Genomic DNA, 264,295 nt, shown 5'->3' with positions numbered 1-264,295 from the left:
ACAATGGATCCCAACCTTTGTCACAGTTGTTCATGAAATGGATGCAGCTGAGAATAAGCGAAGCAATAAGTCGTTGAATTTAGTGGAAACCTGCCCATTTGTAACAAGCATGATAACAAGCATTAGTTGTTACACTTCTGTAATTACAGACTGCAACTACTACCAGGTACATGTTATTACATTGTAACTATGAGTGGTTACAGTCGACTACAATACTTGTTACAGTGTAATTACACATGTAATTGCACTGTAATAAGGACTGCTTAAAAGGAAGCGTTACCAATTATTATAACTCATGGCATTTATTTGACTATAATCAGATGATGACAATAAAATTGTGTTTGGCTCAGTATAATTACTCTTGTAGAATTGGCCAGAAAACCATCTTAGATTAATAAGAGTATTCAAGGACAAGGGTTAACAGTAAAATCCATCACTAATATGACTCCCACCAGAAAACTATTGTACACAACAGATGAAAAGACAATGGCAAGTTAACTTAATGACTCCTACATAACGTTTGACTGATATTTACTTCTCTGCCAAGTGTGTTAACATGCTCAACACCACTGTTATTGATGGCTGTGACCCTAAGTTAGAATTTAACCCTAGAGAGGCCACAAGAGTCTTTAAGCAAACTGGCAACAGGACCCGATTGCATCTCTGCTTTATCTTGAGGAACTTACACTAGCCTGGGTGCCTGTCTTTTAGAGGTCTGTACATTCCCAATCATCACCCATCTTCCCCAAAAGCCTTCGATCTCCCAAAGAAAACAAAGACCGTAGACCTGTTGCTCTGACCTCTATTGTAATGAAGTGTCTTGAAAAGATCACGGTGAGTAAGCTTCAGTCAGACTAAAACACACTGTTGGACCCGTATCAGTTCGCGTCCAAATACAAAATGTGGCACGGATGAAGCAATCCTCAGCGTAGTGCATTTCGTCCTGCAACATCTGGAGAACCTCAAGGCCTATGCTCGACTGCTATTTGTGTATTTTAGTTCAGCATTTAACATCTTGCAGCTGCACATCCTCCTCAGTAAGCTCAGACAGATGTCCGTCAAACCCTACACCATCAGGTGGTATCACTCATTTCTGACCAACAGGACCCAGCAGGTCCTAGTAAATGAGACCCTGTCTGAGCCCCAAGGTCATTAAGGTGGCCCCCAAGGCTGAGAGTTCACCCTTCCTATTCACACTGTATACAAATGACTGTACAAGTAGACACCCTGATAACTATGTTGTCCAGTTTTCTGATGATACTGCCATTCTGGGTCTAATGTATAGACACTGACACAACTGTGTATAGGTCAGAGATACAGAGGTTTGTGCAGTGGTCAAACAAACTGAGGAAATGGTTTATGACCCCAAATCTGTTGGTGACCACTCACCTGTGGTGGTCTATAATGTGGACATTACTCAGGTCCAGTCTTACAAATGCTCTAGGGTCCATCAACGGCTTTATTTTCCACATGGGTTCAGGACTTTTGGAGTAAAACAGAAGGTCATGCTCCTATTCTTGTCAGTTACCTTAAAATCACAAATCAATGGCCTGGTCCAGACAGCCATGAAGGTGATAGGTGTGAGGTAGCACCAGTCACTGCAGACTGTCTTTGATCAAACAATCGGAGACAGGCCAAGAAAGTAATATCAGACCTCTCATGTACTCCACCCAGAGTTTCAGCTTTTCCCCTCAGGCAGACGCAACATGGTTCCTCAGTGTAAGCTGAACAGGTATAAGCACTCCTTCATCCCCCTGTCAATCAAACTCCTAAACAGCAATATGTAGGGGGGAGACCGTGTGCAATGTGACATACACTGAGTGTACAAAACATTAGGAACACCTTCCTAATATTGAGTTGCACCCCCTTTTGCTCTCAGAACAGCCTCAATTCATCGGGGCTTGGACTCCACAAGGTGTCGAAAGCGTTCTACAGGGATGCTGGCCAATGTTGCCTTCAATGCTTCATACAGTTGTGTCCAGTTGGCTGAATGTCCTTTGGGTGGTGGACCATTCTTGATACACACAGGAAACTGTTGAACGTGAAAAACTTGTTGTAGTGTAGCAGTTCTTGACACAACCAAACCGGAGCGCCTGGCACCTCCTAACATACCCTGTTCAAAGGCACTGCAATCTTTTGTCTTGTCCATTCACCCTCTGAATGGCACATAGACAATCCTTGTCTCAATTGACTCAGGGTTTAAAAATCCATCTTTAACCTGTCTCCTCCCCTTCATCTAGACTGATTGAACTGGATTTAACAGGTGACACCAATAAGGGATCATAGCTTTCACCTGGATTCACCTGGTCAGTCTACGGTATGTCATAGAAACAGCAGTTCCTAATGTTTCGTAAACTCAGAGTTGAAGTCGGAAGTTTACATACACTTATGTTGGAGTCATTAAAACTCGTTTTTCAACCATTCCACAAATTTCTTGTGAACAAACTATAGTTTTGGCAAGTCGGTTAGGATATCTACTTTGTGCATGACACAAGTAATTTTTCCAACAATTGTTTACAGACAGATTATTTCACTTAAAATTCACTGTATCACAATTCCAGTGGGTCAGAAGTTTTCATACACTAAGTTGACTGTGCCTTTAAACAGCTTGGAAAATTCCAGAAAAGCTTCTGATAAGTACAGAATGTACAGTCGAAGTCGAAAGTTTACATACACCTTAGCAAAAAACATTTAAACTCAGTTTTCACAATTCTTGACATTTAATCCTATTAAAAATTCCCTGTCTTAGGTCAGTTAGGATCACAACTTTATTTTAAGAATATGAAATGTCAGAATAATAGTAGAGATAATTATTGATTTCAGCTTTTATTTCTTTCATCACATTCCCAGTGGGTCAGAAGTTTACATACACTCAATTAGCATTTGATAGCATTGCCTTTAAATTGTTTAACTTGGGTCAAACGTTTTTCGGGTAGCCTTCCACAAGCTTCCCACAATAAGTTGGGGGAATTTTGGTCCATTCCTCCTGACAGAGCTGGTGTAACTGAGTCAGGTTTGTAGGCCTCCCTTGCTCACACACGCTTTTTCAGTTCTGCCCACACATTTTCTATAGGATTGAGGTCAGGTCTTTGTGATGGCCACTCCAATACCTTGACTTTGTTGTCCTTAAGCCATTTTGCCACAACTTTGGAAGTATGCTTGGGGTCAATGTCCACTTGGAAAACCCATTTGCGACCAAGCTTTAACTTCCTGACTGATGTCTTGAGATGTTGCTTCAATATATCCATATAATTTTCCTTCCTCATGAAGCCATCTATTTTGTGAAGTGCACCAGGCCCTCCTGCAGCAAAGCACCCCACACAACATGATGCTGCCACCCCTGTGCTTCACGGTTGGGATGGTGTTCTTTGGCTTGCAAGCCTCCCCCTTTTTCCTCCAAACATACAATGGTCATTATGGCCAAACAGTTCTATTTTTGTTTCATCAGACCAGAGGACATTTCTCCAAAAAGTATGATCTTTGTCCCCATGTGCAGTTGCAAACCGTAGTCTGGCTTTTTTATGGGGGTTGTGGAGCAGTGGCTTCTTCCTTGCTGAGCGGCCTTTCAGGTTATGTCGATATAGGACTTGTTTTACTGTGGATATAGATACTTTTGTACCTGTTTCCTCCAGCATCTTCACAAGGTTCTTTGCTGTTGTTCTGAGATTGATTTGCACTTTTCACACCAAAGTGCGTTCATCTCTAGGAGAGAGAACACGTCTCCTCCCTGAGCGGTATGATGGTGTTTATACTTGCGTACTATTGTTTGTACAGATGAACGTGGTACCTTCAGGCGTTTGGAAATTGCTCCCAAGAATGAATCAGACTTGTGGAGGGCTACAAAAAAAGATTCTGAGGTCTTGGCTGATCTTTTTTGATTTTCCCATGATGTAAGCAAAGAGGCACTGAGTTTGTAGGTAGGCCTTGAAATACATCCACAGGTACACCTCCAATTGACTCAAATGATGTCAATTAGCCTATCAGAAGCTTCTAAAGCCATGACATTTCTTCTAAAGCCATTTCCAAGCTGTTTAAAGGCACAATCAACTTACACGGAACGCAAACCGGCTGCGCCCGTGTGCCATCTCGTGCGCCATCGTGCATAAATGTATTTTGTCCCCCCAAACCAAACATCACGACACGCAGGTTAAAATATCAAAACAAACTCTGATCTAATTATATTTATTTGGGGACAGGTCAAAAAGCATTAAACATTTATGGCAATTTAGCTAGCAAGCTTGCACTTGCTAGCTAATTATGTCCTATTTATCTAGCTTACTGTTGCTAGCTAATTTGTCCTGGGATATAAACATTGAGTTGTTATTTTACCTGAAATCCACAAGGTCCTCTACTCCACCAATTAATCCACACATAAAACGGTCAACCGATTCGTTTCTAGTCATCTCTCCTCCTTCCAGGCCTTTAGGTAAATGCACCAATTTGTAAGTCGCTCTGGATAAGAGCGTCTGCTAAATGACTTAAATGTAATTGTTTTCTTCTCTTGACTTTATATTGCGATTGGCAACTTTTAGAAATTAGGTGCATTACTGCCACTGGCCTCGTTCGTCTTTCAGTCACCCACGTGGGTATAACCAATGAGGAGATGGCACGTGGGTACCTGCTTCTATAAACCAATGAGGAGATGGGAGAGGCAGGACTTGCATTGCGATCTGCATCAGAAATAGAACTGACTTCTATTTTAGCCCTTGGCAACGCAGACACTCGTTGGCGCGCGCAAGCAGTGTAGGTGCAATAAATTAATAATATAGATTTCTAAATTTATTTTGCAATGCTCGCGGACGCGACACAAGCGGTGTAGTCAGCCTGTTAGTGTATGTAAACTTCTGACCCACTGGAATTGTGATATAGTGAATAATAAGTGAAATAATCTGTCTGTATACAATTGTGGTAAAAATTACTTGTGTCATGCACAAAGTAGATGTCCAAACCAACTTGCCAAAACTGTAGTTTGTTAACAAGAAATTTGTGGAGTGGTTGAAAACGAGTTTTAATTATTCCAACCTAAGTGTATGTAAACTTCCAACTTGAACTGTACCTGAAAAGTAACCCCTTTTAACTGTTCAAATGCCTTATTTTCTTTTAGCACTGTTTTTACTCACCCCTTTTATGGCTATTAACATCACCACTATTAATGTAAGGAGCGTGAAAACAGAGACACGGGCAGTCGGTTTTATCCTTTTTTAGAAAGGTTTAATTCAGATTTGTTTTTATTACAGGAGTGTGGTCTCCCCTTTTATCCTCTTACAGGAAATGGGAGGCTAAGTGGCAGCACGGGCCCTCCATTTGGAGCGGATCAAATTTTAATGAAAATGACGGTGTTGCCATTTTAATCAAGACCCCACAGATGGTGGTGAGATGGAGCACGGTGGTGGTTGGTGGGAGTGCTCTTTTAGCCAATTGATGGGGAGGGATTTAAAAAAATATATATAACTCATATTTTTTTGAATAATGCACCTATTTATAACTCATATTTTTTTTAACATCATTTTATACACAGAAAAATGGCATAAAAGCATTAAACACAGTATTTGAATGTTACATTTAAATTTGTTAAAAAGTACATGTTGTTAAAAACAATCAAAACAACCATTAATAAAAGTACTTTTCCTTGTAAAAACATCAAATCTGTAAAAGCCATTTAAAATGTGTGCAAATGATTTAACAAAAGTAAAACATTTTTAAGACATGAAAACGTAAAAAAAGTAACTTTGTTAAAAAGCTATCTTCCTTCCTTTCTACAGGAGCGGGGTGAGTCCTTATCGAACTCGCCTCCTCCTGCTCTTCCGAATCAATTACCGTCCTGTACTTCAGGCCCAGAGGAGATCCCTCCCATAGGCGCATCGCCCTAGGTGCCACAGCGCTGTCAGGCCATGGCCGTCGGGACCTTGGGTGTTGTGGGGGATCCTTCACTTGGGGTCGAGAACCCCTTTCTTCTGTTCCACCCCAGGGCTTCCGTGGCTACCATGGCCACTGCCTGGGGGGTGCTCTCTACTCGTTTCGCTACCAGCAGGTTGCGGGAGGACCACAGTGCTTCCTACAGACATGTGAGGGTGGGCCAGAGCTTGGTGAAGGTCTTTTGTGGAATAGGCCTTCAGCCCACCTCATACAGCACGAGCTGGGGCGTTAGGTCCTCCCCTGCTGGCAGACATGGGGAGATCATAAGTAGTACTTTAAATACATAAGTAGTACTTTAAAGTATTTTTACTTAAGTACTTTACACCACTGGAATTAATACAATTATTATATTGATAGGAGTGGGGCAAAAGGGTGCTTGTGCATTGATAAGCACACCAAAGGACCTCAACCACGTTATTAACGTTAAGTAATGATAAAAAGAAGAGAGCACTTCAACAAGCCTATTTCACACCATAGCCTGCTGAATTAGCAAGATAACTTTTATTTTATTTAGATTTTGGCACAAATGAAAATGTGGCACTCACTCGACCACGGATTGGCGTTTCTGCATGGTCTCAATAAAGAGTTCGGCGTTCGACTAGCCACATGCGACATGTACGTGCAGTTACAAGTACATACTCCTGCGCAGTAGATGGCGGTATCGCCAATTGATTTATTTATTTTTGGCGGTAGGATTCTCTTTCTTTGCGAATCAGCACCAGGTCGCCGAAGAAGAAAAACACGCGCTTCCTCTCGGTCAGGAAAGCGTGGAAGTAAATTTATCTTGGTAAATAAATGTTAGTTTTCTAGCTACAAAATTATTTCGGCAAAATGGTTCGAAAATTGAAATTTCATGAGCAGAAGCTTTTGAAGAAGGTTGACTTTATCAACTGGGAGGTAGACAACAACCTGCACGAGGTGAAAGTATTGCGGAAGTATCACATCGAGAAGAGAGAAGACTACACCAAGTGAGTATGCGGTTTTATGGCCTTTTTTTGTTTTATGTCTCCAGCTATATGTAAAATGTGTTTAAGTGAATCAGTTTAGTTTTTGATTGTTCATTTGGTATATAGTATAATAAGGGTGACTATTCCTAATTCTAAAAAGGCCTACCTACAGGCTGCATTCTAGTTCAATGATGGCTTCGATATGGGCGAACATCCAATCATATAATTCCATCTATTGTATTCAAATGTGTTCTATGTGGAGGCATTTTTAGCACATTGACAACCCCTAGAACTCTGTCCCTACTCAGCAGCCTCAGTGTTTTTTGATTAGCCACAGTCTGCTAACGTTATATCCATAGGTACAATAAGTTGAGCCGTAACATCAGAGAGCTTGCTCAGAAGATACGTGATCTGGACGAGAGAGATGGCTTCAGAGCCCACAGCACAGGTCAACTACTTGAGAAACTGTGAGTATCAGTGTGACCGTATTTGGCCCCTGTGCCCACAGGAAACTGTATGTCCTCTAAAAGTAACGTGGGTAACACAAATGTACTAGAGTGATGATGGTGTCTAACATTAGGCATCTCTTCTGAAAGGTACGGTACTGGGCTGATCCCCACCAAACAGAACCTGGCTCTTACAGAGAAAGTCACAGCCTCTTCATTCTGCAGGTGAATAAACCCATTCCATCTCTCAATAACAATAGTAAGAGTAAAAGTAGATGTTGCATTCTACCCATCGCTTGCAATACTTCTGGCTCAATTCTGTCCTAATTCTGTCCTATCTCCATCTCTCTGATTTCCAGGAGGCGGCTACCCACCATAATGGTTAGCTTAAGAATGGCTCAGAACCTGACGACGGCCATCACCTTCATCGAACAGGGACGTATCCTTCATACGGTCACAGTACTAGTGATGTAGCGCCTGTGCGCATGCTGTGGCAATGGTGTTTTTTTTGTACCCTCTTGTAGGGATCATAGACTGAAATGTCAATTAGATTGTTATTGTGTGTTGGACTATCTATGTAGTGCTTTGTGTCCTTGACTGTACCTTAGATGTGCGTGTGGGACCAGAGATTGTCACAGATGCAGCTTTCCTTGTCACTAGGTAAGTGTTGGGTTTTGTCTGACCACTTTTGGTACTTTTCTTCCCTTCTGACATCTCGTCGGTCCCCCAAAATCCTAAATGTTTTATTTCATCAGAAATATGGAAGACTTTGTAACATGGGTTGACTCTTCAAAGATCAAACAGCACGTCATGACCTACAATGAGGAGGTGAGAGAGACCACTGTCTAAGATAATCAAGAAGTCTGACAAAGATCAATTTGTTTATGTTTAAATAGCCCAAAGGTCCCAGGCATATGTGTTTGGATATAAGATAAGCTGGTCTAGTCTGATGGTAAATCCTGTTGTACAAATGGGGATTCTGACTGTCTCCTTGGTGCCCTTTGTTTTCCAGAGGGATGACTTTGATCTTGTGGTGTAGACCTACAGTATTCACCGTCGGTCGGGTCATTCATCACCCATGGGAAGGACAAGAGGAATGTGAAGAGGCTTGCATGTGTGTGCATTACAAGTATGAGCGAGCCCATGTTTAAGCATGGTGTGTGTTTGACTGCGAGTGTGTATGGGACTGTATTTTCTTTGGAGGGAAGGAGTGTTCAAGATGTAGTGTTTAAAATTTTATAAATAAATATACATTTCAACAAATACTTTTTCAAGTAATGTAACCTTCGTAAACAATAAACAACTTTTTTGCCATGGTAAAGGGTTGTTTCACACTTATGACCATTTGCATATAGATAGAATTGTCCTTCAAAGTGACATTTTTTTTTTACAAAGTAAACTATTGCATTTTCAATCCCTTTTATATTCCAGCTAATGGGATTATACAAGCACTACGAATTCAGAACGCTCCACTTTGCTCACATTACCAACCACAGGGCAGTATCTTTATACAGGTGTTGAAGGAACCTGTGTTTGGTTAATCATGTCACATGACCTGGATTTGAACCTTTTCCAATCAATCTATCCCCTTATTTTTGTCAGATGGTCCAGCACCATCCTCAGACAATTGCTTTAATTTTTTGGTCTAATTCTCATTTCTGGAAAGGCTTCTAATTAAAATCCTGGTTATTTGACATGATTAATCAAACAGTGCCATAGGCATGAGACATGACAGAGCTGAAGTTCCATCCACTCATCCAATACTTACAAGGTCTCTCCCTATAAAGGCATCGATGTGGGAACTTAAGCTTTGCTGTTAACAGAAACCACCAATATGGCAGCCTATAATTAACAGGTACCAGTGAGTTTAAAAGGGAATCCAGACTAACTTCAAAGTCCTTATGCCATTCCATCAGATCCACCAGAAACGCATATAGACGATGATTGTAATGAAGAAGACTGCCCCGGCTGCTATCTTGGCATAGATGGATCGGGTGTTGAGGTACTTGGCATCGCTGCGGTACTTCTTTGAAAGGCTGGACAGATCGCTGGCTTTGGTGTCGAGAGCTGGAGGGAAAAATATTAATAAAAAATTTGCCGACTGCAGTGTGACCAATAAAAGCTGTGTTAGGGTGCATTCGGAAAGTATTCAGACCCCTTGACTTTTCCACATTGTTACGTTACGGCCTTATTCTAAAATGGATTAAAATTGCTTTTTTCCCCACGTCAATCTACAAACAATACCACAATGTCAAAGCAAAAACAGGTTAAGACAATTTTGCAAATGTATATTTTTTTAAGTATCACATTTAGATAAGTATTCAGACCCTTTACTCAGTACTTTTGTTGAAGAACCTTTGACAGCGATTACAGCCTCAAGTCTTTTTGAGTATGACGCTACAAGCTTGGCACATCTGTATTTGGGGAGTTTCTCCCATTCTTCTCTGCAGATCCTCTCAAGCTCTGTCAGGTTGGATGGGGAGTGTTGCTGCACAGCTATTTTCAGATCTCTCCAGAGATGTTTAAGTCCAGGCTCTGGCTGGGCGACTCAACGACATTGAGACTTGTCCCGAAGCCAGTCCTGCGTTGTCTTGGCTGTGTGCTTAGGGTTATTGTCCTGTTGGAAGGTGAAGCTTTGCTCCAGTCTGAGGTCCTGAACGCTCTGGAGCAGGTTTTCATCAAGGATCTCTATACTTTGCTCCGTTCATCTTTCCTGACTAGTCTCCCAGTCCCTGCCACTGAAAAACATCCCCACAGCATGATGCTGCCACCCATGATTCACCGTAGAGATGGTGCCAGGTTTCCTCCAGACGTGACGCTTGGCATTCAGGCGCAAGAGTTCAATCGTGGTTTCGTCAGACCAGAGAATCTTGTTTCTCATGGGCAGTCTTTTAGGTGCATTTTGGCAAACTCCAAGCAAGCTCTCAGGTGCCTTTTACTGAGGAGTGGCTTTTGTCTGGCCACTCTACCATAAAGGCCTGATTGGTGGAGTTCTGCAGAGATGGTTGTCCTTCTGGAAGGTTCTCCCATTTCCACAGAGGAACTCCGGAGCTCTGTCAGAGTGACCATCGTGTTCTTGATCACCTCCCTGACCAAGGCCCTTCTCTCTCTGATTGCTCAGTTTGGCCAGGTGGCCTGCCCTAGCAAGAGTCTTGGTGGTTCCGAACTTCTTCCACTTAAGAATGATAGAGGCCACTGTGTTTTGGGGACCTTCAATGTTGTAGATATTTTTTGGTACCCTTCCCAGATCTGTGCCTCGACACAATCCTGACGCGGGCCTCATGGCTTGGTTTTTGCTCTGACATGCACTGTCAACTGTGGGACCTTTTATATAGACAGGTGTGTGCCTTTCTAAATCATGTCTAATCAATTAAATTTACCACGGGTGGACTCCCAAGTTGTAGAAACATCTCAAGGATGATTTATGGAAACAGGATGCACCTTAGCTCAATTTCAAGTATCATATCAAAGGGTCTGAATACTTATGCAAATAAGCTATTTCTAAACATGTTTTCGCTTTGTCATTATGGGGTATTGTGTGTAGATTTTTTTTTTTATTCATTTAATCCATTTTACATAAGGTTCTAACTTAACAAAATGAGGAAAAGGGGAAGGGGTCTGAATACTTTCCGAATGCAGGCTTCAATCTTAAATGGGAAAGATAGGCACCACTTAAAAATATGGAAATAGATGTTGCCCATCTTCTCCATTCATTTGGGATTGAGGTCTGCAGTTTTACCTTCATTGATATTGTGGTTCAACAACTGATAGTATTGAATATGGACTCAGCTCAATGTTTGACAACTTTATGTATGAAAACATCTGACAAACTTACAGTCCCAGTCAAAAGTTTGGACACCTACTCATTCAAGGGTTTTCCTTTATTTTTAATATTTTCTACGTTGTATATACACGTCATTTCATAATTCACTATTCTACAATGTAGAACATAGTAAAAAATAAAGAAAATCCCTTGAATGAGTAGGTGTCCAAACTTTTGACTGGTACTGTAGATTTTGGGCTGAACTATCCCTTTAAATGAATTAGGTGTATTTTATGTCTATGGCGGGTTTGATGCCAGGGCTGTGTATTATACAAGGTATGATGATTACCAGATAAGGCCTCTCCTCGTTGCAGGACCTCTTCAATGTTTGCCACCATGATACGCTGGACGTCCTGCAGTTCTGTGTTGATGCTGCCCAGGTTCCTCCGCGCCCTGCTGTCAATGTAGTTCTTCTTTGTCTTCCGGATGTACACATCTGAGGAAGGAATATACACAAATAACACACTACGTGTTGGTTTAGGCTGCATCTCAAGTCTAAATGTGGCATCCGCTCGTCATTACTTACATCTGCGCTGAATTGAAAAACAAGGGATGGGGAAACGCAATATGGTGGACGTCTACTGGGATTTTCCTTTGCCAGTCTTATCTACCGTAATTTCCGGACTATTGAGCGCACCTGAATATAAGCCGCACCCACTGAATTAAAAAATATATATATATTATGAATATAAATAAGCCGCACATGTCTATAAGCCGCAGGTGCCTACCGGTACATTGAAACAAATGAACTTTACACAGGCTTATCGAAACACGGCTTGTAACAAAAATAAATAGGCTTTAACGAAACACGGCTTGTAACAAAATAAAAAATTAGCAGAAAACAGTAGCCTACCAAGAAAGTCATTGCTCCAGACCAAGCTCCCGTGCAGCAGCTCTATTTCCTTTTCCAACAGCCAGATCAATCACCTTCAACTTGAAAGCTGCATCATATGCATTTCTCTGTGTCTTTGCCATGATGAAGGTGACAAAATGACTACCGTAATCAGAATGATGGGAAGTTTGAGAGCGCTCGATTTAATCTAAACAGTAAACAAAAAAGTTGTTTGACCTTAACCCGTTCGGCAATTTCATTGGTCTAATGATAGCTTCATGCCGCCAAAAAACTGAGCACGTCAAGGAAGGTGTTTTTTAAATTTGTATTATTTGAAAGCGGGAAAAATCCATATATTAGCCGCGTCATTGTTTAAGCCGCGAGGATCAAAGCGTGGGGAAAAAAGTAGCGGCTTATAGTCCGGAAATTACAGTAGTCTTTTTTACCAGCTATTATGCACCCTTACTTCAAATATGTTTTGTTTGCCTAGGGTGTCTTGAATTGGATGTTGATGATTGAAAAAATAAAAGTTCTCACCAAACTCAATGAAAGAGTACGGCCTGGAGACTGTGGGAACGTTCTTTCCATGCTGTTCATTGAATTCTGTCTGGAGGTCTTCCAGGTACCCAAATACCAGTTTCTTGGGAAACACAGCTTCACACAAGGCCAAGTAGCACACGCCATGTTCTATTACATAGCTGGCGAGACAAACACAGATGTGAACCGTTAGTGGGAAGAAACACAATACATTACAGTTTATCTCAAATAGGCCGATTAAGATTTCTACATACAGCACAGCGGCCGACCAGTCACAGACTAGGGGGTTATCGTTAAGAGACAGTTTTTCCTGAACACGTAACCAAATCAAATTTTATTGGTCACATACACATGGTTAGCAGATGTTAATGTGAGTGTAGAGAAATGCTTGCGCTTCTAGTTCCGACAGTGCAGTAATAGCTAACAAGTAAATCTTAAATTCACAACGACTACCTTATACACACAATGTAAGGGGATTGAAAAAGAATATGTACATAAATGTATGGATGCGCAATGGCCATGCGGCATTGGCAAGATGCAATAGATGGTTTAAAATACAGTATATACACATATGAGATAAGTAGTGTAGGATATGTAAACATTATTAAAGTGGCATTAAACCCGAGTTTTGCCTTGTTAGGACTGGAAACTCGGCACTAATGACACAGGCTAGCACAGAAGACTCCATAGAGTTCATACTCACTGGAAGGACATGACCCCAGCCTCCAGAGTACATCTATTGGGACTCTGGGCATTTAGTTTGCGGCACAGCTGCTTAGCCTGGCTCTGGTAATGTTGCAAGTCTCTTCCTGACTAAACACAGGGAGAGATAAAGGGTTATGAAATAATTCTTTCAGTTAAAACAAACACCTACGATGATGATAGAAGTGCCTCTAAAACAAGTCAATATAAGTGTTAGTAGTATTCAGCAGAATATGATGTAATTTAGCTAGCTAAATAGTGTTTGTAAACCGTTAAGTTCGCTAGGAAGAAAATGTGACTCATTCAAACCTGCTCGTCTTCTTGCATCGATGCAGCAAGTGGCAGACCATCTGCTACTCGAGCGATCATTGTCAGTAAAATCATATTGATTGAAACCTCTACAATCCACACTACAGACTGAGTCGTAGGTTTTTGCTGGCTGTGTAAAAACTTCAAATAAACTTGGCTGCGTAGCTTCTGCTGTCAAATCTGACGCCCGGGTAGCTCGATGCGGGTTCTGATACCGCGTTCACAATTTACGACTTGCTGATTCGTTGAACGCGGCACGTGTATAACTACAACCAGTTAGCAGGTCGAACATTTTAAACTGTTCTAGTCCCAACTAGCATTTGAACGCTGCACGACTCGACGGAGTACAGCTACGACCGGAATTTACTTTTTCGTAGTAGGTTAGGAGACTTAGGTTAGGGTTAGCTAAAATGCTCTCCTAACCTGCTACGAAAAGTCACTTATGGTCGTAGCTGTACTCCAGAGATACTTTTGAGGAGATTGGAATCGTATAACTCCCTTCTTTACGTTGCCCATGTGTCGGCAATGGGCCGCGCGGTGCATTCTGGGATAAGGAGAGCTCTCATTCAGGGAGTGAATGAGAGTGAGTTGGGCGCTAGCTCAAAAACCCAACATTAGCATGAATTTCGTCAACAATAATTACAACATTACAAATCTTTTCCGAGATAATTACATTGTTCTCTGTAATATTGTATAGCTTTGGAATCGTGATATTACGTACTTTTGTAGGATAATAGACAGGTTTCTCGACTCATACACTGACTTCAAGAAGGGATTGCGATACGATTAGCTTAGCAACTGCGTGACGCAGCATGACAACGTGGACACGATTGGTCGACCGTCTGCTCGGTGAGGCGTTACGTTTTTCAATTTGTGGCTCAATTGGATTCCTATCTTCACATTTCTCCAATATCTCTGTGTACTCCCTCAAGTCACACAACCCTCAATGCGCGAAAGGTCGTCACTAGTTATCACAGCCACATAAACCCCGCCTATTTCTACAATTTCTTTTTAAATTTTGATTTTAAAGCGTACCCTAACCTTAACCACACTGCTAACCGTATGCCTAGCCTTAACCTTCAATTAAGACCAAAAAGAGAATTTTAGTTTTAATACATTTGTAATATGTAGCCAATTTGACTTTGTGGCTGTGGTAACTAGTGGAAGATCTTGTTGTTGCGCCCTGGAATTGGGTCTGACGGCAACTCAACCATAGAGAATGATAGAGAGGCCTGTAGTGGCCAAAAGGCCTTTTTAGCATGAGCAGCACCATTGAGTGCTTCCACCATTTTAATGTAGTCAACTGGGTGAGACTTCTAACTTCATTGGCTGAGCCCTCCTGGTGACCCTGTTGGAGTCATGTCCTACCGGGACATAAGAAGGGATCAGCGAATCGAGAAGAAGAAAATGGACTACTTTAAAATGGAGATATGGCGCTGCCCATGCTGTCACAGATACAAAGACGAGCCCTCTATCTATCTCTATGCTCTAAACTTTCTTCTTATTCTTGGTTTGGTTTTCAAGCTGCCTTTCACAGGTCGGAGTGTGAATTGCACATTTGTTCAAAATTGTACCCTCCAGATTTCACAAAAAAAGGGGAATGGGAAAAATAAATGGCAGACTTTACATAAACGCCACTATCCCCAACAAACACACCACCCTTTCCCACTCTTTTGGCTCTAACAGATCCTATGGAACCCCTTCTCTCAGAACCCCCTGTAGTTCTTCTTCACTAAAATCTCTGACACCCAAAGCTTCTCTGCTGCTATTACCTCATCAATCTTCTGGGTTTTCCGTTCCATCTACGAGGTACAATTAATTACCATGGAGAATTTCCTCACTGCTTCAGCATAACACCGACTGCACTGCTCGAAACCTGGCAACCTCAAACGGACTCTCTTGCACCGGATATTTCTGATACCCAGCATCCCCACAATTGACCCACACAGCTCTGTCCACCGAAACTACACACAAGTCAGATGTTTTATGTGAATGTTCTTTCAGCCATAATATTAAAATATAGTTAAGTCTCATGAGGCTCGATTACATTTTTTAAAATGTTCTGGGTAATGTCTGAAAATCATCAAGAAACAACCATTTGTGTCATCACTTTCACTAATTATTCTCCAGACCGGACCAGACAGTGAGCCAGGCGGATAGCATCTCGATTGCTAATGTCTGACGGTGTATTGAGAGGTGCAGATGCTGTCCCCGATGCGGGCGCCTGTCGTTTGAATCCGGTCGAAACTCCAAGAACCAATACAGGCAGAACCATGGACAGATCCTGTAAAAAATGGTAAATTTGCTAATGTTTGTACTTGGGATAACATTGGATATTTGTATTGGTCGTTTTGTTTGTTTATGGATGTTGCCTGGATCTTTGTATAGGGAATCGTTGTGCAATGGAACCGTGCTCTATTGCATTTTCTGTTATTACAGTCAATAGCAAACATTCAGCCTTCAGTTTTTCGATGATATTCGAGTCAATATTGGTGCCGTTTTTTCAGTTTTCAGTTATGAAATGAAATAGCAATGGATGCTGCCAGCTGCCTGCCTATAAATACAGCTCAATTGATAGCATCATCGATGCACTGAAATAGCATGATGATAACATAGCCTACATTTTCATATAGCTTTCTAATGTCATCGCACTAACTCAGTAGAATACAGTAGAATATCGAAACGTGATGACAGTCCAATCGGTCAGCTGACATCGCAGCTGGACACAGCTCATCAGATCAGTGCGCTCAACCAGAGACCCGTCTGTCCAATAATAATCAGGTCGTCAGACCAGTCTCCATTCGAGGGCTTATGCTATGAAAATGTATCTGCTCTTGACTAACAACCATAATGCCTCAATAGCACACACAACAAGCTATTATTTGCATACTCTCTCGGTCTACCATGTCAAGACTTGGACGATAAATTGATTGGGTCACGAACGTATAGTCTTACTTGTCACGTCCCCCCGTTCGCTGGTGCCCAACAATCTAACCGGTTCGCAGAAGATTATACGGTGCGTTGGCACCATTGGCATCGCGAGAGCTTTTGAATGGCCTATTGTGTGAGGTGCAGCTGGTACGATCGTGGGTTGTGATTGTAGTTCTCAACTGCGCATCGCTAAACTAGGCAGGCTTAGTGAAAGGCCTTGGCCAGTGGGTTATTCCTAGATATTTATGATTTTTTTATTTTAATTAATCATGGTGGATTGTTCATTTGGGTGGAATGCTTCTAGGCAAGTTGCCACTGACACAAGGTCAGATACTCCCTCATCCTTAATATCCTTAAAATCTCCTCCCTATCTAACCAATCTCTCTCCATCCCTTCTTTCCTCTAGGTCAGCCTGTGATGTGCGTGGGTGAGGAGGAAAGCGGGTGAGGAGATGGGCTGCACCTCGGCCAAGCAGGTGTCGGCAGTGCCAAGTGGTGAGGAGGGCCGCAGTAAAGCCTACAGTAATGGGGACCTTCTTTCCGGTCAGTACTGGGAACACATTCACCTGGAGGCCTGTACGGGGCCTATTCTGCAGGGTTAATGAATGTTTTGAATGTTCAGATGAACGTTCATATGGGACAGTATTTTACTGTGTGGCTCAGTCGTTAGTGCGTGGCGCTTACCATGCTAAGGGTTGTGGGTTCAATTCCTGATGGGGCCACCCATACTTAAAATGTAGGCTTCTGCGCAGATGACTTTAGATGAAAGTGTCTGCCAAATGGAATAAACAGATATGCTTGTGTGAAACATAGAATGTTGAATGGTATGTTAGCTTCATTTGTTACATTTTGTACACATTTTGGGAATGTTTCGACATAAATTCAGCAAAAAAAGAAATGTCTCTTTTTCAGGACCATGTCTTTCAAAGATAATGTGTAAAAATCCAAATAACTTCACAGATCTTCATTGTAAAGGGTTCAAACACTGTTTCCCATGCTTGTTCAATGAACCATAAACAATTAATGAACATGCACCTGTGGAACGGTCGTTAAGACACTAACAGCTTACAGACGGAAGGCAATTAAGGTCACAATTTTGAAAACTTAGGACACTAAAGAGGCCTTTCTACTGACTCTGAAAAACACCAAAAGAAAGATGCCCAGGGTCCCTTAGGCATGCTGCAAGGAAGCATGAGGACTGCAGATGTGGCCACGGCAATAAATTGCAATGTGCGTCCAGTGAGACGCCTAAGACAGCACTACAGGTAGACAGGACGGACAGCTGATTGTCCTCGCAGTGGCAGACCACGTGTAACAACACCTGCACAGGATTAGTACATTCGAACATCACACAAGCGGGTACAGGATGGCAACAACAACTGCCCGAGTTACACCAGGAACGCACAATCCCTCCATCAGTTCTCAGACTGTCCGCAATAGGCTGAGAGAGGCTGGACTGAGGGCTTGTAGGCCTGTTGTAAGGCAGGTCCTCACCAGACATCACCGGCAACAATGTCGCCTATGGGCATAAACCCACCATCGCTGGGCCAGACAAGACTGGCAAATAGTGCTCTTCACTGACGAGTCGCGGTTTTGTCTCACCGGGGGTAACGGTCGGATTCGCGTTTATCGTCGAAGGAATGAGCGTTACACCGAGGCCTGTACTCTGGAGCAGGATCGATTTGGAGGTGGAGGGTCCGTCGTGGTCTGGGGTGGTGTGTCACAGCATCATCGGACTGAGCTTGTTGTCATTACAGGAAATCCCAACGCTGTGCCTTACAGGGAAGACATCCTCCTCCCTCATGTGGTACCCTTCCTGCAGGCTCATCCTGACATGACCCTCCAGCATTACAATGCCACCAGCCATACTGCTTTTACTGCTCGTGGTTTCCTGCAAGACAGGAATGTCAGTGTTCTGCCATTGCCAGTGAAGAACCCAGATCTCAATCCCATTGAGCACGTCTGGAACCTGTTGGATCAGAGGGTGAGGGATAGGGCCATTCCCCCCAGAAATGTCTGGGAACTTGCAGGTGCCTTGGTGGAAGAGTGGGGTAACATCTCACAGCAAGAACTGGCAAATCTGGTGCAGTCCATGAGGAAGAGATGCACTGCAGTACTTAATGCAGCTGGTGGCCACACCAGATACTGACTGTTACTTTTGATTTTGACCCCCCCCTTTTGTTCAGGGACACATTATTCAATTTCTATTAGTCACATGTCTGTGGAACTTGTTCAGATTATGTCTCAGTTGTTGAATTTAGTTATGTTCATAGAAATATTTACACCTGTCAAGTTTGCTGAAAATAAACGCCGTTGACAGTGAGAGGACGCTTCTTTTTTTGCTGAGTTTACAACACACTTGAGTACTAGCATACCTACCCACATGCTTTACTTAAATAGTGGCTGGTGGTGCTGCTAATGATAGTGCAGCAACCTCAGGGAGTAGTCCGAGAGGAGAGTCATACATCTAAACCATTCGGTCCCAAGCATGCTATTCACAGTTCCAAGACAGTTAACATGTAAGTGCTCATAACGCCCTTACCAAGGTTATAGTCTTCATAATCAAATGTTATTAGTCACGTGCGCCCAATACAACAGGTGTAGACCTTACAGTGAAATGGTTACTTACCAGCCCCTAACCAACAATGTCGTTTCAAATAATACGTACAAGAATAAGAAAAAAAAAAGTGACAAGTAATTAAAGAGCAGCAGTAAATAACAATAGCGAGACTATATACGGGGGGGTACCGGTACAGAGTCAATGGGGGGGGGGGATTTTCTTTCAACTGTTAATTTGATCAAGTAATTCTTTTTGTCAAGTATTGGACTGAAAGAACAATTGACCTGGATTCTAGTGATTACTGCAGCTCCTCTCCTCATATCCGGATGAACAGTCGATTCCTGGTCAATCTAATGGATCGGGAATATCCTGAGTGGCTGCTCTAATTCCATGGAGCTATCGAGTAAAAATGTATCGTCACAAGGAAAAATAAGTTGATGTCGCTGGTAGTGTTAACAATCGCATAAGAGCAGAAACATAAAGGCACTCGCGTGTAGAAAATTTAGAAAGCCTTTATTGCAACTTGGCTAACGCATGCCAACGTTAGAAGACCCACCCGTTCTCATCTACACTGCGTTTAGCTTCTGCATCAGGAGTCGGACTGAAAGGGATGTGTTCATTTGTAGTACTAGTGCCACATCCTCCTATAGCTCACTGTTTTTTTTTTTGTTTTTTTTTACAGACGAGTACAAAAAAGGAGTGGAAAAGGTCAAGTATATCAATGGAGAAGAGGAAAGACTGAACACCTGCAACCAGGACAGCACGGTGAGAACGGCCAGAATTGTATTTTTTAAAATTTATTTACATTTTTTATGAACCCTCTAAAAGTTAGTAAGGGACGTTAGTCGAGGGTTAACCTCTACACCTACATACTGTACACCTACAAAATGATTCTGCCAGTGATTTATGATGGCCCTGTGTGTTTCAGGAGAAGACTGCCTTGCTCACTAGGGTCCAACGCACAGATGACACAGGATCAAATGGCAATGGGAAGACACAGTGAGTCGAACTAACTATTTTTGTTGTCATCGTGACACAAATGAATGCAGTGTTTGCTGTCCCCTTTCCGTCCCTGAACTAACAGAGTTGAAATGCAACTGACCATAACCCTTTAGTGTGAATGGCTCGTTTCTTTCTCCACAGTATCCATTCTTCAGAGAGCCAGCAAGAGTTCTTCAGGATGCTGGATGAGAAGATAGAAAAGGTGAGTAGAGAGAGCCTGGTTCCAGATCTGTTAACTTCGGCATGACAATGACCGTAGGGGTTGGCAAGACAGCCAAACTGATCTGGGGCAGAGCTGAAATCATGTGGGGGGGGTCAGTGTCAGGGGATAACTCCATCTTCTGCTTTGCTTTTTCAGGGGCAGGACTACTGCTCAGAGGAAGAGGATATGACATAGCACTGAGGTCCGCTATCTGCTCCCCTGAGAGGAAGGATTTGTCCAATGGCTGGTGTCATTTCAGCCATTACGATGAGCCATTCCACTCCAGCCGTTACAATGAGCCCATCCTCCCATTTCTCCCTCCACCTGCCTCCACTGGATTTTTCCAATGGCATGGACAGACTGTACCACATATACCTTACCCAATGGCCCCTCCTCCTTTTGGACTGGCCCGTTTCGTGGATGGAGGGGGAGACACGTTGACCCAAAATCAAGCACCTTTGCTTACCACACTGTCTATATCTACAACCGTCTCCCCGTAACAGATGTTTGAGTCCATTGCGACAATGTTTCCCCCCCCCCCCCCCAAAAGGAGCAATGTTACAAGTCATGGCTGGGACTACTTCCATGCACCAGGCGTATCATTTTGAACAACTCTCCAAGTCTGTCGCCATGGTTACCCTTCACACTAAGTACAGCAGCTGCTCTAGACTCTGTGACTGTGGTCCTTTAAACGACACTGGACTTCCAGTCATTTTGAACCCATGTCATTGACTAAAGCCACGACAAATAACCATGATGGTGGTATCGGTCTCAAAGAACATTTGTCAATCCTTATCTGATTCTGATTGGATTATGAACAGTGGAGGTAATGGAGAGCAGAGGAAAATGAATCTGGGAATTTATTCCAGGGTCGTATTCATTAGGCACCAAATGGAAGAAAACGTCCTGAAACGGGGAGGGCCTTTCGAATAAGAAGCGGCAGTTGACATTTTCCATTAGCAAAATGTTTTTTTTTCTACAGTGTTCCCTAATGAATGCGATCCAGGTGGCTGAAACGTTGAGCATTGCAGATAGAAACACGAATACAGCTGCTGATGCTCCTTATCATTGCATTATATCATTATCTCTATGTAGTGTATATCTATCTGCAACATTCCAAGCGTGCCACCCCAATCAACACACCCTTGGAGGGGAAACCGAGGTTACTTACTTCCTGCATTCCAAGACACTTTTTGAATCTTCTTTTCTACAGTATGTTCATATGCGATTCATAGTCTGTCTATGTCTACTTACTTCACCATGTAGGGTATTCTTGTTTCATTTTAATGCTCAGGGTTGAAGTGTTCTAGTCATTGTCTTTTGTAGGCGAGCCTACCTCTTCATTAGGATTTGTTGTACCATTTGTGTACACACACACACACACACACACACACACTTATTTCCCTAGGACCCTACTGTCACTATCTGTTCTTCTTACCTGTTAAGACCACCTCAGTGTTAAATCTACAGGCAGTATACTGTATTAGGAGCATAGATCATGCAATGGTCTTTGCATTTGTTGTCATGGTCATTTTTGTGTGCTTGTTTTTCATGTTCAAATGTTTTTTTATTTTTATTGTAGTCAACTAAAAAAAACAAGAAATGTTTTCAGGTCACCGTACTATAATTTGTCCAACAAAATGGTTGCACGTACAGTTCTTGTGGTGTTACTATTACCTAATGATGCACAGGCACAGCCGAGTTTTTTTGTTACTGTAGTCTTTATCTGTCAATGTCAAATGATGGCGTAGCAATGATATAAATGAAGCATCCACGGCAGGTTTAATGCTGCCCTCTACAGTTTAAAAATGCAAAGTAAATGGGTAGTCGAGACGTCACACAACAAAACGCCGTGTTACAGTTATTATAGCTAGTCTCTCACAGTGGACTGTACAAGTTCTGAGTGGTGCCATTTGGTAGTGGCCTACTGCAGTCTGCTACATTAACCTGTTGCTTAATGGAGGTACTGTATGGACATTTAATTCAATTCAATTCCTCTCAGGGGTAATGTCCGACTGCATTTCACAGTGTCTTTGATGATCGATTGTGTGTCAATTGTCAGAGAAGTTAAAACACAAACCCTCAGGCCCACAGAGACTGTAGCACCTTGTGAAGGCGGTTATGGACGTCTTAATCTTTCCCTCATATTTCAGATTTTCGCAGCCTCAGTGTCTGTTATATTTTATGTAGGCTTTTAATTTTTTTATTTAACCTTTATTTAACTAGGTAAGTCAGTTAAGAACAAATTCTTATTTACAATGACTTACTACCAAAAACCAAAAGGCCTCCTGTGGGGGACGGGGGCTCGGATTAAAAATAAATAAAAAATATAGGACAAAACACACATCACGACAAGAGAGACACCACAACACTACATAAAGAGAGACCTAAGACGACAACATAGCATGGCAGCAACACATGACAACACAGCATGGTAGTAAAACAATATGACAACAACATGGTAGAAACACAACATTGCAGGAGCACAACATGGTAGCAGCACAAAACACGGTACAAACATTATTGGGCACAGACAACGGCACAAAGGGCAAGAAGGTAGAGACAACAATACATCACGCAAAGCAACCACAATTGTCAGTAAGAGTGTTCATGATTGAGTCTTTGAATGAAAAGATTGAGATAAAACTGTCCAGTTTAAGTTTGAGCAGCTCTTTCTAGTCGCTAGCTGCAGCGAACTGAAGAGGAGTATAGAGTGCAGTGATGTGTCCTATAAGGAGCATTGGTGGCAAATCTGATGGCCGAATGGTAAAGAACATCTAGCCGCTCGAGAGCACCCTTACCTGCCGATCTATAAATGATGTCTCTGTAATCTAGCATGGGTAGGATGGTCATCTGAATCAGGGTTAGTTTGGCAGCTGGGATGAAAGGGGAGCGATTACGATAGAGGAAACCAAGTCTAGATTTAACTTTAGCCTGCAGCTTTGATATGTGCTGAGAGAAGGACAGTGTACCGTCTAGCCATACTCCCAAGTACTTGTATGAGGTGACTACCTCAAGCTCTAAACCCTCAGAGGTAGTAATCACACCTGTGGGGAGAGGGGCATTCTTCTTACATGACCTTTGTTTTGGAGGTGTTCAGAACAAGGTTAAGGGTAGAGTGAACTTGTTGGACACTAAGAAAGCTTTGTTGTAGAGTGTTTAACGCAACATCCAGGGAGGGGCCAGTTGAGTATAAGACTGTATCATCTGCATATAAATGGATGAGAGGGCATCCTACTGCCTGAGCTATGTTGTTGAAGTAAAGGTCTGGTAGACTAGCCATTGACCCTATCAAAGTTGCTATGCCCGGGTTCCCAAAAACAGTTCAGGTAGGGAGCAACGAAAGCTAGGCTAGGGAGGCCCTCCCTGCCAAATTTGAGGTAGGGAAAACACTGGCAAATTCTCAACAATAATCTCCCAGATGCACTTTGGTTCATCATTACGAGACCACAAAAGCCTGCCATTGTCTGTGGTTCACTTCTGGTCACTGCAGTGTTCATTACCAGACCATAGCAGTCTACTAACGGTCCCTGTCTCCTGTGGTTCGTTGCTGAATGAATAATGAGAACACAGCGGTCACTTCCATAGTCACTTTTGGTTCTCCTGCGGTTCACTCCTGCTGGCGTCTCTTGCAGTGCTGCCGGCGGCCCTGGTCCTGGATGCCCACGGTTAGTACAGGGGTCAGCAGGCCGTCACACATCGTCTGGTACACCAGGCTGGAGTCAGATGCCAACACACAGAGCAGCATGGTCGACCCTCTGACCAGCACTGACTGCATATTGGGAGAGGGAGGAGAAGAGGTCAGAGATGGACCAAATCATTGATGTGTATAAAGAAATCATCTTACGCTGAAGAATATACACTGTAGGCACACTCCAGTTTCAGTTCGCCTACATCCTTTGGGGGTGCGGTCATTATCCACGGGTGTTCCGCAAGTGTTGGCAATTTTTTAGTCTGTGGCCTAATTCATTCTCGGTATAGCTTTGCATCAGTCTTATGTTGTCTTCTTGTACATTCATTCCTTTAAACCTTCCTTGCATTTAGAGGTCTTATAACGGGGTGGTTATTCAATAAAAACAACCAGTCTTATCTCACCATCTGTGGCTCAGGCCTCTGTGTTCAGGTAGTGGGGGCACCGTCTGGGCTTTCCATCCTTCTCCCTTCCCTCCGGCGACACCAGTCGCAGCTCAGAGCACCCCCCCCCCACACGACTCACATCTTTACACTGACGCACCATAGTGAAAAGGACAGAGATGATTCGCCGGCTAACTAATGTGGGCACAGTCACCGGGCATGAGTCACGGGCACTAGGTACCCCAGGCTAATAACGGGTTGTCATTGCAAAGTACTTAGTTGACATTTTATGTAGCCTCGGTTTATCCAACTGATATCATCGGTAGCACTCACCTGAGAGCTCTAGTGGGTTTTGATGACGCAGAACACTGTTAGTTGATCGTGGATCCAATTCATGATTGACTCACCTTAGTTCAGCAAAATCCAGGTAAACCAAGAAAGCTCCATGCACTTGAGCACTGTTTCCAACATCCAGGTTGATCAGATGCTGGTACTAAAAACATGAGCATGACGGTAGAGGTTTAAAACGTTAGCTAGTACTGCATCAGTTATTGTTGTTGCTGATGCCATCTTACTAGCAAACATTGGCTAGGACATGACGTTTCTTGATGGCATTTGGCACTTACCATTGGATGGCTGTAAAACCCAGTTAGGGGGCAGTGGTTCCTCAATCACACTCCGACATTAATTCCTCATCTAAATTTTGTTGACTATATTTTGTAAATCCCTTTACACCCCCATCACATCAAATGTGTTGCTGCTGACAACAATGTGTGAATGATGTGAAAGTGCTCATTCGGAACGGTCATTGCTGTCTGGGTTCCTTGGCATGTCCCTCGGAAGTCCCAATGATCCCAGATAGCACAGACCTACTCGGAAGCAATGTATTAAGGTTCCAGGTGAAAAATTGTTGGAGGTGTTATAAATCCCGGGGCACTTCTAACTCCCTTTATTTAGGTAAATATGTGTTTTTTTGGTTTTAACTAAGATATACTGTGTAAAGAAAATAATGAAACTACAAAAGCAAATATTTGATTCGGTGTGAAACTTCAGTAAACTGTGCTAGTGTGGATCACCTCCATCAATCATGGACCTGGTCTGCAGCACCAGAAAGGCAGGTGCTTCTCATAGCTCTTCTGTTGAGTTCAATTTGTGCGTTGGAAGACTCACTTCTTACTGAAAATCTGCAATGCTATTATACTTGCCAATTGTATTTATTGCAGTTAGTGTGCTCACTCTTATTAGATAGTCAGTGCTTATGGTTTCAGTGAAAAACAAAACATTTGCAAGGATGACAACTTTAATTAACATTCTTTCTCAATGTTCAAAACACTTTCTGATAGCGTCAACTGGAAAACGTATAGACAAATATTAAGGCTAGCCTATAACAGTAAATTTAACACGTAAAAGGCATTTGGTACATCACAACAAACAAAAACACAGCCAACAGTTACCTGGGCAAAATTGTTCATAATTTAACATGTTAGATATCATAGCTATTCCTACTCAAAATCCACATCGACGGCGCTGTAGTGGAGCGGGTTGAGAGCTTCTAGTTCCTAGCTTCCACATCATAAGAACTTAACATGCTCCACACACAACAGCACAGTCGTGAAGAGGGCACGACAACGCCTATTTCCTCTCAGGAGGCTGAAAAGATTTGGCATGGGCCCTCAGATCCTCAAGAAGTTCTACAGCTGCGTCATTGAGAGCATCTTGACTGGCTGCATCACTGCTTGGTATGGCAACTGCACCGTCATCGACCGCAAGGTGCTACAGAGGGTGGTGCGGACGGCCCAGTACATACATATCAAGGTGCTACAGAGGATGGTGCGGATGGCCCAGTACATATCAGGCAGTGTCAGAGGAGGCCCGAAAAATTGCCAAATATGTCAGCCACCCAAGTCATGAACTGTTCTCTCTGCTACCATCAGGCAAGTGGTCCCAGAGCATAGGTTCTAGGACCAACAGTCTACGAGACAGCTTTCATCCCTAAACCATAAGACTGCTGAATAGCTAATCAAGTGGCTATCCGGATTATCTGCATTGTCTCTATTTGCACTGACTCTATGCACACCCACGAGACTCTACCCACACACACTTACACTGAACATCTCACACTTACACACACACACGCATACTGATGACAAACACACACACACACTCACTCACTTTCACACATTTATACGTACACTCATTATATACGCTCCTGCTACTTTGTTTTTTGCTTTTTTACTCTTATTATTATCTATCCTGATCGTCACTTTATCTCTGCCTACATATCAACCTCATACCCCTGCACATTGATATGGTACTGGTATTCCCTTCGGAAAGTATTCAGACCCCTTGACTTTTTCCACATTTTGTTAGGTAACAGCCTTATTCTAAAATTGATTCAATAGTTTTTTTCCCCTCATTAATCTACACACAATACCTCATAATCACAAAGCAAAACATTTTTTTTTAGAAATGTTTGCTAATTTATAAAAATTAAAATCTGAAATATTACATATAAATATAATATAAGTATTCAGACCCTTTAATCACTACTTTGTTGAAGCACCTTTGGCAGTGATTACAGCCTCGAGTCTTCTTGGGTATGACACTACAAGCTTGGCACACCTGTATGTGGGGAGTTTCTCCCCTTCTTCTCTGCAGATCTTCTCAAGCTCTGTCAGCTATTTCCAGGTCTCTCCAGAGATGTTCGATCAGGTTTAAGTCCGGGCTCTGGCTGGGCCACTTAAGGACATTCAGAGACTTGTTTCGAAGCCAGTCCTGCGTTGACTTGGCTGTGTGATTAGGGTCATTGTCCTGTTGGAAGGTGAACCTTCGCCCCAGTCTGATGTCCAGAGAGCTCTGGAGCCGGTTTTCATCAAGTATTTCTCTGTACTTTACTCCGTTCATCTTTGCCTTGATCCTGACTAGTCTCCCAATCCCTGCTGCTGAAAAACATCCCCACAGCATGATTCTGCCACCACCATGCTTCACCTTAGGGATGATGCTAGGTTCCCTCCAGATGTGACGCTTGGCATTCAGGCCAAAGAGTTCAATCTTGGTTTCATCAGACCAGATAATCTTGTTTCTCATGGTCTGAGAATCTTTAGGTGCCTTTTGGCAAACACCAAGCAGGCGGTCATGTGCCTTTTACTGAGGAGTGGCTTCCGTCTGGCCACTCTACCATAAAGGTCTGATTGGTGGAGTGCTGCAGAGATGGTTGTCTTTCTGGAAGGTTATCCCATCTCCACAGAAGAACTCTGTAGTTCTGTCAGAGTGACCATCGGATTCTTGGTTACCTCCCTGACCAAGGCCCTTCTCCCCCAATTGCTCGGTTTGGCCAGGCGGACAGCTCTAGGAAGAGTCTTGGTGGTTCCAAACTTCTTCCATTTAAGAATGATGGAGGCCACTGTGTTCTTGGGGACCTTCAATGCTGCAGAAATTCTTTGGTGCCCTTCCCCAGATCTGTGCCTCGACACAATCCTGTCTCGGCGCTCTACGGACAATTGGTTCGACCTCATGCTTTGGTTTTAGCTCTGACATGCACTGTCAACTGTGGAACCTTATATAGACAGACAGGTGTGTGCCTTTCCAAAATCATGTCCAATCAATTGACTTTACCACAGGTGGACTCCAATCAAGTTGTAGAAACATCTCAAGGATGATTAATGGAAACAGGAGGCACCTGAGCTCAATTTCGAGTCTCATAGCAAAGGGTCTGAATACTTATGTAAATACGTTATTTCTGTTTTTAAGTTTTATTATTAAAATTTCTAAAACCTTTTTTTCGCTTTATCGTTATGGGGTATTGTGTGTAGATTGCTGAGGATAAAAAAAAATCTATATTAGAATAAGGCTGTAACGTAACAAAGGCACCGTATAGATTTATTCTTGTGTATTTTATTCCTCTGGTGTTTTTTGTTTTTGTTTTTTTACTCTGCATCGTTGGGAAAGAGCTCGTAAGTGAGCATTTGACAGTAAAGTCTACTCCTGTTGTAGGTTCAGCACCTGTGACAAATGAGCCTATAATGTGATTAGATTCTCTTTAGATATAATTTGAATTAGAATTTTCTCAGCTGACATTCAATTGTTCTCCGTACCCTATTTGAAAGTACATTTTTTGGGGGGTACAAATAAATAGCTACTTCGGTGAAAAGTTGCTGTCTTAGTTGTGTTTGTAGAGTTATGGACTGTTCATATCTTGAGAGTTCTGTACTTAAATGATTACAGCCTGATTGTGACAGTCATACGAATAATATCACAATGTTCTATTTCATTCTGTGAAAAGGATTCTGTGGCGACATCCTATAAAGGTTTCATTAATTCCTTCATTCCTTCATTCCCTCATTCCTTTATTCATTGTCATCCAGGTCTGAGCTCAACAAAGTTAGGCAAATGCATTATTGTGATGCGTAATTGTTTATGTAGGCTATGAGGAGTCATATGCCTATATTGGTAGCCCGACACTGCAAAGACAACCTCCAGAAAACATAAATAATTCTAATATTTGGGTGGATGAATAGTCGGCTTACCAAGTGGTTAACTGGTTCCCTTCACGTTTGTGGCTGCTTCGCGTGATGTATTTTTGTCTCTACCTCCTTGTCCTTTGTGCTGTTGTCTGTGCCCAATAATGTTTGTACCATGTTGTGTTGCTACCATGTTGTTGTCATGTTGTGTTACTACCATGCTGTATTGTCATATGTTGCTGCCTTGCTAGATTGTTGTCTTGGGTGTCTCTTTATGTTGTGTTGTCTCTCTTGTCGTGAAGTGTGTTTTGTCCTATATTTATATCTATTTTTTATTTTATTTTTAATCCCAGCTCCCGTCCCCGCAGGATGTCTTTTGCCTCAAACTCGTCTGGCAGCATTCATTTATTCTCAGGTGCAGTGTTCAGTCGAGAGATAGAGCACATGGATAACGTCTCATTGTAAACCCCAAGGCGTTTTTAACTCAATTTTGAAGTCAATGAAAAGTAATTATTACTTAAAATGTTTGTGGTACTGACTCAAAACTAAATGAGAAGTCACACCAACTAAATGTTTTATAAAACAGGATAACAAATTCACTTTTTCTCCAGCATGCTCTACTGCAGGTAGATTTTTTTGGAATTGTTTTTAATATTTGTGATTTTGCATTGACTGTTTGATTGAATTAATGTTATGCTACACAAAGATAAAAAAACAAATCTGAACTAATCCAATCATTACATTTTTGCACCCGTTACTGAAATGGTTATACCAGTTCAAACAGCTTAGATAGTTTCCTCACACTGTTCCTAACACTGGCAGCTGGGGAATACACATTTCAACACTAGGATAGCCTAATGTTGGCTAGATTTCAATAGTAATTACATGTCACTTTGCAAGCCAGCATAATGTGATTTACAGTTAGGGTTGTGAAATTCTGGCAAGTTTTCCAGAAATGCTGGTTGGAAGATAACTGGAAAACAAATTATGGAATTTTGCAACCCTACTTGCAGGCCTGATGTGGCCTGTAAACTAGGAGTTTGAGGCCACTGTATAAGGCCTTATATGTAATGGTTCAGCTGAAACGATAATATTCGCCTAGGAACTCACTTGGTGAAGGCCACAGGACTGCCAATGAAGGACTTCAACAGCCATCTGTCACTAACAAATACAGTCATGTGTGGTAACTCTACAATTCAAGGTCTATTCAATGCTGGTCTGACCAGTCGGAATCCATGCTTCAAGATTGTTTTGATCACGCGGACTGGGATATGTTCCGGGTCGACTCAGATAATAACATTGAGTTCATCAGGAAGTGTATAGGGGATGTTGTTCCCACTGTGACCATTAAAACCTACCCAAACTAGAAACCGTGCATAGATGGAAGCATTCGAGCTTAACTGAAAGTGCAAACTACTGCATTTAACGATGGCAAGGTGACTGGGAATATGGTCGAATACAAACAGTGTTGTTATTCCCTTCGTAAGGCTGTCAAACAGGCAAAATGTCAGTACAGACACAAAGTGGAGTCGCAATTCAACAGACACAAGACATATGTGGCAGGGTCTACAAACAACCACGAATTACAAAGGGAAAACCAGCCACGTCGCGGACACTGACGTCTTGCTCCCGGACAAGCTAAACACCTTTTCGCCCAGGATAACACAGTGCCATCAACGTGGCCTGCTCCCAAGGACTGTGGGCTCTCGTTCTACGTGGCCGACGTGAGTAAGACATTTAAGCGTGTTAACCCACGCAAGGCTGCCGGCCCAGACGGCATCCCTAGCCACGTCCTCAGAGCATGCGCAGACCAGCTGGCTGGAGTGTTTACGGACATATTCAATCTCTCCCTATCGCAGTCTGCTGTCCCCACATGCTTCAAGATGTCCACCATTGTTCATGTACCCAAGAAAGCAAAGGTAACTGAACTAAATGACTATCGCCCCGTAGCACTCACTTCTGTCATCATGAAGTGCTTTGAGAGGCTAGTTAAAGGATCATATCACATCTACCTTACCTGACACCCTAGACCAACTTCAATTTGCTTACCGCCCCAATAGATACACAGACGATGCAATTGCCATTGCACTGCACAATCCCATTTTGACAAGAGGAATAACTACATCAGAATGCTGTTCAATGACTATAGCTCAGCCGTCAACACCATAGTACCCTCCAAGCTCATCATCAAGCTCGGGGCCCTGGGTCTGAACCCCGCCCTGTGCAACTGGGACCTGGACTTCCTGACGGTCCGCCCCCAGGTGGTGAAGGTGGGAAACAACACCTCCACTTCACTGATCCTCAACATAGGGGCCCCACAAGGGTGCGTGGTCAGCCCCCATCCTGTACTCCCTGTTCACCCATGACTACGTGGCCACACACTCCTCCAACTCAATTATTATTATTAAAATAAGTTTGCAGACAATATAACCATAGTAGGCCTGATTACCAACAATGACGAGACAGCCTACAGGGAGGAGGTGAGGGCCCTGACAAAGTGGTGCCAGGAAAATAACCTCTCCCTCAACGTCAAGTAAACAAAGGAGCTGATCGTGGACTTCAGGAAAAAGCAGAGAGAGCACGCCCTTATCCACATTGACGGGACCACAGTGGAGAAGGTGGAAATCTTCAAGTTCCTCTGCGTACACATCCCTGACAATCTGAAATGGTCCACCCACACAAACAGTGTGGTGAAGAAGGCACAACAGCACCTCTTCAACCTCAGGAGGCTGAAGAAATTTGGCTTGGCCCCTAAGACCCTCACATACTTTTACATATGCACAATTGAGAACATCCTGTCGGGCTGTATCACCGCCTGGTATGGCAACTGCACCACCCGCAACCGCAGGGCTCTCTAGAGGGTGGTGCGGTCTGCCCAACGCATCACCGGGGACACACTGCCTGCCCTCCAGGACACCACAGCACCGATGTCACAGGAAGACCAAAAATATCATCAAGGACATCAACCACCCGAGCACGACCTGTTCACCACGCTATCATCCAGAAGGCGAGGTCAGTACAGGTGCATCAAAGGTGGGACCGAGAGACTGAAAAACAGCTTCTATCTCAAGGCCATCAGACTGTTAAATAGTCATCACTAGCCGGCTACCACCCAGTTACTCAACCCTGCACCTTAGTGGCTGCTGCCCTGTATACATAGATATGGAATCATTGGTCACTTTACAGTTTCTTACAATCTCTTACACACTAAAAGTGGTACTTGAGGCACACTCAGTGAAACCATTAACTCATGTACCTAAATTCAGACGAAGCCCGCAAAACTGCAAGCACATTATCTGCTTTACACTCAGTTTGCAATTGTAAAACACAGCTCTATATTAGACACATCATTCAAAACTAACAGGTCTTGTGCTTCATTTGTAAACCACTGCCATTCCATATGCCACATTGATTTACTAATTACCTACGCCCAGTGTTCACGTGTGAAAACAGTTATAGTGTCACACCCTGATTTGTTTCACCTGTCTTTGTGATTGTCTCCACCCACCGCCAGGTGTCTCCCATCTTCCCCATTATCCCCTGTGTATTTATACCAGTGTTCTCTGTTTGTCTGTCGCCAGTTCGTCTTGTTTGTCAAGTCAACCAGCGTTTTTGTATCAGCTCCTGCTTTTCCCCAGTCTCTCTTTTCTTGTCCTCCTAGTTTTAACCCTTGCCTGTCCTGACCCTGAGCCCGCCCACCTGACCACTCTGCCTGCCCCTCAGCCTGCCTGCTGTCGTTGACCTTTGCCCCATCTCTGGATTACTGACATGAGCCTGTACATTTGCCCCTGTTGCTGTAATAAACATTGTTACTTCGACGGTCTACATCTGGGTCTTACCTAATCCTGATATATAGCTAATTTCTTCACTTAGAAATCAGAGCTTGAGCACTATAAATAGGTTTCAAGTTGGCGTTCTTGGTTTGGACAACAAAGGAGGCCAATTTTGGAGAGTTAGAGGAAGAGGAGTGAGAGGAAGAGGGGGATGAGGACAAGGACAAGGACGAGGGGGCATGCCAGGGCTGGATACGCCACTTCAGACAATACTTACCCCACTGTTTAGCCAGAGAGAACATCGCTTGTGATGTTGATGAGGTGCTGTGGCCAGACCCAAACATGATGCACCCTAATTGTTTTTTTCTTTATTGTAACAAGCCTATTTGTTTATCTTCTACTGTATTTGTTTTGTCTAATACTGTTCATCCCGAAATCTGGATGAAAATACAATGTTTTAAGAAAGAAATACATTACATTTTTCCCCCCTGGCATTTCTGTATATAGTGTTAATATATACTGAATATGCATACATACAGTATATATTTGTGTGCATACATGTACGTGTGAGTGCTATGGCAAACTGCAAAACTGCAAAAGACACAAGATAGTAGTGTTTTACATTTGTCACATCCGTGTGTAGTTGGCGTGTATAAGAGATAATCATTTGATGGTTTGTGTGTAGAGTTGTGATGCAAAAACACAATTTTGAGAAGAGTTAAAATAATTTTGAATTAAGTGTTTGGTTTTGCAAGAGATGTGTGACGTTTTGCATGTTGTGTGTGTGTTTTAGGGTTTTGTGTGTAGAGTCTAGAGAAAAGGAGCCCTAGTTTCAGAAATCATGTGTAAGCGATTGTCAAAAACTGTAATAATGCCAACACTAATCAAATCAAACTTTATTTGTCATATGCACCGAATACAACAAGTGTAGACCTTACTGTGAAATGCTTACTTATAAGCCCTTAACTAACAGTAAAGTTCAAGAAGAGTTAAGAAAATATTTACCAAATAAACTAAAGTGAAAATGTAAAAAATAATAATAAAAGTAACACAATAACACAACAATAACAAGGCTATATACGGAGGGTACCGGTACCGAGTCAGTGTGCGGGGGTACAGGTTAGTTGAGGTAATTTTTACATGTAGGTAGGGGTGAAGTGACTATACATAGATAGTAAACAACGAGTAGCAGCAGTGTACAAAACAAATGTGGGGGGATCAATGTAAATAGTCCGATGGCCATTTGATTAATTGTTCAGCAGTCTTATGGCTTGGGGGTAGAAGCTGTTAAGGAGCCTTTTGGTCCTAGACTTATCGCTCCGGTACCGCTTGCTGTGCGGTAGCAGAGAAAACAGTCGATGACTTGGGTGACGAGTCTCTGACAATTTTATGGACTTTCCTATGACACCGCCTATTATATAGGTCCTGGATTTCAGGAAGCTTGGCCCCAGTGATGTACTGGGCCGTACGCACCACCCTCTGTAGCCCCTTACGGTCAGATGCCGAGCAGTTGCCATACCAGGCGGTGAATCAACCGGTCAGGATGCTCTCGATGGTGCAGCTGTAGAACTTTTTGAGGATCTGGGGACCCATGCCAAATCTTTTCAGTCTCCTGTGGGGAAAAAGGTTTTGTCGTGCCCTCTTCACGACTGTCTTGGTGTATCACTTTAATAATGTTTACATACTGCTTTACTCATTTCATATGTCTATACTGTATTTTAGGCAATGCCACTCCGACATTGCTCGTCCTAATATTTATACATTTCTTAATTCCATTATTTTACTCTTAGATGTGTGTATTGTTGTGAATTGTGACATAATACTGCACTGTTGGAGCTAGGAACACAAGCATTTCGCTACACCCACAATAAAATCTGCTAAATATGTGTATGTGACCAATAACATTCGATTTGATCTGATTTTGATTTGAAAAGGCAAGGCACACTGGGAAATTATTGGAGGTGTGGCTTAGTGGGGGCATTAAATTGAAGTATACCTTACAAAAAAAAACTGCATTTGTACTACTAATATGAAGGTATTACTGCTCAAGTTAATTCATTTTATTTTTTTTAGGTAATCGGTTTCCACAACGGTAGCCAGAACGTATTCGGTTTTACTGTGTAGACCGCTAAAATTAGGCTTTCCACTTAGTGGGCCGTTAGACCTTTTCTGGGCACAGTTGAGTCGACTATAATGCTTATATGAAAATCATAAGTGGCACGCAGTCTTTAGAAATTGTAGGATCAATTGTAAATTGCCACTCATATGAAAAAGGCCGACCCCTGCTATAGGCTACATGAAGTCACCCTTGTGGAGCGGTGCATACGTGTACTATGACAGTGTCAGAGATGTTCCTTATAATGTGTACACCCAGCTCATTTTTAAATTTGCCCGTCTGCATTATTTGTCAGGGAATGGAAACATTCTGCGAATATTGAAGCATTGCATCAACAAGGTGTTTCTCGGAGAATGTTGAAACATTTTGTATAAACAAGACTGCTCGAAGACTAGTAATTTTGCAACATAGTAGCCAACGCGGAGGCGGCCTGCGAAATGTTTTTCCCGACCAGCTTGTCTCTGTCTGATATTTTTGTGTTGCTTACGCAGCATCTGGGTGCTCATTATATGCAAAAAAAACAGCCCTACATTCACACTATAGCTAATTAACGTAGCAATATTTAATGACGTTTTGCCAGCAAGATAGATCTGTTAGAATATCTCATTTTAATTCAGGAAGATGGAAAAGCAAGACGAATAAGAGTGAGAGGTGGAAATGCATTATACCAGAGGCAGCTAGGCTACAGGTAAGGATGAAGGCAGACGATGATGATGTAAGCCTACAGTAAGAAGTTAAAAATGTTAGCCCAACTAGGTAATCATTAATTATTTACATTATCTCAATTATCATTCTGCCACTGCATGACAGTGCACATTTGTTATAGCCTACAATTGTTATTGTCTTTGAAGCCAAAAACAAGACGTATTTTGGGGAAATGCTCTAAATAGCAAGTTGTTCAGTTGTTTATTTTCATACCAATAAGGCTACATGAAACAAAAATTGCACTAGTCTACTGGGCGAATAAATTAAAATAACAATTAGGCTTACAGCTATCACAACCTACAGTACATTCGGAAAGTAAGACCCCTTGACTTTTTCCACATTTTGTTATGTTACAGCCTTATTGTAAAATTGATTAAATAGTTGGTTGATTAAATAGTGGTTCCAAACTTCCATTTAAGAATTATGGAGACCACTGTGTTCGTGGGGACCTTCAATGTTGCAGACATTTTTTGGTACCCTTCCCCAGATCTGTGCCTTGACACAATCCTGTCTCAGAGCTCTACGGACAGTTGCTATTACCACCTTTCCAAATCATATCCAATCAATTGAACTCCAATCAATTGGACTCCAATCAAGTAGAAACATCTCAAGGATCATCAATGGAAACAGGATGCATATCAGCTCAATTTCGAGTCTCATAGCAAAGGGTCTGAATAGTTATGTAAATAAGGTATTCCAGTTTTTTATTTGTAATAAATTTGCAAACATTTCTAAAAACCTGTTTTTGCTTTGTCATTATGTGTCACGATTTACCAGGAGCAGTAGAGAGGCAGAGTCAATTGCAGCAGACAGAGGTCCGGTAGTGCGATAGCGTTTAATAACAACCCGAAAACAACACAAGAAGCCGAAAGGCACAGGGTGCACACAATACTCACAGAGGGAACACGTTCCCAAAACAAATGACGCACGGCGCGCAGCCCGGCTAAACTAGAATAGGAAGCAGCGCTTACTAACGTCTGTCCTGAATAGACATAAAACAATCCTGCACGAAATCCTGAACTGAAAAGACACACTAAATACATAGCCAAATCGGCATATTCTGAGGGAATGTGCACGGTGGAGACTTGGTCTGGACTTTCCACCGTGGTTGCACCCCTCCCTCCGTTTCTCCTTCATCCAAATCCAGACAGCTGATGTGCTGAAAGAACTGCAAAATCTGGAAGCCTACATATCAACTGGGCTAGACAATCTGGACCCTCTCTTTCTAAAATTATCCACTGAAATTGTTGCATCCCCTATTACCAGCCTGTTCAACCTCTCTTTCGTATCGTCTGAGATCCCCAAAGATTGGAAAGCTGCCGCGGTCATCACCCTCTTCAAAGGGGGAGACACTCTAGACCTAAACTGTTATAGACCTATATCCATCCTGCCCTACCTTTCTAAAATCTTCGAAAGCCAAGTTAACAAACAGATCACTGACCATTTCGAATCCCACCGTACCTTCTCCACTATGCAATCTGGTTTCCGAGCTGGGCATGGGTGCACCTCAGCCACGCTCAAGGTCCTAAATGATATCATAACCGCCATTGATAAAAGACAGTACTGTGCAGCCGTCTTCGTCGACCTGGCCAAGGCTTTTGACTCTGTCAATCATCGCATTCTTATCGGCAGACTCAACAGCCTTGGTTTCTCAAATGATTGCCTCGCCTGGTTCACCAACTATTTCTCAGATAGAGTTCAGTGTGTCAAATCAGAGGGCCTGTTGTCCGGACCTCTGGCAATCTCTATGGGGGTGCCACAGGGTTCAATTCTCGGGCCGACTCTTTTCTCTGTATATAGCAATGATGTCACTCTTGCTGCTGGTGATTCTCTGATCCACCTCTACGCAGACAACACCATTCTGTGTACATCTGGCCCTTCTTCGGACACTTTTAACAAACCTCCAAACGAGCTTCAATGCCATGCAACACTCCTTCTGTGGCCTTCAACTGATTTTAAATGCTAGTATACCTAAATGCATGCTCTTCAATTGATTGCTGCCCGCACCCGCTCGTCCGACTATCATCACTACTCTGGACAGTTCTGACTTAGAATATGTGGACAACTACAAATACCTAGTTGTCTGGTTAGACTGTAAACTCTCCTTCCAGACACATTAAGCATCTCCAATCCAAAATTAAATCTAGAATCGGCTTCCTATTTCGCAACAAAGCCTCCTTCACTCATGCTGCCAAAAATACCCTCGTAAAACTGACTATCCTACCGATCCTTGACTTTGGAGATGTAATTTACAAAATAGCCTCCAACACTCTACTCAGCAAATTGGATGTAGTCTATCACAGTGCCATCCGTTTTGTCACCAAAGCCCCATATACTACCCACCACTGCGACCTGTATGCTCTCGTTGGCTGGCCCTCGCTACATATTCGTCACCAAACCCACTGGCTCCAGGTCATCTATAAGTCTTTGCTAGGTAAAGCCCCGCCTTATCTCAGCTCACTGGTCACCATAGCAACACCCACCCGTAGCACGTGCTCCAGCAGGCATATTTCACTGGTGATCCCCAAAGCCAACACCTCATTTGCCCGCCTTTCCTTCCAGTTCTCTGCTGCCAATGACTGGAACAAATTGCAAAAATCACTGAAGCTGGAGACTATTATCTCCCTCTCTAACTTTAAGCATCAGCTGTCAGAGCAGCTTACCAATCACTGTACCTGTACACAGCCCATCTGTAAATAGCTCACCCAACTACCTCATCCCCATACTGTTATTTTTTGTTGTTGTTGCTCTTTTGCACCCCAGGATCTCTACTTGCACATCATCATCTGCACATCTATCACGCCAGTGTTAATGCTAAATTGTAATTATTTCGCCTCTATGGCCTATTTATTGCCTTACCTCCCTAATCTTACTACATTTGCACACACTGTAGATAGACTTTTTCTATTGTGTTATTGACTGTATGTTTGTTTATCCCATGTGTAACTCTGTGTTGTTGTTGTTTTTGTCGCACTGCTTTGCTTTATCTGGGCCAGGTCGCAGTTGTAAGTGAGAACTTGTTCTCAACTGGCCTACCTGGTTAAATAAAGGAGAAATAAAAAAATTCAAGACATGACATGGAGTGGCACAGCACTGTGAATGACCGCAACCAGCATTCAGAGACCGAGAGAAAGAGAGAATAAGGAAGTATATGCTGATGTAATACAGTCGGGTGCTTTTATCTAAAGAGACTTACAGTAAATCACATTCTATGTATAAGTCTGCTGTCCTGGATGGAGAGAATCTCCATTGAACATGCTTAATTCCAAGTCTAGGACTAGGTTCAATCTGTGTATTGGAAACCAGCCCAAAGCTCATGTGGGAATTGAACATACAACCATAGTCTGAATAAAAGACCATGCTCCAACAAACTGAGCTATCTGATCCAGCCAGTTGATGTAGTGGGCTGATTGCTAGTAGCCACTTTGTTTCAGGGCTGCAGCAGACCACAACGTGGACAACACCACAGCCATGCTGCAGGAGTGGATCAGAGGGGTGCAGAGCCAGTACCACTCTGTGGAGTGGGGACCCATGGAGGAACCAAGGCGAGCACACACTCTGTAATACATGCTTCCATTTTCTCCATAACATCACATTCACATGGCATCTTCTCGGAAGACCCACTTTTCCATGTAGAGCTGGAACCCATATGCGCTGTGAAACTGATGACCATTTCATATATATATATATATATATATAGATCGTAGGTGGATGTGTTGGTGCCTAACTCTTGATTCACCCATGTGATGAAGCAAAAGCAGGCTGCTCTCAAATCAGCCCGGGCTCTCTGGGCTCATTACATACTGGTGAGGTCACCCATAACTCAACACGGTGGGATATCAACACTCAGTTGTCATGCACCTCTTCAATTCTGAGATGTAACTGATGGCAAAACATAGTGAAATAGTGTTTAGGCTTCACTGTAAGAGTAACAACACATTTTCACAGCTGTAACTGGACGAAAGTACCACAAATAGTCAAATGTGAATTCACCTCACTCATTTTGAACCAGCCCAGAACAACAGAATGTTCTATATATATTCTACTGAGTTGAATTCTGCATCACCCAGTTTGTGGATACTGACAACTTGCTGACCAACCTGCGTGTGCAGTCCGGAGATGATGGCAGAGAATTCAACAGTGGCGACGTCCATTCAGTGTCCTCTACTTCTGGTATGGCATGACCTCAGAGGTACATCCTTCATTCATCTTAATTTATTTCACTCATTGGCATCATTTCTATAACATCTCCACTTTTTTTTGGCCCCACTACTGGCCCCCTTCTCGGGAAGACAACTTTATGGTTTGTTGCCATCCGAATGTTAATTCAATCTGAAGCATTGCACTTGTCTCTGTCTGTCTTGTCTGGCTGTCTGGCTCTGTTAGTGGCATGATGAGTAAGGGTATTGTTAGAGGGCAGGGAAACAGATGGAGCCATTTGATGATTTGCCTTCTGCCATCTTGCTTCACACCACCACTCCCTTGGCACTGTCCCTCAGTGTTATGTGACCGTATGGCTAGCTCTTCTGTCCTTTCCCAATTTCATTTTAGTTTTGCTGGTTTGTTTGCCACTTCAGTGTGATTTGCATTCAGTTTTCTATCTATGACATTAATATTCAATTCAATTAGCGAGTGTGTCTTTTTTTATTTTTATGTAGACGTCAACAATGTTTGTAACGCATGATAATTTATACAATTAATGCTAATTAAATGTGTTTCCTTTTTGATTCATTGTATTACATCATGTTCTTTCATGTGTGCTCAGTGCCCACCATTGTATTTGAAGACTTGAAATATGCAAATGACCAGGGAGGATATTATTGAAGTTTTTTTCATTTCAAGGGCTACATAAAATGTCATAGACAGGCCTGATTTGACCCTTGGGCTGCTACTTAATGCTCAGTTTAGTCTACTGCGTCTCTGCTTGCCCTCTCAGGGTTACTACAAGTGCACCCGAGTACATCCCCATCAGAAACTGGAAGAACCAGGGCTGCTTCGGTGTTCCCATGGTGCACTCTACCTTCCTGGTGGTCTTGAGGCAGGGCGCCGCCCGTGCGCTGGCCTTGCACCCTACCACACCACGATTACACCTTTCCCCTGGATGACATCATGGTCTTCGCCTTCTCTGCGCGGCGTGCAGGTCAGACACGGAGTCGTAATGAATTGTGTTGAAATGCACCGTTCATTACTGCATAGTGAATGGGGCTCAGATCTGGGTTTAAATAGCATTTCTTTCTGCTTTCTTTCTGGTGCAATACACACAATAGAATAGTCCCAAAAGTGCAAACGCCACCTACAGTATCTGCCACTCCAGGCAGACTCAATCAAACATGCAATACATGTAACGTGTATGTGTCTAATGTATTATGTTATATGACCCTGTGATTCCGTGCAGATGTACATATGCAACAGAGAGCACTATGGGTATCTTCCGCGGCCCCCGACGCAACAGCAAGGTCAGGAGGAGGTGGAGAGATTTAGCCACACCGTGACTGAGGCTCTGAGTGAGACGAATCCTTTCTTACGTTTCTGCACAAATCTTGGAATGACATTAATGCATGATTTCCACGAACGTTCGAGCAAGGATTTAGTTTAGGATATTCTCTCTCTCTCTCTCACACACACCACCCTCACTGTCTTTAAATATATCCCTCCATGCTTGCCTTCTACTTTCTTTCGTGCTTTCCCCACGCCTACAGACCAGTCCCTGTGAAGCTGTTAAAAGTGAAGGGAGTCTAACAGCCTTGTCAGAATGCCCACTCCTCTGTTATAGCTCACCAGCTATCGCTTTCTCGCCTTCATCACACCCCCTCTCTTGAGAGAATCCCCAAAATGGTCATTAATGAGAGACTGAGGATTTTCTTTGGAAATCATAGATGGCCAATGTCTTAACACAGTGTGAGCTGGTTTTATTTCATAATAAGAGTCTAATACAGATATTTTTTCTTCAGTCGATTGTCAAATCAAATTCAAATCAAATGTATTTATAAAGCCATTTTTACATCAGCAGATGTCACAAAGTGCTTATACAGAAACCCAGCCTAAAACCCCAAACAGCAAGCAATGTAGATGTAGAAGTATGGTGGCTAGGAAAAAGTCGCTAGAAAGGCAGGAGCCTAGGAAGAAACCTAGAGAAGAACCAGGCTCTGAGGGGTGGCCAGTCCTCTTCTAGCTGTGCCGGGTGGTGATTATAAGAGTACATGGCTATATTGTTCTTCATGATGTTCAAAAGTTCATATATGACCGGCAGGGTCAAATAATAATCACAAGTGGTTGTAGAGGGTGCAACAGGTCAGTACCTCAGGAGTAAATGTCAGTTGACATTTCATAGCCGATCATTCAAAGGTTGATCATGAAGCCGTACAAATGCATGCACCATACACCTAAACCTGGGATTTGATGAGGTTCTGAGAATGCCCTTACAGTACATCCACTGTATACTGTGTCTTTAGTCATCCACTGTTATTCATTTCATACAAATCATGAGAAAGGGGATAAAGGATGGAACGGTCTGATTTCCGTGACCTATTCTCCCCACCTTCATTCTATATCTTTCGGATTCATCCGAAGCGGCGCTTTGAGCGGCGGGATCGAATGCTGAGCACCCTCTCCGTTCTGGGCATCCATATTACACTGACAGAGGTGGTGGATGGCAAGTACGACAGCACAACCAAAAAGCACATTACGTAATGCCTGCACCTGTTACTTCAGAAGGGAATAAAATACATTGCCTGCTATCCATACCGAATCCTCACTCCACTGTTGCTCCAATTAGTGAAGCATGGATTCATAAAAACCGTGAAACTTCGATTTATTATCTATATCGTAATCTTCCTTTGATCTTTTCTTTGAACGTTTGTGCTACATTTTGTCTGATAAAGAACAGGTGCCAATGCTGCACAGGTGCAAACCTGAAGTAAATCTAGCCCTAAGCATCTGGGCTGGGTTTGAACATTTGGAATGATGTTTACTAATCTTTTATTTTCTTCTCTTTTGTTCGGAGCTCTGAACACCTCCCAGCTGCAGGCAATGGGCATAGACATGTTGCCTGAGTACAAAGACGCGTATTCGGGGCGTGTCCTGACCCGGCTGCTTCCTCAGTCACTACAACATCTGGAAACAGGTGCAAATCTAGTCTATACATGCAAATCGATTCTATACACCTGCAAAACATTGCATAAAAATCCTAATAAACATTGATAGCTGCTACTTTTATTGACTGTGTTAAGGAGCTGTAACAGTGCTCAAACTACTTTACTACAATTAGTTTGTTACTTGATAGATGGAAAGATACAGGATACACTACACGACCAAAGGTATGTGGACACCTGCTCGTCGAACATCTCATTACAAGAGCATTAATATGGAGTTGGTCCCCCCCTTTGCTGCTATAACAGCCTCCATTCTTTTTGGAATGCTTTCCACAGCCACAAGAGCATTGGGGAGGTCGGGCACTGATATTGGGCGATTAGGCCTGGCTCACAGTTGGCTTTCCAATTCATCCCAAAAGTGTTCGATGGGGTTGAGGTCAGGGCTCTGTGCAGACCAGTCAAGTTCTTCCACACTAATCTCGACAAACCATTTCTGTATGGACCTCGCTTTGTGCACGGGGGCATTGTCACGCTGAAACAGGAAAGGGCCTTCCCCAAACTGTTGTCACAAAGTTGGAAGCACAGAATCATCTAGAATGTAATTGTATGCTGTAGCATTAAGATTGTCCTTTACTGGAACTAAGGGGCCTAGCCTGAACCATGAAAAACAGCCCCAGACCATTATTCCTCCTCCACCAAACTTTACAGTAGGCACTATGCATTAGGGCAGGTAGTGTTCTCCTGCCATCTGACAAATTCAGATTCGTCCGTCGGACTGCCAGATGGTGAAGCGTGATTAATCACTCCAGAGAACACATTTCCACCACTCCAGCAGACGCTTGGCATTGTGCATGGTTATCTTAGGCTTGTGTGCGGCTGCTCGGCCATGGAAACCCATTTCATGAAGCTCCCAACAAACCGTTATTGTGCTGACGTTGCTTCCAGAGGCAGTTTGGAACTCGGTAGTGAGTGTTGTAACCGAGGACAGACGATTTTTACGCGTCACGCACTTCAGCACTCGGCGGTCCTGTTCTGTGGTCTACCACTTTGCTCAAAGACGCTTCCACTTCACAATAACAGCACTTACAGTTGACCGGGGCAGCTCTAGCAGGGCAGAAATTTGATGAACTGACTTGTTTGAAAGGTGGCATCCCATGACGGGTCAAGGTTGATAGTCACTTAGCTCTTCAGTAAGGCCATTCTACTGGCAACGTTTCCCTATGGAGATTGCATAACTGTGTGCTTGATTTTACACACCTGTCAGCAACGGGTGTGGCTGAAATAGCCGAATCCACTAATTTGAAGGGGTGTCCACATACGCGTATATATAGTGTAGAAGGCGATGTAAATTGTTTTAATATATCAAGCATTTGGAGATTCAAACCCTGGCTCAGTGGCCGTCCTGTGGTGAATGTCACCCTCTGGGTGTTGAAACGGGGACTGCAGTGTGTGCTGGTGCCGGTGTACGCTGTGAGGTTTGAGCAGCGGTTCCGCAGCAGACTGGTGACCATCATGGAGAACGTGGACCAAGTGGGACTGGATTGGGATCTGATGTGAGGGCTGATTGGCTGCGCACACACACACACGTGAACACACCCAGATAGACAGACAGCGCAGCTCAATTGTCTAAAATGGCTTATTTTTCTAGGAATGCTAAATAAAACGAATGGAACAAGGTTCTCTCTCTCCCTCAGCTACAGTGCATTCGGAAAGTATTCTGCTGCAAAAAACAGCCGCCGGTTTTACGTTTTTTTCTGATTGCTTAGGCACTATCTTTGAAACTATAGGCATTTTTTTCATAACTCGACGCACTAACCACAAAACCTTACACCGAACCAGCAAAACAGTATACATCTCTTGCAAAAGTAAACAATTCTTGCAAAACACTTAACTCTTTAAAAAAAAAAATGGTGTTTTGCGTCAATACAGTACACACAAACCATCATTTGTATAAACACACGAAGCACCAATTAGGCACTGATAGTATAAATGAAAAACACTTGTGGCTTTTGCTTTTTCTGTGTGGAGGGCATAGCAGTTTGCAATAAAGGTTTGTCATACATGTAGTAAACACACAAACGCAGGTATCCAAATGTGTAAAGTATGGATGTGTATTCCGAACATAACACACTATCAATACAAATAAGGGGCAAAAGTATATATTTTTTTCTCTCCAAATGTTCTAACACTCCTCAAACAACAAAAGTGCAGTAGAAGAAAACAAAAACATTTGTGCTAGAAAAAAAAAACTACAAAAAATTGCCTTCTTTTTGGGTCTGACCATAAGAGTTCATCCACATCACATGCGATGCTGTCTTGAGCTAGGCAGCGTGGAAAGTATCGCGTGGAGTGTCGTGCAGTGTTGTATGGGCCTGGGATTGCATGATGGTGAAGGATGCCGTTTTGACTAATAGCCGGACACATTGTTATGTTGCCACCACGGTGTCCCGGGACGGTGATGATGGCACGGTGTCTGATGATATTTCTGCCGCGGCCCCTTGTTTTTTGCAAGGTTGAAACCTGCCTCGTCCACATATATTAGCTCATGATACACAGCATCTGCTTCTAGCTCCATGACTCTCTGAAAGAGACAAGACAAGACAATGTAGCACAGTAGGAAAAGACAGGGATCAGTCAATATGATGTAGCACCATACACTTCCAGATCCAGTACCAATGATAGGATAGTATAGCTTACCTGCGCATATTCATATCTCAGTTGTTTTACACGGTCTGAGTTTCTTTCAAAGGGGACTCTGTACAGCTGCTTCATCCTAATTCTATTCAGTAGATGAGACAGTGCAGAGACTCACTCTGTTGACGTTTTGGAATATGGTGTTATCTGCCATTATGTGGTCCTGCAGTTCTCTGAGTATGATGCAGTTATTTGCAATGACCATATTTACAATGTGGGTCTCCTGCTCTGGGGTGAACAGTCGACCTCTTCCACCAGATACTGGTTCTCTCGCACTTCTGTAAAAACATTTGAAGGGTTTCAGTGATAGATCCTTCTCATTATGAAAGTACAGTACATATTACTGTACCAGTAAGACTACAGCACTTAGTTACTTACCGGTTTTCATTTCGAAATATCCGGATGATACCTGCAACAGTGTAGCGGCTCAGATTTGGTTGAACCCGTTGCCCAGCCTCCCTCATGCTCATCCCATGGTTGACAACATGGTCAACCACAGTCTCTCTGATTTCATCAGTTATTGTGTTCCTGACTCCCCTTCCTCTTCGCCGTCCTACTTCACCTCCTCGTCCTCCTCTAGTTGTTTTCACCCCTCTTACTCTCTGTCCAATATTGGCCTCCATTGTTGTCCAAACCTTATGTTTACCTGTGGCTTATTTATAGTGCTCTAGCTCTGATTTGTAAGTGAACTCATTATCTAAAAGTGTTTTCACATGTGTGTCAATGTGGAAAGGCAATTGGCGAAATAGTGTAGCAATGTCGAGACCAATGTTTACAGTTTTGCTAGAAGTGTGTTATTAAATTACAAACAGAGTAAAGCAGTGAGTTGCGTTTACAGTTTTGAAAAACGTGTGTTATAAAATTACAACGCAGAGAACGTGGATTCAGTTTGGCACACTTGGTAAATGCATTGGCTACAAGTGTTAATGGTTTCAGAGATAGTGCTTCAAGAATCACTGTTAGTGTTTAAGCATTCAGAAAAGAATGTAATTGGCTGATCTCTCAGAGCATCACCATCTAGCGCGACCTCCCCCATACATTGTGGACTTCAAAGCGCAAGTGATTTAAACGAGGAAGTGAATTTGGAAAATCTGAAAGTAGGCTTACGCATCTTAGAAATAGTTCACACAAATAAACATTATATGCCCGAACTCAGAATCAAATTGGGCTTCCCCAAAATAATATATTGTGAAGTCTCATCTAATGCAACCGTTGCCGGCTCGATCCCTCTCCATTTCCACTCGCTTCCATAGCCAAAGTCAGATTCCACAGCCACAAAGTCAAAATTGGCTTTGTCAAAAGTTCCAAACAGTCCCACATTGTTACCAGGCTCTATGCCCCCGGCAATTTGAGCCTGACGACAAGGTTAAGGTCACAAACAACCATCCCAAAATGTATTGTGTAACTCATTGAAGTTACTTATAGATGGTCCTGAGCAATTAGTGCTTTTTGAGGTCGGTGTGATTATTAAAAAATAATTACGATTTTCGATAATTTTTTTGAAACATCAAATGCATCATGTGGGTTGAATGCTGTAACACAGAATAAAACAATTCATAAATGTCCCATGATGGTAGCGACTGCCCATGACTGCTTATCACTTTAATCAAATATTTCAGTTGTGTATATTCCATTTGTTTTATTTGATGACTATTATTTAATTCCAAGTCATCTCAAAATCACTATTTTAGTAGTTCTTCGGAGTAAATAAGGCATACTTTTATGACTGCTGAATACCAATATCTTACGAAGCAACTGCTCTCTATGCATCTCCTCAACACAGACCGGACATGTAGCCGTGCAGTGGATTATGGTCAATGTAGTTAATTATCACATGTGCTGTGCTAAACTATGTACAACATTGGCCTGTTGGAAACTACAACTCCCTACTACATTGCACAGTACAGGCATGATCTGATATTTTTCGAGAAACCGCAGTGCAATGTGCGCATTGCGCTCACAGAAACGAACAAAGAAATGGAATACTAATAATTGAACTAATGTTCACAAATTAGTTGTTTAAAAACTGAAAAATAACTTACATTTCGGTTAATCGCTCGGCATTACTTACATGATTTGGACAAAGCGTAAACAATGCTAATATAGGTACCATTGATTTTCATTGGATTGTGCCACAGATGCAAATAAATTAGCAGTGGCCAAGTAAACAACCAAGTAAACTTTCATATCATACTTTGTCTATGGGTTTCTTACCCTGTAAGCAGTCTAATGTAATATTGTCATTTGGGTGAATTATCCATTCAAAAAAGGGATTGATCAAATGTTCCTTACTTTAAAAACCATCTCAGACAACCTACCCTTTAACAATATTGACAATTAAGTGTATATGTGAAGAATAACTGAACATTTAAATACAGTTTTAAGTTAATAGTATCTGTTAAGTCACCTATTAAGAAGAACATGACCCACACGACCAAAACATTCAACTTAAGGTTCGTATTTATTATTTAAAAAAAGCACTGGCAGTTTTGTATCAAGCAAACAATGGAACCAAATTATTAGCATTGTTCCATATCACCAAAATAATGAGCTATGAAGAAAAAAATAATTAAACCACACAAATGATAAGTCATAATAAATTAATCAGCGAAATAATAGAAACACATGCTTACACTTGGGTGTTACAGAGGAATTATGGAAGTTCCAGCACTCACTTCTTAGAAGACACCTGAGAGTATAAATATCAGAGAGCAATGTCGCGGCTGTATTCAATTATTTCCACAGTTCCTCTCATCGACGTAAAGCAAAGCTGTAATAAGAAGTTTCTTAAATAATGACATGAATAATGTAGCTTAAAAAAAAAAAAAAAATGTATATTGGTTTTGTATGCACAATGCAGCTGTGCCTATTATTTTGTATTAGTGTATGGTGGGAAACAATAGGCATTGTTTGCACTAGGTGTTCAGCGAAGTGAATTAAATCGTTTGAGATATGGTTGTGTCCCCCCCCCCAAGCCAGTTTAAGTGGTTTGTCAAATCTCTATCGATTAATTGTTAACTTTAATCCGAAGGGCATCTACATCAGGACTTCATAACCCATACATTACACATTTGTAAGCGGTTAATGAGCATTTCATAAATGCCTATGTTAAAACGGCAAATAGTGACATAACAGATATCAACTTGTGGTTGTTGACGTTAAGAGTTGATGAAATGTATGGGTTACGGGTGTGTTATGAAGTAGGTTACAGAATTCATCTGTTAACACACCTAAACGCAGTAGGTCCAAATTGAAATCGTCAATATTGTGCAGGGTGGTGATACATAACAGCACATTTGTATAAGACGCGTGCCAAAACTGATGATCAGCACTACTGAACACCCAGGGGCGAGTAAAAATACTATGGAAAAAAAGAAAAAAAAAGTGTTAAAGCACAGTCAAAAACTCTGTACACACAGCATACATAAGAACATAGACAAGACAAACTAAAGAGACGTTTTCTCTGGCGGAGTGTAGTTTTCAATTGAAGAACAGAAGTTGTTCAAACCTAAGGCTCGATTGGCTTTAGAAGCATTCTGATCCGACTACTTTCCAAGGGAAGACAAATATTACACAAAACAAAACTGTGAGGTAAGTCATTGTTACTCTTTGTGAAGTAAAATCGGCATTTTGACGAGGCAGACTTGCTTAGTCACCATGTCAGAAAATGAAACAAAAACATTCGGAAAATGACGAGATCCGTGGAGACATTCACAATTCATTCGAAAACATTGTAAAAGTATTTGCTAAGCAATATTGTGCCTTTTTGAAGTTATATAGTCCATGTTTGTTTTGAGATAACTGCCAGCAGTTACCAACAGCTGTCAGATTGTGAAAATGTGTACAAATGGCAAAAAGCGCTTCAATTAAAAAGTTGAATTACATCCCATTACAATGGAATGAACGGTGTTCAAATAATGCGGCAAAAAATGAACAATTAAAGTCAGTCTGTTTAGTGGAGACGTGAGAGAAGGAAGACATCGGGGGGGACTCTGTGAGGAGGTGCCTTAGTCATGCAATTCAATCTTCCTGTGGAAGAAATGACCGTTTTAGCAAGGCTCCGAGAGCACAGAGTACAGTGTTATTGTGTCTGAGAAAAGCCAGATATATAGAATCAAGTCATAACGATGAGAGAGAAGGACCTGAATGACCAGAAAAGAAACAAAACGAAAATACATGTGATAACCCCAATCTATCCTTTGTAGCACCTCCTAAAGCACTCGGACAAATGTGGCTTACTAACCATTGGTTATAATAAATATAATGAGATAACTTGTATCTTTATCAAATTCCACAGTGTTCAATTGTAGAAGCATATTAATACAGTGAATACCTATCACATAAATTAGCCAAGTAGCGTTCAAAATACGTGTAAGAAAAAAAAGTGTCATATTGCATCTGTGTATTTGTAATGTGTCGACGAGTCGGAGTAAACCTGTAGAATTGATTCAGACTGTAAACATGGTTCAAAAAAAAAAAGGATGAAATTGTTTAAGGCTTTCTGAGTTTCCTGAAGTGTTGTTCACTGAGACAATAAAGTAAGAATGTCCATTTGCTGGACAGACAGTGGAAATAGTAGAAAGTGTCTCTCTCTTTCTCTAACAAAACGGAAATAGAGACAGACACGCACTCTCTTACACACTCGCAAGCAGCGCTATCCTATCCAAGCGTATACTCCGTCACCCCTAATATAAGGACTACAATTCATCACAAGTATTACTTCCTCTAATAGAATTTAAGGATATTCTCTACAATAGAAGCTTAAAGCATTTGCATCAATATCCGACATAATACGACGTGTATCATGCGTCAACATTTCATGGATGGTAAAAAAAAAAAATGGTAAAAGTTGATCTAGAACTAATAAGGATGGCCTGCAAACTGCTAGTCTTGAGCGGTTTAAACCATTCATCATCAGTACTATGAAAGTGAAGCTGGCCTGCAAATTTAAAAATGATAATAATGCAGTAAATACAATATTGCAAAAAAAACATGACATACCTAAGCCAGCTAAATTCATTTCAACGACAAACAAACCCATACGACAAAAACACATGGAATGTGCAACCTCTAAAACTGTGGATATGGGATCAGCTTCTCCCCTTCTACTCGACCTCTGCCTTGCTACGCCTCTAGCTAAATATCACTAAAATGGCGCTAACAAAAAAAGGGAAACGGGCACAGTAAAAAAAAAAGCGTGTGGCGCCATCTCTTTAAAATAAGCAGAGAAAGGAGGGAAACATTTGGCTGCTGCGTGCTGAGACTGCGGACTGAAGACATTGAGAATTCCCTGCATGCGTGATTTTTCAGGTGAAAGGGTTGGAGAGAATCGAGGTTGTGTTGAGCATTGAGAGTAGTGTCGCCTTCGCCCGTCGAGGTGGGTGGTGGTGAATGCGCCCCCCATCCAGGTCCTGTTTGTGGTGAGTGGTGGACAGGCTGGGGCCTGGCTCGTGGATCTGATTGCCCTGTGACCCTTGCTGATCCCAGCCCTTGATGTGGGAGTGAACCCACTGACCCCTCCACACTACTGGCCCATGGCGGGGCTGGACACCCCCGGGCCCCCGGAGGACGAGCTCTTACGGCCCAGCATGGACGGCTGGAAGTCGGGGTGGCGGCGGGCGTGCTTGATGAGGTGGTCGCTTCGCATGAAGCGCTTGTCGCACAGCGGGCACAGGAAGCGCTTCTCGCCCGTGTGGGTGCGCATGTGGCGAGCCAGCTCGTCGGAGCGGGCAAATTTCTTCTCACAGTCGGACCAGGTGCAGGGAAAGGGTCGTTCACCTGGTGAAGGTAGACAGAAAGAGTCTAGGTCTACACCAAACTTTTGAATTCAAATACTGAGTCCAGTCAGACTGGGGGTCAAGCATTGCCCTGCTTATGCCAATCACTAACACAAGCCATTAAGTTAGAAATACATATAGCGGTTGGTAGTAAGGTAAATTCTTGGGAGACCCTTATATACCTATCAAAGTTTACAATATTATCAGCACCCTTTTTTTAATGCAAGGAAATCAACCTATTTTGAAAAGAAAAACTTGAATCTATCTGGTCATGGTTCATATGGGTAGTGAAGAGTGACATTTAGAAAAGTGAATGCAAAATGTAGACTGCAATAGATATTGACACTCGCATGGTAGGCTACCTCCAACATATGGTGGGCGGCCCTAGAAGAGGCCTCCCTCGACACCTCCACATGTCTCCTAGGAAAGGCTCTAACTGTGCTCAGACATGTGAAACCTTCAAAGGGCTGCCTTGTTTCGAAAGCGATTAACTTGACACAAAAGTTGTGAAATACCTTTGAATTATCCACATTAAAAAAAGTGTGCAAAGTGTGAAAATTTTAATTTAAAGCAGGCGTTCCCAAACTACCATTTTCCACAGATGGGTAATAGCCAGGCTATTAACCTACAGTAAAATGGTTTGAGGAGGGGTGAGGACACTTTACGTTGACTATTAACGTTATATAAGATGATAACCTCAATGTGAAATCTGTAAGGCTATTTCGTGGCCCTTGAACAGTGCCTTAATCGAGTAATAGGAGTCAAACGACGGGGTGCCAGGGGCTATATTCAAGACCGCAAAGCGGACCAGCGTTTTGCAACACGCCCAACTCGTCTTTGCTAGGCGGGACCCCCCCCCCCCAAAAAAAACTCCCGTTTTGGGGGCGTTCCCTGACGACTTATTCTATTCAGTACGGTTCCCTCTTCTAATCCATCTGCGCCTGTTCATGTCACTGACCCTGAACCTCAAGACTGCGCGGACACCTGATGCATGTACACAAAGTAACAGCGCTAAACATACACATTTGACGTGGGAAAAATGATGTCAGACGTGGATGATTTCAACAAAGAACACGGTGTTTTTTCAACAAAAGACCTGAACTCTCACCTAATGGCCACATTGATGCGAAGTGGGGATTAAACGATGTGGCAGCTCAAGCTAAAAGAACCGCGGTGCCTGCGCAAACGCCCCCGAACGCAACGTTTTTTCCTCTCGAACTCACTCGTCGTATGCAAATCGAGCCTAGATGTAACATGTTCGTCACTAGTCACTATGCTTTTTCGTCCAGCCTCATTCTTTTGTTCCTTTACTTCTTTGTTATGAGCCCTCTGGTTTGGGAGTATTTCCCCTCTTTCGGGGAGTATTGTACAAACTCGCGGGTAAACGACAACCACCCCAATGTACAGTATATCCCCGTGAAGAAAAAAAACACCTTTCTTCAGGAGAACAAAAAAAAAGAGGATATTTGTAGAGAGGAGAGTGACACAAAAAGGAGGAGTGTTTAGTGAGTATGGCCAAACGAGAAGTTCTGGAACAACTTGGATAATAAAAGGTTGTTTGTTCAGATTACATGCCAAAAACGTTTATGTATTTTTTTTACAGTTAGAGCTAACTACATAATTGTACCTGTATGGGTTCTGATATGGGCTTTCAGATGAGACGATTTCCCATAAACTCTGTCACAGCCGTCGAAAGTGCACTGGTGTCGTTTTACTGGGGACCGAGGCGCTCCTCCTCCCCACTGTTGCTGAGTGGCATTGTACTGTCCAGGAATTGGAGTAGCAGAGGGGGTCATGGTAGGGGTAGTTGAGTCAGACAACGTGGTGTAGCCGCTCTCCCCACACGAGGAGTTGCTGCTTTCCGAGTAGGCCGACATGGGCCGGAACTTGCTGTGGAGGTCCGTGAGGATCCCGGCCACCTTCATCATGTTGGCCCCCTCGAGTCTCATTGTCTCACGCACCTCCCTGTCCTCGTTCGACCCTTCAGGCTCCCCAGGAAGAAGGGCCTGGGCTGCAACTGGGGTGGGTCGGTGTAGGACGGGACCGCTAGATATCGACACCAGACATTCGGCGGCGAAGTAATCGGAATAGTCCATCATCGACATAATGTTTTACCTTTGACTTTAGCAAGTCCTTTATCTTGTAAAATTCCGTCTTGTTTTCAGTCGTTTTCCGAAGCGGACGAGCCAGAGATGTCGACCTCGTTTTAGCAGACTAACTCGTTGGACCGACCTTTCTAGCTATCCCTAAACCGTCAAAAAGTCTGAGAAGTCCGCTCGAAAACATCCAATTATATCAAACAAAATAATAATATATACTGCCAAAACTTGCCCGTGCCTTCAGCCTACATGCGTGCTTTACATCGTCCGACGGTTCATTGTGTCTGCCTCTGAAAAGCCGGTCAAACCTACGCCCCCCTGTACAGAGCACCACGCACAAACTTACGTTACGGACTGACGTGAACTGCGGGCGTGGTTGAAGCAAACGACCGATACAAACAGCGTGGTGTGGTGGTTTAGTTGATGGGGAGCCATAGCCAGTGTCGGACTGGAACAAGAATTCGGCCCTGGCATTTTATGTACACCAGCCCACATCATTGGGCACACCGCCAACTCACCCCTACCGTCAGGTGTACATTATAAAATCCAACATAATGACTTAGGCTATATTGCAAATTAGGGCTTGTCATATTCCCCTGAATCATCACCTACCCTAGGTGTTCAAATCAAATTTTATTGGTCACATTACATGTTTAGCAGGTGTTATTGCGGGTGTAGTGAAATGCTTGTGTTTCTAGCTCCAACAGTGAAGTAATATCTAACAATTCACAATAGTACACACAATACACACACATTTAAAACTAAAATAATGGAATTAAGGAATATATAAATATTAGAATGAGCAATATCGGAGTGGCATTGACACTACAGTTGAATTAAAAACCAGTATATACCTATGAGATGAGTAAAGCAAAAATATGTAAACATTTAAGTGACTTGTGTTCCATTATTAAAGTGACCAGTGAGTCCATGTCTATGTATATAGGGCAGAAGCCTCTAAGGTGCAGGGTTATGTAACCGGGTGGAAGCCGCCTAGTGATGGCTATTTAACAGTCTGATGGCCTTAAGATAGAAGCTGTTTTTCAGTCTCTCGGTCCTAGCTTTGATGCACCTGTACTGACCTCGCCTTCTGGATGATAGCGGGGTGCACAGGCAGTGGCTCGGGTGGTTGTTGTCCTTGATTATATTTTTGGCCTTCCTGTGACATCGGTGCTGTAGGTGTCCTGGAGGGCAGGCAGTTTACCACCGGTGATGAGTTGGGCAGACTGCACCACCCTCTGGAGAGCCCAGTGGTTGCTGGCGGTGCAGTTGCCGTACCAGGCGGTGATACAGCCCGACAAGATGCTCTCAATTGTGCATCTGTAAAAGTTTGTGAGGGTTTTAGTTGCCAAGCCAAATTTCTTCAGCCTCCTGAGGTTGAAAAGGCGTTGTTGTGCCTTCTTCACCACACTGTCTGTGTGAGTGGATCATTTCAGATCGTCAGTGAAGTGTAGGGCGGCACACAATTAGCCCAGCGTCGTCCGGGTTAGAGTTTGGCCGGGGTAGGCCGTCATTGTAAATAAGAATTTGTTCTTAACTGACTTGCCTAGTTAAATAAAGGTTAAATAAAACTTGAACTTGAACTTGAAGCTTTCCATGTGCTCTACTGCGGTCCTGTCAATGTGGATAGGGGCATGCTCCCTCTGCTGTTTCCTGAAGTCTACAATCAGCTCCTTCGTTTTGTCGACATTGAGTGAGAGGTTATTTTCCTGGTACCACACTCCCAGGGCCCTGGCACCACCTGGGGGCGGCCCGTCAGGAAGTCCAGGTCCCAGTTGCACAGGGCGGGGTTCAGACCCAGGGTCCGAGCTTAATGATGAGCTTGGAGGGTACTATGGTGTTGAAGGCAGAGCTATAGTCATTGAACAGCATTCTAACGTTCTTATTCCTCTTGTCCAGATGGGATAGGGCAGTGTGATGGCGATTGCATCGTCTGTGGATCTATTGTGGGGGTAATTGAAGTGAGCTAGGGTGTCAGGTAAGGTAGAGGTGATATGATCCTTAACTATGCTCTCAAAGCATTTCATGATAACAGAAGTGAGTGCTACAGGGCGATAGTCATTTCGTTCAGTTACCTTTGCTTTCTTGGTTACAGAAACAATGGTGGACATCTTGAAGCAAGTCCGTTAACATGCCAGCTGGTCTGCTTAAGCTCTGAGGACGCGGCTAGGGATGCCATCTTGGCCGACAGCCTTGCGAGGGTTAACACGCTTAAATGTCTCACTCATGCCTGCCACGGAGAATGAGAGCCCACATGCTTTGGGAGCGGGCTGCCTCGTTCACACTGTGTTATATCCTCAAAGCGGGGCGAAGAAGGTATTTAGCTTGTCTGGGAGCAAGATGTCGGTGTCCACAAATTGGCTGGTTTTCCCTTTGTAATCTGTGATTGTCTGTAGACCCTGCCACATACATCTCATGTCTGAGCCGTTGAATTGCGACTCCACTTTGTCTCTGTTTGAGGGGTGCTGAGGAGTATTTCTGTCTGTAATAAAGCCCTTTTGTGTGGAAAAATATAATCTGATTGGCTGTGGCTGGCTCCCCAATGGGTGGGCCTGTCCCCTTCAGGCCCACCCATGGCTGCGCCCCATTGCCCAGTCATGTGAAATCCATACATTAGGGCCTAATGAATTTATTTAAATTGACTGTTTCGCTTCTATGAACTGTAACTCAGTAAAATCATTGAAATTGTTCCATGTTGTGTTTATACTTTTGTTCAGTGTACATAGAGTACATGAAAAAAAAATTGTATGATATTTCAACAACCATGAAAATGTATGATGCTTTTTTCCCCATAGTAGATCATCATTTATACGCTGTAAAAATACTCAATGGTTTCGGTTCCTCTTTCAATTCATCTGAGAATGTCCCTATTCTATTTGAGGTCTATTACGTAAGAGATGAGGCAAGACAAGGACACTAGATGTCCCTCTACTTCAGCCAATGACATCCTCCATATATACTGTAGCTTCACATCACCCAGTCACAGCACATGCTCTCTGGCTGTCTGTTTGTGAAGCCATCTGTCACACAATAATTACTCACTAAAGCAAATCTGACCTCAATAATAGTGGATATCATGCTGTAATAGACATATAATAGGGCATATACGCAATAAGATTAATCGGATAGACCTTTATGTACAGCCCCCCCCCATCCTAATAAACCCCATAATAAACATTACTTACAATGTAATTGGGTGGGTTATGAGGACAAAGATTCATAGCTGTAAGACTTGGGTCACAGAGAAGAAGTCTACTGTATCGTATTTGCAACACTTTGACAACCAAGTTGCCATAGCGTTGTTGATTCTCACTAGAAAACAACAGATATAAAACTTTTAAATCCCAAAGTGTGTTGTGCTTTTCTGTCTGGACCACTTCTTTCGCCATATGGGGGTTTATATACCATAGAGAGGCTTTGCATTGAGTGGGGGCCCAATGTTATGTCAAGTGATTGGCTCAGTGGATGTTTGTAGCTCCAGGCTGGAAGGTATTTCCTGATTGGATGTTTTGAGCAGTGCGGGGTCACTGTGGCAGCAGGAACAGGCACAAGCATAGCCATTCACTGGCTGTGTGAGAACAGTGACTGTTCTTCAGCCCAACTACTTACATGTGGAGTCTTGGAAGCCTGGGCTGCTGCAGTGACTTGAGACTGCTATGGCCATGCCCCAGTTTGGATTACTGCTCTCTCTTATCTCCACAGCTCTCATTTTACTACACAGTAAGTTCTCTATGGTTTGTGATTTGCCGTATTCATATAGTTAGTTCGCATTTCAGACAGGGATAACTGACTGTGCTTTTCAGTGAATAGTGGACAGTAACTGATGATACTTTTTGAAAGAGGAGAACATGAGCTAATTCATTATGACTACCGGTATTTGAAAATTAGACATTGGTACGGAGCGAATTGAAAGTTACATCTGAGATTTTCAATGAGTTTTCAAGGTTTTGTGTGTAGATATTGTGATTGTTATGTTTTTCCGTAGTAGGTAATTGCCTTCAGATGGATCAACAACTCTGCCATCCAGAATGCATTGGTGAGAGCAAATCATTTAGTGATAATTCATGATCTTATTCTAAGCTGAAGTAAAATGATATTTTATGATATAGTCACAATGCTTTCCCCTTGATAAATATGACCTTGGGTTTATTTATGCATTCACAGAAACATATTACATTTTGTAAAGTACATTTTAGAGCTACCTCTGTTGAGATTCAGTATCTGTTTTCCATGATTGGACAATAGATCAAAAGCCTTAATAAACTATGAATAAATAATTATGTCATGATATGTACACCTTTATAATATAAAGCATTTATAATGGCTTTATACATGAAAGTTATTATAAAGTGTTACCAGATAATGATTATTCAAAATAGGTATATTATTTGCTGGCTACAGCTTCCTCGTCCCCTGACATCTCGTACCAGAGAGGGGTGAGGTACACGTACAGGTACAGCACTACGATAGCCACTACTCTACAAGGCTCTACCTCAGGCCGAAATGGACTGGCTCTCGACTGTGTGGTGGATATTGACCTGATTTCCAAGTGTCACCTTATGATGCAGGTCAGATATGCAGAAAAACTACGCCAATATGGTGATTTTTGTTGTTGTTGAAAAAGTCACTCTGCGAATCCACCAATGTAAAATCCTTGAATTCACCTTAAAATGCTATTTTAAAATGTTTACATGTAAAAAAAAAAGAAATTCCTTTGGGAACTCCAGTTCCCCCTGGTTCCTCCCCATTTCCAGCGTTGAATATAAAAAAAAAAAAAGGGAAATGAATATGATATGGGACTTTTTAGTGATGTTCTTTTCTATGCTCCCTGTAGATCAGGAATCCACAGATAAAGCGTCTTTCTCCCCAGAAGGAACATTCTGTGCAACGCCTAAAGAGTTTGAGGTAATCTGAAATGACTGCATCAATATTGCTTGCATTGTGCGTTTTGTGTGTGTTTTGTGTGTATTTTTGTACATGTGTGTGATCTTTCTTTTCCTTGCTCATGTGCGGGTTTCCCCCCGGATTTCATGTGTTCTGCTTATTCTTCGTACCTTTTGCGTCTCAGACCAAATTAAAGTTGGAATATTACAAAAAAGTTGGCATATTACAATGTGCACATCGATCATTTCTTAAGTGTTTCTGCTATTAAATCATGATTTATGATGGATGATTTGAGTTACAAAAGCACAAATGATCCACAACAATGCATGATTTGATAGTAAAATAGTGCAGAAATGATACAAGCACACTAGTCCCAGATCATTCCAGATTGTTATTCCTGAGAATGTGATACTCTGCTCCGACAACACCATCATGTGTCTAGGGGTCCTGGGGGTCTTGGGGTCCTGGGGGTCTCATCTGGTGTTTTGGTTACTCTCCTAGGGAGTCGTTGGAGAGGAGTCGCCTCAAGTTCTCCCTCCAGGGGGGAAAGGTCACGGCCCTCTGTCCACAGGAGGGGGAGCAGCTGTGGACTCTGAACATCAAGAGAGCTCTACTGAGCATGCTCCAGACCTCCCGCACCGCCGAGAAGCAGGAAGTAGTGAAGGAGGTGAGGAGGGAATGATCCGTCTCCCAATATGAGTAATAGCAGGATATGCCATGCATGAAACACTAGGTTAGTATTTGCAGTAGGAGGACGACGTATTGCAGTGGTGTCCAAAGTCTGTTCTGCACGGCTACTGTGGGTGCAGGCTTTTGTTCCAGCCCAGCACTAACCCAGTTAACTAAGTAATTATGATCTGCATTGAATACCATGATTCATTCATTATTTGGATCAAGTGTGTCACAACTGGGCTGGAACGAAAGCCTGCACATCCTGTAGCTCTCCAGGGTCAAGTTTGGACACCAGGTCTTCATATCATATTGTACATTGGACAATCCTCTGCCTTTTTTCCTTCCCGTGTCAATTCTTCAGACGGATCTGTACGGGACCTGCACTAGTAAGTATGAGAGGAGAGGGCCTCTACTGGTGAAGACGAGGAACCTCAGGCAGTGTCAACAGGACCGACTGGCTTACTTCTGGCCCAATTCCACCCCTCTGAGAGAGGACACAGTGAGATCTTCTACCATCCTCTCCCCCCTCAACATGGAACAGTCTATGGTTACCATAGTCACAACCAATCACTGATGTCTTTCTCTTGCATTGATATTGGGACATGCAGTGCATAATGAAATCCAGAAGTGCTAGGGACTGATGCCCATTTCTGTGACTTGGAAACCTTCTAGTGCAAGTTTGGTTCATAAAGGTCATAAAGGATCTGTTAGATTGTCAGTAGGTTTCAGATGGATCTAGAAATTGGTAGCCTGAGTCCCAGATCGTTTTGTACTGTCTTGCCAACTCCATTGCTGTCATGGCGTGACAATGACAGCAATCGAGTAGACGGCACAAACAGATATGGGACTCAGGCTAAACCATTTGTGTCAAACAAGCAAAATGCCGTACCTTCCACTAGTTTCTTGTGTAACCTCAAGCCAGTTAACACTTCCACTTTTACCAAGGGGTGTTCTTATCTCTTATGTCCTCTTCAGACAGTGGACTCCAATCTCCAGTGTACCCAGCGGCATGGGACTACAGTGATGGAGGAGGTCAACTGCACAGAGATCATCTCCATGGTACCGTTGTCAGGGTCAACAGGAGTGGTGAAGACCCAGACCGTCTCTACCCTTACGCTGCTCAGAGCCCAGAAAGGCACACCCTCAGGACTGGGTGAGTATAGGCTATACTGTAGTGTACCTGAATGACTGTGTCACTGTGTACCCGTCTGACGTCAAGGTGTTGTAGTGTGTGTCTGTGTAAAAGCGAACACTGCCAAAATAAACTATTATTACTACACTTCTATTAGCTAGGAAGCAGTCATATTGATGTTACTTTCATCACACTACTACGACTACTACTGCTAGTACCACTATGGCTGTTGCAAACCTTAAGTACGTTCTCAATCATTCTTTGAGAATGTAATTATCTCAGCCATTCAAATTGAGACGCTGAAAGGTCAAACTTTTATTCAAATAAATTTAACTTGGTCCCTTAGACCCCACTCTCTCAGTAATATGATATTCATTTCAATGATATTCTCCCTCCCTCAGATACGCTGGGTCCAGGTGTCCTGAGTGACCTCCAGTTTGTGGAGGAGGGGGCTGAAGGCCAAGTCCGAGGCAGGACGTCCTCCCCCCAAGAGGCCACAGACACCGTGAGGAAGCTGTGTGGTCTTACCTCTGACCAGCAACAGGTAGGACCCCAATTTTCTAAGACATCATAAGGGAGTAATTCACGCTTATGACAAGTCTTACAATGCGTTATAATCAATCAATCATATTTATTTATAAAGCCCTTTTTAAATCAGCAGATGTCACGAAGTGCTTATACAGAAACCCTAGGCTAGGAAAAACATCCTAGAAAAGGCAGGAACTTAGGAAGAAACCTAGAGAGGAACCAGGATCTGAGGGATCTGAGGGATGGCCAGATCCCTCTTCTTGCTGTGCCGGGTGGAGATTTATAAGAGTAGATGGTCATTAAGGCCTGATTGTTCTTCAAGATGTTCAAACATTCATAGATGACCAGCAGGGTCTCACAGTAATCACAGTGGTTGTAGAGCAGTGGTCACCAACCTTTTCTGAGTCAAGATCACTTTTGCAGTCAAAAAACAAGCCTAGATCTACTGCTCAGATTTGTTTTTTACATTAACCTCACACAAACAGTTTTGTAGGAATGAGGTTTGGGCAATAGGCCTAATACATTATCACAGCATATTGCCTATATGATTGGTCTGCCTATATTTTAATCAGACCATATTATGCGACAGTATACATTTTGGGGGGATTGTTTTATTCTCCTCAATCAGGTTGAGAAAGTAGGCTGACCAAGCAGGTGGAGCGCCATTTACGTTCCAATTTACGGATATTTTCTGTATAGCAGGGAACTAATTTCTTGTTTTTTTGTTTTTAGAGGTGTGACTGCATCTAGGGTATTACGCAAGGTTACATTTAGATCCTCGGTTAGGTGGTTAACTGATTTTTGTACTCTGAAGTCCTTGGGCAGGTGGAGGGAGTCTGTCAGGGCATCTAGGAGTCGGTTGTCCGAGAATTTATTTTGCGGCTTTTGATAATCCTTGGTTGGGGTCTGAGCAGATTATTTGTTGCAATTTAAAACGTAATAAGATGATGGTACGATAGTCCAGGATTATGAGGAAAAACATTTAGAACAAAACAACATCATAAATCATTATTATACCATTATATCTTCATTGAGTAAAACGTTCCCCTGTAAGGAACCTATGGGCGATGGTTTCATACAACGTTTCATACCAACATCTGTATTTATTTACCACAAAGTCACTAATGCTTACGCCATATGTGGTGAGGCAAGAATGACAGCTGGTCCCAAAGATAGAAGGATACACTTGTTTTCATTGATTAAATACTCTCTTTACTTTAACATTTTGGGTTACATTTATCATAAAATGATGGCAATGCCAACAGTGTAGCAATGTAATTAACCTAATGTAATACATGTAATTAAGTACTCCAAGGTTCTATTTACTTGCATAAAGGTGAAAACCCCCTTCCCAAGGTCAGAGTGTCTTTCCTTCAGTAGTGTGTTCCCTGCCAAACCAAATTTGGCTTGTTTGTGTTTGTGTGCTGTGGTTTGGCTCTCCCTGGGACCTTTCCCTCTTTTTCCTCAGCTCTTACACAGGAGCTCAGTCAAACCAAATCTGGCAACCGTCATGACTACCTGTTTAGATAGGGGGGCATTTAAAAAGGGGCCAACCTGGCATCCTGTCAGTCCCTCTCTCTCTCTCTCTCTCTCTCTTTGAAATTATAATTTCTTTTTGGTTATCAGATGATTGCTAAGATCAATGGGTCTGGTTCTGTTTTGGGTCTGTCTCTGTCCCGCTCTTATGAAATCATAACCCTGGCTGCAGCTTTCCAAATTTAGGCATGTTAATTGGAAGTTCCCTGTCGTAAAGCTATTCAGTGTCAAAATGTTGTATTTTCGTGAGATTTAGCACAAAGGAATTTAAATGAAGGAGGGATTTTTTAAATGTATTAGGATGCTACATTTATGTCAATAATGCTCCTTAAAAAGACAATTCTTTAATTTCAGGAAAAACATTATTATATGACATTTCATATGTATCGTCTTCCCTGTATGTAGCTGTCGGAGTTGTTCCTGCATTTGGCCTTTCAACTGAGAGCCCTGTCCCTGCCTCAGCTCAGAACACTGTGGCACGACGCCTCCTTCAAGTGCCGTAACGACTGGTCAGTTCCCTTCAGCCACTGTTCTCTCCTAAATGTATCCTGGGTTGTGTTATGTAGGGCACACTGTAAAAAAAATGCTTTGCCGTATAAAATGTACATATGTGTTCTTATTGGACAGTAGCTCCCTTTTTCATTCTGTTTCAAAACGTTTCCTCCCTACTGAACAAGACCCTAAAATATACTGACTGGACTTTTAGGGTCTTGTTCAAACATGTACCAGCGTTTTAATGCAATAGAGGCAGTGGAACGCTTGTTTATGGTTTCCCTAATGAAAAAAATACACAGCTCTGGGGCAAGGTATGGACAGAGAGGAGTCTGTCTGTGGGATAGCAGCCATCTTTGCATCTATAACTCCTCCCTGAAACAACTTACTAGTCATCCCTAGGTTGATTGAAACTACAGTACAGGCAAAATCAAAATGGCGTCCTCTCTGCCATATTCTTCTCTGTAGCTGAGATCAGGTTTTTTTGTTCATTAGTCACAAAGCGCTTCCGTTATAACACAACCAAAGACACTAGACGTCCTTTACAAGAATGCATATCGTGCACATCAATGAAATGATGCTTTTGATGAATCGTTATTTATAATGCTTTTTATACATTGCTTTTATAAGAACCGTCCTGAAGTGAGAAGACGCGACTGAATCGGTGCTGTCCACTCAGTTGATTACTTTTTTCGACTGTGCTGTCGTTGCAGGCAGCCTCTCTTGGACGGCCTACCAGCGTGTGGCTCAGAGGAATGCATCGCCCTCTTAACAGACCTCATCCGGGACGAGGAGATAGAGCAGCAGCGGGCCCACTCTTTTCTCACCGCCATCGCCCTCATCCCTCACCCCTCGCCCCACACCGTCGGCTCCGTCAGCGTACGTCGGTCTGATGGGACGTTCTATGGGGGTATTGACTTTGGGGTTGAACAAAACACAGAGGTTTAGATACGGTGTACTGCGCCTATTTTATTCGCCATCTCAATTGAATTATATGGCTGAGAATTTTCAATGTAGGTCCACAGATGATTCAAAATCGTCGCAGGAAACTCAACCGACACCTTTACTCCGCAACATTGTTGAGGTCACATCCGACAACGCATGCTTTGGCGTCACCCATTAAACACATAATCGGAGATAAACGTACAAATACAATGGGTCCATAATATAAAACTGTTGTTTTTTCCCCGTCCTTTTCTCTCAGGCGTTGCTGAAGACACCTGAGGTGTGGACCAAGGCCCTGTTGACTGGTTCTTCCCTGGTCCACCAGCTATGTCGGAGGAGCCAGTCTCCCTGCAGTCTCATCCCCCAGGTCCAGAGCTTCATACAGGCACTGAAAGACACCTTGGGAGAGGGCTGTGGAGGAGACAAAACAGAGGTACCTAGACACAGAATTAGATCCGACTCCATATACACAGATTATGATGGTGTGCTGGTACAGGAGTTTTTATCACCGTCTGGTGATTGTGCTGTATTTAAAATGTGATATTACAGTGTGTATTGCGTGGTTCATACTTGTCCTGACTCCTGAACCTGAGCATCTCAATGGCTGCTGCTGCTGATGATGATAAAGATAGCAGCAACAAGCAGGATGATGATGATGCTGATGATGTAAAGTGATGATTCCTCCTACAGCTGCTCTATGCATTGAAAGCAGTGGGAAATGCAGGCGTGGCTGCTTCAGCTCTCATCCCTCAGCTAAACCTCTGTATACAGAGCCAGTCCACCCCTCTGGAGCTGAGACTCACTGCCGTACAAGCTTTCAGACGCATCCCCTGCAATGCTGACGTGAGTAGGATGGCAGATAATGGGCAAGTTTCTAGGCATAACCTCTGGGAATGAACTGAACTTTAGAACAAAGAACTGTTTTGCTCAGTTCAATGTATAGAAATTGTTAGTTTTTTTCTTCTGGAGCCTGGTTTGTGTTTAATTGGAATAAGCTGAGAAACCGTCTCTCACGGAATAAAGCCTTGATTTAATCATTTCAAGTAGCAGAAGTCCCATTGAAGGGATACGATACAAGACAATACGTTATTGTCCAAGAGGACAATAACGTTACAGTTCAAACATGATTTGACTTGAATACAATTTCACTTGAACTGTGTGAAGTATCCTGTTGTACTAAAACAATTCAGTCGGCATACTGTTCATACCACAGGAGGTTGGTGGCACCTTAATTTGGGAGGATGGGCCCGTGATAATGACTGGAGGGAAGTAAGTGGAATGGTATCAAATACACATTTTCTGTGTGTTTGGTGTCATTCCATTCACTCCGTTCCGGACATTATTATGAGCCGTCCTCCCCTCAGCAGCCTCCTGTGGTTCAGTCTGTAATCAGAAGATTCTCTTCACATGGATTCACGCTGACGTTGAGGTGACCTTGGGGCGAGGGGTCTGTGACTGACTGCTCTTTGCTTCTCCAGAGGCGGTCTGTGCTGCGGCTCTACCGTGACCACCAGGAGGAGGCGGAGGTCAGGATCGCTGCATACCAGCAGATAATGCACTGCCCCGACCCCGAAGTGCTTCGAGCAGTGAAGACGACCCTGAGGCATGAGACCTCCAGCCAAGGTTTGAAAAAAAAGGGTTCCAAAACGGTTCTTCAGCTGTCCCCCATAGGGACTTTTTGGTTCCACGTAGAACCCTTTAGGGTTCCATGTTGAATCCTCAGACGATTCTATTTTAGGTTCTAAATCGCACCAGTGCTTAATTTGTAAATTGCGAGGTGCCGGAACAAAACGTGAGCCAGAGAGGAGGGTGACTTAGGAGGCTCTGTGGTCCTTGAAAGCATTAAAAAAATAATCTTTATAATAAAGCACTGCAGGCATTATCATCGCGTTTGCGTACTAGCATAGAGGAGAAGTGTAGAGGCGCTTGCAGAAGATGCACACATGAGGAACATTTTTTGTAGCCTAGGTTCCGGGGAAATTGTTGCCTTTTATAAACGGATTTCATGCAAATCATTTCATGCAAGGTCCCCTGGTATCACGGCTCTTGCAGCATGAACTGACATGTTGTCCACACAATCAAAGGATCAGATAATTAATCTAGTACTGAAAGCATAAGCTACAGCTAGCTAGCACTGCAGTGAATAAAATCTGTTGAATAGTTGACTCAAAGAGAGAGAAAGACAATAGTTGAACAGTTTTCAACAAATTAATTTCTTCAAAAATGAAGGTGAAGCGAGAGAGAGAGAGAGTGCTAGCTATATATAAATGTATATATACAGTTGAAGTCGGAAGTTTACATACACCTTAGCCAAATAAAGTTAAACTCAGTTTTCACAATTCCTGACATTTAATCCAAGTAAAAATTCCCTGTCTTAGGTCAGTTAGGATCACCACTTTATTTTAAGAATGTGAATGTCAGAATAATAGTAGAGAGATTGATTTATTTCAGCTTTTATTTCTTTCATCACATTCTCAGTGGGTCAGAAGTCTACATACACTCAATTAGTATTTGGTAGCATTGCCTTGAATTGTTTAACTTGGGTAAAACGTTTCTGGTAGCCTTCCACAAGCTTCCCACAATAAGTTGGGTGAATTTTGGCCCATTCCTCCTGACAGAGCTGGTGTAACTGAGTCAGGTTTGTAGGCCTCCTTGCTTGCACATGCTTTTTCAATTGTGCCCACACATTTTCTATAGGTTTGAGGTCAGGGCTTTGTGATGGCCACTCCAATACCTTGACTTTGTTGTCTTGAAGCCATTTTGCCACAACTTTGGAAGTATGCTTGGAGTCAATGCCCATTTGGAAGACCCATTTGCGACCAGGCTTTAACTTCCTGACTGATGTCTTAAGATGTTGCTTCAATATGTCCACATCATTTTTCTTCCTCATGATGCCATCTTTTTTGTGAAGCGCACCAGGCCCTCCTGCAGCAAAGCACCCCTACAACATGATGCTGCCACCTCCGTGCTTCACGGTTGGGATGGTGTTCTTTGGCTTGCAAGCCTCCCCCTTTTTCCTCCAAACATTACGATTATCATTATGGCCAAACAGTTCTATTTTTGTTTCATCAGACCAGAGGACATTTCTCCAAAAAGTATGATCTTTGTCCCCATGTGCAGTTGCAAACCGTAGTCTGGCTTTTTTATGGCGGTTTTGGAGCAGCTTTTCCTTGCTGAGCAGCCTTTCAGGTTGTGTCGATATTGGACTCGTTTTACTGTGGATATTGATATTTTTGTACCTGTTTCCTCCAGCATCTTCACAAGATCCTTTGACGTTGTTCTGGGAATTATTCGCACTTTTCGCACCAAAGTACGTTCATCTCTAGGAGACAGAACGCATCTCCTTCCTGAGCGGTATGACGGCTGCGTGGTCCCATGGTGTTTATACTGTTTATACTGTTATATTGTTTGTACAGATGAACGTGGTACCTTCAGGTATTTGGAATTTGATCACAAGGATGAACCAACGTTGTGGAGGTCTACAATATTTTTTCTGAGGTCTTGGCTGATTTCTTTTGATTTTCCCATGATGTCAAGCAAAGAGGCACTGAGTTTGAAAGTGGGCCTTGAAATACATCCACAGGTACACCTCCAATTGACTCAAATGATGTCAATTAGCCTATCAGAAGCTTCTAAAGCCATAACATCATTTTCTGGAATTTTCCAAGCTGTTTAAAGGCACAGTCAACTTAGTGTATGTAAACTTCTGACCCACTGGAATTGTGATACAGTGAATTATAAGTGAAATAATCTGTCTGTAAACAATTGTTGGAAAAATTACTTGTGTCATGCACAAAGTAGATGTCCTAACCGACTTGCCAAAACTATAGTTTTTTCACAAGAAATTTGTGGAGTGGTTGACGAATAAGTTTTAATGACTCCAACCTAAGTGTATGTAAACTTCCGACTTCAACTGTATATCTATATGTCTTTTTTGTAATATATATATATAAATACTTTTACTTTCACTTCCATTACAAAAAAGATTGCAGTTTTGAAACTGCAGTATAAGTGAATGCTATGTTACCTAGTTGGCTCTGGCTATCCAACACTGGAACTCTTCCAAGTCAAGGTAAGCTTTTGGCTTTATTAATTTATTGCCACTGGGGCAGTAGCTAGCGGGTTTACTAATGCGTTAGTTCTAGTAGCTATGTTGACTGACGTTAGACAATATGGTGACAGCAATGTAGGCTGTGTTATGATACAGCTAGGCTGTTTATTATTATTTTTTGAAGATATTGATCATCTGTGGCTAAATGATAGGCCTACTCCTGATGTATTGTCATTTCATTTATTTATGAACAGACGTCAGTAATTCTTTAACTTTGGCAAATGTATTTAAATGGGTCAGTGGTGTTGCGGCCACCACCAGCACCCTTCCCGCTGCCAAGATTCTATAAGGAAATAAATGAAGTGCAACGCTCATCATGTCTATCAGAGAGAGAGAGAGAGAGAGAGAGAGAGAGAGAGAGAGAGAGAGAGAGAGAGAGAGAGAGAGAGAGAGAGAGAGAGAGAGAGAGAGAGAGAGAGAGAGAGAGAGAGAGAGAGAGAGAGAGAGAGAGAGAGAGAGAGAGAGAGAGAGAGAGAGAGAGAGAGAGAGATCAATGAAAGCGAACACTCGTTCTAGCTCTGTGAGAGATACAGGCGCGCTTCGCTCTCTCTCTCCGCAGTAATGGCCACTCGTTGGTCTACGTGTATAAAAAAACCTGGGCGGGCCCAACACGAATCAATTCTTATAATATCAGGCACATTTTCACATTGCGTATTTTTAGGGAGCAGCCAGGAGAGGAGTCAACTTGAATGAACTCTGATTGCTTTTATTCTAATTTTTACATTACAAAAAGTGAAAATAATTGTTCATGCCACAAGAGGTACCGGATCCTGGCAAATGGGTTCCGGAACTAAACAGTCCAAAACTGAGAGGTGCCACATCCTGTTCTGGCAGGATGTTGCTCAAATGAAGAACTGGATAGCACATTTTGTTCTAAAAGTGTGGTCTTGGCCCTTCAGTTTTTGCAGATCTGTAAGGTGGAAGCAATATGTTAAAAGCTCCACCTCTAATGTAACGGTCGTCGTATGTAATGGACCAAGGCGCAGTGGGTTGAGTGCTCATCTTAACTTTATTTGAACACTGAACAAAAGAAAACGATCGAACACACAGTATTGCAGGCTACACACACAGCTATGCAAAAACAACTTCCCACAAGGGACATGTGAAAACAGGGCTACCTAAGTATGACTTCCAATCAGCAACAACGATGTACAGCTGTTCCTGATTGAGAGCCATACCAGGCCAACACAAAGAAATACACAACATAGACAGATCATAGAAATATAAAACATAGAACATAACCAAAAACCCCGGAATACTCTAAACAAACACCCCTCTACATAAACACATAACCCAACAAACCCCAAACCACATAAAACAAACACCCCCCTGCCACGTCCTGACCAAACTATAATAACAAATAACCCCTTTACTGGTCAGGCGTGACAGCTTATATCTATCCAGAGCTTTCAGAACCACAAATATCGATGGTTTAGGGCCAAAGAGCAGAGACAGCATGCAAATTGGGATCAACCATACAGGTTCACTACTCTGAGAGATTCCAAATGACTCCACCTACACATCCTACAAGTAAGAAGTTATGCTGATTGATATATTGATGATTGCTCTGAATTTCATTCTCAGTGGGCTCTTTTGTGTGGAGTCACCTGACCCAGGTCCTGAGAACTGAGGACCCCATGAAGCAGGCCCTGATGGAGGCACTGCCTGATGACATCATTACCAAAGACTTTGAGGCTGAACCCTGGAAATACTCCTCTTATTCAGACTACACTGCAGACTCAGGTAATTTACATTAAGTTCCTCTTATAAAGTGTCTTCAGAAAGTATTCACACCCTTGACTTTTTCAACATTGTGTTGTGTTATAGCCTGAATTTAAAATGTATTAAATTGAGATTTTGTGTCATTGGCCTACACAGAATAAATATCCCATAATGTCAAAGTGGAATTTTGTTTATAAGTATATATAAGTATTCAACCCCTTTGTTATGGCAAGCCTTAACAAGTCACATAATAAGTTGCATGGACTCACTCTGTGTGCAATAGTAGTATTTAACATAATGAATGACTACCTCATCTCTGTACTCCACACATGCAATTATCTGTAAGGTTCCTCAGTTGAGCAGCGAATTTCAAACACAGATTCAACCACAAAGACCAGGGAGGTTTTTCAATGCCTCACAAAGAAGGGCACCTATTGGTAGATGGGTATAAAAAAAGCAGGCATTGAATATCCCTTTGAGCATGGTGAAGTTATTCATTACATTTGGTGTATGGATGGTGTATCTATACACTCAGTCACTACAAAAGATATTTCACCATGAGGTCAATGGTGACTGTAAAAACAGTTACAGAGTTTAATGGCCGTGATAGGAGAAAATGGAGGATGGATCAACAACATTGTAGTTACTCCACAATACCAACCTAAATGGCAGAGTGACAAGAAGGAAGCCTGTACAGAATAAGAATATTCCAAAACATGCATCCTGTTTGCAATAAGGCACTAAAGTAAAACTGTAAAAAAATGTGGCAAACAAATTAACTTTATGTCCTGGATCCAAAACATTATGTTTGGGGCAAGTACAACACAATACTTCACTGAGTAATAATCTTCATATTTTCAACATGGTGGTGGCTGTATCATGTTATGGGTATGCTTGTCATGGGCAAGGACTAGGGAGTTATTTAAGATAAAAATAAATGAAATAGAGCTAAGCACTGGCAAAATCCTAGGGGAAAACCTGGTTCAGTCTGCTTTCCAACAGACACTGGGAGACAAATTCACCTTTTAGAAAGACAATAACCTAAAACACAAGGCCAAATATACACTGGAGTTGCTTACCAAGACGACATTGAATGTGGCCTAGTTACAGTTTAGACTTTAATCGACTTGCAAATCTATGGCAAGACTTGAAAATGGTTGTCTAGCAACGATCAACAACCAACTTGACAGAGCTTGAAGAATGTTTTAAAGAATAATGTGAAAATATTGTATAATCCAGGTGTGCAAAGCTCTTAGAAAGACTCACAACTGTAATCACTGCCAAAGGTGATTCTAACATGTATTGCCTCAGGGGTGTGAATACTTATATAAATGAGATATTTCTGTATTTCATTTTCAATAAATTAGCAAAAATGTATAAAAACATGATTTCACTTTGTCATTATGGGGTGAGAATATATATATTTTTAATCCATTTTGAATTCAGGCTGTAAAACAACAAAATGTGAATTAGGTCAAGGGGTATGAATACTTTCTGAAGGCACTGTACCTGTGTAGTAACATTAACAACATTGGATGAATATGCTAATATGGTTCATACATATGTTATAATGTACAGCAGGTTACCTGTGAAAGGGTAGCTTTGTCTTTTTAGGATAACCCTCTTCAATTACTTTGCAGTGATAATTGTTTCAGAAGTGATTACATTTTGCACTTGGTTGTCCTTTGAAGAGCAAAAGAATACAGTAAGTGTTTTTTGTGTGTCTCAGGATTTGGAGTTGCAAATATGGAGGGAGCCTTAGTTTTCTCTTCCGAGTCCTTTGTGCCGCGCTATGCCATGGCTAACCTGACCGTCTACATCCATGGAAGAGCTTTCAATCTGCTTGAGGTGAGTAGTTAGATCATATCTCATTGTTTTCATTCTGTGAGCAACTGAATGCGTTTTTGAGGGAATTTTCTGCTCTTCCTCAATGCTCTGAAGCACTGAATTACCGAGAGAGGGACGTAAAACAACATATCTGAGGAACAGACGCTGTATGTGATTCAAATCAAATGGACAACGGGAAATCAAATTGTCTGCTCTCCTCCACAGGTCGATCTTCGTGTGGAAAACATTGAACCACTTCTGAAACACATTTTTGGCCACAAATCAACTTCTCCCGATGAGGAGCCTACAACTCGGGATGAAGAGGAGGATGGAAAGAAGTCTCCGATGAAGGAGAGAAGACGAAGAAAAGCAGGGGAAGGAAATAAAGGACAGATAAAGGAGCGGAGAAGGAGAAAAGCTGGGGAAAGAGACAGCTCTGGTTGTTCACCTAGTATCTACGGTTACCTCAGCCAGGTCAGGACTATGGTGAGACTTTCACAGCAGTATTTGACCATTGCTACATTCATTAGCCTATCTAAGCCTAGCTAGCCTATGTGCCAATTCTATTTTTGTACATTTAAGTTAGAGAATTACATTAGATCTGATGGTTTCATAGTGTAGCCTAAATAATGGGTCACTTCACTCCGATTGTAGATGTAAATAGCTTTTCAGTGACCATGGATGATGATTGATGTTTTTAATTGTAGTTCTCAGGAGGGAGACTGGAGGAGGCCAGACCACGTTGTTGGCTTGGTGTCAAAGTGTTTGGGAATGAGTTGAGCGTGGTGACCTGTGCTGACCTCTACTCTCAGATAAAGGAGCTGTCACTCAGCATGGCTGGGCTTGCCGTCAGACTGCTGAAGGTATGCGACTGTGACCTCTGACCTCTGCGATAGTGGGGCTGTGGGACTCATACGGGATATGACTCCATATGATCATCTCAGATGAATGCAGTTTGATGAAATCCTGTGTAATATCTTTCTAGTCTGTTACCTTTAAGCAATGCTCATACACATTAGTTTCATGTTTTGCTCTTCTTCGTATAATATTGTATTGAGAAAGAATGGATGGTCTCTCTCTCTCTCTCTCTCTCTCTCTCTCTCTCTCTCTCTCTCTCTCTCTCTCTCTCTCTCTCTCTCTCTCTCTCTCTCTCTCTCTCTCTCTCTCTCTCTCCCTCCCTCAGGGTCAGGGGGTGCAGCTCCACCACAGGGCAGTGTTGATGACAGAGGAGTTGGTCCTGCCCTCTCTGTCAGGCTTACCCATTAGACTGGGCATCAACATGACCTCCCTCCTCTCCCTGCACCTCAAGGGCAGTGCCAACTACAGAGACTGGTCACACTTCTCACTGGCAGGTCACATCAAGCCCAAGTAAGTCGGTATCCATTTTGGATCTGACGGCCTTGTCATTTTCTTATCCCTGGTTAGTGTTTCACCAATAACTGCGTTTCAGCCAAACAGCCACCACTTAGTGGCATACTAAGTATTTGAAATAATAATGTAATTTTTGTGAAGATCTCTGTACTTTTGCACACTGTGGGAATGTCCCTCAGTTTCTTTCCCATATAATGGTATTTTTCTCTTCTCACAGTGCCTATGTGGGCCTGTCAGCCCGGATGGGGGTGGACGGGGTCCTGGGTCGGGCTGGGGTGGAGTGGGCCACAGAGCTCAGGACCTCCAGCAGTCTGGATGGGAGTGTGCATCTCCAGGAGGGCCACGGCCTGAGAGTGGCCCTCAACACACCCGAAGACCTCATGGATATAGTCTCTCTCAGGTGAGAGGAGCTGTGATTAGTGTTCTTGCTGAAAGAACACTACTGTTATTTTACATGTTCATTTTATAGACAAGCACACACATTATCTTCAGTAAATGTACCTTTTCTAGTTGTATTCGTTGGTTAGGTGACTAGGTTGGGGCCAAAAGCACGTTCCATTTAGCCAATTGATATTCCAATTCAATGATTGATTGATTTTCAATGTCTCCCTGCGTGACACAGCTCCAGAATGTACCATGTAAACGGAGACCACCGAGAGCAGATGAGAGGCCCCAAGAGTCGTGTAGAGAGGACCATCTGCACGCCAAAGACTTGTGAGTTCATCCCAGCAAAGCTCAAGGGCGGTATCTAAGGTCAAGCCTGGAAATGTCCAGGTCCTTACTGGAAATAATTGTGTGTAATTATTAGGCTATTTGTGCGAAGATTCTAGTGTCAAGCTGTATGTGGAAGTAAAGTAAGTTCCTTTCGGATTAAATAACTAAACGCTATTAGTTGATCTGAGACCAGTATTTATCGCCAATGCTTGCCTAGATTCTATCTTAAAGATGTCCAGTATTTTGTATATTGAAGTAAGAGGATGAGCAGCCATTTTGCATTTCTCTCCCAGGGTCTAAGATGGTGGGGTGGCAGCTGTGCTCCAATGTCTCTTACCCTTTATCCTCTACGGGGCTTACCTTCCTCCCTCCCGGTCCTGTGCACCTCTCCCTCAGGCTACTGAAGCTAGACAGAGGCCTTCACCAGTACCTACTAGAGGCAGCATACTCTCTGTTGACGCAGGTACTGTCAATCCAACCTATTAACCTGCTAAATGTCCTGCTAATTGTCCTGCTTTGTTACAAGAGGCTATCTAATAACACTTTGTTAACCTTTGGCATGGGTGCCATGAAAATCACACAGACCAGTGTTGAAATAGTATTTGAGATTTCAATTTGTGCTTTATTGAGCTTGCCTGGCACAATGGAACAAATGGAGTAGTCCCAAAAGTAGAAACCCTGCCTATCTGGCACACTCAAATGCAAAATATTATTTGAACCCAGGTCTGCAATTACTATACATTATTACACCACATTATTACAACATATTATTACAACACATTATTGCAACACATTATTACCAGAAATTATAGCATCTGTAATGGAAAGGCAATTAATATAAGTGATGAATGATCATGTTTTTTCTCTATGTTTCAGAGTGGCTCCTGGCTCCCCAGAGAGGCCTCCCTCCACCTCCTCCTGGCCACCCCCCATTCCTCCATCCCCAGGGACATGTCTCTGGACTTGGCCCTCAGCCCCCACAGGCTGCTCCTCAAGATGACCCACCCACTTAAGACCCTCACCGTCCAGGGTAGAGAACTAGATTCAGCGTATTTAAATGGATTATTGCTGTTTCATCCTCTTCCAGGGTCAACCGTAGGGAACTAGTTCATACCTGGGTTCAAGTAGTATTTGAAATATTTCAGGTACTTCAGCTTTGCTTGTTTGGCACAAACAAACTCGTAGAATGGTCCCAAAAGTGCAAATTATGCCCATCTGGCAGGCTTAAGCAAACGATTAAAGTATGCAAAACATTTTCATTTCAATTTGAACCCAGTTCTGAACTAGATACAATGATCTTAAACTGACTTGACTTGCGATTGCAACACTTGACACCGATGGTGTTGTTTTATCAGGGCAACTTGACCAAGTGAGGAACATATGTACCGGTCAACTGGAGCTTCTGATAGACAACGTTCATCAGTATTACATCATGGTAAGGAGGAGGTTTGGAGATTTTGTTGTCTTGTGGAGTGTCCTGAATCAACCTTTAACAGTTTTTCAAGTTTCAAGTTTTAATGTCACGGGCGCAAGTACAGTGAAATGCCTTGCAAGCTCTAAACCCAGCAATGCAGGTATCAATGTAAACAATGCGGTTATCACTATCAATGTTTATTTCACATATGGTGCATTTGGTTTCCACAGGGACTGATTGACTCCCAGACCCTCCTCTCAGAGCAAAGGCTGCGTTATCATCTGGAGGCCAAAGTGGGTGCGGAAAGCCGTCCCATGATCCTCTCTGCTAACCTCACTCGCGGACTGGGCAGAAAGACCAGCCTGTCTGCCACTCTGAAGAATGTGTTCAGAGAAGCTGCCTCCTTCTCAGGTTATAGACTATTGAATACTTGATCCAATACTGTCTATTGAGTGTTTTATAAGCCTGTTACTGTAAGGTAATAGTAAAGCCATCATTATTGGTTGGTTATCCACAGTGGTTTTGGAGAGGAGGCTGGATGATGGGCGGAGACAGTACTCAGTGGAGGCGGAGCTCCTACTGCCTGGAGTGGTGGGCAGCAGGATTCTAGGGCTGATGGAGCAGAAGGGCCCACTGTGGAGCTCTGCACTGAGGCTCAAATATGGCCTGCGAGGTGAGTGGTACTTTGCCATGCAGCCTCTCTAAGGCACACTGTGGAGCTCCGCTCTGAAGCCACTATCTGTCACTTTGGGGTTTGCTGAACTTTGACCTTCCACAGAGGACTCCCGACACTTGCGTCAGGAGTGCCACACGTCCCAGAGCCTGAGGAGTGAGAGGGAGCCCAACCAGACGTACCGCATGAGGGCTGAACACGAGTTCTACTGCTCTTCCACAGCCCACATTAACCACAAGGTAACCATCGGTAACCGCAAGGACATGTTTAATGTAATGCCGTGTTTTCGGTTTGTTCGAATTGTTACCTCATAGGCCTACAGTACCTGGTTGGGCAGGACTGAAATGTTTAGGCGCTTTCATTCACTATCTGTTGTTATTGGTGTTGCAAACATTATGCTCTGACCGAGCCATTGGAGCCATGCACCATCTACTCACTAGTTACTCAAGTTGTCAAAGGATAGGAATAGAATAGACTAGAATAGAATCATTTCTTCTCACCACTCATCCTATCCCTCTCTGTTCTTCCAGGTCCAGCTGAGACACGAGGAGAGTCCCAGCCACACCAAGTCCAGTGTGGATGTGAGCTATGGGAAACACTGGGACGAGATCAACAACAAGCACCGCCTCCTCCTCAACCAGTCCTTCAGGAACCAGTCCAGACACAACCTTACCAGCTATGTCCTGGAGGTACACACCACAGGTTTATCTCTATTGATCTACTATCTAGTACGTCTATTTCTATGACCGTGGTATATGATCTTGTGACATGGCAAATCATCCGGCTTACCATAATGAATACAGCAAGTAACATACTGCATTGTTGCGCCCTGGAGATAGAAATAGAGATAATAGAAGCTGTGCTGTCTCTATCTATCGTATCTATCATCTCTTTTTCTCTACCTCCAATATTAATCATCAGGGGACAATTTAACGCAATTAATGACAATTGAGAGTTTCTGTCAGCTAGCGTAGTCGAGTGATAAATGCCTCGGGTTTTTGGTGTGTTGTCTGTACTTTGAGATTATGAGCGGCTTATCCTTGGGCATGGGCAGGTCTCATGTGCATTCAGCAATAACAAAACAAAAATGTAATTCACCACTATACAATACGCCACCCAACCTTTCCTCCAGTTCAGTCTGCAGGTCCCTGACAGGCGGCTGAACTACAAGACCCAGCTCATGCACTCTCACCTGAGGCAGAGGGGGGCCGAGAGCAGCACCCACCTCAAAGTGAACTACAACGACCAGATGCCTCTGGTGGCTGGACTACACTGGAAAGACACCTCCAAAGCCATGTTCAGAAATTGGGAAGGTAATGAAAGATTGAAGGGCTTTATTTACTGTGCTATGCAATGTCATGTGTGTGTGTGTCTCTATGCGTGGCCGTCCGTGCGTGTAACTGTGAGTGTGCTGTCTCCAGGTATGTTCAACATGGACACTCCCTGGCTCTACATGTACACCACGCACAAGCTGAGTCAGCCCCAGCGCCACACCTACCAGTTGACCTCTGAACTCACTGCCCGCAAGTGGCTGACCGTCCGTAACCTCGCCCTGGAGGGCTATTATAGAGACAGAAGCAAGGACAGAGAGGCCCGCCTACACCTCTACGCACCCGCTGTCACATACCTCAAAGTATGAAGCTTCCTGCTAGTCTTTGACATATTCAATAATGGCATTTATTTCAAAGCAAGGGATACCTTACTGGACTGGCTACATCTCTAGACACAGTCATCAAATTTGGACCATACCTGTATTCACCAGTTTTTGTGGAAAAAGGTGCCATGTAGAACCCATACCCTAAGAGCGATTTTGTGCTGGTTCTGTTGTGTTCCAGGCAGTTGGCTGGGGTATGGTGGCTAAACAGGGTCTGAAGGCCTCCTGCACCATCAGCTCTGTGTGGAGCCCTGCCCTGAGGGGAGACCTCTCCCTGGAGAACACCAAGCAGGGCAGGACCCTGCAGCTGGCCTCCAGCTACGGCAAACACAACCTCAGCCTCACCGCAGGACTCACTACCCTGGACAAGGTAGGCGGGAAGGATGAAGTGTGAGGATTAGGATGTCCTAAAATGTACACCTCACGTACAGTAAGTGAGTAAGCTAGCTAGCATCATGCACAAATTGGCAGTCATCAACCGTTCATATTTTTGGCAATGATTTGTTGATTTATGGTTGACGATTAAGGAGGGCAGAGGAGGTTGGTGGGCGGAGCTATAGGAGGACAGGCTCATTGTAATGGCTGGAATGGAATGAATGGAACGGTATCAAACACAGCAACCATATGGAAACCACATTTGACTCCGCTCCCTCTATTCCATTCCAGGCATTTACAATGAGCCCGTCCTCCTATAGCTCCTCCCACCAGCCTCCACTGAAGGAGGGGTGAGGCTTGAGGCTCAGGGTGTCCTAAAAGGAACACCACACCACAGGGATTAAGTTAGTTAGCGCCATGCAATAATTGACAGTCATCAACCAGTCATATTGTTTGACAATCTTTTTTTCAGCTACAGTTTTCTTTGAATATCTAACATAGCCTGTCACCATGGCGTATGACTCATTGCAGAATTTAAGGAAGAGGATGGTGATGATGAAGATGACCTTATCGGAGCCCAAAAGCCCGACTATGGAGTTGGAGTTAGAGGGAGGAGTAGAGGAGCTCAGGAAGGACAAACAGATTTATCAGAAGAGAGCGTTGCTACTCCTTCGGTGTGTATCCACTTACTGGTGCTCTTTATGAGTGTGATTGAATATAACTTGATGATGATGATGATGATGATGATAACAATGGTGATGAAGAATGATGGTTAATTGCATTGTAATCCTGACAAAAATAAAGTTAGAATTCCCCCTCCCATCCCGCTAACAGACAACCGTTCCAGAAGTTTCTCCAGAGCTTCCTTCTCCAGGAGACTTTCACTGTCGACCTCCACAAGGGCCTTTACATCCTGGAATCCAAAGCCCATCTCTATAGCAACAGAGACATCATTCATACTGTCACCCTGGGATACCAGCAACCCAGCCCTTTTGTGAGTCCAGGACCACTCATGTTTCTGGGCCCATATTCACAAAGGTCTCAGAGTAGGAGTGCTGATCTAGGATCAGGTCCTACTAATGTCAATATAATCATATGGTCGTTCTTGAATTTGTAGTTATTTAAATGTATTTAGGTACACCTTCCCATTCTAAATCAACCAATATGGAAGCTTAATGACTTTAAATAATTTTTACCTTTATGATAACATTGTGCCACCAGTAGGAGTAGTAACACCAATGATGGTAACACCTATGAGAAATGTTAGGTTATTGAGGATTTTCTTAAGTGGAGGCCACAGATGGTCAAATGTAAGGTCATTAACCCTTTAAAAATGATTTACTAAAGTGATATGATTAATCATTTTGCTCACATTGTTATTTCCCTTCATTTAAATTGAGCAACACGAAAGTGACACTTTGGATTTAGACATCAAATGATCAATGGAATCCTCAAATTGAAGACATACTTAAAGGGTGTGATTAGCTAATAATTTTATTTAACATATACCCCTCCCCCATAACAGTTTTCCACTGGAGGGAATGCTCAAGGTGTCGTAAGAATTGGACCAAAACGCAGCGGGAATGTGAATGCTCATTATCTTCTTTTATTAAATAAAATGAACACTGAACAAAAAGAATGACGAAAACAGTCTTGTCAGGTGCAACAAACCCTAAACAGGAAACAACTACCCACAAATCCCATAGAAAAAACACCCCTCTTAAATAGGACCTTCAATTAGAAGCAACGAGGAGCAGCTGCTTCCAATTGAAGGTCAACCCAATAAACACCACATAGAACTAGACATACTAGAACTAACATAGAAATAGACTAACATAGAACATAGCCCAACAAACCCCAAAACACTCTAAACAAACACTCTAAACAAACACCCTCTGCCACGCCCTGACCAAACTACAATAACAAACAAGCTCTTTTACTGGTCAGGACGTGACACAAGGTACTTGTATACCATTGTAATAAGTGATTTTGAAGGCGGTAACACCGATGACATAAAACTGAGGGACAGACATACTAGTAAAAAATAAGTATTTTAATAGCCTTCTTTATTTTTATCGATTTATACAATATATTAAATCATTTTGTTCACTTTCTAGCTTTCAAAATAATAAACAAAATTATTGGCACTCATGATAAAGATGAGCAGAAAAGACTGTATAAAATAAATAATACAAATACTGAGATATATTGTATGCAAAAAAAAAAGAAAATTGAATCAAGGACTTTTTAACTGACCACCCACAGAGGGTCCCTATGAATGGGGCCCTCTCTGATGAACTGACCCTGAACACAGGGGCGCCCCAGGGGTGTGTCCTTTCACCGTTGTTGTTCTCTATCTACACTAACGAGATGAAGAGCCAAGGAAACAATGTGAGCCTTTTTAAGTACGCGGATGACATGGCTCTGGTAGGACTCTTTTTAAAAGATGCTACGTCAGATGGGGACAGCTATTTTAAACAGACCAACAACCTTCAAGAATGGTGCCGGTCAAGTTTCCTCCACATCAATGTGGAAAAGACAAAGGAGCTGATCATCAATGGCAACAACTGTCCCCAACCACTCTCTCTGAAAGACTAACCAGTGGAGGTGGTTGAGTGTTTTAAATACCTAGGGACACAAATTGATAACAAGCTGAGTTTTACAGAGATTGCAGAGTGTATTTTTTTAAAAGCAAGGCAACGTCTGTTCTTAATCAGGAAATTAAAGGGGTTAGGGGTCAGCCAGGATGTTCTGGATAGGGTGTACAGCAGCTTGGTGGTGAGCATCCTCACATTCAATTTGACAGTCTGGTATGGTAATCTGAGTGTGAGGAGCAGAAGCAAACTCACAAGAATAGTAAGCACAGCCAGCAAAGTAATTGGTCGACCACAGGCACATTTGAGCATTCTGTTCCACGAGGCAACCAAAAAGAAGGCACTGGCTGTCGTTGGCGACCCCTCCCACCCTCTACACCCTCAGTTTGAGAGGCTTCCCTCTGGCCGAGCGCTTCAGAATGCCCATGGCCAAGAAGAACGTGTTCAAACATTCATTCGTTCCTTGTGCTGTTGGACTACTAAATGCAAGGTCAATTGTATCGGTATATGTACTTATCCATCTAGTGCAGTTGAGATCGCGGTTGCTTGTGAGGGAATGTATTAATGTCCTCTATGTTGTTAGTGTATGCAACATAATGGACTGACTGGTTTAAATGTATATTATGTGAGAATGTATGTGTATGTGATTCTTTTAATGGAAGGTGATGCCAAAGCAGTATGTCCTTCCTGGATGGACAATGAAGTTTTATTCTATTCTATTATACTAATATAATTGCTCAGACAAAGAGATTTTGTTTACCAAGTAATATATTTTTTAAGATAGGGGTCATAATTATTGGCACCCCTGTTTCAGTATCTTTCAATACCTCAACTTGCGAGGATAACAGCACTGAGCCGTTTCTAAAATGTTTTATGAGATTAGAGAACACATTGGGAGGGTTCTTGTACAATTCCTCCATACAGAATTTTCCCAGATCCTTGATATCCTTCGTTTGTGATTTCAGTCTGCCCTCTTTAATTCAAACCACATGTTTTCAATGGGGGTCATGTCCGGAGACTTGCTAAAATGTTGATTATGTGGTCAGTTAACTTGCGGCTTAGTTTCAGCCTCCTTTCAGCCTCCTGACAGACGCAACTAAAATGTCCTGGTACTGGGTAAAGTTCATAATGCCGTTGACCTTAACAAGGGCCCAGGACTAGTGGACGCAAAATATTGAAACAGGTGTGCCAATAATCTTGACCCCTATCTTTTTGAGAATTTTGTTGTATTACTTGTTAAATAAAATATATTTCTCTGAGCAATTGTATTAGAATAAAATAATATACTTTTCCCTTTTTGGGGGGGAATACAATGTAGCTGTACGGATCGACGCTGGTAGAGACGAGAAGCAGGTACAGGGAGTGAACGTTTAATTATCAATGGACACGGAACAGGACAGGATAGCGTCTGGCCATAAACACATAACGACATTAATGCAGACACAGGGAACAAACGGGGGAGCAGACAGTTATAGACAGGTCAATCGACAAAGGGAAGTAGTCCATGTGAGTCCAATGAGCGCAGTTGCGTGTAATGATGGTGACAGGTGTGCGTAATGAAGGGCAGCCTGGTGCACTCGAGCGCCAGAGAGGGAGAGCGGAAGCAGGCGCGACAGGAGCTCAGTATTTGTATTATTTATTTTGTACAGTCTTTCTTTCTCATCTTTATTTAAGGTGCAAATAATTGACTGACTGCCTGTAGATAAATATCTCTAAATCCCCAAAATATCACTATAACTCTACACATCACTACTGGGTCAAGCCAATTTGCTTACCTTAACTACTTTAACAATGCATAAACATAAAGTGTTGCAGTATAACCAACTTGGATTATTGTCATTGGTAAACAGTTCAATATAAACAAAAACATGTATGATGTGTAACTATTTGCTATTTTAAAGTTTTTTTTTTTCATGGTTGCAAAGGCAAGGGACGCAAAATGCCGCCGCAATTCAAGAACGACCCTTATTCATTATGATCTAAAAATCTAAACGGATCCTGGATCAGCAGCCCTAGTCTGAGACGCTCTTTGAATACAAGCCCTGAATTGCCATAGGAAAGGTTAATACAACAGTCATTAGTCAATCTTTCTCAGTGATGTTATCTTCTATTGGTATCTTCTATTTGTATCTTCTGCAGGTGTGTTCCTCCTTGACCCACCCGTTCAGCTATGACGTCATCCCTCCGGACTCTGAAGTGTGTGTCACAATGTTTAGCAATCAGGTAGGGTGATTGATACCCATCACACTTCAAGACATCAACACAGATCCTCTGATACAGTCTGTTTTGATAAAAACAATGACTAAATTGTTAAATGACTAAATTGAATTTCAGTCTAACAAAACAGACTTGTAGCAGAGCACATGTGGAGAATGAGTTGGTAGCACTGTACTTGAGTCCAATTTTATGTCTGCTATACCCATAGAAATCCTGTGGGTGAAAAAGTTCTCTATAAAATCCTATGGCCGCCATATTTCTCTACAGACACAGAGAGAGGTGCGAGGGAGGGTTCGGATCGGGAAGAAGGACAGACTGACCTTCCTTGGACAAATTCAGTTGAACCCCTCAGATTTACCTCAGCATAGGGTCAAAGTTCGAGCCAACCTCACCCATCTACTCCAGGTAAGGCAGATTCTATAAGAGGGACTTTAAATAATATAAACAGTATAATATATAATTATCATATAATATACAGTACCAGTCAAAGTTTGGACACACCTACTCATTCAAGGGGTTTTCTTTATTTTTGCTATTTTATATATTGTAGAATAATAGTGAAGACATCAACACTATGAAATAACACATATGGAATCATGTAGTAACCAAAAAAGTGTTAAACAAATCAAAATATATTTTAGATTTTAGATTCTTCAAAGTAGCCACCCTTTGCCTTTATGACAACTTGGTTACTGCATGATTCCATATGTGTTATTTCAAAGTGTTGATGTCTTCACAATTATTCTACAATGTAGATAATAGTAAAAAATTAAGAAAAATCCTTGAATGAGTAGGTGTGTCCAAACTTTTGACTGGTATTGTATTCCATTGAGCAGTGTTAATACGGGCTCTATTTTAACAAACCTAAAGCAGTGGTAAATCTAAGTGCAGGCGATTGTGCTATAGGTTATAGGTTGTGCTATAGGTTTTTCAATATCACAATTATCGCCGCACTTGTTGGCGCGAAAAGGCTAGGTTTTGATGAATAAAGAAGTTGTTGGTGTGTCCAGGCTTGGCCCCTCGCTGGCCAATCAGAACGCGCTCCATTGCGAAATATGTGGTTGCTTCAATGGTCTTTTATGTATTGCCGTGGAATCAACTCCAATTCCAATTTTAGTCCGGTATAGTTTGTTAATAAATAGCTGACAGAAACGAAATAACAAAATATAGACCTATCTTTGCTGAATAGGTTAACTTGAACCCATTTGCAGTCCACATTGTTCTAAGTAATTCCATGGCTTCAATACCATTCACACTGATATAGGGTTTAGGTCTACTGTGTGGCTCAGTTGGTAGAGCATGGTGTTTGCAACGTCAGGGTTGTGGGTTTGATTCCCACGGGGGACCATTACGGAGAAAAAATGTATGAAATGTATGCATTCACTACTGTAAGTTGCTCTGGATAAGAGTGTCTGCTAAATGACTAAAATGTAAAATGTACTGTAAATTGCATTATGGCTGAGCATGGACATGCCAAACATGGTCAATAAGCAAGATTAAACAAATTATTGATAAGCCCTAAAAAGAGAATGAATAATTCTAATGAAATGCTAAACAACAACAACTTGGCTATGTCACACCCTTTTTAAAAAATATATGGGGGGGGGGGGTAGATCAGCTTTAATATTCCAGATAGATTTCCAATCACCAATATATTTTTTGTAAAGAAAAAAATAAACAAATATATATATACAGTACCAGTCAAAGGTTTGGACACACCTACTCATTCAAGGGGTTTTCTTTATTTTTACTATTTTCTACATCGTATAATAATAGTGAAGACATCAAAACTATGAAATAACACATATGGAATCATGAAGTGACCAATAAAATGTTAAACAAATCAAACTAGATTTTACATTTTAGATTCTTCGAAGTAGCCACCCTTTTCCTTGATGACAGCTTTGCACACGCTTGGCATTCTCTCAAACAGCTTCACCTGGAATGCCTTGCCAACAGTCTTGAAGGAGTTCCCACATATGCCGAGCACTTGTTGGCTGCTTGTTCTTCACCATGTGGTCCAACTCATCCCAAACCATCTCAATTGGGTTGAGGTCGGGTGATTGTGGAGGCCAGGTCATCTGATGCAGCACTCCATCACTCTCCTTCTTGGTCAAATAGCCCTTACACAGCCTGGAGTTGTGTTGGGTCATTGTCCTGTTTAAAAACAAATGATAGTCCCACTAAGCGCAAACCAGATGGGATGGCGTATCGCTGTGGTAGCCATGCTGGTTAAGTGTGCCTTAAATTCAAATTAAATCACAGACAGTGTCACCAGCAAAGCACATCCACACCATCACACCTCCTCCTCCATGCTTCACAGTGGGAACCACACATGCAGAGATCATCCGTTCACCTACTCTGCGTCTCACAAAGACACGGCGGTTGGAACCAAAAATCCAAAATTTGGACTCCTCAGACCAAAGGGCAGATTTCCACCGTTCTAATGTCCATTGCTCGTGTTTCCTGGCCAATGCAAGAATCTTCTTCTTATTGGTGTCCTTAAGTAGGGGTTTCTTTGCAGCAATTCGACCACCTCAAATATTTCTGCCCCACCAGTTTTCACATGACGAAATTGCAAACTAACATCTTTTGACACTTGTGCCGCCTTAACACCAGCCAAAAATAGAGCCCTATACAGTGTATTCTGAAAGTATTCAGACCCCTTGACTTTTTCCACATTTTGTTACGTTACAGCCTTATTCTACAATCTACACACAATACTCTATAATTACATTTTTGCAAATGTATATAAAAAAAGAAGCAAATATCACATTATTCAGACCCTTTACTCAGTACTTTGTTGAAGCACCTTTGGCAGCGATTACAGCGAGTCTTCTTGGGTATGATGCTGCAAGCTTGGCCCACCTGTATTTGGGGAGTTTCTCCCGTTCTTCTCTGCAGATCCTCTCAAGCTCTGTCAGGTTGGATGGGGAACGTCGTTGCACAGCTATTTTTCAGGTCTCTGGCTGGGCCACAAAAGGGTATTCAGAGACTTGTCCCGAAGCCACTCATGCATTGTCTAGGCTGTGTGCTTTGGGTCATTGTTCTGTTGGAAGGTGAACCTTTGCCCCAGTCTGAGGTCCTCACCCCTCTGGAGCAAGTTTTCACCAATGATCTCTCTGTACTTTACTCCGTTCATCTTTCCCTCGATCCAGACTTGTCTCCCAGTCCCTGCTGCTAAAAAACTTCCCAACAGCATGATGCTGCTGCCACCACCATGCTTCACCGTAGGGATAGTGCCAGGTTTCCTCCAGACATGACATTTGGCATTCAGGCTAATGAGTTCAATCTTGGTTTCATCCGACCAGAGAATTTTTTTTCTCATGGTCTGAGAGTCCTTTAGTGCCTTTTGGGCTGTCATGTGCCTTTTACTGAGGAGTGGCTACTGTCTGGCCACTCTACCATAAAAGGGGACACTTGGGACGTTAAATGCTGCAGAATGTTTTTGGTACCCTTCCCCCGATCTGTGCATCGACACAATCCTGTCTCGGAGCTCTACGGACAATTGCATTAACCTCATGGCTTGGTTTTTGCTCAACTGTGGGACCTTAAATAGACAGGTGTGTGCCTTTCCAAATCATGTCCAATCAATTGAATTTACCACAGGTGGACTCCAATCAAGTTGTAGAAACATCTCAAGGATGATCAATGGAAACAGGATGCACCTCACCTCAATGTTAAGTCTCATAGCAAAGGGTCTGAATACTTATATAAATAAGGTATTTCTGTTTTTTATTTTTAATACATTTGCAAAAGTGTCTAAAAATCTGTTTTCGCTTTGTCATTATGGGTTATTGTGTGTAGATGGATAAGGATGTTTATTTATTGAATTCATTTTAGAATTAGGCTGTAACGTAAAACATTTGGAAAAAGGGAAGGGGTCTGAATACTTACCGAATGCACTGTTTGTGTTGACATTACCAGAAAGGAAGTGTGGAGTTTCATCCCAATAGCGTGAAAAGACTTCTTCATCTTGTCACTTGTGCAGTGATATGATAAAAACAATAGGGGAATATGATGGATGTCCACTGGGTATTTGATTTCACCTTTCCAAGGAAGGGAGACAAGGAGAGGAAAAAACTATTGTGATGGACCCATGACTTTCTTAGCTATTTCAGTTGAAGCTCCCTTCGTCGGCCATACTGGAAGGAGATGTGTCCTGGAATCCTAAAAATAACAGTGTGTTTGATTACCTAGTGAGAGGCAAAGTAGGAATCAACCGGCAGGAGTGTCAGGTAAGAGTAACTATTCATTCACCACTTAGATAAATAAATATTGCTTATTTATGATTACAGCACTTATCAATCATTAACAATGTGTCTTTTTCTCCATCAGTTTTCTGTTAATCTGAATGGCTCATCAGACAGAATTGGTCTATATTCCTCACTCACACATCCCTTCCAATCCAAGATCCTTAAAACATTGGAGGTGGGTTGCTTAATGTGCTTTTTCAAAGGTTGACAATTGAATCCCTTAATTGACGAGGTATATAAATAAAAAAAAACATGTTGCTTTTTTGTTTTTTGGTCAGCGTATCTCGTGGTTTCTAATGGGTTTAGTATTCGTAACTTTACGTTTTGTATTCTCCAGGCCCGGCTCACTGCAGACACGTCTATGGTGGACGGCGGAGTGAGCAGCTCTCTGTGTGTGAGGGCTGATGGGAAGGACAGAGCCCTGCTGGAGGCCCAGCTCTCCCACTCCCTACAGAGAGACACCAGAGCCCTGAGTATACGTCTGGCCCTGCTCCAGACTCTACTACCTACTTCAGCCACTGAGCTGCAACTCAACATGTCTGCCAACATATCCTCAGATAAGTGAGTGCATTCTCACTAAATCAAATCAAATGTTATTGGCCACATACACATGGTTAGCAGATGTTACTGCAGGTGTAGCGAAATGCATGTGCTTCTAGCTCCGACAGTGCAGTAATATCTAACAATATATACCCAATACACACAAATCTAAGTATAGGAATGGAATTAAGAATATATAAATACTAGTCTATCAAGTAGCTACATACAGTGTGTACTTAGGACAGGTCTGTCTGTCTTAACCACAGTTTTGCTGTATCCCTCCCCATGCTTTCTCACTCTGTATCCTAATTGTAATCGTTCATAGTACCTCCATACCTTCTCATCTCTCCCTGTCTATCTCCTTCCAGACTCTCCGTGCATGGTTCCTATGACCAGGGAGGGGAGGTCCTGCAGGCCCAGGTGGCTGGCTCATTGGAGCACTCCCCTGGTTCCCCGTGGCTCCGGATGGCTGTCACGGGCGGCCTGAGGCACTCCTTACCCAGCCTCACTGCTCTGCCTCCTGCCCTGAGTCTGGAAGGAGCCCTGGGGCAGTCAGACTGGCTCACTGAAGGTATGGATCTATTTGACATAAGAAGTGATTGAGACTCATTCATCTGGTCTTGTCTCAAGAAGTGCAATGGCGAACCCAGGTTTGTGTATTTCCCATGTTAATGCTGTATAAATGGTGAAACGCGCACACACACACACACACACACACACACACACACACACACACACACACACACACACACACACACACACACACACACACACAAATGTATTATTCATTACTACGAAGTGTACATGTGTGTTGCAGGGCAGCTGAGAGTGACAGTGAGTAAGGCTGTGTACAGTGTGGAGCTGAGTCATCAACAGGACCAAGGAGACACCTGGGAGGAAGAGGATGGCATGCTGGGGAAAGAGCCTGACGCGGCCAGTGATTGGTTGTGCGCTCGGGCAGGGGAGGAGTCTCTGTGTGTGAATGTGAGCCGCCGATTGGGCAGTCAGGCGAGGGGCGGAGTCAACGCCCAGCTCTCTCACTCCTCCCGCTGGCTCCGTACGGCAGGTGACCCCCTCTGTCTGTCACATGTTATAGTTACGTTGAGTCTCTACTCCCCCATTCCCTCTTCCCTCTCCTCAGATGTCCTCCTTCTATGCTCCTTTCACCTCCACACTTTCTGTCTCCTTAGATGTCCTCAATTAATATGATAATATGAAACCGTAATCTGTTGTAAAAAAAATTATGTGTCACGTGCCCTGTTCATCATAAGTCTTACATACCCTTTTAAGTATTGGTAAATGACAGAAATCCGCACACATACATTGTGTACCATTGTCTGTCACCAATGTTTTAGGTGTACCAGGTAACAGCAGTGCCCAGGTGAGCTGGACCCAGGAGGAGGGCAGGCTCTCAGTGCTGGCAGAACTACAGACCGGGGCTCATGGCCTGAAGGCTGAGTTTGAGAGGGCCAGGACTGGCGGGGCCTCCCCACGATGGGAGCTCCAAACCAGGGTACAGCACCAAAGCAAGGCCCTGGTCCAAAGAGGCCTGCCCAGCTCCATCCAGGCTACAGGGCACTATCAGGTGCAGCTTCATCCTCTTCTTCCTCATCCTTTCTCTTCTTTCTCGCTACTCTATTGTTGTTAAGAATGCTGCAGTGAACTTGATTTTGGACATATTCCTGGAGATAACTTATCAAGATATCGAAGAAGATGTATCAAAGATGCTTCAAGCTAAGGCTTTTATAATTATAAGAATAGAAATTCATTTGATTTTTCAGGTTTCAAGCCATGAAAGACATTCATAATTCAGTCTTTACTTCTATGTATTACAGTATTTTCAGTTTAATATTTAATGAGCAAAATTATTTTCATGTCCTCTGACTGTAGGAGGAGACAGAGCATTTGAGTGCAGGGTTGGCCATAGCAGTTGAAGAACACAAGAAGGTGGACATCCTAGTGGAAGCTGGCAAGGGGAACAATGCTGCCAACCTGACTGTGTCTCTATTGCACCACCTGAGGCAACTCAAAGGAATCATACCTACACCATTGCAGGTGACTAACACATTTTTACATTGGAAAATCACTCAAAAACACATTTACAACATTGCAACAAATTCAAATATCACAAGACTTGTATTCCATTTCTAGCATAATTGTATTCCATTTCTATAATCCCTCAGTACCATACCAACAGTGTTTCTACAGTAGTCAAGTAGCCACTTTTGTAAGCCATGCAAATTTGACTTGAAAAAGGCAAATGCATTTGCTCAATTGCTACTAGTTCTGTAGTGAAGAGCCTCTGATATCAGAGTTGTTTTCACTCCAAAGAAGAATAGGAACCGTGCTCTCCAACTCATGTGCCATACTGCCTGTGTTAAATTCCTCCATCTTCTCCCACTGCTCCCCCTTTAATAAACAAACTGTGTCGACGGGGGCCTCTGTTTCCACAGATGAGCTGCACGGGGTACGCCACCAACGGTGCCGCTAATGACCGCCTCTCGGCCCAGTGCTCCGGAAGCGTCGCCGGTCGACCTGTGGAGGTACGCGCCTTTCGCTCCGAGAGACCACACAGCAGCAGGCTCTGCTACGGCCTAGCGTTAGCCTACCCTAGCATCACCGCACAGGCCAAAGGCTGCTACAGCCCCACGGGCCAGGCCGAGCTCAGGGCTAACCTCACCCACTCCTCCCAGCTACTGCAGCTCTCCCTGGGGCTACCCTCCCACTCTAGCCTCAGGCTTCTGCTCCGGCCTGGGCCTAAGCGATGGGGCCTGGGGTTGGGGTCGGTGGTTGGCCCCTGGAGGGTGGACCTTAATGGGGGGCTGAGGCAGGAGGCGGCAGGGCTCTATGCATGGCACGGCCTGGTTGAGTATGGGACTCCTCATGTCACACACAAGGCCGAGGTTAGAGGTTGTGTTAGGGCAGAGCGGTGGTGTTACCTCTGGGTGGAAGTGAGCGGGGTGTGTGACTCGGTCAGATCCAGCCTGGTGGTGTCGACACAGTGCGGGGGAGAGGTGCGGGTGGCCTGGGTGCGGATCACTGAAGGGGAAGGGGCACTAGCACCAAGCAGGACATCTATGAACATAATAGGAAGCGCTGTGAAAGATGGCCTCAGGGGTACTGTGGATCTTGAAAACAACCAGGATTCTCTCCACTGCCTGTTATCCTTGCTACTGAGAGAAAGCCGGGCTGAGCTGGGCTGGACCTTCCACCACCAATGGGCCACTCTCTCCGCCTCCTCCATCCCAGAAAGTGTTGACCTGCACGGGTCAGCCCAGCTCCGACGCGCCTCCCTCTCCGGGAATGCCCGGGTTTCCTTGGACGCACACTCGGCCAACCTGGACGTCACGGCGACTTGGGAGCCCCTCGGCCAATCCCCAAACGCCGCCCTCAGGGCCGTCCTCCAACATGACCTTGCCACCCTAAAGCATGCTGGGATACCAGAGGACGCCACCCTGAGCGTGTTTGCGGGGCCCACTCAGGCACAGGTGGAGCTGGAGAGTGATACGTGTTCCATGCTGACCCACGGGACTAATCTACATAGAGGGGAACACAGAAGGACATGGACCCTGGTTGTCCGTCAGCGCTGTAACCTACTTAAGGTAGAGACATAGAAATATAATTACTAGAACGGGCATACCCATTCTAATCAATGCCATTCTATTTCTATGAGTAGAGCGGTGGAAACATGGCGGGAACAGGAAATCAATCAATGAAATTGATTTTACAAGTGACCTCAAACATGTTTCCCAGCGACAGAAAGCAGGAAGTGAGGCATCTTCACCAGAAAGATGAGCCTCCGCTTTCCTTTACAGCATGGCATATCGCTGACACATGGGGTAATGCTGTCTCACATTTAGAACCCAGGACCAATCAAATAAAATCACATTTTATTTGTCACATGCGCCCAAATACAGCAGGTGTAGACCTTATTGTGAAAGACAGCCTGTATGCTATTGCAAATTTGCCTGTCTTATTTAGCCATGAAATGCTTTGAAAGGCTGGTCATGGCTCACATCAACACCGTTATCCCAGAAACCCTAGACCCACTCCAATGCTGTTCATTGACTACAGCTCAGCGTGTGCCCCCCCCACCCCTCTGTTACGCTACTGCTACTCTCTGTTTATCATATATGCATAGTCACTTTAACTATACCTTCATGTACATACTACCTTAATTGGCCCGACCAACCAGTGCTCCTGCACATTGGCTAACCGGGCTATCTGCATTGTGTCCCGCAACCCACCACCCGCCAACCCCTCTTTTACGCTACTGCTACTCTCTGTTCATCATATATGCATAGTCACTTTAACCATATCAACATGTACATACTACCTCAATCAGCCCGACTAAACGTTGCCTGTATATAGCCTCGCTACTGTTATTTTTGACTGTCTTTTTACTGTTGTTTTTATTTCTTTACTTACCTATTGTTCACCTAATACCTTTTTTGCACTATCGGTTAGAGCCTGTAAGTAAGCATTTCACTGTAAGGTCTACACCGGTTGTATTCGGAGCACGTGACAAATAAACTTTGATTTGATATTTTGGCTGTCGTTGCTGACTTTTGGTTTCTCCTCCACAGACACTCCTCCCTCCGTACTTCTCGGTGAACGGCTCCTTGGTCCGCTCCGGCTGCACCACGCGTCTGGACACACACCTCCACACCGGGGGAGAGGAGAGGGGGGCCGCCAGCCTGGCCTTATCCTCCTGCCTCCCACAGCTCAGCCTCAGGAGCTCCATCCGTCACTCCCTGGCGGGGCTCCATGCCCTAGGCCTCCCCCCTCGCAGTGCCCTGGTCCTGGGTATCTCGACTGGTGAACGCCCTGGGGTAGGGGTGGAGCTGGAGCTGGGGCAGTGCCGGATCAGGGCTGATTCTGGGGAGAATAAGGCTAACTGGGTCGTCAATGTGACCCACTACTGCCCAGAACTACAGGTAAAGAACACACTGGCCAGGAGAGCACAAACAAATCTGATTCCGCTTACCGATCAGTGGAATCTGATGTGTTAGTGCTGGGCTAAGTTCCATTGTGAGTGCCTGCGTGTTTCTGCCTTGGCCAGCTTTTGGGGAAATGGGAAACCTAGTCAGCTGCACAACGGAATGCATTCATCCAAAATGTGTCTTCCGCATTTAACCCAACCCCTCTGAATCAGAGCGGTGCGGGGGGTTGCCTTAATCGACATCATCAGCACACGCCAGGAGCAGTTGATATTGGGGGTTAACTACATTGCTCAAGGACAGAACAGCAGATTTCTTCCACTTTGCCGGCTCTGGTATTTGAACCAGAAACCATTAGTTTACTGGCTCGACATTCTTAACCACTAGGCTACCTACCGCAGAGTTGGGTTCAATATCCATTTGAATTCCAGTCAATTCAGAAAGTAAACCAAATTCCAATTCCACATTTTCCCAATTGAAATGCATTGAAGAGAATTGGAATTGGCATTTCAGTGCACTTCCGGAATTGACTGGAATTTCAATGGAATTGACCCCAACCCTGCTGCACCAACAAAGTCTTTCTCTCTGTCTACCGCAAATATTACGGTTATAACCACGCCCTACAATAACATTGACTAAGCTATTAACCACCGCTATGGTGCAGCCTGATATCTGAGTTATGACCACTTCGATTGTGCTAGCTGGAACCCCAGCTAAGAGATGGTTTTGATAATAATAGGGGGGTGCCTATAAATGATCAACACACCCCTCCTCCTTTGAAGAACTTCAGAAGGAGTCTTCATCAAAGGCAAACCTCGGGGGCTCATTTTTAACTGGGTGTCGCTGTGATAGAACACCAAGGTGTGCGTCCCAAATGGCACCCTAACGCGGTCAAAAGCTGCGCACGATATAGGGAATGCTGGTTAACAATAGTGTCCTGAATAGGTTGTCATTTGGGACGTAGCCCATAGGATGGTTTGCGAGACCATATGTGTTCTGTCTGGTTCAGTGCCCCGTGGTGTTTGTACTAGCAGCGGGAGCTCCTTGTCTCTAATTGTGAGCAGTGTGTGTGCGTGCGTGCGTGCGTGTGCGTGTGTGTGTGTTCGTGTGTGTGTGTGATTGACAGAGCTTTGTGGATGCAGCTGGACAGAGGGCTTCGCTTTGTTTACCGTCGAGGGATGGGGTGAGGGGGAGAGAAGAGAAGAGAGGGAGAGAAAGGGGGAGTGAGAGTGAAAGGAGAGAGGGGAGTGAGAGTGAAGATAGAGGGGGAGTGAGAGTGAAGGGAGAGAGGGAGTGAAAGTGAAGGGAGAGAGGGGGTGAAAGTGAAGGGAGAGGGGAAGTGAAAGTGAAGGGAGAGGGGGAGTGAGAGTGAAGATAGAGGAGGAGTGAAAGTGAAGGGAGAGAGGGAGTGAGAGTGAAGGGAGAGGGGAAGTGAAAGTGAAGGGAGAGGGGGAATGAGAGTGAAGGGAGAGGGGGCGTGAGAGTGAAGGGAGAGAGGGAGTGAGAGTGAAGGGAGAGGGGGAATGAGAGTGAAGATAGAGAGGGAGTGAGAGTGAAGGGAGAGGGGTTGCCTTGAGTTGACAGTATGGATAGAAGAAAGGTTTTGTGTTGTAAAATGTTTGTTTGTTAGAATAATTGAAAACTGCAGGTTTTTTGGGGAAGTGTGCATTCATGATAGTGCTTTATAGTGTTGGCATGTGTGGTTAGAGATAGGGTTTGTGTGTATGTACTTTGAGGAACTGCACATGTGTGTTTTACAGCGTGTGTGTATGTGCGTGCACGTGAACATGCCTGTGTGTCTACATGCACATGAGCCACGCATGCCCATATATGTACATTTCTCCACAGAGCACAGGACTCCCTGCATCCCTGGCCTTCCAGGGCCTCCTCTCATTGGTCCCTTGCCAGCTGGCCGTTCACTGTACTCTAAAGCTGGACAACCGTGATCTTACTCTGGAGCTGGGCCAGTCCTGCAGTCCGGCAGCACACCTCTCTGGCTCCCTGACACACTCCTTCCCTGGGCTCCGGACCAGGGGCCTCCCCCTGAAGACCAGCATAGAGGCTTGGGCCCCTGAGGGCCCCGGACAGTTTGGGGCCCTGTTGATTAAAGCTGACTCGTGTCATATCAGAGCTAATGGAGACATGGGGTCTAATGGACGGACACAGTGGGCTACGGAGTCAGATTGTCCGTTGCTACAGGTAGGCTATCCTCTTTTTTCTCAAATATTGAAATGCAACACATTATACAGAGAGGATCCTCATTGCATGCCTATGACTTCAACAGTGAAACCGAGAGACTGCTAAACAGCTTCTATCTCAAGGCCATCAGACTGCTAAATGGCAGTCCCTAACTCGGAAGGGCTGAGGATGCTATCTACATAGGGACTATCGCTGGCCACTTTAATAAATGGATCTCTAGTCCCTTTAAACAATGCCACTTTAAGAATGTTAACATGTCTTACATTACTCAAATCATATATATACACTGTACCTTATACCATCTATTGCACCTTGCCTATGCCGCTTATCCAGATATGTGTATGCACATATTCTTATTCCATCCCTTTAGATTTGTGTGTATTAGGTAGTTGTTGGGGAATTGTTAGATTACTTGTTAGATATTACTGCACTGTTGGAACTAGAAGCACAAGCATTTCGCTACACCCGCACTAGCATCTGCCAACCATATGTATGTGACTAATAAAATTTGATTTGATTTGATGTGGAGAGTTTGTAGTCTTCATATCCAACTTACTGTATGTAGCCTAATCTAGTTAGCCTGGTCCCATATCTGTTTGTGCTGCATAGCCAACACCTACAAACAGATCTGGGACAGCAAGTAAGTCACTCTCTTACTGAATAGCCATGCCCGAAGAAAGCCATGCAGTTAAATCCCTAAATCACACTCCCATCCAACTTTTATTTCCCCAGGGTCTTGACCTCCCCTCCCAGGTCCACCTGAACGGCTCTGTAGGAACAGATGACCACAATGTCTGGGTGGCCATTTTGGATGCCAGTGTGGATGGGCAACAGAGGGGTTCCTTGAGGCTGACCGCAGGGGCCAGGTCTGGGCTGAGGCTAGAGGGACACCTCAGTCACAACGTCACGGCCCTTGAGGGGATACCGGGCCAGAGTAGGATAGTGGTGACCGGTAGTGGTAGGGCAGACTCACAGGGCTACGATACAGAGGTGGAGCTACAGCTGGGGGGATGTGCTGTGAGAGGCTCAGCGACGGTGATGACAAGGGACAACCTGAAGGGGGCAGTGGTGTACCACAACAACTGCACTGCACTTCAGGTACTGGCACATTTTGATTAAAGTATTCTATTCTATTCCACTACCAACAGCTTTGGCACTGGGTACAGATTTCCCCTAAGCACAGATTTAGGATCAGCTTCCCGTCCCTATGTCGTAACCTGAACTATTTGGGTGAAAAGTGCGAACCTGAACTTAGATCAGCTCTTAGGTGCAACTTCCTACACTGCTATGTTAATAACTACTAACTCTTCATACATTTTCAACCAAGGTTTGATTTGTTGGTCTATAATGTTGTATACCGAATATTTTATAGGAATGGGGTAGTCCAGTTAAGATGGAAGTTTCTTGGTCCTTGGTCATCACCCAGACACTCCTAGACACCCATGTCTCCATGGCGATGGATGAAAAGAAACTACAGGCTTTGTTGGCACTGAAAACAACAAAGGTAGGCTACTGTTTTTTCCGTACATTTCACAATTACAAACATTTCAGTGTTCCGAATGGCCTCTTCCGAACAATGCATGTTCATTGACTGATAAACATAGAGATGAATGAACACGTTTCAAGTACTGTGTCTACTTCTGTTTGTGTCTGCCAGGGTTGGCAGGAAGCATCAGCCCATCTCAACCACTCTGTGCCCCTGCTAGAAAGGGTGGGTCTCCCCGCCAATTCTGCCATGGCGACGCGCTCAGAGAGCCATGGCAACGGCTCTTACCACTGGCTCCTCCACTGCATCGTGGGTAGCCAACAGGTAACCTGATTAACAGCAGCTGTTTAGAGAGGAAACCACATAATTAAATATAACACTTATTTAGGGCCCTGTGTTTTGCGCAATCATGTGACATATCAATATTTTATCCTGCATTTTAAGCCTTATCCAAAAATGAGAATTTCACAAAAAAAATGTAGCAATTGTCTGAGGATGGTACTGGACCAAAAGAAAAGGGAACAGTTAGATGAAAAAGCTTGAAATAAAGGTTCAAATCCAGGCATGGCACATAATTGCGCAAAACTCAGGGCCCTAAGTATGATATTGTATCTCCACGGAGAAAACTACCCTGTTGTATACTAGGGGGTGGGCTGGGTGCATCCCCAATAGTCTAAAGTCGCTTCCTAGACTCCTCTCCTTCATCTGCACTGGTCTGTAAACACATTGCATCTTTTTTTTTATACCAGCGTACATCAGGGAAAGAATGCAAAAGGAGCAATTTTCCACTATTGAGATGTACCCTAAGATGTGTCCTTCTTTGTAGTCATTATGAATGTAATAGTGAATGCAATATAATGATTATCCACCAGATTCATTTTAGCCAATTTCACGTGTCTTTGGTATGTGTACATGTCCGTCTTTATGGTAAACACTTTTACTTTTAGTTCATTGAGGAGATGACCGTAGAGAGGAGCCAAAGGATGGTGAGGGTGAAGAGCATTGCCAATCACACTATGGAACTTCTGAAGAACTGGGGACTGCCCGAGAACAACCGTATCCAGGTTAGAGACGTCAGACTGCTGATCCAAGCCAAACCAACCTGAGCCGAGCTGTACTGGGTTGACCATAGTTGCTGGAACCGGGCTGGAAAGGACAATGTGAGAAAAAAAAACGAGATCCAAGCCAGCACAGTACGGTTCAGGTTGGCATGATAGTGTGAAAAGCGGGTTAGAGGTTTAGATTCCTTGGCTTATACATCGATCTGTTTTATCTACTGAATCTTATTAGATAAGTATTCAGTATGATGCCTTTGCTGTGCTTCCAGCTAGAGCTTGATTCTGGGCAGGTGAGGAACCTGACCATTCAGTCCCAATTTGGAGCTCAGCTAGCAGGACTGGGGCTTCAGCTGAAGGACAGTCCATTGGCTACTGAACTGAGAGGCAACATGTGGCACAGTTGGCTTTGGCTTCAAGAGAGAGGCTTTCCACAGACGATGGAGGTAAAGAGTTACGCCCAGTCTGAATATCTCTGGCGATATCTTCGGTGAATTGAGTGTATTTGGCTGTGTGGGTGTTCCTGCAGTACATTTCAATTATCTTCATCTTTACTGATTAGGGGTGAGTTTCCCAAAAACAAACAATGAACTTCATGCTTAATGATTTTCGGGAAACTTGGCCCTGAAAACAGTGCAGATGAAGGAAAGAAGACAAGGATCCTTGGTCTAATGATCTATCCTTGGTGTAATCAAACCCTCTTTCACTTGCTCCACTGTCTTTCCCCCCCTTCCCTCTGTCCTTTTCCTCTCCTCCCTCTCCCAGGCCCTATGCTCCACACACAGGGTGCTGTCTCAGCTGAGGTCCATGGCTCACCTCTCTGTGGATGGGCACAGGTTGCTGGGCCTTGGCCTGAACGTCAGTGTAGCCGATGGACATCTAGCCATGCTGCTCTCTCTGACCCCTCTCTCATCACCGCGTACAGACTTGCCATATAGTCTGGACACAGCCCTGACCGCCCAATTCACAGGTTAGCACGCTAACCCAGCTGACGTCACGGAATGACAGAAAGTGGACCTATTTGTAACATTCGCTATCGGTCAAACATGTCCTATGTAACGTTCTGTCATAACCAATCCGTGACATGTCTGGAATCTCCTTGAAGTTCAGAATGTACACAGTTATGCCTTTTCTCCACTAGCCTACTTCTCCTTAGTGCCCTAATTCATTCCCCTCCATAGGGCCCATGAGGAGTGTGTCCGTGGACCTGCACTGTAAGGGGAGACGGGTGCGTTTTGTTGGGGATGTGAGGGGCTGGAGAACCTATGGAGGGTCCAGGGAGGCCAGAGCCACAATACAACACAGCTTACAGGGTCAGACCAGCCCTATTCTACAGGTAGGCTGTCTGATACACACACACCACACACACACACACACACACACACAATGCTTCGCTAACAGACGTACTGGTAAGGTAGACTGACACGCGTGTGTCTGTGTGTCTGTGTGCAGGTGGAGGCCTGGGGAAGACTGACTGACTCTCAGCTCAGGTGCTCTGTAGCTGTGAACCCTGAGCTCAGCTCCTCTGTGGCTCTCATCATTCAGGGACATCATCTACCAGACAGGTATGATGACACACACACGGACACACAAACACAAAGTAACATGCGCTTGGTTGATGGTTGTGCTCGTGTCTAGTAAGGAGCTGATGGTGAAGGTGATCCAGAATATTCCACAGTTGCTGCTCTATCTGCCCACTCAACTCAACACCAGATCTCAGGTGTGTGGTATAGTGTGTGTGTGTGTGTGTGTGTGTGTGTGTGTGTGTGTGTGTGTGTGTGTGTGTGTGTGTGTGTGTGTGTGTGTGTGTGTGTGTGTGTGTGTGTGTGAGCTTTCATTCTCACACCCGCTGCTGCCATTTTCACCGCCGTCATGCTAGCTAGAGAGAGATTGCGTTTAGACAGTTTTGTAGTGCAACTCCAGCTAAAATCGAAAACCTTTCCGTAAGGCATAAGCTCAGAAATAAGGGTTTGATCGAAGAGGAAACTGTAAAAGAGTTGGTTGTTTCGGAGTGTGTCTCGACTCCCCGCTGCACATTGCAGATGGTTGACATTTGTTTGCCAGGATGAGACCTCTTTATGAGAAACCATGTCATGTTGATTGCACCAGAGACCGCTTTAATGATTTAAATAGAGTTGAGGGGTCCTCAGCAGAAATCCTTTACTCGAGGAAGACACTTGTCCATTGAGATACCCTGCTGGCGCATCAGGAAATGGAATGGTAAGATTTTGCCATTTTTTATCATTGTTAAGAGCGTCTGATGAATGACTAAAATGTCAATGTCAAATTATTAATAGTATTTGGCAATAATCATCATTGAGTGTTGTTGATGGTAGGATGCTGGTGTAGACCTAATCTTCTTCTTTTGTTTTTAGATGAAAAGCACAGATGTTGGATGCTACACTTGAAGTCCCAGAAATGACTGTTTGCCCATGACCTGACCCCTTGTACAATCCATTTGTATGATCATATGGACAGAGCAATTTGTATAGAGGTCCAGTTCAAATGCGTATCCTAAGCAGTCCAACCATTTGTTTAGCAGTTGCTGTTTTTCTATACCTGTTTGAGTGCCAACTCTGAATGAATGGCCTTTGACCCCAGCCCAGGCACCAGCAGGGAGACTGGGATGATTCCACATACTGGTTGTACTAGGCAGTCTACTTTATTCATTAAAACATGGTGTCATAATTATATTTGGAGGACAAAACTGTGATTTGATGTATACAAACACAGAAATAAGGGTTGACATAATCTATATACAGTAGATCAACGTTAAAAATGGACAGTATTCACATGTAATTCTTTACTCTTTCAAGCCTGCTTTGGCAAATGTCTGCCTGAGAGCCACAGCTACACCAGGCTGGACAAGTGTTGCAGACAGCTTGTTAGTACCCACATTAGGGTGAAGCTAGCATAGCTAGGAGAGTACCGGCTTGTATCGTCAAAACCCCTGTAAGCAGCGCAATTGATGTTGAATACACCGACGCATCAGGCTGTAAAATTAGAGTCATGGGTAACTGCGCACATGGAGTGTGGAAGTTGGCGTGGCGAAAGAAGTGGGAGGATCAACACAAGTGGGTGTATGAAAAGCGAATCAGCTAATTGGGCAGATTTGTTGCCACTGAAGACCGTTTTGCGTGACTGACTGGGTTGCACGACAAGTCGATAAACCGGTGTGAATGACTAGTGCCGACCTGAGCTCCTTCCCACTGGGCAGCTGTATCACGGTGTCGCTGGCGGTAACATGATATGACATGGCAACCAGAGCACTGGTGTTCTATGGAGGTGCCTGCCGACCTGAGGTGTTTCCCACTGGGCAGCTTTATCACAGAGTTGCCGTTGGTAACATTAGCTAACATGGCAACTAGAGCACTGGTGTTCTATGGAGGTGCCTCCCACTGGGCAGCTTTATCACGGAGTTGCCGTTGGTAACATTAGCTAACATGCACCGGTGTTGCATAGAGGTTCTTCCTACTGGGCAGCAACGGTGTCGCCGTTGGTAGCGAAAATGTATTCCCCCCCACCCATTATTTTATTTCAAGTAGGATAGCAGCCTACACAAGAAATAAGTAACATTGATAACCATCTAGCTGTGACCTTGATACAGTCTACTCAATGGGGAGGGCATGAACAGAAACGACACCGACAGTGTCCTTCGCTCCCGCTTGCCAAGGACTGTTGTTCTGCAACGGCGTGGAAAGTAGCTACCTAGTGTAGCCAATATCAGGGTGACAGTCACAGTAAGCATACGAGCATCAGTACTTTTAATTAAAATTAATAATAGTCTGTTTAACTTTGTGAAAATCTACAATTATTACTAACAGTGAAATACGACTAACTCTCGTGGTTCGCTAGTTGCGCAGCAAAAAAACAAACCACTCAATCAAAACTGTCTAACCAATAACGGAGCGCTGATGTTAGACCCACTTCTTTCGTCACGCCCACTTTGAGACACACCCCAAGTATGCATTTAACCATACTTGTCATTTCCTAAAGTAGACTCAACTGTTGACTTATTTATAGGGTGTCATGCACCCATTATTTTAGAGGGGGCATGAAGTACGTGAGAATGGAGGGGGGAGGATGAGAGGGTGTCCGGAGGGGGCTGGCCGGATCATTTTTCATTTTTCAAACACCCGAAACAGCTTTTTCCTGCAATCTAGAGTCATAATCATTGTGCCTAATTGTATGTAAAAAAATATGTCTATTTTCTGCATAGGTTATCTAAGCATACCTCTTGACCTGTTTAATTGTCATTTTAAGAACTTTTATGCCTTAGGCATTTAGTACAACTGCCACAATGGTATATAGTATCATAACCCAAGAATTAAAGCCATTTTTGTATTTTCTAAAGTCTAGTAACCTTGCTAGCAGGCATGCCAGCTGAGATAGTTAGACAAGCTACTCTAAATAAAGCAAAGCCAGATCAGACTCATTAGCTGAGATTGCATCAATTAGATGCTAGTAGCAGTCACACCTACCATATTTGGCGGTTCATTTAAGCTGGCCGGTTCTGCTCACACATCCTGCTGCCGCTTGCTGCTACTGCTAGTATGCGTTTGCTTCTTTTGCTCCCACCACCACCCCAGCCTCCACCTGTTAGGTTCTGTTTTCCTGCTGGGGGATTGGTATAGCTTACCGCACTCACTGCTTGTAGATCATTTTATCTATTGAAGCTTTGCTTGGGCAGTGAGCTACCCTGAAGGAGCAGAGCCTATATTGCCAAGACTTGCATGATTCATTCTTTAATAAATGGTTCAACATATTTCTACGCGGTGTCTCCTTTCTGAACTTGGCTTGGTAGTTAGTTATGAGGTTGCGATATTGGGAACCTAAAAAGCCCTAAAGTAAAGTACATAAAATTGCTAGGTGGCTAGTATTACAGAGAAACGACAAAACATTTTCATTTTATTTATTCATCAAGAAGGAATCAATAGGCTACATAGCTCGATCAAAAGAATTTACAAACATACTGTACCTCCTGCGAGTCCTGCTCATCACCAGCAGGTAAAATTGAATCAAGTGCTGTGTGTGTCACTCGATACTTACTCTCCGATATTGTCTGCATGCACGAGAGTATCTAGCGTCCTGCTTAGCAAACACTATATACACAAAAGTATGTGGACTCCCCTTCAAATTAGTGGATTCGGCTATTTCAGCCACACCTGTTGCTGGCATAAAATCGAGCACACAGCCATGCAATCTCCATAGACAAACATTAACAGTAGAATGGCCTTACTGAAGAGCTTAGTGACTTTCAACGTGTCAGCCTCATAGGATGCCACCTTTCCAACAAGTCAGTTGATTCATATTTCTGCCCTGCTGGAGCTGCCCCGGTCATCTGTTAGTGCTGTTATTGTGAAGTGGAAATGTCTAGGAGCAACAATGGCTCAGCCACAAGGTGGTAGGCCACACAATCTCACAGAACGGGACCGCTGAGTGCTGAGTGCGCAGCATGTAAAAATCGTCTGTCCTCGCTTGCAACACTCGCAACCGAGATCCAAACTGCCTGTGGAAGCAATGTCAGCACAAGAACTGTTCATCGGGAGCTTATTGAAATGGATTTCCATGGCCGAGCAGCCACACACAAGCCTAAGATCACTATGCGCAATGCCAAGCGTCGGCTGGAGTAGTGTAAAGCTCTCCACCATTTGACTCTGGAGCAGTGGAAACGCGTTCTCTGGAGTAATGAATCACACTTCACCATCTGGCAGTCTGACAGACAAATCTGGGTTTGGCGGATGCCAGGACAATGCTACCTGCCCCAATGCATAGTGCAACTGTAAGGTTTGGTGGAGGAGAAATAATGGTCTGGGTCTGTTTTTCATGGTTCGGGCTAGGCCCCTTCCAGTGAAGGGAAATCTTAACGCTACAGCATTCAATGACATTCGAGACGATTCTGCGCTTTCAACTTTGCAGCAACAGTTTGGGGAAGGCCCTTTCCTGTTTCAGTATAAAAATGCCTCTGTGCATAAAGTGAGGTCCATACAGAAATGGTTTGTCGAGATCGGTGTGGAAGAACTTGACTGGCCTGCACAGAGCCCTGACCTCAACCCCATCGAACACCTTTGGTATGAATTGGAACGCCGACTGTGACCCAGGCCTAATCGCAAATGAGTGCCCGACCTCACTAATGCTCTTGTGGCTGAATGGAAGCAAGTCCCCGCAGCAATGTTCCAACATCTAGTGGAAAGCCTTCCCAGAAGAGAGGCTGTTATAGCAGCAAAGGGGGGACCATGATTTTGGAATGAGATGTACGACAAGCAGGTGTCCACATACTTTTGGTAATGTCGTGTATCTTTGCTCCTCAGTGCACTTTGGAAGGAACCACTTACTAGGGGGAATGGGGGAGGGGGTAAGGGCTTAGGGTAGAAAAGTTCCAAGGACTCTGGATAGCACTGTCCTTAAACACTTGGGCTGCTGCAAATGTTTAGTAACGATATGATACAGCACACTGGCTGGCTCGTGGGTGGGTTGGTCTGGGAGGAGAGGTGTGTGTGTGTGTGTGTGTCTGTGTGTGTGTGTATGGCAACGCACTGCCTTTGGTGCGCAGCACGCTGGACGTTCTTGCTGGGACTTGTAGCATAGCGTGTCGCGGGCGGCAATGGAAGGCCCGCGGGCCTTGTGTTTGACAAATGTGGCTTAGTCTAACAGAGTTCCCCTGTTTCTGTGTTCAGTTGAACCAGTCAGGCTCCAGTGTCAGGGGGATGGTGGAGCTGCAGTCGGGCAAGAGGAAGCTGTGGGCTCTGGGGGAGCTGGCTGTAACTAAGGGCGGCTACCGTCAAGCCCTGGAGCTCAACCACAGCTACCCACAGGTAGGCACTCATTCACCGTACTAGCGGTCTCCTGGTTATGAGTTCACACACTAAAAACATTGGCCAAGTCCAAAAACAAACCTCCTATTCAGTGTTTGTAGGTGCTATATAGGTGTAAGCTTTTTTTAAAGTATGTTGGAAGACTAGGTTCCTTCAGATATCTAGTTCCTTCAGATCCGCAAACAATGTAATTACACAGTGAAATATTTGTAAATGATCTGCGAACGCTGAAATGATGCATTCTGAATAACCGTTCCTACCATGCCACCTTCACAGCTGTCATACTAGTACTTTGTAATGTACTTATTACCACGTGTCGAGGTTAGTTTTTATTTCAATTCAGTCAATTCTGGAGGTTAAACTGAAATTCAAATGTACCTCAGTGTCACTGGAACATTAGACGAAATTGGAATATCAGTTTCGTTCCTCCGTTGAAATGTTTTTGACCGTGCGATTGGTTGTGTTGTTAGCTGAAGCCCCTGCCCAGGAACATTGCAGTGAAAATGTTGTATGAGGCAAGGAACTGGAGCCACCAGCTGCGGCATTGGGCCGTGTGGGGCAGTCAGGAGTTCAACATGGCAGGCCTCTACTCTGCCCCTCCAGGACCGCAGCTGGGAGACCGCACACTCAAGGGTACTCTACACTATGGGCCAGTTTCCCAGACATGTATAACCCGATTATAATGTCTTATAATCATGTTATAATAATACTTGACTAAATACCAGCCATTTTGAGTCTGTTGGAATGTACATTATAAATAATAACATCATGCCTAATTATAAGACATCATCGAGGCTCTTATATACTTATAAGAACTTAGAAAACATTATACCTGCGCTCTTTACCTATGTGACATGTTTCCTTGTCCTCAGTTCAGATTGCGTCTCTGCGTCACGGGTGCAGTCTGGATGTGGCGTTAGAGCGTTCCCTCCATGGTAGACTGGACAGTGTTGTGCTGGGCTGGAACAGACATGGAAGACAGGAGGAGGTGAGACTGGTTACACTACTGAGCTATGAGCTGAGAGCCAACAATGTATTGGATCATTGGAATGAATTGATGCGTGAATGAATGAATGAGTATACTGTTTGATCCCCAGTAGGGTTTTTCAAGCTGCAGGAGAATCCTCCAACTGGGATTCTTGAAATAACAGGGCCTTTTAGGAAAGCTTTTGGGAATTTTGCAACCTTAAATCCCCAGAGAGGATGCCTGAAGGAGACAATCTCATCCTATGTGCCTGTATAGGATCATTGTAGTGCTTTGTTTTGTGTTATTGTGGACCTGATGGTGTCTGTGTTTGTTCAGGTTCGAGCTCTCTCCTTGTGGAGGGCTCAGGGGGAGAGTAGTGAGACAACGATGGAGCTGAGACAGCCATTCACCCCAACACTCTCCCAACTCTACCTCCACACAATCTCACACGCCTCGGCCACAGAGCAAAGAAGCAACCATCAGGTACCGGCAAGATGCACACGTGCACACACCACATGCACGCACGCATCAATATAATTGATTTCTGATGTGTGTGTGTGTGTGTCTCTCTTTCTCTCTCTCTCTGCGTGCTCAGACCCATGTCTCCTGGGACAGTGGGTCTCCTGTGAATGTTTCCCTCACCCTCAGCCAGCAGTGGCTGAACAGCTTCAGCAGGGGGCAGGCCTGTGCCCGCTTCTCTCCTGCGCAGGTACAACCATAGACATACAATGTCATGTCCTATTTAAGCCCGCGGGTACCAATTCCCACTCTAGTACCATCTATTGTTGACGGTTCCCACTGGTTAATAAAGGTTGAGCAGGGATGCATTTCCCAAAACGTTAAGATTGGTAGGCAGTGGGTGAACAACAATCGACATAAGAGGATTTGAATGCTACACCCAAGATGTGTTTCCTTTTTCTAATCTTTCACCTGGAGCTCACCTAGAGTGTGTGCGCGTGTGTGACCTACAGGAAGTGGTCCCTTCCCTGGTGGCTGTTGAGGGATGTGTCTCAGTGGCCAAGGAAGGGAACTCCTACTCCCAGAATGCTGAGCTGAAGTGGGGCGACAAGAGCCTCAGACAAAGCATGAACTACCAGGTACTGAATTCAGGTCATTCTTGTAAAAGATCAAGTGTCCTCCGTGACTTCCCTGGTTAAATAGAGGCATGCCATTTTTTTTCTTTTCAGGTGATCAGTGCCGAGAAATCGCTAATCTGGATCACATAACGAGTGGTTATTTGGGACGCAAATCATCGATGCCTCTTGTTCCATTTAAAGGGTTAATGGTGTAGTCTATAGAGTGTGTGTCGTGTGTTTCCGCAGTGGAGTGCAACAGGACTACATACCCTCCAGCTGGAGGCTGGAGCAGAGAACGTGTCTCCCGCCCCCTGTCCCTCACACACCCTGCTGGCCCAGTTCCACACCAACCTCAGAGACAGGATGGAGCACCACATACAGGTGGGCCTCTGTCCCCCGCACCTGGTGAGTATGTCATCGTCGACCTAACTTAATTATTATACTGTTATACAGAGACAGAGTAAGCACGTAGTACAACCAGTTAGCTTTTGTGTGTGTGTGTGTGTGTGTGTGTGTGTGTGTGTGTGTGTGTGTGTGTGTGTGTGTGTGTCTGTACCTATATGTCAGTCTCTTGGCTGGTCTGGGTACCACAGAGTGAACATAGGGACAGAGCTGCTGTACACCAAGACCCGTCTCTCTCTGGCGGGACAGCCACACTGCAGCCTCACCCTGGCTCTCACCAACTCCTCTACCGCACACAGCACCAACATATCACTGGTAACTGAGGTGAGCACTGACGTCATTGCAATATATGTACATTATGGGCATTGTATGTTTGTTATATTAAATATGCACGACTGTATTATGGCAAGGGCATGGGGCAAGGTCATGTGGTTCATACCGTTGGAGGTTATAGCTATCTGTGTCTGCACCGTGTAAAGTATTTACCTTTTTACATGTGTGTGTGTGTGTGTGTGTGTGTGTGTGTGTGTCTGTCCGTCTGTCCGCTTGTCTGTGCTGTAGTCTAAGGTGGGTAACTGGAGTGTGAAGGTAGGGGGCAGTGCCCTCTCCTCCCTGCTGGGTCCTGGGCTGCAGATCCAGGTCATACTCGACCGCAGGGAGCAGGTGTGGCTGAGGGGGGCGCTAGAGGGACGCTGTCTACACGCCACAGCTGGATATGGGAACGGTAATATACAGTAGGCTTGAAGATTGAGGACAAAATAAGTTGTGGCTGGAAATATTGGACTTGCCCGTTGCATAGCTTTCATCTCAATAGATCATGTCATGATCTAAGATTTTACTTGACTTCGGTGCTCATAATTGTGTCTTTGGTGTGTGTGTGTGTGTGTGTGTTTGGTGTGTGTGTGTGTGTGTGTGTGTGTGTGTGTAGGTATAGGACCAGATCAGGACCTCACAGTGGCACTGTGTCTGGAGGGCTGGCGGAAGTTAGGCCTAACCCTTGAAGTACTGAGACGAGAGGACGGGACTCTGCTTGAGTCACTCACGTCGGTCTCCGTGGGCACAGCCAATCAGAGCCTGCTGTTACGGGCCAGGGGATGTGCAGAGAGCCTATTGGCAGTGGAGGTAAAAGATTTACACCCAATAGAAAGCGACCGTTGATCTGTCTCATGAAAACACGAGACATCCTATCAGACTTCCTGAAACCAGTTTCTTGATTATCCCACTCTTTCAATGCCGTCTCCAGGCTCAGGTCCACCATTTGGGCTCTCAGATGAGAAAGAAGATCTTAGAGAGAGTGCAGACATTACAGCATCTCCTGACAGAATTCGGGCGGCAGGTTTGCTTTGGAAATTCATTTACTTCCGTGGTATATGACTTACTTGAGTACTTAAATACACAGCCCTTTACTTGAATGCCCTAGTGGTATTATTAAGTAGCTCAGGAAAAGAGCATCTGTCAAAATCAAATGTTAATACTCCGTAGATTAATCCACAAATGTTTCTAAACAGCTTTCTAACGATTATGCCCTGTCACCCTCCTGCTACTAGTCTAAGGACATTGAATTGCTTCAGGAGCTGAGCGGCGCAGCCTTACGTTTTACCCAGCGAACAGAGGCCCTGCTGGGGCAGAGAGAGGGAGGAGCGTGGGGCTCCTGGAGGACCAGCCGACTACGCCACGCTCTGACTCACAGTCTGCCACGCCTCCTCCTCCTACTACAGCACGCCTCTCAGCTTGGACAGCATGAGCTCAGGAGTGAGTGAACTTTGACCTATTGTTAGGAGTCTAACCCTGTCATGAACGAATCTTTACCTAACCACTAGGGTTTATGCTATCAGTCTGGTAATGTCACTCACTTGTTTATGAAGTTTATGGAGGTTCAGTGTCTCTGTATGAGTGAGTGAGTGAGTGAGTGAGTGAGTGAGTGAGTGAGTGAGTGAGTGAGTGAGTGAGTGAGTGAGTGAGTGTTTGTGTCTGTGTCTGTGTGTGTGCCTATGCGTGTACAGTACATACCTACACCTTCTAACTTTGCCACCTCCATTATGCCCATTCCCAGGACCACTGGCCACTATAGCTGGGGCGTACCATGATGTGACAGGCCAGAAGGTAGACTCTGTATGGAGGGAGGCTGTGTCCGTGTGGACTGACAGACTGGTGGAGCTCCTACCCCCCCTACAGGAGAACCCTCATCTTAGACCAGTAGCCCAGTTCACCCTCACTACCCTCAGCACTGTCCTGGATGTGGTGAGTTTATGGTGGAGAGAGACACAATACTAGATAAGGGGAATACTCGATTGCTATGGCAGCCATTTTGTAGAAAACTGTGTGGTTGTAGGAGTAACGAAGGAGTTTATTTCTGGCAATTTACGCTTGCATATTTGTACCAGGTGAGCCATCAGACAGGTCACTGGGCAGAGTTGAGGTTGGCAGTAGCCTTGGTGGGGGTCAGAAGACGATTGGCCTCTGTGTACAAACTCTCTGCAAGGTATGAACTCTACCCGAGCTACTGTTTCTGTTTGTTAACCATATTATTTTTGTATTAAATTAAAGAATACCCTTAAACATTTCCTGGACTGGTTTATCATGTACTTGAGCTACAAGGAACATGACTGTTGCATGTTTCTGTTGAGACAGGCAGAAGACACATTTCGGTTCTTACAAAAACAGACAAGAAAGTATCTCTTTCATTCTATTCTACTCCCCCAGTGACTGCTCTGTGTCCGTAACTATACCCCTGCCCCTGGCGCGGGGCCCTTGGTCCAGGATGGAGAAGGTTGGGGTGGTGGAGGTCCTTCTGGAAGAGTGGCTCCTCAGGCCCTTGCAGGCCCTCACCTCCCTCAGGCCCACCGCCGAGCTCTACCGCCTGAAACGGAAGATCACGGACAGCCCCTTCTGCCGTGAGCTACGCCGCCATTTTGAATAGGGATTGGAGCCGTGGGCTCTTGCTCAATGTATGTTCCCTTGCGTTCTGTCGCCTCATCTTCTTGCCAACCTTGGACCTTCTCCTCCAATAGCGTTGAGAAGGAGGTGAGGAGACAGGACGCGAGGGATTGAGGAAAGATTCGTTGAGAATTTGTGTATTTATTGGGCCATTGTTTTAATACCTCTAAAATGCATCTTTGGTCTCATCAATCTTTGGTGATATTGGCTGATCCCTCTCTCCGTCCCTCCCTCCTTCCACCAGATGAAGCTCTGTTGGTGGCCAACCAGTTTGTGGTGTCGTTCGACGGCCACCTATATGAGCTGCCAGGCCCGTGTCCAGTCATCCTAGCCCACGATGTCACTCAGGATGAATCCTTCACTGTGCTGCTAGGTTCAGACTCCAGCTCACAGCGCACTCTGTTGGTGCGGATGAATAACAGCACTGTTGCCATCCACCACAATGGAGAGGTACAGGACTTCATAATAAACTGTTCTCTATACATTATTTCAAATAATTACATTTTCGAAAGGATGATTTGATAAAACATGTATTATTTTTCTACTATTGCAGGTGAAATTCAATTGTCATGTCACACAGACATCCTACAGTGATAATGGACTGGTCATCAGGAAAGAGGGGAATGTTGTCGAGGTGTCCAATCGGAATGGAGCGCGGGTGTCATGTGACCTATCGCTCGCCCTGTGCAGCCTGACTCTGGATGGCTGGCTACATGGTATGAACGTGATTCAAAAGAAGACATTTGCGCACCATTAACCTTTTGATAACAATAATTACTGTTTTGGTTTACTGAGTACAGACTTCCACCTAAAGCTTTTGTTTTCAAAGAATCCCATGTCATATTTATTCCGGTGTATGGTACTAGTATTTAGTTCAAGCAGAAGTAATTAGTGACTCCTTCACTGTCTCTATGTCATTCATTGTCTTTGATTGTCTATGCAGGTGTGTCCACTGGTGTCCTAGGGACCAATGACAATGAAGCAGGAAATGACTTCCCTCTTCCTGATGGCTCCCAGGCCGACAACATGGCTGACTTTATGCACAGCTGGCAGGTAGGACAAGACACTTGACACATTATGGCTTTACAGTTATAGCAGCTTACATAAATAATAAAATGTATGAATGTGCTTTTCATTCTCATGTGTTTGTGCTGACAGATCAGTCCTGAGTGTGGCAGTGTACCACAGATAGCAGAGCCTTGTTCTAAGTCGACTGCCGACTCACTGAGCTGTGACTTTCTCTTTTCTGCCCGTGACTCTCCACTGGGCTCCTGCTTCCGAGTGGTAAGGACAGCTTTACACAAACACACTTTAATCAGGCTCTTGTTCATGAAACAATTGTAATGGTGTATAATGTGTAGCATAACTAGGGCTGACCCCGTTTAGTCCACTGGTCGATTGTTTGGTCGATAGGCTGTTGGTCGACCGAGATTTCTTTAGTCAAGCAGTAGCAAAATCTTTTTTTGATGGCATGGAAGGCTCTTCTTGCCTTGTCTCTCAGCTTGTTCACAGCTTTGTGGACGTTACCTGTGGCGCTGATGTTTAGGCCGAGGTATGTATCGTTTTTTGAGTGCTCTGGGGCAACAGTGTCTAGATGGAATTTGTATTTGTTCGCCTGGCAATTGGACATTTTTTGGAACACCATTATTTTTGTCTTACTGAGATTTACTGTCAGGGCCCAGGTTTGGCAGAATCTGTGCAGAAGATCTAGGTGCTGCTGTAGGCCCTCCTTGGTTGATGACAGAAACATATCATCAGCAACCAGTATACATTTGTCTTCAGATTCTAGTAGGGTGAGGCCGGGTGCTGCAGACTGTTCTAGTGCCCTCGCCAATTCGTTGATATATATGATGAAAAGGGTGGGGCTTAAGCTGCATCCCTGTCTCACCCCACGGCCCTGTGGAAAGAAATTTGTTTTTCTGCCAATTTTAACTGCACATTTGTTTGTTTACATGGATTGTTTGTTTACATGTTTGTTTACATGAGAAGACCTCCCGAGTGGCGCAGTGGTATAAGTCACTGCTAGTGCTAGCTGTGCCACTAGAGATTCTGGTTCGAGTCCAGGCTCTGTCACAGTCGGCCGCGACCGGGAGACCCATGGGGCGGTGCACAATTGGCCCAGCGTCATCCGGGTTAGGGGAGGGTTTGGCTGGCCGGGATGTCCTTGTCCCATCACGCTCTAGCGACTCCTGTTGCAGGCCAGGCGCATGCACGCTGACACGATCGCTATGTGTACGGTGTTGCCTCTGACACATTGGTGCGGCTGGCTTCCGGGTTAAGCGGGCATTGTGTCAAGATGCAGTGCGGCTTGGCTGGGTCGTGTGGACTCCCGAGTCCATGTGGGAGTTGCAGCGACGGGACAAGACTAACTACCAATTGGATACCATGAAATTGGGGTGTAAAGGGGTAAAAAAAAATATATATAAAACAAAGCATGAGAAGACTTTGCCTTTGTTTTGGTTTGGTTGTTTGTCAATTAGGGTGTGCAGGTGAGTACATTGTCTCTAGTATGGTAATTTGGTAAAAAACCAATTTGACAATTGCTCAGGACATTGTTTTCAATGAGAAAATGTACGAGTCTGCTGTTAACCTCTCTAGGGTATGTGGGACGAAATCGTCCCACCTACTCAACAGCCAGTGGAATTCCGTGGCGCGATATTCAAATACCTTAGAAATGCTATTACTTCAATTTCTCAAACATATGACTATTTTACACCATTTTAAAGACAAGACTCTCGTTAATCTAACCACACTGTCCAATTTCAAAAAGGCTTTACAACGAAAGCAAAACATTAGATTATGTCAGCAGAGTACCCAGCCAGAAATAATCAGACACCCATTTTTCAAGCTAGCATATAATGTCACAAAAACCCAGAAGACAGCTAAATGCAGCACTAACCTTTTATGATCTTCATCAGATGACACACCTAGGACATTATGTTATACAATACATGCATGTCTGTTCAATCAAGTTCATATTTATATCAAAAACCAGCTTTTTACATTAGCATGTGACGTTCAGAACTAGCATTCCCACCGAACACTTCCGGTGAATTTACTAAATTACTCACGATAAACGTTCACAAAACGCATAACAATTATTTTAAGAATTATAGATACATTACTCCTCTATGCACTCGCTATGTCCGATTTTAAAATAGCTTTTCGGATGAAGCACATTTTGCAATATTCTAAGTACATAGCCCGGCATCACAGGGCTAGCTATTTAGACACCCAACCAGTTTAGCCTTCACCAAAATCACATTTCCTATAAGAAAAATGTTATTACCTTTCCTGTTCTTCGTCAGAATGCACTCCCAGGACTGCTACTTCAATAACAAATGTTGGTTTGGTCCCAAATAATCCATCGTTATATTCCATCAACGACGTTTTGTTCGTGCGTTCTAGACACTATCAGAATACTAAATCACGGTCATGGGCATGGCGCAGAAAGTGACAAAAAAATTCTAAATATTCCATTACCGTACTTCGAAGCATGTCAACCGCTGTTTAAAACCAATTTTTATGCAATTTATCTTGTAGAAAAGCGATAATATTCCGACCGGGAATCTGCCTGTCTGTAAACTGGGGGAAAAACCGAAAGCCGGGGGCGGGGCAGGTCGCGAGCGTAAGGCTTACTCCACTGATTGACCACTTAGCTTTTGCTCTCCTTTGTTTCAGCCAGGGCTTTGAATTACGTCATTCCTGTTTTTCCCGGGCTCTGAGAGCCCATTGGAGACGTGGGTATTGTCACGTAACAGTAGAGATCCTTAGTTTTTGGAAGAGATGTCAAAGAAAGCAAATAAATGGTCAGACAGGGTACTTCCTGAACAGAACCGTCTCAGGTTTTTGCCTGCCATAGGAGTTCTGTTATACTCTCAGACACCATTCAAACAGTTTTAGAAACTTTGGAGTGTTTTCTCTCCAAAGCTAATAATTATATGCATATTCTAGTTTCTGGGCAGGACTAATAATCAGATTAAATCGGGTACGTTTTTTATCCAGCCGTGAAAATAGTGCCCCCAAGCCATAAGAGGTTATAGGGCCAAAAAGATTTGGAAAGTGGTTTACCCATACATCCTCATTTTGGATAGATAAACCTTCGTGTTATTTTTTTTTTGTGTTTTCCAATTTTCCCAGAAGTGGTTAGTCTACGGATTCTTCAATTACATTGAGCTGATTTCTGATGTGCTGTTCCTTCTTTTTCCGTAGTGTATTTCTGTATTGTTTTACTGATTCACCATAGTGAAGGCGTAGACTCAGGTTTTCTGGGTCTCTGTTTTTGGTTGGATAGGTTTCTCAATTTCTTTAAGTTTTTGCATTCTTCATCAAACCATTTGTCATTATTGTTAATTTTCTTTGGTGTTCTGTTTGACATTTTTAGATTTGATAGGGAAGCTGAGAAGTCAAATGCACTGTTTAGATGTTCTACTGCCAAGTTTACACCTTCACTATTACAGTGGAATGTTTTGTCCAGGAAGTTGTCTGAATTTGTTGGTAGGTTTCCACACTACATTCCTTCTGTCTGTAGCATTTCTTAATATTATTCAGTTCCTTTGGCTTTGATGCCTCATGATTGAGCAAGGGAAAGGGGGATACCTAGTCAGTTGTCCAACTGAATGTATTCAACTGAAATGTGTCTGAATCAGAGAGGTGCAGGGGGCTGACTTAACCCTCCTGCTGTGTTCTGGTTGAATTGGACCGATTTCCAAGTTTTCTCTCTAGAAAATGTAGTTCATTTAATCTGATTGTCATAAGGTTCCATGACTTTGTCCACACAGGGCATCTGAACACACAGAATACATTTTGATAATTTTCATAACATTTTGGGTGTTTTATTTAACTTTTGTACACCTATGGTGTTTCCAGTCAAAAATGACCGGTCATTAGAAATGAATGGGTGAGACTACAATTAGTGTATAAAATGTAGTTCAGGCACGCGCCTCACTCCCCTTCTTGGCTTCCATAGCAAATAGAAGTTCAAAACGTCTAATGTTCACAAGAACTTAAGTTGATAAAAAGATCTAACACTACGTTAGGTGATGATATCTCTTATTATGGATTTATAATCAGCTATAATTGGGCTGTCATTTTGGACTGGGAACACAGAATTAACTAACATGAAACGAACACAACAGAAGGGTTAATCGACATCCATGTCTTCGGCGCCCGGGGAACAGTTGGTTAACTGCCTTGCTCAGGGGCAGAATGACAGATTTTTACCTTGTCAGCTAAGGGATTCGATCCAGCAACCTTCCGGTTACTGAGTATTGCTCTGTTTAAGTAGACAGTGATTTTGCTGTGATCTGATAGGGGTTTCAGTGGGCTGACTATGAACACTCTGAGAGACTCTGGGTTGAGGTCAGTGATAAAGTAGTCTACAGTACTACTGCCAAGATATGAGCTATAGGGGTATCTACCATAGGAGTCCCCTTGAAGCCTACCATTGACTATTTACATATCCAGCATGCGACAGAGCTGCAGGAGTTGTGACCCGTTTTTGTTATGTTGTTGTAGTTGTGCCTAGGGGGGCACATGGGGGAGGGAATGCTGTCACCTCCAGGCAGGTGTTTGTCCCCCTGTGTGCTGAGGGTGTCAGTTTCTTGTCCGGTTCTGGCATTTAGGTCACTACAGACTAGTACATGTCCCTGGGCCTGGAAATGATTGATTTCCCCCTCCAGGATGGAGAAGCTGTCTTCATTAAAGTATGGGGATTCTAGTGGGGGGATATAGGTAGCACCAATGAGGACATTTTTCTCTGTTAAGATAATTTCCTTTTGAATTTCTAGCCAAATGTAAAATGTTCCTGTTTTGATTGTGTCACGTCCTGGTAGAGTAGGTCAGGGCGTGACTGGGGGAGTTAGTCTAGTTTATGTGGGGTTCTAGGTTTGTTTTTCTATGTTGGTGATTGTGTATGACTCCCAATTAGAGGCAGCTGGTAATTGTTGTCTCTAATTGGGGATCATACTTAAGTAGCTTGTTTTCCACTTGTGGGTTATGGGATATTGTTTATGTGTACTTGCATTGTCGTCACGGTTCGTTTATTCTTTATTGTTTTGTATTTTCACTTTCTAATAAATTATGTGGAACGCTACTCACGCTGCGCCTTGGTCCGATCATTCCAACAAACGTGACAGATTGATTTAATAGAGTGAGTTAGGTCTGCTCTATACCAAATTAGCATACTGGGAGTCCCTTCCCTGTTCTACATCTGGTAGTTTGGTGGATGGGACTACCAGCTCTCTGTAACCTATAGGGCAACCAGTGGGTCCGTCTCCTCCATATTTCTTGTAGGATGAAGTCCAGGTTCCTGCTCTTTAGGCCAAAGGCAGATGACCTCAGGCCTTGGATATTCCAGGATGAGATAGTGAAGGCTTTGTGTTCCATAAAGTGTCCAATGTTGTTGGTCGTGTGGTTTGGCCTCAGGCCAGAAAGTGTGAGAAGAGCCTGCTGAGCATCTGGTACATGCCATTGGCTTGGGCTAGTGGGGGTTGGGCCTGTATGCCTGCTCACGGCCTGGGCGTATGTGTGACTTCCATGTTGAGGCCCTCTTTGTGGGAGTGGGGGGGAAATTGGGTGGGCAGGAAGGGCATAGGTCTGATCTGAGGGGGCCTAAATTTGGGGTGTGGATGTGGCTGGTGGTGCTGTGGTCTTGAGGTGGGTCTTCTCGGCGTGGGTCCTCTAGGTGTAGGTTTGGGGGGAGTGTCTTGCTGTTCTGGGCGGGGTGTCTATTGATCTGTTGCTCCTGTGTGAAGTGTTGGGGGTGGTTTGAGGGCGATTTAATTTAGGGTCCGGGCGAAGGTGCGCACTGCTGCCTTGTATAGGTGGACCTGGTCATAAAGACTGTTCAAGTCCAGGATGGAGTGGTGGGCCAGGTATTTGGTTTTGAGGCACAGTTTACCCGCTGTATGGAAGTCTTTTCGTGGTAGCAAGGTGTAGATAACCACTTGTGCATCGGGGAAAGTAGAAGAAGCTTTTTTTAATCACTCCCTTTAGTGCTGTGGCCACCCTTTCCTGCTGTGCTCTCAGGTCGTTTGTGCCCGTGTGTATTATTATGTGGCTGGGTGACCCTAGTTGGTCCTCCGCCAGAAGGTCTAGGGCGCACTGGGTGTTTGGACACCAGAGTTTAGACACTGTTTATTTTCTTGTATATATTTCCCGTTTGAGTCCATAAGTAGTACAATCTGTGGCTTGTGTATGTCCTCAGTGGGTGTTGGGGGTGTTGTCAGGAGTGGGGATTGGATCCCCTGGGCTTGGGGTTCTTCATTTCTGTCCTGCTGTGATGTTGACCCTATGGTCTGGGGTGGACTGTTCTGCTGTGATGTAGACACTATGGTCTGGGGTGGACTGTTCTGCTGTGGTGTCGACACTATGGTCAGGGTCTGGGGTGGACTGTCCTGCTGTGGTGTCGACACTATGGTCAGGGTCTGGGGTGGACTGTCCTGCTGTGGTGTCGACACTATGGTCAGGGTCTGGGGTGGACTGTCCTGCTGTGGTGTCGACACTATGGTCAGGGTCTGGGGTGGACTGTCCTGCTGTGGTGTCGACGCTATGGTCAGGGTCTGGTGTGGACTGTTCTGCTCTGGTGTCGACACTATGGTCAGGGTCTGGTGTGGACTGTTCTGCTGTGATAACACTATGGTCAGGGTCTGGGGTGGACTGTTCTGCTGTGATGTTAACACTATGGTCAGGGTCTGGTGCTCTGTTCTTCATCTAGTGCTCTGTTCTTCTCCTCCTCCTGCTCTTTCTCCTGTTGATTTACATTTTACATTTTAGTCATTTAGCAGACGCTCTTATCCAGAGCGACTTACAGTAGTGAATGCATACATTTCATAAAAAAATGTTTTTCTTCTCCGTACTGGTCCCCCGTGGGAATCGAACCCACAACCCTGGCGTTGCAAACACCATGCTCTACCAACTGAGCCACACGGGACCACGGGATGTTGTCTCACCACAGTCCAGAGTGCAGATATGTCTCTCTCCGGGTCTGGTTGAGGGGGTGTTGTTGAGCTGGAGGATTTCTTTGTGCTGAATGAAGTGTGTTCACCTCCTGTTCCAGCTCCACCTGCCTTACCTCCAGCTGGGTGAATTTATCCTTCATTTCAATGAGGGAGTAGTACTCTGTGCTGGGAGGTTGACATTCTGCTTGGGGTTGCTCATCTGTGGGGTTGTTTAATGAAGAGGTCTGGTCTGACATGCTCGGGGTATCTTTCTCAAGAGATCCTGTTGAGCTATCTTTTTGTTAATGTGAAAGTCCAGCTGAAAATGTTTGGGGTTTCCCTGTACCATTACTGTTCCAGATTTGTACACGTTCACATTTTTTTGACTCAGAGTCCTCGTTGTCTAGTATCCTGAGTTTCCACCCATCGGAAACACCCGCCCTCTTAACAGGGTAGTGTGTTAATATAGCACTGTGCCATACCAGGGGGTGGTCTGTGTGGAAGATGAATTTGCTTATGTTCCCATTTTTCTAACAGTCAGCAAAAAGTGTCTCTTGATTTTCCATAAGGAGCTTCATTTTGTACTCTTTTCGTGCCTTATCATTTTTTTTTTTTTACAATTTGAGGGTACTGTATTTTAATTACCTCTGAACAGCAGGAGGCGGCTTTAAAGGCCTCTGCATTTGGTTGGGGTAGACTGTGTGACTCTTCTGCCATTGTTGGGCTCAAGGGCTTTGACATCTCAATTCACGTCAGTGCTAATTGAAGTTGTATCTCTTTGTCCTAGCAAGCTTGGCAGCCTTAACTTAGCATTCAGTCCTTATAAAGTAAAATATATCATTGTAATCTATTTTTCTTGTCTTTTTAAAATAAAAAATAGCTTCAGACTGAACATTACTCACTCAGTTCCAGGTTGGATGGTGTTTCTGTTTGTTTGCCAGAGCATTTGCTGTATAGCTTGGGAATAATAATCCTTCGTAGTAGGAAAGTTTCCAAGTAATTCCGTCCAAATCAGGCTGTAGGTTTGAAGTTTTGATTTGGAGTGAAGGTTATGTTGTGGAGGGTAACATCCTGTATATGTCCCTGCCAAAGAATCCGAGTTGATCTTTAAAAGAAAAACCATGCTGAAAAATGCGGGAGCTTATCTGCTCATGACCTCTCGCTCTCCTCTCTTGCTCTCTCTCAGGTGGACCCAGGCCAGTTCTTATCGGTGTGTGAGAGAAGCCATTGTGGCTCTGTCTCGGGCCGCTCCGGAGCACCCTGTAAGCTAGCTGCTGCTTTTGTATACCTCTGCCAGAGAAACTACGTCCCGTTAGAGCTCCCTGTCCAATGCAGTAAGTATGATGTATAGCTAACTCCATAGTTGCAGTGACGAGGGATTGGAATAACCTGGCAACCACGGTCTTATGACAATACATAATAATTATATTGCGAAATGCTATTCTTAGGTTGTATTTCTTTTCTCTTTTTTTCAGTTCGAGTATGAGGCACTTCCATAATGTTCCAAGTTACGATTAAGTTTAGGAATCATTGCACGTGCGATAGAACACCAGAATGTGTGTGAGGCTCCACACCTCCGCTTAGGCAACAAAATAATAACAACGGCGGTGGGGCAGACAGTGACGCTACTGCGGCATCCATCTTTAACAGTACTGCAATTATGTTTGTTGCTTTTTGTAGGGTGTCCAGAGTGGGTGAAAATGCACTTTGGTGATGAAATTTCACTTCTTTGTCATAAAATGCATTTTACCAAGACAAATATGATTATTCATGTTCTGAATCGTTCAGTGGATTCTTTCTCTAACATATCATTATATCCCAAAAGTCAGATTTTGTAACCTAATGCATCTGACATTGTGATGCACGTTTCTCTTAACAACTTTTGAGGATTTAACATTTTGTGGGCGTCGTCTTAAAAGTTGTTTACACAGGTCACAACAAAAAAATAAATTGCATGACACGAGCTAAAGTAAATATTAAAAGGCTTTGAAAGTAAAAAGCTTGGCATACGCTCAGTGCTTTATTGACATTTCACCGAGATACACTTGTTTTTGTGAGAAATCTTAAAAAAAGAACAAAAATAGATATCCATCTTAGTTATTTGAGTGACTTACAGGAGCAGTTAAAGTTTAGTGCCTTGCTCAAGCGCACATTTTTCACAGTCGACTCTGGGATTCTAACCAGCGCTCTTTGGGTTACTGTCCCAGCACTCTTAACCGCTAGGTTACCTGCCACCTCTATACTGGTTTATGTCCTGCGGATTTCAGAAGAAATATGACAAGTTTAACGGGAAAGTGAGCCTTTCAGGTAGCCAGTAGCCTTAATTCTTGCACAGAATCCAGCCTAGCTAACGCAAAGCAATTTTCCAGATTTTTGACCACTTTTTCTCTGGCCACCGTTGATTTCGCTAGTTCTGGCCATCCTACAAGAGTAAAAACGGCAATAACTTTGAATGGATTAGGATAGAGACATGGGGTTTGGACCATTGGTACACAATAAACATTATTTTACCCATTGGTCGAAAGATGTCTTTGATTGGACACCCCACTTGAACATCCTTTATGCAATTGTGTTCGTTTTTTTTTACCATGTTATTTTGTCTTGTAAAACTGCTGATGTTTTTGTGTACCTTCTATAATTATGTACAGTCATTTTTGTTTAGATAGTAACATTTCTGAAACCTTCGTCAATGTGGGAATAAAGTGGACAATCCTAAGGAGTATTAAACATTGTTCCTTAAAGGGCCAATCATCAGTTGAAACAATAAAGTGTTCTACCTGTCTATTTTTCTGTAAAAAGCTGAGGGATGGGCTGGAGAAATATAACCACTCTCAAATTCATAGACAGACCTATATGGATGAAAGGACAACGTTTACAAAACATTGGAGTAAAACAAGCTTATATTTTGGGTTCTGATGGTGAACGACAATTGAACTAAGCTCATGAGACATTTAAGTTATATTCTTCAACAATCAATGGGTTTATCATTAATTTATAACGACAACAAATAGCACCGCAGATTGCCCCTTTAACCTTAATCTGTTGGATATTAAATGTTTTATGGTGAATGTATCTCTAAACCAAAATGTTGTATAGTCATCTGTGAATTATTAAAAGTTGGTTGCGGACACAGGTCAATTGCACTTAAATGTGACAGGTTTTCATCATCTAAATTTGCACTTCAATCAAGGTTTGTACCAAATAGTAGATGTCCAAAGATATAAACCATAAAAGTATTAAGTTACTACAAAAAGTGTGTTACTAATACTACAGGAAGTGTGTTGCTACTTCAGAAATTGTGTTACTACCATGGCTCAAATGGATGGGGTTTGTGGAGGGTATGCAATTCCCCTTAAAAGGGCAAAAAACATACCCCTTGTTAGTAGTTTAAGATTTTGAAGAGGAAAAATTGGCTCCTGATAATATAAAGCATGTTAATGATGCTTAACTCTACAATTCGTTAGGCTAGAGAAAGACGACAAAGACGTGATTCTTATGCACATGGGGATGTCTTTGGTTCGTCTCTATGACATTCTGAGGCTGAGATCCGACCTTCTAAAGACGACGAGTAAAACAAAAAAGCATAGGAAGCAATCAATTGAGCTAATTAGGCCGCAATGCACACAATGAGTTACATAAAATATTACAATGTACATTTCTGTCTCAGTTAACAGCTCAGCCTGTAGGTCTACACTTAGCCTACTTGTAAAGCTTTGTGAATGACCTAGGTTCTAGAGCCATGTTGAAAAAGAATGCACAGTTTGGAACGGCTGAAAATTTACTTTGGGAAGATTCTGGAAGAATGGTAAAGAGAGATGGAAAAAAAGCCAAGTCTAATTTCGAGCTTTGCTTCACATTTGATCAAGCTGTTTGGGTCATACGTCATGGATATGCTGTTGTACGTTTTGTCCTAAATCTCATTCATGTGATTACCTCAGTGGTTGAGAAATCGAACAATATAGTCAACATGCAACTTTCACACAGAAAAACAAAACACTTTTGTTTTATTTCAGAAGCTGGGAATGGCTGTAATATGTCCCAGGTTTTCACCCCACAGGTTAGAAATTCTGGGTTTTGGACTGCTGAGAAGTAAGTGTGCTTTAAAAACTAAACTGGAACCAGTTCCTACATCTGTTACAATTAACCTATTTACAGCGAAAGCACTGTTAAAAAAAAGCACTCTTTTAGTCTCTTTAGAGTCACATTACACAATGCTAGGAAATCGGCTTCCTCTACTGTTTTGATGAGTGGTCTTCCTAAAGGACTCACACCCTCAGATCTTGCAACATGTTTTACAGTGCGTTTGGGTTTCGCCAGAGCCTCAAAGGTGTCTTTACATTCAAACATCACATTTTCCATCATTTATTTCCTGTAAAGTGGTAGTGCCTTCTCCAACCAAAATGATTTACACGTTTTCATGGGCATCCCCGGAGTGCTTTTAATCAGATCAACCAAGTTACTGTTGTATGCTTCAAAAACAAAATATTAATGGGCCCACAATAAGCCTCAGTTCCTCACATTCTGGGCCAGATGAAGGCAGAGAAGGATATTGAATGACACGTTCTCTATGTACCAAGTCATTTTGTGGTACTTACTATTAACCCACAACGACGTCATAGTTCTTGCCACCCAAGAAAAACTGAGTGTATGTAATCGGGCACTCTTGCTTGAACCATATCAAAGGATGTCAAAAGTGACAAAACAGACAGCCCCTTAACACCCATTACAGGAGTTCTTTGTCTGACTTTCAGTTCTGGGTTCAAAACCTGACTCGTAGGAATACACACGAGAGTGCCATTGACCTTTCTCTACAGCTGTTCCCTTCAGAACACAGAAACAGCACACATATCCTCCAGTATATTGTATTAAGATAATTAATATAGGTCGGCAACGGAATCACAAACTGCAACCAAGGGAAAAATGTGTAGAATAGCATTCATAAAGCAGAGAGCAGAATATTTTTTTGTGGGAAGTTTAACAAGCCGATCCTCTGTTCGGACCACCACCCAGGACAATGGATCTAATTCCAGTAGTTGACCCAAAACTATGGCATCGCAGAAGGGGCAGACGAAGCGGCCACCTGGTCAGGCTCTGTAGACGTGCACATCGCACACCGCTCCCGAGTATACTACTAGCCAATGTCCAGTCTCTTGACAACAAGGTAGACGAAATTCGAGCAAGGGTTGCCTTCCAGTGAGACATCAGAGATTGTAACATTCTCTGTTTCACCGGAAACATGGTTCTCTTGGGATATGTTGTCGGGAATCAGTTCAGCCACCGGGCTTCTCCATACATCACACCGACAGAGATAAACACCTCTCTTGGAAAAGGAAGGGCGGGGGTGTATGCTTCATGATTAACGACTCATGGTGTAATCATAACAACATACAGGAAGTCAAGTCCTTCTGCTCACCCGACCTAGAATTGCTTACAATCAAATGCCGGCCATTTTACCTACCAAAACAATTCTCGTCAGTTATAGTCACAGCTGTGTACATTCCCCATCAAGCAGACACCAAGACGGCCATCAAGGAACTTCACTGGACTTTATGCCAACTGGAAACCATATATCCTGAGTCTGCATTTATTGTAGCTGGGGATTTTAACAAAGCAAATTTGAGAACAAGGTTACCTAAATTCTACCAGCATATTGATTGCACTACACGCATGGGCTATAAACCTCTACCACTGCTACTCTAACTTTTGCGATGCATACAAAGCCCTCCCCTGCCCTCCCTTCGGCAAGTCCGACCATGACACGATCTTGCTCCTACCGTCTTATAGGCAGAAACTCAAACAGGATGTACCAGTGACGAGAACCATTCAACGCTGGTCCGACCAATCGGAAGCCATGCTTCAAGATTGTTTTGATCACGCGGACTGGAATATGTTTCCAGTCAGCCTCAGAGAACAACATTGACCTATACGCTGACTCGGTGAGTGCGTTTATAAAGAAGTGCATTGGAGATGTTGTACCCACTGTGACTAAAACCTACCCTAACCAGAAACCATGGATGGATGGTGGCATTCGCGCAAAACTGAAAGCGCGATCCACCGCATTAAACCATGGAAAGAGGTCTGGGAATATGACTGAATGTGAACAGTGTAGTTATTCCCTCTGCAAGGCAATCAAACAAGCGAAATGCCAGTACAGGGAAGGTGGAGTCGCAATTCAACGGCTCAGACACGAGACGTATGTGGCAGGGTCTACAGGAAATCACGGACTGCCCGCTTTGAGGATAACTACCAAGAACTGCACCCCCCCCCCTCTCCTTCTCCGTGGCTGACGTGAGTAAAACATTTAAACGTGTTAATCCTTGCAAGGCTGCTGTCCCAGACGGCATCCCTAGCTGTGTATTCAGAGCATGTGCAGACCAGCTGGCTGGTGTGTTTACGGACATATTCAATCAGTCCCCTATCCCAGTCTGTTGTCCCCACATGCTTCAAGATGGCTACCATTGTTCCTGTACCCAAGAAGGCAAAGATAACTGATCTAAATGACTATCGCCCCATAGCACTCACTTCTGTCATCATGAAGTGCTTTGAGAGACCGGTCAAGGATCATATCACCTCCACCTTACCGGCCACCCTTGACCCATTTCAGTTTGCATACCGTCCCAACAGGTCCACAGACGACGCAATCCCCATCACACTGCACACTGCCCTATCCCATCTGGACAATAGGAATACCTATGTAAGAATGCTGTTCGTTGACTACAGCTCAGCACTCAACACCATAGTACCCTCCAAACTCATCATCAAGCTAGAGGCCCTGGGTCTCAACCCTGACCTGTGCAATTGGGTCCTGGACTTTCTGACGGGCGGTGCCCAGGTGGTGAAGGTAGGAAACAACATCTCTACTTCGCTGACCCTCAACACTGGGGCCCCACAAGGGTGCGTGCCCCAGCCCCCACCTGTACTCCCTGTTCACCCATGACTGAGTGGCCATGCACGCCTCCAACTCAATTATCAAGTTTGCAGACGACACAACAGTAGTGGGCTTGATTACCAACAACGACAAGACAGCCTACAGGGAGGAGGTGTGGGCCCTCAGAGTGTGGTGTCAGGAAAACAACATCTCACTCAATATCAGCAAAACAAAGGAGATGATCGTGGACTTCAGGAAACAGCAGAGGCAGCACCCCTCTATCCACATCGAAGGGACAGCAGTGGAGAAGGTGGAAAGTTTACTTATTCCAGTTACTAATAAGCATGCACCCATTAAGAAAATGACTGTAAAAGCTGTTAAATCCCTGTGGATTGACGAGGAACTGAAAAATTGCATGGTTGAGAGGGATGAGGAAAAAGGAATGGCAAATGATAATAATTAGGTCCATAATAAAGCACTGCTCTCCGTTCTTAACAACACCATCAACAAGGCAGGTCCTACAGGCCCTAGTTTTGTCGCAGCTGGACTACTGTTCAGTCGTGTGGTCACAAAGAGGGACCTCTGAAAATTACAATTAGCTCAGAACAGAGCAGCACAGCTGGCCCTTAAATGTACACGGAGAGGTAACATTAATAATATGCATGTAAATCTCTCATTGCTCAAAGTGAAGGAGAGATAAACTTCATCACTAATTGCTTTTGTAAGAAGTGTTGACATGCTGAATGTAACAAGGTGTCTGTTTAAACTACTAGCACACAGCTCAGACAGCCATGCATACCCCACAAGACATGCTACCAGAGGTCTCTTCCTAATCCCCAAGTCAAGAACAGAATATGGGAGGCACACAGTACTACATGGAGCCATGACTACATAGAACTCTATTCCACATCAGGTAACTGACGCAAGCAGTAGATTCAGATTTTTAGAAAACTGATAAAAATACAAAAAAAGACACACACACACACACACACACACACACACACACACACACACACACACACACACACACACACACACACAGGATCAGACACATGCTAGCACACGCACTCTACACACATGTACATTGTAATATTGTTGTATGGTGGTATTATACATTTTGTATTGTAGATATGTAGTGGTGTATTCATGTTACATGATGTAATGTTTTACCTTTTGTTTTATGTGTTATGTAAGTGGCTTAATGTGCTTGGACCCCAGGAAGAGTAGCTGCTGCCTTGGCAGGAACTAATGGGGATCCCTAATAAATACAAATACAAATGGTGAAAGTTGACGGGAGATTGTGAGTGGGTGGTTACAAATTCTCTTTGTAGAAAGAGCTAGTTGGATAGAGAGTAATTTTATACTGATTTATTAAATTATGCCCACATGTATATGAAAATGAGTTGTTATTATTCTATCAATATAAAAACAAAACATGTAAAAGGGCCATATCTGCAGTGGTGTAAAATACTTAGATAAAAATACTTAAAATTATTATTATTTTTTTTAAATGCCTTCCTCACCATCTTAAATAAGCATGCCCCATTCAAAAAATGTAGAACCAGGAACACATATAGCCCTTGGTTTTCCCCAGACCTCACTGCCCTTAACGAATACAAAAACATCCTATGGCGTTCTGAATTGGCATCAAACAGCCCCCGTGATATGCAACTTTTCAGGGAAGTTAGAAACCAATATACACAGGCAGTTAGAAAAGCTAAGGCTAGCTTTTTCAAGCAGAAATTTGCTTCCTGCAACACAAATTCAAAACGTTCTGGGACATTGTAAAGTCCATGGAGAATAAGAACACCTCCTGCCCACTGCACTGAGGATAGGAAACTCTGTCACCACCGATAAACCCACTATAATTGAAAATTTCAATAAGGATTTTTCTACGGCTGGCCATGCTTTCCACCTGGCTACCCCTACTGCAGTCAACAGCACTGCACCCCCCACAGCTACTCGCCCAAGCCTTCCCCATTTCTCCTTCTCCCAAATCCATTCAGCTGATGTTCTGAAAGAGCTGCAAAATCTGGACCCCTACAAATCAGCCGGGCTAGACAATCTGGACTCTTTCTTTCTAAAATTATCTGCCGAAATTATTGCAACCCCTATTACTAGCCTGTTCAACCTGTCTTTCGTGTCGTCTGAGATTCCCATTCATTGGAAAGCAGCTGCTGTCATCCCCCTCTTCAAAGGAGGGGACATTCTTGACCCAAATTGCTATAGACCTATATCCATCCTACCCTGCCTTTCTAAGGTCTTCAAAAGCCAAGTCAACAAACAGATTACCGACCATTTCGAATCCCACCGCACCTTCTCTGCTATGCAATCTGGTTTCAGAGCTGGTCATGGGTGCACCTCAGCCACGCTCAAGGTCCTAAACGATATCATAACCGCCATCGATAAGAAACAATACTGTGCTGCCGTTTTCATTGACCTGGCCAAAGCTTTCGACTCTGTCAATCACCACATCCTCATCAGCAGACTCAGTAGCCTTGGTTTCTCTAATGATTGCATCGCCTGGTTCACCAACCTCTTCTCTGATAGAGTTCAGTGTGTCAAACCGGAGGGCCTGTTGTCCGGACCTCTGGCAGTCTCTATGGGGGTGCCACAGGGTTCAATTCTTGGGCCAACTCTTTTCTCTGTATACATGAATGATGTCGCTCTTTTTGCTGGTGAGTCTCTGATCCACCTCTACGCAGACGACACCATTCTGTATACTTCTGGCCCTTCTTTGGACACTGTGTTAACAACCCTCCAGACGAGCTTCAATGCCATACAACTCTCCTTCCGTGGCCTCCAACTGCTCCTAAATACAAGTAAAACTAAATGCATGCTCTTTAACCGATCGCTGCCTGCACCTGCCCGCTGTCCTGTATCACTACTCTGGACGGTTCTGACATAGAATATGTGGAGAACTACAAATACCTAGGTGTCTGGTTAGACTGTAAACTCTCCTTCCAGACTCACATCAAACATCTCCAATCCAAAGTTAAATCAAGAATTGGCTTCCTATTTCGCAACAAAGCATCCTTCACTCATGCTGCCAAATATACCCTAGTAAAACTGACCATCCTACCAATCGTCGACTTCGGCGATGTCATTTACAAAATAGCCTCCAATACCCTACTCAACAAACTGGATGCAGTCTATCACAGTGCCATCCGTTTTGTCACCAAAGCCCCATATACTACCCATCACTGCGACCTGTACGCTCTTGTTGGCTGGCCTTCTCTTCATAATCGTCGCCAAACCCACTGGCTCCAGGTCATCTACAAGACCCTGCTAGGTAAAGTCCCCCCTTATCTCCGCTCACTGGTCACCATAGCAGCACCCACCTGTAGCACGCGCTCCAGCAGGTATATCTCTCTGGTCACCCCCAAAGCCAATTCCTCCTTTGGCCGTCTCTCTTTCCAGTTCTCTGCTGCCAATGACTGGAACGAACTACAAAAATCTCTGAAACTGGAAACACTTATCTCCCTCACTAGCTTTAAGCACCAGCTGTCAGAGCAGCTCCCAGATCACTGCACCTGTACATAGCCCATCTATAATTTAGCCCAAACAACTACCTCTTCCCCTACTGTATTTATTTATTTTATTTTGCACCCCATTATCTCTATTTCTACTTTGCACTTTCTTCTACTACAAATCTACCATTCCAGTGTTTTACTTGTTATATTGTATTTACTTTGCCACCATGGACTTTTTTGCCTTTACCTCCCTTATCTCACCTCATTTGCTCACATTGTATATAGACTTATTTTTCTACTGTATTATTGACTGTATGTTTGTTTTATTCCATGTGTAACTCTGTGTTGTTGTATGTTGTCGAACTGCTTTGCTTTATCTTGGCCAGGTCGCAATTGTAAATGAGAACTTGTTCTCAACTTGCCTACCTAGTTAAATAAAGGTGAAATAAAATAAATAAAAATAAAGTACAACTTAAGTAGTTTTGTTGGGTATCTGTACTTTACTATTTATGTTTTTGACTTTGACTTTTACTTCACCACATTCCTAAAGAAAATGTACTTTTTACACCATACATTTCCCCTGACACCCAAAAGTACTCATTGAGTGCTTAATAACAGGACAGGAAAATGTTCCAATTCACGCACTTATCAAGAGAACACATGGTCATCCCTACTGCCTCTGATCTGGCAGACTTACTAAATGCAAATGCATCGTTTGTAAATGATGTCTGAGCGTTGGAGTGTTCCCCTGGCTATCCGTACATTTTAAAAACAAGAAAATTGTGCCATCTGCTTTGCTTAATATAAGGAATTTGAAATGTTTTATACTTTTACTTTTGGTACTTAAGTATATTTTACCAATTCCATTTACTTTTGATACTTAAGTATATTTACAAGCAAATACTTTTAGACTTTTGCTCAAGTAGTATTTTACTGGGTGACTTTCACTTTTACTTAAGTAACTTTCTATTAAGGTATCTGTACTTTTACTCAAGTATGACAATTGGGTACTTTTTCCACCACTGCATATCTGTCATTTCAAAAAACACTAAGCTCAAGACCCTCGACATGAACACCTCCCTCTGCAACTGCATCCGGGTCAAACACTTCAAGTTCCTTGGCGTGCACATCACAGATGACCTGACATGGTCCAATCACACCACCATTGTGAATAAGGCGCATTTGCACCTCTTCAACCTCAGGCGACTGAAGAAATTAGGCATGGACCCGAGGGGTCCTCAAGAAGTGCTACAGCTCCGCAATCGAAATCATCTTGACCGGCTGCATTACCGCCTGGTACTGCACCTGCATTGTCTTTAAACGAAAGGCTCTACAGAAGATGGTGCAGACAGCCCAATACATTTGAAGAAATTAGGCATGGACCCGAGGGGTCCTCAAGAAGTGCTACAGCTCCGCAATCGAAATCATCTTGACCGGCTGCATTACCGCCTGGTACTGCACCTGCATTGTCTTTAAACGAAAGGCTCTACAGAAGATGGTGCAGACAGCCCAATACATTACTAGGGGTGAGCTCCTTGCCCTCCAAGACATCTACACGGTATCTGAGGAAGGCCTGAAAGATCGTCAAGGACTCCAGTCACCCGAGCTAGCCGAGACTGTTCACTTTGTTACCATCTGGCAAGCGGTATCGGATTATCAGGTCTCGGACCAACAGGCTCCAAGACAGCTACTACCACCAGGCCATCAGACTGCCGAGCTAACCCTAGCTGTCTCCCTGGACAGACCTACACCTTAGAGACTATCTACACCTAAATATTATTGGCACTGACTACCCACACATCCAACCCTTACACACAAACGTACACACACACACACAAACACACACATAAACAGTCAACACTGCAGTTCTATTATATACTATATATTCTACAGACTTTATATTTGTAAATACAGTGTAATACAGTCCTCTCCTATTACTTCTATCACTTGTTACTTTTGACTCATTTTGTTGTTATTATCGATATTGACTAATGTGCTGCATTGTTGAGGGAGTTAGGACAAAAGCATTTCACTGCACCTTTTATACCTGCCGTAAACTGTGTACGTGACGAATACAATTTGATTTGATTTGCGATTTTTTTTATTTTTATATATTTGACATTCAATTGTATACCTGAAGTCCCACCAAAATGTCTGGATTTCATAGATTGTTCTGTCTCTCATTATACAATTGTTCATGTGCTATAATAGAGTCAATATTTGAAGCCTTTTGTTTATTAAAAAAAAGAGTTGAGTATCTATGCAGCTGTTACATTTATCAGAACTGTATTTTTAAACTTTTTATCAATTTTGACAACCGTTGCTAATATTACTACTAATACAAACAGGTGTGTAATTGCTACTACAGACAGTGTGTTCGTCCTTTAGAAGATGGGGATGTAGTTGTTGATCTTAGACTTCTGTCTCTGTGTGAGACACTCTGCGATCCAGACGATGTTGCGAGCCTCCTGCTCCTTCAGCTTGATGTAGGAATAGAACACGCCCAAATGGAACTGCTCCAGAAAGGCCAGCGTGTTCAGCTGCACCTGAGAGAGAGAGAGAGAAAGAGAGAATAATGTAGAACCTTTCAAAAGTTTGGGGTCACTTAGAAATGTCCTTGTTTTCCATGAAAACATACATGAAATGAGTTGCAAAATGAAGAGGAAATATAGTCAAGATGTTGACAAGGTTATAAATAATAATTTTTTAATTGAAGTAATAACTGTGTCCTTCAAACTTTGCTTTCGTCAAAGAATCCTCCATTTGCAGCAATTACAGCCCTACAGACCTTTGGCATTCTAGTTGTCAATTTGTTGAGGTAATATGGAGAGCTTTCACCCCCATGCTTCCTGAAGCACCTCCCACAAGTTGGATTGGCTTGATGGGCACTTACGTACCATACAGTCAAGCTGCTCCCACAACATATCAATAGGGTTGAGATCCGGTGACTGTGCTGGCCAGAATATCAGCTGACTGCTTCTTCCCGAAATAGTTCTTGCATAGTTTGGAGCTGTGCTTTGGGTCATTATCCTGTTGTAGGAGGAAATTAAGCGCCGTCCACAGGGTATGGCATGGCGTTGCAAAATGGAGTGATAGCCTTCCTTCTTCAAGATCCCTTTTACCATGTACAAATCTCCCACGTTACCACCACCAAAGCACCCCAGACCATCACATTGCCTCCACCATGCTTGACAGATGGCGTAAAGCATTCCTCCAGCATCTTTTCATTTTTTCTGCATCTCACGGATGTTCTTCTTTGTGATCCGAACACCTCAAACTTAGATTAATCTGTCCATAACACTTTTTTACAATATTCCTCTGTGTGTCTGTGTTATTTTGCCCATCTTAATCTTTTCTTTTTATTGACCAGTCTGAGATATGACTTTTTCTTTGCAACTCTGTCTAGAAGGCCAGCATCCCGGAGTCGCCTCTTCACTGTTGACGTTGAGACTGGTGTTTTGCGGGTACCATTTAATGAAGCTGCCAGTTGAGGACTTGTGAGGCATCTGTTTCTCAAACTAGACACTCTAATGTACTTGTCCTCTTGCTCAGTTGTGCACCGGGGCCTCCCACTCCTCTTTCTATTTTGGTTAGAGCCAGTTTGCGCTGTTCTGTGAAGGGAGTAGTACACCCCGTTGTACGAGATCTTCAGTTTCTTGGCATTTTCTCGCAGGAACAGCCTTCATTTCTCAGAACAAGAATAGACGGACGAGTTTCAGAAGAAAGGTCTTTGCTTCTGGCCATTTTGAGCCTGTAATCGAACCCACAAATGCTGATGCTCCAGATATTCAACTAGTCTAAAGAAGGCCAGTTTTATTGCTTCTTTCATCAGGACTACAGTTTTCAGCTGTGCTAACATAATTGCAAAAGGGTTTTCTAATGATCAATTAGCTTTTTAAAATTATAAACTTGGATTAGCTAACACAACGTGCCATTGGAACACAGGAGTGATGGTTCCTGATAATGGGCCTCTGTACAACTATGTAGATATTCCATAAAAAATCTGCTGTTTCCAGCTACAATAGTCATTTACAACATTAACAATGTCTACACTGTATTTCTGATCAATTTGATGTTATTTTAATGGACAACATGTGCTTTTCTTACAAAAACAAGGACATTTCTCAGTGACCCCAGACTTTTGTAGAATGTGCATATAGACCACATCCTCAGTCTGCAGTTTGCATACAATACTTAATGAGATTAATCTTACCTCCCGCTCAAAGAATCTGTCCTCCAGGGTTCTGGAGGATCCTGCCTCAGGTTCATCAAATATGAGTTTATAGTCCTGGAGGATATCAAAATCATATCAACTAATAAGACATAACTATAATAAGACATGATATATCTAATACAACATAGTATCAGACTGTAGTCAGATTAAACCATGCTGTAGTAGTCTGATTCACTGCATAAACAGGGTGTAGTCATACAAAACGCAGTAGCACAGAGAGTATAGAAATAAAACAAATATTATAATAAGTCCATGAAAGCAGAAACGGTCTAATTCTCGAGTCAAGTTGAACCCTGCATTATAAATCTGACTTTAATTGTACAGTAGTAGTCCAACTGATCAAATCAAATCAAATTTATTTATATAGCCCTTCGTACATCAGCTGAAATCTCAAAGTGCTGTACAGAAACCCAGCCTAAAACCCCAAACAGCAAGCAATGCATGTGAAAGAAGCACGGTGGCTGGGAAAAACTCCCTAGGAAAAACTCCTGAGAAAGGCCAAAAACCTAGGAAGAAACCTAGAGAGGAACCAGGCTATGAGGGGTGGCCAGTCCTCTTCTGGCTGTGCCGGGTGGATATTATAACAGAACATGGTCAAGATGTTAAAATGTTCGTAAATGACCAGCATGGTCAAATAATAATAATCATAGTAGTTGTCGAGGGTGCAACAAGCACGTCCGGTGAACAGGTCAGGGTTCTGTAGCCGCAGGCAGAACAGTTGAAACTGGAGCAGCAGCACTGATGAGGGTTGTGTTCATTAGGCACCCAACAGAAGAACCCTGAAACAGGGAGGGACTGCCTAGAGTTGTCCTATATGTAATGCCTAGATTGGGTTTCCATTGTAATTTTATTAACATTTTTCCATTGCTTTGAAACTCACAGGGTAGTAGTCAGCCACAGCTTTGACCTGCTCGTAGTCCTCTGCCCTGGCCAAGAGACGGAGCCCCTCGGGGTACAGTCTCCCACAGGAGGGGTACAGGGCGCTCCTCCCCCCTCCACTCAGGTCTGTCCCGAACGAGTTCACTGTGATGATGAACGCACGCCGGTCGGCCTCAAACTGCAACATACACACAGGAAGTAAACCACAAATACCCACAGAGGGGTAAACACATAGAAGCTCACTGGCAAACACACACACATACACAGGTATAAAACACAGACAGAGAGAGAGAGAAAATACACTGCTCAAAAAAATAAAGGGAACACTTAAACAACACAATTTAACTCCAAGTCAATCACACTTCTGTGAAATCAAACTGTCCACTTAGGAAGCAACACTGATTGACAATAAATTTCACATGCTGTTGTGCAAATGGAATAGACAACAGGTGGAAATTATAGGCAATTAGCAAGACACCCCAATAAAGGAGTGGTTCTGCAGGTGGGGACCACAGACCACTTCTCAGTTCCTTTGCTTCCTGGCTGATGTTTTGGTCACTTTTGAATGCTGGTGGTGCTTTCACTCTAGTGATAGCATGAGACTGAGTCTACAACCCACACAAGTGGCTCAGGTAGTGCAGCTCATCCAGGATGGCACATCAATGCGAGCTGTGGCAAGAAGGTTTGCTGTGTCTGTCAGTGTAGCGTCCAGAGCATGGAGGCGCTACCAGGAGACAGGCCAGTACATCAGGAGACGTGGAGGAGGCCGTAGGAGGGCAACAACCCAGCAGCAGGACCGCTACCTCCGCCTTTGTGCAAGGAGGAGCAGGAGAAGCACTGCCAGAGCCCTGCAAAATGACCTCCAGCAGGCCACAAATGTGCATGTGTCTGCTCAAACGGTCAGAAACAGACTCCATGAGGGTGGTATGAGGGCCCGACGTCCACAGGTGGGAGTTGTGCTTACAGCCCAACATCGTGCAGGACGTTTGGCATTTGCCAGAGAACACCAAGATTGGCAAATTCGCCACTGGCGCCCTGTGCTCTTCACAGATGAAAGCAGGTTCACACTGAGCACGACAGACATGACAGAGTCTGGAGACGCCATGGAGAACGTTCTGCTGCCTGCAACATCCTCCAGCATGACCGGTTTGGGGGTGGGTCAGTCATGGTGTGGGCTGGCATTTCTTTGGGGGGCCGCACAGCCCTCCATGTGCTCGCCAGAGGTAGCCTGACTGCCATTAGGTACCGAGATGAGATCCTCAGACCCCTTGTGAGACCATATGCTGGTGCGGTTGGCCCTGGGTTCCTCCTAATGCAAGACAATGCTAGATCTCATGTGGCTGGAGTGTGTCAGCAGTTCCTGCAAGAGGAAGGTATTGATGCTATGGACTGGCCCGCCTGTTCCCCAGACCTGAATCCAATTGAGCACATCTGGGACATCATGTCTCGCTCCATCCACCAACGCCACGTTGCACCACAGACTGTCCAGGAGTTGGCGGATGCTTTAGTCCAGGTCTGGGAGGAGATCCCTCAGGAGACCATCCGCCACCTCATCAGGAGCATGCCCAGGCGTTGTAGGGAGGTCATACAGGCACGTGGAGGCCACACACACTACTGAGCCTCATTTTGACTTGTTTTAAGGACATTACATCAAAGTTGGATCAGCCTGTAGTGTGGTTTTCCACTTTAATTTTGAGTGTGACTCCAAATCCAGACCTCCCATGGGTTGGTAAATTGGATTTCCATTGATTATTTTTGTGTGATTTTGTTGTCAGCACATTCATTTATGTAAAGAAAAAAGTATTTAATGAGATTATTTCTTTCATTCAGATCTAGGATGTGTTGTTTAAGTGTTCCCTTTATTCTTTTGAGCAGTATATAAAGGGTCACATATAAAGGTAAAACAAATAGACCACAGACAAATAGAGAGTGTAACACATGCAGTATAAGTTTACAGTACATATACACTCTCAAAACACACACAGACACACACAATAAAACGACTAAACTGTAACTGGTAATGTCTCAGGTAAGAGGAAAGAATGGTTTACAATACCTCCAGGATAGGACACATGATGTTCTTTGTGGCTCCTCCACTCTCCTGACAGAATTTATAGAATGCCTCCAAATAAGCCTGTTTAAAATTAAAATGCACTATCAGATCTAAACCATAGAAACAAACGTTTCCGTTCCTTTTATTCACTTTTCTCAATGATGATGTAAACGATAAACATGGTCACAGTCATGAAACTAAGCTTAAGAGCAATCACCATTTTAGCAGTGCTTGACTATAAATCAAATCAAAGTTTAGGATCTACACAGTAAAATCGCAAGAGTTAATTTAACCCCCATGGAGTCAAATGTAACACTATTTTGGGGTTTATATGGTCCCACCCCCATTTTGTGTTTACTCTGGTAATGAGTTAAAAGTACCACACCTAGAATTTCTCCCCTATGTGGAAGCTTGGTGAATTGCAACAGCAAACACTTCCCCGTAACATAGCAAAGACTAGCCTTTTACTTTTGGCCCACCAGCATCAAATACATTTTGTTATTAAATCACATCGATTTAGATGGTACAATGATTTCCTACACTATTCAGTGCTTGTTTTCTCACATAAACTGAAATTGAGCGAACAGTGTATAATTTTTGCAAACAAGAAATGACAGAGCGATCACTAAAGATCACTGACGTGGTGATTTTACTTTGTTGACCATCAGATGCAGGTACCATCAGTCATGTAAAATAAAAAGGCAAATTATTTCAATTCATGCTCCACAGTGCCTCACAAGTGCTAAACTAACTGATCTATTTTGTTATCAAAGCTGGAGTTTTTAAATATAATATGGTCTGATTAACAATATTGTCAGGCCAATCATATAGCCAATATGCTGTGATAATGTATTAGGCATGCTGACCAAACCTCATTCCTATAAAACTGCTTGTGTGAGGTAAAAAAATCTGAACAGTAGATCTCAGCTTGTTTTTTGACTGCAAAAGTGATCTTGACCAAGAAAAGTTCAGTGATCACTGATCTATACAATATTAACTGAAACAACTATTCCACTAACGGTTGTTATAAATCCAACCACTTACAGATTGGATTAGTTTAGAAAAATGTATGTTTTTAATTTTTGTGTCGCATAAGATAAAAAAAACAATCAATGCGAAAACACAGATATTGAAACAAACAATTCTAAAAATTAACCTGCAACAAAGCATGCTGGGAAATATAAACACAGGCCCCTCCCACATCTGTGGACGACTCCATAGATTTAACTCCCTGTCTCTGGTTAAAAGTATTCCGCCTCAATGAACTCCAGTTATCAACATTAACTCCAGGGTGCGTATCACTCTCTTGAGGGTTAAGATAACTCCCAGTAGAGTCAATTTAACTCAATTATTTTTAACACTGTGATTTAAACTATACTTGATTTACTGTGGAAGCTAGTTGGTGACCTCTGTTAGTTGAGTGTATGCTTAAAAAATTTGCTTTGCTTCAACTTTGACTTTGTACACACACACACAGATTTCTCTACTAGGTTACTGTAGGTTTTTGAATTGAAAATGTTATGTGAAAACAGGACCTTATTAAATAGTTTGTTTGGCAACATGTTTTTAGAGGGAACAGACTCATTCCTAGCCCTATATAAAGGTTAAGATTCTGTGAAACATTTCTGTATTAGTGTGAGTATTTTGTCTTTGGCCACATTTGTTTATTTTTGATCCACTCCAACAAAGTTTTTCTATTCTATTCTTTTACTTTTGTTTTCTTAAAAAAAAAATGTATTGATAGTAATGGCTTTCTCAGATCTCACAGACACTTTCACTGTGATGTTATGACCTTAGAAGTCAAATACAGAATTGGGACCCTGATGCCATAACCCACTGATTATGACATCAACACAAATAAATTGGAATACTGAGCTCTCTCATTACAGTTAGCTAGGACAGCCAGCAACCGTCTACCCTGGTAAAGGAAAAGCAGACTCTGGACCAATCATCTCCACAGGGAAACAAGACTCAGACTCCAGACCAGCCAGTTACTCAGACTCTGGACCAATAACATCTACAGGTTCCTGTTGTTTTGATCCCCTTGGAGGAAGTGGTTCTGCTGATTCATGTTTTATTCTTTTAAATAAAAGTGGGAGCAAGTAACGTGAGTGCTTGGAGTTGAGCGAATTCTGCTTTTCTTATTCTGTCAGCTAGAATCATTCAGTCAGTTTATTTCTGAGCAAAATAAGGCTTGAAAATGTTCCCTTTTGTTACAAGTGTCAGGAGTAGTTATATGGACGTCATGGCTGGTTCCACCACCACCACCACCAGGCCTGACCCCTCCCTGCTGGCTCCTCTGAGCCCCATAGCTGTCCCCTTCTCTGGGCTGGTTTAGGGTCCGTCTCCAACTCTTCTTCCCATGGAACATTCTCCATGCCGGAGGAAAGGTGGGTCAGTGGCAGGACTTCCCACCACAACACCCCAGACTAGCAAACAGTCTCAAGGCTGGCTCAGTTTAAGTCTTTGAACAGAAAAAGGAGGTAAGGAACCATTTCTTTAAAAATAAAGGAGTGCCGCACACTCTAGGAGCTCAGATGCAAAAATATTTATGTCCAATGTTTCGACAGATAAGCTGTCTTCATCAGGGTATAATGACAAACACTGCGGGATGACTCATTTATATAGTGTCAAAAGACACACACAGGTGTCTGTAATCATGGCCGGGTGTGGCCTGACATCATTGGATAATTATCATATATTAAAATAGCATACAAAAAACATAAATGGATAGCGTACGATCATAGATACAATTTGGCTACATAAGCCTACAAACATTTACAATAGCATAATCACAAGAATGGCTTCAGATCAAAGTGTACGTTGAGACCGAAGGGAGCAAGGGTCTTTAAATTAAAGATCCAGGCAGCAGCTCCCTCTCCTAGGGAGGGTGACATGTTCGATGCCAATATAACGTAGAGACGAAATCGAGCTGCTCTTCCTCCCGGGGAAGGACTGCCCGTTCCATGATCTCACCATCACGGTTGACAACTCCCTTGTGTCCTCCTCCCAGAGTGCTAAGAACCTTGGCGTGACCCTGGACAACACCCTGTCGTTCTCCACTAACATCAAGGCGGTGACCCGATCCTGTAGGTTCATGCTCTACAACATTCGCAGAGTACGACCCTGCCTCACACAGGAAGCGGCGCAGGTCCTAGTCCAGGCACTTGTCATCTCCCGTCTGGATTACTGCAACTCACTGTTGGCTGGGCTCCCTGCCTGTGCCATTAAACCCCTACAACTCATCCAGAACGCCGCAGCCCGTCTGGTGTTCAACCTTCCCAAGTTCTCTCACGTCACCCCGCTCCTCCGCTCTCTCCACTGGCTTCCAGTTGAAGCTCACATCCGCTACAAGTCCATGGTGCTTGCCTACGGAGCTGTGAGGGGAACGGCACCTCCGTACCTTCAGGCTCTGATCAGGCCCTACACCCAAACAAGGGCACTGCGTTCATCCACCTCTGGCCTGCTCGCCTCCCTACCTCTGAGGAAGCACAGTTCCCGCTCAGCCCAGTCAAAACTGTTCGCTGCTCTGGCACCCCAATGGTGGAACAAGCTCCCTCACGACGCCAGGACAGCGGAGTCAATCACCACCTTCCGGAGACACCTGAAACCCCACCTCTTTAAGGAATACCTGGGATAGGATAAAGTAATCCTTCTAACCCCCCCCCCCCCCCCCCAAAAGATTTAGATGGACTATTGTAAAGTGGTTGTTCCACTGGATATTATAAGGTTAATGCACCGATTTGTAAGTCGCTCTGGATAAGAGCGTCTGCTAAATGACTTAAATGTAAATGTAAATGTTTTCTTCCAAAAAGTGGGCCGCAACTGGGTAAGTCAAGTTTTTGCACCTAATGGTGCTACGATACTCCGAGATACGTACTTTTAATTCACGCTTTGTTTTACCCACATAATTGTTACCAGAAGGACAAGGTATAAGATAAATAACTGCCTTAGTGGAGCATGTGATAACACCTTTGATTGGGATCTGTTTCCCTGTTTGGGGGTGTTTGAAGGATCTACATTTACAAGTGCCATTGCGTTGAGCACAGCCATTACATTTGTAGTTTCCATCCAGTAGGGACGCAAATACACATTGTGCAGGGATATCTTGGGGTGGTAAATCAGAGTTTACCAATTGATCTCTGAGGTTTCTGCCCCGCGAGAATACGACCAAGGGAAGGTACGAAAACACATTACCGATACTATCATCGGATATTAGAATGTGCCAATGTCTGTGAACGATTCCCTTCATTTGTTCAGAGCACTTTGAATAGCGGGTAGTTAGAACGCAAGAACGCTTATTTTTGCGAGACTGACCTTGTCTCGTTTTGTTTTGAATTTTCTCAATGGCAGTATTAATCTGACCATTTTTGTCCTTGAATTTTCTTTGAGTCTCAGCCATATTTCTTTCAAAATCAGATTGTTTTTTACAATTTCTTACTATTCAACAGAGACACACAAGACGAATCTTCTTTACGTTACACAAACATTTTTATCCCCTTATTGATGGTTAGATCCTTACTCCGATTGATCTCTCCTCCCGATTGTCTAGGAGAAAGCTCTCAACAGATGGGTCGACAAAAGTGCACCTTTAGAGGAAGTATTTCATTTATTTAATGTTAAGCTTAACTGCACGCCCAGTTGTGGGTATTTTCTAATGTTTAATTGTTTTTAATTTACGTTACAGAGCTAGCCTGTGCCACCACCTCCCACCATGGCCATGATGAAGCCTGGTTGGCTAAGAGACTGCAGGGGCTACTGATCCACTACTCTCTATCAATGGCAGTTGAAGAACACCAAGGTAACCTGCCTAAATGACTACCAACCCGTAGCACTCACTTCTGTTGCCATGACGTGCTTTGAAAGGCTGGTCATGGCTTACATCAACACCATTATCCCAGAAACACTAGACCCACTCCAATTTGCATACTGCCCCAACAGATCCACAGATGATGCAATCTCTATTGCACTCCACACTGCCCTTTCCCACCTGGACAAAAGGCACACCCACGTGAGAATGCTATTCATTGACAACAACTCAGTGTTCAACACCATAGTGCCCTCAAAACTCATCACTAAGCTAAGGACCTTGGGACTAAACATCTCCCTCTGCAACTGGATCCTGGACTTCCTGACAGGCCGCCCCCAGGTGGTAAGGGTAGGTAACAACACATCTGCCACGCTGATCCTCAACACAGGGGCCCCTCAGAGGTTGGTACTCAGTCCCCTCCTGTACTCCCTGTTCACCCATGACTGCATGGCCATGGCACGACTCCAACACCATCATTAAGTTCGCCAACGACACAACAGTGGTAGGCCGTGTGGTGCCAGGACAACAACCTCTCCCTCAACCTAATCAAGACAAAGGAGATGATTGTGGACAACATAAAAGGAGGATCGAGCACGCCCCATTCTCATCGGTGGAGCTGTAGTGGAGCAGGTTGAGAGCTTCAAGTTCTTGGTGTCCACATCACCAACAAACTATCATGGTCTAAACACACCAAGACAGTCGTGAAGAGGGCACGACAACGCCTATTCCCTCTCAGGAGACTGAAAAAATTTGGCATGGGTCCTCAGATCCTCAAAATGTTTTACAGCTGCACCATCGAGAGCATCCTGACTGGGTGCATCACTGCCTGGTATGGCAACTGCTCGGCCTCTGACCGCAAGGCACTACAGAGGGTAGTGCGTACGGCCCAGTACATCACTGGGGCCAAGACTCCTGCCATCCAGGACCTATATACCAGGTGGTGTCAGAGGAATGCCCAACAAACTGCCAAGACCTCCAGCGACCCTTGTCATAGACTGTTCTCTATGTTATCGCACAGCAAGCGGTACAGCTTCTGCCTCCAACAGCTTCTACCCCCAAGCCATAAGACTCTTAAACAGTTAATCAAATGGCTACCCAGACTATTTGCATTGTTCCCACCCCCCATTTTTACGCTGCTGCTACTCTCTGTTTATTACCCATGCATAGTCACTTTACCTCTATCTACATGTACAGTTTAAGTCGGAAGTTTACATACACTTAGGTTGGAGTCATTAAAACTCATTTTTCAACCACTCCACAAATGTATTTTTAACAAACTATTGTTTTGTCAAGTCGGTTAGGATACCGACTGTGTGCATGATACAAGTCATTTTTCCAACAATTGTTTACAGACAGATTATTTCATATATAATTCACTGTATCACAATTCCAGTGGGTCAGAAGTTTACATACACTAAGTTGACTGTGCCTTTAAACAGCTTGGAAAATTCCAGAAAATTATGTCATGGCTTTAGAAGCTTCTGTTACGCTAATTGACATCATTTGAGTCAATTGGAGGCGTACCTGTGCATGTATTTCTAGGTCTACCTTCAAACTCAGTGCCTCTTTGCTTGACATCATGAGAAAATCAAAAGAAATCAGCCAAGTCTTCAGAAAACATTGTAGACCTCCACAAGTTTGGTTCATCATTGGGAGCAATTTCCAAACGCCTGAAGGTACCACGTTCATCTGTACAAACAATAGTACGCAAGTATAAACACCATGGGAACATACAGCTGTCATACCGCTCAGGAAGGAGACGCGTTCTGTCTCCTAAAGATGAACGTACTTTGGTGCGAAAAGTGCAAATCAATCCCAGAACAACAGCAAAGGACCTTGTGAAGATGCTGGAGGAAACAGGTACAAAAGTATCTATATCCACAGTGAAATGAGTCCTATATCGACAACCTAAAAGGCTGCTCAGCAAGGAAGAAGCCACTGCTCCAAAACCGCCATAAAAAAAGCCAGACTACAGTTTGCAACTGCACATGGGGACAAAGATTGTACTTTTTGGAGAAATCTCCTCTGGTCTGATGAAACAAAAATATAACTGTTTGGCCATAATGACCAACGTTATGTTTGGAGGAAAAGGGGGGAGGCTTGCAAGCCGAAGAACACCATCCCAACTGTGAAGCACGGGAGGTGGCAGCATCATGTTGTGGGGGTGCTTTGCTGAAGGAGGGACTGGTGCACTTCACAGAATAGATGGCATCATGAGGAAGAAAAATTACGTGGATATATTGAAGCAACATCTCAAGACATCAGTCAGGAAGTTAAAGCTTGGTCGCAAATGGGTCTTCCAAATGGACAATGACCCCAAGCAAACTTCCAAAGTTGTGGCAAAATGGCTTAAGGACAACAAAGTTAAGGTATTAGAGTGGCCATCACAAACCATGACCTCATTCCTATAGAACATTTGTGGGCAGAACTGAAAAAGCATGTGCGAGCAAGGAGGCCTACAAACCTGACTCAGTTACACCAGCTCTGTCAGGACGAATATGTCAAAATTCACCCAACTTATTGTGGGAAGCTTGTGGAAGGCTATCCAAAATGTTTGACCCAAGTTAAACAATTTAAAGGCAATGCTACCAAATACTAATTGAGTGTATGTAAACTTCTCACCCACTGGGAATGTGATGAAAGAAATTAAAGTTGAAAAAAATAATTCTATCTACTATTATTCTGACATTTCACATTCTTAAAATAAAGTGGTGATCCTAACTGACCTAAATCAAGGACATTTTTACTAGGATTAAATGTCAGGAATTGTGACAACTGAGTTTAAATGTATTTGGCTAAGGTGTATGTAAACTTCAGAATTCAACTGTACATTTACCTTGACTAACTGGTGCCCCCGCACATTGACTCTGTACCTGAACAGTCGTGGCCAAAAGTTTTGAGAATGACACAAATATACATTTTCACAAAGTCTGCTGCCTCAGTTTGTATGATGGCAATTTGCATATGCTCCAGAATGTTATGAAGAGTGATCAGATGAAAGTCCCTCCTTGCCATGCAAATGAACTGAATCCCCCAAAAACATTTTTACTGCATTTCAGCCCTGCCACAAAAGGACCAGCTGACATCATGTCAGTGATTCTCTCATTAACACAGGTGTGAGTGTTGACGAGGACAAGGCTGGAGATCACTCTGTCATGCTGATTGAGTTCGAATAATAGACAGGAAGCTTCAAAAGGAGGGTGGTGCTTGGAATCATTGTTCTTCCTCTGTCAACCATGGTTACCTGCAAGGAAACACGTTCCGTCATCATTGCTTTGCACAAAAAGGGCTTCACAGGCAAGGATATTGCTGCCAGTAAGATTGCACCTAAATCAACCATTTATCGGATCATCAAGAACTTCAAGGAGAGCGGTTCAATTGCTGTGAAGAAGGCTTCAGGGCGCCCAAGAAAGTCCAGCAAGCGCCAGGACCGTCTCCTAAAGTTGATTCATCTGCTGGATCGGGGCACCACCAGTACAGAGCTTGCTCAGGAATGGCAGCAGGCAGGTGTGAGTGCATCTGCACGCACAGTGAGGCGAAGACTTTTGGAGGATGGCCTGGTGTCAAGAAGGGCAGCAAAGAAGCCACTTCTCTCCAGGAAATACATCAGGGACAGACTGATATTCTACAAAAGGTACAGGGATTGGACTGCTGAGGACTGGGGTAAAGTAATTTTCTCTGATGAATCCCCTTTCCGATTGTTTGGGGCATCCAGAAAAAAGCTTGTACGGAGAAGACACGGTGAGCGCTACCATCAGTCCTGTGTCATGCCAACAGTAAAGCATCCTGAGACCATTCATGTGTGGGGTTGCTTCTCAGCCAAGAGAGTGGGCTCAGTCACAACTTTGCCTAAGAACACAGCCATGAATAAAGAATGGTACCAACACATCCTCCGAGAGCAACTTCTCCCAACCATCCAGGAACAGTTTGGCGACGAATAATTCCTTTTCTAGCATGATGGAGCACCTTGCCATAAGGCAAAAGTGATAACTAAGTGGCTCGGGGAACAAAACATCGATATTTTGGGTCCATGGCCAGGAAACTCCCCAGACCTTAATCCCATTGAGAACTTGTGGTCAATCCTCAAGAGGCGGGTGGACAAACAAAAACCCACAAATTCTGACAAACTCCAAGCATTGATTATGCAAGAATGGGCTGTCATCAGCCAGGATGTTGCCCAGAAGTTAATTGACAGCATGCCAGAGCGGATTGCAGAGGTCTTGAAAAAGAAGGGTCAACACTGCAAATATTTACTTTTTTTATCAACTTCATGTCATTGTCAATAAAAGCTTTGACACTTATGAAATGCTTGTAATTATACTTCAGTATTCCATAGTAACATCTGACAAAAAATATCTAAAGACACTGAAGCAGCAAACTTTGTGAAAATTAATATTTGTGTCATTCTCAAAACCTTTTGCCACGACTGTACATAGCCTCGCTACTGTTATTTTATTGTCGCTCCTTAATTATTTGTTATTTCTATTTGTTTTTCTTAAAACCGCATTGTTGGTTAAGTAAGCATTTCACTGTAAGGTATTGTTGTATTCGGCACATGTAACAAATAACATTTCATCTGATTTGATTTACATGACATTTTGGAGACCAGATTAATTCCATGCCTGTGTATGGTAGTGCTCAAAATGTGAGGAAATGCAGAGATGTTTTTACATTCAATTGATTTGATGCCACATCACCTTGTACAGTTTGTTTCTCATGATCTCAGCCCCCATCTCATCCAGGTTGGCCTCAGACACAGCATCCTGGAAGAACAGAGCTGAAAAGACAAAGTAGCACACATACACTCTTAGAAAAAAAGGTGCCATCTAGAACCTTAAATGGTTCTCCGGCTGTCCACATAGGAGAACCCTTTGTAGAACCCTTTTTGTGACTAGGTAGAACCCTTTTGTTTCCAGGTAGAACCCTTTCCACAGAGGGTTCAACATAGAACCCAAAAGGGTTCTCCTATGGGGACAGCCAAAGAACCCTTTTTTTTCTGAGAGTGTATAGATGGAATGGTAATAAACCCAGACCCAGAACACTGACACGTCCATAAACCTTCATAGCAGTAGGAGACGTTACAGCCACAGAGTTGATACTAGTGAGCAGCAGGAGGCAATGTTACGCCATCCTCTGAGTTATTACGTACTCTCTTCAGGGGAAGGCTACTCACTTCTAAATAATGCAAGCATGTTGCCTTTTAATGCATTGCTTGCGGTAAGATCTAGAAAACTAGGTGAGTGGACATTCTGGTCAATAAATGACTTATAGCTTATTAATAATGAAGCATAATGATAAGAATCCAAATACAAGCAAAAAGCTTGATGTATTTTACCAACATAATTTTCATGAAACATGTTTTGGATTTCATATTCATATTACACTAGATATTCAAAGAAGGTTTTCATAGATATTTACATTATAGATTGTCAATCTGATATTTATTAGTCAGTCCCACTGGCACAGATGCCCACTGATGCCCACAGAATATGCCCACTGTAGTGATTACCCAGAGGTGTGTCCACCAGGATGGCACAGTAGAGCTCAGCAGGTGTGCGGGCAATGCCAACCGCTGCCATCTGGTCAAACATTCCAAGTGGGTGGCACCGTGGCAGAAGCTCTGCCACGTCCCTCTGCTTCAGGGCACCGGTGATCAACATCACCACGTTGTCAATCATGTAACTGTAGCTGCAACATGGAGGAGATAAGGACAGACAGGGGAGAGAATGTGGACCTAATTCCACTTCTTTTCAAATGATTCATTTTCCTCCTTTCGTAATTCCATCCAACCTTTCGTAATTCCCTGATTTTAACCTGCTATGTTTTGATGGGTGGACGTGTTATGATGGACATTTACCTCCACTTATCCAATCAAATACAGATCAGTGATGACCTCAATGAAGGGAGAAGGTAAGGATACATTTGAGAAACATTCAAACATTGCTACTGTACTATTCGAATATCCCCATAAAGACTACTGAGCTTTAAATTCACACTCCAGTCCACTTTTCACCTTATGTATCACCTGATTTACTTAAAGGTCCAATGCAGCCGTTTTTATCTCAATATTAAATATTGCATTTCTGGGTAACAACTAAGTACCTTACTAGATTGTTTTCAATTAAAATGGTAAACAATTCACAAAAATAGCTTCTTAGCAAAGAGCAATTTACCAAGCAAGAATTTTGCTAGGATTGTCTGGGAGTGGGGAGGAGAACTGAAACTAGCTGTTATTGCTAGAATGGTTTGGAACTCTCTTTCTTATTGGTCTGTTAACAAATTTACCGCCAGGTGATGTCACCAAGCAGGCTAAAACTCCACCCCGCCAAAATAGGCTGAAATTTAAGGCAGTCTCTTCCCCTTTGCCTCAAGACCAGCATGAATTCTTTGTGGCATTCTACAAGGTGTCAGAAACGTTCCACAGGGATGTTGGTCCATGCTGACACGATGGCATCACGCAGTTGCTGCAGATTGGCAGTACATTCATACTGCGAACAGCCCATTCCATCTCATGGACCAACATCCCTGTGGAATGTTTCTGACACCTTGTAGAATGCCCCGAAGAATTCAGGCTGCTCAGGCCACTCAAGTAATCTGAATTCGCTGTCATGTTCAAGGCAATGTTTTTCCAGAAACATCAGAACAAAAGGCTGCTAGTTTTAGAAAACTGGAGCCGCTTCTTCTTGTTTTTAACTGATAGGAGTGGATCCTGGTGTTGTCGTCTGCTGCAATAGCCCATCCTTGACAAGGATCGACAAGTTTGTTCCGAGATGTCATTCTGCACACCACTGTTGTACTGTGCCGTTATTTGTCTGTTTGTGGCCTTCCTGTTAGCTTGTACAATTCTTGTCATTCTCCTTTGACCGCTCTCATCAATGAGCTGTTTTCGCCCACAGGACTGCCGCTGATTGGATGTTTTTTGTTTGTCACACCATTCTCGGTAAACCTTAGATACTGTCATGTGTGAAAAGCCCAGGAGGGAGGTGGTTTCTGAGATACTTGATCTGGCGCGCCTGGCACGGACGATCATACCGTGCTCAAAGTCACTTAGGTCACTTGTTCTGCCCATTCTAACTTTCAATTGAACAGTAACTGAATGCCTCAATGCCCGTCTGTCTGCTTTATATAGCAAACCAATGCTAGGTGACTCACTGTCTGTAGAAGTGATACATTTTTGTGAACGGGGTGGTGAACCTAATAAACTGTCTGGTGAGTGTACATAAAACAAAATCACGTTTTTTACAGCTCTGGGACTTTAACAAAGGGGGACAAGGGGGGAGGCCAATGACATCAGAGGGCACCATCAGACCAACTCCTTGAATCAGATTAAGCGTTAACCTGCGCTAGCCAACACCCGCATAGCTGGTGTTTTGGCGGCGTCAGAGTTGTAATTGCGTTGGTGTTGTCAAATCAGTGAGCAGCTGCTCTTGTGGTCATTTTCACCAAGTCACACCCGTTCCACCTGCATTAGAAGTTCAGAATGAGAAAGTGTAGGCTGTACAGAAATAATGATACTTCAATTTAAAGTCATTAAACACAATAATGAAGATTTCTATCAGCCTAATCGAGGTGTGTAGATTACATCACACATTCCAGTGTTCGAACTTGTAAACTCGGCTGCATAGGATTTCTATTAATGCGACTCCGTGCAGCAAATGCCAATTTCCACGGTGGGTATAATGCCGGGAGCCGCTTGAGGATTTTCACTAGCACCTCCCACACAGTGAAAACAAAAGCTATGCGACTTTCCCGAAGTAGATCCTTGGTCACCACCACCCAGGGCATTTGAACTGATTCCAGAGGCCGACCCAAAACAATGCCGCCGGAGAAGAGGGAGACGGAGCGGTCTTCTGGTCATACTTCGGAGGCACGCACACCACCCACTGCTTCCGTGTATATTCCTTGCTAATGTCCATGTGGCTCAGTTGGTAGAGCATGGTGTTTGCAACACCAGGGTTGTGGGTTCAATTCCCACGGGGGACCAGTACAACATTTTTTTAATGAAATGTATGCATTCACTACTGTAAGTCGCTCTGGATAAGAGCATCTGCTAAATGACTAAAATGTTTAAAAAATGTCCAGTCCCTAGATTGACATAATAAGGGCAAGGGTTGCTTTCCAGAGAGACATCAGGGATTGTAACATACTCTGTTTCATGGAAACATGGCTTTCTCGGGATATGCTGTCGGAGTTGGTACAGCCACTGGGATTCTCAGTGTGTCACGCCGACAGGAATAAACATCTCTCCGGGAAGAAGAAGGGCGGGGGTGTATGTTTCATGATTAACGACTCATGGTGTAATTGTAACAACACACAGGGACTCAAGTCCTTTTGTTCACCTGACATAGAATTCCTCACAATCAATTGCCGACGTATTATCTCCCAAGAGAATTCTCTTCGGTTATTGTCAGACAATGTATATCCCCCCTCAAGCCAATACCACGACAGCCCTCAAGGAACTTCACTGGACATTATGCAAACTGGAAACCATACAGTGGGGGCAAAAAGTATTTGATCCCCTGCTGATTTTGTACGTTTGTCCATTTACAAAGAAATGATCAGTCTATAATTTTAATGGTAGGTTAATTTGAACAGTGAGAGACAGAATAACAACAAAAAAATCCAGAAAAACGCATGTCAAAAATGTTATAAAATGATTTGCATTTTAATGACGGAAATAAGTATTTGACCCCTCTGCAAAACATGACAGTACTTGGTGGCAAAACCCTTGTTGGCAATCACAGAGGTCAGACGTTTCTTGTAGTTGGCCACCAGGTTTGCACACATCTTAGGAGGGATTTTGTCCCACTCCTCTTTGCATATCTTCTCCAAGTCATTAAGGTTTCGAGGCTGACGTTTGGCAACTCGAACCTTCAGCTCCTTCCACAGATTTTCTATGGGATTAAGGTCTGGAGACTGGCTAGGCCACTCCAGGACCTTAATGTGCTTCTTCTTGAGCCACTCCTTTGTTGCCTTGGCCGTGCGTTTTGGGTCATTGTCATGCTGGAATACCCATCCACGACCCATTTTCAATGCCCTGGCTGAGGGAAGGATGTTCTCACCCAAGATTTGACGGTTCATGGCCCCGTCCATCGTCCCTTTGATGCGGTGAAGTTGTCCTGTCCCCTTAGCAGAAAAACACCCCCAAAGCATAATGTTTCCACCTCCATGTTTGACGGTGGAGATGGTGTTCTTGGGGTCATAGGCAGCATTCCTTCTCCTCCAAACACGGCGAGTTGAGTTGATGCCAAAGAGCTCCATTTTGGTCTCATCTGACCACAACACTTTCACCAGTTGTCCTCTGAATCATTCAGATGTTCATTGGCAAACTTCAGACGGGTATGTATATGTATTCTTGAGCAGGGGGACCTTGCGGGTGCTGCAGGATTTCAGTCCTTCAAGGCGTAGTGTGTTACCAATTGTTTTCTTGGTGACTATGGTCCCAACTGCCTTGAGATCATTGACAAGATCCTCCCGTGTAGTTCTGGGCTGATTCCTCACCGTTCTCATGATCATTGCAACCCCACGAGGTGAGATCTTGCATGGAGCCCCAGGTCGAGGGATATTGACAGTTCTTTTGTGTTTCTTCCATTTGCGAATAATCGCACCAACTGTTGTCACCTTCTCACCAAGCTGCTTGGCGATGGTCTTGTAGCCCATTCCAGCCTTGTGTAGGTCTACAATCTTGTCCCTGACATCCTTGGAGAGCTCCTTGGTCTTGGCCATGGTGGAGAGTTTGGAATCTGATTGATTGATTGCTTCTGTGGACAGGTGTCTTTTTTACAGGTAACAAGCTGCGGTTAGGAGCACTCCCTTTAAGAGTGTGCTCCTAATCTCAGCTCGTTACCTGTATAAAAGACACCTGGGAGACAGAAATCTTTCTGATTGAGAGGGGGTGAAATACTTATTTCCCTCATTAAAATGCAAATAAATGTATAACATTTTTGGCTTGCGTTTTTCTGGATATTTTTGTTATTATTCTGTCTCTCACTGTTCAAATAAACCTACCATTAAAATGATAGACTGATCCTTTCTTTATCAGTGGGCAAACGTACAAAATCAGCAGGGGATCAAATACTTTTTCCCCCCACTGTATATCCTGAGGCTGCATTTATTTTAGCTGGGGATTTTAACAAAGCAAATTTGAGAACAAGGATACCTAAATTCTATCAGCACATCGACTGTAACACTCGCGCTGGAAAAACACTAGACCATTGTTACTCTAACTTCCGCGAAGGCCCTCCCCTGCCCTCCTTTCGGCAAATCTAACCACGACTCCATTTTGCTCCTCCCTTCCTATAGGTAGACACTCAAACAGGAAGTACCCATGCTAAGGACTATTCAATGCTGGTCTGACCAATCAGAATCCACGCTTCAAGATTGTTTTGATTACGCGGACTGGGATATGTTCTGGGTAGCCTCAGAGAATAATATCGACGTGTAAGCTGATTCGGTGAGTGAGTTTAGAAGGAAGTGTATAGGAGATGTTGTGCCCACTGTGACTATTAAAACCTACCCTAACCAGAAACCGTGGATGGCTGGTGGCATTCGTGCAAGACTGAAAGCACGAATCATTGCATTTAACCATGGAAAGGTGACTGGGAATATGGCCGAATACAAACAGTGTAGTTATTCCCTCCGCAAGGCAATCAAACAAGCAAAATGTCAGTATAGAGACAAAGTGGAGTCGCAACTCAACGGCTCAGACACGAGATGTATGTGGCAGGGTCTAGAGACACGAGACGTATGTGGCAGGGTCTACAGACAATCACGGACTACAAAAGGAAAACCAGCAATGTCACGGACACCGACATCTTGTTTCCAGACAAACTAAACACCTTCTTCGCCCACGTTGAGAGTGCCACAGACACGGCCCGCTACCAAGGACTGTGGGCTCTCCTCCTCCGTGGCCAATGTGAGTAAGACATTTATACGTGTTAACCCGCGCAAGGCATTCTGGCCCAGACGGCATCCCTAGCCGCATCCTCAGAGCATGCACAGACCAGCTGGCTGGTGTATTTACTGACATATTCAATCTCTCCCTATCCCAGTCTGCTGTCCCCACATGCTTCAAGATTTACATTTACATTTAAGTCATTTAGCAGACGCTCTTATCCAGAGCGACTTACAAATTGGTGCATTCACATTATGATATCCAGTGGAACAACCACTTTACAATAGTGCATCTAAATCATTTTAGGGGGGGGGGGGGTTTGAAGGATAACTTTATCCTATCCTAGGTATTCCTTAAAGAGGTGGGGTTTCAGGTGTCTCCGGGAGGTGGTGATTGACTCCGCTGTCCTGGCGCCGTGAGGGAGCTTGTTCCACCATAGGGGTGCCAGAGCAGCGAACAGTTTTGACTGGGCTGAGCGGGAACTGTGCTTCCTCCTGTACCCAAGAATGCAAAGGTAACTGAACTAAATGACCATCATGACATGCTTTGAGAGACTAGTCAAGGATCATATCACCTCCACCTTACCTGTCACCCTAGACCCACTTCAATTTGCTTACCGCCCCAATAGGTCCACAGACGACGCAATTGCCATCACACCACACACTGCCCTATCCCATCTGGACAAGAGGAATACTATGTAAAAATGCTGTTCATGGACTATAGCTCAGCACTCAACACCATAGTACCCTCCAAGCTCATCATCAAGCTTGAGGCCCTGGGTCTAACCTCGCCCTGTGCAATTGGGTTCTGGACTTCCCGATGGGCCGCCCCCAGGTGGTGAAGGTAGGAAACAACACCTCCACTTCGCTGATCCTCAACCCTGGGGCCACACAAGGGTGTGTGCTCAGCCCCCTCCTGTACTCCCTGTTCAACCATGACTGCGTGGCCATGCACGCCTCCAACTCAATCGTCTAGTTTGCAGACGACACAACAGTAGTAGGCTTGATTACTAACATGACGATACAGCCTACAGGGAGGAGGTGAGGCTGTTGGAGTCTGGTGTCATGAAAATAACCGCTCACTCAACTTCAACAAAACAAAGGAGATGATCAGCAGAAGGAGGGACCCCTATCTACATCGACGGGACAGCAGTGGAGAAGGTGGAAAGTTTTAAGTTCATCGGCGTACACATCACTGACAAACTGAAATGGTCCACCCACACAGACAGTGTGGTGAAGAAGGCGAAACAGCGCCTCTTCAACTTCAGGAGGCTGAAGAAATTTGGCTTGTCACCTAAAATCCTCACAAACTTTTACAGATGCACAATTGAGAGCATTCTGTCGGGCTGTATCACCGCCTGTTACGGCAACTGCACTGCCCACAACCGCAGGGCTCTTCAGAGGGTGGCACGGTCTGCACAACGCATTTCCAGGGGCAAACTACTAACAGAGAGGTTGCTGCCTACATACAGACTTGAAATCATTGGCCAATTTAATAAATGGATCACTAGTCACTTTAATAATGCTGCTTTAATAATGTTTACATATCTTGCATTACTCATCTCATATGTACAGTATATACTGTATTCAATACTATCTATTACATCTTAGCCTATGCCGCTCTGTCATTGCTCATCCATATATTTATATTTATATCGTCTTATTCCTTCCTTTACTTAGATTTGTGTGTATTAGGTATTTGTTGTGGAATTGTTAGATATTACATGTTAGATATTGCTGCACTGTCAGAACTAGAAGAACAAGCATTTCGCTACACTCAAAATAACATTTGCTAACCATGTGGATGTGACCAATAAAATCTGCCCGGCGGAAGAATGGCATGACAATGGGCCTCGGGATCATTCAAATTACCGTCAATAAAATGCAATTGTGTTCTCTGTCTGTAGCTTATACCTGCCCATACCATAAACCCACATTGACCATGGAGCACTCTGTTCATAACGTTGACATCAGCAACCTGCTCACCCACACAAAGCCATACACGTGATCTGCGGTTGTAGGCCGGTGTGAGGCCTGCATCTCTAAAACGTGTTGGAGGCGGCTTATGGTAGAGAAGTTAGCATTGAATTATCTGGCAACGGCTCTGGTGGACATTTCTGCAGTCAACATGCCAATTGCACGCTCCCTCAAAACTTGATACATCTGTGGCAATGTGTTGTATGACAAAAATGCACATTTTAGAATGGCCTTTTATTGTCCCCAGCACAAGCTGTAGTGGTGTAATGACCGTGCTGTTTAATCAGCTTCTTGATATGTCACACCTGTCAGGTGGATGGATTATCTTGGCAAAGGAGAAATGCTCACTAACAGGGATGTTAACAAATTTGTGCAGGAAATATGAGAGAAATAAGCTTTTTGTGCGCATGGAAAATTCCTGGGATCGATTATTTCAGCTCATGAAACACTGGAACAACACCTTATATTTTTGTTCCGTTTTTCAATGTATCGCTAGAAAATATTCAGTGACGGCCAAATAGATTGCAGGAAGAGGAAGGAGAAGAGGAAAAGGGGGGAAATGAACTTGGTGAGATGAAGTATAGAACAAGTAAAACATTTGACCCCTAGTAATACTTCATGTGAGACGTACAAATGCTATGTTGTTTCGCATATTTCAGATTTGTAAAAATGTGTAATACATTTGGGGCTGTAAGATTACTGGCATACAAGGAAGGTATTCAGTCGAGGAAGGTGTATAGATTACGGCAGACAGACAGGCAGGCCTACAGAGATAGACAGACAGATAGCCAGACAGAAGTGATATATTAGAACACTCCTACGTGATGTAGTCGAGGAAGGTGGAGAGGGGCGGTAGGGAGTGAGCGCGTAGGCAGCGGAACTCAGTCAGAATGTTCTCCTTCAGTCTGTGGTCAATGAGAGACACGGTCAGGTCCTCGTTCCCAGCGGTCAGGAGGCTGCCGTAGTCTGTACTCTGCAGGTGCAGCTTCATGTCTACATTGAGATATTGTTAAAAGACACAGGTCATATGTGGACAGGAGATTGAACTATTGATTCCATGAGGGTGCCTTTTGGTGCTGGCAACTCCAATAACAATCTGAGTACCCCTAGGTGTAGCAATATTAATTATAGCACCCCCCGTAAGAGTTGAAAATACTATTTTGGTCCAGTTCACTATTTTAGAGCCAATTCAATAGTGAATGTTGGTGAATGATAACAAACCCAAAAAGTGAATATTGCAGAATGATAACGCGTTTCGTCAACGACAAAGACGGAATTCTAAATATTTCGAGACACATAAAAAAAGTATGCATTTCTATTTGTCTGTAAAACTGTGAAATGACGTTTTATGTCTTTCATAAGTCACATTGACTTTTGTTTGTCTAAATCTGTCATTTCAGTCAATTCCAGTTGTTGACTGGAAGTTAACCTTTAAAGTTATGGGTCATTATCACTCTATTTTTAAGACTATTACTGACCCCTGTCAAACTGCCCATAACTCGCTTCCATTGTTTGGGGAGGATGATGACTAACGAGGAGACACACACACACTTGCTCCCATGTACACATGCACCCACGCGCGCGCACATTTCTGCCACAGTCTAGGCCGGAATTCAAACAAACCGCAATGTGCAAACATCGCATTGCACTTGACTTACTCAATATATGGATATCTGTGTAATTGCAAACTATACGTAAAGCCAAATACCGCAACTGCCACAGTGGGTTATAATTGGTAAACAAAACTGTCCACGATACAAAGACCTCGGCTTACCCTCTAGTGTGTCACATTGGGCCAGGTTGTGATAGTCGGACCGAGTCAGTATCCCGGCCTTCAGTCCTCGTACCAGCCCCTCCAAGTACCCATGGTCCACATTGAAGCTAAGCTCTGGATACAGCGACATTCTCCAAAACTACAAGTTAGTTAGTAGGCCCTCTCTTCTTGATCTACCCGCAGCTTTGGCTTTGTCTCTCTTCCAACTTCCCTCTTTTCTATCAATGACTAATGCTCATACAATCCTTCCCTTCCTATCTGACACTTGTAAGAATTTCCATGGCTTTTGACTATTTGTCTAGGGGCTTTTGTGTCTAGGGGCTTTTGACTATTTGTCCTATATCCAACATCTGGGTATTCTCCCTGACTCAAATCATTGGACTAATTGTAATCCGGAGAATCTGTTTTTCTACTGTAAAAATAAAGTTGTTTATTTGCAAATGTTCATGCAGGTTAATTTTAACTGCAGAAAAATGTGAGCAAGATAAGAGTGACGTTTTTAAAGATGCTTTACAGAAATGTTGCTTGGGAGAATTGTTGCCCAAAAGGGACAGAAATCTTGTGCATAAATTACCTCATTGGACAGAAAGGGACACACCTCCCCATAATAATATATTGTTTGCCTAAAACTAAGGATGCGTGTGGTTTGCAATACCAGAAAACTGAACAACAAAAAACATCCACAGTGCTGAAGTAAAAAAATAAATCCAATGGCCCGTGTGAACTCTGGGGTCGATCAAGGGGAAAACACTGTTTTCACCACCAGACAGCCGATTAGCACTCATACAATGGCCTCTGACCGCAAAGCTAAACAACAGCAGAAAGGAGAAACAAGAACATTATTCATCTTCTCTAGATTCATAAACCTGTCCCATAAAACATGCATGGACTTCATTGTCAATGGGATTTTTTTTGTTGCCAAAATGCCAACCACACACACAGATCCACAGGGTTCTCTAGTTAGCATTCGTCCTGAGGGAGCAGATGACACCACAAATCTTGAGTAAATAAATCTTTACGTTAACTTAAATGGGGGGGAATTAGAGTTATGGTGTGGAGTCTGTGGTCTCTGTCCCCTTGGTGAATGTATATATCACAGTGTGAATGAAGCCTCGGAGAGGGTTGTGTGTGACTAATAGAATGAAAGCGTACCCAAAATGTACGTCAGACCAGCTTGAACAAAAAGGGGAATCAGGTGCTCAACTGAGGGACTTAATCATGTGTGACTGTGTGTAACTGTGTGTGTCTCATGCCAATCAGACAACACTTTGCTCATTTTCCACAGAAGTAAGGTGTGTGTGTGTGTGTGTGTGTGTGTGTGTGTGTGTGTGTGTGTGTGTGTGTGTGTGTGTGTGTGCGTGTGTGTGTGTGTGAAGGTCTGATGGAAATTTCATTAACAATAGGGGAACATCTTGGGTCTATACTTGCGAACGTTAGAAAAAGTTTTTCTCCATCTCAAAATGCACATCAGCCAATTAAAATGGTCTTCATTGTTGCACGTGACAATACGCTACATGTTAGCTGTTCCCATTACATAACCTGGCATATTTAGCTCTATGCTAACCTGACAAGGGGACAGTGTTAATTTCCTGTAACATATTTTACATCAGCCTATCAAAGATCTTAGACTTTATATTCACCAACCAATGGCATTTCTTAAAATAGATCAACTTGGCTACCAGGGTGATATTTAAAACCTCCAAATTCAAGGTTTACTTTTGTTAAACTTGGGGCTCTATTTTAACAAACGTAAAGCAAATGGTAAATCTAAGTGCTGGCGGTAGCTCTATAGGTTAGGGGTGTGTCAGAAATATTGTTGCTATTTTCACAACCATAATTATGGGCTCAGTTGCTGGCCGGAAAGTGCTGAGTTTTGATGAATAAACAAGTTGTGGGTGTGTCGCGGCTTAGCCTCTCATTGGCCAATCAGAACCTGCTCCAGGGCTAAATATGTGGTTGCTTCAAGTTGTGTATTTAAGGTCTTTCATGTATTGTGTTCAATGAGTTGTCATCAACTCCAATCCCAATGTTAGTCTGTTATAGCTTAGTTCGTTAAAAGAGTCTAAGCCCTGTCTAAGTGGGGGGGGGGGGGGGGGGGGGGGGGGGGTTGTTTTAAGAAGGTCATACCAAGGATCATTTAGCTATTTGATATTGCATTTTAAGACCCCTTGAAGTATAAAATTTATAAAAAATTATTTGATGAAACATTTGATTTGGCATTACTGCTGTTAGCCCATACAAACGCATTGAATAAGAGATTCACTATATGTAACAACAGTCCCAAAATAAATTATCTAGAGGTAGTTTGTTCTGAAGTATCTGTCCTTTAACTTATAGATATAAGAAAGATCAGGATTTTTTTTATTTTTTTTTTTATCTTATTTTTGGCATTCTACAATCTCCTTATATACTTCCATACATTTTTATTAAATAATTTGCTGGTTTTTCGTTTAATTGTATTAAAACCAATCCGTTTTTTTTAAACAACAACAGAAAGAAATACATGTAAAATGTAATGATATCATAAAATATCGCATTGCTGTTGTACCAGCCTTCCTTAAAGTCGGCCTAGGGTAAGGGTAGCCTGCGGAGGGCTTGGGTTTTGAACATATGAAATGGAAAACAAGCAATTGTTTAGAGGAAAATAACTTTTAAATACGAGGTTCACTGGTATTCACAGAGGTTCTCATCTCTCCCATCATGATGGGCATGGATACATGTAGCTTACATCAAGGAGGTGGTATTATGCACGTACAAAACGGAAGCTGCATGGCTAAAATAATGTAGGCCTGCCTACAATACGTAGATAAAAAGGGAATGTCAGCTCACTGTTTTACTCCTTTCAAACTTGATCTTTTAATAGAGCTTTGGCGATTAAGCTTGAGTAGGACAAAAAAAAAAACAGTCTTCATTGAGAGGGGAGGCTATGCTTGGTTTTTAATCAAATAAAACGGAATGGGAAAAACATTATTTTATGTTTCTAAATGTGAAGTATTCAGGCACCAAAAGCACATTACTGTTGTTCCATGTGCTTTTGGGCAGTGTGCGTCATGGCTGGAAAGGCTGCATTTCTGCTGTCAAAATTAATTCCATAATCAACCATGTTACCGCATCAACCAGCTTCTGGTTGGTTTTAAATATGCCTACCAGTGCTGCCTGAAATTAGCACTTTGTGTCACGTTTTTAAGGACACAACTCAAATATTTCCACCCCCGCCCATCTGAGCGCAAGTGAGCAGATATAAAACGGGTAAATTACGAATGTGCAAAAGTTTGAAAATAGCAGAGCGTTGGCTTTAACGGGTCAAAATTGGCAACGAACGTGCGTTTGACACTAGTGCCGCCTTAAAGCCAGCCTAAAATAGAGCCACAGATTTTCTAAACCCAGAGGCTCAACATCACGAGACTTCCGGGAATGCTGGCGAAACAAACCAACCAGACCAGGCCGGAGTTTAGGGTTTGGGGTTTGAGAAGTCAATGAGAGAATTGAAAAACTCTTCCTTAGTTGTTCATTTTCTCAATCTAAAGGCACAACTTTTTTAACTTGTTGTCTAAGAAATACTAAAGAAAACTATTTATCTTTAAAAGTTATTCTTTATTCAAGCTAACCGAAGCCATACAGTATAGTGCATTGAGCTGGAATATCCCGCTCTTCAACTGATGTATTACCTCCGATACAATATGCCCCATCCCCCTTATCAAGATATGCTTTTTCCGTATAAGATAAAACAATAGCAAATCACTATAAATCCCAGTTACAAGTCTTTGCATAGTGAACACTGCATTTCAATAACAAATGTACTCTTCCTCAATAGCCTCTAAGGTGCTTTTACTTCTCTCCCTGTCCGTCTCACTTCAACAGGCTGCCCTGGTGGGTCTGACACAGAAGTGTCTGGGCTTGACATTGTCTGACTTGTAATGCCACTCTCTTGCCTGTCTGCTTGCTCACACTTAGGTACATGTCACAAGTGTCTCCTATTTCTCCTGTATGGTTGTCACGGTTTTCACCACACGAGCCTCAACGCTTCAGGTTTCACCATCATGCATTTTTACTCCATCATTTGAACTGAGTGCACTGATCACCTTGGACCCTTTGTCATAGTACCTTTTCCGTTCACTCTTTTCTCTCTGTTCGTTAAGAATGACCTTGTCATCCTTCTCTGTTTTCTAGGGGTACTGGGAACCTAGTTTTGAGTTTCCTGTTTGAACAACAGCTCGGCATGAGACAGACCATGTTTTTAGTGGAGTAGCCCTGTAATTTAACAAAGCTAGATTCGGATCTGTCCTCCAGTTGAGAGCTTTCTTAAGCAGTAGTTTTACTGTTTTGGCACCTTTCTCGACTAACCCATTGCACTGTGGGTACAGTGGGCTGGATGTGACATGCTTGAATCCGTACAGTTTAGCAAAATCACTGAAAGCTGAACAGCTGAACTGTGAGGCGTTGTCCGTACGGACTACCTCTACGACTCCACGGCGAGCAAAGAATGACCTGATGTGAGTTATCACCTGACTAGCAGTAGTGTCCTTCAGCCAAGCTCTCTGGGTAATGAGAGTAATAGTCCATCAGTAGAACATACAGTTCTTGCCGTCAAGCGCAAATAGATCTTTGCCCCATGGTTTCAACACTTTGTTTTCCTCAACTCACATTGGCTCTTTGCTGTTTTGACCTGTATTTCTGGCATGTTTCACAGGCTCCGATTGTCTGCTCTATATCAGCATTCACCTTGGGCCAGAATAACACAGTTTTTTGCACGTCGTTTTGACTTTTCCCTGCCTAGATGGCACTTGTGTATATTGATCAGCATGTTTTTCTTTAACACTTGGTATCACAATTTTGGACCCTTAAACAGAATTCCATCAAGTACAGATAGCTCATTCCTGTATTGACCACAAGGGTGTGGTATAGATTGTAGAGATCACCCGCATGGTAGGCTTTAATCCCGTTTTGCAAACACTCATCTTCTGCAGCAGCACGTGAAATATCTGTCCACATTTCATCTGAGACTGAGCAACTCTTTCTGATAAGGTTTACATGTATGGTCTCGTCCTGCTCGTATATCTGGGTTGGTTCTGAGCTGTCAAAAGCTCTGGACAATGTGTCTGCTACTAACAATTCCTTCCCTGGCCTGTGGCCTGTCATATTTCGGAAGTTTCAGAAACAGTGTCTGTACCCTTGGTGGTGTGTATGCTAGACCCTTCTTTGCAATAGTAACCAAAGGTTTATGATCTGTTTCGGCCCACACTGTCTTACCATAGATAAACAAATGGAATTTCTCACATGCAAATGTCAGTCACAATGCCTCTTTCTCAATCTGAGCAGAGCCCTTGAGGCATATGCGACTGGGCGCCATCTAGTGCCATACTGCTGTAACAACACTGCCCCTCAACCTGCTTTAGAGGCATCTGCTGAGATTTTGGTTTTGCGCTTTTCATCATACTGTAGAACCTCAGTATTGGAGCCTGCATGATTAATGCCTTGAGCTCTTTCTGGTGATTACTGTTCCAACACAGCTCGATAGTTTTACACAGTAGTCTGCTCATCAGTGTGTGAGTTGCCTGATTACGTACACATTTTCCCACATAGTTAACCATACCTAAGAACCTTTGTACACCCTCTTTGTCGGTTGATGGTGGTATGTTCTTGATGGCTGTCACTTTGTGTTCTATCTGAACACCTTCACATGTTAGTTTTCACCGAAGAAGGTTATTTCTGAATTCACATTTGTCTGCGTTTAGCTTTAGCCCATTAGCTCTGGCTAGATCAAATGCTGCTTTCAACCTTGTGTTGTGTATTCAAGGGTCTGTCCCCATATTTGTGCATGGCACACTCACACTATCTGTTGGACTGTCCTATGAAAGCCTTCTGGTGCTGAAGTGAGACCAAACGGGAGCCTTTTAAATGAGTACCTACCAAAAGGAGTGTTGAAAGTACAAAGTACTCTCCTTGTCTAGATTAATCTGCCAAAACCCTCAGGAGGCGTCTAGCTTGAGAAGAATTTAGCCCCTGCTGTGTCCCTGAATATATCCCCCTGGTAGGCAGCTGAAACTGTTCCCTTTTCACATACTTTTTTAGCTCTTTTGGATCCATACACAGTCTGAGCGAGACGTCTTTCTTCTCAACTACTACTTGTGAGTGGACCCACTCAGTATGCTCTTCTACTTTGTATAAGGACTCTAGCCTCAGTAGCTCTGCTGTTAGCTTGTCTCTTAATAATAATGGTACCTTTCTACAGTGTCTTCAGAAGGTATTCACACCGCTTGATTTTTTTTATCACATTTTGTTGTGTTACAGCCTGAATTTAAAATGGATACATAGAGATGTTTTGTCACTGGTCAACACACAATACCCCATAATGTCAAAGTGGAATTATGTTTTTTTTTTTTTTTTTTACATTTTTACAAATGAATAAAAAATGTAAAGATGAAATGTCTTTAGTCAATAAGTATTCAACCACTTTGTTATTTGATTTATTAGGATCCACATTAGCCGACGCCAATATTGAAGGCTAGTCTTACTGGGGTCCAACACATAAGGAAAAAGACATTACAGACAAAATACTTCACAATTGACATACATGTAAAAACATTAACATGTAGTGTGCGTGCGTGCGTGTGTGCATCTATCAGTTACACATACATGTCAGTACGGCGTTGTGCCGTGAGGTGTTGCTTGATTTGTTTTTTTGAAACCAGGTCTGCTGTTCACTTGTGCTTTATAAGATGGAAGAGAGCTCCATGCACTGCACTCATGGCTCTGTATAATACTGTACATTTCCTTGAATTTGTTCTGGTCCTGGAGACTGTGAAAAGAACTCTGGTGGCATGTCTGGTGGGGTAAGTGTGTGTGTCAGTGCTGTGAGTAAGTTGACTATGTAAACGATTTGGAATTTCCAACACATTAATGCTTTTTACAAAAACAAGAAGTGACGCAGTCAGTCTTTCCTCAACTCTTAGCCAAGAGAGACTGACATGCATGGTATTAATATCAGCCCTCTAATTACAATGAAGAGCAAGATGTGACGCTCGGTTCTGAAGGACTTGTGGAGTGTGGTGTCAAAAAAGCAGAGCATCTCTTTATTACGGACAGACCTCTTTCCATCTTTACAACCATCTAGGGTAACACCAAGTAATTTAGTCTCCTCAACTTGTTCAGCCACACCATTCATTAGCAGATTCAGCTGAGGTCTAGAATATAGGGAATTATTTGTACCAAATACAATGCTCTTAGTTTTAGAGATGATCAGTACCAGTTTGTTACTGGACACCCATTCCAAAACAGACTGCAACTCTTTGTTAAGGGTTTCAGTGACTTAGCTGTGGTTGCTGATGCATATATGGTCAAATCAATCGCATACATGGACAAACATGCTTCGTTTAATGCCAGTGGCAGTTAATTGGTAAAAAATAGAAAAGAGGGCCTAGAGGGCTGCCTTGCAGTACACCACACTTCACATGTTTGACATTAGAGAAGCTTCCATTAAAGAAACCCCTTTGAGTTCTATTAGATCGATAGCTCTGAATCCACAATATGGCAGAGATTGAAAAGCCATAACACATATGTTTTCTCAACAACAGGTAATGGTCAATAATATCAAAGGCTGCACTGAAAACGAACAGTACAGCTCCTCCAATCTTCTTATCAATTGCTTTCAATCCAATCATTATGTCACGGCTGTCGAAAGGAGCGGACCAAAGTGCAGCGTGGTTGTAGTTCCACATTTTATTAAATCCGTGAAACTTTGCAAAACATAAATAACTGAATAAACAAAAGCAACAAACCTTGACGCAGAGAGAAACAAACGCTACTCAAAATATATAATCACCCACAAAAACCCAGGAAGAAAAACCCCTACTTAAATATGATCTCCGATTAGAGACAACGAGGACCAGCTGCCTCCAATTGGAGATCATCCCAAACAAGCCAACGTAGAAATACAAAAACTAGAACCTAAGAACATAGAAATAGAAAACATAGAAAAACACAATGGTATTAATATCAGCCCTCTAATTACAATGAAGAGCAAGATGTGACGCTCGGTTCTGAAGGACTTGTGGAGTGTGGTGTCAAAAAAGCATTTGTGTCAGTGCAGTACATGTTGAGTGCCATTCTCTATAAGCATGCTGAAAGTCTGTTGTTAATTTGTAATACATTTTTCCCAAAGTTTGCTAAGAGCTGATAGGTCTGCTGTTAGAACCAGTAAAGACCGCTTTACCACTCTTGGGTAGTGGAAAGACTTTGGCTTCCCTCCAGGCCTGAGGACAAAGCCTTTCCTCTAGGCTCAGATTAAAGATATGACAGATAGGAGTGGCTATAGAGTCAGCTACCATCCTCAGTAGCATTCCATCTGAGTTGTCAATGCCAGGTTCGTCATTATTCATCGATGTGGATAAAAATATTGTTATCCACCTCTCCCACACTAATCAAACTTGCAATGATTTTTTATTTCTTTAAAAATAAAAAAAGTAGATATTGAATATTCCTTTGAGTACATAGGTGTATCAATACACCCAGTGTAACGGTCGTCGTATGGAGTAGACCAAACCACATAAAACAAACACCCCCGGCCACGTCCTGACCAAACTACAATAACAAATAACCCCTTTACTGGTCAGGACGTGACAGTACCCCCCCCCCCAAAGGTGCAGACCCCGGAAGCACCTCACACAAAATACACAAAAATAACCCCAAAACATAAATAATCCCAAACTAACGGGAGGGAAGGGAGGGTGGCCACTGTCACTGACAGTTCTTGTGCTACACTCCCCCCTCCCCAACCCACCTACTATGGAGGTGGCTCAGGCTCCGGCCTTACTCCCCAACCTAACCTGTCCACCCCCGCTAAATACTTATTAAAAGTTACCCTTCCCGAAGTCTCTGGGCTATGGCGCATCGCTGAAGACCTCGGGCTGAAGGGCGACTCTGGCTGCGCCGATTCCGGACTGTAGGGCGACTCTGGTTGCGCCGATTCCGGACTGTAGGGCGACTCTCGCTGCGCCGATTCCGGACTGTAGGGCGACTCTCGCTGCGCCGATTCCGGACTGTAGGGCGACTCTCGCTGCGCCGATTCCGGACTGTAGGGCGACTCTCGCTGCGCCGATTCCGGACTGTAGGGCGACTCTCGCTGCGCCGATTCCGGACTGTAGGGCGACTCTCGCTGCGCCGATTCCGGACTGTAGGGCGACTCTCGCTGCGCCGATTCCGGACTGTAGGGCGACTCTCGCTGCGCCGATTCCGGACTGTAGGGCGACTCTCGCTGCGCCGATTCCGGACTGTAGGGCGACTCTCGCTGCGCCGATTCCGGACTGTAGGGCGACTCTCGCTGCGCCGATTCCGGACTGTGGGCCGTCTCTCTCGGCTCTGGACTGTGGGCCGTCTCTCTACGGGGCACTGTCGCCGGAAGCTCTGGACGGGGCACTGTCGCCGGACACTCTGGACGGGGCACTGTCGTCGGACACTCTGGACGGGGCACTGTCGTCGGACACTCTGGACGGGGCACTGTCGTCGGACACTCTGGACGGGGCACTGTCGTCGGACACTCTGGACGGGGCACTGTCGTCGGACACTCTGGACGGGGCACTGTCGTCGGACACTCTGGACGGGGCACTGTCGTCGGACACTCTGGACGGGGCACTGTCGTCGGACACTCTGGACGGGGCACTGTCGTCGGACACTCTGGACGGGGCACTGTCGTCGGACACTCTGGACGGGGCACTGTCGTCGGACACTCTGGACGAGGCACTGTCGCCAGAAGCTCTGGACGGGGACTGCGCTCTCCACTCCACTCCGCATACTCCGGCGCTCTCCACTCCATATGCTCCCCATAATAAGCACGGGGAGTTGGCTTAGGGCTCACCCTTGGCCCAGCCAAACTACCCGTGTGCCCCCCCCAAAACATTTCTTGGGGGTGCCTCTCGTGCTTCCCAATCGGCGCGTATAAAGCCTCATACAGGCGCAGCTCCGTCTTGCCTGCCTCTATCTCCTCCGGTGGGCGACGGTATTCACCAGCCTGGTGCCATGGTCCAGCCCCGTCCAGAATTTCCTCCCATGTCCATGATTCTTTGTAGTCCACATAGTTCCTCTGCTGCTCGGTCCGTTGGTGGTGGGTAGTTCTGTAACGGTCATTGTATGGAGTAGACCAAGGCGCAGCGGTTGAGTGCTCATATTTACTTTTATTGAGGCACTTAATAACAAAACAAGAAAACAAACGAACGACAAACAGTCTTGCAGGATAAACACAGCAGTGCAAAAACAACTTCCCACAAAAGACAGGTGAAAAAGGGCTACCTAAGTGTGACTCCCAATTAGCAACAACGATGTACAGCTGTTCCTGATTGACAGCCATACCAGGCCAACAAAGAAATACACAACATAGAAAAACCATAGAAATACAAAACATAGAACAATACCCAAAAACCCTGGAACACATAAAACAAACACCCCTCTTACATAAGTACATATCCCAACAAACCCCGAACCACATAAAACAAACACCCCCTGACCAAACTACAATAACAAATAACCCCTTTACTGGTCAGGACGTGACACCCAGTCACTACAAAGATACAGGCATCCTTCTAAACTCAGAGGAAGGAAACCGCTCATGGGTTTCACCATGAGGCCAATGGTGACTTTAAAACAGTTGCAGAGTTTAATGCAAGAAATGTGGTGATTCTAACATGTATTGACTCAGGGGTGTGAATACTTAAGTGCAATAGTATCCCCCCCCTTGCAAGTCTAGATGCAAATGCAAACAACAAGGAAGTGTGGCTTTCATATAAGCCCGTGGGCTTCCAACCACACCTGCAGTTTTTTTCCGTTTGAATTTGTTTTTATCTGTATTGTTGTCTATCACTTGTTTTCTTTGGTGGAAATATTTTTTTTTTAAACAAAGTGTTCCTCAAGTGTGTGACACTTAATAGGCATGCCATTAAAGAAAGAGTGATTTTAGTTTAAGTTATTTTTTAAGTTATTACACTATTGCAGTTTCTTTAAAACCACTTTACAATGTAATAATCAACGCATAATGTCATAATAATTGGATTATTACGTTATGTGCAGAAACTTCATCACGTAATACTTTCAGCATACTTATTTCATTATTGGCAATGTATTACATAATTAGCATTTATTACATTATAAATGCAAAATGTATTACATTATTAGCAACTATTACATTATTGGCAGTTATTACATTATCAGTTGCTACAGGGTGCCCTCCACCAACTGCTGTTGTCAGCTCTCGCCATATGTTATGGATGTGAATCAGATTTGGTGTCTTTGCTGGCCACTCCAGAACAGTCCAGCATTTCTTCTTGAACCATTCCAGGGTGCTTTTGAGGTGTGTTTGAGGTTGTTGTTATGTTCACTTGGAACACATTTCTGTGGGTTGTTATCCTTTATAACTACTCATTGTCTGCATTCTTAACTGTTATTTTCCTCACCACGAGCTCTCACTACCTCTTATCCACCTTAATCCACCGGGTAGTTTGCTAGCCATTTAAAAATGTACGTGACCACAGCGGCAAAAGCTATTATTGAGCATAGAGCAATATTTTTTGCCAGCAGGGATAACTGGTGAGAATAACAATTAAAAGAGGATGAGTGAGGCTAACAAATATTCGACAGAAAAAATATGGAGAGGATGTTTGTCACAAGTTTATGTTTTCTTTTTTTGTGGTTAGCATTGGATCAACATGACCCAGAATCTAGCAGAGGTGCACAGTTATACAAAAGCAGAATTAATATAGTTATGTAAGAAAGGACATGAAACATATACTGTTTCACGTCCACAATGAATTCATACAACGTCTATACACACACATGGAAATTATTGTGGGCCTTACAATATTTAATCTGTCATTCATGAGGTCGAAATGTATTTTGCATGAATATCTGTGAAGTAAGTAACAAGTAAGTAACACCTTCCTAATATTGAGTTGCACCCCTTTTGCCCTCAGAACAGCCTCAATTAGTCAGAGCATGGACTCTACAAGGTGTAGCAAGCGTTCCACAGGGATGCTGGCCCAGGTTGACTCCAATGCTTCACACAGTTGTGTCTAGTTGGCTGGATGTCCTTTGCGTGGTGGACAATTCTTGATACACACGGGAAACTGTTGAAAGTGAAAAAAAACAGCAGCGTTGCAGTTCTTGACACAAACCGGTACGCCTGAGTCCTACTACCATACCCTGTTCAAAGGCACAAATCTTTGGTCTTGCCCATTCATCCTCTGAATGGCACGCATACACAATCCATGTCTCAACAGTCTCAAGGCTTAAAAATCCTTCTTTAACCCGTCTCCCCCCGTTCATCTACACTGATTGAAGTGGATTTAACAAACTACATCAACAATGGATCATACCTTTCACCTGGATTCACCTGGTCAGTCTACGTCATGGAAAGAGCAGGAGCAGGTGTTCCTAATGTTTGTACACTCAGTGTATGTGTTTGTGCGAGTGTGTGTAGTATGTGTGTTTGCCTGTAGGTGGTCTTCTTGGGGACAGTTCAGTGGTAGTTGTGTGTGTGTATATGTGGTGAATGGTTGTGTGTGTGTGTGTGTGTGTGTGTGTGTGTGTGTGTGTGTGTGTGTGTGTGTGTGTGTGTGTGTGTGTGTGTGTGTGTGTGTGTGTGTGTGTGTATATGTGGTGAATGGTTGTGTGTGTGTGTGTGTGTGTGTGTGTGTGTGTGTGTGTGTGTGTGTGTGTGTCTAGGTCTTTTTGGGACAGTGCAGGCCCGGTCTCAAGCAGTGGCAGACGGTGTTGAAGAGGCGACAGCGGCAAAAGGCGCAGGGGTCACAGCAGGGGGTATGATAGAGACAGCTTTCCATCAGACGACCACACCGCTGGGCAGGAGCTGCAGGCTCAGGCTTGTGTTTCTAAAACATCACCCACAGGGAAAAATATGTTTGAACACCCCATATCAGTAATTGAGAAAATATAATATACATACTGAATCACAAGGCATTATTACTGGGGGGCCTGTATTGTGAGACTTTGATTTTTGATAGCGAATGCTCTGTCTCTAGTATAAAGAACAGGGTTTGCTGGGAGTTGTTCAGTTTAGAGTTCGTACAAGGTGTTTCGCTCTTTCATTTTATTTGTCCCCATGAGTGTAATATTGAAGTCATATTGAAGTGTCATATTGAAGTCATATTGAAGTGTCCATGGATCTATTCTTTAGTCTGCCTTACATTTGATGCCAGCAGTTGGATTTGAAGCCACGCCTCTTGTGCCTCGCTCTCTGCTCATATGATTTTACCTTTTATTTTATTTGTCCCCTGAAAGATGTTATAAGACACTGATTAAACCTTGAGTCTAAGTCGCAGTGTCGATGGATCCATATTTTTACCGTCAGCCTTACAATCAGGGGCAATATATCACTGAAACGTAACTATGTAATTTAAATAATATTAATAATACGCAATGAAAGCAATTGTGCTGATTATAGACACTTAATAGCGCGTTTTTAAGTTTCAAAAGATTGCAACCCCCCCACCCTTTGCCTCACAATGGTTTGATCCACTGCCAGTTCCTTAGCTTGCTACGTAACTGACGTGAGGTTAATCCAGTCAATTGCGCACACACACTAGCTGAATATGCAGAGCTAGCGCGCAAATATTAACTATTAAGCTAGCTAGTACCTATTCCATTTATGTGGCGTCGTCAAAGATGGAATCAGCATGCAGATGATGTAAGTTAGTGCTTCAAAATCCCTGTGATAAGGTTAGCGATAAACTGAAATCCAAACTGAGCAGAACTACACTCTCTTCTACCATTGTCTTAAATATATTTAATGGTCTCGTTGCAAAAGCTAAATTGTCGCAAGTGAACTTTTATTTATTTATTTTATTTCACCTTTATTTAACCCGGGTAGCAAAGATTATAGCAAACACCACTGAAACTGAATTGGTGCTCGCTAGCTTTGCAAATTCAGCTATTGTTGGAAGCCAGCCAATATGAAACAAACTATTAAAATTACAAAAGGTTGCAGCATATGTTGTGTAAATGGTGAACTCATACAGCTGTCAACTCTTGTCATTTTAATCCGTTTCACATTTGCTAGCTACCTTTTAGATCGAAGCCCAAATAGAATGATTGAAGATGATAGAAGCCCATCTCCTACTATAAATAACCTACACACTGTGTGTGTGTGTAGCCAGCCAGCCAGCCAGGTAGAAAAATGGCAGAAAAATAAAAGACGGACATCAGAGTATTTTTCAATACACCAAAACGCATAGTAAGAACCCTAGTAGCCTAATATCTCAAAGACTAGTTGATAAAATGTTCATAAGAAAGAAATGAAATTCTAATGGAAATGTTTCACAATGATGTCATTAGGCAGAGCAGGCAACAGATGGCACACAGACAGCAGAGTTGGGGACAGATATGCCGGGACAGACTGGCAGAGACAGGGAGTCTCAGGTAAGTTTGTTGAGTCTTTGTTTGGCAACATTATGAAAGGTTCTCCATTTTTTTGACTTGTAAAATAGGAACATAATTGGAAAATGCCATGGATACCCCCACTCTCAACTTTAACAAATCTTAGTTCAGTCACCAGTTTAAGGCAATGGTATTGCTATTGTGATTAGTTGTGTAGTTTTGGGTACCGGTAGTTAGGAGTACGGCAAACACCTTATTTCTTTGGTTCCTCAATATACATTTACCATATTACAATGTAGGCTATGTGTTACAGCACTACTTTTGGTGTCCCCCTCAGGAATTGCTCTTGAGAAAATTTCATGTAATTGTCCCCTCCAAAGTTGACATCAGATTTTCGCCAATGCTTACAATACTATAATTTACCCAATTATAGTTACAGCTAAATCACTATTACGATTTCAGTTATCACAGTAGCCTCTCGACTGACTCTCATAAGGAAAAACTCCCATAGATGATTTGCAAAGTTAGTGAATGACTAAGGGAAGTAATTAATGTTTATATCCAGACAATTACATTTGAGATTGATCAATTTCCAGTTAATTTCTTCCTACAGTAATTATTCTACTTAAAAAGTTCTGGTCCTTGACAGTTACCAGAGACTTATCTAGAGAAATTTACAGTAGTGAGTGCATACATTTTCCCCCATGGGAATCAAACCCATAACCCTGGCATTGCAAGTGCCATGCTATACCAACTGAGCCACACAGTTTCTCCTCACAACCTCTTTAACCATGATTTAGTACATTGTTCCTGCTATAGTTTTAAAGGGGGTAGAGATTTAGGGTCAGCAGGTAGCCTAGTGGTTAGAACGTTGGGACAGTAACCGAAAGGTTGCTGGATTGAATCCCCGAGCTGACAAGGTAAAAATCTGTTGTTCTGCCCCTGAACAAGGCAGTTAACCCACTGCTCCTGGGCTGTCATTGTAAATAAGAATTTGTTCTTAACTGACTTGCCTAGTTAAACAAAGGTTAAATTAAAAAAAATACAAATACACAACTTACTGCAACATAGTGTTGTCCCTGATGGGGTGAAATCTTTCTCCTGGCAAATAGTCTCCTGGATTTCCCTTGGCTCCAAACTATAGTTGGAAATATGAAACAAGGATGCATGATTAGACCAGGTGATTTTGAACATTTGAAAAGGTCCTGAGAATGTCTGTGCAAGTTGTTCAGTAGAACTGCCCATTAATAAAAGTGTGCAACATTTCCTGGTGTTTTTTCCTCACACATCAAAAAAAATTGGCTGGTGTGCAGAAATGCCCAGCTGATTTCTGGTCCCAGTCCGACCCTGCATGAATCCATATTATGAAGTATATTTGTAATTCAGGTGAACTATCCTTTTAATAATGCAACCTTTTACTCTAAATGTCTTAATGTCAAAATAGTTCCATCATAAAGAGCTCATCTGATGCAGTACATACACAGCATCAGGTGGTGGAGGCTGGATGAAAAAGTTTTACTTTTCAGTCCAGCCTTGTGATGAATGGTAGAATGCCAGAATGTTGTATGTAGACGATCACAATTTGGTATGCTTTATGATACGAAACAGTACAACGCTATCATACATCATTGCATCAGTCACGTCCTGACCAGTAATAAGGTTATTTGTTATTATAGTTTGGTGAGGACGTGGCAGGGGGTGTTTGTTTCATGTGGTTTGGGATATGTATTTAGGTAGAGGGGTGTTTGGTTTATGTGGTCCGGGGTTTGTTAGTCTATGTTCTATGTTAGTATTTTTCTATGTTCTATCTAATCTATTGTATTTCTATGTTTAGTTAATTGGGGTTGGACCTTCAATTGGAGGCAGCTGGTTATTGTTGCCTCTGATTGAGGATCCTATAAGTAGGAGTTTGTTTTCATGGGTTTTTGTGGGAGCTTGTGCTGTGTATAGCTTTGTGCCTTACCGGCATGTTAGTCGTTGTGTTTTGTATACGTGTTTGTTTTGGGTTTTTCCTTCTTTGTCCGTAATAAAGAAGATGAGTGTACATATTCCCGCTGCGTTTTGGTCCTCTCCTTATGACCCCCCGTGACAGCATCTTAATATTTCCTCCTATCATGAGCCAAAAATCCCAAAGCACAGAGTGAACTAAATGGCCATCTGGCTGTTAATGTTAATGACAAATTAATCAAATAATTGTGTGCACATATCTTGCCAAAGTAAATCAACCCTGATTCATAAACTCAATGGAGACTTTGTCCCCAGAAGGTTTCCAAAGCATCGACTGTTTTTAGAGATTTAATCTCTTTTAAACAAACTCAGATGCAATAACTCATATGGTGATGGCTTAAAGGCCCCCACCAGAGGGCAATGCGGCTGTCACGTCCTGACCATAGAAGCTTTTATTTTCTATGGTAGAGTAGGTCAGGGCATGACGGGGTTGTGTCTAGTTTAGATTTTCTATGTTGTTATGTTCTAGTTTCTGTATTTCTATGTTGTTGTTTTTGGATGATCTCCAATTATAGGCAGCTGGTCATCGTTGTCTCTAATTGGAGATCATACTTAAGTAGTTGTTTTTCCCACCTGGGGTTGTGAGAGATTGTATTTTGAGTTAGTGTATGTTGCACTGCGTCGTCACATTTATTTTTTATTTTTTATTTTATTGTATTGTCTTGCATAGTTTCACAGTTTAATAAAGAATATGTGGAACGATACACACGTTGCGCTTTGGTCCCATTCTATTTCGTACGACAGCCGTGACAGAATCTCTCACTACCAAAGGACCAAGCAGCGTGCCCAGGAGGAGCAGGGATCCTGGGCCCGGGAGAAAAGAGAGTGGAGGACATCCTGGACCTGGGAGGAGGTAATGGCAGGGGACAAGATCCTGCCATGGAAGCAGGTGGAGATAGCGAGAGAGGAACGGCGACGATACGAGGAACTAGCATGGCAACGACGGAAGCCCGAGAGACAGCTCTTTTGGGGGGGGGGCACACGGGGAGATTAGCGGAGTCAGGTTGTAGACCTGAGCCAACTCCCCGTGCTTACCGTGGGGAGCGTGTGACCAGGCAGGCACCGTGTTATGCGGTGATGCGCACCGTATCTCCAGTGCACCTTCACGGTCCAGTATATCCTGTGCCTGCTCCTCGCACTAGCCCTGAAGTGCATGTCACCAGTCTGGCGCCACCTGTGCCAGCCCCACGCGGCAGGCGCACTGAAGGCCTGATCAGTCTGGTGTGTCCTGTTCCTGCTCTCCGCACTCGCCCTGAGGTGCGTGTTACCAGTCTGGTGCCACCTGTGCCAGCCCCACACATCAGGCCTCCAGTACGCATTCCCAGCGACAGCGCTTCCGGCGACAGTTCCCAGCGACAGCGCTTCCGGCGACAGTTCCCAGTCCGGAGCTTCCGGCGACAGTTCCCAGTCCGGAGCTTCCGGCGACAGTTCCCAGTCCGGAGCTTCCGGCGACAGTTCCCAGTCCGGAGCTTCCGGCGACAGTTCCCAGTCCGGAGCTTCCGGCGACAGTTCCCAGTCCGGAGCTTCCGGCGACAGTTCCCAGTCCGGAGCTTCCGGCGACAGTTCCCAGTCTGGAGCTTCCGGCGTTGGCCCGCAGTCTGGAGCTTCCGGCGTTGGCCCGCAGTCTGGAGCTTCCGGCGTTGGCCCGCAGTCTGGAGCTTCCGGCGTCGGCCCGCAGTCCGGAGCTTCCGGTGTCGGCCCGCAGTCCGGAGTCAGCCCGCAGTCCAGAGTCTCCGGCGTCGGCCCGCAGTCCAGATCCTCCAGCGGGGGTTCCCAGTTCAGAGCCTCCGGTGACAATCCACAATCCATGCACATTTGGGGGGGTACTGTCACGTCCTGACCATAGAAACTTTTATTTTCTATGGTAGAATAGGTCAGGGCGTGACGGGGTTGTGTCTAGTTTAGATTTTCTATGTTATGCTCTAATTTCTGTATTTCTATGTTTTTTGGGGGGATGATCTCCAATTAGAGGCAGCTGGCCATCGTTGTCTCTAATTGGAGATCATACTTAAGTAGTTGTTTTTCCCACCTGGGGTTGTGGGAGATTGTATTTTGAGTTAGTGTATGTTGTACCGCTTCGTCACGGTTTGTTGTTTTTTGTTTGTTAGTTTATTGTATTGTCTTACATAGTTTCACAGTTTAATAAAGAATATGTGGAACGATACACACGCTGCTCTTTGGTCCCATTCTATTTCGTACGACAGCCGTGACAGCGGCCCCTATTTCAACATAATTCCTGTTCTATAGCAGAAATTGTCCTTTAGGTTCCACCTCTGAAGAAGGACGCAGGCTGCTTATACAGTGAGCACCATAATTCATTGGACAGTGACATTTTTTTTGTTGTTATTTTGGTTCTGTACTCTAGCACTTTTAGTTTGAAAGGATACAATGAGGGTGAAGTGCAGACTGTCAGCTTTAATTTGAGGGTATTTTCATACATATTGGATTAACTGTTTAGAAATTATAGAAGCTTTTGTACATAGTCCCCCCCATTTTCGGGCATCAAAAAACATTGGACAGTTTAACATAATGTAGAATAAAGTAATCATTGTTAATATTTGGTCGCATATCCTTTGCATGCAATGACTGCTTGAAGTCTGCGATGCATCGACATCACCAGACGCTGGGTATCTTCCCTGGTGATGCTCTGCCAGGCCTGTACTGCAGCCATCTTCAGTTCCTGCTTGTTTCGGGGATTTATTGCCTTCAGTCTCCTCTTCAGCATGTAAAATGCATGTTCAATTGGATTCAGATCCGGTGATTGACTCGGCCAGTGAAGGATTTTCCACTTTTTGGCCATCAAAAACTCCTTCGTTGCTCTAGCAGTATGTTTAGGGTCATTGTCTTGTTGCATGATGAAGTCCCGTCCAATGAGTTGAGAGGCATTTGGTTTTATCTGAGCAGACAAATTATTTCTGTAGACTTCAGAATTCATTGTTCTACTTCTGTCTGCAGTCACATCATCGATGAAGACAAGTGAGCCTGTTCCACTGTCAGCCATACAGGCCCAAGCCATAACACCTCCTCCACCATGTTTCACGGATGAGGTGGTATGCTTTGGATCATGGGCATGTCTCTTTTTTTCTCCACACTTTCCTCTTTCCATCACTCTGGTACATGTTCATCTTTGTCTCATCTGTCCACAATACTTATTTCCAGAACTCTTGGGGCTCTTTTAGGTGCTTTTTAGCAAACTGTAATATTGCCTTTCTGTTCTTCAGGCTTATCAGTGGTTTGCATCTTGTAGTGTACCCTCTGTAGTCCTGCTGGTGTAGTCTTCTACATATGGTAGACTTTGACACATCTACACCTGCATACAGGAGAGTGTTTTTGATCTGTTGGGCTGTTGTCAGGGGGGTTCCTTCACCATAGAGAGTATTCTCCGGTCATCCACTACAGTGGTCTTCCTCAGTCTACCGGGTCTTTTGACATAATTGAGTTCACCGGTTGTTTTTTTCTTGTTAATGATGAACCAAACTGTTGACTTGGGCATGCCCAGGGTTTTTGCAATGTTCCTGATTGATGACTTTCATTTCTGAGCCTTATGACGGACAGCTTCATTTGCATTGACACTGTGGTCTTCCTCATGTTGTCACACCCCAACAACAACCTCCGAAGGCAATAGCAAAGTCTAGAATCAATACTATTCATCAACAGCTCTCCTGCATTCACTAACGACACAAATGAATACACCTGCCTAATGACACACATCTGTGAAGCCAATTCAACAAATACTTGTATTACCTTAAAATAGGGGGGACCATATACAAAAGGTGCTGTCATTTCTAAATGGTTCATCCGATGTGTATGAAAATACCCTCAAATTAAAGCTGACAGACTGCACTTCACCCTCATTGTCATTGTATCCTTTCAAACTCAAAGTGCTAGAGTACAGAACCAAAATATATTTAAAAAATGGTCACTGTTCAATGAATTATGGTGCTCACTGTACATATTCACGAATTGGGGATGGGAATGTTATGGAGTGTAGAAATAACAACAAGTAGGCCACTGACAGCTGTCAGTGTAGCTAGCTAGCATGCTAACCTTACCTAGCCAACTAATGTTATCTGTTGTTGCTACACCTTATTCAAAAGATTAGCCAGCTAGCCTATGGCTGGTTCTGAAGCTCTATTTCTCATACGCATGTAGGGAAAACTTCGCCACAGATGGATAGGGGAAACCAGTATCATTGACTTTGCCAACTATTGTTATCTTCAAAGTTTTGTCATCTTCCATAAATTGCAGCTGCGAATCCGCCATAGAAATAGAAAGAATAAGATGAAGCTCCGGTAATATGGATAGCAGGGTTCTCACAGCTAGGGGAACTGAAATGATAGGCTACAATGGCTTTACTCATGATGCAAGCCGCAAATTATTTGTAACAACACCCTAAACACATTTGACACGAAACACCAAAACTTGATGTAACAACAGCACAAAATAGATAAAACTGTTTGTGGAATCTCCTTTTACGCGGGCAAAAGGAGATTCAACGGACATGGAAAACAAAAACGGACATGGACAACAACAACGGACATGAAACAGAACAGGAACAGTGTCTGGACAGGGGCAAAATAACGACATCAACGCTGACACAGGGAACAAATTGAGGTGCAGACAGCTATAAAGGGGGTGATCAAAAATTAATGGAGTCCAATATTGCGCAGCTGCGCGTAATGATGGTGACAGGTGTGTGTAATGAAGGGCAGCCTGGTGCCCTCGAGCACCAGAGAGGGGGAGCGGGAGCAGGCATGACAGTACCCCCCACCTCTAGGGCCGCCACCCGCATTCCACCTGGGCAAGCCGGACGGGCCGACCGAGGCATGGCCGCTGGACAAGCTGGCTGAGGCATAGAAGCCAGACGAGCCGGCAGAGGCATGGGAGCCTGGCGAGCCGGCTGTGGCGTAGGAGCCAGATGAACCGTCTGAGGCGTAGGAGCCAGATGAACCGTCTGAGGCGTGGGAGCCAGACGAACCGGCTGAGGCATGGGAGCCAGACGAACCGGCAGAGGCGTGGGAGCCTGATGGGCCGGCTGAAGCATGACATTGGGTGGGCGCCTGCCGAGCCAACCGAGGCAAGAAGACCTCTCGAGCCAGCTAAGGCGTGGAAGCCTGACAAGCTAGCTGAGGCACCTCCCTGATGCTTCCTTTAGTGGTGTCAGCATTCTGTAAGGACAGACGCTGGAGACGAGAAGCAAGTACAGGGAGTGAACATTTAATAAACAATGGACAGGGGGGAAATGCTGACATAAGGAAAAAACTGAGGAGCAGACAGATAAAGAGGGGGTAATCAACAAAGTAATGGCGTCCAGGTGAGTCCAATATTGCACAGCTGCTCGTAATGATGGTGACAGGTGTGCGTAATGAAGGGCACATCTATTATATTGCTCAGCTCAGTCCCAACTCGTGAAATTTGCAGGTGTTTCTGATTAATTAACAATGCCATTCTGGTGGATGGTACCATTCTAAAACGATGACTTATTGCCTTAAATCATTGTGCAACATCATGGGTAAGCTCTGTCCACCGTCTTTCAACTAGAAAAGTGGATTTTTACTGGTGTGGGCATTTAAAGTCTTGTAAATAAAGAGGTATGAATTAATCTGGTGTTTTCGTTAAGAGCTCAGGCTCGCAATTCCTTCTATCCACTGACATGATTTCACCTTCTCTCATGAGACACTGTGGACTGTGGTCTTCAATGACTTACTTTCCTTGTTTCCCTTCCTTGAAAATCACTGACTTTTAAAAGCGAGGGCTGTCCCAAGATGGTAGGTACGCCCGAATGGTTGTTGAACTTGAAGATGGAGTCAAGGGAACCCATTGAGGTCGGTAAGAAGGCAAGCAGGGGAAAAAAAGAAGAGAGTTGAACATATTAAGATTAATATGGACTGCTGCAGAAGAAAAAAGGAACATGGCTGATCCATATGTGGTGTCAGGTTGAGTGGAGAAGAGGTTGGGGAATGTTGGGTCGGTGAAAGTGACTCGAAGTGGAATCGTGTCGAGTTTTTTGCTTTTCTGCTGTCCAAAGGTCGCTCCGCACCATGGAGTAGGGCGCCATTGAAAGGAGTGATAACTGGCGTGGCATTAAGTGTTGAGGCGGGTCAACTGAAATGGAAGATTCCCGGTGTCTGTGACGCCCAGCGTTTGGTGTGATGCAGGCCCGGTGGAGAGCGTGGTGAAACAGAGAAGACTGTGTTTGGATGCAGAGTTTTTAACTAGGTAAAGTCAAGTTAGGATGTGTCAGTTATCCCGTGAGAGCTTTTGTCCCGAACCCATTACGGTGTTTTAGGTGTCAAGCTTATGGTCATGTGGCAGCAGTGTGTAAGAGGGAGGTTCCTAGATGTGAGAATTGTTTAGGAGGACATGAGACAAGGGAATGTGTAGTACCAGTGGGAAAAGTTGTGTGCTTAAACTGTAGGGGTACCCATGGTGCTGCAGATCACAAGTGTCCGGTGAGAGAAAAGCAGGTTGAGGTTGCTAGGTAGAAGATAGTAGTAGAGGAAGATGGGTCCAGCGTGAAGGATCCTGTGACTAGGCCAAGTTCAATAGAGAGTGATAGGAAAAACATGCACTTCTGTAAGGTTGTTTTGTTGGCATTCATGACCATGGTTGTCAACTGTACCGCAGGAATGGTACGTAATGAGGATAGATGTTGTGGTGGTAACTACAGAGTACGATAGCGTCCCGTCCTCCCAGGCTGCTGGTCTGGTGCAGGATCAGAAAGGGCCAAAGTAGTGGAATAGTGATGAGGTTTTAATTGGTGTCGGGTTAGTTGGTAGGGCAATTTTATCACAATGTGTAATGAATTCAAACTACAAAATAGTAGGCTGACACACAGCCAATGCAGAAGGTGGCGGTATGCACCTATGACATTTATTTGCAGACCGACATAATACCAAAGAAGATAAAAGAGAGACGAATGTACAAGAGGAGAATGTGCAAGAGGGACAGAGACTTGAGAGCAGTTGGCATGTGAGGTGTCTCTACATGAAAATACATGATCTAAATGATTGATAGTTGGTATTTCAAAACGATTACTTTGATAATTTATTAATCGAACTGAAATCAAACCAACCTCAAAAAGCACTAATCGCTCATCACTACTATTTAATCTCATCAATATTATTTTCATATATAGAGTGTGCGACTCTCTTTATTTGTATAGTTTATTCGCTATTAGTCAGCACCTCCACATAAAATAATTTTTCTGGGTGTGCGCCAGCTGATGTTTGTGTATTCACAATGAAATAATGGAAATTATTTCAAATGCAAAATGTACCACATAAATCGCCCTAGCAATCTGTCAATAATTATGTACAAAACAATATATATATATATATATAGTGTCTTCGGAAAGTATTCAGACCCCTAAACTTTTTCCACATTTTGTTACATTACAGGCTTATTCTAAAATATATTAATTTGTTCGTTTTTTCATCAATCTACACACAATACCCCATAACGACAAAGAAAAAACAGTTACGTTACAGCCTTATTCTAAAATGGAATCATTTGTTTGTTTTTTCACCAATCTACACACAATACCCCATAATGACAAAGCAAAAAGAGGTTTGTAGAAATTTTTGCAAATTTATTAAAAATACAAATATAAAATATCACATAAGAATTCAGACCCTTTACTCAGTACTTTGTTGAAGCACCTTTGGCAGCGATTACAGCATTGAGTCTTCTTGGGTATGACGCTATAAGCTTGGCACACCTGTATTTGGGGAGTTTCTCCCATTATTCTCTGCAGATCCTCTCAAGCCCTGTCAAGTTGGATAGGGAGCGTTGCTGTATAGCTATTGTCAGGTCTCTCCAGAGATGTTTGATCGGGTTGAAGTCCGGGCTTTGGCTGGTCCACTCAAGGACATTCAGAGACTTGTCCCGAAGTCACTCCTGCATTGTCTTGGCTGTGTGTTTATGGTTGTTGTCCTGTTGGAAGGTGAAACGTCGCCCCAGTCTGATGTCCTGAGGGCTCTGGAGCATGTTTTCATCAAGGATCTCTCTGTACTTTGCTCCGTTCATCTTTCCCTCGATCCTGACTAGTTTGAGTTTATTGAGTTTATTTTATTTTTACAGGGACAGTGCACATTAATCAACGTTTCAGTAAAAGTGCCGGTTTTAGCCAGCCGGCTAATTTTCAACCGCAGTCCCTGGGCAGGTTATTAAAAACAATTACAATATAGACAATCATAGAACAGTGAGCACACGCAGAGTAACATAGGACAAGCAAGACATAGCATAAAGACAGAGCAACATAGGACAAGCAAGATGTAGCATACAGACAGAGCAACATAGAACAAAAAGCAACAAGACAAAATCCATAAAAACAAAGTGTTTCCACACCTCACAAGCTACAGACAACAGACAACATGGAAAGCGGCAATACACAGCTAGGGATTATGTTCACAAATCTGATTGACCTTTAGCCATGTCTTCATGCATTTTGTGAAAGTGTGATATGTGGTGCAGTTATGTGTGTCTGATGGCAGTGTATTCCAGACATGGGACGCTCTCACAGAGAAAGCGGATTTACTAAAGGTGCTTTTCCTTAAGGGAACTATACAGTCACCTCTCATGGCAGACCTTGTGGATCTGCTGCCATATGTTTGGATTTTCTGTTTAACAAAAGTACTGAGTGGAGGGGGAGCTAGGCCATTTAGGATCTTGAATACAAGACATGCGTCGGTGTATTGCACCAGATTTTCCCAACTCAGGAGCTCATGCTTTCTGAGGATGTAACAGTGATGATGGCTATTGGGCTTCCTATCGAGCACTTTGAGAGCCTGTTTGTAGACAGACTGAATAGGTTTTAATGGTGTATAGCAAGCTTGGGTCCAACTAGTCAAGCAGTATGTTAAGTGGGGGAGTATCATCGATTTGAAGTACAGTCTTGCTACCTCTGTGGTCAAACAATTTCGTATAAATCGGAAATTAGCTAGGTTGAATTTGGTTATTTGAATTACCTTTTTCACATGCTTTTTAAAAGAGAGGTTGGAATCAAGTATGATTCTCCCAGTCCCTGTCGCTGAAAAACATCCCCACAGCATAATGCTGCCACCACCATGCTTCACCGTAGGGATGGTGCCAGGTTTCCTCCAGACGTGATGCTTGGCATTCAGGCCAAAGTGCTCAATCTTGGTTTCATCAGACCAGAGAATCTTGTTTCTCATGGTCTGAGAGTCTTTAGGTGCCTTTTGGCAAACTCCAAGCGGGCTGTCATGTGCCTGTCATGTTACTTTTTTGCCAGCAGCATACCACCCTGCATCCCACTGCTGGCTTGCTTCTGAAGCTAAGCAGGGTTGGTTCTGGTCAGTCCCTGGATGGGAGACCAGATGCTGCTGGAAGTGGTGTTGGATGGGCCAGTAGGAAGCACCCTTTCCCCTGGTCTAAAAAAAGATCCCAATGGTGTCCTGACTCTCTGTGGTCACTAAAGATCCCATGGCACTTATTGTAAGAGTATGGGTGTTAATCCTGGTGTCCAGGCTAAATTCCCAATTTGGCTCTCATATCATCATGGTCACCTAATCATCCCCAGTTTACAATTGGCTCATTCATCTCCTCTCCCTGTAAATATTCCCCAGGTTGTTGCTGTAAATGAGAATGTGTTCTCATTTACAGCAACAAGAAAAATTATGTGGATATATTGAAGAAACATCTCAAGACGTCAGTCAGGAAGTTAAAGCTTGGTCGCAAATGGGTCTTCCAAATGCACAATGACCCCAAGCATACTTCCAAAGTTATGGCTTAAGGCCAACAAAGTCAAGGTATTGGAGTGTCCATCACAAAGCCTTGCCCTCGATCGTATAGATATTTTGTTGTCATAACTGAAAAAGCATGTGCGAGCAAGGAGGCTTACAAACTGGACTCAGTTACACCAGCTCTGTCAGGAGGAATGGGCCAAAATTCACCCAACTTTTGTGGGAAGCTTGTGGAAGGCTACCCGAAACGTTTGACCCAAGTTAAATCATTTAAAGGCAGTGCTACCAAATACTGATTGAGTGTATGTAAACTTCTGACCCACTGGGAATGTGATGAAAGAGATAAAATCTGAAATAAATAATTCTCTCAACTATTATTCTGACATTTCACATTCTTAAAATAAAGTGGTGATCCTAACTGACCTAAGACAGGGAATTTTTACTTAGATTTAATGTCAGGAATTGTGAAACTGAGTTTAAATGTATTTGGCTAAGGTGTATGTAAACTTCCGACTTCAACTGTATATATAGTAACTGGTTTAAAAATAACTTGACAGATAGAACTCAATGTGTATCTAAATCAGGTTTCCTGGATATTACGAAAGGTGTCCCGCATGGGGTTGATTCTGGGTCCTGTAGTTTTTACTGTTTACATTAACAATATCGACCTGTCTGTAAAAAATTGTAACCTGCACTTGTATGCCGATGATACTGTTGTGTGTGCTACTGCCCCCACGGTTGACCTGGCTCTATCTGAACTACAGTCTGCCTTCATCGTATTACAGAAAAACTTTTTTGACCTGAAATTAGTATTGACTGCAGCTAAAACTATGATGATTTAAGCATATGCACATTGGATGGTGTCCATATTGATCGTGTCCCTGCTTACAAATATACTACATGACCAAAAGTTTGTGGACACCTGCTTGTCGAACTTCTCATTTCAAAATCATGAGCATTAATATGGAGTTGGTCCCCCCTTTGCTGCTATAACAGCCTCCACTCTTCTGGGAAGGCTTTCCCCTAGATGTTGGAACATTGCTGCGGGAACTTGCTTCAAGTCAGCCACAAGCATTTATGAGGTCGGGCACTGATGTTGGCTGATTAGGCCTGGCTCGCAGTTGGCATTCCAATTTATCCCAAAGGTGTTTGCTGGGGTTGAGGTCAGGGGTCTGTGCATGCCGGTAAAGTTCTTCCACACCAATCTTGACCAAATATTTCTGTATCGACCTCACTTTGTGCATGGAGGCATTGTCATGCTGAAACAGGAAAGGGCCTTCCCCAAACTGTTGGCACAAAGTTGGAAGCACAGAATTGTCTAGAATGCCATTATATGCTGTAGCATTAAGATTTCCCTTCACTGGAACTAAGGAGCCTAGCCTGAAACATGAAAAACAGCCCCAGACTATTATTCCTCCTCCACCAAACTTTACAGTTGGCACTATGCATTCGGGCAGTGAGCGTTCTCCTGGCATCCACCAAACCCAGATTCGTCCATTGGACTGCCAGATGGTGAAGCGTGATTCATCTCTGCAGAGAACACGTTTCCACTGCTCCAGAGTCCACCACTCCAGCTGACGCTTGGCATTGCGCATGGTGATCTTAGGTTTTGTGTGCGGCTGCTCGGCCATGGAAGCCCATTTCATGAAGCTTCCGAATGGCGGCAAGTTTGCAAGCTCTCGATGAACAGATCTTGTGCTGACGTTGCTTCCAGAGGCAGTTTGGAACTCAGTAGTGAGTGTTGCAACTAAGGACAGACTGTTTTTACACACTACGCGCTTCAGCACTTGGTGGTCCCATTCTGTGAGCTTCTTTGGCCTACCAATTCGCGACTGAGCCGTTGTTACTCCTAAACGTTTCCACTTCACAGTAACAGCACTTACAGTTGACCGGGCCAGCTCAAGCAGGGCAGAAATGTGACAAACTTAATTTTTGGAAAGGTGCCATCCTATGATGGTGCCACGTTGAAAGTCACTGAGCTCTTCAGTAAGGCTATTCTTCTGCCAATGTTTGCCTATGGCAATTTTATACACCTGTCAGCAACGGGTGTGGCTGAAATAGACTAATCCACTCATTTGAAGGGGCGTCCACATACTTTTGTATATACACTGCCCTCAGAAAGTGTTCATACCCCTTGACTTATTCCACACTTTGTTGTGTTACAGCCTGAATTCAATTGATTAAGTTGGGGGGTTTTCTCACCCATCTACACACAATACCCCATAATGACAAAGTGAAAACATGTTTTTAAACATTTTTGCAAATGTATTGAAAATGAAATCCAGAAATATCTAATTTACAGTACCAGTCAAATGTTTGGACACACCTACTTATTCAAGGGTTTTTCTTTATTTTTCTCTCAACCAGCTTCATGAGGAATGCTTTTCCAGCAGTCTTGAAGGTGTTCCCACATATGCTGAGCACTTGTTGGCTGCTTTTCCTTCACTCTGTGGTCCAACTCATCCCAAACCATCTCAATTGGGTTGAGGTCGGGTGATTGTGGAGGCCAGGTCATCTGATGCAGCACTCCATCACTCTCCTTCTTGTTCAAATATCCCTTACACAGCCTGGAGGTGTGTTTTGGGTCATTGTCCTGTTGAAAAACAAATGATAGTCCCAGATGGGATGGCTTATCGCTGCAGAATGCTGTGGTAGCCATGCTGGTTAAGTGTGCCTTGAATCCTAAATAAATCACTGACAGTGTCACCAGCAAAGCACCCCCACACCTCCTCCTCCATACTTCATGGTGGGAACCACACATGCAGAGATCATCTTTTCACCTACTTTACTTCTCACAAAGACATGGTGGCCCAAGAAAGTCTCTTCTTATTATTGGTGTCCTTTAGTAGTGGTTTCTTTAGTTTCTTTGTTACTTGAATTCTGTGAAGCAATTATTTGGGCTGCAATTTCCGAGGATGGTTACTCTAATGAGGTACCTCTGGGTCTTCCTTTCCTGTGGCGGTCCTCATGAGAGCCAGTTTCATCATAGCGCTTGATGGTTTTAGTGACTGCACTTAAAGAACATTTCAAAGTTCTCAACATTTTCCAGATTGACTGACCTTCATGCATGTCTTAAAGTAATGATGGACTGTCATTTCTCTTTGCTTATTTGAGCTATTCTTGCCATAATATGGACTTGGTCCCATTATTCTTTCCAACATTTTTCAAGCTCTGTCAAATTGGTTGCTGCAAGACAACCATTTTCAAGTCTTGCCATAGATTTTCAAGCAGACTGAACCAGGTTTTCCTCCAGGATTTTGCCTGTGCTCCATTTTTGTTTATTTTTTATCCTGGAAAACTCCTCAGTCCTTAACAATTACATGCATACACATAACATGATGCAGCCACCACTATGCTTGAAAGTATGCAGAGTGTGTCACGTTCTGACCATAGAGTGCTCTTATTTTCTATGGTAGAGTAGGTCAGGGCGTGACTGGGGTTTTTTATCTAGTTTATTATTTCTATGTTGTGTTCTAGTTTATTTTTTCTATGTTGGGGTTTTTGTATGATTCCCAATTAGAGGCAGCTGGTCATCGTTGTCTCTAATCGGGGATCATATTTAAGTAGTTGTTTTTCCCACCTGTGTTTGTGGTTGATTATTTTGAGTTAGTGCATGTTGCACCTCTGTCGTCGTTTATAGTTTATTGTTTGTTTGGCTAAGTTTCACAATATAATAAAGATGTGGAATGGTACTCATGCTGCGCCTTGGTCCGTTTCTACACACAATCGTGACAGAGTGGTACTCAGTAATGTGTTGTATTGGATTTGCCCCAAATATAACACATTGTATTCAGGACAAAAGGTTAATTGCTTTGCCAAATTCTTTGCGGTATTGCTTTAGTGCCTTGTTGCAAACAGGATGCATGTTTTTTTTTCACTCTGTCAGTTATGTTAGTATTGTGGAGTAACTACAATGTTGTTGATTCATCCTCAGTTTTATCCTATCACAGCCATTAAACTCAGTATCTGTTTTTACCATTGGCCTCATGTTGAAATCCCTGAGCGGTTTTCTTCAACTCCGGCAAGTAAGTTAGGAAGGACGCCTGTATCTTTGTAGTGACTGGGTGTATTGATACACCATCCAAAGTGTAATTTATAACTTCACCTTGCTCAAAGGGATATTCAATGTCTGCTTTTTTTTTACAATCTACCAATAGGTTCCCTTCTTTGCAAGGCATTGGAAAACCTCTCCGGTCTTTGTGGTTGAATCTGTGTTTGAAATTGACTGCTCGACTGAGTGACCTTAAAATGATCTGTATGTGCGGGGTACAGAGATAACATACTCATAAAAAAAATTGTTAAACGGTATTATTGCACACAGAGTGAGTCCATGCAACTTATTATGTGACTTGTTAAGCACATTTTTACTTCTGAACTTATTTAGGCTTGACATTACAAAGGGGTTGAATACTTATTGACTCAAGGTATTTCAGATGTTCATTTTTCATGAATGAGTAAAAATGTCTAAAAACATAATTCCACTTTTACATTATGGGGTATTGTGTGTAGGCCAGTTACCAAAAATCCCAATTTAATTAATTTTAAATTAAGGCTGTAAGACAATAAAATGTGGGAAAAGTAATGGAGGGTGAATACTTTCCGAAGGCATCTGTATGGACATCTGGATAGATGAAAGGCTGTCTTTTTTTTTTAAAGAATATTGAAGCTGAGAATAAAAAAAATGCGCTTCTATAGAAATAGGTCATGCCTCCTGCTAAATAGTAGAAAGCAGATTATTTAGTCAACATTCCTATCGGTCCTAGACTATAGCAACATCATCTATATGAACACAGCTGCCACTTCATTAAAGTAGTTAGACGCAATTTATCATAGTACACTGTGCTTTATTATGGGTGACAATTTTAGTACTCTTCACTGCATTCTCTACCAAAAAGTTGGTTGGCCCTCTTTGATGTCACATAGGTTGATACATTGCAATGTTTTAATTTATAAGTCCCTTTTACAAAAATTCCCACTGACTGTACCTAACATCTTTACTAAACTTTAGACATAGGAGTTGCCACACCCGGTTACAAGGATGGCTAACTCTGGAAATTCATTTGGTCTCTACTGAGTTAGGTAAATCAGCTTTAAGTTTTCTTGAACCTTATTTGTGGAACAATCTTCAACATGTTCATGAATTTGATGTTTTGATGCCTCTAGGGCAATTCAGAAGGCTGTTTGAGGACCTTATCACTGACGAATGTGTTCGTTTTTTATGACCATGTTGTACTTTCTGCTAGCACGTTGTATTTATATTGTATGCGTTTTCTGTAATTTATGTAATTCATGGCTCATCTGTAAAAGAGACATTGTCTCAGTATGACTCCCTGATAAAATAAAGGTTAAATACAATTGTAAAAATTGCCATTTTACGTGCAAAAGGTGTGACTACTTGCCCGCTAGTCTTTGCACTCAAGTACATCTTTTCACTCAGCAACACGCGTACGCAACCCAGCTTCATCAAAACAGAAAACATGCAAAAGGGCTTCACCTGAATCATTTTCATGTTGTTTATGCCCACCCCTCTTCAGATCTTCAGCGAAAAATAACGTAAAAGACACCGAAAGGAGATAAATCCAGAGAAAATGTTTTCCCAACATCTCCACTCCCAATGCTTGGAATAAGCTGTGAATCCGGTGGTAATAATAATGATAATAATGTTATAGGCTCAGGCAGCTGCACTGTTCAGGCAAGAGCACGCTATTACATTTATTTGACTCGTTGGGATAGGCTACTTACAGGTAACTTTTTTTATCCTCAGGGTTTAAATGAATATATTTATTTTACTAAACATGTATTTATGCTATCAATATCGTAACTCAGAAGGTTCTCGCTCTTGTGGAAGGTTGTTGTACAATTGGGGTTAAGTGTAGCCAAGTCTTCCACGCCCACAATGTATTTCAGACTTTGAAGTAAACCGTTGACCAACCCAATTTGGGTTTCATTATGTTTTCCATAGTTTAACCTAACTATAAGGTCTAGATTCAATCAGATCAAGCGTTAACCGGAGCTGTCAAATCTGGGGGCAGCTGCTTTTGCGATCATTTTTTTTCTTCTTTTTCTTTTGCGAACCTCTTATAGTAGCGCCGGCTCCATGCTTAAGCAACAGAACCTGGGTCCAAGCATACACGACATAATTATTGTTTTCAGTCTGGGTCTCAATTTACTGTTGAGAGTTAGAATAGTAGAATACACAAGGTGTAAATTCAGGCTGTATTACTCGCTGTATCCAGGCTGAATCACATCCGGTCGTGATTTGGAGTCACATAGGGTGGCGCACAATTGGCGCAGCACAGTTGACCCACCGTTGGCCGGGGTAGGCCGTTATTGTAAATAAGAATGTGTTCTTAACTGACTTGCCTAGTTAAAATAAGGTAAAAATAATCATGTTAAACTTCAAAATGTGGTTGTGCATCAGCAGATTTGCTATTGTTTTATCAGTCACTGGCTGTCACTCAATTAGCCATGTCAGCTAACAATTTTTAGATCAGTAAGTTAGTCTAGCCAGTTATCTAAACTTGTAGTAATCATGGCTAAATACCAACCAGGCACGCAGGGCAGGTGTCCAGGGGCCCTGACCTCCAAGGGGGCCTCAAAAGGCTAGAGCCGGCCATGTCAGAAAGCCACAACCAGGCCACTCCAGTTAGATGTTCAGAATGAGAAAGTGCGGGCTATATAAATAATTACGCTGAAATTGAAAAGTCATTAAACTAAATAATGATCGAGCCTGGTGTAGATTACATCTCACATTCCAGTGTTCGAACTTGTAAACAAGGCTGCATGGGATTTCTGTTAATGAGACTCCACGCAGCTAATGGCAATGTCCACTTCAGGTATGGCATAATCATTGCCAGGAGCTGTTGGGTCATTCTACGAAAAATGATAGCTTTCCAGTTCTCTGCCTTAACCACAAGGAAAAACACAAAAAAGTCAGATAATGACACAACATGTTTTTGTTTTAATTGAATGATTTTTTGGTTTATAAAACATACATAAGACAGTTAAATTGCAAGTTCTTTTATATATATAGAGTAGAACACCATGAAAATAGCTTGTATGGTATGATTGGGTCAGGAGTTGTGGTTTAGTTATTTAGAGTTAAAAATATATATTTTTCTCCCATTTTAAATGTCATAATACAAAGGAAAGCATTATAGTTATTTAGTGGATTACTTAACTAAAATAGCAACTAAATATTATAGTAATTTACAGGGAATAGCTGTCCCTCAATTTAATGTCACTGAATTACCCCGTTATAAAAACTAACTTCTTACTGGGTCAAAGGTTCATTGGAGGCAGGACTGTCTTGAAAAGCAGATGGCGAGTCTGCACTCTCTTCAAATGTTAGCAATTTGATGATTCATTTTGTAATTTCATGCAAAGCCTTAATATGTGTCATTGATATTACACAGTTTATTGTAAGGGGAAAAGGAAATTTGATGAAAATAATTGATCACATGATTAAGTGATTTATTTACAATTTAAGAAGTGTGTTTTGAGCTACTGTGGCTGCCATCTTTCTGCAGATGTGTTACTGGTGTTACAGTGACTGGTGTTACTGTTCCTGCTGGTTTTAATCCCAGGAGGTTGGTTGCATCTTAGTTGAGGAGAACGGGCTCCTGGTAATGACTGGAGCGGAATAGGTGGAATGGTATCAAATACATCAAACATGTGGTTTCCAGGTCTTTTGATGCCATTCCATTCGCGTGTCATTCCGGACATTATTATGAACTGTCCCCCCCCCCCAGCAGCCTCCTATGATTTTAATATAAGTTGTCTGGGTACTGGCATTACTATCACTGGTGTTATTATAGAAACATGTGTTTTGTTTAAAGAAAATGATTACTAATCAAAACCATTTCTTAATATTATCATGAATTATCCCATTCTGTCTTTGATTATATATGCCAATGAAATTGTCAAATGACATTCTGGAAAGCCTGAATTCTCATTCAAATATAGGTAACACCAGTGACAAAAAGGCAACACATTTTCTTTATGTAGTAAAAATATAAAAATACATTAAGCTGTCATTTATGTTGATATACATTGTTAAGGGTTTTTTAATAACTATCTGGCTAAGTTGTGGTTACAAAAAAAAAACGATGTATTTTTTTTTTTTTTTTAATGGCTGGTCCAATTTTTTTTTTCATAGGATGACCCAGTTTCACCTCTGACACCACTACGCTGATATCGGCTAAAGCGGATCTGATTGAATAGAGCCCTACGTCAGACAGCAGCAGCCTTTCCCTGATACTAACAAAGTGCCGCTGGTAGCAGCAGTTCATTAATTTTTGTTGTAAAAGCCGATGGGTTCTGTATGCAGGATCAACTTGAGATCTACATCTTGATTGATGATGCGCTCTTGCGCTCAGCTGCACTGCGCTACCCATATTTAATACGGCCCTCTGTGAGGGGAAATCTTGAACTTTGTAATGTTATTTACTGCCACAGCACTGAACCCACGTGCAGGTATGTTCGAACCGTTATGGTATTTGGGCCACGAGTTGGTCTGAATGCGACATCAAGAAACAGGATGTTGTCGACATTTATGCCCTCCCCCACGCTAGACTTGGCTAAGGACATGTGGGGTCAATTGGCACAACGACAGCAGTTCCTCTTTAGAGGGCTCTGGGCTATGTACAGTACACAACCTGTAGCCTACATTGATTTATTTATTTAAAAGCCCACACCAGTAGAAATCTAATTTTTCGAGCTGAGAGACGATGGCCAGAGCATTTAAGGATTTTAACGATTTAAGTCAATGTGTCAACGTTTTAGTCCAAAGTATGATATATTTGCGCTGCCACTTCGTGCAAAACCGTGTGAATGCGGTGCCTTTTCCGATGAAAGAGTATGACATGCAAATTATTTCAGCCTGCTTTCTTCTTAGGCTGGGTTTTATTTGAATGTTACCACCCACCAGCATTGTTTATTAATCAGAAACGGCTGCAAAGCTATTCCTGTGACTGAGATGATCCAAACAGCCTTGTGTCCACTTGGCCGCACTTGGCCCATGGAGCAAATGAAAATAGAGTGCACATTTATGTTTTTGCACCTCCACTTTTTTTACACGAAAATGATCATAATCCGTTGGATAATTTGTAAATGTTCACTTATTTTTTAGCTTATTTTTCACATTTTATTGGTCACATATACATGGTTATCAGATGTTATTGTGAGTGTAGCGAAATGCCTGTGCTTCTAGTTCTACAGTCCACCACACCTACCCAATACACACATATCTAAGTAAAGGGATGGAATAAGAATATATACATATAAATACATGGATGAGCGATGACCGAGCGGCATAGGCAGGATGCAATAGATGGTATAAAAAAACAGTATATACATATGGGATGAGTAATGCAAAATATGCAAACATTATTAAAGTGGCTAGTGATCTATTTATTAAAGTGGCCAATGATTTCAAGTCTGTATGTAGGCAGCAGCCTCTCTATGTTAGTGACGGCTGTTTAACAGTCTGATGGCCTTGAGATAGAAGCTATTTTTCAGTCTCTCGGGTCCCAGCTTTGATGCACCTGTACTGACCTCGCCTTCTGGATGACAGCGGGGTGAACAGGCAGTGACTCGGGTGGTTGTTGTCCTTGATGATCTTTTTGGCCTTCCTGTGACATCAGGTGGTGTAGGTGTCCTGGAGGGCAGGTAGTTTGCCCCCGGTGATGCGTTGTGCAGACTGCACCACCCTCTGGAGAGCCCTGTTGTTTTGGACGGTGCAGTTGTGATACAGCCTGACAGGATGCTCTCAATTGTGCATCTGTAAAAATTTGTGAGGGTCTTAGGAGCCAAGACAAATTTCTTCAGCCTTCTGAGGTTGAATCTGCGCTGTTGCGCCTTCTTCACCACACTGTCTGTGTGGGTGGACCATTTCAGTTTGTCTGTGATGTGTACACCAAGGAATTAAAACTTTCCACCTTCTCCACTGCTGTTCTGTTGATGTGGATAGGGGAGTGCTCCCTCTGCTGTTTCCTGAAGTCCACGATCATCTCCTTTTGTTTTGTTGACATTGAGTGAGAGGTTGTTTTCCTGACACCACACTCCGAGTGCCCTCACCTCCTCCCTGTAGGCTGTCTCGTCGTTGTTGGTGATCAAGCCCACTACTGTTGTGTCGTCTGCAAACTTAATGATTGAGTTGGAGGCGAGCATGGCCACGCAGTCGTGGGTGAACATTTTATAAATGGTATAAAATGCGTAATATAATAGAGAGACATGAGTAAATGAGACTTGAAGTAGGTTCTCCTCCTGTCTATCATGAATTGATCTATATTTTAAAGGATCTCTTACAATTTTGCACTGATTTGCTTCATTCTGCTACACTCACTGTCCTCTTCCAGTGGTTGGCATGCTAGTTTCAAGTGTCCTTTGACTAGGGTTTGAGTCCCAGCCATACAGGGATGGAACTCAAACATTACATGGCTACTTTGCAGCCCATGTGAAGGGTCACTTCACATGTGGCTTGTCTTCACAAGTGGCTTGTCCTTTCTATACTGAAACAGCAAATTCTCACACTGGCCTTGTTCGAATACCCATACTTGCGTCCCAAAAATTAGGCAACAGCTGATCAATTAGATGCAGTGCATTCGGAAAGTATTCAGACCCCTTCCCCTTTTCCACATTTTGTTATGTTACAGCCTTATTCTAAAATGTATTAAATAAATAAATGTCCTCATCAATCTACACACAATGCCCCATAATGACAAAGCAAAAACAGGGTTTTAGACATTCTTTACAAATGTATTAAAAATAAAAAAACGAAATACCTTATTTACATAAGTATTCAGACCACTTGCTATGAGACTCGAAATTGAGCTCAGGTGCATCCTGTTTCCATTGATCGTCCTTGATGTTTCTACAACTTGATTGGAGTCCACCCGTGGTAGATTCAATTGATTGGACATCATTTGGAAAGACACACATCTGTCTATATAAGGTCCCACAGTTGACAGCGCATGTTAGAGCAAAAACCAAGCCATGAGGTCGAAGGCATTATCCGTAGAGCTCCGAGACAGGATTGTGTCGAGGCACAAATCTGGGGAAGGGTACCAAAAAATGTGTGCAGCATTGAAGGTCCCCAAGAACATAGTGGCCTCCATCATTCTTAAATGGAAGAAGTTTGTAACTACCAAGACTCTTCCTAGAGCTGGCTGCCCAGCCAAACTGAGCAATTGGGGGAGAGGGGCCTTGGTCAGGGAGGTGGCCAAGAACCCGATGGCCACTCTGACAGAGCTCCAGAATTCCTCTGTGGAGATATAACCTTCCAGAAGGACAACCATCTCTGCAGCACTCCAACAATCAGGCCTTTATGGTAGAATGGCCAGATGATAGCCACTCCTCAGTAAAGGACAGCCTGCTTGGAGTTTGCCAAAAGGCACCTAAAGACTCTCAGACCATGAGAAACAAGATTCTCTGGCCTGAATGCCAAGAGTCATGTCTGGAGGAAACCTGGCACGATCCCTATGGTGAAGCATGGTGGTGGCAGAATCATGCTGTGGGGATGTTTTTTAGCAGCAGGGACTGTGAGACTAGTCAGGATCGAAGGAAAGATGAACGGAGCAAAGTACAGAGAGATCCTTGATGAAAACCTGCTCCAGAGCAGGACCGCAGACTGGGGCAAAGAATCACCTTCCAACAGGACAACGACCCTAAGCACACATTTACATCATTTAGCAGACGCTCTTATCCAGATCAACTTACAAATTGGTGCATTCACCTTATGATATCCAGTGGAACAACCACTTTACAATAGTACATCTATATCTTTTTGGGGGGGAGGGTTAGAAGGATTACTTAATCCTATCCCAGGTATTCCTTAAAGAGGTGGGGTTTCAGGTGTCCCAAATACACAGGAGTGAGACTTGAGTGGGTTCAGGACAAGTCTCTGATTGTCCTTGAGTGGCCCAGCCAGATCCCAGACAAACATCTCTGGATAGACATTTACGTTTTAGTAATTTAGCAGACACTCTTATCCAGAGCAACTTTTTCTTAATGTAGTGAATGCGTCATTTTTTTTTCTTCTGTGCTGGCCCCCCGTGGGAATTGAACCCACAACCCTGGTGTTGCAAACACCATGCTCTACCAACTGAGCTACAGGGATAGACCTGAAAATAGCTGTGCAGCGATGCTCCTCATCCAACCTGACAGAGCTTGAGAGGATATGCAGAGAAGAATGGGAGAAACTCCCCAAATACAGGTGTGCCAAGCTTGTAGCGTCATACCCAAGAAGACTCAATGCTGTAATTGCTGCCAAAGATGCTTCAACAAAGTACTGAATAAAGGGTCTGAATACTATTGTACATTTAATATATGTGTATATATATTTGTATACATTTGCAAACATTTATAAAACCTGTTTTTGCTTTGTAATTATGTGGTATTGTGTGCTTAGATTGATGAGGGGGAAAGAACAATTTAATCAATTTTAGAATAAGGCTGTAACGTAACAAAATGTGGAAAAGTGAAAGGGTCCGGATACTTTCCGAATGCACTGTACATCAAAATGTGCAAAGTTATGTGCACAGACACAAAACATCCACATCAAATTCGATATTTTTCTTGGTCAAATAACATGAAAAACAACATTTTTTTTTGTGCAGTATTAATTTACCATCCTTACAAACCACTTAATGTAAATGCACATTACTGTATTGTACAAATGCTGGTCATCTAGGTTTGGTACCTGTAGACTTTCCATCACCATTAAGAAAAACAATGCACAATACAGTAATTTAGTACATTGTGACATCCTGTGGTGATGTGATGATGTGGCTCAGTTGGTAGAGCATGGTGCTTGCAACACTAGGGTTATGGGTTTGATTCCTAAGGGGGACAAGTATGAAAATGTATGCAATCACTACTGTCAGTTGCTCTGGATAAGAGCATCTACTAAAATGTAAAAGGAAGGAATAGACCATTTCAGTTTACACATAGAAATAAGTTGCATTTGCAAAGTATTTCAAGAAACTGGAAAACATATATCAAGCAAGTATTATTATATTCCACAGAGTATTATCAGATTAACTGTTTTTTTTACAGATAATCATCAGACTCAAGTTACAAATGCTGGTAAACACTCAAATACAAATAGACTTTGGTTTTTCTCCAAAGTAGTGTGCTGGGCATTTACTAGTCCTGTATTAGTGGACCCCGCAGCGGCGAAAAAAATCACAGCACCCCCACCCTCAAACTACTTTTTGCACTGCACTTTTTTTAAACCAGAAAATTATCATGATCCATTGGGTAATTTGTCATTTTCAATGATTAGTAGTGTTTTGAGCTAGTATGTATTAAAATAGATATGTCATTTTTATTTACAATATATGAATGAACAGATTGCATCAAGATTAAGGGTTTTGACCACTCAAAGTTTTGCTTCACTTCCGCACACCCTGTGGCGGGCTTAGTGATTTGCAGGCACCTGCATAGAGGCCAGTCTAAGCAGGTTTAAGTCAAAACTATAACTCACTACAATGTTGTTGATCCATCCTCAGTTTTCTCCCATCACAGCCATTGAACTCTGTACTTGTTTTAAAATCACCAATGGCCACGTGGAGGCCTGATTCACGCATGCTTCTTTGAACAGTTGATGTTGAGATGTGTCTGTTACTTGAACTCTGTGAAGCATTTATTAGGGCTGCAATTTCTGAGGCTGGTAACTCCAATGAACTTATCCTCTGCAGCAGAGGTAACTCTGGGTCTTCCTTTCCTGTGGTCGTCCTCATGAGAGCCAGTTTCATCATAACACTTGATGGTTTTTGCAACTGCACTTGAAGAAACTTTCAAAGTTCTTGAAATTTTCCGGATTGACTGACATGCATGTCTTAAAGTAATGATGGACTGTAATTTCTCTTTGCTTATTTGAGCGGTTCTTGCCATAATATGGACTTGGTCTTTTACCAAATAGGGCTATCTTCTGTATATCATCCCTACCTTGTCATTACACAACTGATTGGCTCAAACGCATTAAGAAGGAAAGAAATTCCACAAATTAACTTTTAACAAGGGCACACCTATTAATTGAAATGCATTCCAGGTGACTACCTCATGAAGCTGGTTGAGAGAATGCCAAGAGTGTGCAAAGCTGTCATCAAGGCAAAGGGTGGCTACTTTGAAGAATCTCAAATATAAAATATATTTTGATTTGTTTAACACTTTTTTGGTTACTACATGATTCCTTATGTGTTATTTCATAGTTTTGATGTCTTCACTATTATTCTACAATGTAAAAAACCATTGAATGAGTAGGTGTGTCCAAACTTTTAACTGGTGCTGTATATCTCGGTACATCAAATCAAATGTTATTTGTCACATGTGTCGATTACAACAGGTGTAGTAGACCTTACAGTGAAATGCTTACTTACAAGCCCTTAACCAAAAATGTGTGTTAAGTAAAAAATAGATATGTACATTTAAAAAAATAAAAGTAACAAATAATTAAAGAGCAGCAGTAAAATACCAATATACAGGGGGTACCGGTACAGAGTCAATGTGTGTGGGCACCGGTAAAATGTACATATAGGTAGAGTTAAAGTGACTGTGCATAGATAATAATGTCACGACTTCCGCCGAAGTTGGTCTCTCTCCTTGTTCGGGCGGCGTTCGGCGGTCGAAGTCGCCGACCTTCTAGCCATCGCTGATCCTCTTTTCATTTTGCTTTGGTTTTGTCTTGTCTTGGTTCCAATCCCATTCATTATATGTTGTGTACTTAACCCTCTGTCCCCCCTCATTGTCCTTGTCGGTGATTGTTTGTTTGTAAGCTAGGCGCAAGATATGTTCTGGTGTGCGACGGGTTTTGTACTCACTTGTATTATTTTGTATATTTTGGTTTTCTGAGTTTTTGATTAAACTGCTCCGTTTTTATACCAAGTTCGATCTCCTGCACCTGACTTCCCTGCCACCAGCACTCACCCTTACAGAATCACCGACCACCAAGTATTTGTATTTATTTTATTTATTTCACCTTTATTTAACCAGGTAGGCAAGTTGAGAACAAGTTCTCATTTACAATTGCGACCTGGCCAAGATAAAGCAAAGCAGTTCGACACATACAACAACACAGAGTTACACATAGAGTAAAACAAACTTACAGTCAATAATACAGTAGAAAAATAAGTCTATATTCAATGTGAGCAAATGAGGTGAGATAAGGGAGGTAAAGGCAAAAAAGGCCATGGTGGCAAAGTAAATACAATATAGCAAGTAAAACACTGGAATGGTAGATTTGCAGTGGAAGAAAGTGCAAAGTAGAAATAGAAATAATGGGGTGCAAAGGAGCAAAATAAATAAATAAATACAGTAGGGGAAGAGGTAGTTGTTTGGGCTAAATTATAGATGGGCTATGTACAGGTGCAGTGATCTGTGAGCTGCTCTGACAGCTGGTGCTTAAAGCTAGTGAAGGAGATAAGTGTTTTGAGTTTCAGAGATTTTTGTAGTTCGTTCCAGTCATTGGCAGCAGAGAACTGGAAGGAGAGACGGACAAAGGAGGAATTGGCTTTGGGGGTGACCAGAGAGATATACCTGCTGGAGCGCGTGCTACAGGTGGGTGCTGCTATGGTGACCAGCGAGCTGAGATAAAGGGGGACTTTACCTAGCAGGATCTTGTAAATGACCTGGAGCCAGTGGATTTGGCGACGAGTATGAAGCGAGGGCCTGCCAACGAGAGCGTACAGGTCGCAGTGATGGGTAGTATATGGGGCTTTGGTGACAAAACGGATGGCACTGTGATAGACTGCATCCAGTTTATTGACTAGGGTATTGGAGGCTATTTTGTAAATGACATCGCCGAAGTCGAGGATCGGTAGGATGGTCAGTTTTACGAGGGTATGTTTGGCAGCATGAGTGAAGGATGCTTTGTTGCGAAATAGGAAGCCAATTCTAGATTTAACTTTGGATTGGAGATGTTTGATGTGAGTCTGGAAGGAGAGCTTACAGTCTAACCAGACACCTAGGTATTTGTAGTTGTCCACATATTCTAAGTCAGAACCGTCCAGAGTAGTGATGCTGGACGGGCGGGCAGGTGCGGGCAGCGATCGGTTGAAGAGCGTGCATTTAGTTTTACTTGTATTTAAGAGCAGTTGGAGGCCAACGGAAGGACAGTTGTATGGCATTAAAGCTCGTCTGGAGGGTAGTTAACACAGTGTCCAAAGAAGGGCCAGAAGTATACAGAATGGTGTCATCTGTGTAGAGGTGGATCAGAGACTCACCAGCAGCAAGAGCGACATCATTGATGTATACAGAGAAAAGAGTTGGCCCAAGAATTGAACCCTGTGGCACCCCCATAGAGACTACCAGAGGCCCGGACAACAGGCCATCCGATTTGACACATTGAACTCTGTCAGAGAAGTAGTTGGTGAACCAGGCGAGGCAATCATTTGAGAAACCAAGGCAATTGAGTCTGCTGATGAGGATGTGGTGATTGACAGAGTCGAAAGCCTTGGCCAGGTCAATGAATACGGCAGCACAGTATTGTTTCTTATCGATGGCGGTTATGATATCGTTTAGGCTCTGAAACCAGCTCTGAAACCAGATTGCATAGCGGAGAAGGTGCGGTGGGATTCGAAATGGTCGGTGATCTGTTTGTTGACTTGGCTTTCGAAGACCTTAGAAAGGCAAGGTAGAATAGATATAGGTCTGTAGCAGTTTGGGTCAAGAGTGTCCCCTCCTTTGAAGAGGGGGATGACAGCAGCTGCTTTCCAATCTTTTGGAATCTCAGACAACACGAAAGAGAGGTTGAACAGGCTAGTAATAGGGGTTGCAACAATTTCGGCAGATAATTTTAGAAAGAAAGAAGTATGGAGTCAGCAGGAGCAGGTACCCCGGTTATAGGGGTGGAGGAGCGCGTCCGGGAGCACGCAGAAATGCTTCATCATCTTGGCACCGCCATGGACCGCGTTGTCTGGACTATGGACCGCTGGGAGAGACGGGGAGTTCTTCCTGCGCCCTCACCAGCACAACCGGTGTCTTTTTCCACCTGGTTCCAGTGGGATTTGTCTCTCTCTGCCCCAGGAGTACGACGGAGAGGCTGCGAACTGCCAGGGGTTCCTGCTTCAACTGGAGTTATACCTAGCCACCGTCCACCCAGCTCCATCGGGCCGTGAGAGGGTGTCTGCCCTCGTCTCGTGCCTCACCGGGAAAGCCCTGGAGTGGGCCAACGCCGTGTGGAGAGAGGGAGATGCGGCGTTGGACCAGTTTGAGGAGTTCACCCGCCGTTTCCGGGCAGTCTTCGACCGCCCGCCCGAGGGTAGAGCGGCAGGTGAGCGCCTCTTCAATCTCAGGCAGGAGATGAGGAGCACCCAGGAGTTCACCCTGGACTTTAGGACCCTGGCTGCCGGCGCGGGATGGAGCGACAGGGCCCTGATCAACCATTACCGCTGCAGTCTGCGCGTGGACGTCCATTGGGAGTTGGCCTGCAGAGACACCACCCTCACGTTCGACCAGCTGGTGGACTTATCCATCCGGCTGGACAACCTGCTGGCTACCCGTGGACATTCTGATCGTGGTCCGGTGGTTCCATCGTCCCGCAACCCCTCTCTGATACCCATGGAGCTGGGTGGGGCGGTGCGCAGGGAGACCGTAGGGGGTTCCCGTTCATGCACCATCTGTGGCCGCAGAGGTCACACTGCCGGTCGGTGTCGGGTTGGTTCCTCTGGGGATCGAGGCAGCAGGCAAGGCGCTCTGGCGTCACCCCAGGTGAGCCGGCACCATTCTCACCCAGAGCCCTCTGTTGCACAAATGTTTGTTTGTCATTTTCCCTGAGTTTTCCCCGCATTCCCAGCATAAGGCGCTCGTCGATTCAGGTGCGTCTGGGAATTTTATTGACAGAGCTTTAGCCCATAGTTTAGGGATTCCCATCGTTGCCGTGGATGTGCCTTTCCCCGTTCACGCCTTAGATAGTCAACCATTAGGGTCAGGGTTGATTAGGGAGGTCAACGCTCCTTTGGGCATGGTGATGCGGGGGGTCAAACGGAGAGAATTAGTCTCTTCCTTATTGACTCTCCTGCGTTTCCCGTGGTGCTGGGCCTACCCTGGTTAGCTTGTCATAACCCCACTGTTTCTTGGCCACAGAGAGCTCTCACGGGGTGGTCGCGAGAGTGCTCAGGTAGGTGTTTAGGGGTTTCCGTTGGTGCTACTACGGTGGAGAGTCCAGACCAGGTCTCAACCGTGCACATTCCCCCTGAATATACTGATTTGGCTCTCGCCTTCTCCAAAAAGAAGGCGACTCAATTATCACCTCATCGACGGGGCGATTGTGCGATAGATCTCCTGGTAGACGCTGCACTTCCCAGGAGTCACGTGTATCCCCCCTCACTGGCGGAGACAGAGGCTATGGAAACATATGTCTCCGAATCCCTGCGTCAGGGGTACATTCGGTCCTCCACTTCACCCGCCTCCTCGAGTTTCTTTTTTGTGAAGAAGATGGAGGGAGGTCTGCGCCGGTTTATTACTATCGGGGTCTGAATCAGATCACTGTGAGGTATAGTTACCCGCTACCGCTCATAGCCACAGCGATAGAGTCAATGCACGGGGCGTGCTTCTTCACCAAACTAGATCTCAGGAGCGCTTACAACCTGGTGCGTATCCGGGAGGGAGACGAGTGGAAGACGGCTTTCAGTACCACCTCTGGGCACTATGCGTACCTCGTCATGCTGTACGGGTTGATGAATGCGCCATCAGTCTTCCAAGCCTTTGTAGACAAGATTTTCAGGGACCTACACGGGCAGGGTGTAGTAGCGTATATTGATGACATTTTGATATACTCCGCTACACGCGCCGAGCATGTAGCGCCGAGCATGCGCAGAGTGCTTGGTCGCCTGTTGGAGCATGACCTGTACGTCAAGGCTGAGAAATGCCTGTTTTTCCAACAGTCTGTCTCCTTCCTAGGGTATCGCATTTTCACCTCAGGGGTGGAGATGGAGAGTGACCGCATTGCAGCCGTGCGTAATTGGCTGACTCCCACCACGGTAAAGGAGGTGCAGCGATTCTTAGGGTTTGCCAACTACTACCGGAGGTTTATCCGAGGCTTTGGTCAGGTAGCGGCTCCCATTACCTCATTGCTGAAGGGGGGCCCGGTGCGCTTGCAGTGGACAGCTGAGGCGGACAGGGCTTTTAGTCACCTGAGGGCTCTGTTTACCTCAGCTCCCACGCTGGCCCACCCGGATCCCTCTTTGGCGTTCATAGTGGAGGTGGATGCATCCGAGGCTGGGATAGGAGCTGTGCTCTCTCAGCGCTCGGGTATGACACCGAAGCTTCGTCCCTGTGCCTTCTTCTCGAAGAAGCTCAGCCCGGCGGAACGAAACTATGACGTGGGGGACCGGGAGTTGTTGGCTGTCGTCAAGGCCTTGAAGGTGTGGAGACATTGGCTTGAGGGGGCTAGACACCCTTTTCTCATCTGGACTGACCACCACAATCAGGAGTACATCCGAGCAGCGAGGAGACTGAACCCTCACCAGGCAAGGTGGGCCATGTTTTTCACCCGTTTTGTGTTTACCCTTTCTTACAGACCAGGCTCCCAGAACGCGAAGGCAGACGCATTGTCCCAGCTGTATGACACAGAGGAGAGACCCATGGATCCCACTCCCATACTCCCCGCCTCCTGCCTGGTGGCGCCGGTAGTGTGGGAGCTGGACACGGACATTGAGCAGGCGTTACCGTCCAGTGTCCCGCTGGGCGTTTGTATGTCCCGTCTGCTGTCCGTAACCGGTTGATCTATTGGGCCCACACGTCACCCTCCTCTGGTCATCCTGGGATCGGTTGGACAGTGCGCTGTTTGAGCGGGAGGTACAGGTGGCCTACCTTGGCTAAGGATGTGAGGGTTTATGTTTCCTCCTGCTCGGTGTGCGCCCAGTGTAAGGCTCCTAGGCACCTGCCCAGAGGTAAGCTACACCCCTTACCCGTTCCACAGTGGCCTTGGTCGCACCTGTCAGTGGATTGTCTGATCTTCCACTCTCACAGGGTAATACTGCGATCCTGGTCATTGTGGATCGTTTCTCTAAGTCCTGTCATCTCCTCCCTCTGCCCGGTCTCCCTACGGCCCTACAGACTGTGGAGGCCTTGTTTACACTCGTCTTCCAGCACTACAGGGAGCCTGAGGATATAGTGTCTGATCGGGGTCCCCAGTTCACGTCTAGGGTCTGGAAGGCGTTCATGGAACGTCTGGGGGTCTCGATCAGCCTTACTTCAGGGTTTCACCCCGAGAGTAATGGGCAGGTAGAGAGAGTGAACCAGGATGTCGGCAGGTTTCTGCGGTCCTATTGCCAGAACCGGCTGGGGGAGTGGGCGGAGTTCGTGCCCTGGGCCGAGATGGCACAGAACTCGCTCCGCCACTCCTCCACTAACATCTCTCCCTTCCAGTGCGTACTGGGGTACCAGCCGGTTCTGGCGCCTTGGCATCAGGGTCAGACCGAGGTTCCTGCGGTAGACGACTAGTTCAGGCGTGCGGAGGAGACATGGGAAACCGTCCGTGTCCACCTTCAGCAGGCCGTGACGCGCCATAAGGTTAATGCAGATCGCCACCGCAGTGAGATCCCGGTGTTCGCACGGTTCGCACGGTCTGGCTCTCGACCCGAAACCTGCCCCTCCGCCTGCCCTGCCGGAAGCTGGGTCCGTGGTTTGTGGGGCCATTTAATGTCCATAGGAGAGTGAACGAGGTTTGTTACAGCTTCCACCCGATTACCGTATTAACCCCTCGTTCCATGTGTCTCTCCTCAGGCCGGTGGGGGCTTGCCCGCTCCAGGAGTCTGAGGTGCGGGAGGTTTCTCCACCCCCTCTGGACATCGGGGGGAGCCCCGGCGTACTCCGTTCGCTCCATACTGGATTCGAGGCGCCGGGCGAGGGGCCTTCAGTATCTCTTGGAGTGGGAGGGGTACGGTCCGGAGGAGAGGTGCTTGGTTCCAGTCGAGGATGTGTTGGACCCATCTATGCTGCAGGAGTTCCACCGTCTTCGTCCGGATCGCCCTGTGCCTCGCCCTTCGGGTCGTCCCCGAGGCCGGTGTCGACGTGCTGCTGGAGCCGCGCGTCAGCGGGGGGTACTGTCACGACTTCCGCCGAAGTTGTTCCCTCTCCTTGTTCGGGCGGCGTTCGGCGGTCGAAGTCGCCGACCTTCTAGCCATCGCTGATCCTCTTTTCATTTTCCTTTGGTTTTGTCTTGTATCACACCTGGTTCCAATCCCATTCCAATCCCATTCTGGTGTGCGACGGGTTTTGTACCCACTTGTATTATTTTGGTTTTCTGAGTTTTTGAGCACTTATTAAACTGCTCTGTTTTATACCAAGTTCGATCTCCTGCGCCTGACTTCCCTGGCACCAGCACGCACCCTTACAAATAAACAAAGTAGCAGCAGTGTAAACAAAGTGTCTGGGTAGCCCTTTGATTAGCTGTTCAGGAGTCTTATGGCTTTTGGGTAGAAGCTGTTAAGAAGCCTTTTGGACCTAGACTTGGCGCTCCGGTACTGCTTCCCATGCGGTAGCAGAGAGAACAGTCTATGACTAGGGTGGCTGGAGTCTTTAACAATTTTTAGGGCCTTCCTCTGACACCGCCTGGTATAGAGGTCCTGGATGGCAGGAAGCTTGGCCCCAGTGATATACTGGGCCGTACGCACTACCCTCTGTAGTGCCTTATGGTCGGAGGCCGAGCCGTTGCCATGCCAGGCAGTGATGCATCAGTCAGGATGCTCTCGATGGTGCAGCTGTAGAACCTTTTGAGGATCTGAGGACCCATGCCAAATTTTTTCAGTCTCCTGAGGGGGAATCGTTTTTTTCGTGTCCTCTTCACGAATGTCTTGGTGTGCTTGGACCATGTTAGTTTGTTGGTGATGTGGACACCAAGGAACTTGAAGCTCTCAACCTGCTCCACTACACCCCCGTCGATGAGAATGGGGGCGTGCTCAGTCCTCCTTTTCCTGTAGTCCACAATCATCTTCTTTTGTCTTGATCAAGTTGAGGGAGAGGTTGTTGTCCTGGCACCATCTACAGTTAATGTGTTTTACTTTCAACATTTCAACATAAAAATAATGCACTGGCACAATTGAGCTAACTTGTTGCAGGTGTATGGTAACAATTAGATAAGTTGAAAGAAAAAAGAAACCCGCACACTGCTCTTGCTAGTATCACTTTTTTTAGTGAAGCTTACATCTCGGCCTCTTGGCCTTTGTCAGTTTTTTCTCTACTAAACTAAATAAACAATTTTATGTATAATAATAATAATAATAATTTATTACATTTCTATAGCGCTTTTCACAACAATCTCAAAGCGCATCAAAAGCAAAAAAAAATAACAAGCAAGATCATGGTTAGGTCAAGGTCAAGTCTTTGAGCGCATGCATCCTCCAAAGATGGAGAGGGACAGTTTATGGCTTGACCAGAGGAAGGTGGTCAGGGAGATGGTTGATGAAGAGATGAAGATGGAGTCTGGTGACGATCTTGTAGAGGGCTAGCTACTCTGGGAACCAGCCTGAGTTGTGTAGCCACTGGATTTCTCCTTCATAATGTATGGTACCCACATGGGTATTGCCTCAGCACCTCTGTGTGCCAGAAAGCTCACCACTCACAGTTCAGAATAGTAGCTAGCCAGTTGACGTCATTATGAGCCCTCTGCCTGAGCCCTCATTCCTCTACTGCAACTCCAATTTCTCTCAAGCTTCAGGTGATTCTTCATTTAATACATGCTTAGACCTATAGTTAACTCAAGTTTACTCCAAATACGTCATTCTAAATGCTAGCTACTTAGCCAGCTAACGTTTTCACAAAACAACAACAGTCCGGCACTCTGCTGTTAGGAAAGTTCACTGGGTGGGGCTACAGACAATCCTTTCTGGTTCATCTGTGAAGCCGTAACTGATGGTGTGTTCAAGGCAGCAGGGAACTCTGAAAAAAAACTCACTGCAACTGGGAAAAATCTTTTTAAATGGTCATCCAACTCGGAATTACAAGTTGAAAACACCTACTGTACATGCCGTCATGAAATGGATTAGCGCAAGCCCTACCATTGTAATGAAGGAAGACCTTAAGGATGACATGCACAGGAGAAAGCCATTATTAGCAAATATCACTATCATGAGGGTGTGTGGAAAGGAATATATTAAGGTTCATGTGATTTAAATTTCAAAATACATAGCCAAATTTGCTGCTTGAAATAAAGTTGCAATTTGTTTGCTTCATGTTATGTATCATCCTAGTATAATGTAATGCAGTTCAACATTATCACCACAAGGTGTCAGTGCTAGAATTTGTTTAGTCTAGCTTTACTGTAAACAAACCACTAGCTAGGTCTCGTAAATATGAGGTCGATTTAATAAATGACTTGCACAAGTCGGCGGTTCATTAAAACTGTATTATGTTTCTTAATTCAAACTAAGTGGGCAATACATCTGGGTAAAATAGAGTTGCATTTTGGAGAAAGCAGACAAAGTTTAGTAACAGATTGGTGAGGGGGGAGAGAGGGGTTGTTAGTGGAGTAATTACTGCTGCTAGCTAACTAACTTTTTAAGTAAACAATGTGGCCGTGAAACATTGGACTCATATGCTACTACATAGTTATATTGTTGGGTGTCGTGAGAGAAATGAACTATCTGTCTAGCTAGCTGGCTAACAAGGTAAGCTGATCTTTCTTTACCTTCACATCACGCTAGCTCTGTGGTGTTATTTGCTGTGCTAGCCAAATGTAGCTTTGGGACACAACATCCGGAGTCGCTGCACAGTGACTCCCGATGTTGTGTCCCAAAGCTAAGCCAAATGTAACACCAGAGCAAACCGAGAATAAACGAGAAATAAACATTGTCTGATGATTTTGTTTAGTGGATCTGGTATCAACAAGTTAATGTGTATGTATATAAGTCATTTGTTCTGTTTTTAGGTTGGATCAAGAAATACGAACTTGTCATTTTATGTCGGCTAGCTAGCTATCAATTATGGTGTGCTGCAGTGCCAGATGTTAACTGGGATATTTCTTGATTACGAATGCGTATAGAATGTGTTGACAGTTGAAAAGGTCTATATCTAGTAATTTACTTTGAAGAGATTGTGATGGTAAATCTCAATAGGTGTTTGGTAGTGTAAATTCAGAGTCCTTTACAGTTATTTCTGATTGCTTAGGCACTATCTTTGAAATTATAGGCTATTTTTGCAAAACTCTACACACTAACCACAAAACCTTACACCAAACCAGGAAAACATTATACATCTCTTTGCAAAAGCAAACAATTCTTGCAAAACTCTTCAAAATCTTTTAAGAATTGTATTTTTTTTTGTCAACACAGTACACACCATAATTTGAATAAGCACATGAAACTACGCACTGATAGTATAAATGAAAAACACTTGTGGCTTTTGCTTTTTTATTTATTATTTTCAAAATGTTCTAACACTCCGCAAACAACAAAAGCGCTGTAGAAAAAAACTAAACCATTTGTGCTAGAAAAATCATTGGCTACATCACGCCTACTTTGTGGGTCAAGCCATAAGACTTCATCCACATCACATGCGATGATGTCTTGAGCTAGGCAGCGTGGAAAGTATCGCCTGGAGTGCCGTATCCAGGCCTGTCATGACCCCTGATCGATGTCTCCACAAGCCTCTTCCATTGCCTGTAGAAGGGGTATGCGTTGGTGGGGCTGGCAATCATACACCTTCCAACGCCATGCTGAGAAGAATTCTTCAATAGGATTCAAGAACGGAGAGTATGGGGGGAGATTGAGTGTGATGAAAAGTGGGTGACCTGTGAACCAATTGCGGACCACATCAGCCCGGTGGAAACTAACATTGTCCCAGATGATAACGTACCTGGGCTGCTCTGGACCCTGGTCATTAGGGATTAGTCTGTTGTGGAGGGTGTCCAGAAATGTGATAATGTGTGCAGTGTTGTATGGGTCTAGGATTGCACTTATTGCATCCAAGATGGCGTAGCAGTCAGACGTCTTTGTCCTCGTCGTGTCCTGTGTATATCTTTTTATATATTTTTCTTCGCATATCTTTTTTATCTTTTTCTAAACCTCAACTTCAAAAAACTCTCCTGCAACCTGCCTCACCCAATGTGGTATGGATCTGCTATTTTCTAAAGTATTTTTCTTTACTTTCGAACCGGAATCACCCAACAGAAGCTAGCCAGCTAACTAGCTACTAGCTAGTAGTCCACTGCTAGCGTTCGTCAGCTAACCTCTAGCTCGGAAATACCTTGCCAGTTTGCACAACGCGTTTCAAACCAGAGCATACTGGACTTATTTTCTCTCCATATCCTCTGATTCCTAACGCAAGCTCTGAATCTTTTCACCTGAATCTTCGCAGCTAGCTAGCTGCAATCCCAGTGGCTACTCCTGGCTAACGTCTCTGTCCTGAAGCAAGCACCAATTAGCTTGGAGCTAGCCCATGCTAGGCCCATCTCCCGGCTAGCTGAAGAGGTCCATCAGCCACTCCTTGGGCTACAATACCTATTTTGCAAATTGGCCTGGACCCCTTTTACTACACGAATGATCACTCGGCTACGCATGCCTCTCCCTAATGTCAATATGCCTTGTCCATTGCTGTTCTGGTTAGTGATTATTGTCTTATTTCAATGTAGAGCCTCTAGCCTTGCTCAATATGCCTTAGCTAACCCTTCAGTTCCACCTCCCAAACATGCGGTAACATCACCTGATTTAAATCATGTTTCTAATATCTCTCGCATCATCACTCTATGCCTAGGTTTCCCTCCACGAGACAGCCTGCAGAGAGAAGGTGAGGACCCTGGGAGTGTGGTGCCAGGAAAATAACCTCTCACTCAATGTCGACAAAACAAAGGAGCTGATCGTGGACTTCAGGAAACAGCAGAGGTAGTACGCCCCTATCCTCATCAACGGGACCGCAGTGGAGAAGGTGGAAAGCTTCAAGATGTACACATCACTGACGATCTGAAAGGGTCCACCCACACAGACAGTGTGGTGAAGAAGGCGCAACAGTGCCTCTTCAACCTCAGGAGGCTGAAGAAATTTGGTTTGGCACCTAAAACCCTCACAACATTTTACAGTTGCACAATTGAGAGCATCCTGTCGGGCTGTATCACTGCCTGGTACGGCAACTGCACCGCCCGCAACCACAGGGCTCTCTAGAGGGTGGTGCGGTCTGCCCAACGCATCACCGGGGGCAAACTACCTGCCCTCCAGGACACCTACAGCACCCAATGTCATAGGAAGGCCAAAAAGATAATCAAGGATGACAGCCACCCAAGCCACTGTCTGTTTATCCCGCTATCATCCAGATGGCGAGGTCAGTACAGGTGCATCAAAGCTGGGACCAAGAGATAGAAGCTATTTTTCAATCTCAAGGCCATAAATAGCCATCACTAGGCAGCTTCCACCTGGTTACGTAACCATGCACCTTAGAGGCTGCTGCCCTATATACATAGACTTGATATCACTGGCCACTTTAATAATGGAACACTAGTCACTTTAATAATGTTTACATATTTTTGCTTTCCTCATCTCATATGTATATAATGTATTCTATTCTACTGTATTTTAGTCTATGCCACTCCAACATTGCTCATCCTAATATTTATATATTCTTTAATTCCATTCTTTTACTTTTAGGTTGTGTGTATTGTTGTGAATTTTTAGATATCACTACACTGTTGGAGCTAGAAACACAAGCATTTCGCTACACCCGCAATAACATCTCCTAAACATGTGTATGTGACAAATACAATAGGATTTGATCTCAGTTAAAGCATCCGAGAGAGCAAAACAGCTCCTCTCTGTCTCAGTTTGTGTAGATTCTGATGCTGTGGACCAAAAGAGTATGGCATGTCATACTATTTCTGACCAGACATCAGATACATGGGCTACATATAGAGGGGCGCTGTTTTCTCCGGTGACATAGTTTCAGCAGAGAATAATCATTTATTTGATTTATTAGGATCCCCATTAGTCAACACCAATGGCGACAGCTAGTAAATAGATGTTCGCCCAAATTATATAATTACTCCTGTCTAAATAAAGCCATTCAAAAAATGTCCCCAGCATGACTTAGACACAGAGGATCATTACCTTCTTTTAAAAATATAACTGGATTGTTTCAAATCACAAGTGTGTAGGCCTATGCCTATTTACGAAGCCTGCGTAATCGGTGTAGCTGATTGAGTTGCGGCTGTCAGTGAAAAGCATCTAACGTATGTGTGAAGATAATGTGTCTTGGGTATAAATTGATGCATCAAGAAGAAGAGGGGTGTGTGCTGAAGATATGGTGCCTCTACAGAATACATGCATATGCACAAAAGTGCCCATTTTGGCACTGTCTGATTTCTGATTGTATTAACTCACCACATACACCACTAATACGTTGAGCTTCTCGCACAGTTAGTCAACGAAGTCTGTTGCGATTGATAGTTCCTCTGTATTTGAAAAATCTTTCCAACACTCCCGGCCTCGATAATCACAAAGCCTTGGTGTGAAAGAGCAAAATATTAAGATTTGATGATCCCATATTGTAACGAGTGTCGTGTGTGTGGAGGACCAAGACGCAACAGGGAAGTGTATACTCATCTTCTCTTTTTAATATAAAAGAAGGAGAAACAAAATAAACATGTATACAATTAACAGAAACACCACTAACAGTTCTGTCATGTGACAAAACAGAATACAACTACCCACAAACCACAATACAAACACACCCCTAATTATAACACCTTCAATCAGAGGTAACAATAGACAGCTGCCTCCAACTGAAGGCCCCAACACCAATTAACTAAACATAGAAATACAAATGACTAGACAGAACATAGAAATAAACTAACATAGAACAATAATCAAAACCCTGGACTAATAAATCAAATACCCCTCTCTACATGGACACATACACACAACCACCCTGAACCACATAAAACAAATACCCCTGCCACGTCCTGACCAAACTAAACACTAACAAATCACACCTTTACAGGTCAGAACGTGACACATATATACAGTGAAAACATCATAAAAAGACAGGCGGAGTAGAGAGATGGATATTTTCTATCGTTTTTATTTGTCGCCTTTAGGCTTATATATTTTACTTAGTTGATGATTGAAGTTAGGCCTACTGCTGCATTGGCTGTAGGCTATATCTCAGAGTTCTATGCTCTCATTTCTTTAGCTGCCAATTTATTTATATTTTTTCATTTCACCTTTATTTAACCAGGTAGGCCAGTTCTCATTTACAACTGCGACCTGGCCAAGATAAAGCAAAGCAGTGCGACAAAAACAACAACACAGAGTTACACATAAACAAACATGCAGCCAATTTTATTTATTTTACCTTAACTAGGCAAGTCAGTTAAGAACAAATTATTTTCAATGACAGCCTAGGAACAGTGGGTTAACTGCCTTGTTCAGGGGCAGAACATCAGATTTTTACCTTCTCAGCTCAGGGATTCGTTCTTGCAAACTTTCGGTTACAAGTCCAACGCTCTAACCACTAGGCTACCTGCCAATAACACAATAGAAAAATCTATGTACAGTGTGTGCAAATGTAGATGAGTAAGGAGGTAAGGCAATAAATAGGCCATAGAGGCGAAATAATTACAATTTAGCATTAACACTGGAGTGATAGATGTGCAGATGATGATGTGCAAGCAGAGATACTGGGGTGCAAAAGAGCAAGATGATAAATAATAATATTGGGATGAGGTAGTTGGGTGTGCTATTTACAGATTGGCTGTGTACAGGCACAGTGATCGGTAAGCTGCTCTGACAGCTGATGCTTAAAGTTAGAGAGGGAGATATAAGTCTCCAGCTTCAGTGATTTTTGCAATTCGTTCCAGTCATTGGCAGCAGATAACTGGAAGGAAAGGCGGCCAAAGGTAGTGTTGGCTTTGGGGATGACCAGTGAAATATACAATGGATCACAGTGTATTAATGTGTCCATTTGAGGCTGGTGATCTCGCCTTAGTAGAATTTTAACTTTTCGATTTTTATAACTTTGCTTCAGATTTTTATGATTAACCATGCTACAATGATTTTGAGAAACGAGAACGTTATTATTGAAATGCAACTGTTCCACGAAAATGTGCATATAAAAATAATCATAACTGGCACGCAGATCGGTAGAAATGGTAGGATAAATTGTAAGCTTCCACAAACTTCAAACTCACGAGCTGCCTTTGGTCTTTACTATTAGCCTACTATTAAACCCATTTAACAAGCGTGCACACACAGGAGGTCCCATGAAAAAACGTACCCACCTATGGACATCAAAGACCCGTCCAACTGATTTGTTCTGGTGCCTGCCCTGGATGTCTGTCATTACCACTCAGGTTGATAGGTTTGCACATTTAATGGAGCAGGGCTTTTAATCATGCCATATTTGAACAGGGCTTGAACCCAATCAGCATGTGTTTTTTGTAAACATATGTTTTATATAATTAATGGGTTCTAATGGAACCTTTATGGTGCTATAAATAAACCCTTTCCTAAGGTTCTATGAAGATCCATTGATATAAGTTTCTATAAAGAACCATTGATAAAACAAGGCCAAATTTATATTGCATTGGCTAAAATGATTGCCACCATCCAGCCATTTTCGATCGTGGAGGACAGACGTTTTAGAAATTATAGCAATAGTCTAAATCCAATGTACACAATTCCAAGCAGGAAAACCCTTTCAAAATCACTTATTCCACAACTATTCGAGAGCACACAGGCTTCAGTGAGGGAAAGAGTCCAAAAAGCTACTGCAGTTTGCCTTACCACTGACTGCTGGACATCAAGGGTAACCACTTCTTACCTGTCGGGTACGTGTCACTTCATTGAAGATTGTTTGATGTCTAGCTGTCTTCTGGACTGCTTTGAGTTCAGCGACAGACACACCTCAGAGAACTTGGCAGAGGAACTGTTGAGAGTGGCCAGAGAATGGCAAGTAGATGGAAAAGTGGTCTGTTGTGTTAGCAACAATGCAGCTAACATAACCAAAGCCATGAACATTTTAAAATGGACCCATGTCTTGCCCACACAATCAACCTGATTGTAAGCAATGCTCTGAAGGTGATGCTCTGAAGGTGATGAAGCCCACTGTGGACAAAGTGAAAGCAGCTGTGGAATACTTCCACAGGAGCACAGTAGGTGCTGAAAAACTAAAGTCTACACAATGCCAGATGGAGATGCCTGAGCTGAGACCTAAACAAGACTGCACTACAAGGTGGAATTCAACATTTTATATGTTGAAGTGGTTTCTTGAGTCAAAGAATGCCATCATCTCTACCCTGGCCATTGTCAATGCACCTGTTGATGCTCTGACCCAAGAGGAATGGGAGGTGGTGGAGGAGGTGTGCAGAGTCCTGGAAACCTTTGAGCAGGTCACTGTGGAGATCAGTGGAGAGAGGTACAGTAAGCAGTTATTACTACATCATTACTTAATCCGTATTATATATGTATATGAGCAGTAGATGAGAATGTAGTATCAGTAGACAAAACATGAACCTGAACTAATAAGTTACTGTTCTCTATTTTCAGCTATGTGACAGCCTCAAAAATGATACTCCTGTGTAAGGGTCTGCAGTGAATCACAGCCAGCCACCAGAGAGAAGCAAATGTAACCACAGGACATGTGACAGAGTTGATGGACACCCTATGTTCATCAATGGACATAAAGGTCCACAAAATGGAATACAATCATGTGCTATCAGAAACCGCTGCACTTGACCCCAGGTTTAAGAAGTTAGCCTTCAGTGATGCCAGAGCGATTGATGAGGCTCTTCAAATAATAACCTCAGCAGCAGGGAGGGACAGCCCCAGCAGTCAGCTGGCTCAGGCACCAGGGCAACAGGAAGAAGAGGGATCAGATGGAGCAGAAGCACCAGCAGTAGTGCCACAAACGTCTGCTGTTTGGATGCTGTTTGACGAGAGAGCAACTGGGGATGCAGCACGAAGGAATCCCTCAGCAGATGCCATAATGGAGGTCTGATCCTATTTGGAGGAGCCCCTCCAAAGATCTGCAGATCCTCTGAGCTGGTGGAAGAACAAGGCTTCTGTCTACCCACGGCTTACTAAAGTCATGACAGGGAGACTCTGCATAGTGGCCACATCCGTTCCCTCTGAGAGGGTCTTCTCAAAAACGGGACAAATAATTACTGAGAGAAGAAACCGCATCAGCCCCTCAAGTGAAGCAGCTTGCATTTCTGAATGCAAATCTCTCATAAAAAGAAAATATGGTCAGCATTGCTGTGTGCTGCTGGTTATAACATGGCAATAAAGAAGAGAGAGAAAAGAGGGACCAGTTTAATGTTTTTAGTGGGGTGCTGCGGTTGTGCGCATTGTTATTTCTTTTTCTTTGATATGGTGCAATATTCTATTATTATGTTGCTCAGATTGTTCTATCTTTCTCTATGATCTGTTATTTCCATGCGTCTCTGCCCTCTCATTGGCTAGAATGGTCCCACCTGATCACGCCTCCTCCCTCCTGCCTTCCATCTTTGAGTACATGTATTACCATTGTTATAGCGGTCACTCTAATATCTTGTCAATATAATAGACAATCTTTGCCCAGGTCTTTTGCATCTGCTCTTTCAGATACTGAACAGATGGCGCTAAAGAGCATATTGCATTGATTGGTGTATGGCGCTGTCACGAAGCTGACTGAAAATGGCAGAAGCGGAGATGGAGCTTGAATCGGATAGTGTTGGAAATGTTGAATGGACTTTTGTCCAAAGAAATGTAAAAATAAGCTACATTTATGTGGAAAAGAAACGTCTAGTGTTGACAATTCCCCATTGTATCTGGTACGAGTACGTTTTCTGGGATTACGTACGCCCACTTGGTGAATCCATTGAAAACATCCAAAGTGGTGAAGAAAGCGTTGGGTAAAAAAAAAAAACGGTGAAGATCACAAGAAGTGGGCTTGTTTTGATTTCTTGTGTTTCTGACAATCAGAAAAAAGGACTGCTGGATCTCACTCAATTTGGAGATTATGTGTTATGCTTTGAGCTACGGAGCAGGTCACCTATTAAATGAGTCATTTCTAGAGTTTCGTAAGAAGTTGACATTGAAATATTAAAATATATTTCTGGAGTGATTGATGTACGCTGGATGAATCATGTGGTTAACGGCAGGAAAGAGAAGAGATTGTCTGTCTTTGTATTTTTTTATGTGGAGTGAAGCTGGGATATGTGTACTATCCAGCCAGGGCCTTCGTATCCAGACCTTTGCAGTGTAAGCAATGTAAAATGTTTGGACATGTAGAAAGTGTCTGCAGATGGAAGAAGCTGATAAATGGGACGTGTGGGGAAAATCTCTATGATGGAGACTGTTTAGCAGAAGAGAGTGGCCAAGGAGTAACGCATTGTAACTGTGGTGGAGAATATGAGGAGACATCCCAAATGCCCAAATCTCCTATACAGAGGAGGTAAAAAGGGTAAAAAGGTCAGAAGGTCTGATGGTAGTGAATGCAAGTAGATCTATATTGCAACACACACATTGTTTAATTGTGTGAAATGTTTGCCCTTTGATTGTTTACTTTTATCAATGAACCATTACTTATGTCACCAGTAGGCCTAGTGACATAACCTTAATACCTGTAATTTGGTTACATTAATTTCTGTTAATGCATGTATTAATTACAGTCATTACATTTACATGCCCACTAATAATTCGATATTAAACCGATTATGGCAGTAGGCAGACTATGCAATAGTCATGTAAACACCTTATTTTGCCTACCTTAAATCGGCCAAAAGGTCGTATTTTAAGAAATACATACACTGAACAAAAACGTTACAGTTCATATAAGGAAATCAGTCAATTTAAATCAATTCATTATGCCCTAATATATGTATTTCACAAGACTGGGAATACAGATATGCATTTGTTGGTCACAGATAAAATAAAAAGTAAAAGGCATGGATCAGGAAACCAGTCACTATCTGGTGTCGGGACTTTACTTTCATTAATCTGATGACTGTTAGTTGATTAGACAAATAAATATGTTTAATTGTTACCCGATTTAAATGAATCATGTAACAATTAACTCATTAGGATTTGGGGCACCACGAGAGCAGTTTTTTAAAGAGTTACCATCTCCGGAATTAAACTCTAAAAGGTCTTTACCTATCACATCCATAAACAGTCAACTTATTAATAATAACCTCGTATCAGATCATCATTCTGAACATAACCTTGCATCTGCAAAAACCAGAGCCTTACTTATGATTCAGTACACCACAAATCAGTTTATTTATTTACTAGCTAACTAAATGTTAACACAGGATAAACATTCACACTTAATACATTAGAAACAGGTCCCTAGCGGACTGACAACAATACGGTGGCTTGTTACAAAAGACATGGGAGAGCGCGAGAGAGAGGGACAGAGACACTTAACGTTGGTACATTTAGAAACTACTCTCACTTATACTTTCCACACGAACCGCCGACCGCTTGGAGTAAGAAATCATGTATTTACATGAAAATCCTTTGTTTCTGGTTTCTCTCGGTAGACAGGGCCTTCTCGGAAAGAGTGTTGAGCCTTTTCCAGGCACGCTTGTATGGCTCCGATTGTCCAAAAGGGGTCCCCAGCCGTCTTCTACTGTAGTTCTCCTCTGCCGTCGTCCGGTATCCAGTGACTTGTCGTGTAGTCATGAACAGAACTACAGAGTTTATTCTACTTCCATTCACTCTGGAAGATACTTCTTTGAAGATAGGTTTTCTAGCCTTGTCAATGGTTCCCACTGGGGTGATGAGAGTAGCGCACTACGGGGATTTGAGAAGAGTAGTAGAATGGTCCCACTTAAATTCATTCACTTTTGAAAATACTTTACTTAGGACAGCTAATCAACCGTACAAGTCATTGTCCGGGACGTGACTTTATCGTCTATGCCTCGTGTTGAGATTCAGAGTTCAAACCACTTTAAACGTGAGCTGCAGCTCCACGTCTCTCTGGTGTGATATGTTAATACTTAACCTATCATTTTATACAGTTAGTGTAAGGCGTCTAGGTGTAGCAGGTAAGGCGGAGTCAGGCGCAGGACACAGAGATGAGTAATTCAAGTAACTTTACTCAAAACAACAAATATTCCAAGAAGGAAAATAATCAAGCTCACAAATACAGACCAACTTACAAAGAACAAACACGCACAAAACCATGGGGGGAACCAGAGGGTTAAATAAGGAACATAATTATGGGAATGAAAACCAGGTGTGTACAATGAAGACAAAATAAATGGAAAATGAAAAGTGGATTGGTGGTGGCTAGGACGCCACCCGAACAAGGAGGGACCAACTTCGGCGGAAGTTGTGACAGTTAGTTCAAAAGGGGTGGCTCCGTCAGGCCGACACGCTCTCTGACCTCACTCAAGGCGTGACTTGTCACTTGTACAAAGTTATGTAAAACTTTTCTCTTATGGCTCCTAAAATCATGTCCCTCTCTTAATAAAAACATTTTCATAATTTTTCCTATTTCATGCACAATGCATCGGATGGATACTTCACACATATAGTTGGTATACTTTCCAAGTTACAGTATTTCCTTCATAAAATATTTAATGACATCACAAAATAACACACAATATAACATTAGTGTTATTTAGGTCACCTCTGCCCATTCCCCACATTCTATGTTAGAAATATTGTTCCAATTTGAACGTGTTAGATTTTCAGCGGGAAAAATCTTACGGGATTGGTGTCCCTACACCGGGAAGGTTGAGCTAACATGCGCTAATGTGATTAGCATGACAGTTGTAAGTACAGCAAACATGGGCAGAAAGCTTAAATTCTTGTTAATCTAACTGCACTGTGCAATTTACAGTAACTATTACAGTGAAAATAACCATGCTATTGTTTGAGGAGAGTGCACAACAACAAAAAACTTATCACAGCAACAGGTTTGATACATTCACCTCTGAAGGTAAATAATATACTTACATTCAGTAATCTTGCTCTGATTTGTCATCCTGAAGGTCCCAGACATAAAATGTAGCATAATTTTGTTTGATAAAATATATTTTTATATTCAAATGTAGGAACTGGGATCTACAGTTTGAACCCCTGCTGTCTCTGGCTCCACCCACCATCTAGATGTGTGAAAGTTAGTGTATAACATTTACATTTACATTTAAGTCATTTAGCAGACGCTCTTATCCAGAGCGACTTACAAATTGGTGCATTCACCTTAAGATATCCAGTGGAACAACCACTTTACAATAGTGCATCTAAATCTTTTGGGGGGGGGGGGGGTTAGAAGGATTACTTTATCCTATCCCAGGTATTCCTTAAAGAGGTGGGGTTTCAGGTGTCTCCGGAAGGTGGTGATTGACTCCGCTGTCCTGGCGTCGTGAGGGAGCTTGTTCCACCATTGGGGTGCCAGAGCAGCGAACAGTTTTGACTGGGCTGAGCGGGAACTGTGCTTCCTCAGAGGTAGGGAGGCGAGCAGGCCAGAGGTGGATGAACGCAGTGCCCTTGTTTGGGTGTAGGGCCTGATCAGAGCCTGAAGGTACGGAGGTGCCGTTCCCCTCACAGCTCCGTAGGCAAGCACCATGGACTTGTAGCGGATGCGAGCTTCAACTGGAAGCCAGTGGAGAGAGTGGAGGTGCGGGGTGACGTGAGAGAACTTGGGAAGGTTGAACACCAGACGGGCTGCGGCGTTCTGGATGAGTTGTAGGGGTTTAATGGCACAGGCAGGGAGCCCAGCCAACAGCGAGTTGCAGTAATCCAGACGGGAGATGACAAGTGCCTGGACTAGGACCTGCGCCGCTTCCTGTGTGAGGCAGGGTCGTACTCTGCGAATGTTTTAGAGCATGAACCTACAGGATCGGGTCACCGCCTTGATGTTAGTGGAGAACGACAGGGTGTTGTCCAGGGTCACGCCAAGGTTCTTAGCACTCTGGGAGGAGGACACAAGGGAGTTGTCAACCGTGATGGTGAGATCATGGAACGGGCAGTCCTTCCCCGGGAGGAGGAGCAGCTCCGTCTTGCCAAGGTTCAGCTTGAGGTGGTGAGCCGTCATCCACACTGATATGTCTGCCAGACATGCAGAGATGCGATTCGCCACCTGGTTATCAGAAGGGGGAAAGGAGAAGATTAATTGTGTGTCGTCTGCGTAGCAATGATAGGAGAGACCATGTGAGGATATGACCGAGCCAAGTGACTTGGTGTATAGTGAGAATAGGAGAGGGCCTAGAACAGAGCCCTGGGGGACACCAGTGGTGAGAGCACGTGGTGCGGAGACAGATTCTCGCCACGCCACCTGGTAGGAGCGACCTGTCAGGTAGGACGCAATCCAAGCGTGGGCCGCGCCGGAGATGCCCAGCTCGGAGAGGGTGGAGAGGAGGATCTGATGGTTCATGGTATCAAAGGCAGCAGATAGGTCTAGAAGGATGAGAGCAGAGGAGAGAGAGTTAGCTTTAGCAGTGCGGAGAGCCTCCGTGACACAGAGAAGAGCAGTCTCAGTTGAATGCCCAGTCTTGAAACCTGACTGATTAGGATCAAGAAGGTCATTCTGAGAGAGATAGCAGGAGAGCTGGCCAAGGACGGCACGTTCAAGAGTTTTGGAGAGAAAAGAAAGAAGGGATACTGGTCTGTAGTTGTTGATATCGGAGGGATCGAGTGTAGGTTTTTTCAGAAGGGGTGCAACTCTCGCTCTCTTGAAGACGGAAGGGACGTAGCCACCGGTCAAGGATGAGTTGATGAGCGAGGTGAGGTAGGGGAGAAGGTCTCCGGAAATGGTCTGGAGAAGAGAGGAGGGGATAGGGTCAAGTGGGCAGGTTGTTGGGCGGCCGGCCGTCACGAGACGCGAGATTTCATCTGGAGAGAGAGGGGAGAAAGAGGTCAAAGCACAGGGTAGGGCAGTGTGAGCAGGACCAGCGGTGTCGTTTGGCTTAGCAAACGAGGATCGGATGTCATCTGCCTTCTTTTCAAAATGGTTGACGAAGTCATCCGCAGAGAGAGCTAATGATCCATCATGTATGACATTCCTGGGAGTGTGTAAACTTACATTTTGTATTACCATATCATTTTTGTATGTTCTCTATAGTTATGTACTTGAAAATGTATCAATTGACCAATTCGGCACATTTTGGCAGACTTGACACAAAATATTGTCCAGTATTGCAATGCTTCACTGGATCAATCTGAAACTTTGCACACACACTGCTGCCATCTATTGGCCAAAATCTAAATTGCAATATTATATTATATTATGGACTTTCTCTTGCGTTTCAAAGATGATGAACAGAAGATTAAAAAAATCAAATAGAAAACACGCATTTTTTTGTTTGTATTATCTTTTACCAGATCTAATGTGTTATATTCTCCTACATTCGTTTCACATTTCCACAAACTTCAAAGTGTTTCCTTTCAAATGGTATCAAGAATATGCATATCCTTGCTTCAGGTCTTGAGCTACAGGCAGTTAGATTTGGGTACGTCATTTTAGGCGAAAATTGAAAAAAAGGGTACGATCCTTAAGAGGTTTTAAGACAAAGCATTAGAAAGGGAAAGGGGGACACCTAGTGGAGAGGGAGATGCTGACTGTTCTGTCCTTGATTTACAACAGGGTGTGGGCTGTCAACCCCCACCAGTCCCCCCCTGTGGGTGAGAGGGGGTCTGGTTGAAGTTATTTATTGCAAAGCTGATCTGACCTATTTGGATCCTCACAGGACAGTCATGACACTGGTGTCCCTCCCCAATGAGACTCTCGTGCCAGATGGCTTACTTCGCATGTGAGACTAGATCTGTTCTATCAGGTAAAGCAAAAAACTAAATTGTAATTAACTTGTAAATAAATAATCATAACAGTCATGGGAACCTGGGACCTGATAAACCGGACATTCACATTCAACAAGAGTCAAAGGACAGAGGGATACACTAGCTAGAACCTTCTCATCGGAGATCTGGTAGGACAAAAAGCATGGCCAATGTTTTTGTTTCCCCCTGATGTTGTGTATAATGTTCTACTGTAGGTGACAGGGCGACATGTTGTGTGGACTAAAACAGCATAAAACTGTGTGTATCACAGTGAAATGAATTAGCCAGCTATAGTAACTTTGGTGAAACACTGAGAAATAGTTTGGTAGATTTTTTTGGTCAAATTAACCAGTTAGCTATCTACCTTTGATAAGCATCTAGATACCTAAAGCTTTCTAGCTAGTTAGCGCCAATGCCAATTTCAAGTTTTTATAAACTAATATCTGACTAACTCGAAAATATGAAGTTACTTCAGAATGAAAGTTAACTGGCTAGCGCATCATGCATTGTGACATTATGTTAGCTAGCTATCCCCAGTTAGATAATGTTTTTTCTCTTATTGCATATGCGTGCTTGTTGCATTCTCCCTGGTGCACTCGTTCTTTCGTGAGCTGTCTGATCGTTCTAAATAGTATAATCTAATCTGTTCAAAACATTCCGTTTTTGAAATGCAAAAGTTAAATAGGTTTATTTATGCTGTTGTTCAAATGCACAGATCGCTTTATATATCTTCTCAAAGAAACTACCGGTATTGCTTTCTAATTTGACACACTATGTCGTCGTAGACGCCGTTGACGCTCACAGCCCATCTGTTTTCTCCAATAGTGTGCAGCTACAGCCCTCAGTTCAGGGTGTTCCTGCATGTGGGCATTCCTGGATCTACAGGTACGCCCCTCCCCCCCACGAGCATCCCATTGGTTCCTGCATGAACCCCCCCACCGCAAGCACCACGTCTTCATGTTTGTGACACTTTTGAATGTGGGTGAAAGGGAAATAAAAGTATTGTCTGAGGTTTTTCACCCAAAGTCCTCCTTGCTAGCTAGCAGGAGCCACGCCGGTAGACAGTGTCCTTCACTCACCGTTGTTAACCTCTCTGGGCCAGTGGGACGCTTGCTCAACAGCCAGTGGAATCCCGTGGCGCGATATTCAAATACCTTAGAAATGCTATTACTTCAATTTCTCAAACATATGACTATTTTACACCATTTTAAAGACAAGACTCTCGTTAATCTAACCACACTGTCCGATTTCAAAAAGGCTTTACAACGAAAGCAAAACATTAGATTATGTCAGCAGAGTACCCAGCCAGAAATAATCAGACACCCATTTTTCAAGCTAGCATATGTCACATAAACCCAAACCACAGCTAAATGCAGCACTAACCTTTGATGATCTTCATCAGATGACACTCCTAGGACATTATGTTATACAATACATGCATGTTTTGTTCAATCAAGTTCATATTTATATCAAAAACCATCTTTTTACATTAGCATGTGACTAGCATGTGACTAGCATTCCCACCGAACACTTCTGGTGAATTTACTAAATTACTCACGATAAACGTTCACAAAAAACATAACAATTATTTTAAGAATTATAGATACAGAACTCCTTTATGCAATCGCGGAAAATAGCTTTTCGGTGAAAGCACATTTTGCAATATTCTGAGAAGATAGGCCGACCATCACGGGCTAGCTATTTTGACACCCACCAAGTGTGGTACTCACCACACTCAGATTTACTATTAGAAAAATTGGATTACCTTTGCTGTTCTTCGTCAGAATGCACTCCCAGGACTTCTACTTCAATAACAAATGTTGGTTTGGTTCCAAATAATCCATAGTTATATCCAAATAGCGGCATTTTGTTTGTGCGTTCAAGACACTATCCGAAGGGTAAAGAAGGGTGACGCGCCCGGCGCGTTTCGTGACAAAAAAATTCAAAATATTCCATTACCGTACTTCGAAGAATGTCAAACGCTGTTTAAAATCAATTTTTATGCGATTTTTCTCGTAAAAAAGCGATAGTATTCCCGACCGGGAAACCCTGTTTTCATTCAAAGACGAAAAAATAAAAACATGGTGTCGGCTCGTGCACGCGCCCCAGTCTCATTGTTCTCAGATCGACCACTATCCAAATGCGCTACTGTTTTTCAGCCATGGCCTGCAAAGTCACCATTCAACGTTCTGGCGCCTTCTGAGAGCCTATGGGAGCGTTAGAAAATGTCACGTTATGCCAGAGATCCCCTGTTTTGGATAGAGATGATCAAGAAGGCCAAGAAATAGTCCGAGAGAGCACTTCCTGTTTGGAATCTTCTCAGGTTTTGGCCTGCCAAATGAGTTCTGTTATACTCACAGACACCATTCAAACAGTTTTAGAAACTTTAGGGTGTTTTCTATCCAAATCAAACAATTATATGCATATTCTAGTTACTGGGCAGGAGTAGTAACCAGATTAAATCAGGTACGTTTTTTATCCGGCCGTGCAAATACTGCCCCCAATCCCCAACAGGTTAACAGAACTGCGGGAATAGAGTGCCCGACAGGCGGGGGCAACACCGTTAGACAGTTTCCTCCGCCCCCGCTTGTCGGGTATGGTTTTCTCCGCTAGCATAGCAGGTGAGAGGCTCGGGGGACACCGTGTGCTAGTTAACTAGCTAGCTTGCTAGTTAGTGACATTGTGTGCTAGCTTGTTAGCATGGTAGTTAGCTAGCTAGCACATGGTGTCGACCCTGTCTCCCGCCTGCTGTGTACCGGACTAGCTAGCTAAGCTAGCACACAGTGTCCTTCGCTCCCGCCTGCCAAACACCTGACCTCGCCATCGTTAACTGAGGGAAAATAGTGTGCGACAGGCGGGGACGAAGGACACTACCGTTGTCGACCCCGGCCCGTTTTCTTTGCCGTTTATCTGTGGCTGACATCCAACGTTATTGTGCTTGTCCACCCAGGGGCGAAAATCTGATATCAACTTTGGAGGGGACAATTACATGAAATTTTCTCAAGAGCAATTCCTGAGGGGGACACCAAAAGTAGTGCTGTAACACATAGCCTACATTGTAATATGGTAAATGTATATTGAGGAACCAAAGAAATAAGGTGTTTGCCGTACTCCTAACTACCGGTACCCAAAACGACACAACTAATCACAACAGCAATACCATTGCCTTTAACAAATCTTAGTTCAGTCACCAGTTTAAGTTGAGAGTGGGGGTATCCATGGCATTTTCCAATTATGTTCCTATTTTACAAGTTAAAAAAATTGAGAACCTTTCATAATGTTGCCAAACAAAGACTCAACAAACTTACCTGAGACTCCCTGTCTCTGCCAGTCTGTCCCTGCATATCTGTCCCCAACTCTGCTGTCTGTGTGCCATCTTTTGCCTGCTCTGCCTAATGACATCATTGTGAAACATTTCCATTAGAATTTCATTTCTTTCTTATGAACATTTTATCAACTAGTCTTTGAGATATTAGGCTACTAGGGTTCTTACTTTGCGTTTTGGTGTACTGAAAAATACTCTGATGTCCGTCTTTTATTTTTCTGCCATTTTTCTACTTGGCTGGCTGGCCACACACACACAATGTGTAGGTTATTTACAGTAGGAGATGGGCTTCTATCATCTTATCTTTTATCATTCTATTTGGGCTTCGATCTAAAAGGTAGCTAGCAAATGTGAAACGGATTAAAATGACAAGAGTTGACAGCTGTATGAGTTCACCATTTACACAACATACGCTGCAACCTTTTGTAATTTTAATAGTTTGTTTCATATTGGCTGGCTTCCAACAATAGCTGAATTTGCAAAGCTAGCGAGCACCAATTCCGTTTCAGTGGTGTTTGCTATAATCTTTGCTACCCGGGTCAAATAAAGGTGAAATAAAATAAATAAATAAAAATTCCCTTGCGACAATTTAGCTTTTGTACCGAGACCATTAAATATATTTAAGACAATGGTAGAAGAGAGTGTAGTTCTGTTCAGTTTGGACTTCAGTTTATCGCTAACCTTATCACAGGGACTTTGAAGCACTAATTTACATCATCTGCATGCTGATCTTGGAATAAATTGACGATAGCAAAGATTCCATCTTTGACGAGGTCACATAAATGGAATAGGTACTAGCTAGCTTAATAGTTAATATTTGCGCGCTAGCTCTGCATATTCAGCTAGTGTGTGTGCGTGATTGACTGGATTAACCTCACGTCAGTTACGTTCATTGAGTGCCTTTCAGACAGTAGACACGACCCCTCTGTTAGCTTGCCAACTGAGGAACTGGCAGTGGATCAAACCATTGTGAGGCAAAGGGTGGGGGGATCGCAATCTTTTGAAACTTAAAAACGCGCTATTAAGTGTCTATAATCAGCACAATTGCTTTCATTGCGTATTATTAATATTATTTAAATTACATAGTTATGTTTCAGTGATATATTGGGGGGGACAAATCATATTTTTCCCAGGATGGGGGGGTCGTGTCCCCCCGGTCCCCCCCCGGATTTCCGCCCCTGTGTCCACCTACAGTATTGTAGCACCCCCACCTCCCATATGTCCTAGCTTAAACATTGACCAATAGAAGTATAACGAGGGGTTCCTGCAAATGCAGGCCGAAATTGCACCCTTCTCGTTCTCTCTCATTCACTCCTGTGCATTCTAATTCCAGCATGTACATGCTCGTTCACTTGCGTAAAAAAAACAGATTTTAGTTTGAATTGGGTTTAACAGTCGAATTACTGCTAAAGACCATTGTCGCATCTGTGCTTGTTGCGTTTCCCTGTGCTTGTGCCACTGATGCACTCATGAGCTGGCTGCTCATTCTAATCTAAATAGTTGGTCATCAAAACCTTGGCAGCATGTGCACCAGCAGTGATGATTCTGTTGTTTTGTTTTACATGCAAAAGTTAAATAGGTGTATTTATGTGGTTGTTCAAATGCACAGATGCACTTTATATATCTTCCCTAAGAAACAACCAATGATTTGAAAACTTGGCATAAAAATGAATGTAGCAGTCCATATTTCCCCTTTAAGGACATTTTATTAAAGGTCCTGCACAGTCATTCTATTTCCCAACTAAAAATAGACTTTGAATGACCAAAACATTAGCCATAATATTTTTTGGCTATTAAAATGCTCAGAATTTAAGAAATGTATAATTTTCTCTCATCTCTAACTTTCAGGAAACCTGAAAGAACAGGCCAAGTGGGCGGGGAGCTTATATATAAGACAGCTCTTTGAAACACCCTTGAGTCCGTTGCCAGGTACCAAGGTAAACAGAGGATCACATGCCATTCCAAGCCTAAATAGTATGCCTCACCCCATTTTCTCTGCAAAATGCTGTCACGGTCAACAGACCTGATATCAGACAAACAACAATACACAATTGCATTTATTTTGTAACTACACTGAAACAAATATAAACGCAACATGTAAATTCTTTGTTCGATATTTCATAAGCTGAAATAAAAGATCCCAGAAATGTTCCATACGCACAAAAAGCGTATTTCTCTCAAATGACGTGCACAAATTTGTTTACATCCATGTTAGTGAACATTTATTTTTGCCAAGATAATCAATCCACCTGACAGGTGTGGCATATCAAAAAGCTAATTATACAGCATGATCATTACACAGGTGCATCTTGTGCTGGGGTCAATACATGGGACAATAAAAGGCCACTCTAAAATGTTCAGTTTTGTCACACAACACAATGCCACAGATGTCTCAAGTTTTGAGGGAGCATGCAGTTGGCATGTTGACTGCAGGAATGCCCACCAGAGCTGTTGCCAGAGAGTGTTAATGTTAATTTCTCTACCGTAAGCCACCTCCAACGTTGTTTTAGAGAATTTGGCAGTACGTACAACCGGCCTCACAACCGCAGACCACGTGTAATCACGCCAGCCCAGGACCTCAACGTCCGGCTTCTTCACCTGCAGGATCGTCTGAGACCAGCCACCCGGAGAGCTGGTGAAACTGTGGGTTTGCACAACCAAATAATTTCTGAGGGATTATGACTGAACACCTCTAAGTCAGAATCCCCCCTAAACGTAACGATACCCCACCCACACATACAATTATCTGGAAGGTTCCTCAGTCGAACAGTGAATTTCAAACACAGATTGGTAGATGGGTAAAAAAATAAGCAGACATTGAATTAACTTACACTTTGGATGGTGTATCAATACACCCAGTCACTACAAAGACAAAGACATCCTTCCTAACTCAGTTGCTGGAGAGTAAGGAAACCGCTCAAGGATTTCACCAGTAGGCCAATGGTGACTTTCAAACAATTACAGAGTTTAATGGCTGTGAGTGATAGGAGAAAACTGAGGATGTATCAACAACATTGTAGTCCAATTTGTAAGTCGCTCTGGATAAGAGCGTCTGCTAACTGACGTAAATGTAATGTAAATGTAGTTACTCCACAATACTAACCTAATTGACAAAGTGAAAGGAAGGAAGCCTAAACAGAATATAAATATTCCAAAACATGCATCATGTTTGCAACCACTCACTAAAGTTATACTGCAAAAAATGTCCTGAATACAAAGTGTTGTGTTGTATTGGATTTGCCGCAAACATATTACCGAGCACCACTCTCCATATTTTCAAGCATAGTGGTGGCTGCATCATGTTATGGATATCAAATCAAATTTCAAATCAAATGTATTAATAAAGCCCTTTTTACATCAGCAGATGTCACAAAGTGCTATGCAGAAACCCAGCCTAAAAGCCCAAACAGCAAGCAATGCAGATGTAGAAGCACGGTGGCTAGGAAAAACACCCTACAAAAGGTAGGAACCTGGAAAGAAACCTAGAGAGGAACCAGGCTCTGAAGGGTGGCCAGTCTTCTTCTGGCTGTGCCGGGTGGAAATGATAAGAGTGCATGGCCAATAAGGCCTGATTGTTCTTAAAGATGTTCAAACATTCATAGATGACCAGCAGAGGCAAATAATCACAGTGGTTATAGAGGGTGCAACAGTTCAGTACCTCAGGAGTAAATGTCAGTTGGCTTTTCATAGCCGAGCATTCAGAGGTCGAGACAACAGTTGCATTAGAGCGAGAGAGAGAGTCGAAAACAGCAGGTCCGGGACAAGGTAGCACATCTGGTGACCAGATAAGACAGGAGAATTACACCAGATAAACAGACTGACCCTAGCCCCCCGGCATATAGACTATTGCAGCATAGATACTGGAGGCTGAGACGGGGGGGTCAGGGGACACTGTGGCCTCGTCCGACGATACCCCCGGACAGGACCAAACAGGCAGGAAATAACCCCACCCACTTTGCCAAAGCACAGCCCCACACCACTAGAGGGATATCAACAGACCACAAACGTTCTACACTGAGACAATGCTGAGTACCAACTATGAACAAGTTTCATCCAAATATCGAATTAGATGATAAACATGATTTTCACTGTTCATGACTTTTAACTTATTTTTAGCAACCATAGAATAATGTCTTAATCTGGTTGTAATCTAGTTATCTAAGCAGATAACAACCAAAATATAAGGTATATCCACTTACGTCTTGATCTCGCCATGAAAAATACATCTTTACCTGGTTATAACCAACTTCACAGCCAGATAACCAGTTTACAACCAGAAAATGACGGCAATAAGAGTTCACATGTCATATGTTTACTGCTTGGTTACTTGTGCAGGTTAGAAAACCCCCATATACAGTATGAGAAGAATCAGACCGTAATTCAAATCATTGCATATAATGGAATTTCTGCACTGGGTTTCAGAAGTGAGTTTCAAAGACGAAAATTAAGGTTCAAAAGCTCTGCAAAAAGACTGGTGGGGCTAATGCATATGAAACAAACACTGAGAACAAACGGAAAACTGCCTCTACTGATGTAGGAATTACATTTTTATTTGATTTTCCCCCTCAGTCCAGGTGTTCTTGAGATCAGAATCAATAACCCCTAGCCAACCATAACTGCCCTGCATTTACTACAAAGTGTATTGGACAGCAATAAACGAACAAACTGTCAGTGTGAATAGCCAATCCACTATAAACGTGGGATCTTGAACATGTGAAGAGAATATTTTTTTTGCTTTCGCCCAACATCTTTCCTCCCTGCCCTGGCCTCTCTCTCTTAATGTGTAAAATCAAACACAAATCTGACCCAATCAGGACTCTGCTCTCAAGCAATGTATAGGGCCGGAAAGCCATAGGAGAAGAACAATAATATATGTCCAGGACATTGAGTATTCTTTTGAGTCGAAACGGCAAAAAAGGTCAAATGCGTTCCGCTTTAAAATGAAAAAGACACCTCGAGGAGTTCGGAAATCGATGTTTATAACACAGTCAAATCTGTGTACTTTTTTATTGCAAATGCACAGCTTGGGAGTGATTCTTCTCGGCAAAGTATTTGTACTTTGTGTTTATTTATGTACAAGTACTTCACTCAGAAAACCTTAAATCCTTAGTGTATTTGACACATAGTAATATCTTCCCTGTGGCTCAGTTGGCAGAGCATGGTGTTTGCAACGCCAGGGTTGTGGGTTTGATTCCCACGGGGGGCCAGTACAAAAAAAAAATGCATGAAATGAAATGTATGCATTCACTACTGTAAGTTGCTCTGGATAAGAGCGTCTGCTAAATGACTAAAATGTCAACTTAATATAATAAAAAAAAACATCAACATCCGTCAATTTAAGCTAGAGAGAGATCTGTTTTTTTTGCATGGGCTGCGTCTCAATCCACCGCATCCGCCTATATCGACCTTCCGCATCTGTGGTGGAAGGTGGCCAAGTTACAGCGGTGTTTGTCAGATCATGAGACATCTTGAAAATCGGTCTTCTCACTCGATGGAAAGGGGAGACTCACAAACACAATGGTGTTCTCCATTTTGCTCTATGACCCCAACAAGTGTCACGGGACTCATCGGAAGGTAACCCATAGAAACAAATGGAAGGAGGTAGTTTTGTGCCAACAAAAATAAAGGGTTAAATACAAATATTTCCTGAGCATTCTTATATCTCCTAGACATAGAACAGACACTTGAAAACCTTACTCCCTGTGATACATTGTTTTACTTTTATGAATGTGTTATTCAATGCGTTTCTATGGCCTTTAGTAAAGGCAAAATTCAATATTTTATTTCAAAAAATAGTTTTATATATATTTTTTTATACCTAAAGGGGTCCTAAAATTCTAAATCAAATAGCTAAATGACCCATGGCATGACCATCTTAAAACAATTCCATATGTTAGCTTAGTACCACCCCAACGGCTTAGACTTTTAGAGGTTAATCAATCACACCCGTTCCCTTTTTCGCCTCTCTTGGAGTAGTGTTTCCTGTTCTTAAGCCCATGCTGATACTTCATAGGAAGCATATGGAGCTTTAGCTATCTGTTAGATGGAACGATAATGAAAAAGAATAATAGGAAAATGGAAAGAATACTAGGCAATGTTTCTCCATTATATTGTACTTTACCTATTTTATGCAAGTGAATTAAATGTACAATTTGTATTACCTAAAAAAAAAAAAAGCCTCGAATATGGTCTTCATTGTGTTTGTGGTTTAGCAACTCCATAGGCGTATTCAGCATATAAGTGAGGTGCCCAATATTCCGGGCTATTTTGGCCTAAAATGCAATCACTTGTGCTCCCGAGTGGCGCAGCGGTTTAAGGCACTGTATCTCAGTGCTAGTGGCATCACTACAGACCCTGGATTGAGTCCAGGCTGTATCACAACCGGCTGTGATTGGCCCAACGTCTTCTGGGTTTGGCCAGGGTAGACCATCATTGTAAAATAAGAATTTGTTCTTAACTGACTTGCCTAGTTAAATAAAGGTTAAATAAAAAATGTGCACTTAGTTCACAGAACCACGGTTACAAGAGCAACCTATGATATTCACTATTAGCAGTTGTGACAAACAAAGTTCCTATAAATTTGGTTCTAACTTCTGAATGCTTGGAGCTATCATGACGCCATTCCATTCCTAAAAGCTAAAACTCTCAGGAACAAGAACGTGTCTTTTGTTTCGTTGTACGACGCTCACAAGCTGTGCAGGACACAGTATAAGAACTGTGACAAAACACATTTTTCAAGCAATGCAGCTCTTCTTTTCTACACACACGAACACACACACACACGAACACACACACTTATTACCAGATGATCCCAATAACTGTCTGATGCATTTTTTTGGTTGTTGCTTTAATCTGTTGTATTATCTTGGTTAACCAAGAACAAAAATCTCACATAATTTGGTCAAATGCTCAATTCGGTTCAGGGGGAAGCGTATTAGAAAAATAGATATTCCGATTTGCAAAGTCTCCATCCTCGTAAAAGGAAACTGTCATCCAAAGCCCCCTCCCCCTTCCAATATTTTCACCAGTGTTTATCATTCATCGAAGGGAAGCAGTTTAAGCACTGCCTTCGCCCCAATCCTCATACATCCAAATAACTAGTGATGAAAACCCAGACCAGGAACTAAAACTTCTCGTTATCTGGGGGGGCAGGTAGCCTAGTGGTTAGAGCGTTGGGCCAGTAACCGAAAGGTTGTTAGATTGAGCTGACAATGTAAAAATCTGTCGTTCTCCTGAGCAAGGCAGTTAATGCACCGTCATTGTAAACAATCATTTTTTCTTAACTGACTTGCCTAGTTAAAAAATACAAAAATCTCACACGTCCCAAAACATGCCGACAGATCTACCATCTGTCTTGTTTTGCACGCTTTGTACAAAATAATAAAATGCAGTACTACAGGATATTTCTTTAACGTAGCTCTTTATTAGCTAGCTACAACTGGCACGTTCACGTATCTCCAACCATGATCAACTGACCATGACCTAACCATCTGGGTGGTCTTAACCAATCATAGCACAGTATGATACGGTAAAATGCATCCAATTATAATTCAGTATGTTTACACATATGAATATTACATCCCCCTTCTTTTAAAACAAAAATGTTAAACATATTCTAAGCGTTTCTTTTGAATACATGCTCTGCAGTTTGAACAAAAGGTAAGTAACCATTTATATTGCATAACACACCAACTGAATCAACATAGACTCTGAAACAATGATCCAACATACTGTTACTTTTCGAACAAGGGATTCTCAGCAACTCAGCTTTCCCTGTGGAAATGACATCTTAACATTTCAAACAAATACAATACCAAAGCATTTCAAGTGAACTTTCAATAACAAGTTTACAGTCTGGAACTCTTTTAGGGCAGCGATCCGCCTACACCCTTTGACATTTCACAGGTCGAGGACAGCTCTGGGCTTGACCTCTCTTCCTGACCTTGTGCGATATGATGCTGAGCATGCTTCTGTGTCAGTCAACAGCTCTTGTGGTGTTGCAGGTAAGTGTGGTGTACGTTGTGCTGTGTGTGTGTTTAGTCCATCACGTTCTCTTTCAGGGGAACAGTTCATCTCATCAGTGTGTTGTTCTTTTGTGTTCAGTAGGTGACGACGATTGCGGCGGTACACTGCTCCTTCTGCGGTGCAGACGAGATATGAGCGTTCAGTGTCAGCTGGCTGGATGACGACTGCTGGTTTCCAGAGGCCATGCTCCTGGATTCTAACTGACTCTCCGTCGATCAGTGGTGGCAGTGGTCTAGCTGACCTGTCGTAGTATCGCTTTTGTTGTTGTTGTCTCTGTGCACGTTTTCCATGCATTTCATTGTAGCTGACGACCTCAGGTTGCAGCTGCTGGTTGGTGCTGGGAAGGGTTGAGCGAAGTCCGCGGCTCATCAACAGCTGGGCCGGTGATTTGAAGTTGTCAACTGGAGTGTTGCGGTATTCAAGGAGACTGAGGTAGGGGTCTCTCTTATCTGCTTTTGCTTTGTCCGTGAGTGATTTAGCAATCTGCACAGATTTTTCAGCAAGGCCATTACTTTGAGGGTAATGTGGGCTTGTGGTGACATGTGTGAACTCCCATGCTTTTGTGAAGGATTCAAACTCATTTGATTTGTAACAGGGCCCATTGTCAGATATTAAAGTCTCTACCATGCCATGCCTGGCAAAGGCTGCTTTCAGCTTGTGTATCACAGCTGCAGATGTGGTGCTGTGAAGCTTGTCGAGTTCGAAGTATCTGCTGTAGTAGTCCACTGTTACGATGTAGTCCTCGTTGTTCCAGGTGAACAGATCGGTTGCCACGACCTGCCAGGGTCGGTCTAAGATACAGTGAGGTAACATTGGCTCTTTGGTGTTTGAGGTGCGTCGTTGAAGACAGATGGCGCATCTACCAACAATGTCCTCTATTTGTTTGCACATTCCAGGCCAAAACAAAATGTCCCATGCTCTCTGTTTGCACTTTTCCATGCCCATGTGTTTAGCATGGATCTTTGTCAAAATCTCTTCTCTGAGACTGGTAGGAATAATGATTTTCTCTCCTTTGAAAATGATTCCGTTGATCGGTGATAGTTCATCACGATGGTTCCAGAACTCTGAGACGCTCTGAGGGCATTTTCTCCTCTCCTCAGGCCATCCATCCTGTATGACTTTCCTCAGCTGTGTGAGTTGTGAGTCCTTTTCTATTTCTGCTCAGATCTCCTTCAGTTTTGTGTCAGTAACTGGTAAGTTGCTGTACACAGTGTGCACTTGCATGCCCATGCCTTTCACTGAGGCTGCTGTCCTTGTAGGTAAGAAACTTCCTGGAGAGTGTGTCTGCGACAGGGATGTCTTTGCATGGAAGGTGAGTGATTGTGAAGTCGTATTTTTGTAGTTGAAGGATCATTCTCTGTAGCCTTGGTGGGGCTGCGGCTAGTGGTTTCCTCATGATTGACTCAAGGGGCTTGTGGTCGGATTCCACAATGACATCAGTCACAAACTGTTAAAAAAAAACTCGCTAGCTCCCTGTACTTTCTCATAGAATGTGTACCTAGCGAAAATCGTATTGGTCTTCGGCACAACATATGCTTCAAAACGATCGTAGTATGTTTTCAGTACCTTTGATTCAGCCTCGGTAAGTGTCCATGTGTTGTAAATATCTCTCCCCTTTTCACCGATCCAGAGGAGCAGGTAGCTGCACGTTTCCTCTTCTCCTCTTGCCTTCAGAGGACCCGTGAACATTAACTCCACATGCTGTTTGTACATACGCCATGCATCGGGTAAGTTTGTGGACTCCCAGTCCATTCGAGGGAAGGAACTCCAGAAAAATCCATCTTTAAGACCTTTTACTCTGACACCATGTCTTGTTTTGCACGCTTTGTACAAAATAATAAAATGCAGTATTACAGGATATTTCTAAACGTAGCTCTTTATTAGCTAGCTACAACTGGCATGTTCACTTATCTCCAACCATGATCAACTGACCATGACCTAACCATCTGGGTGGTCTTAACCAATCATAGCACAGTATGATACGGAGGTAAAATGCATCCATTTATAATTCAGTATGTTTACACATGTGAATATTACACCATCTACCAGTTATGTTTAGTCTGTCCACGATAAATTATTATAAAGTGTAATATTGGGATGCAAACTCAAAAAAAATACATTTCAATTCAATATCTAACATTGTACGCAACAGTTCAGCCGAGAGTTAACTGTCAGAAAGGGTGTTTACAGTGCCACCTTGTGGTTAAGTAGGAGATGTTACGTTATTTCCACCGGTACCCTCTGGCTTCTGCACCCAGGCTTACGTAGGAGATGATGATCCTTTTGGCTGAAGAAAGAATTGAAGAACTAAAGTTTATTCCTTGATTTTTCGATTCATGTCACTTCAAGAGTTTGTGTTTTGTGTGTGTGTGTGACTCGATTAGAACACACGCGTTTTAAAAAGATCGATCAAGTTTATTTGGATGGCTTTTTGCAGTGAGGTATGAACCTAAGTAAAGTACTACAGTACTTGGCTTTGTAGAAAATATATTGGTGTAAAACAGCTAGAGAAAGACAAATATTGCGGCATATTTCCACTTTTTAATTGTACCGCACGGCATTAGATAAGAACAGAACAAGTGTCGGAAATCTAAAGGCCGCCTACCCAACGACATTGTAAACTCATGTCGGACTTGTTCTGCAGGGTCAAGAAGAACATGCCCCAATGCCGTGACCAATCATTTATATTTACACTAGATTGATTACTTTTATGGGGCGCTGTTTTGAAGACACCGTGCCTCCATCTTGACACTCGTTTTTGCCAAATGTATTATATTACAGACACCTTAATGCATACTTTTAAAATATATTATGTGAGCGAAACAGCAAAAAAAAAAAAACATGTTCTTACATTTTTTGAGATGACTGATGTTACTGTCCCCACTACAACATAAACATATTTAAATGCACGTCATTTTGTCCTTGAAACATGTCATTTAAATACTGTAGAATGCCATTAATTCCAATGGAGTGCCAATTAAAGGCTCTCAATGGCCAACGCATAGCATCAGCAATGCATTATATATACAGTACATCGTTGGCCGTGACCGCGTCGTTATCTAGCTCGCAAGCAAGCGTGATTCATGCCGCGTTTAGATGCTAGTCCGAACAAGGAAACTCGGAAATGTCCCGACTTGTTGATTCGTTGAACGCCGGCGCGTGTATAACTACAACCAGTTAGCATGTCGGAAATGTCAGAGTTTCCTAATTTCGACTAGCTCGTGAACTCGGCATTAGTCGCCGTTTTTTTTGTTTGTTGGTGTGGTGAGGTTGTTGGACCGTAACGTTACTCGCTAGAGAGATTGATACATTGACAGAGGTGGACCGCCTGTACATTTTCTATCAACTATTCAAGTCACACATTTTTCGACGTCTACATTCATGGACACTGGCAGTGCGAGCCTGCGAGTCAAAACGTAATAAAGTGGGATGGCTATTGTACCTACTCTGAATGGAGAATTTATCAATCGATGCTCTCTGCTCTGTCACTCCACCAAGGTTTTTTTTTCGTTTCGTCGGGAACAGGAACCCCCAATTCCCCTTTCTCTTTTAGGCGAAGGACACGCCTTTTAAAGAGTTCCTTTTTTCTAGGCTTACAATAATTATGGAGCAGCACCACATGGGCTGTGTGAACCTTTGTAGTCTCACGAGCACTCTGCCGGTGATCCCCTATCAAAAGCTGACGGACTTGCATTACCTGAGCAAAGGTGGGTTCGGAAGCGTGTTCAAGGCACAGCATTCCGATTGGCGGACCACCGTTGCCATCAAGTGCCTGAAATTGGATTCTCCTGTTGGCGAAAGGTATTTTTGTTCAAATCATTCTACCAGATGAAGTAGGACTATGCCATTGGGTTTTATCTGGCTAGAATCAGTCATTGCCTACTCAAATTAGATGTTGATTCATGTATCCAGAGGCCCCTGTGATTGCCGTACAGAATGCTGCTGCTGTCTACATTTTGGCCAGACAATGACGCTATGTCAACAATCAGTAACAGCAACAGAGTGGTAGTAACCTTGATTTCTTCTCATGTATGCCCCTATGAATGGGAGACAGTGAAAAAAAATGTATATCACTCGAATGTACTTTCTCTATGCACATGAGAAAGCAATAGGAATATTAATCCTTGTGCCATCATGACAGTAATGCCAAAAGGTTCTGGTTATCTGACTGTGTTTGCAGGGAGAGGAATTGCCCGCTGAAAGAGGCGGAAGTGCTCCACAAGGCCAGATTCAACTACATCATCCAGATCTTTGGCGTGTGCAATGAGCCTGAGTTCTTCTGCATCGTCACCGAGTACATGAGCAATGGCTCTCTGGATCAGCTGCTTCACGATGTAGGCCTACATCCACTTAGTAAGAACAGTGTACATGTATAAACAAGTCGGGACTGAGTCTCTTGCCATATCAGTCTACGGGGCGGAATTATTTCTCCAACTGATTCAAACAGTTATAGTCTGAGTTCCACACTATAATTTTCAATGAAGAAGCAGCCACTGAAGCAGCCAGCAGCATACCACCCTGCATCCCACTGCTGGCTTGCTTCTGAAGCTAAGCACGGTTGGTCCTGGTTGGTCCCTAGATGGGAGACCAGATGCTGCTGGAAGTGGTGTTGGAGGGCCAGTAGGAGGCACTCTTTCCTCAGGTCTAAAAAAAGATCCCCTACACTGCCCTGTGTAGTGTGCTGTCTTTTGGATGGGATGTTAAACAGGTGTCCTGACTCTCTGTGGTCACTAAAGATCCCATGGTACTTATCGTAAGAGTAGGGGTGTTAACCCCGGTGTCCTGGCTAAATTCCCAAGCTGTCCCTCATACCATCACGGCCACCTAATCATCCCCAGCTTACAATTGGCTCATTCATCCCCCCTCCTCTCCCCTGTAACTATTCCCCAGGTTGTTGCTGTTAATGAGAATGTGTTCTCAGTCAACTTACCTGGTAAAATAAAAATAAAAAACTGACAATTCAGGCTTTGGTATCAGATTACTGCTATGCTCCTACTAGGACGGGAAATGTGAGTGGTACAATGCTATGTAAGCCATGTAAACACAAACCTCCGCAGCAGAGCTAAAGCTCCTCTGAGGTTGTGCATAGGCTGCTCTTCAGCCATAATCAGGATATTTTTGACTAACCTTTTCTTGGCAATACTTTCTTCGTTCTCAATGCAGAAGAAACTTGTCCATCATAAGAGGCTGTGGTACTCCAAAAACCTGTGATTATTGTATATGATGGCGACCCGTCATTCAGGGTAGGTGGGGCCATCTGTTTTGAGCCCCACATTTTTTGCAACCCCCCCCCCCCCCAAAAAAAAATATAAAAAAATATATATACACTACCATTCAAAAGTTTGGGGCCACTTAGAAATGTCTGTGTTTTTGAAAGAAAAGCACATTTTTGGTCCTTTAAAATAACATCAAATTTATCAGAAATACAGTGTAGACATTGTTAATTTTGTAAATGACTATTGTAGCTGGAAACGGCTGATTTTTTTTTTTTAATGGAATATCTACATAGGCGTACAGAGGCCCATTATCAGCAACCATCACTCCTGTGTTCCAATAGCACGTTTTGTTAGCTAATCCAAGTTTATCATTTTAAAAGGCTAATTGATCATTAGAAAACCCTTTAGCAATTATGTTAGCACAGCTGAAAACTGTTGTGCTGATTTTAAAGAAGCAATAAAACTGGCCTTCTTTAGAATAGTTGAGTATCTGGAGCATCAGCATTTGTGGGTTTGATTACAGGCTCAAAATGGCCAGAAACAATTAACTTTCTTCTGAAACTCGTCAGTCTATTCTTGTTCTGAGAAATGAAGGCTATTCCATGCAAGAAATTGACAAGAAACTGAAGATCTCGTACAACGCTGTGTACTACTCCCTACACAGAACAGTGGGAGGCCCCGGTGCACAACTGAGCAAGAGGACAAGTACATTAGAGTGTCTAGTTTGTGAAACAGATACCTCACAAATCCTCAACTGGCAGCTTCATTAAATAGTACCCGCAAAACACCAGTCTCAAGGTCAACAATGAAGAGGCCACTCCGGGATGCTGGCCTTCGAGGCAGAGTTCCTCTGTCCAGTGTCTGTGTTCTTTTGCCCATCTTATCTTTTATTTTTGTTGGCCAGTCTGAGATAAGGCTTTTTCTTTGCAATTCTGCCTAGAAGGCCAGCATCCCGGAGTCGCCTCTTCACTGTAGAATCAAAGCCAATGACTAATTTTCGAACCAATACATTCTGCTTCACTTTCTCTTCCTCTCCCTACTATTTCCACTCTACCTTCTGTGTAGACTTTTTTTCAAATGTATTCTTTCCCCTTCTCTCCTCCCACACTCTGTAGAATAACCTTTACCCCCTGCTGGCCTGGTCGTTGAGGCTGCGTGTCCTGTACGAGATAGCTCTGGGGGTGAACTTCCTACACAACATGACCCCACCCCTCCTGCACCACGACCTCAAGACACAGAACATTCTGCTGGACGGAGAGTTTCATGTCAAGGTGTGTGTGTGTGTGTGTGTGTGTGTGTCAACCTCAGTCTTACTAAGCTTGGACTCACATTATAAAGTCTTCTGAATCCCTGTTTACAAAGGCAATTTGTTACATTTTAAATTACATTTAGTATGAGTTGTCTTCATGGTATCAATTAGTGATGTACCGATAAACTGACTTGCCTAGTTAAATAAAGGTTACACACACACACACACACACCACACTGACCAAAAAGGTATTTACGTACAGTTGAAGTCGGAAGTTTACATACACTTAGGTTGGAGTCATTAAAACTAGGTTTTCAACCACTCCACAAATTTCTTGTTAACAAACTATAGTTTTGGCAAGTCAGTTAGGACATCTACTTTGTGCATGACACAAGTCATCTTTCCAACAATTGTTTACAGACAGATTATTTCACTTATAATTCACTGTATCACAATTCCAGTGGGTCAGAAGTTTACATACACTAAGTTGACTGTCTTTAAACAGCTTGGAAAATTCCAGAAAATAATGTCATGGCTTTAGAAGCTTCTGATAGGCTAATTGACATAATTTGAGTCAATTGGAGGTGTGCCTGTGGATGTATTTCAAGGCCTACCTTCAAACTCAGTGTCTCTTTGCTTGACATCATGGGAAAATCAAAAGAAATCAGCCAAGACCTCAGAAAATAAATTGTTGACCTCCACAAGTCTGGTTCATCCTTGGGAACAATTTCCAAATGCTTGAAGGTACCATGTTCATCTGTACAAACAATAGTACGCAAGTATAAACACCATGGGACCACGCAGCTATCATACCGCTCAGGAAGGAGAAGCGTTCTGTCTCCTAGAGATGAATGTACTTTGGTGCGAAAAGTGCAAATCAATCCCAGAACAACAGCAAAGGACCTTGTGAAGATGCTGGAGGAAACAGGTACAAAAGTATCTATATCCACAGTAAAACGAGTCCTATATCGACATAACCTGAAAGGCCGCTCAGCAAGGAAGAAGCCACTGCTCCAAAACCGGCATAAAAAAGCCAGCCTACGGTTTGCAACTGCACATGGGGACGAAGATCATACTTTTTGGAGAAATGTCCTCTGGTCTGATGAAACAAAAATAGAACTGTTTGGCTATAATGACCATAAGTCATACCTAAGTATGACTTATGTTTGGAGGAAAAGGGGGCAGGCTTGCAAGCCAAAGAACACCATCCCAACCCTGAAGCACGGGGGTGGTAGCATCATGTTGTGGGGGTGCTTTGCTGCAGGAGGGACTGGTGAACTTCACAAAATAGATGGCATCATGAGGTAGGAAAATGATGTGCATATATTGAAGCAACATCTCAAGACATCCGTCAGGAAGTTAAAGCTTGGTCGCAAATGGGTCTTCCAAATGGACAATGACCCCAAGAATACTTCCAAAGTTGTGGCAAAATGGCTTAAGGACAACAAAGTGAAGGTATTGGAGTGGCCATCACAAATCCTATAGAAAATTTGTGGGCAGAACTGAAAAAGCGTGTGACTCAGTTACACCAGCTCTGTCAGGAGGAATGGGCCAAAATTCACCCAACTTATTGTGGGAAGCTTGTGGAAGGCTAACCGAAACGTTTGACCCAAGTGAAACAATTTAAAGGCAATGTCCAAAATGCTAATTGAGTGTATGTAAACTTCTGACCCATTGGGAATGTGATGAAAGAAATAAAACCTGAAATAAATCATTCTCTGTAACAGCCGTCGTAGGAAGTGGACCAAAATGCAGCGGGTACGTGAATGCTCATATTTACTTTATTACGAACACCACACAAAAACAACAAAATGAAACCACGAACGACAGCTACCAGTTCTGCAGGCTAAACATAGCAGTGCACGAATACAACTTCCCACAAATGGACAGGTGAAAACAGGCTACCTAAGTATGACTCTCAATCTGCAACAACGATGTACAGCTATTCCTGATTGAGAGCCATACCAGGCCAACACAAAGAAATACACAACATAGATAGAACCTAGAATACGACACATAGAACATAACCCAAAAACCCCGTAATACTCAAACCAAACACCCCTCTACATAAACACACACCCCGAACCACATAAAACAAATACCCCCCTGCCACGTCCTGACCAAACTACAATAACAAATGACCCCTTTACTGGTCAAAACTTGACACTCTACTATTATTCTGACATTTCACATTCTTAAAATAAAGTGGTGGTCCTAACTGACCTAAGACAGGGAATTTTTACTAGGATTAAAACGTCAGAAATTGTGAAAAAGTGAGTTTAAATGTATTTGGCTAAGGTGTATGTAAACTTCCAACTTCAACTGTATGTCCTCATTTACCAGTAAAACATCATCAAAACTTATTTCTTTCACTTACTTTCTGTGCTGTTTCATTTGTTCAGTCGTTTCATTCTCAACCAGGATTTCACTGCTTTACATGATGAAGTTTCAGCTCTGTCTGTCCGTGGCCTCTCTTCCTCGGTGCGCACTGTCACTTTGTCCGTTTCCATCTTTTCCAGCTGTGTATGTAACATTTCACGTAAACCCTGTTTCTTGTCTGCGTCGAAGTAGTGGTCCTTGTACGTAGCATCGAGCATGGTGGGGACACAGTAAAGAGAGTGCGACCGAATCGCTTGTTCACAGCCTGTCTGCAGTTTTGTTGAGCAGGCGTTTCAATGCCATGACAGAGGGTATCACGTCTGCTGCAGGCGCAGTTGATGAGCTTATTTCTCGAGTCAGTTGTTCGAATGGAGCTAGCTAGTGTGTTCAGGTTTCAAACATGTTCTCAAATGCCATTGATATGGCAGCAGCGGTATGACAACCAGCACATTCATGAGCATGCAATACGACTTACCTCAGTACGAAATCCTAGACGACCCACTGTGCTGTCCGACTCGGCATGCTCATGGGGCAGATATCGCTGGTCCAAATGGCAATCGTGAAGCTAATAGCAGTGACTCTATTACTGTGTAAGTCCTGTAGAACAACATCTGAACCGGTGCTCGACCAGTCGGCGAAAGCCAGTGGGGGTCAGGAGAGAGGGTTAGAATATGAATGAATCAGCACTCCATTATCCAAAGCAACCATCCTGCATCAACCAATCGGATCTTAATTTGTCGTTATTTTCATGCTAGTTGCCTAATGTGTCTTTTTAACTTGGCCCTGATTTAATTAGGTTGTGTACAAACTCCACTTTCCAATGTCACTGACAAATACCCTAGGCCAGTGGTCTCCAGCAGGTTGATCGCGAGCTACCAGTAGCTTGCAGCCCCCTACGGTATGAGTAGCTTGCCAAACAATTCTGAAAGTGAATGTATTTTTCACATGTTCCACCGTAACTGTCATATTAATCTCGCAAGTATCACCTCAAGCTCCCGGGCTACTATTCAATCAAATTCACATTGACATTGTTGCAGCCCTAGTTAGCCACAATTGGCTTAAAAGTCAAACGTAACACAATATCTGGCAATTCATTTCTAGCAATATTGCCCCTGTAACATGCTGACCACACCGCTCACGTCGCGTGTGCATTTACATATACATGTTATTCAATCATTGCACCCACACTGCTCGCTGTCAACGACCGTCTGCGTAGCCAAGCACTAAAATAGAGCAAAGTTCTATTTGTGGCACATGACGCGCTGCAAGTCCTGCCTCCCATCTCCTCATTGGTTTTTAGAAGCACACAGTATACCCGCGTGCCATCTCCTCATTGGTTTTTAGGAGCATATACCCACGTGGGTGATTTTAAAAATGAACTGAGGTCCACACTCCATACCAGTTGGTAGTGGTAATGCACCTTAAAGTTGGTTGCCAACCGCCATATAAAGTCCAAAGAAGAAGAAGCCTGAAGGAGGAGAGTTTACTTGAAACAAACTTTTACCTTTTTATCTGTGGATTAATTGTCGGAGTACATATAAACTCTATGTTTATATCCCAGGACAAATTAGCTAGCAACAGCGAGCTAGCTAGCTAAATTGCCATAAATGTTTAATGCATTTCGACCTGTCCACAAATGAATATAGTTGGTTCAGAGTTTGTTTTAATATTTTAACCTGCGTGTCCTGATCGCGTCTGGTGTAGGTGGACAAAATCAACCTGCACGCGAGCGGTCTGGTCAGCATGTAAGTCTGTGTGGTGCGCGTGTTTGTCTATTATTCACTTTGTTTAGCCAGTTAGCGATAATGATGATTGTCTTCTGGGTAGACATAAATACTTTCTCTCCTCAATTAAATGTTAACTGAAAAGTAGGTTTACCTGGCAGAATTATATCATGCTTATTTGTATTAATCAGGTGAGCTTTTATTTGCAAACTCTGTCATGACATATGCAGCAGGAAAAAACATTGCTATACCAGCACATTCCTCTCTCGCAAAATGCGCAATTAAAGGGGTATTACACTCAAATCGAAAAATGTTAGTTATTCTTCCAGGCCTCAAAAATGGTCTTCTGATGTGATTTAAGCATTACATGGGCTCAGAATATTGAATTTCATTGTTTCTCAATGAACAATTGTAATTTTGAGAGGGAAAAGCGAAAAATAACAAGTAGCTCGCAACATGTTTTATCATTTTAAAAGTAGATCTCATGCTAGAAAAGGTTGGAGATCCCTAACGTAGACCTACATATTTGGTTAGTCTGATTGTCAGTGTCTTTTTGGAAGTCCAGGGTTGTGTTCTGTAGGGAGAAAACGTTGAGCGAAACGGGGAGGTACTACTTGGACTACATGTCCAATAAGAACATTGATTCTCACTTTTCACTGCAAAACAGTTTGTTTACGTGTGCCCTACTGAACACGACCCAGCTCTCCAACAGCTTGTTGTCTACACCCCAACCCGAGTACTCTTCTGCCACCTCTGGTCTCTTGGCCCATCCACCCCTACAGGAGGGCAGCTCCCGTTCAGCCCCGTCCAAGCTCTTCTCTTCTCTGTCCTGGCATCCCAATGGTATAACCAGTTTCCACCTGATGCTAGGATAGCAGAGTCCATGCCCATCTTCTGGAAACGTCTGAAACCCTACCTCTTCAAAGAGTATCTTTAAATAAGGCATCTGTCTTATTCCCATAAGTTTACACTTGTCTTTTCCTACCAGTACTAACTTTGTTGACAACATCTTTATTGAGGAAACATGTACCTAGGGCTACGACTCTGATACGTGGTTGTCTCACCTAGCTATCTTAAGATGAATGCACTAACTGTAAGTCTCTCTGGGTAGGAGCATCTGCTAAATGACTAAAATGTCATGTAAATGTCTGTCCAGATAGCAGACTTTGGCCTGTCTAAGTGGCGCCAGCTGTCGATCAGTAAAGGCTCGGGATCCAAGCCACCTGAGATGGGGGGCACCATCATCTACATGCCCCCAGAGGAGTATGAACCCTCCAAGAGCCGCTGTGCAGTCGTCAAACACGACATCTACAGGTGAGCCTGAAAGCTAAACAGCCAACCAGAACCAGAGTTTGAGTTATAGCATCTCTGGCATGACAATGAAAAACTGAGCACTAGGCTAAAGTACGAAGTGATATGACATCCGGGTTACCGAGGAAGAATATTAACATTTCTTCAGACCACTGTCTTAAAGGTGCCTTCATGATTCCATGTGTAATATAAAACCTACCCAGATCTACTCAATGAATTTTTTTAATAATAAAATAAAACAAAATCAGTAATAATGACTGACAATAACCAAAGCCTATGAGAGTGAAACGCAATTTGAAATGTGGGTGAAATTTGAATCGAAAAGATGTTTCTCTGGAAGTTGAGCAGTCTTTCTGTGGTGATCCACCACTTTACAACACAACTACAACATTCTCAGCACATGTTTTTTAAAGGGAGAGGAGCAGAAGTGTGTCAGCCAGCTAGGGATTTTTGACATAACTTTTTAAGAGAAGTCTCTGTACTGCAAGGCACGTTTATTATGTAGCCTACGGTAAAACTTCAAGGCAGTCTAAACTAGCCTATGGTAAATCAGACCACATTCCTCACGGAGCAAACAGTGAGGTACTTTGTGCTAAGCTCCAGTTTCATCTCAGTAATTGACTATAGGGAGCTTGCCCTTTCTAGATGAACACCCCCTTAAATGAATCCTCTGTTAGAGCGAATATGTCAAAAAGGAAATGTAGAAAAAAGATATGACACTAGCCCTTCAACTTCCCCTAACCTCTGATTTACATTCACTGGGGCTTTTGGGACATGAACAGCTGTCATTATGACTGAGTCATTTTGTCACTGGAAAATGTGTTGGTGTAAGACTGAGGAAATTTAATTTGTGACTTCCTCCCTTTAAGGGAAATGCCAACTCATCTGACATAAGTGGGTTTTTTTGTCCCCAGAGGCCGCTATTCTAACTGTGGGCCAAATCAGACTGTTTTTCGTGATGTTCCTGTTTTTCTTTATGTTCCTGTTTTTTAGTTACGCTATCATTATGTGGGAGGTGCTGTCCAGGAGGATACCATTTGAAGGTAATTCATTGTGTAGATGCTTTCTTTACTGTTAGAATGCATTGCATTTGCCAACGTTAGTTCTGTATAAGAATCATGGATGTTAATGACCTCACTTTTGTGGAAGCTTATACTGTAGCTTCATTCAGAATGAATTTTGTCAGCTATATGCTTCCATACATATAGATTAGCCACATGACCTCAATAGTGTTTGTAATCTGTGACGTATACCAAACTCATGAGTTGACGTTTCTGGTCCTCTGCCTGCTCGAAAAAAGGAAAAACAAAGACCAAATATAGTTGGTGGGATTTCCAGCCTCAAGTGATATTAAATCTTCCTTCCGAACTAAAACACTGACTGAGAATTGGTCTGTTTTCTGTACAGAGGCGACCAACCCCATGCAGGTCATGTTCAGTGTACTGCGTGGGATACGTCCCGACATAGGCCTGGACTGTCTGCCAGGGGACATCCCCAGCAGGGAGACACTCATCAACCTCATGACCTGCGGCTGGACCGCCAACCCTGACGAACGGCCCTGCTTTCTCAGTAAGAGAGATAATAATAATAATAATATATTTATTTTATATATCGTTTTTCATTATAAGTAGAATCTCAGTCGCTTAAATCAAAAAAGGGAGTTCTTGGCCGATGGTCTTCCGCAACTTCAGATGCAGTTCGGAAAAGTAGTATCTTGAGGGGAGAGAGCATTGATGGTGCAGCCAGGCAGGGAGCTAGAGAACATCTGACAGACAGGTCCCAGAGCTCTTCATCGGGCACCTCGTCATCTTCGACGCTCACAGCTCTTCCTTTGTAGTTAGACTGGATCGTCCACCACAGTCCACTTCCCGCTAGGAACCTGGGCGGGCCAACAAGCTGATGCTGCTGATCGGCGTTGCTGCATCATTCAAATCATATTTTAGCTTGCAAGCTCTAACCTTTGACCTCAACTCATTTGTAAGAGCCACGACCTCCAACTCATTACCTTAACGTAGGATGAAGTTGCCCCTAGACACAGATCTCAGATCAGTTTGGTGCTTTCCTAACCCAAATGGTTAGTTAAGGTTCTGGCTGATTCTGGATCTGCCCCTGTCACCTTACCTTGTTACTTGGAGCTGAAACCTTCCTTGATCAACATGTCTAACGCAATGTTTCGAACAATTATTCCATTGACATCAATGTATTATCTATGTAGGTGTTGCAAGTATACATTTGACCCTGAAAGCTACAAAGCCATAAGCACCTCTCCCTGTCTTGTGCAGTGTGTGTGATAGAGCTGGAGCCAATGCTGGGGAGGTTTGATGAAATCGACATCCTGGAGGCCGTGCTGGAGGTCAAGAAGTCAAAGGTCAGTCAGTACGAGACTGCACAGGACACAGGTCACAAGGAAAACAGTTTGGCAGGATATATTTTGCAGTGCAAATACGCTTGCCAATATACATACAGTATAGTTCCAAGTCATTCAGTATGACTCAAGTAACACTGTATGTGTGTATTGCGAAAAGGTTTTTGTTGCACAAATCTGATGACATCAGACCCGACCAGGGTTTGCAGCGTCGTGATTCGTGATATGGCTTGAAATAGATGACTCGACAAATGACGGAACAGAGAGACAAATGGATGACTTGACGTTTAGGTAGAAATAATCCGTCACCCCCCTCCTTTTGCTTTATTCTTCAACACTAGAGGTGGGAAGAAAATGCGCCCAGTGATTTGCATCCGTTTGTGGCATCATTTATCATATTCTCTCTCTAGCTGATGAGGAGGGCAGGCTGTTACTCTGCCACACCTGTGGCGGGTGAGAAGGGGAGGGAGGAGAAGTCTTTAAACATTCTGAAGGACAACCCCAGTCCCTGGCAAGTGAGTACATTGACCTTTTAAAACAGCACCATTCACGGGGATAAAGTTCTGTCACTGCAATGGATTTCCGTCATATAGATTCTGGAGAGGTCTTGGGGGGGGGGGGGGCTGGGTGTGTTTGGAGATGACGCAGCTTAATGCAGACAGAATACAAATGTATTCTCAAATATGAGATTTTCTCAGTTATGCAGTGTGCATAGAGCTGACATGCATGATTGTTGCTGAAACTCCAATGTTCAGATGAAGGGAATTAAAATACTTTATAATGTACTTCACAGCAGCGCTCAACTCAGACAGCTGTATGTAGCGTACTGTAGCTGCTGGATAAGCCTCTACTTTATCACTCAGGATATAACTTTCCAGTGCTATTATTGTTGCAATGTAACATTGTTAAAAGAACATCAGACAACACCATAGTAGAATAGTTTACCTAGTCGGCTTGAGGTTGTGTGTTTTTATGCGAGATAAATATTCCTCTCGAGGCGCATTCAATTTGTGAGAGCCATAGGAGGGAAACGTATTCTGAAAGCAGTCAATGCACTACAAAGCACCCCCACACCTTGCTTCACGGTGGGAAACACACATGCAGAGATCATCCGTTCACCTACTCTGCGTCTCACAAAGACACGGCGGTTGGAACCAAAAATCTCAAATTTGGACTCATCAGAGCAAAGGACAGATTTCCACCGGTCTAAAGTCCATTGCTCGTGTTTCTTGGCCCAAGCAAGTGTCTTATTATTGGTGTCCTTTAGTAGTGGTTTCTTTGCAGCAGTTTGACCATGAAGGCCTGATTTCACGCAGTCTCCTCTGAACAGTTGATGTTGAGATGTCTGTTACTTGAACTCTGTGAAGCATTTATTTGTGCTGCAATCTGAGGTGCCGTTAACTCTACTGAACTTATCCTCTGCAGCAGAGGTAACTTTAGGTCTTCCTTTCCTGTGGCGGTCCTCATGAGAGCCAGTTTCATCATAGTGCTTGATGGTTTTTGCGACTGCACTTGAAGAGACTTTCAAAGTTCTTGAAATGTTCCGAATTGACTGACCTTCATGTCTTAAAGTAATGATGGACTGTCGTTTCTCTTTGCTTATTTGAGCTTTTCTTGCCATAATATGGACTTTGTCTTTTACAAAATAGGGCTATGTTCTGTATACAAACCCTACCTTGTCACAACACAACTGATTGGCTCTAACGCATTAAGAAGTTAAGAAATTCCACAAATGTACTTTTAACAAGGCACACCTGTTAATTGAAATGCATTCCAGGTGACTACCTGATGGAAGCCGGTTGAGAGAATGCCAAGAGTGTGCAAAGCTGTCATCAAGGCAAAGGGTGGCTACTTTAAAGAATCTCAAATATAAAATATATTTTGATTTGTTTAACACTTTTTTGGTTACTACATGATTCCATATGTGTTACAATGTAGAAAATAGTAAAAATAAAGAAAAAACCTGGAATGAGTAGGTGTGTCCAAATTTTTGATGGGTACTGTGTATATTATACTGAACAAAAATATCAACACAACAATTTAAAAGATTTTACGGAGTTTCATTTCATATCAGTCAATTGAATTAAATTCATAAGGCCCTAATCTATGAATTTCACATGACTGGGCAGGGGTGTTGGTTCCGTGTGGCTCAGTTGGTAGAGCATGGCACTTGCAACACCAGGGTTGTGGGTTCAATTCCCACGGGGGACCAGTATGAAAATGTAGGCACTCACTACTGTACGTCGCTCTGGATATGGGCATCTTGTAAATAACAAAAATATGTAATTGCAGTCATGAGTGATCCTTGGAGGGCATAGGCCCACCCACTGGGGAGCCAGCCCTAGCCAATTAGAATGTGTTTTTCCCCACCAAAGGGTTTTATTACAGACAGAAATACTCCCCAGCACCCCCCATCAGACGATCCCGCAGGTGAAGAAGCCGGATGTGGTGGTTGTGAGGCCGGTTGGACGTACTGGCAAATTCTCTAGAACGATCTTGGAGGCAGCTTATGGTAGAGAAATAAACATTCAATTCTCTGGCAACAGCTCTGGTGGACATTAAACCTTGAGGCATCTTTGGCATTATGTTGTGTGAAAAACTGCACATTTTAAAGTGGCCTTTTATTGTCCCTAGCACAATATGCACCAGTGTAATGATCATGGCGTTTAATCAGCTTCTTGATATGCCACACCTGTCAGGTGGATGGATTATCTTGGCAAAGGAGAAATTCTCACTAATAGGGATGTAAACACATTTCTGCACAAAATTTGAGAGAAAGAAGCTAAGTTTAGCAAATGTATACAAATATAAAATCTGAAATACCTTATTTACATAAGTATTTAGACCCTTTGCTATGAGACTCGAAATTGAGTTCAGGTGCATCTTGTGGTAAATTCAATTGATTGAACATGATTTGGAAAGACACACACCTGTCTATATGAGGTCCCACAGTTGACAGTGCATGTCAGAGCAAAAAAAACCAAGGCATGAGATCGAAGGAATTGTCCGTAGAGCTCAGAGAGAGGGTTGTGTCGAGGCACAGATCTGGGGAAGGGTTCCAAAAAATGTCTGCAGCATTGAAGGTTCCCAAGAACACAGTGGCCTCCATCATTCTAAAAAGGAAGAAGTTTGGAACCACCAAGACTATTTCTAGAGCTGTCCACCCAGCCAAACTGAGCAATCGCGGGAGCAGGGCCTTGGTCTGGGAGGTGACCAAGAACCCGATGGTCACTGACAGAGCTCCAGAGTTCCTCTGTGGAGATGGGAGAACCTTCCAGAAAGACAACCATCTCTACAGATCCCACCAATCAGGCATTTATGGTAGAGTGGCCAGGCGGAAGCCACTCTTCAGTAAAAGGCACATGACTGCCCGCTTGGTGTTTGCCAAAAGGCACCTAAAGACTCTCAGACCAAGATTCTCTGGTCTGATGAAACCAAGCCTGATTGCCAAGCGTCACATCTGCAGGAAACATGGCATCATCCCTAAAGCATGGTGGTGGCAGCATCACACTGTGGGGATGTTTTTCAGTGGCAGGGACTGGGAGACTAGTCAGGATCGAGGGAAAGATGAAATTAGCAAAGTACAGCGAGATCCTTGATGAAAACCTGCTCAGGACCTCAGACTGGGGTGAAGGTTCACCTTCCAACAGGACCACAACCCTAAGCACAGAGCCAAGACAACGCTGGAGTTTCTTTGGGACAAGTCTCTGAATGTCCTTGAGTGGCCCAGCCAGAGCCCGGACTTGAACCCGATCAAACATCTCTGGATAGACCTGAAAATAGCTGTGCAGCAACGCTCCACATCCAACCTGACAGAGCTTGAGTGGATCTGCAGAGAAGAATGGGAGAAACTCCCAAAATACAGGTGTGCCAAGCTTGTAGCGTCATACCCAAGAAGACTCGAGGCTGTAATCGCTGCCAACGGTGCTTCAACAAAGTAAATTACTGAGTAAAGCGTCTGAATACTTATGTAAATGTGATATTTCTGTTTTTTATTTTTAATACATTTGCAAAAACAATACAAAACTAATCCATTTTAGAATAAAATGTAATGCTGTAATGTAACAAAATGTACTAATTGGCACTAAATCAAACTTTAAATGCACTTCAAATGAAGTTTGATTTGATTTATTCATGTTCTTCAACTTCATTTTTTGTTTGAAATGGAGATGTGAATCCAACATGTTAATAACTTGTAGATAAAATGTGAAATCAACCAACATCCTTCATATACAAGACAATATCAAAAGGTAAAAGTGTATTATTAATATCATGAATTTGGCATCCTATTTATAGGGCTAATGGTAACTACTTCTAAACTTCCAAAGATCCAGTCAACCATGGATGAATGACAGTATACCTAGCTACTCGATAAAATGATGGTGTCCTTTGTTGGACAAATCAGATGTCAATGTGGCCTACATAAACCCAAACTCACTCTGAATTTACATACAGCTTGTGTAAGAAAAGTTTGTTACTTTCAACTATTCAATGCTATTTAGGTAGACTATGCAAATGAATATGTAAGCTGATCAATGTCTGAATGTGTTGACATGATAGCTAAGACTGAAACATACACAGCTTGATTGTTACCAAAGCTAAGCAGGTTTTTATAGAGGTAGGCATCTGTACACTCCTGGATGGTAGACCAATTCTAACTGAAATGCATTACCCCTCATAACAGTAGGAGTCACTGTTCAGGCAGGGATCGTTGGACTGTGGCTTCTCCTTTTATTTCAATATACGTCTTAATTTAGGTTGATGGCATGACGTTGAAACAATGACATTGATTCAAACATTCCATTGCACTATCAACATTGAAACAAGGCCAAATAACATGTCTAATCAAATCTCAAATTCAAAAGATTGACAAGGTAAATCCAGGTGAAAGCTATGATTCCTTATTGATGTCACTTGTTAAATCCACTTCAATCAGTGTAGATGAAGGGGTGGAGACAGGATAAAATAATACTTTTAAGCCTTAAGACAATTGAGAAATGGATTGTGTATGTGTGCCATTCAGAGGGTGAATAGGCAAGACAAAATATTTAAGTGCCTTTGAACGGGACATGGTAGTTGGTGCCAGACGCACCGGTTTGAGTGTGTCAAGAACTACAACGCTGCTGGGTTTTTCACGCTCAACCGTTTTCCGTGTGTATCAAGAATGGTCCACCATCAAAAGGACATCCACACAACTTGACACAATTGTGAGCATTTGAGTCAACTTTGGCCAGCATCCCTATGGAACGCTTTCAACACCTTGTAGAGTCGATGCCAGAACAAATTGAGGCTGTTCTGAGAGCAAAAGGGGGAACAACTCAATATTAGGAAGGTGTAGTAGATTGGAGCGGTATCCAGATTTTCACACCGTCCTTCTCTCACTGCCATAGGGAAGCTCCACCTCTGGCTCTGGGTCTTGCTCCTCCCAGGACACGGACATCTCCCGACCGAGCTCCCTCACTAGCACCAATGCTCCACCTTTTAAAGGTAAGCCTACCTCCTTTCATGTACTGTGATTGACAGCTGCAAATGACTGCTGAAGAGTTTCCTGAGTACTAGTCTGTTGCGGCGTTGTATACTCTTCTCTTTTGAAAAGACTTTGAAAAGATAAATCTTTCCTCAAATGAATGAGGAGAAATATCCTCCTCTTCTTCCCTGGAGGCGCCGCCTCTGATTGACACCCATCTCTCCTCGTCTCCCCTCCCCTCCCCCCCCCCAACCCCTCCTTCTCATCCCTCCTAGAAGTATCCCCCACGTCGTTCATGTCCCACAACCTGGAGCCCCTCAGAAAGCAGACCCTAGAGGACAACAACCTCAACGACTACCCCCAGAGTGCCAGGCCCCTGGATAACCTCAATATTCCCCTCAAACCGGGCCTGCCAGAGACAGAGTGTGTGACGCACCTGGACAACCTCACCCTGAAGCCACAGCCATACCAACCACAGCCAGGTAATAGAAGTTCACAACCAAACCACAACATGACTAACATTACACCCTCCTAGTCTCACTACCTACAGTGCCTTCAGAAAGTATTCATATCCCTTGAGTTATTCACCATTTTGTTGTGTTACAGCCTGAGTTCAAAGTGTATTAAATAGATTTAAATAGATTTAATCCACAATACCCCATAATGACAACGTGAAAAAATGTTTTAACATTTTTGCAAATTTATTGAATCTAAAATACTGAGATCTCACTTACATAATTATTCACACCCCTGAGTCAATACTTTGTAGAAAATCTTAAAGATTTACATTTTTTTTTACACATTTTGTAGATGTTATTGCAGGTGTAGCGAAATTCAGTAATATCTAACAATTGTTTTCTTTACCTTTATTCAACTAGGCAAGTCAGTTAAGAACAAATTCTTATTTTTAATGACGGCCTAGGAACAACTGCCTTGTTCAGGGGCAGAACGACAGATTTGTACCTTGTCAGCTCGGGGATTTGAAACTTGCAACCTTTCGGTTACAAGTCCAACGCTCTAACCACTAGGCTACGCTGCCGCCCCAAATTCAATTCAGAACAATACACACAAATCTAAAAGTAGAAGACTGGAATTAAGAAATACACTGAACAAAAATATAAACGCAACATGTAAAGTGTTGGTCCCATGTTTCATGAGCTGAAATAAAAAATCTACGCACAAAATACACACAAAAAGCATATTTCTTTCAAATGTTGTGCACAAATTAGTTTATATCCCTGTTAGTGAGCATTTCTCCTTTGCCAAGATAATCCATCCACTTGACAGGTGTGACATATCAAGAAGCTGATTAAATCGCATGCTCGTTACACAGGTGCACCTTGTGCTGGGGACAATAAAATGTCACTTTAATTTGTGTAGTTTCGTCACACAACACAATGCCACAGATGTCTCAAGTTTTGAGGGAGCGTGCAATTGGCATGCAGGAATTGGCATAACTGCAGGAATGTCCACCAGAGCTGTTTCCAGAGAATGGAATTCTCTACCTGCAACGTCGTTTTAGAGAATATGGCAGTACTTCCTACCGGCCTCACAACCACAGACCACATGTAACCACGCCAGCCCAGGACCTCCACATCCAGCTTCTTCACCTGTGGGATCATCTGAGGGTGGTGGGTGGTTGCTGAGGAGTATTTCTGTCTGTAATAAAAGCCTTTTGTGGAGAAACTAATTCTGATTGGCGGGGAGGGCATAGGCCCACCCACTGGGGAGCCAGGCCCACCCATGGCTGCACCCCTTCACAGTCAGGTAAAATCCATAGAATAGGGCCTAATGCATTTATTTCAATTGACTGATTTCCTTCTATGAAGTGTAACTCAGTAAAATCTTAGAAATTGTTGCATGTTGCGTTTTATATTTTTGTTCAGTATGTATGTAAACTCATCAAAAAAAGAAACGTCCTCTCACTGTCAACTGAGTTTATTTTCAGCAAACTTAACATGTGTAAATATTTGTATGAACATAACAAGATTCAACAACTGAGACATAAACTGAACAAGTTCCACAGACATGTGACTAACCGAAATGGACAAAGGGGGGTGTCAAAATCAAAAGTAACAGTCAGTATCTGGTGTGGCCACCAGCTGCAATAAGTACTGCAATGCATCTCCTCATGGACTGCACCAGATTTGTCAGTTCTTGCTGTGAGATGTTACCCCACTCCTCCACCAAGGCACCTGCAAGTTCCCATACATTTCTGGGGGGAATGGCCCTAGCCCTCACCCTCCGATCCAACAGATCCCAGGAATGCTCAATGGGATTGAGATCCGGGCTCTTTGCTGGCAATGGCAGAACACTGACATTCCTGTCTTGCAGGAAATCAAGCACAGAACGAGCAGTATGGCTGGTGGTATTGTCATGCTGGAGAGTCATGTCAGGATGAGCCTGCAGGAAGGGTACCACATGAGGGAGGAGGATGTCTTCCCTGTAATGCACAGTGTTGAGATTGCCTGTAATGACAACAAGCACAGTCCGATGATGTTGTGACACACATCCCCAGACCATGACGGACCCTCCACCTCCAAATCAATCCTGCTCCAGAGTACAGGCCTCGGTGTAACGCTCATTCTTTTGACGATAAACGCAAATCCGACCATCACCCCTGGTGAGCCAAAACCGTGACTCGTCAGTGAAGAGCTCTTTTTGCCAGTCCTGTCTGGTCCAGCGACTGTGGGTTTGTGCCCATAGGCGATGTTGTTGCCGGTGATGTCTGGTGAGGACCTGCCCTACAACAGACCTACAATCCCTCAGTCCAGCCTCTCTCAGCCTATTGCGGACAGTCTGAGCACTGATGGAGGGATTGTGCGTTCCTGGTGTAACTCGGGCAGTTGTTGCCAATCCTGTACCTGTCCCGCAGGTGTGATGTTCGGATGTACCGATCCTGTGCAGGTGTTGTTACACGTGGTCTGCCACTGCGAGGATGATCAGCTGTCCATCCTGTCTCCCTGTAGCGCTGTCTTAGTTTGGTGGCAAACAATGCCTTTCCCAGCATGATGGAGCACCTTGCCATAAGGAAAAAGTGATAACTAAGTGGCTCGGGGAACAAAACGTCGATGTTTTGAGTCCATGGTCAGGAAACTCCCCAGACCTTAATCCCATTGAGAACTGGTGGTCAATCCTCAAGAGGCGGGTGGACAAAAAAAAAAAAAAATTCTGACAAACTCCAAGCATTGATTATGCAAGAATGGGCTGTCATCAGTCAGGATGTGGCCCAGAAGTTAATTGACAGCATGCCAGGGCAGATTGCAGAGGTCTTGAAAAAGAAGGGTCAACACTACAAATATTGACTCTTTGCATCAACATCAACAACATGTAATTGTCAATAAAGCCTTTGACACTTATGAAATGCTTGTAATTATACTTCAGTATTCCATAGTAACATCTGCCAAAAATATCTAAAGACACTGAGGTAGCAGACTTTGTGAAAATTAGTATTTGTGTCATTCTCAAAACTTTTGGCCACGACTGTACAGTTGAAGTCGGAAGTTTACATACACTTAGGTTGGAGTCATTAAAACTCGTTTTTCAACCACTCCACAAATTTCTTGTTAACAAACTATAGTTTTGGCAAGTCGGTTAGGACATCTACTTTGTGCATGACACAAGTCATTTTCCAACAATTGTTTACAGACAGATTATTTCACTTATAATTCACTGTCCACAATTCCAGTGGGTCAGAAGTTTACATACACTAAGTTGACTGTGCCTTTTAAACAGCTTGGAAAATTCCAGAAAATTATGTCATGGCTTTATAAGCTTCTAATAGGCTAATTGACATCATTTTAGTCAATTGGAGGTGTACCTGTGGATGTATTTCAAGGCCTACCTTCAAACTCAGTGCCTCTTTGTAGAAAGAGGAGGAAGGGAAGCGCTACTAAGGTACACAATAGTAAATGTTGGTAGACCGAAGGTGCTCTTTGGTTAAAGGGGTGAGTTGGTCAACCCTGCCTCCCTACAAGCTATGGGTTTTGATCATATCCCGGCCTCTATTAGAAAAGGGGACCGTCTTAAACAGTTAAACCAAAGGGAAAGTTTTTGGATTTACAAACTACAGGCCACTAAATACCCGGGTTTAAATGAAGATATGGATTTCTCACCCTTCTTGTAGGGTTGTGATGGGTACATTTTCTGTCATCTAGTGGACATTTTGCTCAATTGCCCTCAGCTATGTTTAGACTGTTGTTGTTCATGTTTTGCTGTGTTCTAGTGTACTATAAAATATATTGCTTTCTTATTCTTGACACTTCTCCCAGACATATTTTAGGTTAGAACTACCTTTCTAAGTGTTCTGATACTTCTAGCTTGGAGTTAAATTTTTATGATAACATAGCTACAGTATTTCACTTTAAAGTGTGTATACTATTGCTTACTAGGTGTGTCCAATCAATTTTAACCACTCCCTCTTCAAATTAGGGTTAATGTGAAAAGCTGTTAAAAAGAGAACATTGTATTATTTCTTTGTACTCCCTGACGAAGGCCATGCAGCCGAAACGCGTCGGATTTTTATAAACATTGTTTCTATTGAACATGCCATACTAATAAAGGCATTTTAGTCAATTATATGAAGAGTGCCTTGGTCCTCCTTTCTTTTTCAGTGCCTCTTTGCTTGACATCAAAGGAAAATCAAAAGAAATCAGCCAAGACCACCACATGTTTGGTTCATATTTGGGAGCAATTTCCAAATGCCTGAAGGTACCACGTTCATCTGTACAAACAATAGTACGCAAGTATAAACACCATTGGACCACGCAGCAGTCATACCGCTCAGGAAGGAGACGCGTTCGCCAGTGTAGATTTGGCCTTGTGTTTTATGTTATTGTCCTGCTGAAAGGTGAATTAATCTTCCAGTGTCTGGCGGAAACCAGACTGAACCAGTTTTTCCTCTAGGATTTTGCCTGGGTTTCGCTCCATTTCATTTATTTTTGTTATCCTGAAAAAAATCCCCAGTCCTTAACGATTACAAGCATACCCATAACATGATGCAGCCATCACTGTGCTTGAAAATATGGAGAGTGGTACTCAGTAATGTGTTATATTGGATTTGTCCCAAACATAGCACTTTAAATTCAGAACAAAAATAAAATTGCTTTTCCAAATTTTTTGCAGTATTACATTAGTGCCTTGTTGCAAACAGGATGCATGTTTTGGAATATTTGTATTCTGTACAGGCTTCCTTTTCACTCTGTCAATTAGGCTAGAATTGTAAAGTAACTACAATGTTGCTGATCCATTTTCTCCTATCACAGCCATTAAACTACAACTGTCTTCAAATCACCATTGGCTTCATGGTGAAATCACTGAGCGATGTCCTTCCTCTCTGGCAACTCAGTTAGGAAGGACGCCTGAATGTTTGTAGTGACTCGATGTATTGATACACCATCCAAAGTGTAATTAATATCTTAACCATGCTCAAATGGATATTCAGTGTCTGCTTTGTTATTTTTTTTTTACCCATCTACCAATAGGTGCCCTACTTTTGAGAGGCATTGGAAAACTTTCCTGGTCTTTGTGGTTGAATCTGTGCTTGAAATTCACTACTTAACTGAGGGACCTTATAGATAATTGTGTGTGAGGTACAGAGATTGGGTAATCATTCAAGTCATGTTAATAACTATTACTGAACACGAGTGAGTCCATGCAACTTATTATGTGATTAGTTCTGAGTGGCACAGCTGTCTAAGGCACTGCATCTCAGTGCTAGAGGTGTCAATACAGACCCTGGTTCGATCCTTGATTAGATCCCGGGCTGTATCCCAACCGGCCGTGTTCGGGAGTCTCATAGGGCGTCGCACAATTGGCCCAACGTTTTCCGGGTTAGGCGAGGGTTTGGCCGGGTTAGGCTGTCATTGTAAAATAAGAATTTGTTCTTAACTGACTTGCCTAGTGAAATAAAGGTTAAATTAAAAAAAGCTCATGTTTCCTCCAGAATGTATTTATGCATGATATAACAAAGGGATTGAATACTTATTGATTCAATAAATTTAAGCATTTCATTTTTTATTAATTTGTAAAAATGTAAAACGAAATTCCAATTTGACATTATGGGGTATTGTGTGTAGATCTGTGCCATATCTAAATTGTCGAAAAAGTCTTGGTGTGAATACTTTCTTTAGGCACTGTATATTACCTCTCATCTAATACCTACTGTTAGGTTCTTATTTTTCAGAGTAAATAACCCACAGACACTAGAGAAGCTTTAACCAAGTTTAATTCTTCCCAAAGGTTCTGTACAGCTGTAATCAGACAACCCAAGATTTGTCCCATCCAGATATTTATATCCCACTTAAGACACTTCCCCTTCTCTCCAATCCTTACATCTTATGCTCAACAGGAAGAAGGTAACCAGATACTCAACCCTGATTACTCCCTTAAGGGGAACTGACCTCACCTCCTGACCTCAACCATTCCTTCCCCTAGTCCACAGATGTCCATCTGTCTCCCCTATCTCAACCGTTGCTCTACTCTCTTCCCCCAACCCATTCCAACACATTCCACAGCTATCTGTCTTTCAACAGAGGCCCAGTCTCTTTCACATCTGATTCTATGCTTCTTTCCTATCATTTATTTAATATCTCAATGCTCAAAATGTCGAATCCAACACAACTTTGCCCCCACTTTCCCCAGGTTTCACCCTGCCATCGAACCCCCTGGGCCCCGCACTGGGCCCCATGGCATGCTGGATCGCGGCACGGCGCGAGGAGATTGTCTCCAAGATGACGGAGGCCTGCCTGAACCAGAGCCTGGATGCCCTGCTTGCGTGCTCTCTCCTGATGCGCGAGGACTACGAGCTGGTGGTGAACCGGGCCACACGCACTGCCAAGGTCCGCCAGCTCCTTGACACCTGCCACCGTCACAGCGAGGACTTCTGCCGCGTGGTGGTCCGCAAACTCAAGGACAACAAGCAACTGGGCCTGCAGCCATACGCCCCAGAGCTCAGCTCCCAGCCATACGCACCCCCACTCTCGGTGTCCTACATCAACCCAAGGAATTACCAGGACAGAACTAGTCCAGAGAAGACCAGAGACCAGAAAGACTATAAACTGTAAAAGACTTAGCTCATTGAGCTACTCTAGGTGGTGGAAAAATACCCTACTGTCTTTTAGTCCTTGGTCATTTTCATTAGGCAACAAATGGAAGAAAAACTAACTTAAACGGGAATGGACTACCTGAATGTTTTCCTTTTGAACAATTTTTTTGAAACTTTTTTCTACAGTGTGCCCTAATGAATATGACCCTGGGTTTTGACTGAACTTTGACCTTAGTGGGGGATGGTAAAGCCCAGCTGTATCTCACATTGCTCATGATGGTACCTACCTTCCTGCCCACTCACACAGAGCAATACTGTATGTTGCTACTGTTCATCAAACTGTTGAGCAAAAAACGACCTTTTGAAAAACAAAACCATATCATGTTCACAAAAATTCCCGTTCTCTAAAAAGCAGAGGATGGGTTGGGATTAACAATCAAAATCCCTTAGTATTTATCCAGGCTTTGAATAATTTATATTATGGATTTTATGTCTGGTAAATAATTTGGTTCTCTCAAAACATTCCCTTTGTTCTGAGTGATTGGGGTACAGGCCCTGAGTTTGAGTTCTGCTTCTATGCATCTTTCTGTTCTCTCCCCTCTGCACTGTTTTATCCAGAGAAATATATCCAGACAGACTGTGTAACATCATACTCACCTACAGTAATGCTCTGGTTTTACTCTTTTTTTTGAGTGGACAGTTTAGACTCATCTGTAGCTCTCCAGGTCCGATAAGGTACTCGACTGGAGTTCTGCCGTGTTGAGGTTACTGTAGCTTGGTCTCAACTGGATCAACCCCCATACCCTTTCTGTTTGTCAAAAAAAGCCATGTTTTTATTTCTCTTATAGTCTGTGCTCTTTCTATTCATAGGAGCTTTAGTTGACATAGGATGTGCCAAAGCTGTTGAGGCCTTATCATTTATATGATATTTACATCCCCATACCATTTATTCAGAATGTAGTCAGTGGATTAATCCTTGGCCTTTGTCTTGACACGTTTACATATGGGGACAGACGAATGACACCGAAAGAGGAAAATAAGATAAGGTAGCTAATGTAGATCAGAGTTTACCAAGCAATTTACAGGTAACTGCCAAAATAAAGGAAACACTTTAGTAAATGAGGGATACAAAGTATATTGAAAGCAGGTGCTTCCGCACAGGTGTGGTTCCTGAGTTAATTAAGCAATTGACATCCCATCATGCTTAGGGAAATTGTATTTTTAGCTACCATGGCTAGAAGATGGCTCAGTGACTTTGAAGGGACTACTCCATTGCACAGTGACTTTTAAAGAGGGGTCTCAAAGGAGCATAGGGGTTTTAAAGTGTGTGTGTGTTTTGAATATTTATGGTAGATTTTGGAGTGGCGCCTGAGAAGGTGTTTTCCGCCACCATCAACAACGCACCCTATAATGGAATTTCTCATGGAAGAATGGTGTCGCATCCCACCAATAGAGTTCCAGAAACTTGTAGAATCTATGCCAATTCGGATTGCAGCTGATCTGGCAGCTCGTGGTGGCCCAACGCCCTATTAAGACACTTTATGTTGGCGTTGTCTTTATTTTGGTAGATCTATCTTGGTACTCTCCTTGGCTCTAATGGTCTATATTATGGGCTGTTTTTGTATACATGTTTTGTCTATAAAGGAGGTCATGGCCCATAGCTTGTTACAGTGTCTGTTTGCGCTACATGTTTTGGTACCGACTAGTGAATGGCTAGAGCAGGCTTGCCAATTGCTATGCAAAATATAAACTCAGCAAAAGACCCTGTCTTTCAAATATAATTCGTAAGGGCAATAAATTGCAATGTCCGTACTGTGAGACGCCTAAGACAGGATGGACAGCTGATCGTCCTTGCAGTGGCAGAGCACGTGTAAAAACACCTGCACAGGATCGGTACATCTGAACATCACACCTGCGGGACAGGTGGGGGACAGGTACAGGATGGAAACAACAACTGCCCGAGTTACACCAGGAATGCACAATCCCTCCATCAGTGCTCAGACTGTCCGCAATAGGCTGAGAGAGGCTGGACTGAGGGCTTGAAGGCCTGTTGTAGGGCAGGTCTTCACCAGACATCACTGGCAACAACGTCGCCTATGGGCACAAACCCACCGTCGCTGGACCAGACAGGACTGGCAAAAAGTGCTCTTCACTGACGAGTCACGGTTTTGTCTCACCAGGGGTGATGGTCGGATTCGTGTTTATTGTCGAAGGAATGAGTGATACACCGAGGCCTGTACTCTGTAGCGGGATCGATTTGGAGGTGGTGGGTCTGTCATGGTCTGGGGCGGTGTGTCACAGCATCATCGGACTGAGCTTGTTGTCATTGCAGGCAATCTCAACACTGTGCATTACAGGGAAGACATCCTCCTCCCTCATGTGGTATCCTTCCTGCAGGCTCATCCTGACATGACCTTCCAGCATGACAATGCCACCAGCCATACTGCTCGTTCTGTGTGTGATTTCCTGCAAGACAGGAATGTCAGTGTTCTGCCATGGCCAGCGAAGAGCCCGGATCTTAATCCCGTTGAGCACGTCTGGGACCTGTTGGATCGGAGGGTGAGGGCTAGGGCCATTCCCCCCAGAAATGTATGGGAACTTGCAGGTGCCTTGGTGGAAGAGTGGGGTAACATCTCACAGCAAGAACTGGCAAATCTGGTGCAGTCCATGAGGAGATGCACTGCAGTACTTATTGCAGCTGGTGGCCACACCAGATACTGACTGTTACTTTTGATTTTGACATCCCCCGTTGTTCAGGGACACATTATTCCATTTCTGTTAGTCACGTGTCTGTGGAACTTGTTCAGTTTATGTCTGTTGTTGAATCTTGTTATGTTCATACAAATATTTACACATTGTCACGTCCTGACCAGAAAAGGGGTTATTTGTTATTATAGTTTGGTCAGGACGTGGCAGGGGGTGTTTGTTTTATGTGGTTCGGGGTTTGTTGGTATATGTGTTTTGTAGAGGGGTGTTTGTTTAGATTAGTCCGGGGTTTTTGGTTAGGTTCTATGTTGTGCATTTCTATGTCTGATCTAGGGTGTTTAGTTCTATGTTTAGTTCATTGGGATTGGGCCTTCAATTGGAGGCAGCTGTTTATCGTTATCTCTGATTGAAGGTCCTATATATAGGGGTGTGTTTGTTATGGGAATTGTGGGAGGTTGTTTGTGCATAGCATGCATTACTGTTTGTCATCTATTCGTGTTCGTTTTGTTTGATAAGTGTTCTAAATAAAGTTATAATGAGCACTCAACCCGCTGCGCCTTGGTCCACTTCCTACGACGGCCGTTACACACGTTAAGTTTGCTGAAAATAAACGCAGTTGACAGTGAGAGGACGTTTCTTTTTTTGCTGAGTTTAGTAACATTTCCTACAACAGGAACTAACTAACCCTTAGAGCTGTGGTTGGTTATCCTGCACTTCGACAAAAACATTCAGCCTCTGATTGTGGCACTCTGTGTGTCTGAAGCTAAAGGTGAGTCAGTCAGGCCTGCCCAAGGCTCAGGGTTCCTGTCTGGAAGCTGCTTTCCAATGCACCTACAGGCCTAGGGTTATTGCAGTTTAGCTGAAGTTGAGCCCAAAAACACAATTCCCATAGATGGGTTAGCTGACAAAATCACGAAAATGATGCACACGCTGCAATGGAGCATAAGTCCGCAAGTTGTTATGATTCTGGATGGCCAGATGGCTACCAACAATGACAAGAAACTGCCACGTGAGGAATCGTAATGACTCATTTCAGCTAGTTTCATATTGTTCTTGATACCATGTCTTGTTTTGACTGATTTCATGTCAATGCTAATATGGGTACAATTAGCTAGCTAGCTAACCGACAACTGTAACAATGTATTTGAGACAAGTGCTCATTGTGCAAATGTATTTATGTTTTCAATAAACATTGGAGACGAAATACAGTTTACATGTTGTCAACAATCTAAGCCAACCACGTCTGTTTCGCCCCATAGTTGTACACGCATTGGTTTTGTTGCTAAACAACCAACCCGTCTATAGACGGCCTCATAGATAAGTCAAATTTGAATATTGGCAATAATACATCACCTTTGTACACAAAATATCCATTCAATTATTCACGTAAGTGTCTTTAAAGGCTGCTAAAATAGTTTTTGCACTCACAGCCAAAGATATTATGTTTTTATATTAATCCACTATCTGTCATGTTTCTGGATGACGTCATCGCTGCTTGAACTGCTCCAGTGAGCACTGAGTGCAGGTGTAATCAGCTCTCTACAACAATGGCAACAACCATGAAACAGTGTACGCAAATGGGAGACGATTACATTGAAAACAACGGTTGACCATCTTGGACGATGTCACCAGTTCATGTATAGCTCAGTGGGGCTGCCCCCTGTTCAGGGATCAATCATGGCTGCCCTCTTTCCAGTGCTTTAAGCCAGGGGAGGGGAATTGTTACACTAGGAACAGGTCACAGAGGAAGAGCTAACTGACCCACACTGAAGGGAATGTGGTGTGTATATGTTTGTCTAAAATGGGCCAAAGGAAATTGTTTTGTAGGAAACGTCATGAATTGCATGGACTTCATGTTTCATTCAGTGATCCATCCTCAGTTGTCTGAAAAAGACAGGTCTCAAGTAGCAAAGGGAGCTTCCTGGTACACATGACTGGGAATTGAAGCATACGGTAGCTTTTACACTAATGGAATATATACTGTATATACCGTAACAGTGATTACACTGTAAAGTCACAGTCTAATGTAACTATCTGCTCTAGGTAGGCAGTCATTTATAGCCTTGAGGCTGTTGTCGAAGGGGCCAACTACACTGAACCAAAATATAAATGCAACATGCAACAATTTCAAAGATTTTATTCAGTTACAGTTCATCTACGGAAATCAGTCAATTAAATTCATTAGGCCCTAATCTATTGATTTCACATGACTGGGAATACAGATATGCATCTATTGGTCACAGATAAGTAGGGGCGTGGATCAGAAAACCAGCAAAACATCTCCTTTTCATAGAGTTGATCAGGCTGTTGATTGTGGCCTGTGGAATGTTGTCCCACTCCTCTTCAATGGCTGTGGAAAGTTGCTGGATATTGTCTGGAACTGGAACATGCTGAAACACACCTCAATCCAGAGCATCCCAAACATGCTAAATGGGTGACATGTCTGGTGAGTATGCAGGCCATGGAAGAACTGGGACATTTTCAGCTTCCAGGAATTGTGTACAGTTCCTTGCGACATGGGGCCGTGCATTATCATGCTGAAATGAGGTGATGGCGGCAGATGAACGGCACGACAATGGGCCTGGTGCTCTCGTCACGGTATCTCTGTGCATTCAAATTGCCATCGATAAAATGCAATTGTGTTTGTTGACTGTAGCTTATGCCTGCCCATTCCATAACCCCACTGCCAACACGGGGCACTCTGTTCACGACATTGACATCAGCAAACCGCTCACCAACACGATGCCATACACGCCATCTGCCCAGTACATTTGAAATCGGGATTCATCCATGAAGAGCACACTTCTACAGTGTGCCAGTGGACATCGAAGGCGAGCATTTGCCCACTAAAGTTGGTTAGGACGCCGAACTGCAGTCAGATCAAGACCCTGGTGAGAATGACGAGCATGCAGATGAGCTTCCCTGAGACGGTTTCTGACAATTTGTGCAGAAGTTCTTCAGTTGTCCGGGTGGCTGGTCTCAGACGATCCTGCAGGTAAAGAAGCTGGATGTGGATGTCCTGGGCTGGCATTGTTACAAATCGTCTACTGTTGTGATGCCGGTTGGACGTACTGCCATATTCTCTAAAACAACTTTGGAGGAGGCTTATGTTAACATTAAAATCTCTGGCAATATCTCTGGTGGACATTTCTGCAGTCACCATGCCAATTGCACGCTCCCTCAACTTGAGACAGCTGTGGCGTTGTGTGAGACAACTGCACATTTTCTTTATATGCCACACCTGTCATGTGGATGGATTATCTTGGCAAAGGAGAAATGCTCACTAACAGGGATATAAACAAATTTGTGCACAAAATTTGAGACAAATAGGCTTTTTGTGCGTATGTGTCACGCCATGATCTGTTTCACCTGTGCTTATCTCCACCCCCCTCCAGGTGTTGCCCATCTTCCCCACTTATCCCCTGGGTATTTATACCTGTGTTTTTCTGTCTGTTTGTGCCAGTTTGTCTTGTTTGTCCAAGTCAACCAGCGTTAGCTGTCTACAATGCACAGTCTCGCCTGTAGAGGCCTCATCAGGGTCCCTGTGTCATGACTGTTATGCCAGTTTCATCTGCTTCAACCTCTGCTAAAACATACTCAGAAATGACTAAGTGCCAAAACGCACTGTAGTTAAGCAATTTCCTGATAAAAACTATTAATTTCCCGTGGTTATCTCACTCACCATCCTCTCTTTCTTCCTTAGTTTCTGTTTCTCTCTGTCAGTGATGTGTGCATGCATTGACTCCATATAGGGAACTAATGCAGAGATGTGTTGTTTCTAGAGGCCTTATCATCACTGCACTTCCTTAAATGGGTGCTGAAGGCATTGTGGCTAAGTATAAAGACCTCGGGTCCATGCCCGACATTTGTGACCTTCCGGAATTGAGGAGCACTGGGTGAGGTTAATCTAAGTGTTCTTACCTATTTTGTATTTGTGCTGTTGTAGATTTAACAAGGAACATTGTTGACAAGGGTGTAATTGTGAGTTTGTTTTCAGCATTTGTTGAATTGGAACATGTGCTGTGCCAATGGTCTGTGGTGTAGGGTGGCAACTGGCGAGCCAAAGCCAGCCAGGAGAGAATCTCTTCCACAATCCTCTGGACTTTTACTGCCATGTCATTGATACTGTGCCTCATCCAATGTATTATTTTCCACAATTGTTTTCCCACATGATATTTCCACAAAACTCCAGATTTGATTAAATTAGATTGTAATTTGATTTATATTCGCCTTAATATATTGTGGGGCAAAATGTTGTATAACTACAACTCATTGGATATGTATTTCACACTTTTTTATTCCACTATTCTATTTATCTTTAGTCTAACTCTTGCATTGTTCAAAGCCATTATTTGTCTGTTATGTTAGAAAAGTGTCTGAAGAAATCATTGTTTTACATGGAATGCCTTCAAGCAGCCATCAACATTGGTACATTCCTGGACAGCCTTCTGTTTTCTCCATGTCTATTTATGTACTTTTTTCACATCTACAATCAACAATCTATCAAAGATCCTGCATACATAATATGTATGTACACTCCACTACATATTTATTTGGATAGTATAGCCATTTTTTGGGAATTTGGCTCTATACACATTTTGGATTTGAGATCAAATGTTTCATATGTGGGGATAGTACAGAACCTTTCAGACCTTTTATTTGAGGGTATTTTCATACATATCTGTTTCATACATATGTTTTACCGTTTAGAAATGAAAGCACTTGATGTATCTAGCCCGCCCCATTTGAAGTTTCTATAAGAATTTTTTTTCTATAAGTATTTTTTTTCTATAAGAATTTGGACAAATTAGTATATTCAAGTTGTCAAAAGTTTTGCATTTGGTCCTGTATTTCTAGCACAGAATGACTACATTAAGCTTGTGGCTAAACAAACTTGTTGGATATATTTGCAGTTTGTTTTGGCTGTGTTTCGGTTTATGTTTTGCCCAATAGGAACTGAATTATGAATAATGTATTGTCATTTTGGTGTCACTTTTATTGTAAGTAAGAATATAATATTTTCTACACTTCTACATAAAACAAATTTGCATTGTCATTTCATAAAATGTCCATAATATATCTGGCGTTAGCAGTGGAATGATAAGTGTTTCACAGTATTACTTACCTGCCAGTGTTGTGATTGGCTTTGATATTCGCCTATTGATTTATCCTGTTTCAGCTGCATCTGGGAAATCTGTTCTGAGTTTGTGGCTGCGTTATCTAGTGGAAATCGCTGAATTCCTGGTTGCTAAAAATCTACACTGTTCGCTCAATTTCAGTTTGTGTAAGAAAACAAGCACTGCATAATGTAACGATTCATTGTACCATCTACAGTTGTGTAGATATATTTTAAATAAAACAAATACATCGTTTTTATAGATATTTAAATCTGGTGAACCAAAACCGCTGTTTGAAGATGGTGGTAGCAACCAGGAAATTACAGAGCGATTTCCACTATATAACACAGCCACAAAGTCAGAAGAGCTTTCTCTCGTTTAACAGATGCCGCTCTGGCGGGAGAAATCACTAGGCGAATATCACAGCCCATCAACAACACTGGCGGACAGTAATACCAATACACCAAGATAGACCACAGCTTGTCGTTTTCAATGGGAACAAATTAGTCATATTGAGCAGAACAAGCAAGTAGGTGGGCAGAACAAGCCCGCGCTAGCGATATACTATTGGTGGGTTCTAGTTACATCTGCAAATTTCCGTTAGGGAACGCCTACTCTGTGAAGTGCGTGTGTGCAGTAACTCAATTCGCCTTTCCACTCCTAAACAGCGCCATTTAAAAAATACTTTTGCCAAGAGTAAAGTCTTATTAACTTAGTCCGTTCTTTTCATAATAGATTTTAGTTTTCGGAACAGAAAACTATACTGAGATCAAATGTTTAATTGATGAGAATATTTGCAGAATGTCGGCCAAAATCCATCACTTTCCATCTTTTCCCACTGCCAACCAGTGGGCTTCCTCTCACTACCATATTTGGTAGTGGAAACGCCAACCGGATGCTTCACATTTATACATCTATAGTGAAATATCTGTCTCATTGTTCTATCTGTGGTAATAATGTCAGGGTTTGTATTGTCATGAAAATCCTGGAAAGTCATGGAATTTTAAATTGGTGTTTTTAAGACCTGGAAAAGTTTGGGGAATTAATCAAATCCCAAATAGTGTTGGAAAAGTAATGGGGATTTATTTTAATGTAATTCATTTTGGCACAGTTTTTAAATATTTTAATCAATCAAAAAAATCTACATATCAACCAAGA

General features: G+C 43.3%; 8 protein-coding genes, 2 long non-coding RNA genes and 1 pseudogene across 13 annotated transcripts; 6 read left to right on the top strand and 5 right to left on the bottom strand.

The window, feature by feature from the left end:
- Positions 1-6,628: 6,628 nt before the first annotated feature.
- imp3 (IMP U3 small nucleolar ribonucleoprotein 3) lies at positions 6,629-8,575 on the top strand. Its single transcript, XM_029704213.1, has 7 exons — positions 6,629-6,884; positions 7,223-7,330; positions 7,460-7,534; positions 7,669-7,748; positions 7,918-7,969; positions 8,065-8,137; positions 8,322-8,575. The coding sequence occupies exons 1-7, from the start codon at positions 6,748-6,750 to the stop codon at positions 8,346-8,348; spliced, it is 552 nt and encodes a 183-aa protein (XP_029560073.1). The 5' UTR covers positions 6,629-6,747; the 3' UTR covers positions 8,349-8,575.
- LOC115156672 (vesicle-trafficking protein SEC22b-B-like) lies at positions 8,534-15,435 on the bottom strand. 2 transcript variants are annotated; one of them, XM_029704212.1, is made up of 5 exons: positions 15,285-15,435; positions 13,205-13,314; positions 12,502-12,662; positions 11,422-11,568; positions 8,534-9,376 (listed from the first exon to the last, which is right to left on the bottom strand). In XM_029704212.1, exons 1-5 carry the CDS (start codon positions 15,312-15,314, stop codon positions 9,222-9,224), a joined length of 603 nt encoding a protein of 200 aa, XP_029560072.1. In that variant the 5' UTR covers positions 15,315-15,435; the 3' UTR covers positions 8,534-9,221. The 2 variants fall into 2 exon arrangements, with proteins under 2 accessions (XP_029560072.1, XP_029560071.1); XM_029704211.1 differs by lacking the exon at positions 15,285-15,435 and adding an exon at positions 13,513-14,349.
- Positions 15,436-15,670: 235 nt separating this feature from the next.
- On the top strand, positions 15,671-21,887 carry LOC115156674 (uncharacterized protein C1orf21 homolog). Its single transcript, XM_029704214.1, has 6 exons — positions 15,671-15,808; positions 16,850-16,985; positions 19,685-19,767; positions 19,931-20,001; positions 20,146-20,206; positions 20,363-21,887. The coding sequence occupies exons 2-6, from the start codon at positions 16,895-16,897 to the stop codon at positions 20,399-20,401; spliced, it is 345 nt and encodes a 114-aa protein (XP_029560074.1). The 5' UTR covers positions 15,671-15,808; positions 16,850-16,894; the 3' UTR covers positions 20,402-21,887.
- Positions 21,888-41,835: 19,948 nt separating this feature from the next.
- Positions 41,836-44,150, top strand: LOC115157715 (procollagen galactosyltransferase 2-like; annotated as a pseudogene).
- Positions 44,151-44,518: 368 nt separating this feature from the next.
- Positions 44,519-46,571, bottom strand: LOC115157764 (uncharacterized). Its single transcript, XR_003868540.1, has 2 exons — positions 45,123-46,571; positions 44,519-45,006 (listed from the first exon to the last, which is right to left on the bottom strand). It is a non-coding gene; the product is annotated as an uncharacterized LOC115157764 (long non-coding RNA).
- A 990-nt stretch (positions 46,572-47,561) lies between these two features.
- Positions 47,562-53,458, bottom strand: LOC115156671 (Krueppel-like factor 9). The gene is made up of 2 exons (XM_029704210.1): positions 52,524-53,458; positions 47,562-50,897 (listed from the first exon to the last, which is right to left on the bottom strand). The coding sequence occupies exons 1-2, from the start codon at positions 52,999-53,001 to the stop codon at positions 50,644-50,646; spliced, it is 732 nt and encodes a 243-aa protein (XP_029560070.1). The 5' UTR covers positions 53,002-53,458; the 3' UTR covers positions 47,562-50,643.
- Positions 53,459-56,575: 3,117 nt separating this feature from the next.
- On the top strand, positions 56,576-119,251 carry LOC115156670 (uncharacterized). Of its 3 annotated transcripts, none has more exons than XM_029704207.1 (74): positions 56,576-56,715; positions 56,981-57,031; positions 57,397-57,563; positions 57,830-57,900; positions 58,381-58,546; positions 58,913-59,050; positions 59,527-59,704; positions 60,085-60,227; positions 62,153-62,256; positions 62,953-63,118; positions 63,444-63,617; positions 63,875-64,027; positions 64,663-64,807; positions 68,880-69,038; positions 70,747-70,865; positions 71,070-71,330; positions 71,552-71,707; positions 72,028-72,212; positions 72,433-72,615; positions 72,838-72,929; positions 73,223-73,392; positions 73,806-73,959; positions 74,285-74,364; positions 74,574-74,754; positions 74,861-75,016; positions 75,122-75,255; positions 75,547-75,705; positions 76,149-76,329; positions 76,438-76,649; positions 76,852-77,040; positions 77,577-77,719; positions 77,880-78,039; positions 81,779-81,862; positions 82,124-82,261; positions 85,978-86,094; positions 86,195-86,287; positions 86,450-86,673; positions 87,021-87,223; positions 87,470-87,718; positions 88,008-88,237; positions 88,543-88,707; positions 89,106-89,195; positions 91,239-91,589; positions 93,441-93,791; positions 94,524-94,889; positions 95,164-95,295; positions 95,449-95,601; positions 96,225-96,341; positions 96,605-96,778; positions 97,098-97,302; positions 97,514-97,668; positions 97,785-97,897; positions 97,971-98,052; positions 103,010-103,147; positions 103,618-103,780; positions 104,020-104,135; positions 104,451-104,597; positions 104,710-104,823; positions 105,086-105,211; positions 105,437-105,595; positions 105,758-105,916; positions 106,154-106,316; positions 106,521-106,714; positions 106,836-106,928; positions 107,140-107,344; positions 107,646-107,833; positions 107,977-108,074; positions 108,296-108,486; positions 108,774-108,979; positions 109,083-109,245; positions 109,473-109,582; positions 109,688-109,813; positions 117,656-117,803; positions 117,945-119,251. In XM_029704207.1, exons 1-74 carry the CDS (start codon positions 56,652-56,654, stop codon positions 117,953-117,955), a joined length of 11,604 nt encoding a protein of 3,867 aa, XP_029560067.1. In that variant the 5' UTR covers positions 56,576-56,651; the 3' UTR covers positions 117,956-119,251. The 3 variants fall into 3 exon arrangements, with proteins under 3 accessions (XP_029560067.1, XP_029560066.1, XP_029560069.1); XM_029704206.1 differs by having other exon boundaries at positions 85,969-86,094; XM_029704209.1 differs by lacking the exon at positions 89,106-89,195 and having other exon boundaries at positions 85,969-86,094.
- Positions 119,252-128,893: 9,642 nt separating this feature from the next.
- Positions 128,894-153,605, bottom strand: LOC115156669 (V-type proton ATPase subunit d 1). The gene is made up of 8 exons (XM_029704205.1): positions 153,431-153,605; positions 152,478-152,649; positions 144,296-144,474; positions 143,484-143,563; positions 133,980-134,057; positions 131,925-132,101; positions 131,024-131,098; positions 128,894-129,356 (listed from the first exon to the last, which is right to left on the bottom strand). Exons 1-8 carry the CDS (start codon positions 153,558-153,560, stop codon positions 129,195-129,197), a joined length of 1,053 nt encoding a protein of 350 aa, XP_029560065.1. The 5' UTR covers positions 153,561-153,605; the 3' UTR covers positions 128,894-129,194.
- A 12,490-nt stretch (positions 153,606-166,095) lies between these two features.
- On the bottom strand, positions 166,096-185,732 carry LOC115156668 (agouti-signaling protein-like). Its single transcript, XM_029704204.1, has 3 exons — positions 185,012-185,732; positions 168,868-168,944; positions 166,096-166,302 (listed from the first exon to the last, which is right to left on the bottom strand). Exons 1-3 carry the CDS (start codon positions 185,118-185,120, stop codon positions 166,135-166,137), a joined length of 354 nt encoding a protein of 117 aa, XP_029560064.1. The 5' UTR covers positions 185,121-185,732; the 3' UTR covers positions 166,096-166,134.
- A 46,035-nt stretch (positions 185,733-231,767) lies between these two features.
- Positions 231,768-256,429, top strand: LOC115156667 (receptor-interacting serine/threonine-protein kinase 2-like). Its single transcript, XM_029704203.1, has 11 exons — positions 231,768-232,359; positions 232,739-232,892; positions 234,890-235,045; positions 240,283-240,440; positions 241,431-241,480; positions 241,845-242,006; positions 242,720-242,805; positions 243,213-243,317; positions 248,193-248,289; positions 248,545-248,751; positions 254,912-256,429. The coding sequence occupies exons 1-11, from the start codon at positions 232,163-232,165 to the stop codon at positions 255,331-255,333; spliced, it is 1,794 nt and encodes a 597-aa protein (XP_029560063.1). The 5' UTR covers positions 231,768-232,162; the 3' UTR covers positions 255,334-256,429.
- Positions 256,430-261,848: 5,419 nt separating this feature from the next.
- LOC115157763 (uncharacterized) lies at positions 261,849-263,076 on the top strand. The gene is made up of 2 exons (XR_003868539.1): positions 261,849-261,916; positions 262,018-263,076. It is a non-coding gene; the product is annotated as an uncharacterized LOC115157763 (long non-coding RNA).
- Positions 263,077-264,295: the final 1,219 nt, after the last annotated feature.

Source organism: Salmo trutta, chromosome 21, assembly GCF_901001165.1.
Source record: "Salmo trutta chromosome 21, fSalTru1.1, whole genome shotgun sequence".
NCBI lineage: Eukaryota > Metazoa > Chordata > Actinopteri > Salmoniformes > Salmonidae > Salmo > Salmo trutta.
Note: the sequence above shows the minus strand (reverse complement) of the source record. Positions and strands in the feature narration are given on the sequence as shown.

Bases quoted from the DNA above. Each gene is read 5' to 3' on its own strand.
- LOC115156670 (XM_029704206.1), top strand. From the start codon at position 56,652: ATGGCCATGCCCCAGTTTGGATTACTGCTCTCTCTTATCTCCACAGCT. The intron at 89,196-91,238 runs GTACGCGCCTTT...TCTCCTCCACAG, and splicing joins TCGCCGGTCGACCTGTGGAG to ACACTCCTCCCTCCGTACTT. The intron at 105,212-105,436 runs GTACTGAATTCA...GTGTTTCCGCAG, and splicing joins GACAAAGCATGAACTACCAG to TGGAGTGCAACAGGACTACA.
- LOC115156669 (XM_029704205.1), bottom strand. From the start codon at position 153,560: ATGTCGCTGTATCCAGAGCTTAGCTTCAATGTGGACCATGGGTACTTG. The intron at 144,475-152,477 runs GTAGGAGTGTTC...TCCATGTTGCAG, and splicing joins ACCTTCCTCGACTACATCAC to CTACAGTTACATGATTGACA. The intron at 143,564-144,295 runs GTAATCACTACA...TTGTCTTTTCAG, and splicing joins CCTGGTGGACACACCTCTGG to CTCTGTTCTTCCAGGATGCT.
- LOC115156667 (XM_029704203.1), top strand. From the start codon at position 232,163: ATGGAGCAGCACCACATGGGCTGTGTGAACCTTTGTAGTCTCACGAGC. The intron at 242,007-242,719 runs GTAAGAGAGATA...TGTCTTGTGCAG, and splicing joins CGAACGGCCCTGCTTTCTCA to TGTGTGTGATAGAGCTGGAG. The intron at 248,752-254,911 runs GTAATAGAAGTT...CACTTTCCCCAG, and splicing joins GCCATACCAACCACAGCCAG to GTTTCACCCTGCCATCGAAC.
- LOC115156674 (XM_029704214.1), top strand. From the start codon at position 16,895: ATGGGCTGCACCTCGGCCAAGCAGGTGTCGGCAGTGCCAAGTGGTGAG. The intron at 16,986-19,684 runs GTCAGTACTGGG...TTTTTTTTACAG, and splicing joins TAATGGGGACCTTCTTTCCG to ACGAGTACAAAAAAGGAGTG. The intron at 20,207-20,362 runs GTGAGTAGAGAG...TTGCTTTTTCAG, and splicing joins TGGATGAGAAGATAGAAAAG to GGGCAGGACTACTGCTCAGA.
- LOC115156672 (XM_029704211.1), bottom strand. From the start codon at position 13,587: ATGATTTTACTGACAATGATCGCTCGAGTAGCAGATGGTCTGCCACTT. The intron at 13,315-13,512 runs GTTTGAATGAGT...CCCTGTGTTTAG, and splicing joins CGATGCAAGAAGACGAGCAG to TCAGGAAGAGACTTGCAACA. The intron at 9,377-11,421 runs GTAATCATCATA...TTTTCCCTCCAG, and splicing joins ACGAGGAGAGGCCTTATCTG to CTCTCGACACCAAAGCCAGC.
- imp3 (XM_029704213.1), top strand. From the start codon at position 6,748: ATGGTTCGAAAATTGAAATTTCATGAGCAGAAGCTTTTGAAGAAGGTT. The intron at 7,749-7,917 runs GTATCCTTCATA...ACTGTACCTTAG, and splicing joins CACCTTCATCGAACAGGGAC to ATGTGCGTGTGGGACCAGAG. The intron at 7,970-8,064 runs GTAAGTGTTGGG...TTATTTCATCAG, and splicing joins GCAGCTTTCCTTGTCACTAG to AAATATGGAAGACTTTGTAA.
- LOC115156671 (XM_029704210.1), bottom strand. From the start codon at position 53,001: ATGTCGATGATGGACTATTCCGATTACTTCGCCGCCGAATGTCTGGTG. The intron at 50,898-52,523 runs GTACAATTATGT...TACCTTCACCAG, and splicing joins CCATATCAGAACCCATACAG to GTGAACGACCCTTTCCCTGC.
- LOC115156668 (XM_029704204.1), bottom strand. From the start codon at position 185,120: ATGTTGGGAAAACATTTTCTCTGGATTTATCTCCTTTCGGTGTCTTTT. The intron at 168,945-185,011 runs GTGAAGCCCTTT...TTCCAACTATAG, and splicing joins ACAACATGAAAATGATTCAG to TTTGGAGCCAAGGGAAATCC. The intron at 166,303-168,867 runs GTAAGTTGTGTA...GTGATGTTTTAG, and splicing joins AGGGACAACACTATGTTGCA to AAACACAAGCCTGAGCCTGC.